The sequence below is a fragment of the Anabrus simplex genome, chromosome 11 (genome assembly GCF_040414725.1).
Source record: "Anabrus simplex isolate iqAnaSimp1 chromosome 11, ASM4041472v1, whole genome shotgun sequence".
NCBI classification, from domain to species: domain Eukaryota; kingdom Metazoa; phylum Arthropoda; class Insecta; order Orthoptera; family Tettigoniidae; genus Anabrus; species Anabrus simplex.
Window position 1 is genome coordinate 103424028 of NC_090275.1, and position 288358 is coordinate 103712385.

Consider the following 288358-nt stretch of genomic DNA (forward strand, 5'->3'; position numbering starts at 1 on the left):
TTTGTTCAGATTTATTTGTTCTAATTTATATTGCGAAAATGAAGTAAAGTATTCTGGTTCAAATCTTACCTACTTCTATGTCTCTTTTGACTGTAATGCCACCCACCTCCCTTTAATCTGATCCAACCACCTAATTGCTGTTCTAATTTTGATCTGCTTTCCTCGGTCAAGTAATTTCTCGAGACTAGTCGAATCGCGGCGAATCACATGCCTACAATATTGTAAAATGCGACGTCAGCAAGTTGTGGCTATCCTATGATGAATGTAGTAGGAGGTGACTGAAAGGGGCCCTAGGGGCTCTCAACTTGGGAGCGGGGTTAATGACCACGGGGCCCTCAGCTGAGTCCTGGTATTGCTTCCCATTACTAGTGCGAGGCACCTCACTTTCATATATCGTATCCGACCTCCCTTGGTCAACTCTTGTTCTTCAAAACTCTTCTTCATTTACAATGGAGATGTTAGTTCTTCTGGCTGTCCGAGGAGCACGGAGTTTTCGCCGCCAGCACCATATTTCAGAGACATCCATCTGACTAATATCTGGTGCCTTCATTGCCCATGATTCAACACTGTACAGAAAAATACTGAACATCAGCGTTTCCATAAGTTGTTTTGTTGTTCAGAAGGCCGACCATTGCTATATGCTGCATTATCTCTGCCTCACTGCTGCACATGGCACGTAATTGTGCTGTTTTATTTCAACACTTCAGTGTCTCTTTCTGTATCATTCTTGTGGCCCTGGGTGGGGGCGGCAGAATATACCCACTGTATGTAACTGAAAGTGTAACCAGGGCTTCTCGACTTGGAAGCGTGGGGCACTGAGCTGAGTCTTGGCATTGCTTCCACTTACTTCTGTCAGGCTCCTCACTTTCATCTATATTATCTGAACTGACTTGGTCAACTCTTGTTCGTTTCTTCCCCGACGGTATTAGGTTGCAAATTCTACGGAGATTTTCATTTTCACGCCCATCATGGTCTTGTCTTGCTTTGGCCGACATCTTAATTTTTTCGAATCTCCTGTGAGTGGGTGCGGTAGAATAACATCCCCTGGGGCTCTCAACTCAGGAGCGTGCATTGGCGACCAGGGGATCCTTGGCTGAGTCCTGGCATTGTTTCCACTTACTTGTGCCAGGCTCCTCACTTTCATCTATCCTATCCGACCTCCCTTGGTCAACACTAGTTATTTTGCGACCCCTACGGTATTAGAGCACTCGAGGGCTAGGGAGTCTTCCATTTTCACGTCCCTCGTGGTCCTTGTCTTTCTTTGGCCGATACCTCTACTTCTTGAAGTGTCGGGTGCTTTCCATTTTTTCTCTGTGATTAGTGGTATTTAGAGGATGGTTGCTTAGTTGTACTAATTCCTCTCAAAACAATCATCACCAATCTGCGGGCGGTAGAATAACACCCACGGTATCCCCTGCTTGTTGTAAGAGGCGACTAAACAGGATCCCACGGGCTCTTAACTTGGGAGCGTGGGTTGGCGACCACGGGGCCTTCAGCGGGGTATACCCACGGTATTCCCTGCCTTTCGGAAGAGGCAACTGAAATTGAAACCGAGGGTTCTTGACTTGGGAGAGTGGGTTCCACTTACTAGTGCCAGGCTCCTTACTGTCATCTATCGTAACTGACCTCTCTTGTTCTTTTCCGATCCCGGCGGTATTAGGTTCCCGAGGTCTTTCATTTTCACGCCCTTCCTGGCCCTTGTCTTTCTTTAGCCGATGTTTTCATTTCTTGAAGTGTCGATATCTTCCAATTTTTCTCTCTGATTAGTGTTAGAGGATAGTTGCCTAGTTGTACTTCCTCTTAATACAATAATCACCACCAACTCTCGACTTCGGAGTGTGGGTTCGCAACATCATTTCTCCTAGCCTAGTCTAGCATTGCTTCTACGAACTTGTGTCTTCAATTTTATCCTTACTTGTTGACCTCAATTGGTTTCCTTTCAACCGCGATGGTATTAGGTTTGTGAAGCCTAAGGAGTCTCATTTTTACGCTCTCTTGGTGGCCTTTGTCTTTCTTTGGCCGATACCCTCAGTTTTCGAAGTGTAGGGTCTCCTCCATTTTCCTTCTGATTAGTCTCTCTCAATCTTCCTACCTTAATTATTCGGTGGAAATAAATTGAAAACCATAATTTAAAAAGGACCTAAGCGAAAAAAGTGTAAAATTAGAGAAAAATAGGAAACAAGTGTTATTAGAAGGTAACGTTTTAAAGCAAGTTAGCATACAAGTGTTACAAAACATCCAGTAGATACAAATTAAGCACGTACCTTTGCAAAATTAAAAAAAAAATACTTTAGTACAAAACGCATGAGTGAAAACAGAAAACTAATAATGGATCTGACTACTATGTTCTTGTAACTAATGTATGACTCAACTTTCGTTTTATCAAACTTATTATATTGGTAATTTTGATGCAGCCACAATTTTTTTTCTTATTATATTTGTAATTTTGATGCAGCTACAATTTTAGCACACGCAAAACTGCAAACATTTACCATGAGATTGTGCGATTATGTTGTATGAGTTTTTCTTGGTAAATGAGGGATACACTTGTGATGCTATTTATGCACTCAAGTTGCTGCTTGTCCGTAGTTGTTAGATATTGTCCTCGTCTTCTAGTTTTTGCAATGTTGCAAGAGATCCAGGCAGAAACGACTTCCTTACAAGAAATTCAACGATTTTCGTGTCCGATTTTAATTCAGGAAGCTTGATAAATATTTACCTTTCCATTATTCACAAAGCTATCTGCAGCTTTTAAATAATCCTTGAAATCATTTTGAACCATATTTACAAGAACATAAGGATTTTTTTGTGAGGTAAATGTGATTGAAGGTTCTAAGTCGGGATAAGCATACTTTTGAATTCCAGCATTTTAAATGAAATCCTTACAGAGTTATCTGATTGCTGTAAAGGCAGCTGTATCTAGTGAAAGAAAGTGAAACTTTGGCATTTTTATTACACTACTCCTCTGGATACAACCAGCTCCATCTTCAGGCAGTTCTAAAAACTACCTCCTCCATCCTTTTGTCTACATGCATTGGGTTATTACATAGGCGCTTTTTAACCGAAAAACGCCGGGCTGAGTGGCTCAGACGGTTAAGGCGCTGCCCTTCTGGCCCCAACTTGGCAGGTTCGATCCTGGCTCAGTCCAGTGGTATTTGAAGGTGCTCAAATACGTCAGCCTCGTGTCGGTAGATTTATTGGCACGTAAAAGAACTCCTGCGGGACTAAATTCCGGCACCTCGGCGTCTCCGAAAACCGTAAAAGAGTAGTTAGTGGGACGTAAAACAAATAACATTATAATAACCGAAAAACATAAAATATTCAATTTTTGTTCCCCTGAAAGTTTGGGCGTTAGAGAAACACGCACGGTATCCCCTGCCTTTCCTCAGAGGCGACTAAAAGGGCCCCAGAGGCTCCGAACTTAGGAAAGTGAGTTGGCGATCACGGGGCCCTTAGCTGAGTCTTGGTATTGCTTCCACTTACTTATGCCAGGCTCCTCACTTTCATCTATCCTATCCAACCTCACTTCCCCCTGTCGGTGGGGGGGGGGGTAGAATAACACCCACAGTATCACCTGCCTGTCGTATGAGGTGACTAAAAGGGGCCCTTGAGGTTCCGACCTTGGGAGCGCGGGTTGGTGACCACGGGGCCCTGCGCTGAGTCCTAGCATTGCTTCCACTTACTTGTACCAGGCTCCTCACTTTCATCTATTCTATCCAATCTCCCTTGGTCAACTCTTGTTCTTTCCGACCCCGACAGTATTATAGCACTCCACGCCTAGGGAGTCTTTCATTTACACGCCCTTTGTGGCCCTAGTCTTCCTTTGGCCGACACATTCACTTTTCAAAGTGTGGGATCCTATCCATTTTTTTCTCTCTGATTAGTGATATATATTGGATGGTTGCCTAGTTGTACTTCCTCTTAAAACAATAATCACCACCCCCAACACCACCATCTGAAAGCTTTCTCCTAACATGACTGAGCTGAAGGAAAAGTAATATGATACCACCATGAAGACCGTACATTGTAATAAAAACACACAAAAATAGAAGATTTGTCCATTTATAAAAAACAGGAGAAAAGTTGATTAAATCGCAGATGTTCGGTTTCATTTGTTTAATTTTTATGAGAATAAGACGCGTCAAAGTAGCAAAAACGCGAGGTAGGAGGAGAGTGCAAAAATGTGCAACCAAAACATAGTTGCGATTTGCTTTAGGTCGCACCGACACAGATAGGTCTTATGACGACGGTACGATATGAAAGGCCTAGGATTTGGAAGGAAGCGGCCTTGGCCTTAATTAAGGTACAGCCCCAGCACCAGCATTTACCTGGTGTAAAAATGGGAAACCACGGAAAACCATCTGCAGTGCTGCCGACAGTGGGATTCGAACCCACTATCTCCCGGATGCAAGCTCACAGCTGCGCGCCCCTAACAGCACGGCTAACTCACCCGGTGATAATTTTGATATTTTAATTGAAAAAAATAAGATTAAGGTGCAACACCTAAAATTCCTCTCTCTGGTGATTACATAAGCACTTTTTAACTGAAAAACATGACTTTTTCCGACTTTATCACTTAGAGCCTTATAGTATTTATTTAGCACGAACCTTTCGTTGTACCAACTCTAGATCCAGTATGATACGAAATTACTCCACGACCATTAACCAAATTTTTACCTCCTACTTCCTATTCATAACCCAGAAATACGATTTAAATCTCCAGTAATTTCGAAGGAAGCCATCCGTTAGGACGTTATCGATACTCTAAAGAATAATTCTCGAGCACATTTGTTAATGTTGAGATATGTGTATACACTTATGGACGGTAATAGCTTGACTCTTGTTTCGGATTCAACAATTACCGCTGGACACTTTTCGATAATTCCCATAAATGTTGCTGCTAATAGCAGGTTGGACATCGCTTTAAAAAGTTCATTTTCTCAAGATGAAATAGTTACCAGTGCTTTCTCACACAATTTCGACTCATCCCTAGGATATTATCCCGCCTCTTTATGAATGTTAATGTGTGGCAATCAGGAGAGCAAACGCTGTTATTTATCACCAGTAATCACACGCCGCTGTTGGCCCGTCAGGTCTTCGTGACTTTATATCCTTTTATTTCACCTCCTAATTGACGACTCACACATCAAGAAATTCTCGAGGACGTTCAATAATATTAAAGTGGAATTGTCATCCAGCACATAAACATCGGTTATTTAAAATCGGAAGAACTGTGCGTGTCCAATAACTGATATCATTCAAAGGAAGGCGATCAAAGGAGACTTTCCCGAACAACGACACAGAATTCAAAAATCCACAGTTCTAGCCCTTCAGACAAGCAACTCAATATTGAAAACATCCTCATAGGGGTACGAGCTACGAATGATAGGTAAATAAAATATAAATTATGAGAATATATTCGTTATTTATTCCTAAAAAAATGACAATCCTTTTCTTAATCATCGTTATCCGGTCGATTAGATCACGGCCGACTGGATTCCTCGCTGCGCTCCCAGGCAGAGCGACGCATCAAGTCGACCGTGATTAGAATAGCAGTTTGCCCTTTTCCACCACTACGAGCGCTAATGTGAATCAATGTAGAGTTTCACTTTAGCACCACTACGAGCGATAATGTGAGTCAGTTGAGAGTTTCACTTTAGCACTACTACGAGCGCTAATGTGAGTCAGTTGAGAGTTTCACTTTAGCACTACTACGAGCGCTAATGTGAATCAATACAGAGTTTCACTTTAGCACTGCTACGAGCGCTAATGTGAATCAATACAGAGTTTCACTTTAGCACCATTACGAGCGCTAATGTGAATCAATACAGAGTTTCACTTTAGCACTACTACGAGCGCTAATGTGAATCAATACAGAGTTTCACTTTAGCACCATTACGAGCGCTAATGTGAGTCAGTTGAGAGTTTCACTTTAGCACTACTACGAGCGCTAATGTGAATCAATACAGAGTTTCACTTTAGCACCATTACGAGCGCTAATGTGAGTCAGTTGAGAGTTTCACTTTAGCACTACTACGAGCGCTAATGTGAATCAATACAGAGTTTCACTTTAGCACTACTACGAGCGCTAATGTGAATCAATACAGAGTTTCACTTTAGCACCATTACGAGCTCTAATGTGAGTCAGTTGAGAGTTTCACTTTAGCACTACTACGAGCGCTAATGTGAATCAATACAGAGTTTCACTTTAGCACCATTACGAGCGCTAATGTGAGTCAGTTGAGAGTTTCACTTTAGCACTACTACGAGCGCTAATGTGAATCAATACAGAGTTTCACTTTAGCACCATTACGAGCGCTAATGTGAGTCAGTTGAGAGTTTCACTTTAGCACTACTACGAGCGCTAATGTGAATCAATACAGAGTTTCACTTTAGCACTACTACGAGCGCTAATGTGAATCAATACAGAGTTTCACTTTAGCACCATTACGAGCTCTAATGTGAATCAATACAGAGTTTCACTTTAGCACTACTACGAGCGCTAATGTGAATCAATACAGAGTTTCACTTTAGCACTACTACGAGCGCTAATGTGAATCAATACAGAGTTTCACTTATAACTAAATTCGGTGTGGACATTTTTCTAAAAATAAATAAACGCCTGAGGGTATTGAACCAAGGAACGCATTACAGAAAGAATTATGTAAATGAGTTAATTTGGATAGAATTTGAATGAAAACGAAAGCGAGTAAAGAAACAAGCGATTTTAGGCTGTTTATCCGGAATTGCATTTAGGCCGAAAGTGATTTTCGAAATGATTTACAAGACTCATAATTTGAAATCTTTCCGGGCCATCTATGACAGCTAATGGTGAAACTTTTGAGGATCCAACCAGCCTGCGGGCTGAATACCCCAGTTAGAGATCAATATTCAGCCGAACCCCATACGACCTATCTGTGAACAATCTTCCTTCCTGCCAAGGAGTGGAGCTCAAGCAGTACGGAGATTTAGATTCAGGAAGTGAAACGGACTGTATCGCTATTGATTTATCCAAGGCCTTTGATAGGGTAGATCACCGAGCTCGATAGCTGCAGTTGCTTAAGTGCGGCTAGTATCCAGTAATCGGGAGATAGTGGGTTCGAGCCCCACTGTCGGCAGCCCTGAAGATGGTTTTCCGTGGTTTCCCATTTTCACACTAGGCAAATGCCGGGGCTGTACCTTAATTAAGGCCACGGCCGATTTCTTCCACTCCCTAGAGGCCTTTCCTATCCCATTGTCGCAATAAGACCTATCTGTGTCGGTGCGACGTAAAAACAAATAGCAAAAAAAAAAAAAAAAAAAGATAGGGTAGGACCTAGATCATCTGAGATTACTGACGAAAATGAGGGCTATTGGACTAGGAAAAAAGAGTCACTGAATGGTTGGCTAAATATCTAGAAAATAGAGCTCAGAAAATGAGAGTAGGTGAAGTATTATCTGATCCGGTAATGATTAAGAGGGAGGTCCCGAAGGGCAGTGTTTTTGGACCTTTATGCTTTCTTAAATATAAATGATATGAGTACAGATGTTATACTGTTTAAAGTAGTAAATGAGTTGCAGGATTATGAACGACGGCAGGGGCACCTAGACAATGTTGTGATAATGGTGTGATGGTAAAGGTCGAGTTGTCGAGATGGAAAAGTCGAGTTATAAGTTTTACCAAGAGGAAATGTCCTCTCCGTTTTAATTATTGGGTTGATGGGGATGAAAGTATGTCATGTGATATTCTAGGTGTTTATATCTATAAGGAATTATCTTCATTGGGTATTTAGGGGTTGTAGTGAGGATATAAGAGAGAGGGCGTATACCTCTCTGGTAGGACCCCAAATAGAATGTGGTTCTACTGTATGGGGCTCACCCAGTAATACTTGTTATACAAGAACTGGAAAATATTCAAAGGATAGCAGCACGATTTGTTCTGGGTGATTTCCTACAAAAGAGTAGTGTTGGTCCGCCTCTGTGGTGTAGTGGTTGGCGTGATTAGCTGCCACCCCCAAAGGCAGGGATTCGATTCCCAGCTCTGACACGAAATTTGAAAAGTAGTACGAGGGCTGGAACGGGGTCCACTCAGCCTTGAGGGGCCAATTGAGTAGAGGAGAGTTCGATTCCCACCCCAGCCATCCTTGAAGTGGTTTTCCGTGGTTTTCCACTTCTCCTTCAGGCAAATACCGGTATGGTACCTAACTATAGACCTCGGCCGCTCCTTCCCTCTTCCTTGTCTATCGCTTCTAATCTTCCCCTCCCCTCACAAGGCCCCTGTTCAGCATAACAGGTGAGGTCGCCTGAGCGAGGTACTGGTCTTATTCTCCAGTTGTATCCCCGAGCCAGAGTCTGAAGTTCCAGGACGCTGCCCTTGAGGCGCTAGAGGTGGGATCCCTTGCTGAGTACGAGAAGAAAAATCTGGAGGGTAAACGGATTAAGAAGAAAAAGAAGAAGAAGAAGGAGAAGAGGAGGAGATCATATTATGAAGATAAAGTTGGAATTCAAGAGAACAAATTGGAGCAAATATTAATTTATAGGACGTGAAGTAAGGGGTTGGAACAAATTATCAAGGGAAATGTTCGATAAATGTCCAAGATATTTGAAAACGTTTAAGAAAAAGCTTGGTAAGCCATTAATAGAGAATCTGCCACCTGGGCGATAACCTTAAATATTGATGATTGATTGATTGATTGATTGATTGATTGATTGATTGATTGATTGATTGATTGATTGATTGATTGATTGATTGATTGATTGATTGATTGGTGGATGGATGGGAGAAATGAGGATGCTGCCTCCGCGTTTCAACAATGGATCAAGTCCTTCTAGGAGTGGTGCGTCCGAAACAAGGTGAAAATAAGGGAACGTCGGCCTAAATTTTGTCAACCTCTCACTGTCATGGAGTAATTCCCCCATGAAACCCCCTGTGGGTGGGGGCGGTAGAATAACACGCTCGGTATCACCTGCCTGTCGCAAGAGACGACTAAAAGTGTTCCCAGGGGGCAACTTAACTTGGGAGCGTGGGATGGCGACCACGGGGCCCTCAGCTGAGCTCTGGCATTGCTCCCTCTTACTTGTGCCAGGGTTCATCCTTTCATGTATCTTATCCGACTTCCCTTCGTCAACTCTTGTGCTTTTCCGACACGGACGGTATTAGCTATCGGGGGGCTTTCATTTTCACGCTCTTCGTAGCCCTTGAAAATATTGGGCCGATTGCAGAAACGATGACTAGTTTTAAGCCTTAGACATCGTCTACCTAACCAACGCCTAAATCGTTCACCATCTTCCATTGCATAAACAATGTTCAGTCGATGTTTAACTAGACATCCCTTAAAGTTTTAATTTTGGTTTGAAAATGGATACAGAAATATCTTTCATGCAACTCTTTGCTTGTCGCAACCAATGAAATTCGCCGGTGCGGCGCGCGCCGAACGCCAGTCAGCTGTTTGTCTTCCTACACATTACTCAAATATGGCTGAGCATGACTTGCCCACAGATAAGAGTATCGCTTTCGGTGGAAATTAAATCTCATAATATCGACACTAAAGCGACACGGCACCGTACGGGGAAGTGTAGCTTTCATTATAGCATTGTTGCAGTGAGTGTAATCTACTCATAAATACGGTAGCTTCGACGAAGGGAAGATGAAGCAATAGTAACGTGTAACCGAGTGTGTTGTACGGGCCATATAGATGTAGCCTGCATTCTGGAGATCGTAGGTTCGAAACGTATCATCGGCAGCCGTGAAGATTGTTTTCCGTTGTTTCCCTATTTTTCCACCAGGCAAATACTAGGGCTGTTATTATGGCCACGGATCTTCTTCCTCAGTCCTCTTTAAACGATAATCACCACCACTTGCCTTTTCCTATCTGATAGTTGCCGATGATATATATATAAATCCCATACAACCTACTTTTTAGTTTTTACTATTATGTGTGTTTACTTGGCAGTAAATATAAGTGAATCCCTCCTGATTGATATATGTGACAGCCCTCAGACGATCGGGACACGTAATTCTGATATGTAGGCCTATGTAGTCAAAGTGGCCTATAATTCCATGGAAATTACCTCATGTGCATAATAAAATACACTGACTGACAGAGCAAATGCAACACCAAGAAGGAGTGGTCAGAACTTTATGCCAATTGCAGGGTAGACTGACGTCACTGAGGTATGCTCATGATGTGAAATGCGCCGCTGTGCTGCGCACGTAGCGAACGATAAATGGGACACGGCGTTGGCGAATGGCCCACTTCGTACCGTGATTTCTCAGCCGACAGTCATTGTAGAACGTGTTGTCGTGTGCCACAGGACACGTGTATAGCTAAGAATGCCAGGCCGCCGTCAACGGAGGCATTTCCAGCAGACAGACGACTTTACGAGGGGTATGGTGATCGGGCTGAGAAGGGCAGGTTGGTCGCTTCGTCAAATCGCAGCCGATACCCAGAGGGATGTGTCCACGGTGCAGCGCCTGTGGCGAAGATGGTTGGCGCAGGGACATGTGGCAGGTGCGAGGGGTCCAGGCGCAGCCCGAGTGACGTCAGCACGCGAGGATCGGCGCATCCGCCGCCAAGCGGTGGCAGCCCCGCACGCCACGTCAACAGCCATTCTTCAGCATGTGCAAGACACCCTGGCTGTTCCAATATCGACCAGAACAATTTCCCGTCGATTGGTTGAAGGAGGCCTGCACTCCCGGCGTCAGCTCAGAAGACTACCATTGACTCCACAGCATAGACGTGCACGCCTGGCATGGTGCCGGGCTAGAGCGACTTGGATGAGCGAATGACGGAACGTCGTGTTCTCCGATGAGTCACGCTTCTGTTCTGTCAGTGATAGTCACCGCAGACGAGTGTGGCGTCGGCGTGGAGGAAGGTCAAATCCGGCAGTAACTGTGGGGCGCCCTACCGCTAGACAACGCGGCATTATGGTTTGGGGCGCTATTGCGTATGATTCCACGTTACCTCTAGTGCGTATTCAAGGCACGTTAAATGCCCGCCACTACGTGCAGCATGTGCTGCGGCCGGTGGCACTCCCGTACCTTCAGGGGCTGCCCAATGCTCTGTTTCAGCAGGATAATGCCCGCCCACACACTGCTCGCATCTCCCAACAGGCTCTACGAGATGTACAGATGCTTCCGTGGCCAGCGTACTCTCCGGATCTCTCACCATTCGAACACGTGTGGGATCTCATTGGACGCCGTTTGCAAACTCTGCCCCAGCCTCGTACGGACGACCAACTGTGGCAAATGGTTGACAGAGAATGGAGAACCATCCCTCAGGACACCATCCGCACTCTTATTGACTCTGTACCTCGACGTGTTTCTGCGTGCATCGCCGCTCGCGGTGGTCCTACATCTACTGAGTCGATGCCGTGCGCATTGTGTAACCTGCATATCGGTTTGAAATAAACATCAATTATTCGTCCGTGCCGTCTCTGTTTTTTCCCCAACTTTCATCCCTTTCGAACCACTCCTTCTTGCTGTTGCATTTGCTCTGTCAGTCAGTGTATATCGGTTGCCAAGAATTGTATTCAAGCTGACAGTTACCGTACTGTCACTTTGTCAGTCTCAAGAAACAAGTCTATCATAAAGCGAAACCTTATTTTATTGTTATCTCCCCGTGCATGTCAAACGAATTGCTGCGATTTAGCAGCGAGTGACCCACAGAGAGGCCGTCGGACTAACCTCTCTTTCCTTAATCGTTTCAACATGATCATACAAATTACATATTTTATGGTACATAACCTCTAATTGCGATTCACTCCTCTCATTTGAGGTTAAACAGTGCTCTCAGCAGTGTTTAAACATGACCGGTTGAGCATCGGTTTTAGACAGTGTCTAAGTGATAAATAACGTCTCTGCAATGCGGCAGCCATGCTTAGGCATTGTTTAACCGTAGACGTCGTCTAAATACCGTTTCTGCAATCGGCCCATTACATTTAAAGAACAGATAAATGTTATGATTAAGGATATTTTTGCTTTAATGTAATAAAATGAGTAAGAAATATGGTCATAGATTTAATTGAGGCATACTTCATTATTAAAGCGTAATATGTCCGCCTCTGCGGTGTAGTGGTTAGTGTGATTAGCTGCCACCCCCGGAGGCCCGGGTTCGATTCACGGCTCTGCCACGAAATTCAAAAGGTGCCGCCAGGGCTGGAACGGGGACCACTCAGCCTCGGGAAGTCAACTAGGAGAGGGTGGTTCGATTGCCATCTCAGACATCCTTGAAGTAGTTTTTCCGTGGTTTACACTTCTAATCCAAGCAAATTCCAGGATTGTACCTAACTTAACTTCACGGCCGCTTTCTTCCCTCTTCCTTGTCTATTCGTTCCGAATCCACCTGTGGGTGGGGGTTGTACAGTAACACCCACGTATCCACTGCCTGTCGTAAGAGGCGACTAAAAAGGGTCCCAGGGGCTCTTAACGTGGGAGCGTTGGTTGGCGACCACGGGTCCCTTAGCTGAGTCGTGGCATTGCTTCCACTTACTTGTGTCAGGCTTCTAACTTTCATCTATTGTATCCGACCTCCCTTGGTCAAATGTTGTTCTTATCCTACCCGACGTTATTAGAGCACTCGAGGCCTAGGGAGTCTTTCATTTTCTTGCCCTTCGTTGCCCCTGTCTTTCTTCAGCCGATACCTTCATTTTTCGAAGTGTCGGATCCCTTCAATCTTTTCTCTCTGATTGCTGTCATATGGAGGATGGTTGCGTAGTTATACTACCTCTTAAAACAATTATCACACCACCTATCCCTTCTGAACCTCTCATGCCCACCCCATCACAGGGCCCCTGTTCAACATAGCACGTGAGGCCACCTGGGCGAGATGTTGGTCCTCCTCCCCAGTTGTATCCTCCGACCCAAAGTCTCACGCTCAAGGACACTGCCGTTGAGGCGGTTAGGGTGGGATCCCTCGCTGAGTACGAGGGAAATCCAACCCTGGACGGTAAACAGGTTAAGAAAGAAGAAAGAATATTAAAATATGCTATGTTGCGAGATTTTCGGCCTATTTATTACATACCTCGTAGAAAAGAACATTACAGTTTGTTAGTATGTAGTCTGATGTGCCACCGAAGTCGTGTGTCATAGCTTCGCCATCCCTGATCTACATAGTACGATTTTTTTTAAAGTTATGATGTCACTTCTCCTACTTCTTTGGTGAGGTTTCGGTTCTGGGATCTGCAAGGAATAAACCAAACAGCGCATACATGAACAGCCATGTTTATTCCCTTTCAGCATTTATTGACTTTAATATTGTATCCTTTATTTGATGCAAGAGAATGTTTGCTGTTCGCTTATGAATTCTAAATCAATGAAAGAACTTTATTTCATCCCAATTTTCAAAATGATCATCTCTTGTTCGAACAGGTCTTGTTAATCTCACTTGTACATCAAAATCATTATTTCCTATTTAATCGAAAATGTCAATAAATTCATCAATTTTTCTATTCTTCTGCTTCTTCATGTGCCATGTCCTCGCAGAACGTTGGTGATCGTTAGCATGATCTGTTGTTTGTTCATAGCTGTTCTGAACAGAGTAAGCTTTGTCACCCCAAACCACTGGCTCAAGTTGTCGAGCCACGATGTCCTACTTCTCCCCGGACCACGTTTTCCATTAATTCTCCCTTGAAATATTACTGGCGGAAGGTGGTATTTAGAGTTCCGCATCATATGACCAAAGTATCCTACCTTCCTTCTCTTGATGGAAGTGAGAATTTCTTGTTCTTTGTTCACACGGTGCAAAACTTCTATATTGGTCATTTTAGCTGTCCAACATATCTTCAGCATCCTTCGGTACGTCCACATTTCAAATGCTTGCAACTTTTTTTCTGATTTCAATACTATGCAGTATTATGATTTTAGTAGCCCTACATTCAGCATTAACTAAATATTGTAATACTCGTAGTCAAAACTAACCTCTTTACTAGTATATTCGCAGATATATTTATATCACGTCACGAAGGTTTAACATAAACAACAGTTTAAGCCTCCAATACACAAGGTTTAATTCTGAACCATGTTTAAACTTGATACAAAGTTTAAACTAATGTGGGGAAAATGGATATTAGTTTAAACACGGACTTAAAATCGTTTAAAATAAGCCTAGTTTAAACTCATCAAGTTAAACCTCTCTCTCTCTTCTCTCTTCTCTCTCTTAATTCCTGTTGTTTCTTGTGGAACATAGGGCATAAACAAAGCATATCCATCTGATCCTGTTGCCAGCCAACCTCTTCACCTCTCTCCAGGTCTTGCCTTCTTCCATTGCCTCCATGTGTACAGATCTTCGCCACGTTTGTTTGGGCCTTCCTCTCCTCCTTTTACCTTGCTGGTTCCAATCCAGTGCCTCTCTCTCAGTGGCTTCATTCCCTTTCCTCAACGCATGTCCTACTCATTTCCATTTCTGCCACTTGATCTGAATGGCCATCTCGGTTTCACCCGTCCTTCTCCATAGTTCATGATTGGAGATTACTTCCGGCCAGTAGATGTTTAGAATCTTCCTTAAACAGCGGTTGACAAAGGTCTGCATCTTTCAGGTAATCGCTTTAGTCACTCTCCAGGTCTCGGACCCATATATTAGAACAGCCTTGACATTACTTCGGAAAATGCGAAGTTTGGTCCTGATAGATATTTTGTTGTTTTTCCATACCGGATAGAGCCGAACAAAGGGACCATTTGCTTTTTGTATACGTTGAGAGACATCCTGTACTGCTCCTCCATCTTTGGTAACTACACTGCCCAAGTAGGTGAAACTATCCACATCCTCTATAGGTTCATCACTGAAGACAAATGTGTCTAGTTTGTTGGTGTTAGTCCTTAGGGCCTTGGTACTCTTTGAGTTGATCGTTAGTCCCACCTTTTTTCCTTATTTTACCAAGTCTTCAATCTTTGTTTGCATCTCACCATGTGCTTCAGACAGGAGACACACATCGTCAGCAAAGTCTAGGTCTTCCAACCTATTAGCCAATCTCCACTGGATACCACGTTTCGCATTTCGCGTTACATTCCGCACTACCGCATCAATCACCACCAAGAACATGGTTGGCGACAGGATACAACCTTGACGTACTCCAGAACGTACAGATATAGGCTCAGATACACGGCCCTCATGAATGACTCTACATGTATAATCACGGTATTTTTCTTGAATGTGGTTGGTAATTTGTGATTGCACTCCATACCACTTCACTTCCTTTCACATAGCTTCTCTGTAGATCGAATCAAAAGCTTTTTCGAACACTGCATAGAGGCGAGATGACCACTCAGCACACTGCTCCAGAATTATCCTCAAGGTGTTTATTTGGTCTATACACGAGCGATTCGATCGAAAGCTCGCCTATTCCCGTCGGAGCCTCAAGTTCATATACTCCTTCTGTTCAGCAGAACCCTAGTGAAGACTTTGCTAGGGATTGAAAGAAGCGTAATGCCCCTTCAGTTGTTACAGTTTGACATATAACCCTCCTGCGGCAACTTCACCACCAATCTACATCTCCAATCTGTCGGCCTTTCTCCATTAACCCATATCTTCTCAAATAGCGACTGCAACATATTGGCAGTGGTATCCATATCAACCTTCATGACTTCTGCTGGAATATTCTCAACTCCTGCTGCCTTACCAATATGTCTCTCTCTCAATGCCCGCCTGACTTCTTCCTCTTCTTCTTCGCCTTCTCCCGCATCTACTTGCTCCTCCAAGGAGTGGTTTAACACCGCTGAGAAATGTTCCTGCCATCATTTCAGTTTCAGTTAATCCTCAGAGATTGTTAGGAGAACACTATCTTTGTTTCTGACTGGACGGGTTTTCTGCATCTACTTCCTTGCCAGAACTCTGGTGATTGTAAAGAGTTCTCTAAGATTTCCCTTTCTGGCTGCCTCCTTTGCTTGTTGAGATAGGTAATTTATCCATTTCTTTTGATCTCTCCTCACGCTTTTCTTTACTTCCTTATCCTTTGCAGCATATTTGGATTGCAGTTCTTCCTTCCTTGCTCGTGTCTTCCATGCGTTCATTACTTCCTTTATCTCTTTCCTTTTTCTGATAATTTCTCATGTCTGGTCAGTCATCCAGTCTTTTTTCCTCCTGTTCTTAAAGCCCAGGATAATTTCACTTACTTCAGTAAATACAGATCTAGTCTTCACCCATTTTTCCTCAATAGTTTCATCCTCCACCTCAGTGAGTGTTTGAAATTGATTCTTTAGTTCTATCCTGAAGGCTTCTTTCACATTTCTGTCATCCCTTAGATTTCTAACATCATATCGCTTCCTTGTCTGCTCTATCCTTCCCTTTTGTGCCTGGATCTTCATTCTAAAGGTAGCCACAACAAGATGGTGATCACTACCAACGTCCGCACCTCTCTTGTTCCTCACATCCAACAATGATCTCCTCCACCTTCGCCCAATAGCCACATGATCTATCTGGTTTTCTGTCCTATGATCCGGTGATACCCATGTCACTTTATGGCAGTCTTTATGTGGAAATATAGTACCACCAATAACCAAATCGTGGCTTGCACACAAGTCCACAAACAGCTGTCCATTCTCGTTTCGTTCTCCTAAACCTTGCCTTCCCATAATATGTTCAAGTCCTTCGTTGTCCTGTCCCACTTTTGCATTCAAATCTCCTCCAACAAGGATGATATCCTTCCTTTTCTGTTTCTTAACTGTACTATTAAAGTGTCCATAGACCGCCTGTTTGTCTTCCTCCTCCGCTGACTCCGTAGGTGCATAGCTTACTATTAACACGTTTGTAATATTGGTCTTAAAATGTGCCACTATTATCCTTTCCGTCACTGGGTACCACTCCATAAGGCTCCTCTTGGTCTCCTTGTCCATTAACATACCCACACCACCATAACTCGCTCCGTCGCTCTCAGGTCTTCCAGAGTATTTAAATGTAGCTCCATCATGGGTTGCCAATTCCCTAAACTCACTCCATCTCACCTCACTCAAACCTAGGATGTTCAGGCCAAAACTCCTCATACATGCCACTGCCTGTCGTAGCCATACACTTTCCGGCAGAGTCCTCACATTCTATAACCCAATTTTCGTTACCTTTTCAAGCCAAAGATCGTCATCTTTGGACCAGTCCGGTTTCTCATTGTTGGTGTTTCTGTAAGAAGGTAATTTAAGGTTGTGCGAGTTATTGGCCCGCAGCAGCCGAGCTTGGAGGTGGGGCTGCCACCTACGCCTCCAAGCCTGCTGTTTTCTGTTGGGGTAGTCTCCCTTAGACTTTGAAGATCCCTCTTCACCACAAGGCAGTGGTTTTCCTCTTTATTTTACCCCAAGAGGAAGGGTTGCCTCATCCGCCAACTTTGCCGTACCAAAGGTCTCCTTCTTCGCCTCAGTTGCCGTTAAGGACTTCACCAGAGCCCCGTTAGCCGTTACTTTTCAGGGTTCATGTAGGACCTTCACATCTACCGTAGCAGTCCTGGGGCACACAAGGTCCCCACTGTACTTCACTCTTACAGGCTATCCCCTACTTCGGACCGTTGCCCGTCATCCACGACGTGGACGAGGGATTGGACTTATGGGGCACAAGTTAAACCTGGTATAAATTAAACCCGTTTAACTGTAGTATCTAGTTTAAACCCACGTCTATTTTCTCCATCAATTTCTGACACTCGTTTAGTTTAAATGATAGCTCGCCGGTTTTAACTATTGCTACCTCGCGAAGCTCAAGTCTGCCCTAGTGTTGGCTGCATTGAAAGAATACTCGAAAGCATGGTCGATTGGAATTGGCCAATCAGAGCCAAGCAATCTAATGACTGTCATCGTTGTTTTAAGATCAGCTGATTGCAGAGAATTAATGCGTTCGTACATAGTGAATGAAGAAGAAATTCAACGGAAAACTAGAAAGCCTCTGCACTGAGGAATCCAGTACGCATTCGAGCCTAGTTATTTGCCGTTCATATAGGGCCATACCTTTACCTTTGCGAGGTAATTTACACTCCATTTCTAAGCTCCGCTCTGACATGAAGCGCCAACAATGATGCGCTGCTCTCTACACAAAACTCTTGCCATGTTTCCATGGTTTTAACCCGGGTGACGAAGATGCTGTGCCTCCTAATTTTGATAATACTTCTTTTTCTTATGGTCGTCTTCGTCATTCTCTTCGCTGTTGGCACATTTCACGCCCTCTACTTCCTGATTGTGGCCCTTATGGACGAATACAAGCAAGTAGAGGTCAAGTAACCGTTAACAAGTTTCTACATTGCCACGTCTGTTTCAAATGTTCTACATTATGTCGTCGCAGCTTACTGCAAGCTGACACAAGAGGACACAACTGGTGTTTCAGTCCAAGAGGGCTACAGGAGGAGGATAAGGAGAAGAAGAAGAACAAGTAGAAGCAGAAAAATCACCTAGTACCTTTCAGGAATGCTCTTCTGGACACTAGGTTCGCTTCCGATTGTAGACCTACAAAATATGGAATACTTATGTGGAGTACTACTGGCTGTAACATGCGTACTTCTTGTTTATATGGTAAGGAGAAATATTGATGCAGGGCACCAGATAGAAGAACTGGAAAGAAAAGTTCGTGGCTAAACAAGTTTCGCATGGGTTCGTTCATAGCCAATGTTATGCTACGATATAAGATACAGTATGTCTGTTTATGTCACAGCGTTACACAATGATATAATGATTGTTTCGTGACAAAATGTTGAATGATCAACATAAAAAAGATCATTGGTTAATCAGCAGAGAATATTTCCAGATTGTGTTAAATGCCTTAGTTAAGTGTCCTGCAAACTACGATGCTTCCGTACTGGTAAAGCTAGGAAGGATGTTTCATTAGATTAGAGTAATAACAGTGAGACTTCAAATAAGCTAATTTTCAATCAGAGAAGGGTAAGGAGAAAATAACTGATAATTAAAGAAAACTACATTGATGCTCTCACAGAGGTTTTATGTGAAGACAGTTTCAATTCATATGACATAGTCTAGCATTCCCTCGTTGTGCAAAATCGTCGACATATCATAACAAAAAAGAAGCAACACCATCTATCAATGCATAACTTTGAAATAATTTTATTGCCAGTAAGTTTAAAGAGGAATTCTTGTGACAGTGAGATTTAGATAAGAATTCCTAATCGCGAAGGAAACCGGTGAAGAATACGGAAGCATTTAGTTATAGTGCAATATTTTTTCTAGAACTTCCGTATTTTTGTGGGGTAAAGTTGTTGAGCTCTCATTCTCAGCAAACTAACACAATATCTTAAAGCAAAATAATGTAAATTCTGTATTTTACGGAAGTTTCTCAGTTTGTGATAAATATTTAACACTGGCACTCCCCGGATGATCTTCCTCTGCAGGAAACAAATCACGATTCCAAATAATTCAGCTAGAACAATACATTGACTGTTTGGTTCAAGAGTTTTCTTCAAGTCACATCGTCATGAACATTTGAAATTGGCCTAATCAACCTCTGAACGTCAAACAATAGAGACTGTTATTGTGGAAACACTGTGAAAACTCTAAATGAAATGTTCAACATCAAAGGAACTATTTATCGAAACAAATATCGTTAAACCTTAAGAAGATATTTTTCACTGATTCAAAGAAGAAACCAATTTGGAGTTTCATTGGGTGACACGATCAGACACCAAAATGCAGTACTTAACTGGTATTTTACTGACCGTGGTGGGCGGCTTGATAGTTTACATACTTGTGCGGAGCGCTTGCAAAGACAGGCTTTGTTGTTTCTCCAAGGCAAACAAGTATCAGTGTTTCTGCAGCGATTGTGTAGAGAGCAGCGACTCACCACCGTCTCCAGAGCCGAGGAATCCGAAGAAGGAAAAGAAGGAAAGGGAAAAAAGGGATAAAGAAGCTGAGAAGTTGAGGGAGAGGCTTCGTGTGTTAGAGGATGAGGAGAAGAAAGACAAGGAGAGGGAAAAGGAGAGAGAGAAGAGGGATAAGGAGAGGGAGAAGAAGGAGAAGAAAGAAAAGAAGAAGAAAGCAAAAGTTCCAGATGATACAGATGTAGAAGAAGAAGAGGAAGAGGACTGTGTATGTGATAACAAGAAGAAGAAGAAAAAGAAGAAGTGCTGTAACTGAAATTGAATACGGAAAAGAAGTGAGTTTAGAATTCGCAAGTCAGGAATTGTCGAACATCCTGAACCCACTTTCGCCAGTGAATTAGCCAACTAACCGTTGGATTAGATCGACAAGAACGCTGTATCACGTACTGAAGCATCTCAGAAGCCAAGCACAAGAGTTAGATATTCCAGTTAAAGAAGATATACTAAAAGACAAATGGCTTGTTCATATATATCTCAGGCCGAAACAGTTCGTTCCTCTTTTCAAAAAAGAAAATACAGAAACAATGTCAACGTTATTCAAGAATCCACTACAGAAATATTCACCTAAAAGAAATAATTTGTTCTCTATTTCTCTCTATGTTAAAACAGTAAAAACATTTCTTGATAATGTTGATGAATTCGACACAAAATGAGATCTTCTGTACTGTCTCGTAAAGTGGAAAAACAGAAAAATCGTCAACAAATTTCATTACCTTGTTCAAGAATCTGCTACACAAAACTGTACATAAATATGAAGTACTTTATTCTGTCTCTCTGTCATGAATGTACTGCACTTTGAATGCCTCGTACCGTAAGAGGATCACCCGAGGAAGTGGTTATTGGAGGAATTCTCCGAAGGTGTGAAGAATGAACGAGAGCTTCGTAAATAAACGATATGACATTCAGAAAATCTGTATTTATGTATACAATAAAGCTAATGTTGTACTCCAAAATGCACTCTATCTTAACAATCGCCCTACCTAAGCACAAAATAAAATATCTTGCTGGACCGGCTCGCTCTGATGCTATAGCGCTGGCTCGCTTTCTGAGCGCAAGTTTTTGGGTTCCGTCTGGTGATGGCATAATCGAATATAAAATAATAGCTTATTCGATTATTTCATTTTATTCGATATTGCTCATTCGTTTATTTTTCGATTATTCATTCGAATGAATTAGGCAATTGAACAGTGAATGCTTTGGAAATAATCGAATGAAAAGTGATGTTAGTAAGAGAGTTAATTCACTCATTTAGTTTCAACATTAGGGGATACGTTTGGAAAAAGGCGTATTTCTATTTTTTCGTAAGAGTTCTATCCAATTATCTCAATCGATTATCCATCCGACACACTTAAATCGAAAAATTGTTCCATGGCGCATCCGAATATTCTATGCGATACAACTGAATGAGATTCGAAACCCATTCGATTATTTATTCTTTCTTAATCTGTTTACCCTCCAGGGTTGGTTTTTCCCTTGGACTCAGCGAGGGATCCCACCTCGACCAGTACTTCGCCCAGGCGGCCGCACATGCTATGCTGAACATGGGTGTTGTGAGGGGATGGGAGGATTGGAAGGGATAGACGAGGAAGAGGGAAGGATACGGCCGTGGCCTTCAGTTAGGTACCACACCGGCATTTGCCTGGAGGAGAAGTGGGAAACCACGGAAAACCACTTCCAGAATGGCTGGGGCGGGAATCGAACCCACCTCTACTCATTTGACCTTCCGAGGCTGAGTGGACCCCGTTCCAGCCCTCGTACCACTTTTCAAATTTCGTGGCAGAGCCGGGAATCGAACCCGGACCTCCGGGGGTGGCAGCTAATCACGCTAACCACTACACCACAGAGGCGGACCGATTATTAATTCGATTATTTAAATAATCGGAAGGAGGTTATTCGATTATAAAGTATTATCACTAATCCCCTGTGGGTGGGGGCGATAGAATATCACCCACGGTATCCTCTGCCTGTCGTAAGAGGCGACTAAAAGGTGCCCCAGGGGCTCTGAACTTTGGAGCGTGGGTTGGCGATCATGGGGCCCTTAGCGTAGTCCTGGCATTGTTTCCACTTACTTGTGCCAGGCTCCTCACTTTCATCTATCCTGTTCGACCTCTCTTGGTCAACTCTTGTTCTTTTCCGACCTCGACGGTATTACGTATGGAGGCCTAGGGAGTCTTTCATTTTCACGCCCTTTGTGGCCCTTGCCTTCCTTTGGCCGATTCCTTCATTTATCGAAGTGTCGGACCCCTTCCATTCTTTCTCTCTGATTGGTGTTATATAGAGGATTGTTGCCGAGTTGTACTTCCTCTTAAAACAATAATCACCACCACCACTCCCATCACTAGTTCAGTCCCTGCTTAGTCCGGTTCATTTATTTCATTTACCAATGATTTGCATTTTAGGATTGTCTCCCAGGTAGCACATTCGTTGCACACGGTTTACCGAGTCTTTTCTGAAGTGATTTCAGAAATGTTGAACATTCACGAATATTTGAATTCCAACTTTATCTTCATATTATGATCATTGCTACTTTTAAACGTTTCACTCAAGTGTATTCGTTTACTAAAGTCATTCCACACCATCTCTCCCTTGAAAAATGAAAATCCGCAGCCTGTTTCCAGTCATTTGACGGGGTCAGGGATGTAATGAATGAAGCCCCCATCTAGAGACGAGGATAGGAATTGTGCCGGCTGTCGAAGCCTGTTGCACTCCTCTGGGGCAATGATTAATGAATGACAGATGAAATGAAATTAAATTGGAGAGTGTTGCTGGAATGAAATATGACAGGTAAAATCAGAGTACCCGGAGAAAAACCTGCCTCGCCTCCGCTTTGACCAGCACAAATTTCACATTGAGTGACCGGGATTTGAACCCAGCGATGAGAGGCCGGCGCGCTGCCACCTGAGCCACGCAGGCTTCCGTCTCTCTCTTGACAGCTCCGAATACCTATAGGCCTACCGCTTAGTCGAGCAGGGAGGAGTGGGCCGCGGACGCTGGGGCCCGTCTTAATTCTGGGGGCTGTACGTGGTACACAGATGGCTCGCGGACGGAGACGGGCACAGGCGCCGGGGTCTGGGGGCCTAAGACAAGGCTCTCCCTTCCTATGGGTAAATATGCTACTGTTTTCCCGGCTGAAGTATACGCAATACTAGCCTGTGCTGTAAATATATGGAATATGCCTGGACACAGAAGACATATCACTATTTGTAGTGATAGCCAGGCAGCGCTAAAAGCACTATGTGCAGTTAAAACAACATCAAAACTGGTATGGGAATGCCAAAGGATGTTAGATCAGCTGTGTGAGCTTAGCTCAGTTACCCTATTATGGGTTCCTGGGCACACAGGTATCAGTGGAAATGAAGAAGCTGACAAACTAGCGAAACAGGGCTCAATGGGTTCCTTCATAGGACCAGAGCCTTTCCTGGGAGTGTCACTCCGAAGTGTGAGACTGGCAATATCCCAATGGATAAACCAGTCTCACCTAGATATTTGGAAGAGGTTAACCATAGCAAGACAGGCACGTGAACTTATCAAAGGGCCTAGTCAAAGCTATAAAAAGGCCCTAATGAATTTGAATAGGACCAGAATGAGAATGGTAGTTGGACTGTTAACAGGCCACAATACCTTACAGAGACACCTACACATCATGAAAATCACCCAGGATCCGATGTGTAGAAGATGCGGTAAGGAGGAGGAGACCTCCGCGCATGTGTTATGTCAGTGCGAGGCTTTTGCAAGCACTAGACATCGATACCTGGGCTCACATTTTGTGAGCCTGGAGGACATCAGGAATGCCAAAATCCGGACACTGGTATCCTTTATAGGAGCACTAGGGCTGGACTAGGCAAACCCGTTCAAGGGGCACAAAGGGTCTTCATAGACCTACGTGTGGAGCTCTGCGAAAACAGGGCTCACCCATTTCTTATCTATCTATCTATCTATCTTAGTCGAGCAGTCAGTCTCCTTACTCGCACATTCTCCAGGGCCGAAGTTTGCAACATTTTCGTAACACTACTTTTTTTTTGTCGGAAATCATCCTGAACAAACCGTGCTGCATTCCTTTGAATCTTTTCCAGTTCTTGAACTTACATTTCTTTAAATATGGCCAGGGTCAAAACGGAAAAATATAGGTCTGCTGGGATTTAATGGGTGCTGAAGTTGATGTACAAAGTCTGCCTCCTTTCCACACAAGGAGTGAAACATGGCCACATTCACTTGGCAATTGTCTTGTCACAATTCGGACGACTTGGAGAACACAATCTTTAACAGCCTGTGAGGTCTCGCGTGTTAATTTGGCTAGTTGATCTCCTATCAGGCTGTGTGTAAAATAATATGAGACAGGAATCCTGTAATATGTGGAAACATCTTTGAACGTAATGCAGAGCAATGTATTAGCAAGCGTATCTTCAATAACGACAGCATCTCCCTCTACATAAGTCATTCCAAGAAGCTTATCCAAATTCCTGTTATAGATCAGCTTTGATTTTATTGCCATCTCATCTGTGATTATAGAACCTACCTTTTCATTATCATGCTGTAAGGATTTCTTTTCTGTAATCAGACAAGCCCGTACCAAAGGAGTAATTCCTGTCTCTCCTGTGGAATGTCTAATGTAAGTTTTTAAAGTTTTTGGTGTAGTATGTGCAAAGTATCTAGACATCTTAGGAACCGGTAGCCTTTGGATGAGCTACAGACCTTTATAGTATTCTCTATGAATTTACTTTTTTGTTTTAAAAAACTCGAATCTGCTATAAATCACCTCATTCAGCTAGTCCTAGTTTTAAACCTAGTTTTAAACCTACTTTAGTGCAGTGTTAGTTTAAGTTTAATAGAACACTGTGTGCCTCTGGTTTAATATAATGGTTCACTGATAATTACAGGTGGAGGGTCATTCTCTTCTCTGGCAGTTCATGACGTTTTGCCATGGCAATAACACTTGTGTGCGGCGGAGCGTTGTCCTGATGAAAGATGACCTTTTTCCTTGCCAAACCAGGCCTTTTTTCGAGTATCTTTTCCTGTAGTTGGTCTAGGAGGTTTGCATAGTATTGCCCCGTAATTGTTTGGCCAGTAGGAAGATAATCTATCAGCAGAATGCCTTTTGCATCCCAGAAAACTGAGGCCATGACCTTTCCGGCCGAACGCACTGCCTTTGCTTTCTTTGGTGGTGGTGAATCAGCATGTTTCCACTGCTATGACTGCTGTTTTGTCTCTGGGGTATAGTAGTGGACCCAAGTTTCATCTGTAGTAATAAACCGGCACAAAAAATCTTGTTGGTTGTACTGAAAACGGGCCAGACTTTGTTCGGACATTTCCAATCTGGTGCGTTTATTGTCCAATGTCAAGAGCCGCGGCACCCATCTTGCGGATAATTTTTACATACACAATTCTTCGGTTAAAATATAATATACCCGTTCAGAAGACATCCCTACAGCTTCAGCAATCTCCCGCACTTTCAGTCGACGATCCTCCATGACCATTTTATGCACTTTTGCGATAAATTCTAGGGTCGTAACACTTTTTGGCCGTCCACTACGCGTATCATAATCCAAGCCCTCCCGACCCAATTTAAACTCGCTGGTCCACTTGGCGACAGTTGAAAATGAAGGAGCAGAGTACTCCAGTGTGTTCTGAAAGTCGGCATGAATTTCCTTTGCTTTTATACCTTTCTTTACAATCTCAGTTTTTTCCGTTGTCACAAATCACTACGCGGGAACAACAACAAAGAGTCGTCACTACCACACTCCTGCAGCTAGAGCACTGACGCGCCACGTGTTCACTCACAAAGGATGTGTGATTATTGCGCGGGAACCCCGATGCTCTAGCACTGACATCTAGCGGTGATTCCGAGAACTTTTCAAACCATCCTCGTATATAGTTGGTTCCACATGAGGTTCAATTTTCTTAATTTCCGTCTTCTGTGGTTTTCCTCCCATCTGGTCTTTCTGTATGCGATTGTTTGTATCGAGGAAAATCTTGAAATACCGATGGAATGATGTACGGAAGTAGGATTTTTATTGTTGTGCTTACACTATAATCTGAGTCAAAATGCCTACTGCAAACGGTGGAATGATCGCTAGGTTTCCACAGGGATCTCAGTCTATTTCCTTGACGACAAACTGCCAATCACCATTTGGTTTTAGGTTCCTCGTCTTTCGGAAATTTGTGAAATGAAATACCACATTATTTTGAGGTCTTTGATTTACCGCATGGAACACTACAGTACACCGTGGTTTTTTAAGTTTATCCGATGTTCGCATTACGTAAATACGTCGTTAATTTCAGTCATCATCATCATCATCTGTTTACCCTCCAGGTTCGGCTTTTCCCTCCGACTCAGCGAGGGATCCCACCTGTACCGCCACAAGGGCAGTGTCCTGGAGCTTCAGACTCTTGGTCGGGGGATACAACTGGGGAGTATGACCAGTACCCTGCCCAGGCGGCCTCACCTGCTATGGTGAACAGGGGCCTTGTAGGGGGATGGGAAGATTGGAAGGGATAGGCAAGGATGAGGGAAGGAAGCGGCCGTGGCCTTAAGTTAGGTACCATCCCGGCATTCGCCTGGAGGTGAAGTGGGAAACCACGGAAAACCACTTCCAGAATGGCTGGGGCGGGAATCGAACCCACCTCTACTCAGTTGACCTCCCGAGGCTGAGTGGACCCCGTTCCAGCCCTCGTACCACTTTTCAAATTTCGTGGCAGAGCCGGGAATCGAACCCGGACCTCCGGGGGTGGCAGCTAATCACGCTAACCACTACACCACAGAGGCGGCTGTTAATTTCAGTCACTAAATTATAATCACCTGCACTAGCACAACAAAGCAAATAAAGTACAAAAATACGTCTTGACATACTCGTGAATGTTTGAATGAGTACTTCGCCCGCGCATTTTTATGACAAAGAAGAGCGCGCCTAGCGGCAAAACGATGCGTTTCACGAGCCCGAGCAGGAACCATTTTCACGACTGGCGAGGCCTTGCATTTCCCAGCCTTGTATATTAGCGTAAGCAACGGTATGGACACATTATGCGAAGGGATGAAAGCTATGTAGGGAGGAGAGTGATGGATATGACTGTGGATGGGACTAGAAATAGGAGGAGACCGAGAAGGAGGTGGACAGATAATGCACGAGAAGATCTGATGGAGAAGAAATTAAGGGAAGATGGGGTATGGGATAGGATAAAGTGGAAAAGACTTGCCAGAAACATCGACCCCGCTTGAAGCGGGATAAGATGAAGAAGACGTTGACGTATGATAGGCTGTGTGATTGTGATAAGTTGGCTAGTAACAATGTCATTTTTCTGTACAGCTGAAGAACACCGTTGTAGCTAATAATTAATAATAGGTTATTATTATTGTTATAGTGTAAATGTACATAATACTTAGCTTTTAACTCATGTACATAGATCAGTGTTTATGGCCAAACTCGTATTTCTGTTACTTTATCATGTATTGTGTTTTGTTTTTGCATTGGATTATATTTTTCAGTTTGTATGTTAATTTTTCATTATGACATTTTACACTTTCGTTTTTACCTTTATGCGGAGTATTAATTTTAACATATTTGTTGAGCTTTGATTTCTTTCTTCATTTTCTTTCCTCCAAATCTGTTATTTAGCTTAGTTATCTTTGATTTTACAATAGAATAGCACATTTCTTTTAGATATGTATTATCTTCTTAATTTAAAGGGTTAAGGGCAGGAGAGGGCTACGATCCCTAACTTCGCCACTGCTAAAGTCAAATAAATAAATAAATAAATAAATAAATAAATAAATAAATAAATAAATAAATAAATAAATAAATAAATAAATAAATAAATAAATAAATAATGCCTTGTTTTTTTTTACGTAGGCATCTTTCTGTTTCTGCTATGTGATTTCTCCCGGTCCTTACTATTTGATGTCACCGCTGTGATACCGCATCATCTCATCTCTGCCGCCTGGTAGCATGGAGACAGATCGAGACTTCTTCTTCCAATAATCCCTGCTGTGTCTCAACACTGTGTCGGAGGCGATGTAGCTTATGTTGATCATCACAAAGGAGAGGGGGGGGGGAGGTGCTGGTTCACCCCTCAACCCCTCTACTGAACTGAATATAAGCATTCAAACAGTTCGTGTTATGTCGCCAAGCCTGAGAGGACAGTAAACTTTCCTGATGAACATCAAACCTAAACTACTCGCTTCAGGGGCCAACATCGGCCGCCGTACTTGAGGCTGTTTTGTACTAAGTGAAGGTAAGGAGAGAGACCCAACTTGCGTTCAGCAAGAGATCACAATCTGTACAGAAGGTTGTTCGGGATCTCTGGGGACGATGTCTGAAGGGTACCGGTAATTAGCTTATGAAGAGCCATGTCTCCACAAACGAGCATGCTCAGTTGGAAAGCCAGCATTTCTTGCTATAGCCCGACAACGTAATTTCCATTGCAGGAGACGTTTTCGCAGAGCTAGCATGCCCATCTTATCCCACCAATCATGACAGGCTTTCCAGAGGCAATTGATACTGTGTGGACGTCTATTTCCTAAGGTCCTGTTTAAGAGTCCAAATGTATAGAAGTCCACGGGTGATCCATCGGGTGCCTTCGTCGGAATGTCAGTAAAAGGACTTGCACGGATTCCAATTCCCATCTCCATTCTCTAAAAGAACAGACGAGTCGAACGAGAGGTGTGGCTGGATGCTTTATCTTGATGCACCCATACCTGATTTCTCGCCCTCCCACACAGTGATGTGTTGTAAATGGGTGTTAAAACCTCTTGCTCATAGTATGTAGAGTTCACCTTCACATTATTAGCGACACGGCGAATGGTTAACTTACCATTGTAGCAGCATCCAGCGATGGTCATAAAACCCCTTGGAACACTTTCCTAGCATTCTTTATAAAATGTTTGATATTTTTTTTCGTCTCTAGGTCGGTAATAAATTGAGCGGGATTTGTTACAGTCACTAAGACACATACACGCTTCGCCTAATGTCACCACATTTTTCCATCTGTCCCCTGCCAGACAGCCCTCATACAGTTTCTTGCGTTAGTGCGATGTTCCGAAATGTGACGAGGCAACAGCAACGGCGCTTATGCCGCTTTTCTAATTGCAGGTCCTTGTTGGCTATGGTATTAACTGTTGAAACAGACATCCTCAATTTATGTGCGATAGTCCTTTGTGGGGCAGGGTTACCACCTGAGATAATGGCCTTCACTTTCCTCACCACCTCTGGCGTACGTCTGGTGGCTGGTCATAGATTTGCCTGCTTTCCCCCCTCTGGAATTAAGCCCAGTCAGTCTTTGCCTTTTTTTAATTTATTAAGTACAACACTGATACCGCTCTTTGATATTAAGAAATCACTCTTCTTGCACATTCCTTGGATTGCAGAATAGCTATATTTAGCATCGGAGAGGGCTGTAACGTAGTCCACCCAGTGAGGGTCAATCCGCTTCGGCAACATTGCAGCTTATGTCACGAAACTCTACACACACGTTCTCAGTTCTGACGTGAATCATCGCTCCCCGTTTCGACGTGCTCAAGTTGATAACAGCGCCGCCAACGGCCTTCCAACTCGTCACCAGAGATCCCGAAAGACCTTCTGTACTCACTCATGGACTTGATCGTTCTGCTTTAGAACTAGTGTCATGAAGACTAGTATTTTTTCTATGGAAATAGAACCGGCGATAAACTATAAGATTATAGAAATATTATGATTTTAAGATTCCCTTTCGGAGAACTTTTACTGTAATACTGCAGGCTTTTCTTCTTCTTCTTCTTCTTCCTAATCTGCTTACCCTCCAGGGTTGGCTTCCCCCCCGGACTCAGCGAGGGATCCCAACCTCTACCGCCTCAAGGGCAGTGTCCTGGAGAGTGAGACATTGGGTCGGGGATATAACTGGGGAGGATGACCAGTACCTCGCCCAGGCGGCCCAGGGATGGGACGTTTCGAAGGGACAGACAAGGAAGAGGGAAGGAAGCGACCGTGGTCTTAAGTTAGGTACCATCCCGGCATTTGCCTGGAGGAGAAGTGGGAAACCACAGAAAACAACCTCCAGGATGGCTGAGGAGGGAATCGAACCCACCTCTACTCAGTTCACCTCCCGAGGCTGAGTGGACCCCGTTCCAGCCGTCGTACCACTTTTCAAATTTCGTGGCAGAGCCGGAATTCGAACCCAGGCCTTCGGGGTGGCAGCTAATCACACTAACCACTACACTACAGAGGCGGACTACTGGAGACTCACTTGTGATTTGTGTTGGTGCCTGCGTGGCCCCCTCAGCTGTACACTTCCCTGAAACCTTTCTGAAGGAATAATTAACTTAGTTACTAAAACTTTAGTTTACACTTTCTTGTACTTAAGCGATCTACTACATGTTTTCCCTTATTTTTTTAAAGGACATTCTCTATAGTGCTAGCGACGTCATTTCTCATAATAGTGACCATTACCTTCCTGGAGCCCAGCACCTACGCTAGTCAAACTGACCGGGCGAGTTGGCCGTGCGGTTAGGGGCGCTCAGATGTAAGCTTGCAACCGGGAGATAGTGGGTTTCAACCCCACAGTCAGCAACCCTGAAGGTAGTTTTCCGTGGTTTCCCATTTTCACACAAGGCAAATGCTGTCATAAGTAGAGGGAGTAGTTTTAACAAATTATGAAATAAAATGTATGAAAATCTAAAAAACATGTTTAAAATGACGAAATATGAAATTATGTGAAGAAGTTCGTGTTGGTTTTAATTTGGATATTGAAAGTTAATTGGTTGGAATTCATTCCAAAATTCAATCTAATAAAAGTATTAGATTGAATTTTTAGTTTAAAATTATTAAATAATAAGTTTCTTTTAAGACTGTGTTTATTTGATCAGCTATCAGTAATTTACAAAGTATAATTAATAATTATTTACAATCAGTGTGTAATTTTGCTTTCCAATACGACATAGCATATAAAGCTGCTTTTACTTGTACACTAAATTATGTTATTTTCAAGTTAATACGAAATCAAGGAAAACACTGACATAAACGCACCTAATCAATACTTGTTTATTATTATTATTATTAAAATACAGTACCAGTAATATAATGTGACGGTAACATGCCAGGTTGTACCCATGAGTAGGGCATTCGTCAAATTGGAAGTCACGCCTTTTCTGTTTCTAATTATTTGAATAACTACTTAATATATAATTATACAGAATTGCATAAATGCCAGAATAGGAATAAATATGAAAATGTTCGTAAAATATGAAGATTTTATCAAAATATTATGAAATATCAAATTTTGACGAATGTCCTACTCATGAGTACAACCTGACATGTTACCGTCCCATGATATTCCTTTCTAGATATGGTAATGTTTGCAATTGTACGATGTGTTATATGTACATGTATGTCCAGCTGAGGATGACCCGCTAGGGTCGAAACCGGTTCTGTATTTTTAATAATAATAATAATAATAATAATAATAATAATAATAATAATAATAATAATAAACAAGTACTGATTAAGTGTAGTTCTTCTCCTCTTTGCATTTGTGTGAATCATCAATACGGATATGAAGCTTATAAATTACGAAACACTGACATTACATGAATTTTAATATGTTTATCTAAAAAATCGGGATTAAAGCGTATTACATTTTCAATGTGCTTTAATACGCTTTCAGATGCTGGAATCTGTATTGAAACAGGGTACGGTATTTTTATGGCATACGATTATATACGCGAATCTCTATTCAAAATAGATAACATGAATATTTAATTGTGACGTAAGTTTTACTATGACATGGCATATAACGTTTTATTGACATGTCAATGAAATTATGTTATCCGTGTTAACAGGTATAATAAGTATGCTTTCTATTCTACATTTCGTAAATAATTAATGTTACTGGATTTAATACTGAATTTATACAAATTAACTTCGTTTTGTTATTTATTTTCTTATTTATTGCTCATAAAACATGAATGAAAAGACACGCCTTTTCTGTTTCTAATTTATTTGAATAACTACTTAATGTATAATTATACAGAATTGCATAAATGCCAGAATATGAATAAATATGAAATTGTTCGTAAAATATGGAGATTTTATCAAAATATTATGAAATATCAAATTTTTTGTTGGTGGACTTTTGTTGCTGACTACAAGAAACGTAAAGGTATCTGGTTCCCACTTGAGTACTTTTTATAGTTTAGAATATGACATTTCTTGTATTTACTCGCTCTAGCCACAAATTTAGAATTATTTACACTCTTGATTTGTCAAAATTTCGACTATGTGCCTTTCATTGTTTCGTGTTAATCCAAGTCAGATAAAATAACTTAGCTTCCCAAAAACAATATGATCACTGTATTTAATTCTTAATTCTGAAGGCGACTGGGGTCCGACACCGCAAAAAAGGAATTATCTGAAATCTATTAAAAATTCAGTGTGCACTGATAAGAATCGAGAGCTTAGAAAGACAAGCAGATATCCCAGAAAGGAGTGTGGCAAGGTTGCAGTTTGTTCCCCTCGTCTTGTACTTTTTGTATATAAAACAGTCGGTAAAGGAAATCCAGGAGGAATTTGGAAAGGAAATCACAATCCAAGCAGAGGAAATCAAAACAATGATACTGTTATTTTACACGAACCTAGTACAAGATGAAAATAAAAACGTCCATAACAACAGTAATCGAGTGCAGTCGAAGGAAGTCAGGTAATACAGGAAATATTACTGTAGATTAAGAAACGTTAAAGGAAGAATATGAGTATTGTTTCTTGGGTAGTAAAATAACTAACGATGGGAGAAGTGAGCAGGACATAAAATGCAGACTGTCACCACCAAAGAAGGTCTTTCTTAAGAAATAAATTTGCTCACTTAAAACAATGATATACGAATTAGATACCGTGCCGTAGATGTTTTTGAAGACTTTCGTCTGGAGCGTGGCGCTGTATGGAAGACAAACATGGACATTAACTAGCTCCGAAGGGAAGAGAATGGAAACTTTTGAATTGTGATTTTACACAACAGAACGAATTAGGAAGTAATGGGCAGATCGGAAGAACCAACGTTGCTAGATTTAAAGCAACATGGTTTCGAAAAAACAGTGATTACTCAATGATGAGTGAAATACAGAGTTCAAATTATAATAAAATTAAACCCGACAAATTATCCTTTAGGAGAAATAAAAATATATAGAGAGGGATGATGATCACTTAGGCATAATGCAAAAATAATTAGTTATGATTAACAATAATTACGGTCTGCCGTTTTGATACCCGGAGCAGACGCTACCTTAAGCCCGCTATTAGATCTGAGAAAATGTAAAACATTAAAACCACAACAGAACTTGTGAATTAGGTATTTCCCTCGTAATTAGGTGACAAATATTAAAGGAAAAGATACAACATATTAGATAGAAGACGCTAATATTAATTTAATCAGAAGGTGACAACAATATTAGAATAAATGTTATGTTCTTCCTTACCCGTAATTTATGATCTGAAATTTCTTCAGAAATACATTGGTGCTTTAATAAACTTAGCTAGAATCAAAATTCCAGAATTCCAGATAAAATTTAATCTTGCCACAAAGTTTGGAGAGTGCATTTCCAAGAAGTCTACTCGACAGACATTATCACTTAAACTGTTGGGCTTGGCAAATGGCTTGTGTCCAATGCTGTAGAGCGCTTCGCAAGGGGGAAGAGGGATTTCAATAGCCATATATTGTTTATTTATTCCTAAAGATGACAATGGTACGGTCCCTGCAACGAAAATACACCCCATCACTACGTATGAAAGATTGCTGGGCTAAAAGGGAAAGTCAACAGCTAATGTTGATTCCCCGTCGTCCTAAGTGACCCATTCGCAACTAAGAAGAAGAAGAAGAAGAAGAAGAAGAAGAAGAAGAAGAAGAAGAAGAAGAAGAAGATCATTAATAAAAGTAAACTCGTGTCCACATTCCGAGGTGGTGCAGCTCTTTTCAGACCACACGGTAGTTCTCAAGATCCATTTATGTTGTTATCATCGCATCTGCACACGTGCTGTTAACGATTTGAAATCTTGGCGGTGTTAATTCACTGTTTATTTTGAATATTTGCTGTCATTGAAGTTGTGTGTTGTGGTGGATAAAATTGATTTTCAATAAATTGAGGAAATTGTAAGAGAATTATTCCTGCTCAGCGACGAATTTCAAACTTTTAGGAAACAGCTGAACGAGGGAACGGAATGTAATTTCTCGTTTTCATGCTTTGAACCCACTGGTTGGAATGCATATTTTTTATATTGCTCTTCAAGTAAGATTTTGTTCCTTACGAAATTATTCCTTTTTTCGGACTAATGCCGCTGACTGGATTCTGAAACTGTGTATTGTTATCTTATCTTGTCACGCATTTTGTATCGGTAATTTCATGACGCAAATTTTCAGATGAACCTCAGCCATAAGGAAACTTTTAATGACACTTCATTTTATGGGAGTGAGGAGTAGGGAGGGAGCTACAACGGTTCCGGTAATACTGCCAACTGAATGGAAATGAAATTTGAATTGAATCTACAGTATCGTCGATCGATTTGAATTTTTCTAAACCATTCCTCTCCGTGTAGGGGTTCTAGGTTGTTCCTGTGATGTAACTTTGATTTTTCTCACTCATGTTCAAGCGTAACCTATATTTTGACTTTGCTGTGTAAATAACATCAGTATTTAAAGCGTTGCAATTATACCGCCAGATGTCTCACGGCGATGCATAATCGATTCGTATGTTTTGTGTCAGAGATTGCCAATAAGGATCTCGAAGATAACCTAGGTCTACCGATTCAGCACTGGGGAACCGAAGTATCACTAAATGATTCGCGGATAATATGTTTCTATGTATTTATTGTACGCTTCTAGGGATATCGGTGCAGTATGTATGACCAACCCTTCTCTACGGGGTCAGGTATGGAGTGAGATGAGCCTCCGTAACGAATGTTTTGGACCGGATGCTCTTCCTGACGTCAACCTCCTCAGAGGAGTTGATGAGATGAATGACGTGAAATATAATACTTGGAAGGGAGAGGATGAGACCCAGTGCCAGCACATATCCTACTCCGGTCGAATAGCATCAAGGGATCTGTTCAAGGCTTAACGTCTCCATCCGACGGATGAATCAGCATCAACAGCATCATTTGCCCTCACTCAATATGAACACTGCGGAGAGGAATGGAATACAGGCTTTTGGCTCCCAATGTAGTGATTATAAATTGTGTGCCACCACCTCTGCTACCCTGCCAGCCAACATTCTGATGGTGAATTATTTTCCGACCAACGGGACTCGAACCGGATAACCACGGTGTCAGAGCATGTATACTTGATGCATTAACGATCATGGCTACCAGGCGGGCTGCACGACATAGGCCATATTCATGTCAAAACAATGTAAATAACTCATTACTGAATATGTTTTCTTCTTCTTCTTAATCTGCTTACCCTCCAGGGTTGGTTTCCCTCGGACTCAGGGACGGATTCCACCTATACCGCCTCAAGGGCATTGTCCTGGAGCGTGAGACTTTGGGTCGGGGATACAACTGGGGAGGATGACCAGTACCTCGCCCAGGAGGCCTCACCTGCTATGCTGAACAGGGGCCTTGCGGGGGTGATAGGAAGATTGTAAGGGATAGACAACGAAGAGGGAAGGAAGCGGCCGTGGCCTTTTAGTTAGGTACCATCCCGGCATTTGCCTGGAGGAGAAGTGGGAAACTACGGAAAAGCACTTCGAGGATGGCTGAGGAGGAAATCGAACCCCCCTCTACTCAATAGAACTCCCGAGGCTGAGTGAACCGCGTTCCAGCCCTCGTACCATTTTTCAAATTTCGTGGCAGAGCCAGGAATCAAACCCGGGCCTCCAAGGATGGCAGCTAATCACACTAACCACTACACCACAGAGGCGGACGACTCAATATGTACCATGTTTTTACATTCCGTTCGTAATAAACTTCTTCTTCGCCACCTGTTATTTAAATGATTATTTTTGATTCAATTTATGTTGTTGAAGAATTGAGGAAATTATAGTTTTTAGAATTTGCTTTACGGCACATCGACACAGGTAGGAGACGATGGGATAGGAAAGCGCTAGGAGTGGGAAAGAAACGGCCGTGGCCTTAATTAAGGTTTTGCATTTGCTTGGAGTGAAAATGGGAAACCACGGAAAACCATCTTCAGGACCGCCGACAGTGGGGTTCGAATATCCAAATTATGTAAAACATATATTCTATACAAGCCGTCCGACTCATTGGCTGAATAGTCAGTGTTGAGGCCTTCAGTTCAGAGGGTGCCGGGCTCGATTCCCGGCCGGGTCGGGGATTTTAATCGCCTTTGATTAAATCTTCTGGCCCGGGGACTGGGTTTTTGTGTTTGTCCCAACACTTTCCTCTTCATATTCAGACAACACTCCACACTACCAACCACCACAGAAACACGCAATAGTGATTACATCCCATATATGGTGGGCGTCAGGAAGGGCATCCGGCCGTAAAAGAGGGCCAAATCCCCACGTGCGAAACAGTTCGCACCCGCGACCCCTCAGGTGGGGGAAAAGTGGCAGAAAAAGAAGAAGAAGATGCATTGTACACAAGTCCACCAAAACTGAAAGAAGAATAATCAGAACTTGTAGGCTATACATAAAAAATACGAGGTTGAAGGAGTCTGGAGAATCCTCCCCAATGAAACTGTCTATCGAGAGATTAACCCAGTTACCAGCACGATGATGAAGAAGAAGAGAATCTCTTATTTCTTTTACATCTTACGATTACCCGAAAACAGGATTTTACGACAACTAGTGATGAGAAATCTGGGAAAGAAGACAGGAGGGCATTGGACCAAAGAAATTCAAGAGGATCTCAAAACAGTTGGACTCGAAATTACTGATGCAGAGAACAAGAATGAAATTACCCCCTTTCTTAAGAATCTCAAATTTTCAACTGAAATGATGAACAGAAGGCCTGTAGAGATTTCAGACGAATTAAGAACACTGCGATCAGAACGAATGAAGAATTACTGGGCAGATAAGAAGAATCAAACAGTACAACCTTAAAAGAAAAAGTGTACATGGAAGACTCAAGTAGTCCAATGTGACCAATAAAGTTAATAATAATAATAATAATAATAATAATAATAATAATAATAATAATAATAATAATAATAATAATACAAGCCCACACACAAGCTTGCTTGTGTGGAATTCGGAAAAATATTCACATGTATTTTCTTAATATGTTGTATTCTGAATAATGTGAATTGATAGATAAACATTATTTAGTATCTTAGAGGAGTTAGGAATTGACAAGGAAATTAAAGAATTCGTCAGTCTAACACTGAGGGATACCATCTTGAAGGTGAAGTTCTAAGGAGAAATAAATCTCTGATCCGACGACAGGGGTCAAACGAGGGCAGGTCATTGCAGTGGAGAAAATTATCGAAAATCTGGGGAGAGACTCTGAAATTGGAAGGAATAAGTGACACCTGGGGAAGAAAGGGCAGAATATAGAAATCAAGTGTTTAACTTTTGATAATAACCTGGCCGTCATAGCCGAAAATCGAGAAGCTCGAAAGATGCTGGAGAGTCTGTATGAAATCGCCAAGAAAGCGGGGCTTCAGACGGAATTATGGAGTACAAGCACCAAAGTGAGAGGTAGATGGAGGTAAAACATGGCAAGATTGAAAGGACAGAGAAGTTCAGATACCTGGGAGAGGCAAACAAGACAAGAGCCAGAAAATTAGATCTGCCCTACAAGCTAACATAGAACAAGTAGGCCTACAACAAACATACAAGGCCAAAATCCGCCATTATAACTTCAGTAATACAACCGGAGGGATTGTACGCTTCAGAGTGTCTTATTTTGAATAAAAAAGGGGAGCTGCAAGAACTCGAGAAGAATGCAAGGAAGAATCTGAGGAAATTCTGGGACAGCAGAAGACTACTGATGTAACTTGGAAGAAAAAGAGAAATAATAATGATAATAATAAGAAGACACAGTATAAGAGAAGAAGAACCTACGGACAGAGAGATTTTGAGAAAGAGGGTAGTAAGTATGGAAGGATTCCAAGGAAGATTGAACAAGAAACCTGGTGCGAAGTGGTCCGAGAACAGAAAGAAACAGCATACAGTAGTGAAAAGAGGAAAGAATATTGGAAGGAACGGAAAAGAAAACAACAAAGTATGAAGAATTGAATTGAAATTGACACATGGTCCTCAGCATGGTCCTCATCGGAAATAATAATAATAATAATAATAATAATAATAATAATAATAATAATAATAATAATAATAATTTTGTCCGCTCTGTGGTGTAGTGGTTAGTGTGATTAGCTGCCAACCCCGGAGGCTCCGGTTCGATTCCCGGCTCTGCCACGAAATTCGAAAAGTGGTATGTGGGCTGTAACGCAGTCCACTCAGCCTCGGGAGGTCAACTGAGTAGAGGTGGGTTCTATTCCCACCTCAGCCATCCTGGAAGTGGTTTTCCGTGGTTTCCCCCTTCTCCTCCAGGCAAATGCCGGGATGGTACCTAACTTAAGGCCACGACCGCTTCCTTCCCTCTTCCTTGTCTATCTCTTCCGATCTTTCCATCCCCCAGCAAAGCCCCTGTTCGGCATAGCAGGTGGGGGCCGCCTGGGCGCGGTACTGGTTGTATCCCCCAACCCAGAGTCTGAAGCTCGAGGACACTGCCCTTGAGGCGGTAGAGGTGGGATCCCTCGCTGAGTCCGAGGGAGAAACCAACCCTGGAGGGTAAACAGATTCTGAAATGAAAATGAATAAATATATTATTCTATTTTTATTATTTTTACTATTTGTTTTACGTCGCACCTACACAGATAGGTGTTATGTCGACGATGGGCTAGGAACGGCCTAGGAGTGGGAAGGAAGCGGACGTCACCTTAATTAAGCTACAGCCCCAGCATTTGCCTGGTGTGAAAATGGGAAACCACGGAAAAATCTTCAGGGCTGCTGACAGCGGGACTCGAACCCACTATCTCCCGGATGCAAGTTCGCAGCCTTGCGCCCTAACCGCACGGCCAACTCACCCGGTAATTTGTTATTCTATACAACCGACCGCGACGTATTCACAACGACAGCTATCCTCCAGCTGAGTGCGCGAGTCAACACAGCGCCATCTTACAACAGAGTATGAGTGTGACGTCACATATTTAGCCCAAAATTTGCCTTACTTTGAAGTGCTATTTCATGAAAACTACGATTCAGATTTTCATTTTTCTTCTTCTTTCTTTTTCTTGGCAACAGGTGGCGTCTTCTTTTATCTGTCAATTGAGAATTTAAGGATAAAAGTAAAATAAATACTCTCGTCGACATGCGCGTTCTATCCAAACACTAAAAGCGTCTTAACAATTGTCTTTCCATGTACCCTTCGTGGAGGAAGGTAAGTCTACATTAAGGAAGGAGACCCACCGAAGACGAGAGAAGGATGAGAAGCGAAAGAAAGAAGAAGTTCTGGAAAGACGTACCGCAACGTTAATACACGTAAGGAAAAGATAATGGTTATCGACAAGCAGAAAGGTGGGAAGGATATTCCATGACGAAAATCACGCTAATGTGGTAGGAAAGGTTAAAAACATGAATCACACATACCCTTGAAGACTTATAAATCTTATTAAACAGTAATTATATAGTAAAAAAATAAATCTCAACAAAATTAGTGCTAATCTCACTTCATAGGAAATTGTTTGAACAACAGCTCGTAACCCTCCCAATAATGCATAATTAGAGTTAGAAGATCACCCTGCAATGATAACAGTATACACCCCTAAGCTTGTGCATACTAAAAAAATCCCAAATTAAAACTAAATAAAATTGTTATAAAAGGATAAATTATTTAAGTTATTAAAGAAATAATTTGAAGCTATTGGATACGTACCCTCCTTAGAAAATAATTTAATTGCATCAGCAAAAGACTGTGGCAGTCCAATAAATCCTACTTTATTAGGTCCTTTACGAATTTGAATATAACCTAAAACCTTCCGCTCCAATAAAGTAAGGAAGGCCACCCCAATTAATACACAAATAATTAACATAACAGCCCCTAACATTCTTATTAAAATCTCTGTTAGTAATACTACCTGTAATACTCTTACATTTTTGAATTCTAAACTCAATGCACTTATCTGCCAAAGTAGTGTTAATATTTATCACTTATATTAAAAATTATTTTGAATATTTGGTCCTTTCGTACTAAAATATTCATTTATTATAAAGATAGAAACCGACCTGGCTTACGCCGGTCTGAACTCAGATCATGTAAGGATTTAAAAGTCGAACAGACTTATTAATTCAACTTCTACACCTAATCATATTCCTGTGAGATTTTAGAGGAATGATTGACTGATTTATGTATTAATTTAATTACATTAATTTATCGTCCGCCTCAGTAGGATAACGGTTAGTGTTATTAGTTGCCGTCCTCGGGGGCCCGGGTTCGATTCCCGGTACTGCCAGAAATTTAAGAATGGCAGGAGGGCTGATACGCAATTGAAAAGGTACGTGCGGCTCACCTCCACTGGGGATGTGCTCTGAAAAGAGCTGCAACCACCTCGGGATGAGGACATGAATTTGCATTTATTAATTGATCTTCGTCTTCTTCTTCTCTTCGACGCGAATGGGTCGCTTCATACTTAGTGTTTGGGTGTGTTTTCGTTGCAGGGGCCAAACATGTCGGGTAATCTTTCTCTCATGATCCTCAAAACCCCATGTGAATGTGACTTTTCTGATTTCATCTCGGCCCAGTAGCCGTAAGTTCTATTCAGTCCATAAATAGCAAATTCAAAAAAAGGAAAAAGTGAATAAAAATAGACTGAAACAGAAGTGTACTGTTTCTGGTTTTAAAATGTTGAAAGCATTTCTTAACAGACGAAGAACTATCTGCGAAACTTTTGGTGATACTTCGTTTTACGGGGGTGAGAAGTAAGGAGGGAGCTACCCCGGTTCCAGTAATACTGCCAACTGAATAGAAATGAAATCCGAATTCAGTCGATAATATGATCGATCGATATGAATTTCCTAAACTTTTATTATCTTAAGGGGCTGCCTGGCCGAGGTGGTAAAGGCGTGCTCGGTTCGCCCGGAAGGACGGGGGTTCAAATCCCCGTCAGGAAGTCGTAAAATTTAAGAAACGAGATGGCCCTGAGGTTCACTCAGCCTACACCAAAAATGAGTACCAGGTTAATTCCTGGGTGCAAAGGCGGTCGGGCGTAGAGCTAACCACTCTACCCCATCACGTGCCGCTGTTAGCAATGGTGAAAGCCTTTACCTTCCACTCCTCCAAGGGCCTTCATGGCGTGTACGGAAGTGTCTTTGTCTTTGTTTTATTATCTTAAGCCAACAACTGTGTCACACACATTATATAACATTTCTCGATGCGAATCTTTTTCCTAGCTTGAATTCTCAGAAATATCACTTACAAAATTGTCACTGCTATCTGCTGTACTGTTAATTATAATATCCTCCATGGCTATTTCCATGACACCGCCGTGCCCCCAATATTCCTCTTACAATTTTCTTTCACCTTTCGGCAATACTCCTTCCAATCCGCGGCAGATACTGAATACAATGCCTCGATGGTCAGTCGTAGTAAGTTAGCTGCTTACATGTCTCCCGTAATATTTTCCTCACTCATGTTCAGTCCTAACCTATATTTTAGCTTTGCTGGGTAAACAACAGCAGTACGTAGTCTTGTATTTATACCGTCAGATGTCTCACGGCGATGCATAATCGATTCATAGTTTTTGTGTCAAAGTTTGCCAATACGAATTTTGAAGATAACTAAGATCTATCGATTCAGCACTAGGGAGCCGAAGTTTCACTAAAAGTTTCGCGGATATTAGGGGTCCCCATATTAAGAAAAAAGTAAAATTAAGCAATTTCCTCAATTGTGCTGAAAGTTGATGTGCTACAGGGCCCAAAAAGGTTTCAAATTGGGAGTCTGGGATAGCTCTATCAAACTGAAAAACACATTTGGAAAATCACTTCTGGCCTAAATTCAGTTTCGGAAAAACAGCCTAAAATTGCTTGTTTCTTTCATCGTTGTCTTTTTTATTCAAATCCTAGCCAAATTAATTTATTCACATAATTGTTTCCGTAATGTGTTCCTTGGTTCAATACCCTCAGATGTTTGAAAAATGTCCACACGGAATGTAGTTATAAAGGCTTAAGTGAAACTCTGCACTAACTCACGTTAGCATTCGTTGTGGTAGAAAAAGGCAAACTGCTAATCTAATCGACCGGATAACGGTGATTAAGAAAAGGATTGTCATTTTTAGGAATAATTAAAAATATATTCCCATACGTTCTTCTTATTCTTCTTCTTCTTTCGGGTGAGGCCTGCTAAGGACCATGTGCGAATTTCAATTCAGTTCTTAATAATTTGTTGTTTTCTCTTCCGTTCCTTCCAATATTCTTTCATCCTTTCACTATGCTGTTTCTTTCTGTCCTCGGACCACTTCGCACCAGGTTTCTTGTTCTATTTTCCTTCGAATCTTTCAATACTTTCCTCTTTCTAAAAATCTCTCTGTCCATAATTTCTTCTTCTCTTACATTATTTGTTTCTAAATCTATCATTACTTCTTGAATCTAGTTGTTGCCTTTTTGTTCCAAAGTACCTGAAAACACTTTTTGTTAATCAGGAATTATCCATTCTGTAAATATGTCCAAAAATTTGCTGTCTCCTCTTTCTTATGGTTTCTATTACGTTTTCTACGTTCCTGTATATTTAATCATTAGATCTTAAATTCCATACTTCTGTTGTTTTTCACAGGGCCTAAGATTTTTCTTATTAATCTCCTTTCTAGTACCTCAAGTTTATCTAATCTATAGTTTAGTACCAGGCATTCACTTGCATATATGCATTCCGGTTTTACCACTGTAGTGCAGTGCCTTGTTTTAAGATTTTTAGATAGACCCTTATTGTTATAACCATTATTTGTGATACAATAAATTCTTTCCATCTTGTGTACCCTTTCTTCTCATAATTTATTATATTTTATTACCTAAAATTTGTAGCTCATATCCCTAGGATGTATTCAAAATTGAGTTGCTTGCGTGAAAGGCTAGTACTGTGGATTTATATTATGACGTTAGAAAATATTCCTATTTCTGTCTCGCTCGGCTGGCATCCCTGTTTATATAGCGTATTCACGTCATAAATATATCAGTTTATAAAGCGACTTCAAGGAAGAACCTGCTAGTACAGTTAAGTGTACCCTCCCATTCTCATATCCTGCTGCACTCTAAAGTGTTGTCTAGTCTTATATAGACACATCATGCCATCAATTAGCTCGAGATGTAATCTTCTTAAGGTAATAGAAATACCAAGCGGACGACAAGATTGAAAAATTATTGAGAGTAAGAATGATACAGTTTGCTGCGGCACATGGCAGTTATGAGCCTCTGTGTGCGTACGTGAGGGGAAAATATTAGATGAGTCGTGAAATAGCCCGCTGGAGGGAACGAGATTGCTGCTGGATAGTGTCTCCAACAGATGGCGACACAACAGATGGTGCGTAATAATCTGTAGGCCCCTGTACCGTATTTCGTAAGTAATTCCCTCTATTTGCATTCCGATCTAAATGGTACTTTGCATATGCACTTCCTTGTATTAAATTATACAGCTGTTGGATTAGCAAATATGAAAAAAAGTAGCACTGTTTAGCGAAAAGAGACTCCTCCTTGCTTTGATGGTTAGCTGTAGCACTGCCTTCGTGATGTATACGCCGTACCGTACCTCCGATGACGTCACAAAAAGAGGCGAACTGTTTCCTAAGTCCGACTCGTGTAATGCAAGGACGTGATGCGTCTGTACCTTGTAATTATGAAATATTTACAAATGTTGTATTAATTTTACAGATGAGATCACTGAAACCTGTAATCGCATCATAACTTGTAAGTCAGGTCTGTGTAATTTTAGGAGAAGTAGGTTTGAAGTGCGATCTACGCGGACAAAGTTTGTGTTTTACTCGTCAATATATCCAACAAATAATTATTACGCACTAATACAAATATGGAGACAACAAACGTGCAATAATAAGTTAAATTTTACTTCTATACCTCCAGATGGCCACAAATACAGTAGCTTTCTTGCTTTTTGTTGTTGTTGAGACTTCTCGCACTATCCTTCGAATACTTCCTTGAGACCCTTTCTTCTATTCAAACATTTGTATCATTTTTTGTTTAGGAATAGCCCATGTTTTCCCAAATATTAATGCACTGATCAGCCAGATCTAGTAGTTACTTCCCACATTCACGAAAACTGCCGAGGAATGCTTTTTACTCGCATTAATTTTGGGGAGAAAAAGCAGCGCGTACTCAACATTACGAACCCAAGAAATAACCATATGTAGGTCCCATTGGTTACTGTCCCCTTTTATACTTGTTCTGCATCAACAATAAAACGCTCTGCTGTAAATCTGTGTAACAAGAAAGTCAAAAGCAGAACTCATCATCAGCTCTGGAAAATGAGTGAAACATACACCTTTATTCTTCGTAACAGGAATTTCTTCGGTTGAGATTTTCGTTTTTTATAAAGGTAACCTGCCCCCACACGAAGAAAATGAAAATATTAATGTCTATTTACTTGTATAGTTGTATTTTCGCCGTGGTATGCACAAGTTCTTAGCATTGTAGCAAATGCGAACTTTCACACACTCTATTTAAATTTGTAGCACATTATATTTCCACAAAAATGTGTTATACGATAACAATTAAATGAATAATTTACACGAGAAGTATTACGTCCCTTGAATTTACATTACTCACCACGTGAAGATACCATGCCTAACCTCAACTATGAGGTCTCATTATCTTAATAACAACTGTTTACGTAATTCCTGATGTGATAAATTTAAAGAAAAAACATGCAATATACTGAAATATAATTTTTTGTCTCTCAACGGTCACAATTATCCTAAGAATGCCACCAATTCTTATGGATTACATTCACAGGTATAATTTGTAACATTCGCTTAGCTCGCCTCAGTTGATCAGCTGATTGGCTTGGCGCGCTTTCTGCAGTACGGTCTGTATATTACGAAGGCAGTGGCTGCAGAATCTGACGTTCTGAAAGTCTCAATCTGGCAAAGCAAAGAGGCTTACCTAAATATACTTAATAATACTTATTAACATTCTACGTTTAATTAGCATACAAGCTGTTACCCGTGTCTTCACTGCATTTTATAATTTGATAAAAGTAATCGTTCCTCAGTACTGCACCAAGATATAATCTGAAAATCTTTAAAGTAAAAAAAAAAAAAAAAAAGAAAGAAAACTAACCGAAAGATTGAGTTTCACTTACCCCAGAACCTCTTTGAAAACTACGTTTGTGGTATTGCGTTTTGGGGCTAACATGACCTAGCTATTGGCCGAGGTAACTTTTGAACATGCGACATAGAACTTTCCATGTGAAAAACAGCCCTCTCTCAAGTCGAAAAAAATAAATTGCTGTTCCTTTTTAAAGGAGATTCCAAATGCATACTTCCATGTCTGTAAAATATTCATTTTTGGTTTTTGAATTTTTTAATGTAAGTAACCCCATTATATGATTCAAGCCCTTTTCAGACCATTTATCCCCCGCCACCATTAAGTGGATTTTCTGAAAAAACCCTGTTTCTTTATTTTTTAAACTGATTCAAAATACCATTCGTTACGTCTATAACATGTACTGATTTTAAAAATTCACCCAATTTTCACTTCTTTTCATCCCCTTAAATAGATACTCCGAAAAGAAAAAATACGTGTTTCTTTATTTTTAAAGGAGATTACATGTACCAATGTTCACGTCTGTAAGATCTTCATTTTTTTGAGATGTATGTATCAATGTATGTATGATTCAATCCTTTTTTCGTTTATTTTAACCCTCTTATGTGAACTTTCAAAAAAAAATGCTTGTTGCTTTATTTTAAAAGGAGATTCTAACTAGCAATTTTCATATCTTTAAACTACAGTTTTTGAGATATAAGGGGCTGCATGGCCGAGGCGGTAAAGGCGTGCTCGGTTCGCCCGGAAGGACGTGGGTTCGAATCCCCGTCAGGAAGTCGTAAAATTAAAAAAAACGGGATTTCCACTTCCGGAGGTGCATATGGCCCTGAGATTCACTCAGCCTACACCAAAAATGAGTACCAGATTAATTACTGGGGGCAAAGGCGGCCCGGCGTAGAGCTAACCACTCTACCCTATCACGTGCCGAGGTTAACAATGGTGGAAGCCTTTACCTTCCACTCCTCCAAGGGCTTTCATGGCCTGTACGGAGGTGACTTTGCTTTTGCTTGCTTTTTTGAAAATTGATCCCTCCTCCCTTTTTAGCCCCTTAGCGACGGCGAAAAATCCTCCCTTAGCGAGCCCCCCTAAATTCATTTCTTTATGTACAATAGTTTTGGCTCGACGGTGATGAATCTGTCAGTCAGTCAGTCAGTCAGTCAGTCAGTCAGTCAGTCAGTCAGTCAGTCAGTCAGTCAGTCAGTCAGTCAGTCAGTCAGTCAGTCAGTCAGTCAGTCAGTCAGTCAGTCAGTCAGTCAGTCAGTCAGTCAGTCAGTCAATCAGTCAGTCAGTCAGTCAGTCAGTCAGTCAGTCAGTCAGTCAGTCAGGACAATACTCCCATCTCCTAGTTCCGGATCACCTGAAACTCGGTATAGAGCATTCGTTTACTGCAGTTCATTAAATTCGATACATGCGTTACATTCTCCTTCTTACAATTATTTGGCTATTACTACACTGAATCTATATATTAAAAGAGTTTACTAAAACAGCTTTGGCAAATCCGTCCGTCCGTTCTACTGCACCAATTTGCTTCATTTTATCTTATTCTCTCCAGACTTACCTGCCGGTGAACTATGACAGGTCTCTAAGTTTAGCCTACTTTGAGTAATCATAAAATCAAATCGTCAAATGATCACTTCAATAATTGCAGGTGAAGGCTTATCCTAACCCGCAATACATTCTGTACTCAGCGGGTTGCTAAGCGACTAACACTTCCATTAATATTCTGATACATGCTATTCTCATCCTTAATAATACAAGTATCATATACCAGCCAGTTGCTGGGATGTGGTTGGGTTACTCTTCGGTGCGCGAGGATCTGTCACAAAATTTTCACTTAATTTCTTCCTTCGTTTTGGCATTTCTGTTTCGTATCTAAAAGATATTTGTTTAGATGTTTTACGAGATTCATTGGCAATGGTAAATCATTATTTGTACGGTACGTGTAAAGAAAAATAAAGTTTTCCTGATCGGGGTTAGCTGTAGGCCTACAACAGGGGAAATTCAAAATTTAAAAAAATATATACAAGAAACATCATAGGTTTGCGTTGCCTGCAAGTGGCGCTCCCAGTGATTTTCACCTTTTCTTGTACCTCAAGAAATTCCTGTCCTCCTGCCGGCATTTTGACACTGAAGACGAATGTCACCCGCTGGCGCCACAATGTGAGAAACACCATAGGTCTGTGTTTCTGTGTTACATGTGCACATTGCATTACCTGTGAGCAGTATCATAATGTATGGAGTACCGCGAGTCTACGCTACTTTTGATTAGTACCGCAAATTAACAAAAACAGTGAAGAATTCACATGTAACTCAACTAACTCACGTGCTAAACTTCTACCTAACGATCAGCTGATTGCTTTCCCGCGCTTGCTACAGTACTGTCTGTACTTCACGAAGGCAGTGATAGTGGAGACTTTGCATATGCTGTGAGGAGGGATGGCAGGGGTATGGACACTGAGGTATGAGTACATGCTTCATCCACTTGCAGCGCTCGTTCGTCAGTCTGAGAGTTTCTTAGTGTGTGGTCAAATACTAACTGATTTTTAATTATATAATCACGCAGTACTTCTATTTAATTGTAATTCATGTGAAATTATTGTTCGCTTGGTGAAAGTTTTATTGTATTTTACTGAATCACCATCTCAAAACAACGAGCTATTATTGGCTGGGCTGAGTGGTTCTGATGGTTGAGGTGCTGGCCTTCCGAACCCAACTTGGCAGGTTCGATCTTGGGGATAGTTGAATGTGCTCAGATACGTCAGCCTCGTGTCGGTAGATTTACTGGCACGTAGAAGAACTCCTACGGGACTAAATTGCGGCACCTTGGCTTCTCCTGAAACCGTCCAAAGTAGTCATCGGGACGGAAAAACAATAAAATATATTACCGCAGTTAAGTTACTAAACCTTCACCTCTCTGTCGAAATTCGCTCAGACTTACCACTTAGTAGATTTTTTTTTTAAAGTTCTGATATATTGTAACCCCGCCCGCTATATCCGACACAGCCGGGTACTTTTTGTTATCTGCACATGTTTTTGCCCCCTTCATCGCACTTCTAATTCTAATAGCCGCTACTGTTGGTACTTCCTTATTCCAGACACACTCAATGCATGCCCTGTTGCACCCTCCCGTTAATCTGCATGTCCAGCCTTGTAATCTGCATTGATTGAGGTGTTGGCGTGGAAAAGGTAGCAAATAAAATAAAAAAAATCGAAATTTATTTTTTCATGGAGAACGTAGTAAAGACTCCAGTCGATGGCATGGAAAGGGTACCAAGTGAACTCGTACAGTAGATTATTTTCTAAGAGTTGCGCAAGACTGAACCTATGGTAAGAGCACGAGGTTTGGCATGGAGCAGGTAGTAAGTCAGCCCGTGCCTCGGGTGGAAGAGACTGGAGTCCAAGAGATCGTCAAAGGCCTAGAGGAAGACCGCCAGACAGATGAGACAAAGACATCAAGAGAATAGCTGGTGCTACCTGGCAGAGAACTGCTCAAGACCGTTCTACCTGGAGAGTTCTGCTGAATTTGCAATTTTGTTGATACTCAACTGCGTGTAAACCTTGTTTATGGTGATTCTTCAGTTACCAGAACGCCTCCAAAACCTATTCCATTCAAACTAGTAAGTCGTTATTGCCATCATCTTGATACGACATTCATACTAGTTCTTTATTAACAAGCATTGATACTACGTGTGCCCAACAATGGGTCCAGAAGAAGATGCGGAAATAATCAGACAGGCTAAACATTTTCCACTATTTCATGTAATCATGATGACGCCTGGGGATGTTCGTGACTTCGCCATGGAAAGCAAGAGATATTTAAATACTCAGCGCCTTTATATCAGCACTGTGAGATGGATAAGGATTTAAAGAGGCGAACTTGCCTCAGACAAGACAAGGCAAAAATTCAACGAGTTAGAGCACAAGAGTATGGTCTTTTCAACAACATACAGCCCATACAACCACCTCGAGGAAGATTAACCATCAGCGAACCAAAAAATGACTTTTAGACTAAGCTGGACATCTTCAATGAAAAATATCATTTGTTTTATCGTAAAATTTCCGCTTGAAACATGCACATTAGCTGAAAAAGTGAGTGCACAGTGATTTTTCACAGATGGACGAAGCTAATGTTAGAATGGAGTCCAAGAGATCCACAAGGGCCTAGAGGAAGACCGCCAGACAGATGGGACAAAGACATCAAGAGAATAGCCGATGCTACCTGGCAGAGAACTGCTCGAGACCGTTCTACCTGGAGAGTTCTGCTGAAGACTTACCTGAGTTCACGACTTAAAGAGGCCACATCATGTAATGATAGAATTGGCTGATGATGATGATGATGATTTTATAGCACAATTTGTGCCTGATCATAATTAACATTAATTTGTGTGTTAAACTGATGAATGGATCACTCCTTGATTTTACACGAATTATTTTCAGTAACATATTGTTCAGAATGTTGGAAAAACTACAGTATTTTCTTCTTGTCCTGTATTATTCACACTTTATGACTTACTCCCTCATTTCGACTATTGTGATGTAATTTACAAAGAAGCTGGGCGCAAGTTATTGAGCAGATTACAACGTGTTCAAAATGCATGTGTGAGATACGTCTATAACCGACCATGCAACTCGTTCATAGGTTAGGTTAGGTTAGGTTAGGTTACGGTAGGTTAGGTTAGGTTAGGTTAGGTTAGGTTAAGTTAGGGTAGGTTAGGGTAGGTTAGGTTAAGGTAGGTTATGTTAGGTTAGGTTAGATTAGGTTAGGTTAGGGTAGGTTAGGTTAGGTTAGGTTAGGTTAGGTTAGGTTAGGTTAGGTTGGGTTAGGTTAGGTTAGGTTAAGTTAAAATCCGTCGCACTCTGCATTCCCTATGCAATCGCCATAAAATCCTTCATTCTTCACAACCATTTTACCCTACTTCGTATTTCAAATACCTATCATCTTACCATAGTCTTAACACTAGATCTACTAATAATTCCATCCTTGCTTTACCTGCCCATAGAACTGCCATCCACGATAATAAATTCACAGTAATTGCCTGCCGTGAGTGGAACCTCCTTCCCGAAATTATCAGAGAGTTAAGCGCTATTCGCACTTTCAAAGAAGTACTTTGGAGACATTTTATGCGCCAGTAAAGATCACATCTAAACTTGATGCTGCTGCTCACAACCATTCTATTGTCATGGATTCCCTAGTAGAAGATTAGTTTAAAATTTGCAATCGTTTTGTTTTTCAAATGTCCTTACATTTTATGTACTACCTCTTTTTCACATGTAGGATTTTCGTTTCAAGAATTTTTCCTTTTATTATATTTAATTTATTTCATCGTAATTTAATCTCATCACTCATCATTTTGGTATTATTATTATCGTCATTAATAATAATTTAATTTGTATTTAATTTAATTAGATCTACAGTATAATATATGCATATTTCAGTGCCAGTTAGATGGAAGAGAGGGCCTTAGTCTCGCCAGGTAAAATAAAACATTACATTACTTTACATTACATTACCTTTCCCATGTCAACGCCTCAATTGATTGCGGGCAATTTGTTCCCCGGACTTCCCATGGATAGTGTGATAACTTTTCGCTAATTTTTCCTGTAATATTATATGTGGGTGTGACTAACACACTCAAGAAAGTTCAGAACCCCTGGCCTATATAATGGGAGTAATCCACATGCCAAATTTTTAGATTGTATCATACTGGAAAGTATGTTGAACATTCCTAACAGGGTCGTATCTGCAGCAATTTCCCTTTCATTGCATAGCCTAGATTGCATATCAATATGTCTGAAGAACTCGGCGAGCGATGCTCGTGAGAGTTACCGTAAACAAGTCTGCAGTCCCCACCCATCAAGAGGCACAGTATTTAATTGCTACTAATAAGAACAAGACACTTTAAATCGAACCAGTGAGTTGTAAGTTCATTTTCTCACGTTCCTCTTCTACACAAGTCAATCTTTACGTGCTACAGGTAATCTCACACATGTCCACACATGTTGGGAGGTGACACTTGTACCTTTCTAACTTGCTCCACATCTGTTGGCGCCCCGTAGCCTTGATTGAGCTTAAACATGAGGGCTATTTCCTTATTTGTCCGGTCCTGGCATTTCAATTGACTGCTTATGACTTACATAACGATCTGCTTACAAAATGATTTGATCAGTGTGAAAGGTGAAATGGTTTAGATTGCATGTTTTATTATGTACCATTGACCTCTAACCTCTTCTGTACCCAACCTTTAATAGAACTATCACACTGTCTTAAGACTTACCGCAAGACGAACTTTGTATAACGTTAATGGTTATAGACAAGCAGAAAGGTGGAGGGAAGGCTAACAGGCAGTGAGAGTTTACAGAATCGGTTAATTAATGTAATTAAGTCAATGAATCAATCATTATAAACTATGAGATGAAAATTACGAAAATAACCATTAATAGAAAATACCACTTAAGGCAAAGCCTCATTTTACCTTGCTAGTATTGCTGAGACCGAGCTCGATAGCTGCAGTCGCTTAAGTGCAGCCAGTATCCAGTAATCGGGAGATAGTGGGTTCGAGCCCCACTATCGGCAGCCCTGAAGATGGTTTTACGTGGTTTCCTATTTTCACACCAGGAAAATGCCGGGGCTGTACCTTAATTAAGGCCACGGCTGCTTTCTTCCAATTCCTATGCCTTTCCTATCCCATCGTCGCCGTAAGACATATCTGTGTCGGTGCGACGTAAAGCAAATAGCAAAAAAAAAAAAAAAAAGTATTGCTGAGAAGGGGCTGCCTGGCTGAGGCGGTAAAGGCGTGCTCGGGTCGCCCGAAAGTGGGTTCGAATCCCCATCAGGAAGTCGTAAAAATTTAAGAAGCGAGATTTTCACTTCCGGAGGTGCATATGGCCCTGAGGTTCACACAGCCTACACCAAAAATGAGTGCCAGGTTAATTCCTGGGGGCAAAGGCGGCCGGGCGTAGAGCTAACCACTTCACCCCATCACGTGCCGAGGTTAACAATGGTGGAAGCCTTTACCTTCCACTCCTCCAAGGGCCTTCATGGCCTGTACGGAGGTGACTTTGCTTTGCTTAGTATTGCTGAGAAGAATAATGTATGAATTGACAAAAACAAGGGGGAGGATGACAATGACGAAGGAAGCTCTACAGAACCGGAGAAATCTTTTGTTAAATATTCTCCATGGTGTCCCCTATCTGGCGTAAGAGGAAAAAGTGGTCCTCCAGGGTTCGTAGCGTAATTGTGTCAGGCTTCTCACTCTCCTATTTCCTATCCTAGCTCCCTTGATCAGCTCTTTGTTCTCTTCCTTTGAATACGGTAATAAGCCACGAATAATCAATTTCGTGTCGCTGTTTCTAGCCGGGTGCAGCCCTTGTACGGCAGACCCTCCGATGAGGGTGGGCGGCATCTGCCATGTGAAGGTAACTGCGTGTTATTGTGGTGGAGGATAGTGTTATGTATGGCGTGTGAGTTGCAGGGATGTTGGGGACAGCACAAACACCCAGCCCCCGAGCCACTGGAATTAACCAATGGAGGTTAAAATCTCCGACCAGGCCGGGAATCGAACCCGGGACCCTCTGAACAGAAGGCCAGTACGCTGACCATTCAGCCAAGGAGTCGGACAATAAGCCACTAATGGGGGCTTTCAAGTTGAGAGCGTAGGATGGCGATCACGGATCCTGCACCTCATCTAGAATTGCTTCCACTTAAGAATATCATGCACAGAAGGTCGAGCTAATCCATATGTTCTGAAAAAGCTTCAAGTACAAGATAGGTCCAAGAGAAAATGTCCTCTCATTTCTTAATTACTGTGTGGATGTTGTGGTGGAAACCTAATGCTGATCACTGTAAGTACCTAGGTGTTAATATAAGGAATGATCTTCAGTGGGGTAATCACTTTAACGAGGTTGTATGAAGAAGGTTACAGATGTCTTCACAAGGTTAAGAGGGTAACAAGGAGAGGGAGTGTAGGTCTCTGGTAGGACCCTAGTTAGAGTATGGCTCCAGTGTGTGGAACACTCACTAGGACTAGTTGATACGAGAACCGGAAAATATCCAAAGGAACGCAGCACAATATTGGTTACGTGCCAGAAGCGACCGCGCTGAATTGTGCCTCATGCGACCAATCTCTCAATCAGTCAGTCAGTCACCGATGATCTGTATTTACGGAATCGCCGAATTGACAGATTGCCTATCGGTTGTTTACCTAATCTGTTCTTAACTTATTTCAGAGAATTTGGAAATGAATCGAACATTTCCCTTGGTAAACAGTTCTAATCCCTAACTCACTTTCTTGGGTATTCAGCCCGAAGACTGCTTTGATCCTCCACAGCTCTGCCAACAGCCGTCATAGATATCCTAGACGTCACTGAAGAGGCCTACTAGGAAATGTGAGGTCGTTTCCCGTTGCTTTCCTCACCGAGCCAGAAGTTGCTATTACATAGCAGTCTGCCAAGCCCACTGAAATGCATGCACCAACCGATCCTACGAGCGATATTTTCACATCATTCATAACAGGGACTGGCTGCATAGGGAATGGCATTACTAGCATCGCTCATACCTCAGTCACTTTCATATTGTCGAGGTCAAGAATGAGACTGAGACAGGTCAATGAAAGTAACAAATTAATTCTATATCGTACCAGAAGATACAATGCACTGTAAACACTACATCTCGCCAGCAAAGGCATACTCAGTTTCTTATAAACGAAATATTTGCCTCAATTTGTCCTCTTGAATTCAACTTCATCTTCATATTGTGATCAAACGTATTCGTCTACCAATGTCATTCCACGCCATCTCTCCACCGACAGCTCGGAACAGACCGTTTATTCGAGGAACTCGTCTCATTTCTCCCAAGTCTTAGCGTAACGGTGCAAGCATGAGACCTGAAAATTACGCCATTGTGATCCTCTCTCCAAGATCTACTCTGTTAATTTGGTGCATCAGTTACCTTCCATTCTGTATAGACTGGAATGTGGTTTGATTTTGTAACACGATCTCACGAAACTTCAAAGTATCTGAATAAATGCTACCACTACTTACGATTACCTTGAACGTTTCCAAATTTTATTTTTTAGCGCAAAGAGGGCCTAGGATATGTTCGGCTCGTCAGATGTGTAGCTCCTTTTCCCGGTGCACCCCACGGGAGTGAGCTACAAGTACTACTGTGCGAGGATGTTGTCTGTGGGTGTAATTGGGCTAGGAATAGGAAGGATGTGGTCGTGGCCATTCGAAAGGTACCATCCCGGCGTTTGGCTGGAAATGAAAATTTTCGAGGATGGCCGACGGGGGATTCGAACGCAGCCGTCTCCCGAAATAGCCGTAACAGGCAGTGCCGTAACGCACTGAGATAACTTGTTTGGTAACTTCTCCCAGACATGGAAACTCATCTCTATATATGGCATGTTGTAGGATAAAACCTAAACGCGTCACCATATTTCGTGTTCTAAAAAACTACCAGCTTCCCAAAGTGAATTTGTAAAAAGCATCTTAGGAAGATGCTGCTCTGTCATTTCTGTTTATCGAAAATCCAGGGATTGAACTTCATCATCCCGAAGAACTGTGTTTATAGATAAGGTAACTGTAAAACAGATATAATTACCGGGCTGAGTGGCTCAAGCGGTTGAAGCGCTGGCCTTCTGATCCCAACTTGGCAGGTTCGATTCTGGCTCATTCCGGTGGTATTTGAAGGTGCTCAAATACGTCAGCCTCGTGTTGGTAGATTTACTGGCATATAAAATAACTCATGCGGGCCTAAATTCCAGCATCTCGGCGTCTCCGAACTCCGTAAAATGAGGTAGTGGGACGTAAAGCCAAATTATTATTATTATTATTTACAAACATAATCTTCGTTAAAATATAACAACTTGTGTTATTGTAGTATACAGAACAGAATTATCTGATTGCACATTTTTCCGCGCATTCTTAGGGTTTTGGCCTTAAATATCTCTTGCATTATTTATGACCCATCTATGTTTTCTCCTGGGGAGGAATATCTATATTAATGGCATTCCAAACTATACATTGCAGTGATTTAGTTTTCAACGACGAGTTCTTGAGTTGGTTTCAAATATTACTTTTGTGTGCGATATAATATAATATGCATGTTTTCTTTTCAACTTTCGTCATAGGAATGTACTCATTAATTATTATTTATAAACCTTTCACGCAGTCGTCGGGATTGTTCTCCGTAAAGATTTATATCGGCTGTATTTACCGACGACTCCAGTTCCATGGTTAAATGATTAACGTACTGGCCTTTACTCACAGGGATTCAATTCCCGAATTCCCGGCAGGTTTGGGAATGTTGACCATCATTGGTTAACGCTGGCACAGGGGTTAGGATTATGTGTCGTCTCTATCGTCGTATCCTCATAACGACGCGCAGGTCACCTACAGGCGTCAAATCAAAAGACATTCATCTGGCGAGCCGAACATGTCATCGGACACTCCCGGCACTGAATGTCATACGCAATACCTTTTTTTTTTTTTTTTTTTTTTTTTTTTTTTTTTTTTACCGGCGACCGAGTAAATTCAGTGTACATAATAAAATGTTCCTCTCTAAAGAACCAGAGAAACAAGGAAATGCCATTTGGTCCTTGTTTCAATGACGGTGAAATCCTGACATTCACCTCCCCGCGGTGGAGAGGCAGGCGGCTAACGAATGAAGGGACCGATTATCTCCCGGTATAAGGAGATCCCCTATACCAAGTGCCAAGAGTCTCTTTCTTTGAGAGTGGATGAGCGGGTATGGGTAAGGGCACTCTATTGTCCTGGGGAAAAGAAATTGTTCCCAAAGGCGGAGGAACCAGTTTGGTCAACGGCATTAGGATGCAGAAGGCAACGGTAAACCACTGCATTAAAGATCCTGAGAGATATTCCAATAAATCCACATGGCATGGATGGCCGTGTGGATCGTCTACCTCCGTTTGGAGACGACGGCTTAAGAAGAAGAATAAAATGTTGTGCACGGTTTGTGGTTATAGTAGTTCGCTATTTGAACAGAACAAAGAAAAATGTAATTCCCAACTTGAGAAGCAGTGCTATAAATATTTGCTCTAATTTGTAACCTTTTCTTGTTCTAATTTAGCTTACCGTATCTTGGATGATGACATTGCTTGTTAAATTAAAACTGGGTTGTCAACGCCGGTCGCTAGTGGCACGGGTCGCATGCGGCACGCCGCACAATTTGTTCAGTGCGATTTCCGACAAAAGAGTAGTGTTATAAAAATGTTGCAAACATTGTTCTGGGAAGACTTGGGAGTAAGGAGACGATATGCTCGACTATGTGGTATGTTTCGAGATGTCAGTGGAGAGATGGCGTGTAATGACGTTAGTGCACGAGCCCGGAAGTTAGGTGAAATATATTTTTGTCTGTGTGGACATATCGACGCGTTCACATCGAAACAAACATGTTTCCATACGTTTGGGAACGGTAGGACAAGTTATTATTTTGCATTTTTTGTCTTTTTTTAAGTTGTTGTGGACATTTTCTGTTGTTATTTATGTATTAAAATTAATAAATGAAAAGCAAAAATAATTAGAAAGTACTGTTTCAATTATAAAGAAAACTTAATAGATACAAAATAAGATTTACACAAACGATATTTCATGGTTACACAAATCTCTTCTGAAAACTCCACAAGCAAAATGGTGGAGAGGGTTGCCAGGTCCCGTCCTTGATACGTAAAATTAAGTGATGGTGGTGATCATTGTTTTAAGAGGAAGAACAACTTGGTAACTATCCTCTATTAACACTAATCAGAAGAAAAAATGGAAGAGGTCCGATACTTCGAAAAGTGAAGTTATCGGCAAAAGAAAGACAAGCACCACGAAGAGCGTGAAAATGAAAGACTCCCTAGGCCTCGAAAATCTATTACCGTCGGGGTTGGAAAAGAACAAGAGTTGACCAAGCGAGGTCAGACAGGAAAAGTAAGAGAGAGCAACCTGACACAAGTAAGTGGAAGCAACTCCGGACTCAGCTAGGGAAACTGTGGTCGCCAGCCCACACTCCCAAGTTGAGAGGCCCTTACGACAGGCAGGGGATACCGTTGACGTTATTCTGTCATCCCCACCAACAGGGAGATCTAAGATTAAATACTAAAATGTGATGCATTTGTGTGTTACGTAGCTTTTTCATTATAAATTTAAAAAACCAAACCTCACGGCACTTAACGCCCTTGAGACGGCCTTGGCCTGCCCAGCGACCGCTGTTTATCCTGAAGGCCTGCAGATTACGAGGTGTCGTGTGGTCAGCACGACGCATCCTCTCGGCCGTCATTCTGGGCTTTCGGGACCGGGGCCGCCCTCTCACCGTCACTTAGCTCCTCAGTTCTAATCACGTAGGCTGAGTGGACCTCGAACCAGCCCTCAGGTCGAGAGAAAAATCACTAACCTGGCCGGAAATCGAACCCGGGGCCTCTGGGCGAGAGACAGGCACGCTACCCCTAGCCGGCTTCATTATAAATGTCTATTTTTATTATTTTACTTCCTATTTTCTAAATGTTAAGTGCTTATTTGGCTGCCTATTTTAGCGAAAATAAATGCCTGACCTACCGGGCTCTACTAATAAGCTTGAACGGAGCTTTTCAAAGTTGAAAAGATAATAAATTGAGGATAAAGTTGGAATTCAAGCGGACGAACTAGGCTAAATATTCATTTATAGGACGAGGAATAAGGGATTCGAATCGTTAATCAAAGAAAATGTTCCAAGTTCTTACAAAACATTCAAGAAAATGCTAAATAAACAACTGATAGGGAATCTGCCACTTGGGTGATAACACCAAAATCCAGATCATTGACTGATTGAAGAACAGACAACGTCCGTTTCAGATTCTTTGCAGGCATCTCTCGAAGACACAACGCCATGCAAAAACTTCACACTCGTATATTCTTTCCGCTACATGGAAAATCATAGGATCATGAATGTGTTTTTGGGCTTAGAAGACGGGAGAGCGAGTTGTCCCCCTCTTAGTAGCCTCTTACGGCATGCAGGGGAGATTAAAGAGTTCCGATAAGTCGCAGGAAATATCTAGCATCGTGATCTACTGTATGTCCAACAAAATGGTCGCTGATTTAGCACACAAGTTTTTGGCCACAAATAGTCACAAGATACGTCACAATCGGCTGGCTTCGGTGACGTTACCGCGTGTAGGGGGCTTTGCTGTGACCTACAGGTGGCCGCAAAGTCTCGTACTCCCCCACCCCCTCTTATAACCAATAGAAACCCCTAAATCTAGTTAAATAAGTTGTACATCATTTCTAAGAGAGGTTTTCTTGAGAATATAAGGCATTACGAGTCCAAAGTATCAGTCTGTGTACCTTCATTTTAATGGCAAAGGATAATACGGCGCCAAGTTCTGTGCGACATTCTTAGGAGCATTGCTGGTGTGACTTTGGTGAAAGCTTGTCTTACAGCATCTTTCAGTTCATCCGTGGTATTGTATCGGTTTTGTGAAACGATACCCTTTATGAACCCCCATAGCGCATTATCACATGTGCTAATGTCTGGGCTTCGTTGTGGCCAGGCAAGTGGAGCCTGCAGCACAGGAGAACCACGACCTGTCCATCGCCGTGCAAGAACTTCATTAAGATATTCGCGCACTGCGATGGCAAAATGGGCAGGTGTCCCATCATGCTGGAACCAACATGTCTCTTTAATTTTGTGCTCCTCCAAGAGAGGAACAAACCAGTCCTGCAACATGTTCAGGTAACTGTGCTGATTCACAGCACCGTCAAAAAAGAACGGCCCAAACAAGCGTCTGCTGTCTATGGCTGCCCATATCATGACATGTGGCGAATTATTTTCCGACTTTTCATAAAAGTGTGGATTTGTCTTGCTCCAGAAGACCACATTTCGTGCGCGAGAGCTCCTGTAAATCACACACTCATCGGAAAAGAGCACTTCGCCTCGTTTTGGTATTGTGTCGAACATCTGAAGAAGTGCCGCACATGCCTCCATTCTCTGGTCCATGTCAGCATCCGATAATTCCTGGACGGGCGTAGGACGATATGGGCGCAAGCCTAAGTCTTTCTTCATTGCATCTGCATTGTCGAGCGGGGTATCTGTAATTTCCCCGATCTTTTACGCGTCGACTTCTTCGGCGACATCTTCACGGACTCCTCGACAAACTGACATGTTTCTCTCCTTGTGGAGGGTCTCCCACTTCTGTTCTTATCTTTCACACTTCCTGTGGCGAAGACTTTCTTTTCCCATCTCAGAAGTGTTTGTTTGGCAGGAGGCTCTCGTTGAAATCGTGCCCGAAAGTCAGTACGAACGTGTGTTGTTGTCTTCCCTGTTTGCCCTCTCTCATGCACCCAACAACTTGCGATACGACGTTGTTCAATACTGTAACTGGACGTTTCAGCCATCGTTTAGTTCACCCAATCTGAAACGTAGAACAAAAAGAACGTACATTAACATTTATAAGGGGGTAACGGGACTTTGTACACGAAACACCAGTCAAAGAGAGTGGAAAATCGTTTGAAACACGGTGCTATTTGTACCTACTGTATATAGAAGGAAGAGTTCTGCCGCCCGGTAATAATAATAATAATAATAATAATAATAATAATAATAATAATAATAATAATAATAACACGGAACATCTTGGGCCCAATCCAGACTGAAACCGGCTGCAAACTTCGGAACAACAATGAAGTCTACAAAAATGTGGAAAAAATTTCACAGACCATGAAAAAGAGAAGGCTATAATCTCTCTGGCATTTGTACAGAAAGGAAAAACCAGACTAACCAAAGAGTTATTCGACCACCTGTGGAACAAAGAGACAAAGACGGCATGGATCAAGGAAGTTCTTAAATATCTAGAAAAGTCCAACATCCAGGAAGTTCACATTTTAGACAGGAATACAGGAAGGTTTCAATTCGAAAGAACAGCAAAGATGGGAATAGCACTGAAAGAGTACTGGAGGAAGAAGAAACGTCAAAGAAAAAATGATATTGTAGCGTGATCCTCAGTGGTCAATTCGCAAATAATAATAATAATAACATTGAAAAGACAGAAAGGAAGATCTTGAGGAAGATACTAGGGCCCAGGAAAGTGGGTCAAGAATTTAGACTGCGACCAAATGAGGAACTATACAAAAGGACCGAAAAAATCACAACATCCTTCAAGAAGAGAAGACTCTGCTTCTACGGACACATTAAAAGAATGCCACCAGAGAGAACAGCCAAGCGAATTCTGGAATACATGGAGAACAGGAAGACACAAACTAGCTGGCTTAAAGGGGTCAAGGAGGATATGGAGGAAAATAATATATCACAGCAGGCAGTATACAACAGACAGGAATACAGAAAAATCATCAACAAAATTAAGGGATTCCAAGATCAAAGTAGCAAAAAACGGACCGGCAACAACTGGTCACGAGAACGTAAAGAAGCCCACTCCGAAAGGATGAAGAAGTACTGGGCCGATCGAAAGAGGAAGAACCGTAAATGAATGATGCTTAACGTGGTCCATAGTAGACCTATTCGAAAACAAGAATAATAATAATAATAATAATAATAATAAATATAATAATAATGTTATTGGCTTTGCCAACCATTAAGTACGTTTACGGGTTTGGGAGACGCCAAAGTGCCGGAATTTAGCCACGCAGAAGTTCGTTAAAGTGCCAGTAAATCTACCGACACGAGGCTGACGTATTTGAGCATCTTCAAATACCACCGGACTGAGCTATGATCGTACCTACGAACTTGGGATCAGAAATCCAGGGCCTCAACCGTCTGAGTCTCTCAGACCCGTACACGGTATTAACGTGATGAAGAAGATGAGGGAGACTTAGTATAGACAGGTGACGAACACTAGTTGCCTGGTTTCCAGAATGTCGGTTTTCAGTTCGCGCAAAATTGTCTACGCTAAATTGATGTTGAATTCCAGACAGAGCCAAGCCCAAAGCTTATCCATGTTTATATTGTGGCGATGGGTAAAGTAGAAGGTAAGCGGGTCCAGGGTAGATTTTCCAACTGATGAGTCGACAAGTTCAAATCCTTGGTTGGTACAGAAACCGGAGAAAGTAGTTGGTGTGACATAAAGCAATGATATTATTAAACTCCGTTCCAAATACGATGGCAAACTTCGAAAGAAAGGGAGGGCACACACGGTCGCGAACATTCGATAGGCAAAGGATACCGTGGATATACTGTATTCTACCGCCCTGGCCTGCAGGAGGAATTAGGCAGCCGAAACGCCTAGAAATTTAAACTTTATGATCCCATGCCCGAGTTAACTCTGATATCAGAATGGCTTTCGCTGTTCCAAACACGAGTTAACTCTGATATCAGAATGGCTTCCTCTGTTCCAAACACGAGTTAACTCTGATATCAGAATGGCTTTCGCTGTTCCAAACACGAGTTAACTCTGATATCAGAATGGCTTCCTCTGTTCCAAACACGAGTTAACTCTGATATCAGAATGGCTTCCTCTGTTCCAAACACGAGTTAACTCTGATTTCAAGCGATGCACTCTTCTCCACTTCCGAGTTCAGTCTGACGCAGTAGTTTTGTTGTTCATCTCATGGTCTCTTCAGGCGACAAGCCGATTCATAGATCGCCTCACCGTATTTTGACAGTAATTAGGCATGTGCCTAGCGTTTTCCTTTCACAGCTGTCTTCTGAGATAAGTGTGCAGAAGTGTAAAGAAAACATGATATGAGTCTGCCTTTTCTGAGCATAGTGAAGGTAAGTTGCAGTCAAACAACCTCCAGAAATGTATTACGCCATTGTCACGTTCTGGTAAAAGAGCCAAGAGTAATGTTGTCGTTCCATGTCTGTGAGACATGCATAAGGCTGAAAAAGAGTTGAGAGTGAAAACGGTGCCTTCCTCAGCATAATTTTCTTGTGCCTAAATATAACCTCATTCTAGACATGATACAGGCTTTTTGGCCTTATGCCGTGTCAAGAAAATAAGGTGAAATTCTTTACGTTTCGCAGAGAACTTTGTTCTGCATCTGCTGAAGAAAATCTCGACTGTTTACGAAGAAGACTTTTTTTTGCTAATTGCTTTACGTCGCACCGACACAGATAGGTCTTATGGCAACGATGGGATAGGAAAGGCTTAGGACTGGGAAGGAAGCGGCCGTGGCCTTAATTAAGGTACAGCCACAGCATTTTCCTGGTGTGAAAATGGGAAACCACGGAAAACCGTCTTCAGGGCTGCCGACAGTGCGGTTCGAACCCACTATATCCCGGCTGCGAGCTCACAGTTGCGGGCCCCTAACTGCACGGTCAACTCGCCGGGTAATAGCTAGATACTACTACTACTACTACTACTACTACTACTACTAATAATAATAATAATAATAATAATAATAATAATAATAATAATAACATTAATGAAAATCCACAGCTGTTTCCAGTCACTCGACCGGGTCAGGAATGAATTAAGCCCCCATCTAGCAGCGAGGGTAGGAATTGTGCCGCCTATCGAAGCCTGTCGCACTCTTCTGGGGCAATAATTAATGACTGAATGATGATATGAAATGGAATGATATTGGAGAGTGTTGCTGGAATGAAAGATGACAAAAAAATCGGAGTACCCTGAGAGAAACCTGTCACCTCCTCCGCTTTGTCCAGCACAAATCTCACACGGAGTGACAGGGATCTGAACCATGGAACCCAGCGGTGTAAAGCCGGTGCGCAGGCACCTTCGCCACGGAGGCTCAAAACAAACAATAATCATTCCAATAATCTTTCAACTATTTGTGATACGGTAAACGAAATGGCGTATGGCTTTTAGTGCCGGGATATCCCAGGACGTGTTCGGTTCGCCAGGTGCAGGTCTTTTGATATGACTCCCGTAGGCGACCTGCGCGTCGTGATGAGGATAAAATGATGATGAAGACAACACATACACCCAGCCTCCGTACCATGGAAATTAACCAATGATGGTTAAAATTCCCGACCCTGCTGTGAATCGAACCCGGGGCCCCTGTGACCAAAGGCCAGCACGCTAACCATTTAGCAATGGAGCAGGACTGTGATAGGGTAAGTTCGGGAAAAGAGAAGGATTTTGCTAGGACGAGTAGCTAAGATGAAATTATAAGATCTGGAAGAACAGAGGAATTACTTATAATGCAAAGATCCGTCTCGTTGAAACCCTTGTATTCTCTATTTTCTCATATGGCTATGAGAACTGGACCGTAAAGGCTTTGGACAGAAAACGCATCGGTGCCTTTGAAATGTGGTGCTGGCGTAAAATGCTACATGTGCCTTGGATCGCAAGAAGAACCAATGCGTCCATTCTTCACGAGCTGAAGATTTTTAAACGCCTTTCTTCTCGTATCAATTAACGTTTTTGTATCAATGAAAGTGTAGTTCTTTGGATACATTGCGAGACGATTTGGAGAAAATCTAGAAAAGTTATTCATGGAAGGGAAGGTTGAGGGCAGTTGATCACGGGTAAGAACTGAACATGTGAAGATTAACACAGGTTTATCTTCCCAATGTTCCCTGAGGAAAACTGAAGCTCGTCCGGGATGGCGAAGCTAAAGCAGAGATGATGATGATGATGATGATTATGTTTGTGGTTTAAAGGGGCCTAACGTCTAGGTCATCGACCCCTTATGGTACGTGATAAATCGCAATGATATGATTTATCAAGATCCTAAAATAATCCACTGACTAGAATTACAAAGTAAAAACTTCGACGATGAGAGATGGTTGTGAATTTAAAACTATCAGCGGATCCGATCCCTAATACCCTACCTTCCCATCAAATTACTTAAAGAAATAATGGTATAAACTGAACAAGGGGCTGCTTCGATAGCAAAATCTTATTTCGATACTGGTTGTCCAAAGGGGTTCAAATTCCTGGTAACCGGGCTCTCATAATGGTACTTATCACAGGTAACGTAGACTCATGATGTTCTCACATTGTGGTAGTAATCACAAGTCAAGTAGACCAATAGTATCCCACACATGATGGTATCAGCAATCACGGGCGCCGGATAGACCCGTGGTGTTCCTCAAATAGTGGTACTATAGGCTACGTTTACTCATGGCCTTCCTCACATAATGGTGCTAATCATAGGCAATGTAGACCCACGGTAACTTATACCACATATTATGGTACCATCCACACGTAACACAGACCCGTGGGGTTCCTCACATAATGATGCTACTCACAGGCAACGCCGACCCATGGCGTTCCTTACATAATGGTGCTACTCACAGGCAACGCAGACCCATGGTGTTCCACACAAAGTGGTACTAATCGCAGGTAAAATAGACCCATGGAATTCCTCACATAGTGGTACTAATCGTAGGCAATGTAGACCCACGGTAACTTATACCACATATTATGGTACCATCCACACGTAACACAGACCCGTGGGGTTCCTCACATAATGATGCTACTCACAGGCAACGCCGACCCATGGCGTTCCTCACATAATGGTGTTACTCACAGGAAACACAGACCCATGGTGTTCCTCACATAATGATGCTACTCACAGGCAACGCAGACCCATGGTGTTCCACACAAAGTGGTACTAATCGCAGGTAAAATAGACCCATGGTGTTCCACACAAGGTGGTACTAATCGCAGGTAAAATAGACCCATGGTGTTCCACACAAAGTGGTACTAATCGCAGGTAAAATAGACCCATGGTATTCCACACAAGGTGGTACTAATCGCAGGTAAAATAGACCCATGGTGTTCCACACAAAATGGTACTAATCGCAGGTAAAATAGACCCATGGTGTTCCACACAAAGTGGTACTAATCGCAGGTAAAATAGACCCATGGTATTCCTCACATAGTGGTACTAATCACAGGTAACGCAGACCCATGGTCCTCACATAATGGTACTATTCACAGGCAACGCAGACCCATGGTGTTTCACACAAAGTGGTACTAATCACAGGTAATGTAGATCCATGCTATTTCCCACATAGTGGTACTAATCACAGGTAAAGTAGACCCATGGTGTTCCTCACATAGTGGTACTAATCACAGGTAAAGTAGACCCATGGTGTTCCTCACATAGTGGTACTAATCACAGGTAATGTAGACCCATGCTATTTCCCATATAGTGGTACTATTCACAGGCAACGCAGACCCATGGTGTTCCACACAAAGTGGTACTAATCACAGGTAAAGTAGATCCATGGTATTCCTCACATAGTGGTACTAATCACAGGTAAAGTAGACCCATAGTATTCCTCACATCGTGGTACTAATCACAGGTAAAGTAGACCCATGGTATTCCTCACATGGTGGTACTAATCACAGGTAACACAGACCCATGGTGTTCCTCATATAATGGTACTATTCACAGGCAACGCAGACCCATAGTGTTCCTCATATAGTGATGCTACTCATAGCTAACGCATACGGTACCCATTCTGAATGCAACGGAACCAACACAATTTAGCACAGCGCACGACACGTTTTCCGGCATAGTCGTTAGTATGTGCCGCGCCCCCCCCCCCCACGGCTTTGGTGGAATGCACACAATGGTACTAATCACAAGCAATGCCCAGACATACACGGTGATCCCCACATAATGGTACTAATCGCAAGTAATCTCATGGTTCCAATTTTATCATCCCTTCGTCGTCCGGCTCCATGGCTAAATGGTTATCGTGCTGGCCTTTGGCCATGGGGGTCCCGGGTTCGATTCCCGGCAGGGTCGGGAATTTTAACGTTAATTGGTTAATTTCGCTGGCACGGGGGCTGGGTGTGTGTATCGTCTTCATCATCATTTCATCATCACCACCACCACGACGCGCAGGTCGGGCGTCAAATCAAAAGACCTGCATCTGGCGAGCCGAACTTGTCCTCGGACAATCCCGGCACTAAAAGCCATACGCTGTTTCATTTCATTTCATCCCTTCGTCGCCCATTTTAGTCACCTCTTAAGGCAGGCGGGGGATACCGTGGGTGTATTCTTCATTTGCGTCTCCCACCCACAGATCTACAATAGACATGTAACCAGCAAAGCCAGTGGTATCACGACACGCAGAAATTAATACTTCGACTTGTGATGGTGATGATGATCAACCTTTGCACGTTTAATGTGGGGTGGGTCGAAGACTCTTGTCTCAGTTTTTAATTTGGTCGAAGGTTTAAGACGGGATGCTCTTCCCGTGGCTGGACGATAGTTTTATTCAAAATCACCTCAATTTAAACCTGTGACACTTGCGTTGAGAGGTGATGATGGTGATTAATCACCACTATCACCAAAGCACACATGCAGTAACTTTATTTGCAGAAATATCCTGAAGTTTCAGTTTTGATTCCTGCCTGGAGACGCTGAAAGCCTTCATTTGGCGGATGGTAGAGACTGGCCAGTTTGGTTTTTAAGAAGTCATCGTCCGCAGTTAGGATGTTAAGTTCGATCAGCAGAAAAAAGCCGTGGTGTCGTTAATCTAACAAGAACTAGTTTATTTGATTGCTGATGTTCTCCTGTCGTCAAACCAGTTGCCGTGAGAAGATGCGCCTGGGAGTTACTGGGAAAGAACTAACGGCCGGGTGTGGTAGCGGTTCTCCAGGTGGGTCAGTGTCTCATCAGCTCCCCTGTGGGCGGGGGCGGTCATAAGGTGAGAAATACCTTGCACATGCTAAATGTTCAGAATTCTGGAACACTTATCAAAATGTACGTGGGTAGCCACTTGCCATTTTCAAGGCTTACTATTTGCAACTTAAACAATAATAATAATAATAATAATAATAATAATAATAATAATAATAATAATAATAATAATAATAATAATAATAATAATAATAATAATAATAATAATAATAATAATAATAATAATAATAATAATAATAATAATAATAATAATAATAGTCAAACTAACGAGTAAGACACTACAATGCAGTAATCAGACCTTCAGTCCTCCATGCAGCAGAGTGTCTATATTTAACTAAGAAGACCCCACTAAGAGCCCTCGAGGTACAAGAAAGAAAGTTCCTGAGACGGATAGTGGGACCAAGAATTTTACCAGATGGAAGCCGATGGTATCAACCAAATCGTGAGCTAAATAAACACCAAGAAAATCTCATAGATGCCATCAGAAGAAGGCGACTGGCTTTCTACGGACACATATCCAGAATGGACTCAAATAGGTTATCCCATAGGATCTTCAAGGCTGCTAACAAGGGCAAAGCTACTGGTTTTGTGTGGATGAAGCAAGTGGAGAAGGACCTTTCGGAACTCCATATAAATCAAAATGACATAACTGATCGGAGTAACTATCATACAACTCTTAAAACTAAATCCTTTGTAACATCCCTCACAGAAGTTACCCACAGACCAAAAGACGAGACCAGGAAATGGTCTGAGGAACGTACGATTGAATTTAGCCGGAAAATGAAGGACTACTGGGCCATCAGAAAAGCTCGAGGTACCAACAAGAAAACAGCTACCAAACCAACCGCTAAGAACACCAATTGTGGCAAACAACGACGATGACATCAAGAAACAGATGGCCCTAACGAAATAAAAAACTATAATAATAATAATAATAATAAGAAGAAGAAGAAGAAGAAGAAGAAGACGATGAATTTGCCGAAACCGAATACCCTTTTTAGTTTGCAAGTTTATGAGGTACAATTCTGTTTATCTAAAAGTATGCCAAAAGAAATTTCTAAATTTATTGGGGCGAGAGAGCGGCAATAGGACGCGTCGGGTAATGGGACGTGCCCCTTTAAATCCCCCCCCCCCCCTGGTAGCAAGCTTTCTGTAATCTGTTTCAGGCTAATAGGGAGCCACCGTAATATTGATGCGAGACCAGTGTCAGCCTGAGTTGCGTATGTTTATTGTACTGTGTAGAAATATTCGTTTTGTTACATTGTCTTACATCAGAAGAGTTGAATTTATATGAAGTTACGTACTAAACTGTCCACTTTTTTTCTCGAAAGTCTTCAGTTTTCTGAATGTGAAATGCAATATCTTGTGATACACACCTGATTTCAATTTTTCCTTCATCGGTTATAAAATGGTAGGACAGAACGTGTGAATGTGTCTAGAGGGGTAATTACCCCTTGAAACAAAATGGGTTTCGTGTTCTACCGGAGATTTGTGTGAATGATACGTGTAGACTAATAGCGAAATGAGTATATGTGCATATAATTATAACTAAGAATTGTAATTTCAGATGCTTTGGAACCGTAAGAGGGCTACATGTCCGCCTCTGTGGTGTAGTGCTTCGCGTGATTAGCTGCCACCCTCGGAGGCCTGGGTTCGATTCCCGGCTCTGCCACGAAATTTGAAAAGTGGTGTGAGGGCTGGAACGGGGTCCACTCAACCTCGGGAGGTCAACTGAGTAGAGGTGGGTTCGATTCCCACCTCAGCCATCCTGGAAGTGGTTTTCCGTGGTTTCCCACTTCTCCTCCAGGCGAATGCCGGGATGGTACCTAACATAAGGCCACGGCCGCTTCCTTCTCTCTTCCTTCCCTATCCCTTCCAATCTTCCCATCCCTCCACAAGGCCCCTGTTCAGCATAGCAGGTGAGGCCGCCTGGGCGAGATACTGGTCATTCTCCCCAGTTGTATCCCCGACCAAGAGCCTGAAGCTCCAGTACACTGCCCTTGAGGCGGTAGAGGTGGGATCCCTCGCTGTGTCCGAGGGAAAGCCGACCCTGGAGGGTAAACAGATGATGATGATGATGATGATGAAGAGGGCTACATAAAAGGCTTTTTTGGTTTGAAGAAACGTTAGTTGCTGCTATAGCTGCTGTTAGAACTGTGCGTAAAATGCGTGAGGTTTGTCGTCAGTTTGGTATTCATAAGGATTTGAAATGTGGTTTAATGGGAGGACTGAATATGGGGAGGAAAACTGTCTTTAACGAACATCAAGAAAAGGAACTCTGTTCTCACTTCTTCAGTAGGCTAGGCTATCTTTCGGCATGACAATGATTGAAATACGTCGTATTGCCTAAAAATTTGCGGAAAGGAACACTGTTTCTAACAATTTTAACAAAACTTCTAAATTAACTGGCAAGGACTGGGAGCAAGGTTTCTTGAGAAGAAACCCACAACCCAGTCTACGGAAACCCGAAGAAACTACCGCGAGCAGAATTTTATCATTTAATAAACCACAAGTTGACTGACTTTATCATAATCCCTTGACTGTCAGTGAAAAACGTAAGTTTCCTTTCGCCAAGCATTTCTAACGTTGACGAAACCAGCATTTTGACCGTCCAGAAGCCACTTCCAATATTTGCCCGCAAAGGTTAAAAGCAAATATTACTGTCGTACTGGTAATTATATACTACCCATGTTTATACGGCATATCTTGGTGTGAGGATGTTCACTGCAATACCACGTGGAGGTCATCCAGGAAGCATTTACGTGTGCTCTGCGTCAGCATGGATGAATAAGGACTTGTTCCTGACGTGGCTCAAGCATTTCGCTGCACACATCATCAGTGAAGAGTCCGACTCGTTGGCTGAACGGTCAGCATACTGGCCTTCGGTTCAGAGGGTCCCGGGGTCGATTCCTGGCCGGGTCGGGGATTTTAACCTTAATTGGTTAATTCCAATGGCACGGGGGCTGGGTGTATGTGTTGTCTTCATCATAATTTCATCACAACCCGCAGATCGCCTACAGGCATCAAATAGAAAGACCTGCACCTGGCGAGCCGAACCCGTCCTGGGATATCCCAGCACTAAAAGCCATACGACATTTCATTTCATTTTTTCATCAGTGAAGAATACAACTCTTCTTTTAAGGAAAAACCGTTCGAGTCATACATCATTTTCCTCCGATAATTTCTGCAAGGAAAACCGTATTTTGTTGTATCAATTGCTCCCCTATTCCTATGAGTGCATCAACATCTTGTGCGAAAACACAAAGGTCTAGGCCTAAGCAGCACTCTGAAATTTTGACAGCCACACCCAGAAAACCAATATTGGAGTTGGAAAAGAAGAGAGAGAAACGAAGACACAATGATCAAGAAGACTCGAGTTGCAAATTCAAGAAAATCAAGAGGAGAAATAAGGCACTTTTTCAAGACAACAGCAGTTCGTCAGATGATATATGTAATGATGAACTTTGTCAAGATGATTGTAATGATCATTAAAGATAAAGTCACCTCCGTACAGGAAATGAAGGACCTTGGAAGAGTGGAAGGTAAAGGCTTCCACCATTGTTAACCGCGGCACGTGATGGTGTAGAGTGGTTAGCTCTATGCCCGGCCACCATGGCTCCCTGGAATTAACCTAGTACTCTTTTTTGGTGTAGGCTGAGTGAACCTCAGGGCCACATGCACCTCCGGAAGCGGAAATCTCGTTTCTTAAATTTTACGACTTCCTGACGGGGATTTGAACCCACGTCCTTCCGGGCGAACCGAGCACGCCTTTACCGCCTTGGCCAGGCAGCCCCTCGGTAATGGTCATTACACGAAAGAAATGGCGTCTGGGTTGCCACAGAGGAATACCACCAAAAATGTTTCTCTCTCCTGTGGTGAAAAATGTACATTCATGCCTTTGCCCCACATGGGTGGGTAATGGCATGCAAAACCAATTTCTGTATTTTGATAGCAGACTCGAGAACTTTACTAGTTGTATACTTGTATTCCACACTCCGTATTCCTAAATATATTTCCTACCACACTGAAGTACTGTAGAAATTTCGGATCCAACAGAGTACCTTAAACAGGTGTTTTTGCCTTAGATGAGTGCAATTACCCCTCTCCCCCCCCCCCCCCTAGGTATTACCTACGGAATAATCACCACTTATTACATATTTGGGGGTGGGGAGGGCGGAGCATGTTGATGTGCAGAAAAAAGTTCAGGGACCTAGCATTTAGAGTTTTATTAAAAATAGTACCGAAGTAAAAGTCCTTCAGGCAAGCAACTCAATGTTGAAAATATCCTAGGGATATGAGCTGCGAATTTTAGGTAAGTAAAATATAATAAAATATGAGAATATATTGTTTAATTATTCCTAAAAATTATAGTCCTTTTCCTGATCATAGCTATCGGGTCGATTAGATTATAAGTTCGTCTCTTTTTTTTTACCACTATGATCGGTAATATGAGTCAATTCAGAGTTTCACTTAAGCCCTTATAACTACATAGGTTATTCATCGGAGATTTATGAGTGAGGTATCGACAATCAACCAGTAGAACAAATCTCAAATTTTAAGTACCTTGGTTGTGAAATATCTTTTAATGATGATGACGAGGTGAAGAAGAGGCTTAATCGATTTCAATATATGTGTGGGACAATTCGCCGAACACTGAAAGGAAAAGTAAGAGAAGATACTCAACTTAAATTCTATGAGACTATGGCTGTACCAACTTTGTTGTATGGAAGTGAGGCATGGGTAGATAAAACAAGCTATAGGAATAAAATACAATCATCTGAAATGAGATTCCTAAGATCAGTGAAAGGATACTCCCTAAAAGATAAAATGCGAAATGAAGAGATAAGACAAAAATTAAATATATTCTCAATGAATGAAAGAATATTCCAAAACAGGATAAATTGGAAAAACCACGTTCTGAGGATGGATAACGATAGAATCCCAAAACTTGCCCTGGAATACCATCCTACAGGAAGAAGAGATATTGGTCGTCCTATGAAGAGATGGAATGAAATCTGAGGTCGGAACAGGCTATTAGCCTAATCCATGAGGAGGAAGTAAGTAAGTACATTCGGTGTGGACATTTTTTAAAATAACAAAACAATCTGAAGGGGATTGAACCAAGGAACACATTACAGAGAGAATTATGTAAATAAGTTAATTTGGTTAGGATTCGAATAAAAAAGAAAACAAGTACAGAAACAAGCGCTTTTAAGCTGTTTTTCCGGAACTGCATTAAGGCCGGAAGTGATTTTCGATTTTTAAAAAAGTTTGATAGAGCTATCAGGACTCATAACATGAAAACTTTCCGGGTCCTTTATCCCTTCAACTTTCGGAACAATTGAAGAAATTGCTTAATTTTACATTTTTTGTGGTATGGGAACCCCTACCTTGTTCTGCTAAACAATGTTTTCAGCATTAAACAATAACTGAGGAAACAATGTTCACAACACATTTTTTCAGTTCAGACAATTTCTGGCTTTATTTGTCAGCTCTTCCATCTATGCTGACAGGAATTAAACATTTTCTTTGAGGAAATTGAAGAATCTGTAAAACTTGCGTCAAGTTCAACATATGGTGAACACATGGCGATGTTTTCCACAACATTAACGTCTGCCACATTTGAATCAAACGATTTCCCTTATAGGCCTACTTTCTCTTACCAGATTATTTTGATCGAGCCTTTGTATGTTAAGGGGCCCATAGACGTGCAATATTATTGCGCAAAATGGATTGTACAATATATTGTTAGCTGCCCAGAGACTACAATATTATTGCACAACAATCGGGTTTGTGCAATAAATAGAATAGTGTGGTGACAATATTGCTGGTGGTGCAATATATTGTGCGCATAGACGTACAATATATTTTGCAATATATAGTGAGTCCATGCCGGTATTTTGTTTGATGAACACTATTTTCTGTATCACGAAGCCGCTTTTCCGGAAGTTTCTACGCAGAGAACTGATTTCTAAAAATAATGTCTTGTTTGTCGGCGTTCGAGTATTTTTCGCGATATTTCTCAATAAGCACCTCGTCCTGTTCACCTTTTGTAACGCGATTACTGTAATCTTTGCTCTTTACCTCCCATAGAGCCGGAAGGCTTCGATAAACTCCGAAATAGACTTTTTCACCACCTGTTTGTCTGCCATCACGATACGTTCTCCCCCACTTGTTGATGCCAACTGGCTGGAGGACGCGATATTGCACAATATTGCCAACACACGGCACAGTATTCTGCGATTTGCGCAATATATTTCAAACTATTTTGATTTCGTACAATATATTGCACAACCCTTCAGTATTAAATACACACTATCAATTATATTGCCCAAACCCCGATATTGCGCAATAATATTGCACGTCTATTTGCTTTTTTTTTTGCTAGGGGCTTTACGTTGCGCCGACACAGATAGGTCTTATGGCGACGATGGGATAGGAAAGGCCTAGGAGTTGGAAGGAAGCGGCCGTGGCCTTAATTAAGGTACAGCCCCAGCATTTGCCTGGTGTGAAAATGGGAAACCACGGAAAACCATTTTCAGGGCTGCCGATAGTGGGATTCGAACCTACTATCTCCCGGATGCAAGCTCACAGCCGCGCGCCTCTACGCGCATGGCCAACTCGCCCGGTACGTCTATTTGCCCCTTTAGGAAAGCAGAATATGTCATCACCATGAAATACAAGATTTTGTAAATACAAAATAAAATATATCAGAACTATTCATAATCATCATAAATATTAAGTTTCACTAAGTAGATCAGTCCTGGCATTCCTTCCACTTACTTGTGCCAGGCTGCTCACTTTCATCTATCCTATCCGACCTTTCTTGGTCAACTCTTGTTCTTTACCGACCCCGACGGTATTAGGTCTGCGAATCTTCAGGACTTCTTCATTTTCACACCCTCCGTGGATCTTCTCTTTCTTTGGCTGATACCTTCATTTTTCTCAGTGTCGGATTCCTTCCATCCACTCCACCCTCTGATTAGTGTTATATAGGGGATGGTTACCTAGTTGTACATCATCTTAAAAGAATAATCACCACCACCACTCCCAAGATTGATAGAAACAACGACTTACGTCTTAATTCATTTCAGTTGGCCACTTAATGCGTTGCGTTACTTGAAATTACTTAGGATAGGACAAGGTAAACTTTTTTCTTTTTATTACAATTTGCTATTGGTCAAATAGAAAAGGTAAAGAAATTCAAATATTTGGGTGAGACAATTCAAGAAAATGGTTTAGGAAAATCTGCTATAGAGGAGAGGATACAAAGGATGGAAAGAGCTTACGGTATAACTAAGAATAGGCTACTTATAACAAAAAGTGCTTATCAAGAAAACTTAAAATAAAGCACTAAAACACAGTAGTGAAACCAGAATGCCTTTATGCTAGCGAATGTCTAGCACTGAACTACAAGCTCGATAAACTAGAAATATTAGAAAGAAGAATTATAAGGAAAATACTAGGTCCTCTAAGAATTGCAGAGTTTTGGAAATGAAGAAGTAACAATGAAATTTACCAGAACACAGAAAACATATCAGAAACAATAAGAAAAAGGAGATTGCTATTTCTTCGACACATTTACAGTATGGATGACAACAGACTAACTAAACGAATCTTCAAGTACCTTTGGGAAAAGAAATCAACTACCACCTGGATTCAAGAAGTCAAGAAAGACCTCGAAAGGAACAACATACGAGAAGAAGAATTATTGGAAAGAAAGGTTTTTAGGAAGAAAGTCTTACAAATGGAAGGATTCCAAGGGAGGAAGGAAAAGAAAACAGGCACAAAGTGGACTGAAGACAGGAAAAAGAAGCACAGTGAAACAATGAAAGAATACTGGAAGAAAAGAACTAAGGAGGAAGAATTGAAATTGTAACGTGGTCCTTAGAAGGGAGGAACGCAAGAAGAAGAAAAAGAAGAAGAAAAAGAAGACAATTTGCTTTACGTCACACCGACACAGATAGGTCTTATGGCTACGATGGGAGAGGAAATGGCTAGGAGTAGGAAGGAAGCGACGATAGCTTTATGGTACAGCCACAGCATTTGCTTGGTGTGAACATGGGAAAGTACGGAAAACCATCTTCATGCCTGCCGACAGTGAATTCGAACCCACTATCTCCTCAATGCAAGCTGATAGCTAGGTGACCTTAACTTCACAGGCACTTGCTCAGGAGGAAAGCAACTCATTGGGAATCTGCCATGTAGGCAACAGTCATAAATGCACATCGATGATGGATTGATGTTCACGAACTCAAACCGGCATAGTTAGGATTTTGAAGGCCGGATGGAAGTTCATTTGGCACTCCATGTCGGACGATCAAACCAAACCAAACACCATGGCGCACAGCCCCGAAGGCCTGCAGATTATGAGCTGTCGTGTGGTCCGCATGACGGATCCTCCCGATCGTTATTCTTGGTTTCCTGAACCGGGCTCGCCACTTCACCGTCAGAGAGCTCCTCATTTGTAATCACGTAGGCTAAGCGGACCTCGAACCAGCCCTTAAGGGCCCTTTACACGCTCAGACATTTACACAGATCTGTCTGTACAGACTGTGTTTGTGCAGACAAGTCGTTGCGTGTAAATGAATCGCCGACCGTAATTTTGGTCTGTACTGCGGTCTGTGTTCGGCCTGTGCAAAGTCTGGCGGAGTTTGAATTAACACAGACCACGCGCAGACGAGTCTGAACGTGTAAAGCTTACGCAGACAACACTGCAGACAGATAGCACAGTCCTTCGTCTGGGAGCGTGTATGTAGTGTTGTACTGTAGCGTAGTGTTTGCTCTCAATACAGAAACAGCTTTGAGCGAGTTTACTCAAGATTCTCGTAATTGTACCCGTACATTTATGACTGAATTCATAGAACTCTATAAATCATTGCCAAGTGTTTGGAAAATTAAGAGCAAAGAATACAGTGTCCGCAATGAAGAAAACGCGGCATATGATGTAGGCTATTAGTTTCTAAACTAACATTTCCTTATCACAACTTGTCCATCTATCACGATATTAAACATTAAAATTAAGCCTACTAACTAGTTACACCCAATCTTGAAATTGTATTTTAATTAATTCGTCCATTCATTCATTGATTGATTGATTCATTCATTCATTCATTTTGTCCTAGATGTTAACAGTGTTATATGATCCAGGACAACATGCAGGCTATCTTAACACTTCGTGAGTTCAGTTAGTGCTTCATGTCACAATTCTGTACTTGATCCAGTTATACTACAATTACAACACACATTGTGAATGACTGCACGATTGAATTGTATTCATGCATATTTGCATGACCCAATAAATACCGCTACTGTTCTCTCCCTGTCACGGATAACCACCAGATGAAAAGAGAGCCTTTATTATTGATGAATGAATGAATGCAATCAACTTACAGCTACGGAACTCCAGCAGCTGAGGAAGGAACACGCAATCTATTTTACCTAAGCAAAATAATGCCTTTGAATTCTCACCTTTAAATATTCCTCTCTTAGAACGTCATATATAGCACGCCATGTTTCCGGAATGATGTGGCTTAAAGATGAAGGAGACAATATAGCAGAAAATTTAAGGTGCGCATAGCTTTTTCCCGTTGCCAGAAACCTCACTGTTACTACAAGTCTTTCTAAAGCGCTTATCGATTCTCTCATTACACTGTCTTCTCTCCTTATATACGGTGTGACATACTGCAACAGCACTAAGAATTTCTCTTCGTCCATTCTCAAGTACTTAAACCAGTCATCTTTTTCCAATTTTAACTCCTTCAAAAGATCAACGTGCGAAAGCAAAACGTGTTGTAGAAGCCAGTCTTTTGTCCACCTTCTACGTTGTGATTTCTTCCTCTTTTCAACTTCCGAAATAACAACACTAGACAGACCACTTTGTAAGTTAATGGACTTAATGTGGCCATGGTCAGGAAATAATACCTGCGCTCGTCTCGATTAGAAATACGGGACTGTACGAAAGCTGTACAAATGGTCGGAACGTGTAAACGCAGCGTGAACATTGCAGACCAGATGTGCAGACGGTCATTGCAAACGTGGTCTGTGCAGGCAAGTTTGAACGTGTAAAGGGCCCTTTAGACTCAGGGGCCTCCGGGTAAGAGGCAAACACGTCAACAGAGATTCATTTCACTGCCCTCTGGTAGAGTGAAACGGAACGTCGAAATTGATATATAGGTAACATAAATGACACTAAATGGAAATGCGTGCACAAACTATTCTTTTTGGGCTACACCTTGTGGAAGAAGTTATGTTATTTTATCTTAATCTGTTTACCCTCCAGGGTTGGCTTTTCCCTCGGACTCAGCGAGGGATCCCACCTCTACCGCCTCAAGGGCAGTGTCCTGGAGCTTCAGACTTTGGGTCGGGGGTTACAACTGGGGAGAATGACCAGTACCTCGCCCAGGCGGCCGCACCTGCTATGCTGAACAGGGGCCTTGTAGAGGGATGGGGAGATTTGATGGGACAGGCAAGGAAGAGGGAAGGAAGCGGCCGTGGCCTTAAGTGAGGTACCATCCCGGCATTTGCCTGGAGGAGAAGTGGGAAACCACGGAAAACCACTTCCAGGATGGCTGAGATGGGAATCGAACCCACCTCTACTCAGTTGATCTCCCGAGGCTGAGTGGACCCCGTTCCAGCCCTCGTACCACTTTTCAAATTTCGTGGCAGAGCCGGGAATCGAACCCGGGCCTCCGGGGTGGCAGCTAATCACGCTAACCACTACACCACAGAGGCGACTGTGGAAGAAGTTATACAAAATATAAATAAAGGCGTCGCCGTTTCGATTGACGTATGTCAATCTCCATCAGGAAAATTACCTGAGGAACTAAACAGCATTCGTCAAGATGTACCCTTTGTTGTGCTGAGGACCGTTGTTGATCTGCAGGCGAAGCATTTATCGAGATGTAACCTGTATTCCTGTTGGAATTATGAAGATGTTTTCGTATTTCTATTGCTTCTCTTACAATCCTAAAGCCCCTGCGTTTATAAAATTGACCAGCCGTCCAATATTTTTCGGACATGCCCTACATTTCGAGCCTATGTCCAGGGATCCAGAATAAAAACCACTAAAATACACCATATTCGAAGACATCTTGGTTTAGTGGTAATTTTCCAGTACAAATTTATATATTTACAAAATATAAAACAATTTGCACGCTCAGAGGATGATTTGTAATGCTCTATACGCCATCATAACAAAATAGCTGCTGAATATGACACGGAAATATATACTGAAAGAAACAAAATATAAACATTCGCTTCCAAAGGCAAAAGAGCAGCTCCTCCTGCATAATAAGCCAGTAGAATGAACTAACATCTTCAAGTACCACGGCTGTTTGACAGCAATGTGCACAGCATTGCAAAATGTAATAAAACCAAGGATGCGAACTATAAATTCAGTCATGAAGCCGTCTATAGTCCAGAGAAAACAAGAAAACTCGTCAGACCCGTTCTCTTGTACGGGAGTCAAGCATGGACCATCAGGAAAAAGAGATATTTCACAGCTGCAGAGATGGCATTCATGAGGTGAGACTTAAATAACTGAAAAAATTCCACCTTTTTTGATAATTTTTATTATACAAGACGTAAAGCAGCTTCAAACGAAGCTCCTCCAGGGTCACTGTAGAATTGGAGTTGAACAACAGTAAGAGATTGAGACGAAGCTCCCTTCTCAATTAGTGAACGTCAATTAGCTTCAAAGTTCCGCATTAAACTCAATTAAGACGCATTAAGTTAGCTCAAAACAAATAACAGGAAGGAGTGAAATAAGTGAACATTCAACATTATTTAGAACAGTGTCAAGGAGTCATACATTTTAAAAAACCTTTTAACTGGAAGACAAACATATATTTTTTAGTGTAACAGAGTTTGAAACTTTTAACAACAACTATTCAAATTAATAGATATAGTTTTTTAAGTAGTTTAACTATGTATTCATTCCGTCTCATTTCACCAACCCATTAACCACCACATTGTTTCAATATCATTTTAATCCAATTTATATTCAAATAGTTTTTAAGAGGAACAAGGTGCCTGAAAATGATGTACTCAGTGATTCACCTAAGCTATACAACAGCTGAAGATGTACTCAAATAAGAACGAAACATGTACTGTTTATAATTAATTAATTTGCTAAAAAGCAAAGAAAAAGTATCAAAAAGGTGGAAAATTTTCAATTATTGTAAGTCTCTGTGATTAGAATTTGATACGGAAAATGAAGCTGATTACTTGCAATTCATGAGGTGTACAGTAGGATACACATGCTGCGACTGCGAGCGGAACTAGAACTGAAGGTAGAACCCATGCTACAATTCGTTGGAAAATACTGAAAGACCTGATGGTGGTGATTACTGTTTTAAGAGGAACTACAACTAGGCAAACATTCTCTATTAACACTAATCACAGAGAAAAATTGACGGGATCCGACACTTCGAAAAATGAAGGTATCGGCCAAAGAAAGACAACGGCCACGAAGGTCGTGGAAATGAAAGACATACTAGGCCTCGAGTGCTCTAATACCGCCGGGGTCGGACAAGAACAAGGGAGGTTGGACAGGACAGATGAAAGTGAGGAGGCTGGCATAAGTGAGTGGAAGCAATGCCAGGACTCAGCTAAGGACCCCGTGGTCACCAACCCACCGCTCCCAAGTTAAGAGCCCATGGGGCATGAATATGTCCTATGGCTGGAGGTTATCTGAAAATTTCCGTCGCGAAATTAGAGACACAAAAGGTGTGACGCGATGTTACCTAGCAACCACGCAGGCTGTGATGTGAAGTACTAATGGATGACCACGACTGAGAGACATACAGAAAATCCTTATCAATTTGAGTTTCATTTATTGAAAGACATGTTTATGATTATTTGTTTTCCTCAAAGGGAAAGTTGACACATTTTCTTTAATATTATGAGAAATTGTAGGGGTATTCTGATTCCTGAAGGATTTTCATTACCAGGCCCTAGAGCTAATCAAGAGAAGTTGTTTCCTTAACTTATGCCCAATCGACTGATACTCGTAATCATTTAAACATTGAGTCAGTGAAAGGTTTGTTATTTTTGTGAAGTACAATTTAAAAGATTGTGAACGCACGGAATTATGAATTGAACGAGTTTTGACAAAAATTACAGCAGTAGATAAATATGACTAGCAATATCACATACTATTAAGAAAATCAATGTCTTTAATAGTATGATATGTTTATTTTTAAATCCATCCTGGAACACACCAGGTAGTGTTGAAAACAGGTAGTGTTGAAAGTGATTTTTTTTTTTTTTTGGTGGATGAAGTGTCCTGCATTTCAGTAGTGGACTTCTGGTCATATTATTATTATTATTATTATGACAAGTGGTCTATGTGGATCAGTAGTAGAGTGCCAGCCTCCGGACCCCAAGACAGCGGGTTCGAACCTGGCAGAGATAGTCGGATATTTTAAGGGTGAATAAGATCTCCATTTGACACTACTTGTACGATGTCGGCATGTAAAAGATTTTTGGTAAAAATTTGGTGTTTAACCAACAAAATTCATTGAAGTTGCCATTAGACGTCCAGGTGGGATTCTGTGTACTCTGCCATCTAGTAGGCCTAGAGTGAAACGGAACGTCGAAATTGACGAGCAGACCGCCACATGGCGTCAAATTTAAATGTCTGCGCACGGTAGCTGAGGCCATACTATTATTATGATTATTGGCTTAACATCCCGCTAACTTCTTTTAAAGTTCTCAAAGACGCCGAAGTGCCCGAATTTTGTCCCCCATGAAATCTACCGACACGAGGCTGACCGATTTGAGCACCTTCAAATACCACCGGACTGAGCCAGGATCGAGCCAGCCAACTTGAATTCACGTGTCCAATGCTCTACCGCCTGAGCTACTCAGTCCATTATTATTATTATTATTATTATTATTATTATTAGTCCCGCACCTCGACTGAATGGTCAGCGTACTCGCCGTAGGTTCAGAAGGCCACGAGTCCGAATCCCGGCCGGGTCGAAGATTGTAAACTTAAATGGTTGTTTCCGCTACCTCGGGGACTGGGTGTTTGTACTGCCCCAAACATTCCTGCAAATAACTCACAACAGTATGCCCTCCGCTATATAAACACGCCGTTCCCATACACGGCAGATGCCACCCACCCTCGTCGGAGGGTCTGCATTACAACTTTTGGCCCCAGGCGAGCCGAACATGTCCTCTGACACAACTGGCACTGAAATCCATGCAATAAATTAATTAATTAAATAAATAAATAAATAAATAAATAAATAAATAAATAAACAGTATTAACACTACACAAGAAGATGGCTTCAATGCATTTGTTGGTTAGTATAATCAGAGTGACTTTTGATAGAACATATCTTCTTGGAAGGCAGAGCAGTTCATGCGCAAAGTGTCAGTGTTGTCCGCTGTCACTCGCTTCTGATGTAACACTCCTGTGAGGAACGTAGGACTCACCTACATCAATACCACTGGGACACGGTTCTCTCTCAGAATTTACCATGAAGTTCAGTTGATTCATAAGCTAGCCCTACTTATTGTTGTTCCTCCTTAACAGTCGAATTTGAAAGGGGAATAAACAGAAGTCTGGCCCTTCGAACAAGGAAGGACTCAGCAAAAGAAAGGGAAGGAAAAAGTAAGATGTTTTTCTAGATCTCCCCCTCTGTGGGTGTGAGGTGGTAGAATAAATCCATGGTGTCCCCTGAAAATCGTAAGAGGGACAGGGTCTTTCAATTCGGGAGCGTGGGGTGGCGGCCACGGTTCCGCTAAGTCGGTATTGCTTCCACTTATTTGCGCTAGGCTTCTCACGTTATTCTTTCCTTTCTGACCTCCCTTGTTCAAGTATTGTTTGCTTCTGACCCCGGAGGTATTATAGGTTCATGCCATTCCTGGCTCTGGCCTTTCATTATCCGATATCTTCATTTTTCGCAGGGTAGGACCTCTTCCAATTTTTCCTCTGATTAGTGTTTAAGAGGGTGGTTTCTCAGTTGAACTACCTCCTAAAGCATAAATCGTCAACACCGCAATTAACTATCCATGGTGAAAATGTCCAGCTCCATGGATAAATGGTTACCCTTCTGGCCCTCGGTACAGATGGTCCAGGGTTCGATTCCCGGCCGGATCGGGGATTTTAACGTTAACTGTTAATTCATCTGGCTCGGGGACTGGGTGTGTATTTCGTCTTCATCATTAGAAACCTCCTTAGTTAGGGCCCCATCTTCACAGGCATACAGGCCGCTTGTAAGCCGTCTACTATATAAAGACCTGCACCAGGGCTCTGCGGATGCCATACGCCATTATTATGATTATTATTATTATTGTGAAAACCCCACAGCATGGCCTGCTATTGAATCGGAGGGAGCTTTTTGGATACTAATAATAACGTGTGGCCTTCGGAGAGGCCTGGTGATGACCTTTCTAGTCGACCCCTTGAAGGCAACCTACGCGTCTATCAAGATGGGGCACTACCTCTGATGAAATATAAATGCTAAAGACATACATACCCAGCCCCTGAGCCATCGGAATTAATCCATGAAGGTTAAAATAACCGATCCAACCAGAATTGAGCTCGGAACACCTTGAGCCTCTGAACTTCGGAGCATGGATCGGCGATCACGAGGCCCTCAGCTGAATCCTGGTATTTTTTCCACTTACATGTGCCAGGCTCCTGACTTTCATCTACCCTATGCCACCTCTCTTGGTCAACTCTTGGTCTTTTCCGACCCCAACGTTATTCGTTTGCGAGCCCTAGGTATCTCTCAATTTCACGTCTTTCGTGGCCTTCCTCTTCCTTTGGCCGTTACCTTCATTCTTTGAAGTGTCGGATCCCTTCCTTTTTTCTCTCTGATTAGTGTTATTTAGAGGACAAGACTCGAACCGGTTAACCACAGCGTTAGACCATATACACTTAATAACTTAACGACTATGGCCACAAGACGCGCTGTGGTTTTCACGGAAATAATGTGTTTTGATACCTCACAATGGGAAAAGAAATCATTCATTTCATAGTAAACACTTCAAGTATGATAGTCATCATGGCATTGTTCTTGTACAGTTTGTCTATCAAACATTCTCGTTTTCTCAATTTATCTGTGGAAGGCAACAGAAGCCTGACGCAGTTCCACATCATGCCGATAGATATAACTGTCTACCTACGTCATCATGGCGATGAGACAATAACTTCGCTGATAGAAACGTGTTTGATTTTTTTAAAAGTATAAAAGTCGTGGTCGTAAGAGGTTCATTGTAATGTTCTTGTAACTTAGACATAACATTCTAAAACTGGTACCAAATTCAGGTGTTGAAACCTTCCCATTTTCTCAATATCGCTGCGAATGACAGACTGAATTAGGCATTTTAGATATATATATAGATGGTTGCGTAGTTGTACTTCCTCTTAAAGCATTAATCACCACCATCAGCAGCAGCCCCCGAACTACCGGAATTAACCAATGAAGGTTAAAATCGCCGATGCAACCGGAATCGAGCTCGCGACACCTTGCACCAAAGACCAGCACGCTAACCATTAAGCCATGGAGGCGGACTGTATTTCGGATAAATGATCAGCGCACAACCTTACAGCTACTGTCGCACAGCCTCCACACTGAATCAATGATACGGTTAGATTTAAAGACTCTCTTCTTTCCGCATTTCTTGCGGTTATACCCCTCTTTATACATACTTTCATTTTCCTTCAGTATATTCTTCTCCCTTTTTAGTCACATGGTTTATGATGCTCGTGTTAATCAAGGTTACCTCGTTGACAGCGCATTGAAGTCTCCGCTGCTCTTTACTCTCTCTGTCACCTGGCGACCTACCTACTACAGCAGCTCATCCCTTCTTCATCAGAGTGAGAGGAGAAAGTCCGCGAGCTTCCCACGACACCACATCACCGCACCCACCCACTGGGTCGGGTCACGTGCTACCCGTGTGAAGAAGTAACTTGAGACGAGCCTATTAATTGAGTATTACCATCAATCGAGATCAATTAGATGAGATATACGAGAGTCTGGGCTATATTTTAATATTCCTCAAGTAACGGAGTGAATGTTCTTAACCTACTGGTCAATGATCTAATTTCAATTCCGTGCTAAATTGCTCGTCATACCCCACACATCCTGGACCGTGGTGCCGGAGTTAAGGAGTTCAAACCGCGGCTCTCCTCAATGGAGACTTTGCACGCTCACTCGCTTCCGGCAAAAGAAGAAGCGATACACAGTTCGGTGTATCTAGAAGCATCATGAACAGTTGGGAATCAAAGTCAACATACCGTCCGACATACTGCTGACAGGTTGAGAATCCCCTTTAATTTAAAGCACCCCACGGTCTACAAAGTTCCATTTACAACTGCGTATTGAAATCTCCAGGGCCTACATTGTATTAAAAATATTAAATTATATTATACAGGGTTGATGGAAGACGGCAAATGGATCAATTTTAGTTAAACGTTATTAATAGTCCGAGTTGTTTAATGTCCATCCGTTCTTAACAGACGCAGGGGTGCAGTAGTTTTTTAACGTGACGGAAGCCAACGACATGGGGTTGTCACCTTTAAATTCTCTTAAAAGCCACCAACGTCAGTCGAATTTTAACCCGTTAACTTGGGAATAGTCCTCCCGACGGTATCACCACCTTGACGTAGGCAAAATACATTTTTCCGGGTGTTCGGAGGCTTGCGTGTTCAAATGATCCTTAAGGCTATGCCGGCGGGAGCACATGCTCCTGGTAGGGCCACCCAAGCCGGACAGGTCTAAGGTGATGATCCGGACTAAAAGTGATACTCTGCTCCTCCAGGTTGGGGGTTGGGCGTAGGGTTAACTCCCCTACCTTGTAAAAAGACAAATGTTATGGATACCTTAAGACATACTACAGGAAAAGCGGATAACTTGGTGACGACCCGGCGAGAAAAACGCCTTAAGAGAAGGAAAAATGATATCATAGTAGCAACGTGGAATATAAGGGCATTAAAGAGACCTGGCAAGTTGAAGGTATTAAAACCGGAAGGAAGAAGGAGGAGAGGAAGGGCCAGGAAGAGATGGATTGATGATGCTGAGGATGACCTTAGAAAGACGGGAGTTAAATGCTGGAGAAGGAAAGCCGAGGACCGGGACGAATGGCGGCAGGTGATTAAGAAGGCCAAGGACCTATACGGACTGTAGTAAGTAAGAAAGTAACTTGGGATTAGTAGACCAACACCGTATCCACTACACCACTGCGGCCGGCAGTCGAAAGTTAAAGCAAAAAATTGTGTGATACCTCCGGCTGTACTGTATTACTTTATGTGCTAAGAGTACAATAGGGGAGACAATCCCGACGAGCTGAAGAGGCTAGGATAATAACTCAACGACTCCAATGCAGATGGCGTACTGTGTATTGACGTGATCGGTGTGCGATGTCTGTACAGTGGGCTTCAGTCAGTGTTTACGGGTTGAAGTGATACGTTGATCAGCCCTATCCAAACGGAGTTGTACCCGGTTACGAAACTTGCAGAAATTTTTGCTTAACTTTTGACTCTATCCTTTCCGGAATACGGTTCCTTATCTCAAATTGATCCATTTGCGTTCCTCCATCAGGGGTGTGTAACATCATCACGGATACAGCCTGTATATATATGTATATTTATTGAGATACTTAACGACTTTCCAGACATTCTGGATTGCCACAAGAAAAAAGTTTAACTACGTCAAAAAGTAACAAAATTTCTTATAAACCTCTAATCTATTCAAAGATTCTTGTTTCATATGCATATCAAAACTTTCCTCGGGAGGAATATACTCTAAATATGACGTTTGGTCGAGATCTATTCAGCCATTTCGCTGTGATGGTGGAACAAACAGACAAACAGACAGGAAAAATAAGAACCACAGATTCGGTCTTGAATTGAACTAACACGGATAAATATCCGATAAATTTACAAAACAGACGAAATTGCAGACAGGGGACCCCCTACAACTTTGGTGGTCCTATCGATAAGTACTACATAATTAAAGTTATACAGTATTATTAAATTTTCGATCATTTATATCTTATAAGTTTTTTACCGTACCGGCTATGATAACAAAGATATTCATAAATTTGAATTGTTGTTGCTAAGTCCATATCAGCGCTGAGTCATGAAAAAATGAGTTAACAGATTTTAATGAAAATCGGTATGTAAAGTCGGGGGAAAAGGAACTACATTCTACGCTATAAATAGTTTTATAAGATGCCCTAATATCTCAGAGTCGGAAGAAGACTAAATGTGAAGGCATACAATATAGAAAGTTAAAATTCATCAACAATAACATTACATTGACCATTGTTTGTTGTGATGTGATTTGCGTCTTCTGCTTTCACTCATCTCCCATAGATGGTATTACTGCTGCGTACCGAGTATAACAGGCTGCCTGAATACTGACGGGAAATTGTTGGGGAGATAGATCTCTCTTCTTTAGCTTGATATTCCTGTCCTCTAGTTCATAAATTTTCTGATACTACTAGTACGTAACACACTAGTTCATCACAACATTCCAGCTATTCAATCCCTCCTCTGTGCACATTTAACGGAATAATGACAGGTGAGTGTTCGCAGCTGTCTGCGGGCTGGATATTTCAGCACTTTTGGACTGTTAGATCGGCAGCGTAGTACTGTTCGTTAAAACTGAGAAAATATGCAGTTTTTCATTTGATCGAGTATTTTATATGATAACATTGCTTTAATCGCGACATTCCTACTGACGTTATTGTAATGATCTATGTTGATTTCAGTTGGGAAAACCATAAAGCTCTTTCTGAGAGTTCCGTAGCGAAGCACGGGTACATCAGCTAGTTCCTTTTCAGGTAAATTACACCACTTAACAAATTCTCCTTCTTGAAGTTCACTGCCTATTTTACTTGTATCAGGTAGATTGGTTTTCTGATTTTACATGGGAATAGTAAGTAAGTTGCAGGATTGTGAGCTACTGCAAAAAGACATCGACAATGTTGTGGGATGAACGACAAGACAATGGTATGATGGTACACGGGATGGCATGTCAGGTTGTAAGTTCTCTCAGTTTTTCATCACTGTCTTGATAAGGTAAGTACCTGATAGGAATCGCTCTAAGTACTGAGATGTTCATAAAAGGTAAGGTCTACGTTGGAGTAATGGTCACCTCCGTAGGATACCGGTTAGTGTTATTAGCTGTCGTCCTCGGGGGCCCAGGTTCGCTTCCCGGTACTGACAGGAATTTAAGAATGGCTGGTGGACTGGTATATGGTTGAAATTGTACATGAGCTTACCTCCATTGGGGGAGTCTCTGAAGAGAGCTGCACCTTCTTGGGATGAGGACGCGAGTTTTCTTTACCACTGTGGTAATCACATTGAGGAGGTTGTAAATACAGGTTTTTACATTGTTATGAAAGTATTCACGGGATGAATTAAGGATGTAAAGGACAGGATCGTAATAATAGACTTATCGGTTGTGCGGTTTCATATTTTTCAAACTTCATTTGAATTTTTAATAATTTCTTAGCATACTACGAAAAACGTAGAATTAGGCAATTTCCTCAATTGTGACGAAAATTGAAGATCTAAAGGGCTCGGAAAGATTTCAAATTGTGAGTCTTGGGTAGTACAAAAAAGAACAGAAAAGTAATTCGAAAATTCACTTCCAGCCCAAATGCAGTTCCGGAAAAACAGCCTAAAATCGCTTGTTCTTTACTCGTTTTTTTTTTGGATTCAAGTCCTAGCCAAATTAACTTATGTACATAATTCGTTCTGTAATGTGCTCCTTAGTTTAATACCCTCAGGTGGTTTTTGATCTTTTAAAACTCTGCATTGACTCACATTAGCGTTCGTAGTGGTGCTTAAGGGAAACAACGCATTGACTTACATTAGCGCTCGTGGTGGTGCTTAAGGGAAACAACGCATTGACTTACATTAGCGCTCGTAGTGGTGCTTAAGGGAAACAACGCATTGACTTAAATTAGCGCTCGTAGTGGTGCTTAAGGGAAACAACGCATTGAGTTAAATTAGCGCTCGTAGTGGTGCTTAAGGGAAACAACGCATTGACTTACATTAGCGCTCGTGGTGGTACTTAAGGGAAACAACGCATTGACTTAAATTAGCGCTCGTAGTGGTGCTTAAGGGAAACAACGCATTGACTTAAATTAGCGCTCGTAGTGGTGCTTAAGGGAAACAACGCATTGACTTAAATTAGCGCTCGTAATGGTGCTTAAGTGAAACAACGCATTGACTTAAATTAGCGCTCGTAGTGGTGCTTAAGTGAAACAACGCATTGACTTACATTAGCGCTCGTAGTGCTGCTTAGATGAAAGAACGCATTTTTTTTGCTAGGGGCTTTACGTCGCACCGACACAGATATGTCTTATGGCGACGACGGGATAGGAAAGGCCTTGGAGTTGGAAGGAAGTGGCCGCGGCCTTAATTAAGGTACAGCCCCAGCATTTGCCTGGTGTGAAAATGGGAAACCACGGCAAACCATCTTCAGGGCTGCCGATAGTGGGATTCGAACTTACTATATCCTGGATGCAAACTCACAGCCGCGCGCCTCTACGCGCACAGCCAACTCGCCCGGTAAACAACGCATTGACTCGCATTAGCGCTCGTAGTGATGTTTAAGTGAAACAATGCATTGACTTACATTAGCGCTCATAGTGGTGCTTAAGTGAAACAACGCATTGACTTACATTAGCGCTCGTAGTGATGCTTAGGTGCAACAACGCATTGACTATTATTAGCGCTCATAGTGGTAGGAAAGGCATACTTTTAATCTAATCACGGCCGACTGGATCCCTTGCTGCGCTCCTTATACGCTAGCTAGAGCGACATATCAAGTCGGCAGTGATCTAATCCAGTGGATAATGATTAAGAAACGGATTGTAATTTTTAGGAATAAATGAAGAATATAATCTCTTACTTTATTATATTGTATTAACCTAAAATTCGTAGCTCATACCCCTAGGATGTTTTCAACATTGAGTTGATTGTCTGAAGGGCTACAACTGAGTTTTTTCTTTAATTTTGTTCTGATATTTTTCTGTGTTGTAATCGAATAATTTATTATAACTAAGACTGCGGTAGCGGCTAGAGAGTATAGTTCTCTAGTTACTGAAAAATTAAACCAATTAAGGGTAAGTAGGAACATCTAAGTGGTGCATGATTGGCAGTTGAGCAACTCCGCTGCTAAACCACGGAGGCAGTCGAATAAAACCTAATACACATTCGTTTTTAATAATCTTACAATGACTAATAATCCCTTTATTCATATAACTTGACTATATATTGCATTTCTACTAACTGCTATAATTACATTTTTATTAAGTTATTAAAAGGATTTACATTGTATCTGACGGGGCCCAAATTTTTATTTTGCTTGGCAGGCCCGTATCACATTCGTCACGCCCCTAAGGACCAAGGTTACAATGGTTTGACTCTATGAAAAACGGCATAGGAAAAGCAGAACCTGGACTGGAACACAGTGTTGAGTGAGGAATAGTGGAGAAGAAACATATTTGCCCCCACCCGCTGCCAGCTGGAAAAGGGGAAATGATGATGATGATGATGGTGGTGACGATGTGATGTTTGGGACATCACTGAATGTTTTTAATTATTGAACTATATATTTAATTGATAATATGTATATATTTAATCACTGATAGGTCATTTTAAATTAATATGTATATATATAGGGCTTTTATCATCCATTTCAATCATCATTTCATTTCTTTGTATCGCGGCTATAACGTATTCTGAACGAACAAATTATTGGGTAAAGTATTTCAACATCACGCATATTTATAACTTGCAGTAAATTTTCCAATAGCCGTTGTGAGGTGACCAGAGTCAGCAGGCTAATTTCAGCCCAGTTCCAGGAAAAGTACGTCATCGAGGTTACGAGAGACCTTACCCTCTCCACCTCATGAAAAGACAGTTGATACATTATTAACACCCACTTTTCAAACTCAGCTTCGAGACGCTTTATTTCAGCGGGAAAGTTCAGCCTATGTGAATGAACGTAACGAAGCAACGTGATGGATCCACAGCAATACAAGGGAGAAGGGATGAGACCTCGAATCTTACTGGAGCATGTGATATGGCTGATGGAAGGAGACTTTTGAACCAATATATACCACCGACAAGGGCTGGAGAGGACACTAACATTCTCACATTCAGACTCTCATTCAGACTCACATTCAGAGATTCGGACATTCTGATTCTGATTCTCACGCCTGGAAGATACTCTTACTACGATTCTACGTCTACACATCGGAGAAGATTTTAACTTAGTTCACTTTGCATCTGAGTATATTCTACTCAAAAGTTACTCTCATTGGGACTTGTTATCTCAATGACGAGAGGTAGTCAACGGGAGACCGGTTCTGACTGGTATAGGGGAGGAGAGCTTTTATTATGAATTTAGCTACGCTACTGTTCCGTAATACGGAAGAATACGAAGGTATTCTCTCCATGAACATAACCCATGGTGGTTTTGCACATAAAATTAGGACTCATTACGACTTTATGTAAGGAGTACAGTAGGAAGTGCTAAGGACAGGAAATGTGGATGTAGGACTGGAATTCAACTACAGATGAGGGAGCCTGTACGAGAGATCCACATATCATCAGCTTCAAGACAACAGAGTCTACATATGGTGAGCTTATGGCATTAGTTACTGCAAGTCTTCGCGCAACAGTTCATTTTCTTAAAGTTAATTTCATTCACTTTTACTTTTGCTTCCGTAAGTTCAGATTTCGTTAATACGCCGTTACGTCACGTTTTCATCTTAATAAATAGCTGTTTTAATTTGTATTTTATGAAATGATTATTAATGATCCTTAAATTCCAAGTTAGTGTACTTAATGATTTGTGTTCCGTTCACCCCACCCCTGGGAGTTTTTTGAGTCTCATTACGTATTTTCATTTACTATTATTATTATTAATTATCTACTTTTGTTTTCAAGCCATAAGCTTGAAGACTGGCGCCCTTGGGATACTGTTTCTGGAGAAACCATGACATATCATTTATTTATTTTAATACTAGCAAGATACCCGTGCTTCGCTACGGTATTATACTGAAATTTATAATTGAATGCTAATTTAGATATATAATCCGCCGAAATTCGCGATCTGACTCGTTCTCTGCGATAATCCACCAAAATTCCCGATCTATTATTTTACGGCACGTTTCCTCCCATTTTTAAATCTTTCTTTCCAGCAATCGATTTCGTACTTCCCGGGTTAGGCTCAGGTATTCCTCCATGTCAGTTGGGTCCGTAAATATTTGCCATCTTTTCCTATAATATTTTTAATACGGATATAATCCTTCAGGAGATCCGGCGTGCTGTCATACTGGGTGCCTTGGCGGCACTGAACCCGCGACCGGACTGCATTCTTAGTCATTACCCGTCCAGGAGCCGTTTCCATCGCAGTCCGCAATTTGACGACGGTCCGGAATATTATTATTATTATTATTATTATTATTATTATTATTATTATTACTATTATGTGTTGCTGGAATGGCTGATGACAGGGAAAACTGGAGTATCCGGAGAAAAACCTGTCCTGCCTCCGTTTTGTCCAGCACGAATGCCACATGGAGTGACCGGGATTTGAACCACGGAACCCAGCTGTGAGAGGCCGGCGCGTTGCCGCCTGAGCAACGGAGGATCCTTATAAGTACATTAATGACAGTAAAATCAATTGGTCTCACCTCCTTCTACACCCCACCGCCGTTAAGTTTATTTAAAGCCCCCCCCCCCTGAAAAAGAATTAAAAGGATGCGTGTTTCTTTATGTTTAAGGGAGATTCCAAACACCAATGTTCACGTCTATTACCTTCAGTTTTGAGATATAAGTATCCACATAAAAATAATTTACTTTTTTTCACTTCATTTCACAATAATCTCTCCTCCCCTAAATGAATTTTCCCGCAAAAAAATACTTGTTTCTTTAATAGCAAAGGATCTTCTAAATACAAATTATCACGACTCTAACTTCTTCAGTTTTTGATTTATGTGTCCTCATGAAAGGAATTCAACTCCTTTACACTCCCGCCCTCCAAGATGGTTTCCCCACCAAAACGCCTTTTTCTTTGTTTTTAAAGGAGAACCAAATACGAATTTTCACGTCTGTAACAACTTTAGTATTAGATGCATGTATTCTCATACAATTAAGTCAACTAATGTTTCAATTCCCCCCCTCCCTTCATTGGATTTTCCGAGAATACGTGTTTCTTTACTTTTAAAGCAGATTGCAAATATCAAATTTCACGTCTGTAACATCTTCATTTTTGAGATATCAGTAGCCTAATTAAAAGAATTCATCACCATTTTCAGTCACTTTTACCCCCCCCCCGCCCTCCACCCAAGTGGTATTACCGAAAACTAAAAATACACTTTTCTTTATGTTTAATAGAGATAAAAAATACCATTTTTCACTTCTGTAACATGTTAAGTTTTTTAGATATCCTTAAAAATTCTCATTTTTAAATTTCACCCCTTTTGTGTTCCCCTTAAGTAGAGTTTCCAAAAACAAATAACCTATATTTCTTTACATTTACAGGAGATTTACACCCACTTTTTACGTCTGTAACATTTTACGATTCCAAGATATTCTGTAGATATAGTCTTTCAAAAAATTCACCCCAATTTGTCACTCCTGTTTAACCGCCATTAATTGGCTTTTCCAAAAACTAAAAAATACGTGTTTCTTTATTTTTAAAGGAAATCCCATATGCGAATTATCAGTTCTGTAATATCTTTCGTTTCTGAGATATGTGTATCCTCGATAAAGGCATTCAACCCATTTTTCACCCTTTTACACCCCTCCTATTAGGACTTACTGGAAACAAAAAATACGTGTTCCTTTATTTTTAGAGGAGATTCTAACCACCAATTGTTACATCTGTAAATTTTAAAGTTTTAAGATGTAGACACACTCATTTTAAAAAATTCACCCCCGTTTTCACCCCCCAATATTTGGATTTTCCAAAAACGAAAAAATACCTGTTTCTTTACTTTTAAAGTAGATCCAAAATACCAATTTTCAGGTCTGTAATATCTTCAGGTTCTGAAATATAAGTATCCTCATGAAAGGCATTCAACCCATTATTCACCCTTTTACACCCTTCCTATTGGGATTTTCCGAAAACAAAAGAATACGTGTTTCTTTATTTTTAAAGGAGATTCTAAATACCAATTTTTACATCTATAAACTTAAAAAGTTTTGAGATATAGATACACTCATTTTAAAAAAATCACCCCCTTTTCACCCCCCCATTATTTGTATTTTCCACAAACAAAAAATACGTGTTTATTTATTTTTGAAGGAGATCCCAAACACCAATTTTCAGGTCTGTAATATCTTCAGGTTCTGAAATATAAGTAGACTTATGAAATGCATTCGACCCTTTTTTCAACATTTTCCACCCTTCCTATTAGGATTTTCCGAAAACAAAATATAAGTGTTTCTTTATCTTTAACGGAGATTCTAAATACCTAATTTTACACCTATAACCTTTAAAAGTTTTGAGATATAGATACACTCATTTTAAAATAATACCCCTTTTTTACCCCCCTTAATTGGGTTTTGCAGAAACAAAAAAATACGTGTTTCTTTATTTTTAAAGGAGATCCCAAACACCAATTTTCAGGTCTATAATATCTTCAGTTTCTGAGATATAAGTAGCCTCATTAAAGGCATTCAACCCCTTTTTCACCCCTTTTCACACCTCCTATCGCGATTTTCCGAAAACAAAATAATACGTGTTTCTTTATTTTTAATGAAGATTCTAAATACCAATTTTTACATCTGCAAACTTTAGAAGTTTGGAAATATAGATTCACTAATTTTAAAAATTCACCCCCTTTTCACCCTCCCATTAATTAGATTTTCCAAAAACAAAAAAATACGTGTTTCTTTATTTTTAAAAGAGATCAAAAGTACCAATTTTCAGGTCTGTAATATCTTCAGTTTCTGAGATATAACTACCGGTATCCTGATTAAAGGCATTGAACACATTTTCCCCCATTTTCACCCTTTTTCACCCCTCCTATTGGGATTTTCTGAAAACAAAAAAATACGTGTTTCCTTATTTTCAAAGAAGATTCTAAATACCAATTTTTACATTTGCAAACTTTTAAAGTTTTGAGATATAGGTGCACTCATTTTTAAACTTCACCCCCCCTTTTCACCCCCTTAGCAACGGAATATCCAAAAATCCTCTCTTAGCGAGCACCTACATCTTAATATGAATGTATCCCCAAAATTTCATTTCATTATGTCCAGTAGTTTTGCCTCGGCGATGATGAATCAGTCAGTCAGTCAGTCAGTCAGGACAAGCTATTTTATATATATATAGATTAAAGTGACCCGCCACGTTATAAATTTGTCATACATCTGTGGGCAAAGTGGGTACGTCACAACGATAATGATTATTAACAAGAGGACAACATTAGCTGAATATTAGCAATACAGAAATGTTGTACTGGAACCTATATAGTTCCCATATCCAGCCTACTTGACCTCTACGTTTGCAAATACAGACTTCCTTATTTAAAAGAAAGTCAAAGTAATAGGGAGAGTAGGTTGTAACTCCTATTAAACGAAACTAGTGACGGCTGTCCTTTATCGTTCCTCAGTGTGTATCGAGTGAGCTCTTTTGTTTGCTACTGCGTTTCTCTGTTAGATAAAGACATTAAGCCAGGGGCATTGTGCCACTGTGTTGTGACACTCATTGTCACCGTCTGTCTTATCAGTACAAATCACACCACGCAAGCAGCACTCTGGTATTCATGGTGTGACAGACTGTTGCTCAATCTCAATTCTGTAATTGATTCCATTATCATATCCCATTCAATCTGTGTCAGCGGCAAGATCTTGAAATGTCGTGACTTAATCATCAATGGTATTCAGACAATATTGTCAGGAGGAAACATTTTTAGTTGGTAATTTTCTTGGCATCATTATCATTTGAATATCATATAGGGTTGTCACGTGTGCCTACGTGGCTCAGGCGGCAGCGCGTCGGATTCTCACCGCTGGGTTCCGTGGTTCAAATCCCGGCCATTCCATGTCAGATTTGTGCTGGACAAAGAGGAGGCGGGACAGGTTTTTATCCGGGTACTCCGGTTTTCCCTGTCAACTTTCATTCCAGCAACACTCTCCACTACCTCTGTCAGTCATTAATTATTGCTCCAGAGGAGTGCGACAGGCTTCGGCAGCCGACACAGTTCCTATTCTCGCCGCAAGATGGGGCTTCATTCCACTGAATGAAAAACAGGTTGTAGGTTTTCATTGTTCATAGCGTTGTCACGTCTTTATCACTTGTGCTGGGTGGTATGGTATTGTTTCCATCCCCACGGAATCTGGGTTGGCAACCACGTGGCGTCTAGTTGCACCTGGCATTGTTTCCATATATTATTTATTATACACTCTTCCTACAAAAGTTGCAGGTTGTCCAAGGAGGAAGATAATAGATACCCGAGAGAGTATGAAGTTTCGAGTAGGCAAAACAGTGAGGCACATGAAACATTTATCTGAGGTCCGCAGGCATGGTTTTTGAAGATCATGTTGGACTTCTTTAGAGTAGTAATGGCGATGTTATAGGCGAAATCTCTGTTCAGCCCAAAGGTACTGAAAAAGTTGACAAAAATTTAGGTATGTTTCCTCGAGCACTAAACGTCAAGCCGATCTCCTCAATTTTACTGTTCCTAGCTGAACTTCTTTGCTCTCTTCTTAACCTTGGAGACCTAGAGAATCATTTTAAATCTCTTCGTCGGTCTTCTCTTCTGATTAGTGCTAAGGGAAATTAAGTTGGCTATCTCCATGAAATAATCACTGTTTAGGCTTAACAATTATTCATTTCTTCCTCGTTTCAAAATGTAACGAATTTTCCCCTACCACCATTTTGAAAGATCAGGCGCCATTTTTAAAATGAGGTGGTCATGTGTTGAGAGTTCAAGTTCACCCCTTCAATTGTTGTCTCAGTGTTTCGTATACAAAATGCTCCATGCATTACGTTTTTACCGTATTCCATTGAAAGTGCACCGAAATCTTCAAACGTTTATAAGAATTGAAAGTTACTGTGCATTCGTATGATCGAGTGAATATTATTATCCTCACTTTCCTGTTAAAATAGCAATGAACCGCATCTTTTCATATCTATATTATGTATGTGTTAAAAACCCACTGACCAAACTTCAACTTCAAAAATAAAAGTTTGTCCGCGAGGAGTGAAAATAAAGTCGAAATTCAAGAGCACAAATTGGGGCAAATATTCGTGTACAGGAAAATAAATTATGGTTTGCAATAATTTATCAAGGGAAGTAGTATTGGGTAAATTTCCAACTTCTTCGAAATCATTTAAGAACAGACACGATAAAGCACTGATAGGGAATCAGCCACGTGGGCGACAACTCTAAAAGCTGAACAACGGTGATTGTTGGATTATTTTCCGTGTTAATTATAATTTATTTAATTCATTTACCCTCCAGGGTTGGTTTTTCCCACGGACTCTGCGAGGGATCTCACCTCTACCGCCTCAAGGGCAATATCTTGGAGCATGAGATACTTGGTCGCGGATACAACTGGGGAGTAGGACCAGTACCTCTCTTATGCTCGGAAGGGATGGGAAGATTGGAAGGGATAGACAAGGATGAGGGAGTTTTGGCACGCAATCTTGTGATTAGAAATTGTATATCATCACCTTTCCTACCCTGCCGGTGAACATTCTGATGGTGAACATTTCTTTCACGTACGGGACTGGAACCGGGTAACCATGGTGTCCGACCATATATACAGACAGTGATGAGGGAATATCTTAACGATCATTTCTAGTACTCCTGCATCTTAATGTAGAATACAGTTCTTCGCTCTTTCGGACACTGTGCACCAGGCAGTCTTCTCACTCTTTCCGGAAGATCCTTTTACCCGTGTACCCCGGTCCTGAACGTGAATCTTTGTTGAACCAGTGTCTCAGATCCCCCTTCACCGCAGTTGCCCATGGAGTGGTATATTTATAAGTCATCAGAAGATCAAGAATTCTTCGAGATATTCTGGTGTTACGCATCGAGACAGATGGCCGTGAAACATAGCCTAACAAGTCAGACCTTTTCAAATTAGGAGTGAAGCTCTGCGTTTGACCTCGGGGGATATTCGCCTTCAGAAATTTGAGGTGGGCCGAGGATCTTTCTTTTGAATTTCCTCGCCTTCGATTAAACCCTCGGTATCTTATTGTGCTAAGTGTATTATTATTATTATTTACAACCTGTTTTACGTCTAACCGACTCAGATAGGTCTTATAGCGACGATGAGACAGGAAAAGACTAGGAGTGGGAAGGAAACGGCCATGGCCTTAATTAAGGTACAGCCCCAGTATTTACCTGGTGTGAAAATGGGAAAGCACGGAAAACTATCTTCAGGTTTGCCGACAGTGGGGTTCGAACCAACTATCTCCCGAATACTGGATACTGGTCGTACTTACGCGACTGCAGCTATCGAGCTTGGTATATTATTATTATTATTATTATTATTATTATTATTATTATTATTATTATTATTATTATTATTATTATTATTATTATTCCGCCTCTGTGGTGTAGTGATTAGTGTGATTAACAGCCACCCTCGGAGTCCCCGGTTCGATTCCCGGCTCTGCCACGAAATTTGAAAAGTAGTACGAGGCCTTGAACTGGGTCCACTCAGCCTCGGGAGGTCAACTGAGTAGAGGGGTTTCGATTCCCACCTCAGCCATACTGTGGTGGTTTCCGACTTCTCTTCCAGGCAAATGCTAGAATGGTACCTAGCTTAAGGCGACGGCCACTTCTATCTCTCTTCCTTGCCTCCCCCTTCCAATCTTCCCATGCACCACAAGGCCCCTGTTCAGCATAGCAGGCGAGACCGCCTGGGCGAGGTACTGGCCCTTCTCCCCAGTTGTATTCTTCCGTTCCATAGTCTCACGCTCCAGGACACTGCCCTTGAAGCGATAGAGGTGGGATCCATCGCTGAATCCGAGGGAGAAACCAACCCTGGAAGTGAAAGGAAGTGACCATTTCCCTTGAAAGAAGTCCCCGTTAATGAATTTCTTCTGTAAACACATAGGATATGAAACAAAAATTTGAAAGTCTCGGCCAGATTATTTTAATCCTTTATGAATCATACGTTAGCACTTGCCTTTCACATGTGTTACTCTGGGTTCTAACCTCGGTCAATACATTTGACATTTGCACTGGGCACACAGCAGGTTGTCTCCTTGATCTAAGATTTCTCCTCTTACTTTAATTACATAATGAAGAAAAAGGAAACTGACAGTTGATTGGTTGATTTATAGATCTATTCGCAATTGGACGGTAATAAATAGACTAGTTTCTGAATGTGTGAATTTACATTTTTTTTTCTCCCCCGCTGAATATTCATTTAAACATTACCATTCTTGTTTATAATTCGCAACATGTGCTGTTAACTTTATGTGGATCACTAGTGATTAACATTGTAATAAATCGTTGAGTTGTTGAATGAATGACTCAATTTATCACCGTCTCTGTGATGTACCTTGAGTCTGCAATCTGTCTGGTTCACCCCCTGACGGTGTGGGCAGTAGAACAGGTCGCTGTATACTCTACCCGTCACAAGAGTTGATTAAAAATGTGACCCCACGCGTTCTCGACTTGAAAACGTGAGTTGGCAACCATGGGGCCCCTGGATGAATCTGGTATTGATTCCACGCACTTGTGCCAGTCTTCTCGCTTTCGTCTTACCTCTTTGAGTCAACTCTTGTTCTTTAAGGCAGTTCGTGTTTAGGAAAGATTATACCACTGAAGCTCAACTTGTAGGATTCCAGAAAAGTACTTTAGATTCAGGAGGTCAAATGGACTGTATCGCTATTGACTGATCCAAGATTTTTGATAGGGAAGATCATCGGAGTCCGCCTCTGTTGTGTAGTGGTTAGCTGGAACTGGCTCCACTCAGCCTCGGAAGGTTAACTGAATAGAGGAGGGTTCGATTCCCACCTCAGCCATCCTGGAAATGGTTTTCCGTGGTTTCCCACTTCTCCTCCAGGCGAATGCCGGGGTGGTACCTAACTTAAGGCCACGGCCACTTCCTCCCCTCTTCGTTGTCTATCCCTTTCAATCTTCTCATCCCCCCACCAGGCCCCTGTTCAGCATAGGAGGTGAGGCCGCCTGGGCGAGGTACTGGTCCTCCTCCCCAGTTTTACCCCTGACAGAAAGTCTCGCGCTCGAGGACACTGCCCTTGAGGTAGTAGAGGTGGGATACCTCGCTGAGTCCGAGGGAAAAGCCAACCCTGGAGGCTAAACAGACTAAGAAGAAGATCATCGGAGATGAGATGAGTGACGGAAAGAGGGCTATTGGACTAGACAAAAGAGTAGTTGAATGGATGGCTACATTTCTAGAAAATACAGAAGGTGAAGCGTTATCTGTTCCTGTAATGATCGAGAGGGGGGGGGGGTGCAATTCATAAAAATGATCATATAAATGATGTGACTAAATATCTGGAATCACAGATTGTGATAGTACATATACCACACCCTCGCACTGTATGTAGAAGTTAGAGATATCATTGTCAGTATTCGATTTATTATTATTATTATTATGATTTTTATTATTTATTATTATTATCAGTATTTCATTTGAATATTTTGTCATTAATCTTTGTAAGCTGGAAAGTAACCATATATGTAGTATGAGTAATTTGTTTTGCATGAGTGGGAAAACATTGCTATCTTGGACTCTGGTATTTCGTATGACTCATGCGGGGCATCCCAGTGTGTGATGAGATGTGTTTGTTGATGTTATTGTAATAGGAAACTTCTATGACTCCTGTGATATACCCCAGCGTTTGTTTATGTCTTGGGAGCATGAAGAAGTTCAGGGCAACCTTGAACGGTGGATCACTCATAATTGGCTGGCAAGGACCAATCCAGACGTATTATGTAAGAGAAAGGGGAATGCTGATGCCTATAAAGGTTGATCAAACGGCGGGAACCTCACTCGGTACGGACAAGGAGTACTGACACACTGTACGAGAAGGAAGTAGTGCTGATATACGGTATTCGAGTGACACGGCTACAATGAACTGGATTTCAAACGTTCGTGGAGCGTAGTCTTGTTATGTTCGTGGAAAGTGGCTGATCAACAAATTGCGGAGGGCGTACGCATTAAGTGTTGTAGTACTTGTGGAGGTCTGGCATTATATGTTGGTGAAAGCTATCTCAGACTTTCCATAATTTATGTTGAGGATCGACAGGCGTGTGTTGCTGTGTTGCTCAAATGTATATATCTTTACAACAAGTGTTAAAGTCTGTGAACACAGTATTACGAGGTACAGGATCTGTGTGATGTTAGAAGTGCTGATTATGAGAATTGGCAAGTAGTATTGATACAGAGACAGTGAAGGGTATTTATCTACATATATGTACTGCACCCGTCATGCCGGGCTCAGCTCGGCCGGTGAGCGAGGATCTCCAGGGGGTAGATCGTTCGCTTATCGGCTGTGCGAAAATTTTAAAGTGCAGGGATAGATGATGAACTAGTGGCAAATAAGAGAAAGCTAAATAGGTTTCACACATTTATTACAACTACTGCTCTTCTCAAACTCTACAATAATTTACAAAATCTAGGAAATTTTTATCTGACTTGTCTTCTTTTATGGCGTTATCAACATGGACACTCCAACGATAAACGAAACAGCAAATGCCTGAATCTGTAAACATAATATTTATATTTTTAGTTGAAAAATAATTAAATAATTAATAATAATTAACTTGAGATTATCTCTCCCATTAATAATTAAATAATCTGAAAATAAAATTTCCTTCTTTAATGGATTTAACTTAGATCGAGTTTGAAAATGATCATTTTCATTCCTTTCTGAAAATTAAATAAAAAAAATTCTCCCATGAATTTGTGGTTAAATCGTCTTCCTTGACCTTTAAATTACTTAATAAATTCTCTTTTATAATTATCCAGTAGCTGATTTTCACGTGATAACTTGGAACTTGACATCATGTCAACCCACATTTATCCATTGATTGAAATAATTAGTTATATTACTCTTACAATTTTGATTTTGTGAGTTCAATCCACTGACATGGCCTATACTTATTTATGTGTATTCGTTAGTTAAGACCCTATTCTTCCTTAAAAACGAATAAAATTCACTAAAGGTTTAAATTCAATCAAATAATGAACCACTAAATTTGGCATAAAATAGGCCAAAAATCCACAAAACATCGAAGAGCATCATCATAAATATGGATTGAAAAATTACAATAAGCAAAATACAGACAAATCACACACACTACACTCACACAGAGATACACGGAAATATTATATACATATTTACACGAATGCTAGCCCTTGATTATTATTTTTCATGTTTAGTCAAAGTTAGGGAAAATATTCTCATGATGACAATATCGTGGGGACCTCCTCTCATCAACTTGAAATGTGATAGAGCAATGATTATCACTTTATTGAAGAACTCAGTTATACGACGATGTTCAGGGAAAATTTTCGGACAAAAATCATCCGAAAATCATCGACAAATTGCTTAAACACAGGTCAGAATGAACATTCCGCGCACGCGGTCCATGAGCTGCGATATTTATTTTTACTTCTCCACCATAATTGTGGCTCTCAATTAATCTGCGCTCACGACGAAGAAATTACGTCAGGTAACATACTTTCTTCTTAAATTGACTTAATAATGGATACACAACTTATCTATTAAATTCAATAATATCCATCTACCAGTCAACTAATTATAATAGCACAGAGCAAATATATAAAAATGTATCGGACAGATACTGCCATTTCCCAGGCCTAAATTACTATAAATGAGCGCACATCAACCTTATTCAATAATAATTAATATTATGCTCATGACCTTAGGTGTTCTTTTACGCGATAATTAGGTTAATTTATTTTTATTATTATTATTATTATCATCCCAGGCCGCGCAAGATCATACATGCGGAAGCTACTGCACAACAATATCTCAGATGACTTTATCGCACTCGAAATCCAACCATACGTCGTATAATCGAGGAATGAACTCTGATATAATGGAATCCACGAGATTACTGTCCCATTTGATCTCAATTCAAGTATAAAAAATATTCAAATAGTCCTAGTTTAACGTTGAGGTCGTATTACTTTTATTTCTCCTGCCACAATGAACTCGGGACAGTTGAAACACTTCTCGATGACATTCACTCAAACAAGCTAATAGGTTCAAATACACACTCATTCCCAAACTACCTTCACCAAGAAAGAAGAGGTGGAAAAATTCTAACTAATAGAAATTTTTCTAAGCAAATAAGTAGAGGCTATATCATTACATTTACATTTATAAATAGAAAGAAAGAATAACATTGTTTAAATATTACTTGGTGGTGACTGTCGATCGTAGGACTCGGGCTGATGACCTAGTGCATTACCACGTTACGCACCATCGATCCTGGTCACGCCCGTCTGGACTGCTTTACATTTTACTCGTGCATTGAGGACATGCTGGCGCGCTGGAAATCACACCATTCATCTCGTAAGAAGACAGGCATCCTGGCTTGCACTCGAACCAACGATCTCTTCTGTGGAAGTTCTTGTGAAAGCTGAAACTGAAAATTACGTCTGAGACAAGTCCAAAACACACACCACTGTTTGATGAGATGGAAAAGTAACTTATCTTTTAATATCTGGTGAGTTGTAGGTAGAATCCGTGAATATCTGAACTGCTGTTGCAACAAGTTGTAGGCTCTAAATAAGACGAAGTTCCCCAGTAAGCAAAATGCGTCTTCTCACGTCCGTAGCTGAAGTCAGAGTAATCCTCCACACGTCGCGTTCAGAGGTAGAAATTTCAGAGAAAGTTTCCTTAGGAAAATCCATAATTCACCGTCTTAAGACAGGGGTGCGTCTTCTCATTATAAGCGATTGGTTAATTCATTAACATCACACCAAATTAATCACTTGATTGGCTGCCATAGTCAGACGTCATAAACCTTCACTAATATCGATCGAGCACTTGACACACATTTCGCCTGGTCACGTGGCACTCACGGCTGATTTGAAGGTTACTTGGCTAGCAGTATCTGCTCTCTCCCCCTTGCTCCTCCTTGGCTAAGATTTCCGTACACCTGGTGACTGGTTCGGCCGACTCGATGTGCTAAAACTCCCTTCCTGGTTCACAAAATAATGTTCCAACACACAGTAGAAATAAAATATTCTCCAGTAAATGATTTTTACCACTTTTGAAGGGGACAGTACATTGTTCATCGGACCATCTAGAAATGGTAGTTTAGTTCTCGTTTTCGTTTTCCCACTGTTTTCATTGTTGTTGTTGTAAATATGGAGTCTTCCAGCAATATTTTATGTGTGTATTATATGTATAATGTTGTGTGTTGATGAGGCGCTCATGCACGGATTTTGTTAAGAATATAGTTAGCTATTTTAGAATCAGTGGAGTTATTGATGAACTTAGGTGCAGTTCCTACCTATTTAGTCGTTTTCAGGAGGTTAGGTAAGGCCTGCAGCAGATGTACCAGTACGCAGCATTATGTACACGCCCTGGGAAATAAAGTTTATCATGCTCTATCAAAATTCGAGGAATCCATTCTGGTGAACTCTGGCGCCATACTACGGACATTTCGGTTAATTATGTTTATTAATTTTATTAAGTTTTGAGTAATTTTATTTATGACTTATTCTATGATATTCAAGAAATTATTTATTGGTAGTCATCAATAGTTACAAGAGAGTGTTGAGAGTGATGTTATACTGTATAGAGCAGTAAATGAGTTGAGGTTTGCGAGCGACTGAAGGGGGACGTACACAATGTACTGAGATGGATAGCAGTGAATTTTAATTATTGTGTTGATGGGCTGATAGTATCTCAGGAGGATCACTGTAAATACCTAGGTGTTAAAATAAGGAATGCTCTTCATTGGAATAATCATATTAACGAGATTGTTAAGAATGATTACAGATCTATTCATGTCGTTATGCGAGTATCCAGGTGTTGTAGTGAGGATGTAAAGGAGAGGGCGTATAAGTCTCTGGTAAGACCGCAGTTAGAGTGCGGCTCAAATGTACAGGACTCTCACCAGGAATACTTGGTACGAGAACACGGAAACATTCAAAGGATTTGTTCTGGGTGATTTTCGACGAAGGAGTAGTGTTACGCAAGTGTTGCAGACTTTGGGCTGAGGAGACGAGATGCTCGATTATGTGGTATGTTTCGAGCTGTCAGTGGTGAGTTGGCCTGAAATGGCATGAGGAGAAGCATAAGCTAAGGTGGAGCTTTGAAAAGAAGGAAAGATCATAATATGAAGATAAAGTTGGTATTCAAGAGGTCAAATTAGGGTCCATTTATTGGACGAGGAGAAAGACATTGGAATAAATTATCAAGGGAAAGGTTCTATAAATTTCCAAGTTTGTTGAAAATATTTAAGAAAAGACTAGGTAGAAATTGATAGAGAATCTGCCACCTGGAGGACAGCCCTAATTGCAGATCTTTGATTGATTATCCGAGCCCAAAGATATTAGGTTTGCGACGCTTTTCTTTGACTTACACTTTCTTTCGCCGATATCTTCATTATTTGAAGAGTTAAACCTCTTTCAAATTCCTTCTGATTTGTGTTAATAGAGGATGGTCGCCCAGTTACAGGCTACTTCCCCCTAAAACAATGACCACCGGCCCTGAATATGCTTTTCCGTTTTCTCTCACGGATGCTTCCTTTCTAGTCCAAGCCTGTCTATTTCCTTCCATTCTGTAAGACATTTCTCAGTCGGTGTGATGCAAAAACCAGTCACAAAAAATAGCAGCAGGCTGTTATTATTGTTTCGTAGACTTACTTACCTGGTAGGGTGCGGCTGTCTGTAATTTTATTTATTTTGCCTTATTTTGATATATTTATCCGTTTTAGGTCAACTCAAGACCATTTAAGTGGTTTTTAGATTTCGTGTCTGTTTGCCTGTTTCTTTGTTTGTTAGTCCCACCATCACGGAGAAACGACTGGATAGATCCCGACCAAACTTTGTATTTAGAGTCAACTCATTCAGAGGCGTGTTTCGATTTGCACATCATTTAAAAATCACTGAACAGACTGTGCGGTTATAGGTAGAGCACTGCGCCGATATACAAAATATTATCCGCATCCGCGTACAAGGGGCACTAGGAAAGTTTTGCAATATGAGTAAATGCTTTAGACATTTTCAAAATAATTTCCACCACACTCCATACACTTCTCCATACGTCGAAACCAGTCACTGAACCAACTCTGCCACTTTTCTTCGGTTACATTTTCACACTCTTGATCCCATGCTGCCAGAATCTCCTCGTCGGATGCAAAACGCCGCCCTTTCAGCTTCATCTTCACTTCTGGGCAGAGTGCGAAGTCACATGGGGCAAGATCAGGACTGTATGGAGGGTGATCAAGCACAGTCGACCCTGATCTGGCAAGAAAATCCATTGTTACATTAGCACGATATGATGGAGCATTGTCTTGATGCAAGAGCCAAGTGCTGAGCCGTGACCTTGGACGGAGCTGCTTGAGAGCCTGGATAACCTGAGGCAGACAAGTCTCACTGTACCACTTCGCAGTAACTGTCGTTTGTGTTTCTAGCACAACCCGAGTGAGGATGCCCCGTTTAGTGAAGAATACTGCAATCATCCTTTTCTTCACTGACCTTGACTTTCGCACAGTCACAGAAATACCATCACCTTCAAACAGCCACACCTTGTTCTGGGATTTTGTTGGGACATTGTAATAATAAAGCCAAGTTTCGTTGCCTGTAACGATGCTGTTGACGTTACTCGAAGTCCCATTTTCAAACTGTTTTAGCATTTTTCGGCACCATTTCACTCGATGTGCCCTTTGTTCCTCTGAAAGTGAATGGGGCACCCAAAGGGACAAACCTTTCTAACATGGAGATGGTCGTGTAGAAGTGAATGAATAGCTAATGCAGGGATGTGAAGGGTCTCTTTTAACTGTCGATATGTCAACCGCCTCTCCTCACACCTTCAATGTTTTCCTCAGCAACTGATTCAGACGGTCGCCCAGAACGAGGATCATCTTTAACCCCAAAATTTCCTCTCTGCAACTCTTTGTTTCAACGGAAAATTGTTGTCCGATGTGGTCAGTCTTTCCCCAGCACAGCAGTCATTTCCTCCAGACACTGGTCAACGGTTAATCCACGAGCAAAGTTTTACCGGATAATTGCGCGATATTCACCTTTAGACCACACTGACATCTTAACGTGCTTTCAATCCCACCGCTTGGTAACAACAGGTGTGAAGGTCGCGCCTTGCTGTCTTCTAGACCGGTTTTCACCCCTCTTTTCATCCATCACCATAACAGGGGTGTCCAACCAACCGTTTTTGCGTATTGCAAAACTTTCCTAGTGCCCTTTGTATGGTTATCCAAATCCGCGAATTGTTGGTGTCCGGCCATTTCGTACCACAGACATTCTGTACCACTTGATTTTTGAGAACATTTCGTACCACCTAGGTCGTTATCTACCAGTGAAGGATTGTCCCGTATTCTCCAGATATTTACGCCAGGATAATCCGTACCACTTGATGTCTAATTGGAATTCCAGTTCCACGCCAGCGAGCGTAATGAGCTTGCCAGACACACTTTAGAAATCAGAAACAAAAATAATTTACGTTTGCTGAAGAAAACTTCTATATAATTTTAATAATTGCCCTTTAAAATAAATCACTTATGTTTACATAAAAGTTATCATAAGAAAGTCGATTTTTTAAATATATAAATCCTGAAACAAAACAATACAATACAAATATACATCGTGTTCGGGCGCGATTTGCCTTGCGAGCATAAGGATGGATAATATTACTATTATTGTGAATACTTATAAACTACTACATTAATTCATTATTATAAGGTAAGTAAAATAAAAGCTTTTGATGAACTGGCAGATATGGGCTTGAAGGTCACGCGGAAATAGGAAACTGCTGAAAGAGGGAAGTAGCCAGGTCCCCGCGAACAAAGCCACGTGCTTTTTGACAGCTGTCATCGACAACAACGCAACGCTAACCTCACTGCTGCCATCTTGACGGACCTAAACCTCACTAGTACCAACCTAACCTAACTAGCGTGAGGTAAACAAACCCACGTGTTTTTTGACAGCCACGTGCTTTTTGACAGACAACAACGCATCGCTAACCTCACTGCTGCCATCTTGACGGGCCTAAACCTCAGTAGTGCCAACTTAACCTAACTAGCATGAGGTAAACAAAGCCATGTGCTTTTTGACAGCCACGTGCTTTTTGACAGATTTGTAAACAAAGCCACGTGCTTTTCGACAGCTGTCATCGACAACAACACATCGCTAACCTCAGTACTGCCATCTTGACGGGCCTAAACCTTAGTGGTACCAACTTAACCTAACTAGCATGAGGTAAACAAAGCCACGTGCTTTTTGACAGCCACGTGCTTTTTGACAGCTACCATCCGCCATCTTTAAACTACAGAGCGCTGTGCTGCCCTCTTGCGTCACCTGTCATCGGCAGTGCTGCCATCTTGACGGGCCTAAACCTTAGTGCCACCAACTTAACCTCACTAACTCGAGATAAACAAAGCCACGTGCTTTTTTGATAGCTGTCATCCGCCATCTTTGAGCACCGTGCTGCCCTCTTTAGCTACTTACCTTTGAAATATGGTGGCGGATAATTTGAAAAATGCTTTTCGACAAGCAGCCATCTTTAATCCAGAGAGAACAGTGCTGCCCTCTATGTGGTGGTGGCAAATTGAAAAATTCCACGTGCTCTTGTTTGAAAACAAACTCACGTGCTTTTTTGACAGCTGTCATCTGCCATCTTTAATCTATAGAGCACAGTGCTGCCCTCTTTAGTTTGAAATGTGGTGGTGGTAAATTCCACGTGCTCTTGTTTGGAAACAAAGCCATGTGCTTTTTTGACAGCTGTCATCCGCCATCTTTAATCAACAGAGCACTGTGCTGCGGGCAATTTCATCACCTGTCATCCGCCATCTTTAATCCACAGAACACCGTGCTGCCCTCTTTATGGCTACTACCTTAAGCACGTAGTAGCGGGCAATTTGAAAAGTTCTGTTAGCTATCATCCGCCATCTTTAATCAAGAGAGCACCGTGCTGCCATCTTTAGCTAGATACCTATGAAATGTGGTGGCGGCAAATTGAAAAATTCCACGTGCTCTTGTTTGGAAACAAACTCACGTGCTTTTTCGACAGCTACCATCCGCCATCTTTAATCAACAGAGCATAGTGCTGCCCTCTTTAGTTTGAAATGTGATGGCGGCAAATTCTACGTGCTCTTGTTTGGTAAACATAGCCATGTGCTTTTTTGACAGCTGACATCCGCCATCTTTGAGCACCGTGCTGTCCTCTTTATCGTAGTAGATGTAAATTCGTCACCTGTCATCCGCAGTGCTGCCATCTTTAGCTAGATACCTTTGAAAAGTGGTGGCGGATAATTTAAAAAGAAAAATTCTACAGCAGCCCTCTCTCGACGCTAATTGCATAAGATGGCGGCTATACATGACTCCTTAAGGGTGCTTACGCAAGATGGCTGCTATACACAGGTTCTTATGAGACGCCCTTGGGATGCTTGCGCAAGATGGCAGTTATACATGGCTCCTTATGAGATACCCTAGGGATGCTTGCGCAAGATAGCGGCTGCTCTTATGGGACGGCTTAAGGGTCCTTGCACAAGATGGCTTGAGACGCCCTAAGGATGCTTGCGCAAGATGGCGGACACAAGATGGCGGCTATACATAACTCCTTATGAGACGCTTTAAGGGTGCTTGCGCAAGATGGTTGCTGCTCTTAGCTTAGAGGCTAACGTGTCGTGATAGTTCGATTCATTAAATTTAGGGCTTAAATGCAAAATGTTAAATATATCGGAAACGGTGCACCGTAGAGCAAAACGGACAAACTTTTTCTGCCTAATACCAAGGTTCGCAGTATGAGGAACAAGAAAATCATAGTCTAATGATGGGATCGACGGTTCGGTTCCTACTTAGGCCCTTTGGCATTTGCTCTGTTTTAGCTTGTATTGAAGCGAGTCTTCGTAACATGATCAGGTCTAGCTATGGTAGAGAGTATAACGTACCGTGCAGGTTCGATTCATTAAATTTGGAGGCTTAAATGCAAAATGTTAAATATCTCGAAAACGATGCATCGTAGAGCAAAACGGACAAAATTTTTCCGCCTAATACGTAGGTTCGTAGTATCAGGAACAAGAAAAAACATAGTCTAATGATGAGATCAACGGTTCGATTCCTACTTAAGCCCTTTGGCATTCGCAGCTATCTATTTCTACAAGATGGTGGCTGCTCTTATGGGGAAACAAGATGCCTTGAGACGTCCTAGGGATGCTTACGCAAGATGGCAGACACAAAATGGTGACTATACATAGCTCCTTATGAGACGGCCTAGGGGTGCTCGCACAAGATGGCGGCTACTCTTATGAAGAAAGCTAGCTTAGAGACTACTGCGCAAGATAACAGCTGCTGTTATGCATGTAGTGGAGGGCAATTTGAAATTCTATGTGCTTAATCAACAGAGCACCCTGCTCCCCTCTTTAGCTGAAATAATTTGAAAATTTCTTTTGACAGCTATCATCTTTAAAAACAATGGCGACTATACATAGGCTGTTAAGGCCTTATCATTCTCCTCCTCCTCCTCCTCCTCCTCCCCCTCCTTCTCCTCCTTCTCTACCTCCTCCTCCGCCTCTTATGTCAAGGCATAGCTTTATATCGAACAAGTTTAAACCTGCATCGCGAAGGCAAGCGTGTGCAGCGATAACATTATTGTACATGTTTAGACTTTCGAAACATAAGAAGAGTAGAATCAAACGCTGTACTCGATACGACATGTGATCAGAACATTGATTGATGCGTTCAGAAAACAAAATAAGTGATCAAGACTAGAATCGAACAATGTACTCAATACATCATGTGTTTAGAATATGTCAGGGGATACGCTTGTTCTAAGAAGATCAGGTTGAAACATAACAAGACTAGAATAGAACACTGTAATCGATGTTGTTAACTTCAACATGTGATCAGAACATTGATTGATGTGTTCAGAACACAAAATAAGTGATCATGACTAGAATCGAACACTGTACTCGATACAACATGTGATCAGAACATTGATCGATGTGTTCAGAACACAAAATAAGTGATCAAGACTAGAATCGAACACTGTACTCAATACAACATGTGTTTAGAACATGTTAGGGGGTACCCTTGTTCTAAGAAGATCAGAATGAAACATAACAAGACTAGAATCGAACACTGTAATCGATGTTGTTAACCTCAACATATGATCAGAACATTGTTTGATGTGTTCAGAGCAAAAGTACACTTTTGATGATTTGCTTAGTGTAAAATCAAAAACTATGGAAACACACTGTGCACATATCGCGTAGCTAACTCGCTCAGTAAGCAATATTGCAAAACTACAACTTCAATGATTTGCATAGTGTAAAAATCAAAAACACACTGTACCCATACTGCGCAGCTAACTCGCTCGGTAAACGACATAGCCAAAGTATAACTTCAAATTATTTACCTTCCATCATTCGTCTTGTGTGTAAAAATCAGTCGAACAAGTTATCGCATAAACATGGCTGAAAAAAAATCGTGATAGGGTATGGAACCCAGGGGTTACATCTTATCAGAAGGGTAAAAAGGATGAAAGGACTCTTCCTCCTCCTTACCGCACATTCCTTGTAGGGCTAATTGGCTGAAGGGCTAATGGGCAAAAGGGCTAAAGGGCTAATGGGCTAAAGGGCTAATGGGCTAAAGGGCTAAAGGTGCAACAACCTCGTCGATCGCTATCAGCAAGAACGCTTGTACTTTGTTAAGTGTGGAAAATTAATCTTTATTTGTAAATGGTTTCATGTTCAGAACAGGGAATGGAACCTAGGGGTTACGTCTTACGTAATAAAATCCCCGAGGTGCGATGAGTTACGTTTTTCGAACTAGTGTTTGGAACACTGAACTTTTCAAGATGATAGCAGAGAGTTTAGCAATGTTCTATTGTTGGATTATAAATTCCGCGCTACAACATGCATAAGGTGGTAGCCTTGAGGTTTACCGCCGTAAAGATGGCAAGAGTGAGGTTAACAATGTTCTGTTGTTGGATTTTAAATTCCGCGCTATAACATGCATAAGGTGGCAGCCTTGAGGTTTACCGCCGTAAAGATGGCAGCAGTGAGGTTAGCGACGCTCTATTGTCCTTCAAAGTGAGGTTAGGGTTCGTCAAGAAGACAGCTGTCAAAAAAGCACGTGGCTATGTTTACCAAACAAGAGCACGTGGTCGTGACGTCACGGTCACGTAGTATGTTGCCTCAGCATGTAAAGTTCAATGTCTACACCTACGTAGTTAACACTCTGCTATGTTCACAAGATTTTTTTACACATAACTATTCTTTATGCTTTATGTTCATGCACATAGGCTATGCTAAGATAGCAGTACAAACACATGCGAACTTTGTACATTCTAATGGAATAAGTTTAGTACTGTGTGCATCATGGATACATGATGTGTGCACGCATTTAATCTTGACTATACGTAATGCTGCTGCTTTGTTTACAAGATTTTTATACATTGCTATTCTTTATGCTTTAAGTTCGTGCACGCACAAGCGATACTCGTACGCTCTAGCAGGAGAAGTTTAGTACGATATTCGATACATGCATTATCGATAGGTGATGTGTATACGCTTTAGAACATAGCTCATCTTTATGCTTTAAGTTCGTGCACATGGGTTAGGGATACACAAAGGCGATTGCTACATGCTCTAGCGGAAGAAGTCTAGTACGATAGTCGATGCATGTAAAATCGATAGGTTATGCTAAGATAGCAGCACACTTACATGATTTTAGCACAATCTAGTGGAAAAAGTTTAGCATGATAGTCGTTTCGTGCAAAATCATTAGGTAATGTGTAAACGCTTTGAAACAAGGCTATTCTTTGTACTTTAAGTTCATGCGTACAGGTTATGCTAAGATAGCAGCACAATCTAGCGCAAGAAGTTTAGTACGAGACATGCAAAATCGATAGGTGACGTGTACACGCTTTGAAGCATGGCTATTCTTTGTACTTTAAGTTCATGCGTATAGGCTAGACTAAGATAGCAGCACAATCTAGCGGAAGAAGTTTAGTACGAGATTCGATGCATGCAAAATCGATAGGTGATGTGTACACACTTTGAAACATAGCTATTCTTTGTACTTTAAGTTCATGTGTATGAGTTATGCTAAGATAGCAGCACAACCTAGCGGAAGAAATTTTTTACGAGAGTCGATACATGCAAAGTTGATAGGTAATGTGTACACGCTTTGAAACATGGCTATTCTTTGTACCTTAAAATTCATGCGTATAGGTTATGCTAAGATAGCAGCACAATCTAGCGGAAGAAGTTTAGTACGATATTCGATACATACATTATCGATAGGTAATGTGTACACGCTTTGAAACAAGGCTATTCTTTGTACTTTAAGTTCATGCGTCTTAGTTATGCTTGCGATAGTCGATGCATGTAAAATCGATAGGTTATGCTAAGATAGCAGCACACTTACACGATTTTAGCACAATCTAGTGGAAGAAGTTTAGTACGAGAGTCGATGCTTGCAAAATCATTAGGTAATGTGTACACGCTTTGAAACAAGGCTATTCTTTGTACTTTAAGTTCATGCGTCTTAGTTGTGCTAAGATAGCAGCACAATCTACTTGAAGAAGTTTTGCACGAGAGTCGATACATGCAAATCGATAGCTGATACGTACACGCTTTGAAACATGACTATCCATTGTACTTTAAGTTCATGGGTATAGGTTATGCTAAGATAGCAGCACAATCTAGCGGAAGAAATTTAGTACGATATTTGATGCATGCAAAATCAATAAGTAATGTGTACACGCTTTGAAACATGGCTATTCTTCGTACTTTACGTTCATGTGTATAAGTTATTCTAAGATAGCAGCACAACCTAGCGGAAGAAGTTTAGTACGATATTTGTTGCATGCAAAGTCGATAGGTAATGTGCACACGCTTTGAAACATGGCTATTCTTTGTACCTTAAGGTCATGCGTATAGGTTACGCTAAGATAGCAGCACAATCTAGCGGAAGAAGTTTAGTACGAGAGTCGATGCTTGCAAAATCGATAGGTAATGTGTACACGTTTTGAGACATAGCTATTCCATGGTTCTTTAAGTTCATGCGTCTTAGTTATGCTGAGATAGCAGCACAATCTACCTGCAGAAGTTTAGTACGAGAGTCGATACATGCAAATTCGATAGTTGATGTGTACACGCTTTGAAACATGACTATTCATTGTACTTTAAGTTCATGGGTATAGGTTATGCTAAGATAGCAGCACAATCTAGCGGAAGAAATTTAGTACGATATTTGATGCATGCAAAATCAATAAGTAATGTGTACACGCTTTGAAACATGGCTATTCTTTGTACTTTAAGTTCATGTGTATAAGTTATACTAAGATGGCAGCACAACCTAGCGGAAGAAGTTTAGTACGATATTTGTTGCATGCAAAGTCGATAGGAAATGTGTACACGCTTTGAAACATGGCTATTCTTTGTACCTTAAGGTCACGCGTATAGGTTATGCTAAGATAGCAGCACGATCTAGCGGATGAAGTTTAGTTCGATGGTCGATGCATGTAAAATCGATAGGTCATGTGTACACGCTTTGAAACATAGCAATTCATACTGCTGCTCTGTTCCCAAGACTTTTAAGCATAGCTAACCCTAATACTGCTCTTAACGACGTCGAGCTAAGGATTGATTACGTGACCGTGACGTCACAGCCACGTGCTCTTGTTTGGTAAACATAGCCACGTGCTTTTTTGACAGCTGTCTTCTTGACGAACCCTAAACTCACTTTGAAGGACAATAGAGCGTCGCTAACCTCACTGCTGCCATCTTTACGGCGGTAAACCTCAAGGCTGCCACCTTATGCATGTTATAGCGCGGAATTTAAAATCCAACAACAGAACATTGTTAACCTCACTCTTGCCATCTTTACGGCGGTAAACCTCAAGGCTACCACCTTATGCATGTTGTAGCGCGGAATTTATAATCCAACAACAGAACATTGCTAAACTCTCTGCTATCATCTTGAAAAGTTCAGTGTTCCAAACACTAGTTCGAAAAACGTAACTCATCGCACCTCGGGGATTTTATTACGTAAGACGTAACCCCTAGGTTCCATTCCTTGTTCTGAACATGAAACCATTTACAAATAAAGATTAATTTTCCACACTTAACAAAGTACAAGCGTTCTTGCTGATAGCGATCGACGAGGTTGTTGCACCTTTAGCCCTTTAGCCCATTAGCCCTTTAGCCCATTAGCTCTTTAGCCCTTTTGCCCATTAGCCCTTCAGCCAATTAGCCCTACAAGGAATGTGCGGTAAGGAGGAGGAAGAGTCCTTTCATCCTTTTTACCCTTCTGATAAGATGTAACCCCTGGGTTCCATACCCTATCACGATTTTTTTTCAGCCATGTTTATGCGATAACTTGTTCGACTGATTTTTACACACAAGACGAATGATGGAAGGTAAATAATTTGAAGTTATACTTTGGCTATGTCGTTTACCGAGCGAGTTAGCTGCGCAGTATGGGTACAGTGTGTTTTTGATTTTTACACTATGCAAATCATTGAAGTTGTAGTTTTGCAATATTGCTTACTGAGCGAGTTAGCTACGCGATATGTGCACAGTGTGTTTCCATAGTTTTTGATTTTACACTAAGCAAATCATCAAAAGTGTACTTTTGCTCTGAACACATCAAACAATGTTCTGATCATATGTTGAGGTTAACAACATCGATTACAGTGTTCGATTCTAGTCTTGTTATGTTTCATTCTGATCTTCTTAGAACAAGGGTACCCCCTAACATGTTCTAAACACATGTTGTATTGAGTACAGTGTTCGATTCTAGTCTTGATCACTTATTTCGTGTTCTGAACACATCGATCAATGTTCTGATCACATGTTGTATCGAGTACAGTGTTCGATTCTAGTCATGATCACTTATTTTGTGTTCTGAACACATCAATCAATGTTCTGATCACATGTTGAAGTTAACAACATCGATTACAGTGTTCTATTCTAGTCTTGTTATGTTTCAACCTGATCTTCTTAGAACAAGCGTATCCCCTGACATATTCTAAACACATGATGTATTGAGTACATTGTTCGATTCTAGTCTTGATCACTTATTTTGTTTTCTGAACGCATCAATCAATGTTCTGATCACATGTCGTATCGAGTACAGCGTTTGATTCTACTCTTCTTATGTTTCGAAAGTCTAAACATGTACAATAATGTTATCGCTGCACACGCTTGCCTTCGCGATGCAGGTTTAAACTTGTTCGATATAAAGCTATGCCTTGACATAAGAGGCGGAGGAGGAGGTAGAGAAGGAGGAGAAGGAGGGGGAGGAGGAGGAGGAGGAGGAGGAGAATGATAAGGCCTTAACAGCCTATGTATAGTCGCCATTGTTTTTAAAGATGATAGCTGTCAAAAGAATTTTTCAAATTATTTCAGCTAAAGAGGGGAGCAGGGTGCTCTGTTGATTAAGCACATAGAATTTCAAATTGCCCTCCACTACATGCATAACAGCAGCTGTTATCTTGCGCAGTAGCCTCTAAGCTAGCTTTCTTCATAAGAGTAGCCGCCATCTTGTGCGAGCACCCCTAGGCCGTCTCATAAGGAGCTATGTATAGTCACCATTTTGTGTCTGCCATCTTGCGTAAGCATCCCTAGGACGTCTCAAGGCATCTTGTTTCCCCATAAGAGCAGCCACCATCTTGTAGAAATAGATAGCTGCGAATGCCAAAGGGCTTAAGTAGGAATCGAACCGTTGATCTCATCATTAGACTATGTTTTTTCTTGTTCCTGATACTACGAACCTACGTATTAGGCGGAAAAATTTTGTCCGTTTTGCTCTACGATGCATCGTTTTCGAGATATTTAACATTTTGCATTTAAGCCTCCAAATTTAATGAATCGAACCTGCACGGTACGTTATACTCTCTACCATAGCTAGACCTGATCATGTTACGAAGACTCGCTTCAATACAAGCTAAAACAGAGCAAATGCCAAAGGGCCTAAGTAGGAACCGAACCGTCGATCCCATCATTAGACTATGATTTTCTTGTTCCTCATACTGCGAACCTAGGTATTAGGCAGAAAAAGTTTGTCCGTTTTGCTCTACGGTGCACCGTTTTCGATATATTTAACATTTTGCATTTAAGCCCTAAATTTAATGAATCGAACTATCACGACACGTTAGCCTCTAAGCTAAGAGCAGCAACCATCTTGCGCAAGCACCCTTAAAGCGTCTCATAAGGAGTTATGTATAGCCGCCATCTTGTGTCCGCCATCTTGCGCAAGCATCCTTAGGGCGTCTCAAGCCATCTTGTGCAAGGACCCTTAAGCCGTCCCATAAGAGCAGCCGCTATCTTGCGCAAGCATCCCTAGGGTATCTCATAAGGAGCCATGTATAACTGCCATCTTGCGCAAGCATCCCAAGGGCGTCTCATAAGAACCTGTGTATAGCAGCCATCTTGCGTAAGCACCCTTAAGGAGTCATGTATAGCCGCCATCTTATGCAATTAGCGTCGAGAGAGGGCTGCTGTAGAATTTTTCTTTTTAAATTATCCGCCACCACTTTTCAAAGGTATCTAGCTAAAGATGGCAGCACTGCGGATGACAGGTGACGAATTTACATCTACTACGATAAAGAGGGCAGCACGGTGCTCAAAGATGGCGGATGTCAGCTGTCAAAAAAGCACATGGCTATGTTTACCAAACAAGAGCACGTAGAATTTGCCGCCATCACATTTCAAACTAAAGAGGGCAGCACTATGCTCTGTTGATTAAAGATGGCGGATGGTAGCTGTCGAAAAAGCACGTGAGTTTGTTTCCAAACAAGAGCACGTGGAATTTTTCAATTTGCCGCCACCACATTTCAAAGGTATCTAGCTAAAGATGGCAGCACGGTGCTCTCTTGATTAAAGATGGCGGATGATAGCTAACAGAACTTTTCAAATTGCCCGCTACTACGTGCTTAAGGTAGTAGCCATAAAGAGGGCAGCACGGTGTTCTGTGGATTAAAGATGGCGGATGACAGGTGATGAAATTGCCCGCAGCACAGTGCTCTGTTGATTAAAGATGGCGGATGACAGCTGTCAAAAAAGCACATGGCTTTGTTTCCAAACAAGAGCACTGGAATTTACCACCACCACATTTCAAACTAAAGAGGGCAGCACTGTGCTCTATAGATTAAAGATGGCAGATGACAGCTGTCAAAAAAGCACGTGAGTTTGTTTTCAAACAAGAGCACGTGGAATTTTTCAATTTGCCACCACCACATAGAGGGCAGCACTGTTCTCTCTGGATTAAAGATGGCTGCTTGTCGAAAAGCATTTTTCAAATTATCCGCCACCATATTTCAAAGGTAAGTAGCTAAAGAGGGCAGCACGGTGCTCAAAGATGGCGGATGACAGCTATCAAAAAAGCACGTGGCTTTGTTTATCTCGAGTTAGTGAGGTTAAGTTGGTGGCACTAAGGTTTAGGCCCGTCAAGATGGCAGCACTGCCGATGACAGGTGACGCAAGAGGGCAGCACAGCGCTCTGTAGTTTAAAGATGGCGGATGGTAGCTGTCAAAAAGCACGTGGCTGTCAAAAAGCACGTGGCTTTGTTTACCTCATGCTAGTTAGGTTAAGTTGGTACCACTAAGGTTTAGGCCCGTCAAGATGGCAGTACTGAGGTTAGCGATGTGTTGTTGTCGATGACAGCTGTCGAAAAGCACGTGGCTTTGTTTACAAATCTGTCAAAAAGCACGTGGCTGTCAAAAAGCACATGGCTTTGTTTACCTCATGCTAGTTAGGTTAAGTTGGCACTACTGAGGTTTAGGCCCGTCAAGATGGCAGCAGTGAGGTTAGCGATGCGTTGTTGTCTGTCAAAAAGCACGTGGCTGTCAAAAAACACGTGGGTTTGTTTACCTCACGCTAGTTAGGTTAGGTTGGTACTAGTGAGGTTTAGGTCCGTCAAGATGGCAGCAGTGAGGTTAGCGTTGCGTTGTTGTCGATGACAGCTGTCAAAAAGCACGTGGCTTTGTTTACAAATTCCAATCTCGCGCCAAAATTCACATTTCCCGCCAAAATTCAAATTCCCCGCGGGCGGCGGCGGCGGCGGCGGCGGAGGAGGAGGCGGGCGGAGGCGTGCGGCGGAGGAGGCGCCAGAACTCTCCCATTATACTACTAACGAATACGAGATAAGAATTAACACGTGTGCCAGTGAGATCAGTTGCGCCCGACGGAAGGTTAACACCGGTAGTGGTCACACCGTGTGGAGGCTTGTGCGCCAGTAGGGGACAATGGACACACAGATGTATACATTAATTAGGATATCGCTTTCACTTCGCAATACTCGCCATTGTTTCAAGTGGTACGGAATGTTCTCTCCTAAATATTTTAAAGTCATTAGTAGTATAATTGGATGGTTCGGGCGCCTCCGCCTCCGCCCGCCTCCTCCTCCTCCGCCGCCGCCGCCGCCCGCGGGAAATTTGAATCTGCCACGGAATGTGTAGCATTTTTAGCCTATGTAAGTTCCTAACGTAAACTATCATGATTGTGCGGAGAGGTTAAAACACACACACACAGTGCCAGCATATAGCACACCCCTATCGAAAGAACCTGCGCGGTGCCGGCATGTAGGCTTCTCCTGATGAAGGAGCCTGCACAAGGTTTAACGCCCCCTATCAACAGCCCTTACTTAATGCTGGCTTTCTTGCACACCCCGCCTCTTAGATCATACACCATAGTTTTACGACCGGCTGCCCTTCCTGACTAGGATTTTAAATCGCAAGAATTTGTTGAGTTGCCCTTCCTGACGCAAAACTGGCAGTATCTACCCTCTTACATCTTACACTATAGTTTTCGACCGGTTGCCCTTCCTGACGTCAAAGAACTCGGATTAAGAATCTGTCGAGAAGCGGGGGTTTTACAGCTAGATGCTCTTCTTAGATTGTAAATCGCTGTATCACTACAGCCGGATGCCCTTCCTGACTAAGATTTTAAATCGCAAGAATTTGTTGAGTTGCCCTTCCTGACGCAAAACTGGCAGTATCTAGCCTCTTATATCATACGCTATAGTTTTCGACCGGTTGCCCTTCCTGACGTCAAAGAACTCGGATTAAGAATCTGTCGAGAATCGGGGATTTACAGCTAGATGCTCGCCGGATACCCTTCCCGACGGCATAAGTTGCCAGGATTTGAATCGCGGTATCCATCATTGTGTCTGACTTGCAAGCTCACGCGTATTTTTATTTTTTGCTGAGATATCATGCTACTTCCGTTCGCCAGCTAGAGCGGAAACTCGCAGTACTGCGTCTATTTCATCTTACAACTTGGAGGAGACAACATGTGTACATATAATTTATGATCTTTCACCCCCCTTAAAAAAACATGTAAGTATCTCGGAACATTCTTATCCGTGTGTGTTGCAATTATTAAGCGAGTGAGCCGAGCGAGTTGGCTACGCAGTGTGCTTTCTTGATTTTCGTATGAGTGTATTCACAATTACTAAGCGTCTTAGCAGTGTGATGAACGAGTTAGCTACGCGGTATAGATATTTATTTTTATTTTCGTACTAAGCAAATAATTTGAAGTGTTAGGTATGCGATATGTGCACAGTGTGTTTTTAGCTATGCGATATGTGCACAGTGTGTGTTAATCATTGAAGTTGTACTGAACACATCAAACAATGTTCGATTCTAGGCTTACTATGTTTCAATATAAACAAAGGTATCCCCTAACATGTTGTATCGGATCACATGTAACGACATCGAGTGCAGTGTTCGATTCTAGTCTTGTTAGTTTCAATCTAAACAAAGGTATCCCCTAACATGTTGCACAGTGTTCGGTTCTTAGGATAAAGGTATCCCCTAACATGTTGTATCGGATCACATGTAACGACATCGAGTGCAGTGTTCGATTCTAGTCTTGTTAGTTTCAATCTAAACAAAGGTATCCCCTAACATGTTTTACAGTGTTCGGTTCTACTTGTTTCGTGATCTGAACACATCAATCAATGTTCTGATTACATGTTGTATCGAGTGCAGTGTTCAATTCTAGTCTTGTTATGTTTCAAGCTGATCTTCTTAGAACAAAGGTATCCCCTAACATGTTGTACAGTGTTCGGTTCTACTTGTTTCGTGACCTGAACACATCAATCATTGTTCTGATCACATGTAACGACATCGAGTGCAGTGTTCAATTCTAGTCTTGTTATGTTTCAATCTGATCTTCTTAGAACAAAGGTATCCCCTAACATGTTGTACAGCGTTCGATTCTACTTATGTAGTGTTCTGAACACACCAGACAATGTTTTAATCACATGTTGAAGTTAACGACATCGAGTACAGTGTTCGATTCTACTTATTTTGTGTTCTGAACACTTCAATCAATGTGCAGTGTTCAATTCTAGTCTTGTTATGTTTCAATCTGATCTTCCGACATCGAGTGCAGTGTTCAATTCTAGTCTTGTTATGTTTCAATCTGATCTTCTTAGAACAAAGGTATCCCCTAACATGTTGTACAGCGTTCGATTCTACTTATGTAGTGTTCTGAACACACCAGCCAATGTTTTAATCACATGTTGAAGTTAATGACATCGAGTACAGTGTTCGATTCTACTTATTTTGTGTTCTGAACACATCAATCAATGTGTAGTGTTCAATTCTAGTCTTGTTATGTTTCAATCTAAACAAAGGTATCCCCTAACATGTTGTACAGCGTTCGATTCTACTTATGTAGTGTTCTGAGCACACCAAACAATGTTTTAATCACATGTTGTATCGAGTACAGTGTTCGATTCTACTTATTTTGTGTTCTGAACACATCAATCAATGTTCTGATCACATGTTGTATCGAGTACTGGCTGTCTCATAAGGAGCTATGTATAGCCGCCATCTTGCATCCGCCATCTTGCGCAAGCATCCTTAGGGCATCTCTAGCCATGGATCCTTAAGCCGCCTCGTAAGAGCAACCACCATCTCGCGCAAGCATCCCTCATAAGGAGCCTTGTATAACCGCCATCTTGCGCAAGCATCCCAAGGGCGTCTACGTATAGCGATCATCGTGCATGAGCACCTTTAAGGAGTCATGTATAGCCACCATCTTGTGCAATTAGCGTCGAGAGATGGCTGCTGTAGAATTTTTCTTTTTAAAATTATCTAAAGCGTGTAGCACTGAGCTCTATAGATTAAAGATGGCGGATGACAGCTGCGCGTAGCACGTGGAATTTGCCGCCACCGGGCAGCACGGTGCTCAAAGATGGCGGATGACAGCTAACAGAACTTTTCAAATTACCCGCTACTACAGAGAGCAGCACGGTGCTCAAAGATGGCGGATGACAGCTAACGAAATTGCCCCGCATGAGGGCAGCACGGTGCTCTGTTCATTAAAGATGGTGGATGACAGCTAACGAAATTGCCCCGCATGAGGGCAGCACGGTGCTCTGTTCATTAAAGATGTCGGATGACAGCTAACGAAATTGCCCGCAGCATAGTGCTCTGTTGGTTAAAGATGGCGGGTGACAGCTATCAAAAGAGCATGTGGTTTTGTAGAGCACGTGGAATTAACCGCCACAACAAAGAGGGCAGCACTGTACTCTGTTGCTTAAAGATGGCTGTCAGAAAAGCGCGTGGGTTTGTAAAGCATGTAGAATTTGCCGCTACCACATAGAGGGTAGCACGATGCTCAAAGATAGCTGCTGTCAAAAAAAGCATTTTTCAAATTATCCGCCACCACATTTCAACTAAAGATGGCAGCACGGCGCTCAAAGATGACGGATGATAGCTAACAGAACTTTTCAAATTGCCCTCTTACTACGTGCTTAAGGTAGTAGCCATAAAGAGGGCAGCACTGTTCTCTCTGGATTAAAGATGGCGGATGACAGCTGTCAGAAAATCACATGGGTTTGTAAAGCACGTGGAATTTACCGCCACCACAAAGAGGGTAGCATGGTGCTCAAAGATAGCTGCTGTCAAAAAGCATTTTTCAAATTATCCGCCACCACATTTCAACTAAAGATGGCAGCACGGTGCTCAAAGATGGCGGATGATAGCTAACAGAACTTTTCAAATTGCCCGCTACTACGTGCTTAAGGTAGTAGCCATAAAGAGGGCAGCACTTTTCTCTCTGGATTAAAGATGGCGGATGACAGCTGTCAGAAAATCACATGGGTTTGTAAAGCACGTGGAATTTACCGCCACCACAAAGAGGGCAGCACGGTGATTAAAGATGGCTGCTGTCAAAAAAGCACATGGCTTTGTTTCCAAACAAGAGCACGTGGAATTTGCCGCCACCAGGCAGCACTGAGGTTTGCGATGCAAGATGGCGGATGACGTACCACATTTCAAAGGTAAGTAGCTAAAGAGAGCAGCACGGTGCTCAAAGATGGCGGATGACAGCTGCACGTGGCTTTGTAGAGCACGTGGAATTTACCGTCACTACATAGAGTGCAGCACTGAGGTTTCGGATGCAAGATGGCGGATGACAGCTGTGACGTACCACATTTCAAAGGTAAGTAGCTAAAGAGGGCAGCATGATGCTCTCTGGATTAAAGATGGCGGATGACAGCTGCACGTGGCTTTGTTTACCTCGCGCTAGTGAGGTTAAGTTGGTAGCACTAAGGTTTAGACCCGTCAAGATGGCAGCACTGCGGATGACAGGTGATGAATTTACATCTACTACGATAAAGAGGGCAGCACGGTGCTCTCTGGATTAAAGATGGCGGATGACAGCTGTCAAAAATGCACGTGGCTGTCAAAAAACACGTGGCTTTGTTTACCTCATGCTAGTGAGGTTAAGTTGGTACCACTAAGGTTTTGGCCCGTCAAGATGGCACTACTGAGGTTAGCGATGCGTTGTTGTCTGTCAAAAAGCACGTGGCTTTGTTTACAAATCTGTCAAAAAGCACGTGGCTGTCAAAAAGCACGTGGCTTTGTTTACCTCGCGCTAGTTAGGTTAAGTTGGCACTACTGAGGTTTAGGCCCGTCAAGATGGCAGTACTGAGGTTAGCGATGCGTTGTTGTCTGTCAAAAAGCACGTGGCTGTCAAAAAACACGTGGCTTTGTTTACCTCATGCTAGTTAGGTTAAGTTGGCACTAGTGAGGTTTAGGCCCGTCAAGATGGCAGCAGTGAGGTTAGCGATGCGTTGTTGTCGATGACAGCTGTCAAAAAGCACGTGGCTTTGTTTACAAATTCAAATCTCGCGCCAAAATTCAAATTTCCCGCCAAAATTCAAATTTCCCGCGGGCGGCGGCGGAGGAGGAGGAGGCGGGCGGAGGCGGAGGCGCCCGAACCATCCAATTATACTACTGTCATTAGCTGACACTTCGCAGGTAATCAGCCGGTCAAGTGGTACGAAATGTCCTAGCACCCGAATGGTTATCCGCGGATATTGTAAATATTTAACTACAGTATATTACACCGAAGGTATTGGAACGGATAGATCTGTTAACATAATGCAATAGGCCTGGCACCACGACCTCTACAGTGACAGGTTATGAGGGATTTCTCTGCGGCAACTACTTTTGTCCGTTCCTTCATTCATTGCGGGCAGGAGCCAGTTAGGCTTACGTCAGATTTACGGCTTTGTGGTCTGAAGGCTCTTTATTTATCACTCTTCTCCCATACCAATGCCAAGGGTCGCCTAACCACAAGCAAAAATAAGATTATAAGAGTGAAAATCAATCAACTTCATTATTCTGAAATTATTAGCAAAATTATCCGCACTGCCATAAAGTGTGTATCCGCTAAGACACTAACTTCGCGGATAAATCCGCGGATATTCGCATCTGTGCAGGCTTCCATTTACAGGAAGACCAGAAGATATTATTTTTCAATTTTCTGTTACACTATTGATTATATCTCAACCAAACATCATATTTAGAGTCTACTCATCGAGGAGAAGGTTTTAATATGCATTTTATTAAAAAAACACTGAACAGGCTGGGGATTTATAGGAAGACCTGAATATTTTTTCGGTTTTCTCTTACACCATTGATTATATCTCGACCAACCTTCATGTTTAGAGTCTACTGATCCTGGAGCAGGTTTCGATATGCGTAAATTATAATTTAGAAAACACTGACTAGACTGGGAATTTGTAGGAATAAAAGAAGAGTTTTCCATTTTCTCTTACACTATTGATTATATGTAAAATGTGTGGACTATATGTGAAACGCCCCTTCATTTTAAATAATTTTTGGTGTGTACATAATTTCACTTACTCTTGAAATGACGAAGAAACATACTATTTTCTATGGGCTTCAAGCTCTGCATCCAGGGACTGGCACACTCGCAGACCTACAGTTATTTGAAGGATCCACAAGACGAGAAAAACACAGGAAAAAATCACAGGCTTGAAAATTAACCCCACCTACTGTAACTGAACATCAAGGTCGGACTCGTTGGCTGAATGGTCAGCGTACTGGCCTTCAGTTCAGAGGGACCCGGCTTCGATTCCCGGCCGGGTCGGGGATTTTAATCGCTTCTGATTAATTCTTCTGCCTCGGCGACTGGATGTTTGTGTCCATCCCAACACTCTCCTCTTCATATTCACACAACACACTACACTACAAATCACCACAGAAACACGCAGTAGTGATTGCATCCCTCCATATAGTGTGGGCGGTAGGGAGGGCATCCTGCGGTAAAACAGGGCCAAGTACACATGTGCGACGCAGTTCGCACCCGCGACCCCACACATGTGGGAAAAGTGGTGGGAATGGAAAGAAAGAAAGAAAGAAAGACTGCAACTGAACATCAAGGAAACACAGGTAGAACTTTTCCCTTTGGTGTTTGTCTGCCTGTCTGGTTATGTAGCTGTTTGTATATTCCTAAAGTGGAAAACTGCTGGACTACGTATTTGGATTCCACGCACTCAGGATTTTGTTATCAAGGTATATGATGCCATGGTAATCACTAAAGCGCTGATTTTTATGCAGTAACAGTTTAAGTTGCAAACTAATTTCGTTAGTAAGAATTGTCGGCCACCCGCTCTTCCATAATGTAGCAAGAGTAACATAAATTATAGGGGTTCTGATGGGCCGTACCGCTAATGATTATGCAAATCTCAAAGCATAATCGTTGTGAAGGTAGACTATACCTGCTACTCGCATTCTAACCTATTAGCCTAATGTATCAAAATCCGGGCTCTAGCAATCACATGGAGTAGGTATTAATAGGAAGATTATTCTCAAGTATTTTCGTTGATATCAGGTCTATCAAAAGACTGTATACAACAAACGCTTAAGAATATATTATTTCCGTTCCTGTATTTCATGTACGTACGACGGATAATAACGCAGATGATTACGAAAAATTGAGTATCTAGTCCAAGTCCCGTGGGACATGGTTGTGCACGTCACTCAAGGGCGGGGGGTGTAAGGGGAAAAACTATAGATCCATTTTATTTTTTCAGTAGGGCAGATACTAAGAGAGGTATCATCAACGTCAGAGCGCCGCGCAAGTGGCCAGAGATACAATATGCAACCTGAAAACCACGGAGGATTTCGCACAACAGGAACTGCACCGTGCAATAAATTCGGAAATCGGCCTCATTCTCTCTCGAATTTGTTCAGCTTCATGATATTTTCGTTGTTGCCGTCGTAGGAAAAATCACTTTAATATTTCGCATTAAATGTGTTACTTCGCATAAGTTCCTGAAGGAAACATGTAATCCTCTGCAATTTCCCGTGCGAAGAACGGGTGCGAAGAATGGTTGCCCAGTAGTTCTTCTTCTTAAAATAATAATCACCACCAGTCCTCAGATCTAGGCAAATTCTCTGGTCTGTCCAAGAACAGAAGCCCGGCCCTCATGGTGAGTGGCAGATTGTGGACTGTGGGGTCGGCACAGAAAGTCAACCCACTTCTTCTGGCACGTGTCCACAGTTCGTGGTAGGAGAGAGATCTCTATTACGTGTACATCTGCCCCGAAATTACACAGCGTCCAAGTGAAGGAGTGTTAACATCAATAATTAGTAGAGACTTCTGTCAGAAGTCTGAGGAAGCTTCGGGATTAATTGCAAGGTAGTCAGTTATTTATTGATTAATCGTTGACAGAGACTCGTGATTCTCTGGCGAGGAGCAGACGTTTTTATTGCCTTGCCTGACGGATAGCGCTTCTCAATGGACCGACAATAAATATATCAGTAAGATGTTATTAATTTAAAGCCTTATATGAGGTCCTGGGTGGTCGATACTTGTGGCCTGTTTTTAAAATTGTTCTTGAATAGTTGTTATTAACATAGCAAAGCGCTTCTTATCGTCCAACGAATACGTGGATAAATCATATAATATTGTGAGTAGGTGGACATCAGCTCCGCTACTTAATTCATTAAATATAAGTGTACCAAATCAACATTAATTAATTAATTCAATTTATTTATAACTGCACAGGTGGTTTCAAGACAGGTTAATAAAAGAACTTTGAGAATAGAGTATTTTTAACCAGTCACTTGTCTAGTTGGTACGAGTTATAAGCTTGCACTCGGGGGATCATGAGTTTAAACCTGACCGTCGGCATTTCCTAATACAGTTTTTCCCTTTTTCGCTTCATACAAGTACAGGAGCTGTAGTTTCTGAAGGTGACTTTTGCTTTCTGTGTCGGTGCCGAATACGTGCCTGTGTTACTGCAGCGTAAAACATCTAAGAATAATGAGATTAATAATATACATACGTATTCATTATAGACCGTTAGCCCACCTGGTGGCCATGATCGTTAACACGTTGAAGTCTAAACGGTCTGACACAGAGGTTAGCCGGTTCGAGTCCCGTTGGTCAAAAACATTTTCATCATCAGAATGTTGGCCGGCAGGTTAGGCGAGGTGGTGGAATACAATTTCTAATCAGTAGATTGTGTGCCAAAATGCTGCATTAAATTCCAAACCTCTCCCCAGTGCTCATATGGAGTGAGGGCATATGGCGCTGTTGATGGTAATTCATCCGTCGGATGGGGACCTTAAGCCTTGAGCAGACTCCTTGCTGCTATTCGAGAGGAGAAGGCTATGTGCTGGCACTGAGTCTCACCCTCTCCCTTCCTGCTATCATACACTGACTGACAGAGCAAATGCAACACCAAGAAGGAGTGGTTCGAAAGGGATGAAAGTAGGGGAAAAAACAGAGACGGCACGGACGAATAATTGATGTTTATTTCAAACCGATATGCAGGTTACACAATGCGCACGGCATCGACTCAGTAGGATGTAGGACCACCGCGAGCGGCGATGCACGCAGAAACACGTCGAGGTACAGAGTCAATAAGAGTGCGGATGGTGTCCTGAGGGATGGTTCTCCATTCTCTGTCAACCATTTGCCACAGTTGGTCGTCCGTACGAGGCTGGGGCAGAGTTTGCAAACGGCGTCCAATGAGATCCCACACGTGTTCGATTGGTGAGAGATCCGGAGAGTACGCTGGCCACGGGAGCATCTGTACACCTCGTAGAGCCTGTTGGGAGATGCGAGCAGTGTGTGGGCGGGCATTATCCTGCTGAAACAGAGCATTGGGCAGCCCCTGAAGGTACGGGAGTGCCACCGGCCGCAGCACATGCTGCACGTAGCGGTGGGCATTTAACGTGCCTTGAATACGCACTAGAGGTGACGTGGAATCATACACAATAGCGCCCCAAACCATGATGCCGCGTTGTCTAGCGGTAGGGCACTCCACAGTTACTGCCGGATTTGACCTTTTTCCACGCCGACGCCACACTCGTCTCCGGTGACTATCACTGACAGAACAGAAGCGTGACTCATCGGAGAACACGACGTTCCGCCATTCCCTCATCCAAGTCGCTCTAGCCCGGCACCATGCCAGGCGTGCACGTCTATGCTGTGGAGTCAATGGTAGTCTTCTGAGCGGACGCCGGGAGTGCAGGCCTCCTTCAACCAATCGACGGGAAATTGTTCTGGTCGATATTGGAACAGCCAGGGTGTCTTGCACATGCTGAAGAATGGCGGTTGACGTGGCGTGCGGGGCTGCCACCGCTTGGCGGCGGATGCGCCGATCCTCGCGTGCTGACGTCACTCGGGCTGCGCCTGGACCCCTCGCACGTGCCACATGTCCCTTCGCCAACCATCTTCGCCACAGGCGCTGCACCGTGGACACATCCCTATGGGTATCGGCTGCGATTTGACGAAGCGACCAACCTGCCCTTCTCAGCCCGATCACCATACCCCTCGTAAAGTCGTCTGTCTGCTGGAAATGCCTCCGTTGACGGCGGCCTGGCATTCTTAGCTATACACGTGTCCTGTGGCACACGACAACACGTTCTACAATGACTGTCGGCTGAGAAATCACGGTACGAAGTGGGCCGTTCGCCAACGCCGTGTCCCATTTATCGTTCGCTACGTGCGCAGCACAGCGGCGCATTTCACATCATGAGCATACCTCAGTGACGCCAGTCTACCCTGCAATTGGCATAAAGTTCTGACCACTCCTTCTTGGTGTTGCATTTGCTCTGTCAGTCAGTGTACATCACGTCATTCATATCATCTCTGATGTGGTTACGTCAGGAAGGGCATACGGTCATAGAAACCCCCATGACAGATTCATTTCACCTGATACCGTACTCCGTAGAGGAACGGGACAAGGGTTGCACAAACAAACAAAAAACAAACAAATAAACACACTTTATAGACTGTTATGTCTTTCAGCGTTCAGTCTCCAAGCCTCTGTGATTTAAATAAGCGTATCCACAATTTGTATATTTGTTGTAGATCTGTGTTCACGTTTAGCTCCTCGCCTGTTATCACTTAAAATTGAGTAAAGCTGTGTTTCAGACATAAATCTGGCTTGACATTAATACTTCCAAACTGCGGGTTTAATACTTTAAAACATAAATATCTTCTTCTTCTTCTCCTTAAACTGTTTACCCTCCAGGGTTGGATTTCCCTCGGACTCAGCGAGGGATCCCACCTCTATCACCTCAAGGACAGTGTCCTGGAGCTTCTGACTTTGGGTCGGGGATACAACTGGGGATGATGACCAGTACCTCGCCCAGGCGGCCTCGCCTGCTATGCTGAGCAGGGCCCTTGTGGGGGATGGGAAGATTGGAAGGGATGCACAAAGAACGAGGAAGGAAGCGGCCGTGGCCTTAAGTTAGGTACCATCCCGGCATTTGCCTGGAGGAGAAGTGGGAAACCACGGAAAACCACTTCAAGGATGGCTGAGGTGGGAATCGAACTCTCCCCTATTCGCTTGACCTCACGAGGCTGAGTGGATCCCGTTGCAGCCCTCGTACCACTTTTCAAAAATTCATGGCAGAGCCGGAAATCGAACCCGGACATCCGGGGGTGGGAGTTAATCACACTAACCACTACACCACAGAGGTGGACAAAACATAAATATACCTGCGTCTTGTAATTTTCTTTTTTTACTTGATCTGTCCTACAGCGAGTCGATTTCCTCTGATATCGAGTAGCTCCTCTTCTGCCAGTTGGTCGACATACACTAGCTTTCTAAACTACGGTCCATGCATAAGTCATTTTACTTGTGGTTTCCGTAAAAAAAAAAAAAACATCAAAAATAAAATTATTTTATTTAACAAGAACTAAATTAACTTAATCCGAGTACATTTTTCATGCTGAGTTTTTTTTTTCTTTCTTTTCAATTTGCTTTTGGTCGCAAATAGCTGGCAGTTGGAAGAAAGAGTCCGTGGCATTGATTAAGGCACAGTCCCAGCCAGCATTTGCCTGATGCGAAAGTTGAAAAATCATCTTCACCGCTGCCGACGTCGGGTTCCATGACTAAATGGTTAGCGTGCTGGCCTTTGGTCACAGGGTTCCCGGGTTCGATTCCCGGCAGGGTCGAGAATTTTAAGCATCATTGGTTAATTTCGCTGGCACGGGGGCTGGGTGTATGCGCCGTTTTCATCATAATTTCATCCTCATCACGACGCGCAGGTCGCCTACGGGAGTCAAATCAAAAGACCTGCACCTGGTGAGCCGAACTTGTCCTCGGACACTCCCGGCACCAAAAGCCATACGCCATTTTTTTTCCCACTGCCGACAGTGGGATTCGAATCCACTATCTCCCTAATGAAAGCTGACAGCTACGCGGCTGAAACCACGCTGAACTGAAGTACGCTTTCAGACATCTTTCCATAGGGCAGGACTTTCGCGGCTCACGTTTCAAAGTGCTGTAGGATTAGTATTAACGTAACACTACATGATAACCGAGCTGAGTGGCTCAGACGGCTGAGGCGCTTGTCTTCTGACCACAACTTGGCTGGTTCGATCCTGGTATTTGAAGGTGCTCAAATACGTCAGCCTCGTGTCGATCTATTTACTTCCGGGCGAGATGGCCGTGCGGATAAGGGCGCGCAGCGATGAGCATGCATGCGGGAGATAGTGGGTTCGAGCCCCACTGTTAGCAGCCCTGAAGATGGTTTTTCGTGGTTTCCCATTTTCACACCAGACAAATGCTGGGCCTGTACCTTATTTAAGGCCAGGGCCGCTTCCTTCATTCTCCTATCCCTTTCCTATTCTATCGTCGCTATAAAACCTACCTGTGTCGGTGCGACATAAAACAAGTTCAAAAAAAAAAAAGTCTGGAGTGCGTATCTGGAATTCAAGTTCCGCTGAGTGATATAACGAAGTCATGGCAAGTTAAAAAATAATCGTAGTAGATCATCTTGTGATGGTATGCGCAATTTGTTAGGGTGAAGGGTATAGGAATGTTAAAGGCGTCTGTTACATGTTGTCTAGCGAGTCAGCGTGACACCCGAAAATCGCTGGGTTTTATGATAAAATATCCGCGGAGGGAGCTGGGAGTGATCGTGTTAAAACAATAATCACTACCACCGCCACCACTACCACATAGATGACTGTATCGATGAATAATAATAATAATAATAATAATAATAATAATAATAATAATAATAATAGTATACATTTGCAGTTAGACTCCTTGCCTGAATAGTCAGCATTGAGGCCTTCGGTTCAGAGGGACCCGGCTTCAATTCCAGGCCGAGTCGTGATTTCAGTCGCTTGGGATTATTTCTTCTGATTCGGGGACTGGGTGTTTTTTTCGTTCCAACACTCTCCTCTTCACTATGCAGACATCACACCACACTACCAACCACCACAGAAACACGCAATAGTGATTACATCCCTCCATATAGGATTGGCGTCAGGAAGGGCATCCGGATGTAAAAGAGGGACAAATCCACATGTGCGACACAGTTCGCACCCGCGACCCCACAAGTGTGGGAAAAACGGTACAAGGATAAGAAGAAGAATATTCATTTGTACAGAAACATCAAAGAAAATATACAGGACGGACAGAAAAACGCAGAAAGGCACTCGATGACCGAATGAAGAATATTCGAACGAGCGAAGAAATATTGTACTATGTCAGTACAAATGCGCTCCGTGTTTGGGGATAACGAATCAAAAATAACAATAAATGGAAACTTCTCGATATGTATTTTTTGTACTGAATGCATTTCTGTTCAGTTACTGCAGAGGTATGACTTATGAGGACCAATAGGACATAGGAATGGGAAAAGCGGGCACCTGCTTTTTGCATTTCTTCCACTGTAAATCTCATCGTACAATGATATTAAGGACGCAGAGTACTGGAATTTTGCTCTGAACAGTGACTGGTCGACATTCCAGGACACAGGACTCATAGATAGCGACATAGTCTACTGAGATTTGAACCTAGTCCTTAACACCCAAGAGACAAGTAGCTAACCAACACTGAGCTGTTCACGTTTCCCTCACACTGCGCCCAAGCTTGTGGCTAAAACAGGTCGCTCACATGAGTCGTTTGTTACTGATGTTTGGTAGTAAATTGTTTGAGATATTCTACTCGAAGAACAGGTGGGAGGTGGGCGTACACTTGCTAGTTTCAAGTCGATACATAAAGCACGAGTAGCACTGCTCGATAAATATCGATACGCCATATTCGTTACGCCCTCCATATTATTAATACAGTCACAGTTGGATGTAGACCAGATCGCCCATCGGCTACTATCGCTTTCATCTCTACCTTGTGCTCTCTCACGCGACCCGTAGCAAATTCACAGTGGCATAGTTCAGGGGGCCTTCAATTAATTAATTAATTATTCCTGAGGTGCTCCCGCTTTTCAAATACAGAGTGGGAAAAATAAAACTGGTCCCGAAAATATTTACAAGACTGGCGTGGAATTGGTCCCTTGTTAAGTAACAGGAGCACTGCCCATCACAAGAAATGCTGGAAATCATGACTTTGATGCACCAAACGGTTGCTGTCTCGTGTCTGCGCTCGCGTACCTCCTGAGGACGTCGCTGTGTCACTACGTGTGAGTGAGAGAGAGGAGCAGACGTGTTTAGTGACCACTTGAATGCAACACAAAATGGTGCTCACGATAAAACAGCGGGTGTTCACTGTCGAGTGTTGTGCGAAGCACGATTCGTGGAAAACCTGTGTGGAACTGTTTGGGCAAGAGTTTAAAACTGGAAATGTTTTGATAAAACCTCTAGCTAAGTCTGCAATGGAAAACTTCGTGGCAAAATGACATAAAACGAGCTCTGTAGCGAATAAAAACCTTAACTATCCGAAAAGAATTAGAACACCAGAAAACACTGCTCGAGTGAAGGAAAACTTGGAACGAAGTCCGACGAAATCTCAACGCCATTTATTTGTGTAAGTGGGAATGAAGAGATCGTCGTGTCGAAACATTATCAAAAAGAACCTTCGCGTGTTGAGTTCTGGCGGTGGTTTCTGAGTGAAGTGGAGTGAGAACTTTTGGATTCATAGTTTTCATTTCTTCAGATGAAGCGATTTCCAACATCTTCTGTGATGTACATTAACAGGAATGAATCCCACGTTACCCCCTGTTGGCGCAGGCGGTAGAATAAAAAACACGGTATCCCCTGCCTGTCATAAGAGGAGCTCTGAACTTGGGAGCGTGGGTTGGCCATCACAGGGCTCTTAGCTGAGTCCTGGAGTTGCTTCCAGTTACTTCTGCTAGGCTCCTGCCTTTCATCTATCCTTGCTCAACTCTGTTTTTTCGAAACCCGACGGTATTAGGTACGCAGGCCTGGGGAGTCTTTAATTTTCACGCCCTCCATGGCCCTTGTGTTCCTTTCACCAGTACCTTCATTTTTCGAAGTGTCGGATCCCTTCCATATTTTCTCTTTGTTCAGTATTATATAGAAGATGGTTGCTGAGCTGAACTTCTTCTTAAAACAATAATCACCACTATCATTAATCCCGCGTCAGTCCTGTTGCAAATATTTTCCCGTGCAGTTTCACTTTGCCCGCCCGGCATGAAGACTTGTAGAGAGGTTTGGAATTGAACCCAGGCGTTTTTGCACCCAGTTACGATAAGTCGTATATCACCACGGCTCTTACGCTGCCAGCCAATATGCTGGGTGAGATTATTTTACCTCCTACGGGACTCCAACCAGGTAACTAATGTATGATGCTTGACGCTTTAAGAATCATTGGCCGCCAGACGGGCTGTAATAACAATGCCAGCCCGTGGTGTGGGGTTAGCTCGCCTTCTCTTATCGGACGCTCCGCTTCGATTCCCGGTCAGTTCATACATAGAGTAAAACCTTGGATTGGGAGCGACTAAGTCTGTGAGTATTTTCCAAGACGAGCAAAAATTTTAAATGATATACACCTTGATAAATGAGCGATCTTTTACACTGCACTGTCTGCTGAGCGCCACGTAATTACAACTATAGCAATCACACTGATTGCTGCCTGGGAGAGTGATTACCTCGGATCGAGCAAGCGAATTTCAATCGCTTGACAAAGAATACTGCGATGTAAACTCTACGGAATGTACAAGAAACACAACATGGTTCATCGCGGAAGAAGAACTAAATAATTGTACACACCGCGGAAACTTCACTTCTAAGATACAATTATACTACTCCTCACCTAAGTCTATCTATACACTTAAAAGCAAATATCGCATCCCTGTTCTTTTTTTAATGGCTCATCACTGCTGCCAACTTGACTAGTTACATACTGAAATCACGAGACATAACCATAACTAACCAATCTCAATGTATCAATAATGGAGGTTCACTTTCACAAATAAATCTTCTATCAATATGTTCATAACTAAGTCGGCTTTCAAGCTTAATGAGGAATTAAGGAAAACACACATTCTCTCTCACCCTCACTTAATTTAATGCGATATATTCCTGCCTTTATTTCGATATACGCATTCAAAACCCCATGGCACTACAGCCCTTGAAGGGCCTTGGCCTACCAAGCGACCACTGCTCAGCCCGAAGGCCTGCAGATTGCGAGGTGTCGTGTGGTCAGAACGACGAATCCTCTCGGCCGTTATTCTTGGCTTCCATGACCTTGGCCGCTATCTTAATTCTAATCACTTAGGCTGAGTGGACCTCGAACCAGCCCTCAGGTCCAGGTAAAAATCCCTGACCTGGCCGGGAATCGAACTAGGGACCTCCGGGTGAGAGGCAGGCACGCTACCCCTACACTACGGTGCTGATATACGCATTACAATAACAGTATTCTTCCCTCCTTGCTCGGTGAAAGTAATAAAGCTCCCTTCTTCAAATTTGCTATTACTTCGGACTTACGTGAAACCACGCTGTAATAATACACACAAGCAAATATATTACATGTACGTATGCCGTAAGTCAAATAGAATACACAAAGGCTAATTCTGCAAACCGCATAAAAGTCGTGACAAGACAAGTTTAGGTTAGGTTAGGTTAGGTTAGGTTAGCTTAGTGTAGGTTAGATTAGGTTAGGTTAGGTTAGTTTAGTTTACTTTAGGTTAGGTTAGTTTAGGTTAGGTTAGGTTAGGTTAGGTTAGTTTGATAACGAAGTTTCTCTCCATTTGAACTGAACTGATCTTTATAGAACAGAGAACATTCCTTTCCTTTTCGGAGGAGATTTTGGAGATTTTTATTACTTCTTGTACATCCTAATTGCTTTCTGTACATACGAATTGTACGAAATAAGACTGTATTATTAAAATACATTATTAAATGTATTTTTCAAACATGTCATATTTCTACTTCCCTGGTATTAGCCAAACAGATTTATAATCCTACAGAAAAAGGAAATATGCTCTACTTATACCCACAAAATGTAACACTAGTGAATTTGTCAATATGGCAGTGGCAATACTTACGTCTCGCAAGTCACGAAATAAGAACCACAACTATACAGGGTGTACCAAAACTCGTCGGCAAGAATTTAGGAACGGATTCCTCACATAAAGAGAAGAAAAAAAGTTTATGACAACATGGGTCCGGAAACGTATACTTACAGATTATTCAAACTTTTGTACATTTACAGCGTACGTCTGTAACGGCAGCTGAAACACTTTCAGAGGATATGACGACCTTCAGCTTGAATACAAGCCTCCACTCGCCGTCGCATGGAGTTATACGCCCGATCAAAAATGCCTTGTGTACTGCCTAACAGGTTGTCACAATGCGCTCACGTAAAATTGCCTCATCAGGAGCAGGAGTCGCATACACGAGAGCCTTAACATGTCCCCACAGGTAAACGTCCAGGGGGTTCAAGTCAGGAGAGCGTGGTGGTGGGCAGGCAATCGATCCTCCTCTACCTATCCAGCGCTCAGGAAAATGGGTATTCATGTACCTGTGGGCAGCAGACTGAAATGCGCGGGAGCACTATCTTGCATGAAAAACGTTTGTCGACGCGATGAAAGTGGCATGCCTTCCAACTAATCAGGCAATGCAGTACGCAAGAAATTCGTATAGTTCTGTCCGGTAAGCCTATTTGGAAGAACGTAGGGTGTCAACAAGGAATTGCCAACAATGCCAGCCCAGATGTTAATGGCGAACCTCTGTTGATGAGAAGATTGGAAGATTGCATGAGGATTTGTATCACTCCACACGTGCTGATTATCGAAATTCTGTATTCCGTCTCTTGGGGATGTCACTTCATCTGTGAACAACACAGAAACTGCGAAGTTTTGTATCATGCCGCACTGTTGTAGGAACCATCGGCAGAACGTTACTCTTGCAGGATAATCCGCAGGGGACACACGCTGCAGATGATAAGGATACAACAGGTTTTCTCGTAGCAGTATCCAGATATGTGAGTGCTAAGGTATTTTAAGTCTCACATCAGATTCATTCACAACTTATGTAACAATTGTAACCGGTGTCTCGAATATTTTTTGCAGCAAACAGTACGTGCAAATTATTGCCAACATTCATTTGTGTCACAAAGTTTGAACAAATCCGTAAGTATATGTGAGGAATCCATTCCTAATTTTTTGCCGTCGAGTTTTGATATACCCTGTATATTGGCAACGCGCCAGATCAACAGTAACTCTAAAACGTCGTATCGGCAAGTAGGGTCCCTAAACTGTGCGGTTAGCGACACTGGATGGAACCCAACAGTTAGACAATAACTGTAAATCATTACCTTCAGTATTAACAGGGGAGAAAGAGCGATGTTGTACCCTTATTGTACTGCCTTACATGGCAGAGAGTATAAGTGACTCGTTTCCATCACGCAGTGGGATTGTGGGTATTCTTCTCCCATGGCAGAGTTTAATTAGCGTGCCTCACGCATATAATCAACAAACCTCCATACGAACTGTAAACTATATCATTGTAATCGCGTGTGTGATTAAATAAAGCATTTTCTATTTTGTGTCCAAGTGTAGTGACTGTTATTTAGTAACTTCACTGCAGCAATAAGCCTTGTGAAGAATAAAAAAGAAATTGAAGAGGAAGGCAGTAGAAGAAGGACATAATTAACCTCAAAGTTAAGAAGAAAATTGACGAGAAGTACGAAGAAGGTGAGCGATATCAATATTGCATGATGCTTAGAGTCCGCGTTTGCAAACTTATTGAGGCGAGTAACAAGTATAGCCCACCCTACACAACGGTTATGTCATGAAACATTAGGGGTACGTTCCGTCAGAACTCCTTGAAATATGTTATTCTTGCTACACAACTGAATAGCGGCCAAGTCGACACTTCCTAATAACCATATTAGTTTGCATTTGACCTTTCATATTACTGCCTAAACGTTCACAGGCTTACTAATAAAAACTCCTTATACACTTGTTTAACACTTGTAAAGCTATACATTGAATAAACCTCGTATAAGCGTTGCATATTTTTCTTAAGAATAAACATTGTATACACATTGTATTACTACACCGCTTGTTTACACTCCTTCCAAGCCGTAGGAATCTCTTCCCGCAGTTCACTGACGTATTTCTTCACGTTCGTGGTCGCTTTTGCTGGTTAGGCCTATCTGTGTATAAATCTGAATGTTATCGATTTCTTTGCTAGTGGCTTTACGTCGCACCGACACAGATAGGTCTTGTGGCGACGATGGAATAGGAAAGGCCTAGGAGTTGGAAGGAACCGGCTGTGGCCTTAATTAATGTACAGCACCAGCATTTGCCTGGTGTGAAAATGGGAAACCACGGAAAACCATCTTCAGCGCTGCCGACAGTGGGATTCGAACCCACTATCCCCCGGATGCAAGCTCACAGCCACGCGCCCCTAACCGCACGGCCAACTCGCCCGGTATGTTATCGATTGAAATAGGTGAATATCCAGTAACATACAGAATTTTAAGCCGCATCTAATGCACGAAGTTGAGCTCTGTGTCGAGGTGTCAGCAAAGGGACACGAGTTAGTTGTCGGCTGGCGAAGCGTATGCGGTGCAGTTGCCTCCTTACAGACGGTAGAAATGGATTCGTGATTCCCAACATTCAACTGGGCGGTGATCCGACTCGCAGTAGCCCGTCGAACGCGCGGTATTTTTCTGCGGAGGTGACGTGATGTCACCTGTGATCTTCCCGTGCGGCCCTTTACACAGGTGGTAACATTGACTCTGTGATATTGAAGATCCACCCTCGACATTGTTGACCTCAGAAACCCGAATTCGCGTGTAATCTCCGGAATGCTATGACCCATGCGCCGTGCGCCCATGATCATCCCACGTTCAAAGTCGGTTAACTCGCGACGTGTTGCCGTCTTCACGACACTGGTATCTGTGACAGACTGCTCAGCTACACCAGAGCTAGCCGCAACGCTCAGGGCTCATACACGGCACATTTTCTAATGGGACACCCCATTCCTTGACTTTTGGCCACTCGGTGATACGAGTGCTTATTAAGTGAGGGCCCTCGCTGCGAGCCGGAGGTCAGTCGGTTTTTGTCCGCTCATCAAAGGGCTTCGCTCATCGAATTTCTCACAGTGTAAACGTGTCCCCGTAGTTGCGCGAGGGATGAATCAAGAACAGTGCTTCCAGCTCATCGAGCTTTACAAAGATAGAGATTTTATGTGGAATCCGAAAAACACAAACTCTTTCAATAGCAATAAAAGAGAAGATGCGTGGAAGGAAATTAGTTCTCAACTAAACTTTCCTATCTCTACAGTGAAAGCGGAGATGAATGCGCTACTGGGATCATATCGAAGTGAAAGATCGAAAGAAAATAAGAGCAGAGTCACTGGATCAGGTGCTGTTAGAACTGATTATAACTGTTTCAGAAATAATCAACATTCACTAGATGAGAAATATGTCGAAACATTATTTCTTTACGTAAGTTGCGATGATTGGAAAATTAGGAAACACATTTCTATGCATAGTTCATCTTTATACTCACTGCACACTGTTCGTAGTGTCAAAAATAACTCTCATTCGAAGCACAGTTTATCATGACTCTCTTTCACAGCAAAGAAATAAATAAATAAATAGCTCTCTCCCGTAACATATCGTAATGTTCTGAATTGTATCATCAATGCGTTCCTGTACCATTTCTCTCAAGGCTGTTTCCATATTGGCTCCTTCCAAGGAATAATTGTTTGCTCCACCATCGTCGAGGGCGCTGATTTTTCTTCTTCCCTTTCTTGATCAAAAATGACATTGATATGATGGGAAACGCGGCTGCAGCGGCTGGAGGGACAAAAAAAAAAGTTTTCATGTTGACTGCAAAACAGGGACAGAAGCGTTCAGGCTTTTCGAAGGCAGCTCGCCCCACTTGCGCTGTTTTTCTCTCTGAATTGCGCTCTGTTTTGGGTAGTGCGAAATTTCACTCGAAGCGAATAAGTTTCACTCGAGCGACTTTCGCGAGGGAGTTTCGCTAGTGTAAACGCAGCTTTACAGATATTTAGAACCTGCAAGTTATTGCATTGTAAAGTTTTTTGTTTCATACATTATGCCATATTTTTATGTTTTCTCAAATGGTTTTTTAGTAAGTGCAAGAAATATATTTTTCAGTCAGTGAAATGCGGATTCGCCCATTGTTCAGACACTGATATCTTGATAATAAAATGACTCTCATTTCATTTCAGGTTTAAAAAATGTATTTTGGCACAAAATAGTTAATGATAAAATATGTCAAAATTTTCTTTTAAATATTCTCCTTCAATATAAAATTAATAAACCTCTCCTTAAGAAAATATAACACCATTCAAATGCCCAATTTGTAGAAGTCTCTCAGACATCATGTCACCAGTTATGCTCCTTTCCTTATATATCACCAGTTGAGTGTTAGTATAGATGTATTTATAACAGTCCCGGAAGTATCGCAAGAGATGCTCTGCAATACATTCACCGAACAAAGGTACCTTCACTTTAAAATATCACGCTGAAATGTCCGTCTTATGTATTATTCACTTCATCGAGCATATTCAACTGTGCAAATAACCTTGTTCTTTGTTCAGCGATCTGAAGCCTGTCAGGCTTTGTGTCTGCGTGCAAACACTCACAAAAGGGACGTCGCTCCTGTTTGGAAACTCTTCAATAGCGAACGAGCGACGTAATCAATGCAGATTCATTTCAATCTCTGACTGATACTCTTCTCGCTTGAACAATACAGCAAGCGAGATCACGAAGTGAGGATAGGTTTTAATGAGGTCGTAGGTATTAAAAGACTTGTGTGCACTGCGCAAATAAATCTCTTCTATAATGGATTCGTGCCGTAACAGATAATTGTATGTATTGATATAAAATTATCCATACGAGAAGCAACTTTCCTATACCTTCGAGAACACGTGGCCAATGCTTTGTTACTCTCATGATTGCTGTTGCTGCATCCATACCCCTTAGTTCTTCTGTAATATTGTGAAAATAGTATGTAGACTTGGTGTAAAATCAGTCTAGACTCAGGCAGTCTTACTAATAAATGGTGTATAACTTTTATACAAAGTTTGTACACCGTTTATGTGAAATTTGTTGTTAATAAACCGTGTATAAGTCTCCTGCGTATACGTCTGTTATAGTTATTCATTGAATTGCTTATACAGATCAGGATCCTTGTATAAGCGTTGTATAGCAACGAGTACCGAAGGGAAAAGAACGACTGATCATTTCACTTTAGTTGTATTTACTGTCTGCAGTAATGTAATCGTGTTAAAATATCCCACATATGCATTAAGTAGGCTGCACATTGATAATCTCCACGATATTTTTTACATAAAGACACATTTTGACGTTAGGGAGGCTGGAAATAAAACACTTTAAGAGGCGGAGTGATCCATTTCTCTTATGTGACGGAAGTTTTAACATTAAATATCGATTTACGGAGGATTATGTTCGAATTGTCATTAACACAGTCAGAAATGACATAATGAAAATTCCTAGAGGTGGCTTTAAATCTTGCGAACTTCAACTTCTCACAGCACTACGGACATGAGCGCGGAGAGAGGTCAGTAATTATTGAAAATGAAAACCTACAACATGTTTTCCAGTCTTTGACCGGGTCAGGGATGTAATGAATGAATCAGATATAGGCTGTTATTACGATGGGGTCACCGCTTCCAACTTGATTTACACTGACTTATCATGGGATAGTCACCTAATAGCGTACGGGGCCTCCTCTGGCCCTGCAAACTGCAGTGAGACGCCGTGGAAGTGAGTCGATAAGTCCCTGGTAGTCCTCTGGACGCAGCTGACACCAAATCGTTTGCAGAGCGGCCGCCAATGCTGGTCTGTTCGTGGGTGCAGGATCCATGGCACGGAGCCTGCGTTCCAGGACATCCCAGATATGCTCGATAGGGTTCATATCGGGACTCCTGGGTGGCCAAGGCAGTCGTTGGACCTCCGCTGCATGTTCCTGAAACCATTCCCGGGCGACGTGGGAGCGATGTGGCGGCGCATTATCGTCTTGAAACACCGCAGAACCGTCCGGGCGCTGGAAGGCCAAAAACGGGTGGAGATGGTCTGCGAGCAGCTCAACATACCGCGTACTATTCAAAGTCTCTTCCAGAACAACTAGAGGGCCCATTCCATACCAGGAAAATGCACTCCAGATCATAACAGGAACACCAGCGCCCTGGACCACACCTTCGAGGCAGGCGGGATCCATCGCTTTATGTGGTCTGCGCCATATACGGTGACTCCCATCGGCATGGTGCAGTTGAAATCGTGATTCGTCCGACCATATCACGTTACGCCATTGTTCCAGTGTCCATCCTTGGTGACTGGCGACAAATGCGCGTCGTTGTGCCTGATGACGTTGGGTTAACAGTGGCACCCGTGTGCGGCGCCGGCTCCCATACCCCCATAGAACCCATGTTCCTACGGATTGTCCACTGGGAGACGTGTCTAGCACGGTCTGTGTTGAATCGAGCCGTGATTTGTTGCACGGTTGTCCGTCTGCCACTATTGACAATACGTCTCAGATGTCGCCGGTCACGGTCATCGAGGGTGGCTGGACGGCCGGTCGTTCGTCTGTTGTGGACGGTGACACCCGCATTCAACCATTAACGATACACCCTGGACACGGTTGATCGTGTCAAGACGAATTCCCGCACCACTTCCGAAATCGCACTTCCCATCCGTCGGGCACCGACCACCATACCCCGTTCTAACGGTGTCAGCTCACGATTACATTCCATGTTACACCTGTCACATGCACAGCCATTGCTCGCAAGGTCTCCTATACAAGTGCCGCTGGCACAGGGGGCGTGTGGTGCGCAGACAACACACCTGCACATCAGTGCTCCGCTATTCCATGACATTTGCTCAGTCAGTGTATATTAATGAGTGATAGATGCTATGAAATGAGAATGGAGATTGTTGCTGGAATGAAAGATGACAGGGGAAAACCGGAGTACCCGGAGAAAAACCTGTCCCACCTACGCTTTGTTCAGCACAAATCTCACATGGAGTGACCGGGATCAGTAATTATTATCAGTGAAAATTATTACTAGGGAACACTTCTTTCTTCGTTTTGAATTCTGTTGATTTATACTTTTAAGGCATTGTACTTCGGCAACACAAAGATAATTTCCTCCTCCACGATTTGTGATTCAGTATGAAGAACAGTTTCGCTTGTAGATTGATTTACTTGGTCTGTGGCATTTCGTTTTAGAGCACGCCCACCGGCTTTCACAGAGTACCAACTAGTATGACCTCCAAGTTCTCAAGGTTACCTGTACTTGTGTATCTTTCTGTGCATGATTATTTGTGCTCACATCTCCAATGACGACGTATTCTCTGCTTGTTAAACTTGTGAACATGGTAGCAAAATGCATTCAATGCCAGCGTAGTATTATTGGTATGGATATGTGTTTGGTCTGGAGGTCTGTCTGGATTTACCGTCATCAATTTTGTGTGGACAGAAAACCGACAGTGTGGTAACCAGGCAACCAGTGTTCATCATCTTGTTCCTCACTGCCTTCTATATAGAGTACAGACAAATGGCGAGTTTCCACTGTCTTTGACTGGCGTTTCGTCTACGTGACTGCAAAGTCCCTTACAGACAACCATTTGGTGGAACCGTCAAAGCTAGAGCTATTTGACATGGGAATGTTGTGTGCTGGATCAGCTGCCATATTGTTGGACGTAGATCTTGATGCTACATATTTCTTTCGATTTATCGGAATCATTTATCTCCCCTCTGGGTAGAGTGAAAGGATGTAATATTCGTACCCCCTGCATGCCCTTTTCAATTTGTTTTACGGCGCACTGCCACACATAGGTCTCATAGCGACGATTGGATAGGAAAGGCCTAGGAGTGGGAAGGAATCGGTCGCGGCCTTAATTAGGGTACAGACCCAGCATTTCCTTGGTGTGAAAATGGGAAAACAATGAAAAGTATCTTAGGGCTACCGACAGTGGGGTTGAAACCCACTATCTCCCGGATGCAAGCTATCAGCTGCGCGCCCGTAACCACACGGCCAACTCGCCTGCATGTCGTAAGAGGCTACTAAGAGGGGAACAACCAAAGAATTTATATTCGGTCTCCGTCTCCTAAGCTCAAAACCATATCCATGCTTCTGTGATTTTCCGTGCAGTGGAGAAATTTACATTCCATCTTTTTATTAGCAGAGTAAATTATTTAGGTCATGTTATATTCCAGTTCCTTTTACTTTCACCGTCTTTCATCGCTTCATCGTTGGAAAGTCCGACTCGTTGGCTGAACGGTCAGCGTAGTGGCCTTCGGTTCAGAGAGTCCCGGGTTCGATTCCCGGCCGGGTCGGGGATGTTAACCTTAATTGGTTAATTCCAATGGCACGGGGGCTGGGTTTGTGTGTTGTCGTCATCATCATTTCATCCTCATCACGACGCGCAGGTCGCCTACGGGAGTCAAATAGAAAGACCTGCACCTGGCGAACCGAACCCGTCCTGGGATATCCCGGCACTAAAAGCCATGCGAAAAAATCGTTGGAAACAGCCAAAAATCGCTAACGTGAGAAGGGAGCATGAGAAACCTCTTCGAAGTTGTTTTCACGAAGAAACTGCTGCGTCACGTTCACACCCACTTGGAGGACACTTTTCGCACTTTCAGGTACTACCGCAGGCTGTGGAGGTTATGGGGTCAGCGTGTGGAACAACTGGTCCAGTACAGTTGTCGTTGTTGTGAAGAGTATTGTCCTGCTGGTTAGCTCTGTTGTGCTGTTGTTGGTATGTGACCGCTGTTTACTTGTCAGATTTTTAGTGATTTTGCTACATCGAACAACTTCGTTCTTATCGTGTGAATGTCGAAGAAGTTTATTATGAGATATAGTAAGCTTTTTCTGTGGGCTTCTTTAGAACATTCCCTTTTAAAATATTGTTGAACTGGTCAGTAAAATAACAAAATCATATTAACATAAACAACTGGAAATTCTTGGGATGTTCCCTGTACAGTCTCATAGCAATCTCTTGCTACATAGGGTACACTATCTCATGCTTCCTTTTCTGAATTTCGACCTGCCGTAAAGAGCGGTCCGAAGGTAGGATCTATGATCTGTTTCAGGATAAAGACGCTCTACATGTTTTAACTGGCCCAACTACACTGTAGTGAAAAAATACTTCATGATTGTATGGTTTCTATTCTGAACACTGCAGTTGTCAGGAGAGACATGAAGATCAGTGACATTACGGGGGGCATTCAAGTTATAACACCTCCGATTTTTTTCTCAGTACCTAATCACACGAAAACTATGAAACGTGTGTCACAGCCGTACACATTTTTCACATCGTCGACGCCACGATTCCATGAACGCTGCAAACACTTCTTTAGGGGTCTGTTTTGACTACTGTAACATCCCTGACGTAGCAGCGGCACGGCCAGTGAATGTAGGGCCACAGAGAGTGTCGTTCATCGTTGGAAACAGCCAAATATCGCTAAGGTGAGAAGGGAGCATGAGAAATCACTTCGAAGTTGTTATCACGAAGAAACTGCTGCGTCACGTTCACACCCACTTGGAGGACACTTTTTCGCATTTTCAGGTCGTCATGCTGATCTCAAGGAAATGCCAACTTTAGAGACGATCTGTTCCACACTCATTTGGCGATCCTCAAGAACAACTACTGTCTCCACTCTCTTGACAATCTCGTCAGACCCACTTGTTTTTTTCCTATTTCCTTTACGTCGCACCGACACATATATGTCTTATGGCGACGATGGGATAGGAAAGGCCTAGGGATTGGAAGGATGCGGCCGTGGCCTGAATTAAGGTACAGCCCCAGCATTTGCCTGGTGTGAAAATGGGAAACCACGGAAAACCATCTTCAGGGAGAACCACTTGTGCGAGGCTGAAATTGTCTTCGTTTGTTGTCACACGACGTCCTGAATTCCTCAAACTGTCCCACACACGAACGAACATTAGACACATCCATGACATCGCTACATGTCTCACTCACGTGGTGATGAATTTCAATCGGTGTCACGTCACACAAGTGAAGAAAACGAATGATTACATGCTGACCTTGTAATGAAAACATCGCCGTTTTAAGTATCAAAAACAATCCTCAGTCTCGCCACTGCTGCTAGGGTTCTTTGTGCCGTGCACCTCTGCCATCTCTGTCACGCATCTACAAGGAGTTTCCGCTTATTTGAGGACAAAACCGCATGTTCCTATCTTTTTCCACTTCTGAGAAAAAAAAATTGGAGTTGTTATAACTTGAATGCACCTCGTATTATCCGTTATGTCTCAAAACTCACGAGTTTCAAAACTCACGGGCTAAAATTAGTTACAAATAGTATCAAAACTCACGAATACAAACTGGTTGCTAAAGTAAACATTATAATGAGTCTCAAAATTCACGACTCCGGACAGCAGGTGCTTGCGATGACCGCAGGAGGGATGAGGTGCGCGGTGACTCACGCTTCCACTACGACAGGCAGGGTATACTGTGGAAGTTATTCTGCCATCTCGACCCACAGGGCAAGAATAATGGCTGGTGAATTAAAGAGACCGATGTGTATTATTATTATTATTATTATTATTATTATTATTATTATTATGAAAATATGTTGCTCTTGTCTTAAAGCTGATATTTTTTTACCTTTCACCGGGAGGTCTGGTGCAGGTCTTTAGAGTTGACGCCGTACAGGCGACCTGCACGTCTGTGAGGATGAGGCCCTACCTAAAATAACACCCAGTCCCCGAGCCATATGAATTAACTAATGGAAGTTAAAATTTCTGACCCGACCAGAAACCTAACCCGGAACCCCCTTGACTCCATGGACCAAAGGCCAGCATGCTAACCATTTATGCATGCAGCCGGACGACACAAAATTAAAGTAGGTGTACAGTATTGCCCGCTGCAAGTTAAAAGAAACTGTCAGTTGATAGTACTGCGACTTAGTTCCATTATGCGGCCAGAAGGCGGCAATTACTTGAATGAGGAATTTCATTTAGAAATATTTAAGATCAAGACAGTTAATTCACTCATTTAGTTGCAATACTTGGAGATTCACTTGAAAAAATAAAGCCGTATTTCTGTTTTTCGTAAGAGTTCATCTGTTCGCTTATTTCAATAGATCATCTACCCGACACACTTAAACCGAAAAATATTATTTTCCTGACGCATCCGATTATTCTGCGCGGAATAACTGAATGATATTTGAAACTCATTCGATTATTTAAATAATCGGATGGAAGTTAATCTATTATTAAGAGTATTCCATTATCCCATCACTAATAGGGTGAACATTTATCCATTCAAAGAAGAACTCGCCTTGCTCGTGAGTTTTGAGACTGGCCCAGGTAGAGAAACCTGTTCTTACTAATCCTCTTCCTGGAATTCTTGAGTTTTGGGACTCGTGAGTTTTGAGACGACACGGTATTATCGAGTATGTTTGCACAATATATTTGGGACATGGGATAAGTGGAAAGTATCAGTAACTGCATCTGGCGAAAAGTGACCAAACTGGTTGGTGAAGATAGCGGATAGCTCTAGGATCTGCATCTGTTTTGCCTCAAATACATGACAAAAGGCAGCTCTTCGCATTTGTAAGTTAACGCCTATTATAAGGAGCTATCAGCTTATTCCACGTCCGACTCGTTGGGTGAATGGTCAGCGTACTGTCCTTCGGTTCAGAGGGTCCCGCGCTCGATTCCCAGCCGGGTCGGGGATTTTAACCTTAATTGCTTCATTGCAATGGCTCAGGGGCTGGATGTGTGTGGCGTATTCAGCATTAGAAGTAATCCTAGGTAGGGCCCTCATCTTCACAGACATGCAGGTCACCTAATAGGCCATCCACGAAAAAAAAAAAGACCCGCACCAGGCCTCTCCGGAGGCTGTACTCCATTATTGTTATTATAGCTTGTTCCACCAAAGGAAAGAGTTTTTGTTCTTGCATATGTAATGTCTAACTCATTTTCACCCACAAATGGAACTACCTGTTTTTACCCAAAAGTCTTCACTTACTAGCAACCGAACGCGGCGATTTTCGTATCTGTAGATTTCGATGTGATTGCACCATCCGATGACATTATAACGAGGTAGGGCCCTTATTGCTAAGTACATAGACATTTCCTCTTTGCAACGAGATATTTAACAATTTTTTCTAGATATAATTTCGAATTTGAGAGGAGTCATGGCTGAAATTTTGAACTTCTACAATTTATCAAAACCAAATTTGAAACGTAAGCACACATTAATAAGATTTAGTTCAACACAAAATTTGGAGTTGATTAATTTATTGGTTGCAAAGTTATTGGCAAATAATTCTTATTTTTATATGTTGCACGGAAAATATGGTACAGTTTTGAGTTTTTGGGCTGTAACTTGAGAAACATGTCAACAATACTCAAATATTTAACAAAACTTCGTGTTTTGCAGTGAGGTATAAAATACAGGATTTTCATTCAACAGGAAAAGTTCTAGTTTGGTTCCATTTCAGGAGTAAAAATATAATGGTAATATTCAACTGATAATAAAATAGATGTACATATTGAAACGTTCTGTGAAAATTTCAGGTGAATCCGATAACAACTTTGCCTCAAGGAGTATTTTATGCATGGCAAAGAGCTGAAAACTTTTTAACGTGGATAAAAGCAATTGGAAGTTTCAAGAAGTATAGTTGCTCTACAAGTGCCTTGTACTGTAAATTAATCCCTAAGATGACTTTCTGCTGTTACGCACAGCGAAGGCCTATTAGAAGGTAAATACAACCTGTGACAATAAAGTTCGGTGAATAGTCCTGTACTGTCAACATTGATGAACAATGCACGACAGTGATCTTACTGTCCTTCGAAATAGCCCCCTCCCATAACTGTGCACTGCTGAGATCGGCGATACACGTCCTGGAAACTTTGCAAGAAGGCTTCCTTTGGGATGGTGTTCAAAAGCCTCGTCACGTTTCGTCGGATGTCAGGAATATCGTCAAATCTCTTTCCTTTCAAAGCGAGTTGGATGCGTGACTTGTCGGCTCTGACCTTTTTCCGACGAGGGGATCCCGGAGAACGCCATCCCATGCTTTGGCGTTTTATTTCATGGTCGTACCTGAGACACCAGGTTTCATCGTCAGTGACAATACAGTTCAAAAACTTTGGTGTCGCATCCGCCGTTTCGACAAAATCCTGCTTCTGATCGTGAATCAAGTGATGTGGCACAAGACGAGAACACGTTTTGTTCTTCCCCAACTTCTGGGTAACGATTTGTCGCACGGATTCACGGTTAATATGCAGTTCATCCGCTATCATGCGCACAGTTAATTGCCGATCGTTCGTGATTAATTTCCTCACCTTCTCAATGTTTTCGTCACTGACGGCGGTCGCCGGTCTTCCGCTACGGGGGTTGTCAGAAACACTTTCCCGGCCTCCTCGAAAACGGGTGAACCACTCATACACACACTTCAAGGACAGTACCAGCATCGCAGGCGTTTCTTTCGGTGTCTTGCCAAGCTTAAAACAAAACTGAGCATTGATCTTTTGGTCGTTTATGTTCCTGTTCGCAGTTCAGAACCAACGTGCTAAACACGCACTGTATTTAAAGATAAAAACTTCATTGTTCCGTATTGAAATTATTGATGTTAAAAATTAAATAATTGAAAAGGAGGTTCAACCTATTCAATAATTAAAAGAAGGAAATGCAGTAATCACATTCCTATTTAAATGGGACCGGTTTCGACCTTAGTCCAGGTCATCATCAGCCGTAAAAAGATGTACAATGTTTATGAATATTGGAGGTCAGTTTCACACTTTGATAGGCACAAAGACACGACACGACATTCTGTATGCACAAAGTCACAACACTATCAACTAATATACGAAGATCAAAAATAACTAGAAGTCGCAGACGAATAGATTTGTAGTAGAAAGCCGCCAGCTCCTGGTGATCAGCGCGGCACATTCAAGGTCATGCGCTGCGGTCGAACGCCAAAGTAGAGAGGAGAATGTTTTGAAGGTCTAGAATTTGTCACGGTTGCGGGAAGTTAAGTACGTATATAAAAATATACGACGCAAATCAGAATAATTGAGTGAGTACTTGTACTCCTGCTAAGTTCTTGGAAAACAGTTGACTTGAAAAAACAATTGTAGAGAGAAGAAAAAATGTAGTAAAAAGCGCAATATCGGAAAACAAATGAAAACTTATATGCACAGTGCGCTATTTTTAAATGAAAAATTTTTAGGTTATGGTTGAAGTAGTCGAAGTTGGTGCAAGACAAGAGTTAAAATTTGAAAGAGGAGAACCGAAATGAAGGTCGTGTCGTGTCTTTGTGCCTATCAAAGTGTGAAACTGACCTCCAATATTCATAAACATTGTACATCTTTTTACGGCTGATGATGACCTGGACTAAGGTCGAAACCGGTCCCATTTAAATAGGAATGTGATTACTGCATTTCCTTCTTTTAAGTATTGAATAGGTTGAACCTCCTTTTCAATTATTTAATTTTTAACATAAACACGCACTGTGTCAAACAGGTCCTACACGGCACACACACGATGCTCAACTGAACAACGTTGGGAGCAGGTGGTCAAAACCTGCTGCTACGCAGGTGCAGCGTTGTGTGTCGCTAGTGTTGCCGGATCCACCGTTCTGATTTCATTCACCGAACTTTATTGCCACAGGTTGTAGATTGCAGCAGGATTATTGAAATCGTAGTCCGAAAGTAACTTGAAGCTAATTTTGGCTGGCAGCGTGAAAGAAATGAGCGTGCGCTTGCTCTACATACTTCAAACAGCTCCCAATACGGCATTTCGAACTTAAAAACGGTGTTAGGAAAAAATGATGAAGGGATTTGGAAGAGGAAGACTTGGGGTATTTTTTAAGGTTAAAATAGAAAATTCGATTTTTTTGGAAAAAATCTTAACATTTCAGTCCTCTTAAAGATTGATATTTTTCAAACACTCTAATTATTGTTCAGAAACTATAGATGTATTCTACGTCAAAAGGCTGAGTTCTGAGCATAAGCAACCCCAGAACAAATAACGCTACAAACTTATGTCGTAGTGCTTTCAATTAGTGTTATTCACGACTGTGTCGCACTGACAGCCTTACATATTCCGTTCAGTAATTTGTACCTCGTGTTAGAGAAGGAACTAAACAATGCCAAGCTAGATAAAACAAAGTGTAACAAACTCCTCGGCGACCCATCCTCATTGCAATAAGTGTCTCCCACTCGCAAACCAGATACTCTAATTTGAAAAACACATGAGAATGTGTGAGTCACTGAACACTTGTCTCATATCCTCCTTCGTATTCCAGACCTTGTCTAACTATTGAAAACGCTAGCATTTATATTTAAATACATTTGTATACGTAACATAAAATATTTTCAGTCTGTCAAACACACAATTTCAATATACATTATAACACTGTAACATACTGTTAAAAATACACGCTACAATACAAAGAATGACATGTTTCGTTCTACAAGAACATCCTCAGGTTTAATGAAATCTTACGCATATATGTACAATATTGTTTACGTTGCGTAAACTTGTCAATGATATAGAGTTTGGTGGTAATATGAACCAGTCTCTGTCTGTTAGGTCATCAGCCCAGAGGATGGTTGGATCCTCATATAGCATCACCAAAGGCTATGCAGTTATAGGGAAACCACAAAAACCAATGGCAGTACCAAAATGAGGCGTACTAGGTAAGATGAGGAGTGAGGTAGTTTGCCATTGCTTTCCTCACTGGGCCAGGCAGTGCTATTGTAGCACAACTAACCCTATGAGCAACACCTTTAATGAAATGGCGTATGGCTTTTAGTGCCGGGAGTGTCATAGGACATGTTCGGCTCGCCAGATGCAGGTCTTTTGATTTGACACCCGCAGGTGACCTGCGCGTCGTGATGAGGATGAAATGATGATGAAGACGACACATACACCCAGCCCCCGTGCCAGCGAAATTAACCAATTAAGGTTAAAATTCCCGACCCTGCCGGGAATCGAACCCAGGACCCCTGTGACCAAAGGCCAGCACGCTAACCATTTAGCCATGGAGCCTGACACTCAGACACACTGGTTGTGCTCTGAATGTCATTAATCAGCACCACCCATACTCCAGCAGCTTCCATATTGTCACAGCCATGGATGAGACTGGGACTTCAGTGGAAGCTATACTTTGCTCTGGCCTGTGCCAAGAGATGGATGCAAAAGTACTGTATCCATCAAGAAATGACAGCAGGCAGATGAACCAGTATTGACAATTAATTAGTGTATTAATATTCAACTGTCCCCATATACTCATGAACTTAAGTGATTTGATAGAATCTGAGGATGTTCTCGTAGAACGAAACATGCCATTCTTTGTATAATAGTGTATTATAATTTATATTGAAATTGTGTGTTTGACAGACAGGAAAGTTTGCATGTTACATTTACCTAACTCGACATTGGAAAGTGTGGCTTCCTTCTTAACAAAACATATTTTTTATCGAAACTCAATCATATGTATCTATTAACTTATCAATTTAGGCGTTGACATGAGAAAGGTAGTAAGTAGAAAAAAATCGAAATTTAGTTTTCTTTTCATGGAGAACGTACTAAACATTCATGCCAATAGTATGGAAAAGGTGGCAAGTTAACTGGTACAGTAGATTATTTTCTACGATTGGCTTAAGACGGAACCGGTGGTGAGTGCACGAGGTTTGGCGCGGAGCAGGTTGTAAGTCAGCCCGTGCCTCTGGTGATTTAAGGTTAAAAATTTGCCATTTGTTGAAAGTCAACTGCATGTTTACAGTCATACTTCAGTTGCCAGAATACCTCCGAAACCTATTTCATGCAAAATGTTAAGTCGTTATTGCCAGCGTCTTGAGATGACGTTCATACTACCTCTTTGTTTTTATAAATAGGTACTACGTGTGACGAACAATGGTTCCTGAAGAACATGCGGAAATAATCAGACAGGCTAAACATTTTCTACCATTTCATTTAATCACGATGACGCCTGGTGATTTTCGGGACTTCACCATGGAGAGCAAGATATATTTAAATACTCAACGCTCTGTGAGCTGGATAAGGACTTAAAGAGCCGAACTTCCCTCAGTCAAGACAAGACAATCATTCAGCGTGTTAGAACCGTGATAGGAGCACAATGTCCTCGCAAGTGGAGGGTCCCATCACGCGGTCAACAACATATAGACCTTACAATCACTTGGAAAGAGACCATCCATCAGCGAACCGAGAAAAGGACTTACTGGCTACGGTGGATTTCTTGCATGAAAAATATAATTTGTTTTGTGGTGAAATTTCCGCTTGAAACATACACATCAGATGACAAACTGATTACACAGTCATTTTTCAAATTGTACTTTATCGCACAATTTGTGCCTGAATCATAATTGGCATAAGTTTGTTTGTTAAACTGATAAATGGATTACTCCATAATACTATGTGATTTATTTCCAGTAACACCTGCTTCAGAATTTTGAAAAATCTATTTTTTGTTCTCCTGTAAAATTCACATGTAATGACTTACTAGCTTTCCTATGTCAATGCCTCAATTATTATCAGAGTTGGGAAGTAATTATTAGTAAAATATAATCGAATTACTTGTAATTCAATTTAGTATTTTTACTTGTAATATTTACTTTATTTAAAAATGCAGTTCTTGTCCGATATTTACTTATTGAAATTAAATTGTAATCGATATACACTGTACGGAAGCAGGAATGGGAAAACGTAAGTGACAATGAAAATACTGTAACTTTTTCAATTCTAGATCAGCGGAACGCTGAACTTCACCAGTACTGAATGACGGACTTCGTTACCTCTCCAGTACTTCAAAATACATCAAACTTATTCTACAATATCCATCACTGGTGGGCATGTTCTTAAAATTAAACACAGGTATTCCTTCAAGATCCCCTGTATAGCGTCATTTCAGCAAATGCAGAGATGTACTTTACCCCCCAACTGGTCTAGGCTTAGCGATGAACATTTCAAGAACAAATTATTTTGCAAACTAAATGACAAAGTATTTGAAGTGCTAAAAGTTACTAACTAAAATACAGAGAATATTTTTTTAAAATGTCAATGTATTATCTTTAGTCTTATTTAGGTACGGTACCAACCTAATGTCTCCCTCCCTGTTAAGAAAATAACATTATCACATTTTATCATAAATTTCGTATTATTTATTTCGCGGATGAAGCAATACAACATGAAAAGACAATAATACAGATCCGTAAGTACATCAAAGATATGGTATGTTTCACACAACTGAAAGATTGGAATTAATAAGTAGACCTAAAGTATGATAGTCGGAGGAAGAGGTAGAAGTTGTAGTATTAGTATAGGGGGATAAGAAATAGAGCAAATACTTAAAGTTAGTGACTTGCGGAAGGAAGATCAGAGACGATTGGAGGCACTAGAGGTGTGGGTACGGAGGAGAATAGAACAAGTGAAATGGGAAAAGCGGGTAAGGAATGAGGAGGCATTACGAAGAGTTGGAGAAGAACGAAATATGTTGCAAATCATCAGAAGAATGAACTAGATCGGGCATTGTTTGAGGAGGGAATATTTATTGAAAGACGGAATAGAAGGAGTGGTGAAAAGCAAACGAGGAAGAGGAAGTAAAAGGTATCAAATTTTGGACAATACCAAAGGAAAGAAGTATTCAGACATGAAAAACTTGGCGCAGGAGAAACGAAAGGAAGGGGAGGTTCATCCCATGACAAGACCTGCCATAAGGCAGAATACGTAGATGTTGATATAACTCTTGATCCAATCCACCGCTTCAGGAGTAGCTGAGTTCACATCGTCCACACTTCCAGGGAAGGATGTCCAGAATGTCCAATCATTGCACCAGTTGTCTTCGGGATTAAAGTGATTGTTTATCAATTCCAAGGCAGTTTTGCATGCCGGTTTGCGGAACTTAAATCTAGATGATCCTAGTTAACTCACGTCATCATGTGCTGGGAGTGCTATGTTCTTGCGCGTTCTAGACCATAGGTGAACAAGATGTTTTGTCTTCTATTGGAGGAGGCAGGATGTTACTCAGCACTGAAGGCAATGCACCAGTTATGATATCAACTTCGTACATCCTTCATCAATCCAGGATGACAGGGTCATGCTTACGGCTCTGGTAGCCTAGTGGAATGTTCGCAGCATCAAATAACATTTATTTGTATGTTTTATTACCGCATAACACCATGCATACACCTCTTACATCTTTCAGAGCAAGACACGAACAACAGAACAAGGATGATGTGCGTCGCGACGAATCAAAATTAATTATAATTAGGTGAAGGATATTTTAAATACTAATAAGTGAGAATGCAAAAGAATCCACCCGCTCTACAAATAAGTTGGTAACTTGCATACATTTTAGGGGTTCTGATAGTTCAGATCGCTAACATTTATGCAAATCTCACTGCAGAACTGTTGTGAGGGTAGAATACACTTGCGCATTGGTTAACGGGGCTCATACAGCGCGAGATACAGATAATATTACATTATATCTTCGCTAGTATGCCACAAAGACTAAAGAAAACTTCTTTCTTTTCTTCTTTCTTCACCTGTTTACCCTCCAGGGTTGCTTTTCCCTTCGGACTCAGCGAGGGATCCCACCTCAACCGCCTCAAGGACGGTGTTCTGGAGCGTGAGACATTGGGTCGGGGGATACAACTGGGAGGAGGTCCAGTACCTCGCTCAGGCGGCTTCACCTGCTATGCTGAACAGGGCCCTTATGGTGGATGGGTAGATTGGAAGGGATAGACAAGGAATAGGGAAGGAAGCGGCCGTGGCCTTAAATTAGGTACCATCCCGGCATTTTCCTGGGGGAGAAGTGGGAAACCACGGAAAAAAAACTTCGAGGATGGCTGAGGTGTTAATCGAATCCACCTCTACTCAGTTGACTTCCCGAGCCTGAGTGGATCCCGTTCCAGACCTCCTACCACTTTCAAATTTCATGGCAGAGCCAGGATTCGAACCCGGGCGTCCGGGGGTTGCAGCTAATCACGCTAACCACTACACCACAGAGGCGGATATTAAAAAACTGACATACTTATAGTAGAAACATTCCTCTTCCATTCCATATATGAATGGGAACAGCATATTAAGTATTGCATGAGTTATTAAAAAAGCCATATTCGTTACCTTTTTAACTTTACAAATCAAAAAACACTTATCTGTATTGATCAATTCTTTTTTCCTGTAAAGAATATGTTTAAATCTAAAGGATGAAGCAGTATGATTGTTATAATGGAAATTATTTCTAAAACTTAAAATTAAAATTGTCTCCCCAAAATATAACAGTTTTTTGTTTAACTTTCCAAGTATATCTCAGTTATTTTTAAATATAACACCATGAACGTGCTTCATCCTCCAGTGATAATTGATAGGGATATTTATGTCAAGTTTTATGCGGGTTTCTCAAATGGTTCCAGATATATTGCGTCCCCCCCCCCAAAAAAAAATCGGGAGAAGAGCTTTGAAAGTTCAACATTCCGTATCTGCAGAAGTGTACATGATCTCACGTAATACGCTATATCTCTCTCAGAATGCCGAATTTAGCTCTGAAAATAGATGTACTAAGAAAGGTATGGTCTTTCATCTTTCTTTCTTAATCTGTTGACCCTACAGGGTTGGTTTTTCCATCGGACTCAACGAGGGATTCCACGTCTGCCGCCTCAAGGGCAGTGTCCTGGAGCGTGAGACTTTTGGGACGGGGATACAGCTGGGAAGAAAGACTAGTATCATGCCCAGGCAGCCTCACCTGCTATGGTGAACAGGGGTCTCATGGGGGATGGGAAGATTGGAAGGGATAGGCGAGGAAGAGGGAAGGAAGCCGCCGTGGCCTTAAGTTAGGTGCCATCCGGCATTTGCCTGGAAAAGAAGTGGGAAACCACGAAAAACCACTTCGAGCATGGCTGAGGTGGGAATCGAACCCACCTTTACTCAGTTGACCTCCCGAGGCTGCGTGGACCCTCTTACCCCAGAACTCTGGGGGTGGCAGCTAATCACATTAACCACTACATCACAGGGACGGACATGGTCTTTCATATACATGCAAAAAAAAAAAAAAAAAAAAAAGAGAGAGAGAGAGAAAACGGAAATTTTGACATCTTGCGATGTATGCGCCCCTTAAATACATTTGAATTCTACCCTATTAAAGCCTGAACATCCTTTACCTAATCATAATTAAATTCGTTCAATTTAAAATAAAAAATTCCTCCGTAGTATGAAACAAAATATTGAACGCAATAGCCACTGTAGTGACTTGTTTCGAAATTCCGGTGAGGAAGTGAACATCTCACTCGTAGCATAAGCGTGGCAGTTGTGTAAATAAATAAATGTCAGTGATTTCCTTAAGACTGGAGTTCTGTGAAGTTTAATTGTAATTTTACTGATCAGTTGTCTAAAAAAGTACATTTCAACTGAGTAAAATATTTCTTAGTAATTCAGCCGAATTATTTGTACAGCACCATTCCCTTCCCATTACTGATTTTTCTTTTTCATATTGCTGGGCTTAGCACATACTAGGATGCGAAATAAATATTATTCCACAGTTCTAATGCAATATTCCAGTAAATACAGCTAGAACTCTTTTTTTGTCCGTGACAGAAATTATAGACATGCAGATAAATATATCAGTTTGTGCAAAAATAGTTTTTTGAGAAGACAAGGAGACATTGAAAAATATATGGCTGTAATTTGAAGAATAGCAAACATCAGTCAGGGAGAGAAGGTTATTAGTATTAAAAACCTTCACTTAAAAGTAAAGCATCAATCAGCTTGGAGAATCAGTATTCTGCTTTTGTCCCGCTAGTTTGGTGCATAAATATGATTCCTCGTCAGAAATAAATTAACCTAACTAATTACACTACCTAACGCTTCGTAGAGTTGCATTTAAAAAGGAATTAAATAAAATATCGTAGTATTCATCTGGTTCTCCCTTACGTCATCGTCGGATTGGATCGGATGTCCGTTACATTTAGTCGCCCATATAGCTGTCCATTATGTGAGGGCAATGCTTGCGAAACGTTTTATGTTCACTTGTGTACAAAATTGAGTTTGATACAGTTTCATAGAGTTTTCTCATGTGCTCTTTCATGCAGTTCAATCAAATTGGTTCAAACCGCATTTAATCCTCGAGGAAATTAGGTTGAAAAACTAGCTGTCGTTACAAACCGTATTTTTGTATGGCATAAATCGTGTTAATTCCACGAACACATTCTGTGACGTTGCATGCAGTGGAAGTTGTTGCTGTGTTATGTTGGTTAATATGCAGATGAGGAACCAATCTCTACAAATAACATTAAGCAACCTTACTCGCATTTTAGTCTCAAGATGGAGCATTCTACAGGGAGGCGAAGGTGATAGGAGAAAGAAAAGAACGCACGGCAGCTAAAGGAAGGTACATATGAAGTGCACAAACCATGATAATCTCTTTTACGATGCATGAGAAACTGAAGCACCGGGTGGGCAAAATTAAACTGACCAAGAACATATTTACAATAGGACTGACTTGGGATTAACCCTTGCAAATGAAAATCACAGAAAATTCTGGAAATGTCCTCTTCTCTGGAAATGAAAAACTGAGGATCCAGAAGTCCTGACTTCACTTCACTCAGAAACCATCAACAGAACTCAACAAGCGAAGGGTCGTCTGCACGCTTTAACGTATACGCAACAGTAAATTTGTCTACGATCTCTGAATTCCTAGTTGCACAAATAAACGGCGACTTCGTTCCAGGCTTTCCTTCACTCGAGAAATGTTCTCTGGTGTTCGAACTCTTCACGGATAGTTACGGCTTTTATTCACTACAGAGTCCATTTCAGGCCATTTTGCCACGAAGTGTTCCATTGCAGACTTTGCTGGAGGTTTTCCAAAACACTTCCAGTCTTGCGCAAACAGTTCCGCACAGGTTTTCCACGAATCGTGTTTCGCGTAACACTCGACAATTTTGTGTTGCATTCAAGTGCACACTAAACACCTTTCACTCACTCACTCACTCACACGTAATGACACAGCGACGTACTCCGGAGTTGGGCACGCGCAGACATGTGCCAGCAACCGATTCATGCATCAAAATCATGGTTTCCAGCATTTTTTGTGATGGGCAGTTCTGCTTCAGTGTTTATAAATATTTTCTAGCCCAGTTTTATTTTTCCCATCCTGTATATTATTAGACACGTTATTGCAATCCCGGTCATATCAGTTATTTCAATTTTTTAATTGCGTGTGGCTATTTCTAGCCGAGTGCAGCCCTTGTAAGGCAGACCCTCCGATGAGGGTGGGCGGCATCTGCCATTTGTAGGTAACTGCGTGTTATTGTGGTGGAGGATAGTGTTGTGTGTGGTGTGTGAGTTGCAGGGATGTTGGGGACATCACAAACACCCAGCCCCCGGGCCATTGGAATTAACCAATTAAGGTTAAAATCCCCGACCCGGCCGGGAATCGAACCCGGGACCCTCTGAACAGAAGGCCAGTACGCTGACCATTAAGCCAACGAGTCGGACAGTTATTTCAACGGGGACACAATATTCATTCTAATGATGGTATTTCTTCTTATTTTACAGAAATTGTGATAAAGGCTCTTACATGACCACATTTGAGCCACGGCTTGGAGCCACACGGAGGCATAAACAAAATATCCAGCTTGTCAAAGGAAATAGTGTACCTTGAAACTACTGTTAACAATAACAGCGTGATTTTGCACTTTACAAAACTTATTGTCCCGGGGATTCCGTGGTGGACAGAGGTGAAAGAACGTGCGGCATGAATGGGTCAAGATAGGACAATCAGAAGATTGATTTAAAAGTTTAAAATTATGGTAATATTTCTTTCTCAGCTCTCTTTCTTTTTCGTTTTTCGGAAATAAGACTTTACAAAATTCAGGTACAAAAGATCAGAAGGTAGGATAACAATTTTAGAATATAGGATAACAATAACCTTGAGCTTGAGGCTCACTAATTATACATACTCCAATGAGCGCTGCGGCTCCTTTCAAAAAAAAGTCAACGAGACGCCCCTCCTAATTTCTTTTACAGAGTATTCAAAATACACAATGCTTCAAGAGCACCTTTTGCTCCACAAAATTATCTAGGAGTCTAGGAGACTATTCTGTGAACATTACAGCATTCCAGCCTTCCAAAGGCATCCTTCAACATTTACATTAACACCCAGAGCGTCTTCACTCTATAAAGTTTACATTTTTAACAAAATGTCCAGGCCTATCAAAGGCACAACCTACATTTCCAACACTATTTACTGTCTTAGATGCTCAACAGTCTTAACATACAGTATATACACAGCATGAAATAGAATTTCACAGCGGTATCGAATACCCATTCTACCGGGCCTTTGCGGAAAAACAACAGATCAAAGTTACTGGCCCAAAAATCAAAATGATATCGAGGCGGACACTTGCATTCCGTGAAATTTACAATTAAAAGATTAAAACCCTATTTGGGCTTCTGGCCCGAAGTTACAGAGGCTAAGCCTATACTACTGAGGCGACAAGATGGAGAAAATTTAAGTTACAAAAGTTACAGAGAGAAAACGGTTAAAAAGTCATAGACACCTCAAAGTCAAGTTGATAGGGAACTCGAGAGGGTAACACACTCTCTAATCTCGAATTTAAGCTAAGTGTTTTGACCAGTTGGAAAGTTTCATTTTAGAAAATTACAGTTACATTAGTAAAGTTTGGAAACCTTCCCCTCGAGCTAGCTTTCAAAGACTATCATTTCTATAAGACTGCCAATACCTTGAGCTCCTTTGTAAACCTACACACTAGACCGGAACGATAAATAAGACCCCCTGGTCAAAAATGCGCCAGCTTTTATAGCTGAGAGGAAGGTTATAGAGAGCTCGGGGCTAAGGCCCGACACCGCCCCCCCCCCATTTCCATTGGATAATTAAATAGTTACAAGATAAATGTATTTGGCTGAAAAATAAACACAAAATTTTCTATTGGCCAACATCTTAAGTTGGCGGGAAGAGATCGAAGTATTAACAACTTTAACATACCAAACACAAAGAATAATCAACTCAGTGTTTTAACAGTTCCTCTTCACACAAGAGGGCATGACATAAGTTTTTTAGTAGAGAGATTAGACGACAAAATTCCAAACTCCTTGTGCTAGGTGTTTCGAGTTTTAGATTTTAGATGGCATTTTTTAAGGCGCTTAATTTAAATGAACGGGGCGGGTGTACCACCCGGTACATTTACAAACATGCATTATGAACCATATGTAATAACAACAGTGGTTTCTTTTCAATTACATAGAAATTTGACAAATTGCATGCCTCATTATGGTAACAATCCGATTACTATATTGTGTGGTTGATCAAACCGTGTGGTGTCCACAATGCCTATCCAATTTTCATGAAAACCAATTTTGAAGTGATTTCATTTTCAGCTGTTACTTGATACACGCCTTAACGTAGTTACACTTCCGTTTCAGTGCTGAGAGATATCCTGCATTGTTTGCTAGCAATCAGTGTTTTGCTGCTCGTGGAAAATTCTGTTCACTGGACGTAACCCAGTTTGCAACAGTACTCCTCATATATTTTCCTCAATATTTTTCGGAAATTTTCGTGCTCTTTTTAAGTAATTATTTGAAGATTTTAGGTTATTTTATAGGCCATTTTTTGACGTTTATTAAGTCATCCGAATCCGAAATCTGACTATAATAAATAACTATTTAATAACTCTGTGTGTATTTGTTTTTTGATTGACATCTTAAATATCGCTCATCCCAGAGAATAACAAGATGAGTCAAAACACTGAAGGTCTCAGGGGAGGCATTTTTGTTTTTAAATAATACGAAATCACTGATTCTCCAAATGTTGTCAAACCATTCTACGTTATATAAGACAGATTTTTAAATAATGGCTTTGTTTGGATTTTGTTTAATTCAAAAATTGAATTGGTCGTGAACGATACTGATTTGTGCTGTATTGACCAGACATTATCTTCCTATGCGGACCAGTAAAAACCTAAGTATGTAAGTCACATTTGTGTATTATTAGCCGGTAGAATTTAGTAGTTCCCTTTAACAGGGACAGAGTCCGCGGTATAGGGGGCAACGCGTCCACCTGTCACCCGGCAGCCCGGGGCTCGATTCCCGGCGGGGTCAGGAATTTTTGGTTGTAAATGATTAATATCCCTGGCTTGGGAACTGGATGTTTGTGTTCCTTTCCTCACATCAACACTTTACACTTCCGTAATTACACTTATAGGCAGGTTCCTATCAAATCGTGAAAGTAGTGGCAAAAGATCTGCGGAGGTCGACGGCACGAACAGAGGCAGATGTGTAAATTCACTGTCAATAATTAATTTACAAGATAATAATGTCTACGTCCACAATAACAATCGTTGAAGTCACCTTTATTAACAATATTCAGAATTAACAAGATAACTTATCTGCTACTTACCGGGGAGTGTTTTGTTTTCTTGAATAATGCGGAAGAAAAATTTGGCCATTTCTTCAATATTATGACGAAATGAGTTATCTTGTTAATGTCAAAGGATGGAGAGCATTGACCTTAGTAGGTTACTGCAAAAAATTTAGAAACTAAAAAAATTGACTCATCTGTTTTTCCCCGGCCTTTGAAGCTTATAAGACAATGTTGACTGATGCTGGTCAACAATCATTCACCACTGTTTTGAAATGCGAGTAGGTTGTGTTGATTTTATCCCCAGCTGTGTCTACAGTTGTGAAAGGATGGGGTCTGCATGCTACAGCAGCGAATGAGTTTGATAACGGCAGGGCGGATGTAAAGTTGAGCAAGTATGTAGCCGGCTAAGCATGTCCGTCGCTGATGACACAGATGTCGTACTGAAAGGTCTGATCCAGGACGATCGTCGCATTCGATAGAGCAACATCTCAGTGGGCACACCATCGCTTACGAGTTGCTAGGGAAAGGTACCTCTCAGATTTCCATCTCTTCGGACTGCCGAAGAAGCACCTGGGTAGTAAGTGATTCGACGCCGGGCTGAGTGGCTCAGACGGTTGAGGCGCTGGCCTTCTGACCCCAACTTGGCGGTTCGATCCTGGCTCAGACCGGTGATATTTGAAGGTGCTCAAATATGTCAGCCTCGTGTCGGTAGATTTACTGGCACGTAAAAGAACTCCTGCGGGGCAAAATTCCGGCACCTCGGCGTCTCCGAAAACCGTAAAAGTAGTTAGTGGGACGTAAAGCTAGTAGCATTAATTAATTAGTGATTCGACAACGACATGCTCATTCAGCATATCGTCACGATGTGTCTTCAGGGACTGGACGCATATTTCTTAAATGCTGGCACCGGTCTATTAGTGAACCGCTGGAACGCGTGTTTGTACAGGAATGTTGAATACTAACGCGTATCCTAGCACAAAAATTTCCCCATGCGCGCTTTCCTTGCGTTATTTTTTGAAATGCTACAAAATTTGAACATACAACACGGTATTACAGAAAAATGAATTTTCAGGTTTTAAATATGTTGTGCAAAATATAGAAAATATTTTGTGCAAACTATATAGATTCTAACATTATATTTCATTTTTAAATATTTTATGCAAGTTACAGAAAGATCAATTTTCAATTTTTAAATATTTCTTGCGAATTACAGAAAGTTTAACTTTTATGTTTAAAATCAACATTATTGTAACCTAAACAATATCTCAATTTTAAGCTTACTTATTTTTATTTAGTTAGCGTAGTGGCCTTCGGTTGAAAAGGGTTCGATTCCCGGATGGACCAGATATTTTTTTGCTAGTTGCTTTACGTCGCACCGACACAGATAGGTCTTATGGCGACGATGGGACAGGGAACAACTAGGAGTGGGAAGGAAGCGGTCGTGGTCTTAGTTAAGGTACAGCCCCAGCATTTGCCTGCCGTGAAAATGGGAAACCACGCAAAACCATCTTCAGGGCTACCGCACGGCCAACTCGCCCGGTCCAGAAATTACTTGTTTTCATTTGTATATACCATAGTACAAACTATCACCAAAACACGCATCCCCCTACGAAGTGTTCGGATCGAGAAAGACATGCAGTTATCCATATACAGCTCAGACCCCAAATAATTGGGGAAAATGCCATAAGGAAGAAGAATGTCGTCACCTTCGTCTCGGTGAAGAGTGGATAGACCCCAGGGATCGGCAAAGCGGTGTCGGTAGGTGCATGTTTCACAGATTTCAGGTACCTTGTATTTTCTACAGTTTATCAAAGTTGAAAACATTTCTTAATAGACAAAGTAGGGGGTCCCCCCCTCAACCGTGCCAAAAGTTGAAGGGTTAATGGGCCCAAAAGGGTTTCAAATTGTGAGTCTTAGTTAGATCCATCAAACTAAAATAATCGATAATAATCACTTCCGGCTTAAAGGGAGTTCCGGACAAGAAGCCTAAAATCGTTTGTTTCTTTACTCGTTTTTTAATTCCTAGCCAAATTAACTTATTTACAAACTTCTTTCTGTAATGTGTTCCTTAGTTCATTACCCTACGGTATTTCTTTATTTTTTGGAAAATGCCCACACTGAATGTTGTTATAAGGGCTTCAGTGAAATTCTGCATTGACTCACATTAACGCTCGAAGTGGTACTTAAGTGAAACAATGCATTGACTCACATCAGCGCTCGTAGTGGTGCTTAAGTGAAACAATGCATTGGCTCACATCAGCATCGAAGTGGTGCTTAAGTGAAACAATGCATTGACACATTAGCGCTCGAAGTGGTGCTTAAGTGAAACAATGCATTGACTCACATTAACGCTCGAAGTGGTGCTTAAGTGAAACAATGCATTGACTCACATCAGCACTCGTAGTCGTGCTTAAGTGAAACTGTGTATTGACTCACTTTAGCGCTCGTAGTGGTGCTTAAGTGAAACTGTGTATTGACTCACTTTAGCGCTCGTAGTGGTGCTTAAGTGAAACTGTGTATTGACTCACATCAGCACTCGTAGTGGTGCTTAAGTGAAACAATGCTTGACTCAAATTAGCGCTCGTAGTGGTGCTTAAGTGAAACAATGCATTGACTCAAATTAGCGCTCGTAGTGGTGCTTAAGTGAAACTCTGCATTGACTCACATCAGCACTCGTAGTGGTGCTTAAGTGAAACAATGCATTGACTCACATTAACGCTCGAAGTGGTGCTTAAGTGAAGCAATGCATTGGCTCATATTAACGCTCGAAGTGGTGCTTAAGTGAAACAATGCATTGACTCACATCAGCGCTCGAAGTGGTGCTTAAGTGAAACTCTGCATTGACTCACATTAACGCTCTAAGTGGTGCTTAAGTGAAACAATGCATTGACTCACATCAGCACTCGTAGTGGAGCTTAAGTGAAACTCTGCACTGACTCACATTAACGCTCGAAGTGGTGCGTAAGTGAAACAATGCATTGACCCACATTAACGCTTGAAGTGGTGCTTAAGTGAAACAATGCATTGACTCACATCAGCGCTCGAAGTGGTGCTTAAGTGAAACAATGCATTGACTCACATTAACGCTCGAAGTGGTGCTTAAGCGAAACAATGCATTGACTCACTTTAACGCTCGAAGTGGTGCTTAAGTGAAACAATGCATTGACTCACATTAACGGTTGAAGTGGTGCTTAAGTGAAACTCTGCATTGACTCACATTAACGCTCGAAGATCTGCTTAAGTGAAACAATGCATTGGCTCACATCAGCGCTCGAAGTGGTTCTTAAGTGGAACTCTGCATTGACTCACATTAACGCTCGAAGTGGTGCTTAAGTGAAACAATGCAGTGACTCACATCAGCGCTCGTAGTGGTGCTTAAGTGAAACTCTGCATTGAATCACATCAGCGCTCGTAGTGGTGGAAAAGGCAAACTGCCAATCTAATCGACCGGATAACGCTGATTAAGGAAAGGATTGCAATTTTTAGGAATAAATGAAGAATATACACTCATATTCATAACAACCAGAACACCTTGAAAGACTACAGATAGGATTTCTATATTCATATTCTGAAGAAATGATTAACATTTGAAGCAAGTTGGCCCTCAGGTTCAAGGCCCACATCAATATTCTCGGCGCACCACCACGAATGTTAAACTGTGTCTGCGGCTCTCGTTGTCGCTATAAACTGCTGGTAATGGATCAGTGTGACTTGAGCAGACGTGCAGAATGCCTCGAAAACGTATGTGAGAACCGTACCGTCAAATGAGTGAGTGTGAAAGAAGGCGCATTATTGGCATGAGAGAACGTGATGCATTCATCCGGGAAATTGCTGCCCGTGTGGGACTAAGTGTGTACGCAGTGCGACGGGTGTGTACAGAATGGTTCACAGAAGGCCGTAGAAAACGACGAGGTGGGTCTGTTCGCACCACCCAGACCATGCATCGTTTTATTATCATATGAAGACTTTTATTCTCATTCATCAGACCAATTTTATTGTACAATACTCACCTGCCGCATTAGACTATAACGCCTCTATGTGTTATATTATATCACCATATTTTACACATCATTCTTCTATCTTTTAATGAGAAAACAGCCTATCATTTGTATTTTGCAATGTATTTATTATCTATACAACTTTTATGACACGTACTCTGCCAACTTTGTGATTTCTAGCTGATGATGACGCCATTAAGCGTCGAAACCGGTACTAGTAATAATATGTTGTGAACACCTTGTACAACACATTTTGTACTGAATAGTTTGAACCTTCTTTATTTCTAATTGTGTACCTTTGAGTAAAGTGCATACACATGCTAGACTGCAATGGTATATGGAACGACGTCACTGGGGACAGGAATTGCAGCAGATAGTGTTTCGGACGAATGCAGGTTCTGTTTCTTTGAAAATGATGGCCGCATTTAGTTTCGCGGCAGACAGGAGGAGAGGCATCACATTGACTGCGTTCGCACCAGACATACAGCGAAAACTCAAGGCCTTGTGGTGTGGGGTGCTATTTGATCACAGCTGGTGCATTTCCAGGGCACTGTGACCAGTTTGACCTATGTGAATGATATTCTGCGACCCGTAGCCATACCCTTACTGCACGACACACCGGACGCCATATTTCAGCAGGACAATGCGGGACCACATGTTGCTGCACGAACACGTGTCTTTTTGTTGTCGCAGGATCTCAGACTATTGCCCTGACCCGCCCGATCGCCGGACTTTTTCCCCGAAAGGAAATGTGTGGGATATGGTGAAACGACGGGTGCGGCGTTATGACCCAATGCCAACCACCAAAGATGAACTGTGGAACCAGATGAATACAGCATGGATGGCTATACCCCAGGACGCCATTCGCGGCTAATACGCGTCGAAGCCATCACGTATGTAACAAGTTATCAGTGCCTATGGAGGACCCAGTGCCTACTACACAACACGACACGTGCTGAACCTAAGTGACTGAAATGCTAATCGTTTCTGAAGAACATACTGATGAACATGTCCTGTTAATATGAACTTTCTATCTCTAGTCTTTCAAGGTGTTCTGTGTTTTATAAATATGAGTGTATTGTAATAATTTATTATAATATGTTATTTACCTAAAATTCGTAGCTCGGAATTTCATTTCATAAACATGATCAAAAAAGTTTTTCATTATATTGGTCTTCTTCTTCGAGCATCAGCTCCTGTCTTTTCCATTCATCTGTTATTCTTGATATTGTAGTTTTTCTGCAACAAGGGAAATAAGAAAATTAAAAAGAAAATGTAGAATAGTAAATAGGAAAATCAAAGAAGGTAGGGAGAGTAGAGACACTAGAAAACAGCTAATGAGCGAACTGAATAGAGTGAAAAAAGAAGCAAAAGTGAATTATATGAATGGCATACTTCAAGAGGGTAATGACCACAAAGGGAAATGGAAAAAGCTGTATTCATATATTAGGAATCAGAAAGGAAAAGGAATCCAAATTCCCACAATGGTGGGAGAAGGGGGTGAACACTATTTAACAGATACTGAGAAAGCAATTCTATTTAGTAGAGAATTCAGAGCTTCAGATGAAGATCGTCAGGAGTTGGAAACCGAAACAGAAGGTAAAGAGGGAGAGACACATAGGGAAACAAGAAGCTTCCAATTCACAAATGAAGATATTTTCAGAGAAATCCAACTGCTTCAGCAAGGAAAAGCAACAGGAAGTGATCAAATTATTGGGGAGGTATTAAAGACAATGGGATGGTACATAGTGCCTTATTTAAAATTTATCTTTGACTATATCATAAATAATACTGTAATACCAAAGGAATGGAATGAATCTATAATAATACCAATTTATAAAGGAAAGGGTGATAAAAGGAAACCTGAGAACTACAGATCAATCAGTCTGACCAGTGTAGTTTGTAAAATACTGGAGAGGTTAATATCAAAGTACATTAGAGGGATATCTGATGATAAAAATCGGTTCATGAGGAGCCAGTATGGATTTAGAAAGTAATGTTCTTGTGAGGCACAACTGGTGAGATTTCAGCAGGACTTATCAGATCAGTTGGATTCAGGAGCCAAGTTAGACTGCATAGCATTAGATCTTTCCAAAGCCTTTGATAGAGTGGAACATGGAATATTATTAAAGAAATTGGAGGGAATAGGATTGGACGTAAGGGTTATACGTTGGATAAGAAGATTTTAAATTAAATGGTTCAGAAAGTCAAAGTAGGAAATAATGTATCACAGGAAGAGGAAGTATGGAAGGGAATTGCACAGAGTAGTATAATCGGTCCGTTACTTTTCTTAACATACACAAATGATTTAGGGAACAATATAACATCAAAATAAGATTGTATGCAGATGACATAATTGTTTATAGGGAAATAAATAACATTGAGGATTGTTCAGAATTACATAGGGACCTTGAGAGTATCCAACCATGGGTTGAAGAAAATAATATGAAGGTTAATGGAGGAAAATCAACTGTTACAACATTTACAAACATGAGCTTTTAAACTGAATTTAAATATACTTTGGATGAGGTAGTTACCCCAAAATATGGCAAGTGCAAATATTTAGGTGTGAGATTTGAAAGTACTTTACACTGGAAGGGTCATGTTGATGACATTGTTTGGAAAGCATACAGATCGTTACATGTCATACTGAGGCTACTTAAAGGATGCAACAAAGAATTAAAAGAAGAAAGTTACTTAACTAGGTTCGTCCATTATTGGAATATACAAACAGTGTTTGGGATCCTCACCAAGAATACCTAATAAAAGAAATAGACAGAGTGCAGAGGAAAGCAGGAAGATTTGTAACAGGTGTTTTCAGGAGAAAAAGCAGTGTATCAGAAATGTTAGAGGAACTCGGGTGGGAAAGTTTAAGTAAGAGAAGGGAGAAAAGTACACTAATAGGATTATATAGAGCCCATACAGGAGAAGACGCATGGGGAGAAATCCGTGAGAGGCTTCAGTTGGAAAATAATTATATCGGCAGGACAGACCACAAGTATAAAAATTAGAAGGAATTTTAGCAGAAGCGATTAGGGTAAATTTTCATTCATTGGGAAGGGCGTGAAGGAGTGGAACAGTTTACCAGGGGTAGTGTTTGATCCTTTTCCAAAATCTGTACAGATATTCAAGAAGAGAATAAACAGCAACAGAGAAAATAAATGAAATGTTAGAGGGCATTCGACCAGTGCAGCTTATTGCAAATAAAAATGTGTGTGAATAAATTAATTCCATCCCCTGGTCTATGGAGATTGGACAGCCGCAGTAGGGGACTGCCTGTAGGGGTGAAGTACAGTGGGAACTTCGAGGGCCCGGGACCGCTACGGTAGCTTTGAAGGCCCTTCAGGAACTCTGAAAAGCGGTGGCAAAAGGGGCTCTGGTTAAGACGCAGCAGGTCGTTATGCTACTTAGGCTCCAAAATGGGTAATAAATAAATAAATAAATAAATAAATAAATAAATGAATAAATAAATAAATAAATAAATAAATAAATAAATGCAATGTAAATTTTAATCTTATACCAGTTGTATAGTATTATTTGAAGTAATTCCACTCACTGTATCTGAGTTGATATGTCTGTAAGTACAAAAGATATTACAAGTAAAATTTTGTAAACAATATAAATTTATTAAGGATGAGCTGTGTGTTTAATAGAAAAAAATGTTAGTCTAAATTGTATAATATTGTATTCTAGGAAAATGCCTTCTTCTCTTGTTAATTTAAAATTTAGTGCTTGACAATAATGTATTTTAGTGTACCATTTGCCACCGAGGTAGACATCTCATTTGCAAATAAAGTTATTTTGATTTGATTTGATTTGATTTGATTTGATTTGATTTGATTTGATTTGATTTGATTTGATTTGATTTGATTTGATTTGATTTGATTTTTTTATTTGATTTGATTTGATTTGATTTGATTTGATTTGATTTGATTTGATTTGATTTGATTTGATTTGATTTGATTTGATTTGATTTGATTTGATTTGATTTGATTTGATTTGATTTGATTTGATTTGATTTGATTTGATTTGATTTGATTTGATTTGATTTGATTTGATTTGATTTGATTTGATTTGAAGATCATTACTGAGTTCCTACTGTAAGTACATTTCTGCCCTTCATTTAGTTTTGAGTTAAAATTCATTGACTGTAGATCTGTATTGGTCTCTTGGAACCACCTCAAACTTGTGTTAGGTCTCTGATTAAATATGTCAAACAATGGCTTAGCCTTGTTCACTTCCATTATCAGAAATAAACATTAATATTCTGTGTGTGAGGCTCTTGACAGGTATTTAGTATTCCATATTTGTATAGTGATTACTTAAAAAGTATAATTGCCTCTTATCTCATTCATGTTTGGAGACTTGAACGCACGATCACAAGAGGAACCTTAGCAAGGCCCACCCTGGTGTCAAATTACCCGGCTGAAGTTTTAAAAGACTACAATTGAACTGGTTTCCACTCACCCGCTCGCCTTACGTCAAAGTGTCTGCGAGTTTTATATGGCTACAGTTTGAAGAGACAAGCCGAGAATGTTAAAGTTTAAGTGAGGCAAGCGATGCGACCATGTTAGCAATCAGATGAAGCGATAAGTCAATAAGTTATCGACAATGAAGCTGTTATCTTGCATCACGATGAGAGGTATATGATACTAATAACATGCCAAGCAACCAGGTCGACACATCAAAGCTTATCCCAGAATCACCCAAGAAATATACCACACCCCGTTAACGAACCTGTCTATATAGGTTGAACAACTTTATGCGCGTTCAAATTCAGAAATATAAATTCGGAACATCTCGTCACGATTGACATTAACAAGAAAAGTAATTGAATCTCGTTAAAGAGGAAGATCCCGAGGAACACCCATCAGCTGGGAGATTAAAAGATATCTTTTTATGGCAATCATAATCCCAGGGTGACAGTTATGTCCTTGCCGTATGTAATAGCACATCAGAACATGCTCATATTTTGTCGTGTCACAGAATACAAATATTGCTCTGGTAAAGATATTACACTCCAAAGTGCTGAACGTCTCTTCCACTGGTCTTTGTCTTGACATCGTTAAATTTTGTTGAGAACTTCATTTGTCTAAAATTTATTTTCTGGGTGTATGCTTTTGGTCTTACTGACCTTGCAATATACAGCCTATTAGGAGTTAGGCCGGTATAACACCATTACAAACATTTTGTCAAAGATCTTTTGTAAAATATGTGACAGTGCATTTCGGAAAAAACATTTAAGTATGAATGATAAGTAACGGTGCAGAACAATTATTTGTATAAAAATGGTTAATTAAGTTCGGTTGCAATGTTGCTGCAAGAAAACTGTATCTCAGAGTAGAGGTGTAGAGGTAGCGTGCCTGCCTCTTACTCGGAGGCCCCGGGTTAGACTCCCGGCTAGGACAGAGATTTTTACCTGGATTTGAGGGCTGGTTCGAGGTCCACTCAGCCAACGCGATTACAATTGTGAGATGGCGGCCCCGGTCTAGGAAACGAACAATAAAGGCCGAGAGGATTTGTCGTGCTGACCACACGATGCCTTATGATCTGGAGCCCTTTGGAGTGAGCAGCGGTCGCTTGGTAGGCCAAGAGCCTTCGGAGCTGTTGGCGCCATGGGATTTTATTTTTCGGTTCGTAAAACACAGGACACAAGGAATATAAAAATAGAAATTTAAGAAAGTAAGTGTATTTAAACGATAAATACTATACAGGAAGAAACCACAGTTTTAGACGTGAAAAAGAAATTGAATGGATTACGCGTAGCCAGTATTTGTCTATGTGTGTGTTTGAGTCATCAGTCCATAGACTGGTTTGATGTAGCTCTCCATGCCACTCTATTCTCTGCTTATCTTTTCATTTCTACATAACTGCTGCATCCGAAATCTGCTCTAATCTGCTTGTCATATTCATACCTTGGTCTACCCCTACCGTTGTTACCACCTACACATCCATCAAACACCAAATGAACAAATCCTGGGTGTCTTAAAATGTGTCCTCATCCTATCATTCTATCCCTTCTTCTCGTCAAATTTAGCCAAATCGATCTCCTCTTACCAATTCGATTCAATATCTATCAATTCGTGACTCGATCTATACATCTCACCTTCAGCATTTTTCTGTAACACCACATTTCAAAAGCTTCTATTCTCTCTTTCTGAGCTAGTTATCGTTAGTCTCCTGCAAGAATGCGGATATCAGCAAAGTTAGTGTCTTGGCGGATAAAAAAAAACTCAATGCAGTGCGGATAATTTTTCTGACAATTTCTAAATAATGAAGTTTATTGATTTTCACTCAGGCATCTCCTCTTATTTTTGCTTGTGATCGGGCGACCCTTGACACTGATATGGAAGGAGTGCGATATATAAAGATCCTTGAGACCAAAAATTCGTAAATCTGACCTAAGCCTATCTGGCTCCAGCCCTGAATTAGTGAAAGGAACAAAAGTTCCGAAAGAGAAACATCTCAATTTGTCGGTAGTCGCAAGAGGAAGTCCCTCATAAACCTCTCACTGCAAGGGTTCTGGTGCCAGGTATCAGGTCTATCGTATAGCAATAACAAACAACAAACAACAAACAACAAACAACAAATAACAAGTAACAAATAACAAATAACAAATAACAAACAACAAATAACAAAAAACAAATGACAAATAACAGATAATAAACAACAAATAACAAATAACAAATAAAAATAAGAAATAACAAATAAGAAATAAGAAATAACAAATAACAAATACCAAAAAACAAAAAACAAAAAACAAATAACAAATAACAAACAACAAATAACAAATAGCAAATAACAAATAACAAGTAACAAGTAACAAGTAACGAGTAACAAGTAACAAATAACAAATACCAAAAAACAAAAAAATAACAAATAACAAACAACAAATAACAAACAGCAAATAACAAATAACAAGTAACAAATAACAAAAAACAAAAAACAAATAACAAATAACAAACAACAAATAACAAATAGCAAATAACAAATAACAAGTAACAAGTAACAAATAATAAATAACAAATAACAAGTAACAAATAGCAAATAACAAGTAACAAGTAACAAGTAACAAATAACAAAGAACAAATAGCAAATAACAAATAACAAATAACAAATAACAAGTAACAAGTAACAAGTAACAAATAACAAATAACAAATAACAAATAACAAATAGCAAATAACAAATAACAAGTAACAAGTAACAAGTAACAAATAACAAATAACAAATAACAAGTAACAAGTAGGAAGTAACAAATAAATAACAAATAACAAATAACAAACAACAAATAACAAATCTATCCGTTTCAATAGCTTTGGTGTATTATACAGTAGTTCAGTATTTATAATAACCGCGGATGCGGATGCAGATAATATTTTGTATATCCGCGCAGGGATCTGGTTATCGTCCATGTTTCACTTCCATACAATGCTGCCACGCTCCAGACGAAAGTCTTCAAAAATGTCCTTCTAATTCCTATATCAATGTTCGAGGTGAGCTAATTTATTTTCTTAAGAAAGCCCTTCCTTGCTCGTGCTAGTCTGCATTTCATGTCCTCCTTACTTCTGTTATCGTTAGTTATTTTACTACCCAAGTAACAATATTCATCTACTTCCTTTAAGACTTAATTTTCTAATTTAGTATTACCTGCATCCCCACACTTCGTTCGGCTGCACTCGATTACTTTTGTTTTGGACTTATTTCTTTCATCTTGTATTGCTTACCAAAGACTCCGTCCATACCATTCAGCAATTTCTCCAGATCTTCTGAAGTCTCAGGTAAAATAACAATATCATCGGCAAACCTCAGGGTTTTGATTTCCTCTTCTTGGATTGTGATTCCTTTTACGGATTTCTCTTTGATTTCCGTTACTGCCTGTTCTATATAAACATTGAAAAGTAGGTGGGACAAACTGCAACCTTGTCTCACTTCTTTCTGAATGGCTGGTTTTTTTTTATCAAAGTCCTCGATTTTTATGACTCCATACTGATTTTTGTAGTATTTATCTAAAGAACTGTAATTGAATAATTCGTTTACATTATAAATATTATTCCATTCATAAAATTTTGATTACTGTAAGCAAGTTCTTTCCTTTTTCTGATAACTCAAATGAGGTAACCTACAAGCCTGTGGGTTTTAAATTGTATTATGAACAAGCAAAGAGATGTAGAACTTGTGGCGTACTCTTCCTTGATCGTTTAATTTAAAACATATCGGTACATTTTATGAATTTTTTTGTCATTAACGGTATGAATAAAATCTAACACTAGCCAAACATACGCACGACTGTTCATTCATTTTTGCTGAAATATGATAAAATATGTATATAGTGTAATGGTGCTATCCCAGGTAACAGCCAAGACAGTCTTTCACTTTCAAGCCCTTCGTGGCCCTTCCCTTTCTTTTTGCCTATATCCCAACACTTTGAAAGGTTAAACTTCATTCACGGTTTCCAAGAGTTGATAAGTGCACAATAATTGAACTTCCCAGGGGCTCGATAAGGATGGGGTACCTAGCCGAGTGTGGATCCTACTTACTTGTGCTAGGCTCCTCACTTTATACTTCTTCTCTCACTTTCCTTAGTCAACATAAGTTTCCCTTTGCCCCTAAACGGAGTTAAATTTGTGAGGCCTTGAGAGCCTGTGACTTTCACGCCGTTCGTGGGCCTTCTGTTTCTTTGGTCGATACCTTCATTTTTGGAAGAATTAGGCATCTTGTATTTTCCTTCTGATACGTGTTAAGAGACGATAGTCGCCCAAGTGAAAAAAATTACTGGAAAAGACATTAGAGAGGAGAATGAAAAGAAAGGTAGAAGGAGAGTTGCAAGAGGAAGAGTATGGCTTTAGAGGTGTACAATCTACTGTGGACCCAACCACAAGGATACGATAGTGTCTCAGGGAGAAGGTTTGGGAAATTATGGTCGAAGAGAGACGGGGTACACAGACTGTAGAAATGGTGCAAGCAACGTACAGACTCCGGTTGGAAAGATGGAATGGTTTAGAAATAAAACTAGGCTAACACAGGGAAGTGTGCTGTCACCTCTTTTTTTCTAATGGTTACGGACGAAATTGTAAAGGAGACAAAGGAAGCATATGTGAATAGGGGGATTAAATTATTACTATTTGCAGATGACATGGTGGTCTGAGAAACGATCAGCAAAGCAGTGCAAGAACAACTTGATGCGCTAAACGAGGAAGTATGGTAAGTATATCAGCGCAGAGAAAACCAAGATATCAACAGGAAGTCATTCTGAAAATCGGTGGTCAAATCCTTGAAATTATTGACAGTTTCAAACACCTAGGGAGTGAACGAATACAGAATACAAGGCCTGACATGGAGAGGGTGCAACAGGGGAATGCATTCTATCAAAGTGTAAGAAATCTTATCTGGAAAAAGGAAGTACCAAGGAAGTGTAAAGAGATAATGTACAAAATGTATTATGCACCCATACTGACTTATGTGGCTGAGACCTGGACAATGACGAGTTGTGAGGAGAATTAGAATTCAAGTCAGCGAAATAGAATAACTAACACGTATGTTAAGAAAGACAGATTGAAAAACGAAGATGTGAGAAAGGAGGTCGGAATGGAAAACCTAAATGAGATAATTGAGATGAATAAACTAAGATGGAGGAGAAAATAAGACCAAAACAGCTGATGGAGACGAATTTCAATGGAAAGAGAGTGAGAGGGAGACCGAGAACGAGGTGGATCGATTCAATAAAGAGGAATGCAAGAAGAAACCCGAACTGGGAATTGGGGAAGGAGAGAGGTATTTTGTCTTGGCACAATCCAGAGCGCTTTAGCTGATGCGCTAGCCACTCTATAGACTTCTTTCTAGCTCACTAATTTCGGAAAATACAGCACAGGTTCATGGCCTCTTGATGCTGGTGTACTATACGTACAAGACCTTCTGAAGGAATTTATACGCTCACTCTACCCCAATCATTTACACCTGCTTACCTCTGCTTTAACGAGACTTTCTTGTTAACCTCTCTTATGATAATTCAATAATTTTACGTATAATTCAGTCTCCTAAATCCCTCCTTTATAGCGATTTCAAGTTAGTCCAATCAATTCCGTTTATAACGCCAGGCGAAGGCGGGCGTACACGAGAAGACAGTTATCTAAACCTATTGCCCGACACCACTTATCCTTAATCTTCACCAAGCTCAAATTCTTCGTTAGAATTAATCTTACAAGCATAAATATTTCTTGCTTCAAACCATTACCAATAAACTATTCAAACATGTTCCAAATCCGACAACACCTTGAAGCCGACTAGAGATTCAGTTTTCCTTTGAGGTGTCGTCATAATTCCTTTGTAACTCGGTCCACACATTTAATTTAATCTGCCCCCTTTTCTTTCTGTTGACAGGCCTATGTTAGCTTATTGGAGGATCTCGTCCTATAACCGTATATCGCGGACGGATAACATTGAGCTAATCACATTAGGACAGGCCATAGATGTCAGCTCTATGTAAATACTAACTTGTTTGTTTGTGTAGTGTCAAACAGCACCTTCGGGCTGCGATCCTGTTTTTAACTTACAACGTCTGAGAGTGTGGAGGGTGGAGGTGCTACACGGAAGGATCTTCGGAACGAGATTGCAATATAAAATAAACATCTTGGGCATTTCTGATGCCAGTGCATCTCCTTTATTTATTTATTTATTTATTTATTTATTTATTATTTATTTATTTATTAGCTTATTATCCAGCGCTGCTCGGGAATTTTAGTGAATGTATAATTTTGGGCTTTTTCTTACCTGTAAATTATGTTTGAAACGAGTTTTTGTAGGTTTCTTCTTATTATTCTTCTTCGATAATAGCCTACTTTGGACCACGGTAAACAATTGACTTGCCGGCTAGTTCTTTTTTTGTTCTCCCAGAACTTCTTCATCATTTCGCCGTGATTCCTCTCACCATTGGACTTTTCATTTTGCTTTTCTGGAACCCCTTGAATTTATTAATTTTAGCTCGAAACGTATCTCCATTAAAGATATTTTTTGATTGATGCCAACTTTCTCCATATCCTTTCTTATTGCTTTTAATTTGACGATGTATTTAAGGATTTTCTTGTTAGTCAACTCCTCGTTCATTCTTGTCAGGTGCCCATAAAACTCTGTCTCCTCTTATGCACGGTGTCTGTCATCTTCTCTGTATGTTTGTATACATCTTCATTTCTCTTATTTCTCCATGCAGCATTCTTTCTTTTTTAGGGTCCTAAGATCTTTCTCTTCTTCTTCTTCTTCTTCTTTCGTTCTTCTCTAGCTGATCCATTCCTCCTTTCTTATTCAGTATCAGACATTCTGAAATGTAAACTCGTTCTGGATTGATAACCATGGTATAGTGTCTGATCTGTCCGGTTCCATGACTAAATGGTTAGCTCGCTGGACTTTGGCTGCCGGGAATTTTAACCATCATTGGTTAATTTCGGTCGCACCGAGGCGGGGTGTATGTGTCGTCTTCATCATCATTTCATCCTCATCATGAAGCGCTAGTCGCCTACGGGAGTCAAATCAGAAGACCCGCACGTGGAGAGCCGGACATGTCCTCGGACACTCCCAGCACTAAAAGCCATACGTTATTTCATTTCAGTGTCTGATCTTTTCGCTGTAAGATAACGCTGTACATTTCATTATTGTGATGACCGATATTAGGGGAATGTCGGGAGGTATCGGACAGTTTAACTTTTCTGCCATAATTTGTTTATGGAATAGGAAGAAATTCATGTAATGCATTTTATAAGCATCTATATTCTTATATCAACGTACTCACTAGAATATATATTTAATCACAATTAAAAACACGGACAATATTAATAAATTAAGGAGGTCATTACACTTTCGTAGGTTTGAAAAATGGAGGGTGGTATCGGACGGTCAATCTTTTTTAACAAAAATACAAACAAATTAACGTTTAGCCATTCTGCAAATATCACACTCATTAGCATTGAAGATTCTTGATGGAATAAACAAATATTTAGCCATAAGATTATTTAATTTATCAAAAATATGTCCACTTGCTCCTTGTTGAAGCCTACTGCTCGCTGCAAGCTCATAGACTCAGCCGTCCTCAAACGGAGGTCTTAATGCCTCTTCATAAAATCATAAAAAGGGTCTTTCCTGCCATCATTTTAGTTTTATTAAACCCATGTTCAGCTCTCAATTCTTCAGTAAATTGATACACAAGTTTTAAAAATTCTATTTTGATGAGTGGCATGAGCTGACTGTTGGGGCCTTGATATGCATGTGAGAATGTTCTCTGATAAGTCTCACTGTTCGCCATACATGCTTTTATTGGAATCTCTTTACCAGCTTCAAGAGCTTTAATTCTATCATCTAACGTGCTTTTGTGGAACAGAGGAACATTGACTGGCCTCTCTAATACTCATTCTATTGTCCCTGACACAATTCACGGCTAATATAATATTGCTTTCTTCCCATTATCCTCGTATCTTCCCCATGCTTACCTAAAACAAAGGACAGTACTATCAGTAACCCGGACGGAACTGCAAGCTATGTGTCCGATACCGCACGCCAGTTTCGTGTCCGATACCGCCCGAATGACTCCCTGGAACTGAACAAGAACGTTCGAAAAGAAACTGATTCTAAACCCACGATATTACAGAGTAAGGAATACTGCTTCTGCCATTGTACTTAAAGTTCAATGCAACTTATCCTTGTTGCTGCTACTTCTTGGTAAAAGTAATCCGGGCCGGCCGAAAATCACACAAAGGACAAAAATACACCACCACTCATAAACGACCCTGCCTTTCGACTGAATAGGATGTACCCACCCTTCAAACATGCAGGCGGACCTGTGAGTAGCTAAACAGGTTCTGCCACATGCTGCTAACAAAGACATATGTGATTGTCCGATACCTCCCGACCCTCCGCTATGCAAACTAATTTTTTACACTATTAAGAAATTAAAATGAAGCTCCACCTATTCAAAACCATTTGATATGATGTCAAGTCACTTATATAATTATATAATAATAGTGAATTTAAAGTCCACTAGTCGAATTTTGTAATGTGTAGGATTGCCAGTGATATGAATCTAAAACGAACAGTCCTAATAAATAACCCCTGAACATGTACAGTTAAGATATTAAAATTGGAGCTAAGCTGTTACACTGTTTGTTGTTTGAAGGGGACTAACAGCTAGGTCATCGTCCAGTAATGATACGAGGTGAACGAAATGAAAATTAAAGCTTCCGCTGACTAGAATATAAAACGAGTGGTGATAAAAATAATCGTGAAACAAAAACAATGAGAGGATCCAATTCTCGATGCCTTAATTACTGGGACAATGTTTATTATCTAAAGGGGTTCAGAATGCAGGTCACCGGCCCCTCATAATGGTACCAATCACAGGTAATGTAGACCTCTGGTACGACACATAAGATGGCACCACTCACAGGTTACAATAACCTATGGGGTTTCCCACATAAGTGTACTACACACAAGCAACACAGACCCATGGTGTTCCTCACTTGGTGGAACAAATCAAAGAAAACGTAAACCCAGGGTGTATCACCCATTATGGTAACACCCATAGGCAACACACACCCATGGTGTTCCACACATAGTGGTATCACCCACGGGCGCCAGCCAAACCCGTGGTATTTCACACATAGTGGTACTAATCGCAGGCAAAGTAGATCCATGGTATTTCTCATAAAGTGGTACTGCTCATAGTTAAGGCAGACCCATTCTGAAAGTAGGGGACCGACCAGTGGAATAAACACGGTGACACTTGTCACAAGCAAAGCCCAGACCCGAAGTGTTCCTTAAATAATGGTACTGCTCCTATGTAATGTAGACCAATGGGTTTTCTCGCAAGGTGGTACTAGTTACAAGCAACGTCGACCCATGGTGTTTGGCACGTAATGGTACTAATTACATGTAATCTCGTGGTTCTTATGTATCATCCCTTGCTCGCCCCCTTTTAGTCGCCTCTCACGAGAGTCAGAGGCTACCGTGGGTTTTTATTCTCCGTCTGCGACCTCCATCCACAGAGGGTAGTTTGATATCGTGAAGGGAGCTATTTGCTCCGCAAGAACCTTATCGACAAACAGCTCGTCAGTTATGATTTTGACTCAAGTCCTTTTGGTTTTGTAAGGTTCCTTGTATTAAATAATTCAGTCGTACCATCTCAAGTCTACTCATTGTGTATATACTTGTTTCAACACAGCTGTGTTGCATTTGACACAACTCTCACTGATACATGTTACTTATTCACTAAGGCAGACTTCTACCAACCAAGCACACAAGATGGTTGTTTTAATTGTCAACACCAGTTTAACAGCTCATTAACAGCTCAGCTCAAATTTTAATATTTTAATTGTATATGTACAGGGGTTACTTATTAGGACTGTTCGTTTTAGATTAATACCAATGGCAATGCTACACATTACAAAAATCGACTAGTGGACTTTATATCTACTAATTATAATATTACAGACTGAGAGACATTTTGCGTCTTTTGTAAAATATTTTGTAACATGTACATACTATTTTTGAAGTGTTAATTTGATTGTACTTGCACCAAATATTGTCAATTTTAGTCCATAGCTGAAGATAACCCACAATGGGGTCGAAACCGGTCCTATTGTGATTTGACATCATATTAAATGGTATTAAACAGGTGGACTTTCATTTTTTAATTTCTTGTTAATGTGAAATTTTGTCAATACGAATCGTACGAAACTATTTTGTTCTTTTGTAGTTTAAGCGTTATTTATACGGAGGATGAAGTTGGACTTAAACTGCATGCACAGTGTAACATTTCATCTCAGCGACCCCGAAAACTATTGAGTCGACACTAATATCGGTCGTGTTCAATATTTTTTTTGTCAACCCCTCCCCTAAGGGAGTAGGGGGTGTCTTACCACCATAGTGGATGGTTTTCACGATAATAAGTCAAATGTGTACCAAGCTTGGTGGAGAGATATGCTGGAACATCCATAACCTCGGTCCCTTTGTGCATTTCCTTTTTTCACCCCCTTGTCACCCCCATGCCGATTGGGGCTGAACATGGACTTAAACGACATCCGGAATGTCACTATTCATCTCAGCGGCACCGAACACTATGGTATCGACCAATGGCAATGTCACATATGACAAAATTCGACTAGTGGACTTTAAATAACCCACCCCCTCCCATTCCAACGGCTAGTGGTGGTAGGGGTGTCTTGCCACTTCCGAAATATTCTTAGGAGTAATAAGAATATATTGCGACATTTTCAGCGATATCAGTCTGGTAGTTTGAGTCTATAAAAGACAAACAGGAAAGGAAAATTATTTTTATATCATCTTCTACCAATTTTCCCAGATCTGCGGGGTCGTGGGTGCGAACACTGTCGAACATGTAGATGTGGCCCTGTTTTACGGTCGAATGCTCTTCCTGACGCCAACCCTATATGGAGGGTTGTAATCAGTATTGTGTGTTTTTGTCGTGGTTGGTAGTGTAATGTGTGTTCGGAATATGAAGAGGAGAGTGTTGGCATAAACCCCCCAGTCAGCATGTGAGAATAATTAATCAGACGTTATTAAAATCCCCGACCCGGCCGGGAATCGAGAACCTTCTGAACCGAAGGCATCAACGCTGATCATTCAGCCAATGAATCGGACATGTATTTATTTAGTTATTTATTTGTTTATTCATTCATTTATTCACAAAGTAGCCTACAAGATACAGCTACACTGGAAGAGATCAACCCACAGTACACAACGTTTCACTTTTTATGTTCACAGTTTCGAGTGCACCACTCTTATCTTATCATGAATGGGACGGTTTGGCATCACACAGCTGTGCGTTTGCATTCGGGAGATGGTGGGTTCAAACCCAACTGTCGGCAGCCCTGTAGATAGTTTTCCATGGTTTGCCATTTTTACTCCAGACAAATGCTGAGACTGTACCTTAATATAAGGGCACGTCTGCTATCTTTCTAACCCTAGCCATTCCCTGACAATCTGCGATGTGTTAGTGCTACCTTAAATCAGTAGCAAAGAAAAAATTTGCATTTTAACAGAACTTTCTCCTTTTCTTGAACTTTATCAAATATTTAGAAAGCACAGTGACTTCCATGATATTTTGTTGTAGAAAGAATAATCACTACTTACTCACATCTTATGAATCAGGTTCCCGGTGAACAAGATGGATCTGAAAAGGGAGAATCATATTAGGGTATTTAGGACAGCGAAATTACAACTGTGAGTGGGGAAGAGGGGGGGAGGCTTGGAAGCAAAGGGGTACAAGTGCCAACAATGGAGTTAGTATACGGCAAGGGTAAGAAAAGAACCAATCTGTTTGATAGCAAAACAGTGCAAGTGCTATCTTCTTCGACATCAACGGAATTAACCACCAATCATCACTGATATGCATTTGGGTCAGCCCCTATCTGTTGTTCTTAAGTAATTGCAAATAATGTTGACATTTATTGTGCATCTCGCTTGGTAAATTATTCCAATCACAAAGTCATCTTCCTCCTCTTGAACGGAGGATGCATCGGCACTTACATCCTGTACGAAAAGTGGTGTAGTTATGCAGTAGGGCGCTAGATTGCTCCACAAATCGAGTAGAAAGAAGGTAGAATCACCGGGTAGAATGTTTGTAATTCCTTCCTATGTCATTAGATGGCACTGACATAGCTTCATTTTTGCTAGTTTACTCGTCAATTTTGAGTGTATGATCTGTGAGTGTTTGACGTCTATGATCCAATATGGCAGCCTCCTTGTTTGTTTATGTCCGCGGGTTGTGATTGGTTTTCAACCATTTTACGTTCTAACTGACGCATTTGAGTTATTTATCGTAATATATTACGTTTATTATTATTTCTACTGTAGTTATAGTTACTTAGCAATTTATTTAGGTAGTAGTAAAGTTGTAAATATTTCATTTATCACAACAAGCTATGTCGTCACGTAGGCCTAATTCGGGAGATGAAATTGAGGAATTTTTGGGTTGCTTTGAAGATGTAAGCGATTCCAATTTTAGCGAAAGTGATGATTATGATGTTTTTCAGACAGCGCACCAGAGAATGATGGATCCGTGCCATTGACTAATGGGCTTACAACATTTCGTGCATTCAGACCGCTCAGAAATGAGATGTTTGGCTACTTCAAGCTATACGAGCCGGCCAGCAAGCTTAGGGGGTCTATTCTATGACAACCTTCTCCCCACCGAGGCAGGCAGTAAACGGACCTCCCTTTAAGAACTGTCAGAACATATTTTTTTTTTTTTTTTGAAGCTCGTAGTCGTATAAGGGCTGATATTGCTGTACGTTCTAAATATTACTATCCGCTAATTTATAAAATTCACCAAATCTTTCTTTTCATTATCTGGAATATATTTGTAACGACACCATTCAGTCCTGCAGCAATAGATTTTCCTCTGCGCGTCCACTTCTCCGTGCTATTATCTTACCGATTGTCTGGATTTGTTTTGCATATTTTTCTTTTACAAGGAAATTTTTCTTCATTTACAATCACGCCATCTTATTTAACATCAGTCGTGTTGCTTGGAAATTTTAGATTTAAAACCAGCTCTCCCATCGGTCTGTTAGGTACACTGATGATCAATCAGAAACAAGGTTTTCAAGTCCGTGGATCAACCTCGCTTTTCCACTCTGAAATCCGTTTACAAGGCCTTGTATATGGTCATATCTTGTATGTTAAAATTGGCTGTCCCTCACTGTAATATTGCCATAATATTACAGTAAATGGACTAAGTAGGGGATGGCAAAACTATGACAGTGCCACTTGGTGACTCGGAAACACGACTTCAGTGGGTACGCATGCTACACATTTCAATGTTTTTAACATGTAATCAATAGGTCGGAAATCTAGCAACATAGGATATTTTAATATTGCCCTTGAATAAAGAAGCATGCCTTAATTAATTGAATGGAAATATTTTTTTACAAATTTTATTAGATTAAACCAAAAATATAGCCTACCTTATTCTCAAAATGTACCTGGTTCCTAAAATGTAATTTTGAGTGATATCTACGAAATAAAATCATTCATGAAAATTTTAAAGGAAAATAAGCGATGGCACACTAGACACCTGTGGAGTCGCGGGTGCGAACTGTGTCGCATAATGTATAGTTGGCCCTGTTTTACGGCCGGATGCCCTACCTGACGCCAATCCTATATGGAGGGATGCAATCACTATTGCGTGTTTCTGTGGTGGTTGGTAGTGTAGTGTGTTGTCTGAATATGAAGAGGAAAGTGGTCGAACAAACACAAACACCCAGTCCCCGGGTCAGAATAATTAATCAGAGGCGATTAAAATCCCCGACCCGGCAGGGAGTCGAACCCGGGACCCTCTGAACCGAAGGCCTCAACGCTGACCATTCAGCCAGTCTTCTTCTTATGACGCCGTCTCCCTTCGAAGGTTGGCGATCCAATTGATTATGATTACACGCGAAACGGCAGCACGGAAGATTTCTATCGACGTATGTCCATACCACCGCCGCAAGTCTTTCAGCCAAGAATTTCTCCGTCTTCCCACAGATCTTTTCCCATCAATCTTCCCTTGAATGATCAGTCGGAGAAGTTCGTATCGTTCACCTCTCATGATGTGCCCGAGGTAGCTGAGCTTACGCTCCTTGATGGTTATGAGAATCTCTTTCTTCTTGTTCAAGATGTTGTGGACTTCTTCATTTGTCTTCTTTTCTACCCAAGATATTCGGAGTATTTTTCTGTATAAGTACATTCCAAAAGATTCAATACGCTTCTCCAATAAAGGGCTAAGCGTCCACCCTTCGAAACCATACAGAAGGACAGGAAAGACATAACACCGTAGCATTCGGACTCTGAGCTGGAGGTTGAGTTCTCGGCTGGTGAATAAGGTCCTCATGGTATTGAACACATTTGTTGCTTGTCCAATCCTATACCATCGCCGCCAGTGAGACGCACTAATTGGCACGCTGGTTTGCCATCCTTGCCTAAGCTCACACGACACGCACTTGGTTAACATTCGGCCAGAAAGAGTGATACCCCCTTATTCAAGAAACTCCTCCAATTGTAACAGGAAGTCGCAGCGCGGTTTGGATCACGTAGATGAGCTTGCATTCGGGAGATAGTGGGTTCCAACCCTACTATGGGCAGTCCTGAAGAGTGTTTTCCGTGGTTTCCCATTTGCACACCAGTTAAATACTGGGGCTGAACCTTATTTAAGATCTGGGTCACTTCCTTCCCTCTCCTATCCCATCGTCGCGACGAAAATAAAATTGTAAAATTGTAAAAATTGTAAAAAAGAATGGTAGCACCACTGTCATCTAGCTCTAGGGCCAGAAGAGGCAGAGAAGTTATATGCACTGTTGGTCATGTGTGTCGGAACGTGTCAATATGGACTGCAGTAGTGTAGTCATAAGTGAGAGTAGATGGAAAGGAAGATATACAGTGGAACCTCGATATGTCGAATCACCTCGGGAGCTAAATTTTATTTCGAGGTATTGACATTTAAATATATAGAAAATACCGCTTTTTAACATGTATAGCATATAACTGAATCATACGTATCTACGGGCTAATACTAAATACGAAGGTTGGAACTTAAATAGTGGCAACTATTTATTTACAACAGATACAAAAGAGTTACGTGTTAGCAACCTTTAAGGTCGATTCACACATCTCCGGGACGTGACGGCGCTCTCGATGTCCGTATCCGTCCTTTCTGACATGAATATTTCACGTCAGTTCTCACACTTCAGTTCCGTGCAGTTCCGCGCATTTATAAGTCGGCAATCAAGTGTTAGTTGATGAGTTTTTTTTAGTGACGATTAACTGTTAATGATAGCTATAATTTTGGATGAAGAGGAGAAAGAGTGGGTTCATTTTATATGGAAACGCAGGGGTTAGGAAGGAGAGTTTTCTGCTCTATATAAGTGCTTGAAGGACGATGAAGTAAAATTTCACTGATATACTACATTTGCTTTTAATTACTTGAAAAATGAAATAAATGAAATCGTTGATTAATTTTAATACCCCTGACTTTGTAGGTTGGGGGCAGAAAGTGCCTTGCCGCGCCAAAGTCGTTGCCTTTGTACAGACAGATTGATTTCCTTAATCTTAAAAGCAAAAAATGTTAGTTAACTACCTTCAGCTTCCATTTTCTCGCCAATTTCGTCCCATACACGCTTCTTCAAACCACTATCCATATATTTCGAATCAGCTAAATTATATAGAAAAGAGTGTACCTTCCCCTTTAAACAATCATCATCATCATCACTAATTCAATCAGCAGTTCGTCCTTCATTTTGGGAGGTAAAGAACAGTTCAAACGTACATAGATAACCTCAGTACTCGAAGAAAGCAGAGAAGCAGGAAGGCGGGAAGAGAGAAATCACGTCCGTGAAAACAAGAAAATATCGGTGGCCAGCAAATACGTTTTGCCGGCACGGATCACGGAGAAGCACTGAAGGTCACGGCGAATGACGTCAACAGAAGTGTAGGAACTCATCCCTTCGTTTACATGGCGACGATATTTTATTTTCACGGAAGATGCCGCCACGTCACGGAAAGCGCCGTCACGTCCCGGAGATGTGTGAATCGACCTTTACTGTCCTTCATTGTAGTCACCAGCGTTGTGTATAACCCGTTGCCAGCGATGTGGAAGTAGTAGCAGAGCCTGTTCTGTTGATGATGCGAATGGAGCGGTCTACTGCCTGTCGAATCTCTGCAACAGTTATGAAGCAAATGCGAGCTCACGAATCGTCTGATATCGATTTCTGTGCAGTAACGCGGCAAGAGCATGCACTTCTTCTTCACTGACGCTCGTAGGGCAACCTGCCCGATGAATGTCCGCCACAGTTTGCCGACCACCGTTGAAGGCTTTTACCCAACGTGTCACTGTTCTGTAAGGCAATGTAGATTCCCCGCAAACCTCTTGAAGACCTTGATGACACTGTCGTGCTGTACGACCTCTGGCACATTCCATCTTGGTCCAACTCCCTTGTTCCTGTTGGGAGAACATAGTGACAACGTTACGTTAGACCGCTAGCTCACACGTGACTGTGTTTCTCTCGCTTGTGTGCATGCAGGCGATGTGGGAAGGGCGAGTCCATTTGCTCTGAGATATAACCAACGTGTGCTATCAGCGACAATATGAGATTCCGTTGCATAGCGTCTCCACAGCAGTGTTGCCACTATTTAAGTTCCAACCCTCGTGCATTACTTTTTTCAATATTTAAAAATATACAAACAAACTATCTGATTGCATCACTTTAATTATAACCGTTATTATACTAATTTTTAGAAGACAGGATACAGTACATACACTCATCATCATCATATTCTAAAGGCTAAGCCTTGTCGCTGCAGCCAAAGTTGTCTATCTTGAGCCAGTCTTTTCAACTCAGCGTGGGTCTTGCACTTCATCTTCAGAAGCAGGTTCTTGAAGTAAGACACTCTGGCTCGTCCTCTTCCTCTTTTTCCAGCAATTTTTCCTTGAATGATATTACAAAGGAACTCCTCATGCCGCAGAATGTGACCAATAAATTTTATTTTCCGTTTTTCAATTTCGGTTATCAGACTCCGTTCTTCTCTTATCTCTCTGAGGACTTTGGTATTGCTCTTCATTTCAGTCCAACTTATCCTCTGCATTCTTCTCCAGATCCACATTTCAGCTGCCTCTAGTTTTTTCTTTTCTTGCATTCCTAATGTCCAGCTTTCGCAACCATACAGCAGCACGCTCCATACAAAGGCTTTTGCAAAGGCCTTCCGAGTTTGAATATCTAAATGTTTGTTGGCCAGCAGATGCTTTTTATCTTAGAACGCTCTCTTTGCCATGGCTATTCTCTTCGTGACTTCTGATATGCTCCGATTATCACTCGTGATCAGGGTTCCTAGGTAGCAAAACTGTTTCACTTGTTTTATTTTATCAGGGCCAATTTTTAAGGTGTTTTCTTGTCTTTACATATTGTCATGGTTTTTGTTTTCCTTGTATTAATTTTGAGGTTCCGTTTACCTGAAGTTTCTGCTAATATGTTGATCATTCTCTGCATACTTTTACCTGTTTCTGCTAGTATGGCAATATCATCAGCAAATCTTATAGAGTGTACTTGTTTACCATTAATTTTGATCCCCGTTGTTTTCTCCTTCATGACTGCGATGGCTTCTTCGATGAACATATTGAAGAGATAAGGAGACAGTGGACATCCTTGCCTAACTCCTATTCTTATTTTGGCATTTTTCTTTGTCCCACTGATTTCTAAATCAGTGTTCTGCATTCTGTATAAATTTAGTATGAGGCGTCTATCCTTCCAATCAATTCCTGCTTTTTTTATGGTAAGGAAAAGTTGTTCCCAGCCTACTCGATCAAAAGCTTTCTCTAAGTCGACAAAGGTCACGTATACTTTCCTATTCTTCTCAATTCTTCTCTCCAGAATCAAATGTAATGCCAGAATGGCTTCCCTAGTACCCCTCCCTGATCGAAATCGAAACAATAAACATACTTCGGTTAATACCTTTGAAAAAAAAATCGTTAGTTTCTTTGTTACTGTTAACCTTCCCTCCCTTCACGTTGAAATTTCTCGTCAATACCACGCAGCCGATATTCGTAATAATGGAGCTTGTCTTCCGCGACTTGGGGGGTTGCTTTCGTACGTGACCGGTAATTAATTCACACCCGAGAAACAGCGATCATTAGAATTGTTATATTTTCGGTTTCCATCATATTAGCTCCCAGCATCACTTGTGAACTGTTCCTCACAAACTGCAAATGGCGTATTGCACAGTTAATGTTGCACAAAATTTGAGTTGCAGAGTATTTGTTGCTTCGCGGGAGGAAATATTAGCTTCGAGAAATTCGTGTAACTGAATTTCGAATATTAGAGAAATAAATACAGGTGAATAATAGGTCAAATGGCCGGGAAATTTAAGTTACTTCGGGATACTGAAAATTCGAGTGATGGATGTTCGAGATTATCGAGGTTCGACTGTATGTAAATTCCTCCGCTACACGAAAATGTATAGAATCATGGATATGTTTTGGGTTTACCAGAGAAGAGTGTGAGTACACATTGTTTGGTTGCTCCCCTCTTACGACATCCAGGAGGTACGGATAATGCATCCTTTCCTCCACCCACAGGGGAGATACGAGTTCTGATAAGTCGAAAGAAATCCGTAGCGTCATGATCTACGTCCAACAAAATGTAAAGTCAAGAAAGTATCCGGGTTTGTGGGATATAATGGGGGAGGGGAAAGGGGAATGTATATACGGTACATGAAAACTGAAAAGAAAAAAGCTGCAAAATGGAATTTCGACAGAGAGGTAAAAGTTGACAGCCTATCGACTTAACTATGGTGATAATATTTATTTCAGATTTTAATTCAATACTATACAATAAAACTTTCACCAAAGGAACAATAATTACACATCTATTACAATTAAATCGAGGTAGGGTGTGATTATACAATTAAAAATCATTTAGTATTTGACTACACACTAAGAAAGTAAAAGAAACAGACACTAAAGAGACTGCCAGACTAACGAATGCGCGCGGCATGCAGGTGAATCATACCCAAAGAGGATAAGATCATCATAGGATCATAGTTCTGTGTCCATGACTTTCACAAAAAATATGCATTTGCTACTCTTCCTCACAGCTCATGCAAAGTCTCCACTACCTGCTGTGGCGCTATACAAGCTGCGTAAATGACATTTTTTTTAGTACTTCCGTTAATAATTTCGTTAATAATTAAAGAAAATGAAAGAAATAATTAGCTGAAGAGACAACATCGCTTGTACAAATTGATTGTTTTAATAATTCCTTGTTTCAACTAGCTAAAATGGATACATACACACATACATGCATTATCATTATAGACTGTTATGCCTTTCAGCATGACGAATATAAGCACCAAGTGTGATGACTCAACTGTTATAGCGTGGTAGTTAGTGGACCCGCCACTGCGAGCACTGCAAACGTCGGTGTCCAACACGTACTTCAATAGACCGACAAACCATGTGTTGGAAAAGTGCGGGAGATGTTATCGTACGAGATATTTCAAGCCAACAAGTTGAATTTCCTTTGCTTTCAGTTCCTAAACTCAGTTCATTGTGTGTTGTGCACTTAAATCACGTGTGTTATGTGGCCTGATTAAATTAATAGTTCAACATGCCGTACGTTTTGTGCCTGGCTGTAAGTCAGGCTATGATAGAGTAGTTAATGGTATAAAATTATTTTCACCACCGAAGGATAGAAATAAATTTGAAAAATGGGCCAGAGCTTTTCCACGAAAGGATACTGTGTTAACGCGTAATAGTAGAATTTGTCAAGTTCATTTCTCTGATGATTTGAGAGTAAAATCAGATAACTGTATAGTGAATGGTGAAAAAGTGGTTATGCCTCGTGAGAGATGGAAATTACGTCCAGGAGCAGTGCCTCACATTTTCCCTAATTTGCCGAAATACCTTTCAAGTGAGATTAAGTCGCGTGAAACTCCTAACAAGAAAAAAGAATCTAGACACCACTAGCAGAAGAAGAAAGACGGGAGTGTAGCAGCAAATCGAGAATTAAAAGGTAAGTCTAATATTGATCAAAATTTGGGTTATTCTAGTGTGCTTTCTGATGCCGAAAAGACAATATCATCGCTCAAAAGGCGCCTAAAAATGCTAATCGAAATTTAATTCGAGCTAGATCCAGTCCAAACTCAGCAAAATCGAGAATTAATTTAATGGAGAAGCAGGTTAGAAATACACAGTTCGAAACTCTTCGATTGAGAAGTGCTTAGTGAACCATTTGGCTGGGTACGTTGTTAAGCACTCTTCTAAATTTATTAAGTGTTCGCCCTGTGCCCATTCTCTACGTGATAATAATCATAGTACATTTTCAGTTCTCTCCGAAATAAAAGACTACGGTTCAAGCCATAATGAAGAGTTTTTAACACGCCCTTCGAAAAGTATATGTGACATTCTTTTCCAGACCGAGAAAGTATTTAGTGAAAAACTGAACTCAAAATCGATGTGGAGCGAAATATTTTTTGATTTTATCGATTCTATAGACAAAATTTCAGTTGATCCTTCAGGTGCTGGCTGTTAACTTCAACATGTTATGGATATAATCCCCAGCCTTGTTTATCATTATCTGAAGTGCCGATTTTTCTTCAGAGTGAAAGAAATCCGGCGAGATTTACAATCTCGAACATCCGGGAAATTTTCACGCAAGCTTTCGAAAGTCCAGTAACCGACAAACTGAGATGGTAAGTAGAGTATTACCTTTAAATAGTTCATGGGTGTTTTTTTAATATGCTGGGAGTTTTGTCATTTATGTATATATACACTCGAGTAACTTGTGCTTTTCGCAACATGTGATGAAAGTCGTAGCTCTTATTTCCGTGTATGATATTTTTCCATTGTTCTCTGCCGTGGCATTTTAATTGTAATCTCTCATTTTTTTAAATAAAAGACAGTGTATATACTGATCAGTTACGGAGTAATACTTTTCCTGTGTCACCATTCCTAAGACCAGCTGATAGGTATTGTGGAGCTACCAAACTCTAGCGCTGCCTGGCGGGGCGCGCCTGAACTGGATGAGTCATCACACTTGGTTCTTATATTCGTCATGCTTTCAGCGTTCAGACTGCAAGCCTCTGTGAATTAAATAATCGTCGCCACAATCCTCGATTTGCAACTAGTATTGTAGCCTCATTTAGTTCTATACCTTTTATCTTTAAATCGTTAGAAACTGAGTCTAACCATCATCGTCTTGGTCTCCCTCTACTTCTCTTACCCTCGATAGCAGAGTCCATTATTCTCCTAGGTAACCTATCCTCCTCCATTCGCCTCACATGACCCCACCACCGAAGCCGGTTTATGCGTACAGCTTCATCCATCGAGTTCATTCCTAAATTAGCCTTTATCTCCTCATTCCCAGTACCTTCCTGCCATTGTTCCCACCTGTTTGTACCAGCAATCATTTTTGCTACTTTCATGTCTGTTACTTCTAACTTATGAATAAGATATCCTGAGTCCACCCAGCTTTCGCTCCCGTAAAGCAAAGTTGGTCTAAAAACAGACCAATGTAAAGACAGTTTCGTCTGGGAGCTGACTTCCTTTTTACAGAATACTGCTGATCGCAACTGCGAGCTCACTGCATTAGCTTTACGACACCTTGATTCAATATCACTTACTAATTACCATCCTGGGAGAACACACAACCTAAATACTTGAAATTATCGACCTGTTCTAGCTTTGTATCACCAATCTGACATTCATTTTTGTTGAATTTCTTACCTACTGACATTAATTTAGTCTTCAAGAGGCTAATTTGAATACAAATTTAATGTTTTCTCCACAAAGTGGGGGCAGGGTGTTTTCCTGTTCCTGGGAACATATTAGGCCAACCATAGAGCTAACCATTCTATCTTATTTAGAGCCGATGTCGATACTCTAGTACAAGATGCTGTCAAACGAAAAAGGGTCACCTGCTAAGAAGTAATCACCAGAATTGTTAAGATATTTGTCTTGCTGGGTGATGTGATGGTCATCCTATTATTGAATAAGCTGGCGCTCACGTCGTCTGCTGCAAATTAATATCCACGAATGACTTTATTTAGCTCGAGCTTGCAGCCACAATCTGTGCACAGCATTATGAAGGCACGCCTGGGGTATGCTATCAAACGGCATTATCCTTCTTCGTGATAACGCCTGCCCCTACATTACCAACACTACGATGAATACGCTTCCGAAATTTTGGTCGGGAACTCTTCGAAAACCTCTCTACACCCCAGATCATTCCTCAGACGATTTTCACATCTTCGTGTCAGACGTCTCAGTTTCAACTTGGATAAGAGGTTTTCTCTTCCGCCCCGACGACGGCATATCCCGAGGGCTAAGCAGTCTTGCAATTTTATACTCTTCTAAATAACCACATCCAACGAAGGATTCAATCACTTCCATTTTCTCCTCTCGTTATTGTTGAGAGATGATGTTTGTTTACTTGTACCTCTCCTTAAAACAATAATCACTTACTCTCGTATACACAGTGCGTTAAAAATCCACAGTTCTAGCCTTTCAGGAAAGCAACTCAATGTTGAAAACATCCTAGGGTATGAGCTACGAATTTTAGGTAAATAAAATGTAATAAAGTATGAAAATGTATTAATTATTGTCCAGCTCCATGTCTAAATAGTTAGCGTACTGGCCTTTGGTCACAGGGGCCCCGGGTTCGATTCCCGTCAGGGTCTGGAATTTTAACAATAATTGGTTAATTCCCCTTGCACAGGGACTGGCTGTATCTTCATCATCATTTCATCCTCATCATGGTGCGCAGGTTGCCTACGGGAGTCAACTCAAAAAGGCCTGCACCAGGCCTCCTCAGAGGCCACACGCCTTTATTATTATTATCATTATTATTATTATTATTATTATTATTATTATTATTATTCTTTCTTCGTTTCGGCCTGCTGTGGACCACGTTATTTCAACCGTTTGCATCCTTGAGCTTTAATTCTTCCCCAGTACTCACGCATTCTCGTTCTGTGAGCCTCCTTCCTTTCATCAGTCCACTTCTTGCCTGTTTTCAACTTTGGCCTTTCTTGGAACCTCTTGTATCCCTGGAGCTTTTTCTGGAGAGGAGCACGTTTCTGGATGTCTTCGAGTGTGATTCCTATTTCTTGAAGGTCTTTTTCAACTTCGATAAACCAGGGTCCCTTGGTTTCCTTGTTAAGAAAGTAGGAAAAGATCCTATTGGTTTGTCTCTGTGTGCTCATGCGTGCTATAATATGGCCATAAAAATTAATCCTCCTTTTCCGAATCGTGTCCGTTATCCTCTCCATATGCTGGTACAGATCGCTGTTGTGTCGTCTCCTGTACTCACCATTTTCTTTGATCGGTCCAAGAATCTTTCTCAGGATTTTTCTTTCTTTAGCTTCTAGCTTCTCCATCAGACCTTTTCTGTTCATTGCAAGGCATTCTGCTGCGTACAGTGCTTCCGGGCGTACAACCGAACAATAATGCCTAAGCTTGGCGTTGATGGACACTGATCTTTTGTTGTAGACATTCCTAGACAGCTGATATGCCACCTCCATCTTGTTGATTCTGCACATGATTGCTTCTTTCTCAGAGTTGTTAGGTACTATCCACTCGCCTAAGTACTTAAACTTTTCCACCTGCTTGATTTTTCCCTGTTCCACAATGAGCTCTCTGGGGGCTGGCTTGATGTTGGTTATAAACTATGTTTTTTGGAAAGAGATTTGAAGGCCAGCTTTTGCTGCTTGGATTCTCAGTTGGTTAATTTGTTTTTCAGCAGTATCTAGGGAATCAGGAAAGATCGCTAGGTCATCTGCAAAAGCTAGGCAGTCTATGATAAGATCATCTTTCTTATATCCTATTCTAAGGCCATTCTCAACCTCTTCCTTGCACATCTCCTTGCGCCATTCCCGAATGATTTTCTCTAGAGCGCAGTTGAAGAGAAGCGGTGATAGTCCATCCCCTTGCCTAACACCAGTCTTGATTTCAAAGACGTTCGAAATTTCTCCCCTGAATTTCACCCTGGACGTAGTGCTGGTTAAGGTCTGTTGAATGATAGCTCTCGTTTTGTCGTCTAAGCCCATTTCCTTCAGAATGCGGAGGAGTGTGTGTCGGTCTATGGAGTCGTAGGCTTTTTGGAAGTCAACAAAAGTAACTACAAAATTCTTATTCCTGGATTTTAGGTACGACAGGACAGACTTAAGGTTCATGGTCTGCTCTGCACAAGATCGTCCTTTTCTAAAGCCTCCTTGGTATTCACCCAGCTGTGAATCAAGTTGCTCTTCTGCCCGAGTTTGAAGGGCTTTGGAGAGAATTTTGTATGTTACTGCGAGAAGGGAGATGCCGCGATAGTTGTTTACATTTGTTTTGTCACCTTTCTTATGTAGGGGATGAATCAGGGCTGCTGTCCAATCATTTGGGATCTTCTCTGTTTCCCAGATCTCGCGAATGATCTCAGTTAGTTTATCGATCGCCTTTTCACCTGCAGCCTTCCAGAGTTCAGCAATTATCGCATCTTCTCCAGGTGCTTTGTTGTTCTTTAATGATGTAATTATCTGTTTGATTTCCTCTTTTGTGGGGGGAGAAGAGTCTGGGTTGGGATGTCTGGATTCTTCAAAGGTGAATTCTGATTCTGGTTCTTCGCAGTTAAGAAGAGATTCAAAATATTTAGCCAAGATTTGGCAGTTATCCTTGTCGTTGTAGGCAACTTCTCCATTTTGATCTCGGAAGTGTAGACTTGGTGGGGTGTACTTGGTGAGGTTGTGTTTGAAGGTTCTATAGAAATCCCTAGTATTATTCTTATTAAAGTCCTGCTCGATCTGTGTCAGTTGGTTTTTGTCAAATGCGCGCTTTACTTGGCGGATCACTTTCGCTGCATGTTTCCTAGCCTCCAGAAAGTCTTCATATCTTTCTGGATTCTTCAGGGAATTCCATCTTTGCCAAGCGATTTGTCTTTGTGTTATGGCTTCATCACATTCTTGAGTCCACCACGGATGCTTCTTTGGTTTCTTTAGCAATACTGTCTCCTCAGCCGTTTCAACGATGGCCTTTTTCAGTTGTTCCCAATTTACTGTGTCCAAAGACTGAAGTCTCTGAGTGAATTTTTCGCTGGTTTTCAGTTTTTCTGTATCAAATTTGCTAGTTTTCTTTATCTTAACTCTTTTGGTGTTTCTTGGATGATGCTAAATTTTGATCTTGGATAGATAGTGGTCTGAGTCAAGGTTAGCACTTCTCAGGACTTTAACATTTTGGATCTCTTGTGTTGCTTTTCGTGCAATGATCTATTGAAATTCTCCCAAGTGAGGATTTGGTGATATCCATGTCTTTTGTTTTCTTGGTAGATGTTTGAAGGCTGTTGACTTAAGAACAAGATTGAATGCCTTACAAAGCGCTATAAGCCTTTCCCCATTTCGGTTGGTTCGTCTGTGGGCTGGATAGTTTCCAACGATATTTTGGAATTTCCTTTCTTTGCCAATCTGGGCATTGAAGTCTCCAAGCAAAATGATTGTGTGTTTGTCAGGAATTTTTGATATAACATCTTCCAGGTCCTCCCAGAATTTGTCTGTTCCTTCTGGGTCTTTCTTGTTTGCCTGGTTAATTGGTGAATGTAAGTTCACAAGCGTGTGTACGTTGTTCATACTCCGAAAGCTAAGCATCGAGACCCTGCTGTTAGGAGAGCTGAATTCGGTGACTGAATCAATAATTTTCCTGCTGACAATAAATCCTGTGCCGAGGTGTGGAACAGTTTTCATCACACGTTTGCCAGTTTTCCCTTTGAAGATTTTATAACCTTGTGATTCAAACGCATGTTCATCAGTAAACCTTGACTCTTAAATTGCTGTAATTAGGATTTCATGATGGGAGAGGACATCCGTAAGATGTTTGAGTTTACCAACTTTCAAGAGGGAGTTGGCATTGAAGGTAGCAAAAAAATTTCGTTGTTTGTGGCTGATTTTGTTCCTAGGAGTCTCCGATACCTCCTTGCATGTAGGTGCAGGCTCCCCAGAATCCGAAGGCCTGCTTGCGTCCCTCAAGGCGACGGTGGATTGGTTACCACCTGAGGTACAATTTCCTGTTGAATTTTCCTCCATGCTTTGCAGTTGAAAACTTGTAGTTTGGGGTCGGTGTAGTTTTACATCGACCAAGTTACTTCCAAGGTTGTAAGCCTTGGAGAGAGCCTGATGTTCGACTCGGGATGGCATTTCCTCCATATCCCATGCTTCGGTTCTCCCGCCGGTACTCGGGTGGCTGATTGCAGTGGTTTCCCACTGAGCGATGGGGGCGCCACGTCCCTACGCCATTATTATTATCATTATTATTATTATTATTATTATTATTATTATTATTATTATTATTATTATTATTATTATTATTATTATTTATTCCTAACAGTTATAATCCTTTTCTAAATCATCGTTATCCGGTCGATTATATTAACAGTTTTTTCTACCCTTACGAGAGCTAATGTGAGTCAATGCAGAGTTTTACTTAAGCGCCACTATGAGCGCTAATGTGAGTCAATGCAGAGTTTCACTTAAGCACCACTATGAGCGCTAATGTGAGTCTATGCAGAGTTTCATTTCAGCCCTTATTACTACATTTAGTGGGGATATTTTTCAAAAATTCAACAGACGCCTGAGGATATGGAATCAAGGAACGCATTACAGAAATAATTATGTAAATAAGTTAATTTGGCTAGCATTTGAATCAAAAAGGAAAGGAGGAAAGAAACAAGCGATTTTATGATGTTTATCCGGAGCTGCCGAAAGTGCTTTTCGAAATTTGTTTTTAAGTTTGATAGAACTAACCGAGACTCACAATTTGAAAGTACTCCGGGCCTTTTGGCCATCAACTTTTGGCACAATTGAGGAATATGACTAATTTTACGTTTTTCGTAGTTTGTCTGCTATGAAAATTGTTTTCAACATTAAAAAGGTGAAGGAAATAATCCGGGCTAATAACCGGTGTCTGTTCTTCCTCCGTGGCCAAAATTACGTAAGATTCTGGCGTTGATAAAGTCATACATAATTCCCAAAATTCACTCGAAAATACGCTGGCCCGTGGCTGAAAAGCCATTAAACTTGTGATAGAATCAGTGCTACAGCTATTTCCTAGGTTGGGCTATGACCAATACTTTTAGTCTAACTTCAGAATGTCTGCAACTCGTAAATAATCGACGTATGTTCAAAGGGACGTTCTGTGTAGTTTTGGGCTGTATTATCCACGCCCCCTTCCATCCCACATTTCGAGATAGTTAAATATAGTTTCTATTAATATTGTTTATTGAAGTAATTAGATGTATATTATTTGGCTAACGGTGGTGATAAGTTACAGGAAATGCTTCTTTCGGAACTCGTTAGAAGAAATACCTTAAAGAGATATTATAAGTAATATTTCGTGGAGAAGTACTCTAATTATGAAGACGAGATCAGTGAACCGAACAACGATTACAAGATCCTAATAGTAACACGATAGCTATTTGCCAATAAATTGAATTAAACCGGTTACCGCTAAAGAATGGAGTTTATGTCTATCTGACCTTGTAAGCCGCTCTAATTGGAACGTATTTTAACCAAATTATTGCCGAACGAAATTACAAGTACATAATTAGTTATCTTTGGTGGTACTAGCGCTGGGGTATGGTGTTCCCCACCAGGTGGCTCCGAATTAGACTTCCAGAAACATTTCCTAAAATTTATTCATTCATACTCATTTCATTTCTTACGTATTTAGAGGACTTTGTTTCTTATACATAGCTTTCGTTTCCCTCCAATAAAATTAATACTGAGTACTTAAAATAAATTCAATTCGTTGACTACCCTTATATAATTAAATACATTATTACTGCTATTATTCATTCATTTATTCATCCATTCATTCATTCGATCAGGTCATCTTAGGACCACATGGAACATTTCTTTTTTTTCTTCTCCTTCTTCTTGTCTTCCCGAAACTTCTTCATCCTTTCTCGGTGTTTCTGTTTCCTTTCTTCTATTTACTGCCTGATTCCTTCCTGGCTTTATCTGAAAATTTACCCTCAAATATTGCTTTCCTAATTTTTTTCTATTTGTTCTCTTTTAATGTTGAGTAGTTCCAAATCTTCTTAGGCTTCATCGGAAAATTCTGGTTTAGCTCTTTATTTGCATAATGTTCAAAAGTTTGTTTTGTTAATCTGTCTTTGTCTATTCTGTACAAGTGGCCAAAGAACTGGTTTTCTTCCTGAAAGCATGACCTATTTTTTTGTGATGTTTTGTATAAATTGTGTTCAAGTCTCAATAATTTGTTTAATTCTCCGAAATAGGTCCCGCAATTTTCTTTTTCTCTTTCCTGTTTGGATTATGCTTCTACCTAAGAAGGTACTCAAACACTCTGGTGCACATCAGGGGCGTAACATATTTCACAAGGGCCCGCCTGCCAAAATAAATATTCGGGCCCCCTCAAATAAAGTGTAAAACCTATACATAACTAATTTTCATTTAATTTCATCAATTAGAAGTAATGTAATATATTATCAAGTTATACTAACAAACGGGTTGTAAATCTCAACCTCCGAATGTCGTCACACAGTCACGGAGCCCTTGTCGGCGGATGGTGGACTTCTACCATTACTTTAATTCTTCAGTAACTCCAGAACTCTCTAGCAGATACGGAAGTCTCAATTATAATAATGTATTCGATTACAACACCAAAAAAATGCGAACAAAATTAAATCAGAAGCTGTTCAAATCAAGTTCGAAAAATATCAAACCGCACAACTGATAAGCATAGTCTATTATTAAATTCGTGCAGAGAGATCTCGTTAGAAAATGAGTTGACTGCTCCAACATCGTATTGACATTATACAGTACAATGTTGTCGAATTAATGTATGAGAAAAAGTTAAATATTCAGCAAACTTTGTGCATAGTACGATCTCTGATGCAATGCACATCAAGAAAGTATCATTTTCCAACTATAATGTGGTATTTTGGTATCAATTTTCGTTGCTATAGTTATTTTCAAATTTGGTGGAGTTCTTCTTTCGCAAGGAACGTGTTGCGAGGGACGGTTGTGCTGTGTTGCACACAACGCGACTGTTGCTAGATGCAAATAAATGACAATTCCTCTACGTACAAATTGTAAATACGAATTATTTCGACTGATTTTCCGTACAGAATTTCACTAGGCTGGATATATTCAGGGTCAGATGGGCCCGACTCATTGGAGGCCTTCGGTTCAGAGGGTCCTGGGTTCGATTCCCGGCCGGGTTGGAGATTTTAATCGTGTCTGATTAATTGTCCTGACCCGGGGACTGGGTGTTTGTGTTTGTTCGAATACTTTCCTCTTCATATTCAGACAGCATACAACACTACCAACCACCACCGAAACACGCAATAGTGATTATATCCCTACATATAGCGTTGGCGTCAGGAAGGGCATCCGGCCGTAAAACAAGGCCAATACACTTGTGCGACACAGTTCGTACCCGCGACCCCACAGATGTGGGAGAAGCGTTAGAAGAAGAATATACAGGGTCGGATGGGTGAGCTGAGGGTCAGACGAGCACATGGCAACTCGCTGAGCTTTGGGATGGGAGAGCGCCCGTACGAATCGCATGTAAATAATAAGCACACATAATAACTCATAATAAAAGTAAAATAATTTCTCACACTTTCACAGAAGATGTTGAAAATGTCTTCCACCTCCATCTATATATTTCTGGCCTCGTCTTTGGTTCATAGTACTAGATTTTTTTTTTCATAAATGTGCATCATTTCGCTTCTAATTACTCCTTCAATGTTTTATATTGGAGACAATGTTTCTGATGTGCACAGTGCTTCTGATTTGATTTCTGTTCCATACTGTCGGATTTTGTCGTGCTATGGGAAATATTTTGCTATAAATATATAAAAACGTCATTTTCCTATCGATTTCTTCTCATTACAATTTCCTTTGATCCATTCACCGTTGTATTTAGATTCTTTAACGCGGAATATCTTGTTGTTGCCCATTTTCAGTACATTTGGTGCTCTTTTGATGTGTGCCATGATTTTTTTTTTTTCGGATGAGATTTGTAATCCGATTTTCGCTATTTTTAAATTGAATAAATAAGGACGATAAATGAAATAGCGTATGGTTTTTAGTGCCGGAATGTGCCCGAAGACTTCGGCTCGCCAGGTGCAGGTCTTTGGATGAAGACGACACATGTACCCAGTCCCCGTGCCAGGGGTAATTAACCAATTATGGTTCAAATTCACGAGCCTGCCGGGAATTGAACCCGGGTCCCCTGTGACCAAATGCCATCACGCTAACCATTTAGCCATGGAGCCGGACAAAAGGGAATTGAGCCAACGGCACGTGGTGTTCCCAGGCGGTCACCCATCCAAGTACTGACCACGCCCAATGTTGCTTAACTGCGGTGATCGGACGAGAACCGGTGTATTCAACATGGTTTGGAAGTTGGCGATTATAAGCAGCAACTGAAGATTGAACAAAATGAAGGGAATAGTCTAAAATCCTGGATAGGAAGATGTCAAATATCGAATATAAAATTCAGAATAATTCTATTAATTTAGCACTGAAAGGAAGTTGTTGTATGAAATAGAAATGTAGGGAGCACCTGAATTTGAACTTAAACGGACTGCAGAGTGTCACTGTTCATCTGAGCGACGCCGAAAACAACGAACTCAATACCCCTATCCTTGGGGAGCTAGGGGTGTCTTACCCCCACAATAAGTCGTATGTGAACCGAAATGGTTGAGAGCTCTGCTGGAAAACACGCATGCATCCACAATATCGGTCAATTTAAGCTGAGCTGAGAGACACAGACTGCTGAGGCGTTGGCTTTCTGGCCCCACCTTGGTAAGTGCAATCCTGACTCAGTCCGGTGGTATTTGAAGGTGTTCTCATACGTCAGCCTCGTGTCGAACATTTACTGGCACGTAAAAATTCCGGCATCTCGGCGTCTCCGAAACTCGTCAAAACGTAGTTAATGGGACATAAAAACTAATAACATTATTATCGGTCAGTTTAAACATTGCTTTTGACTCCTTGTCAACTCCCATACGGATGGGGGCTGAACTTGGACCTAAACGGCATTCGGAGTGTCACTAATCATCTCAGGGACGCCGAAAACCAAGAATTCGACGCTAATATTGGTCATTCTCGATTAGTTTTTCATATCGTCCGTCCCCACTCCCACTCCTGGATGGTTTCTTACCCTCACGGCACTTTTTTCCAGATAGTAAGTCATATGTGTACCAAGTTTGATTGAAATTGCCCAATGGGTTCCAAAGCCATGTCGGTACATACATAGCCTACATGTAAATGTATAGCGGACCATAACTCCGTAAAAGATATTGGGTTTACGACCAATGTTTTTAGGACGGTTTTTCCTTCGTGTATTGCGTGCTGCCTCCTCTGCGAATATTGGAACTTTTGCAAAGTCACTCTGTATATAGTTAAATTAATGGCAAGAAATCGATTTGGCTAAATTTGACGAGAGGAAGAGATAAAATCATAGTGCACATCTTGAGACATCCAAGACTTCTTTACTTCGTTTTTGAGGGAAGTGTAGACGGTAAGAACGAATGGGGCAGAACAAGGTATGAATATGACAAGCAGATTAGAGCAGATGTAGGGTAGTGATTTGATTTGAGAATTCCTGTTGTTCCTCGCGGAACATAGGGTATCAAAGAAAAAAAAGCATCTCTATCTGGTCCTGTTGACAGGCAGCCTCGTTACCTCGCTTCAGGTCTTGCCTTCTTCTATCGCTTCCATGTGAACAGATCTAGTTTCATGGAAATGAAAACGTTAGTACAGGATAGGGTGGCATGGAGGGCTGCATCTGTCTAGTCTGTGGAGTGATGACCCAAACAAAAACAACAAATAGACGTTACATAATTTTAAAATATGCCATACAAATGGTCATGAAAACTATTTAGCGAATCTTTGGAAATATTCGTACCTCATTTTCTTTCAGGATGGCTACCTCGTAGGTAGCTGAAAGCTGTTCGCCGTGCTCCGAAGGGAAGATCCTCTACCGCTCATGCCTTTGTGTTCAGGTTGTGTCCCTCACTGAGGTGAGGTATACATGGCTAGTAGCTCTCCTCGTCACCTCTCGTTGCCCGAGGCTGGGTACACCGAAAGCAGTCGTAAACTCTGGACGGAGCCGGGAATCGAACATACGCGGCCAGACCGGAGGCTGTAAGTCTCTTCCTGCAGTGCGTATTTTTTCTTCCCACTTGTGACGAACATTTTAAATGTAGATTTATTCATTGCAAGGGAATTTTAAGACCTACTTTATTGGTTTTGGACAAGTCTTCGGTAGCATTTCAATTCCATTATCCAAGTGGTAGCAATTTACCGTGAAATTGGGAACAGGTTACACCCCGATATTAATCCACCCACATTACGAAATGTTCCATTACTTCTATACTTACAAGAATTATCCAGTAACGACCTAGCGTACAGCTCCAAAATTATACAAGTGATTTTTTTTTTGTAATTATTCAGTTATTTACTGGTGTAAACACTGAAATAAAATACACCTCTTAGGAAAAAGAAAACAAACCAGTTGATGGTGAGTGTAAACAAGCCTGCTCACTTTTATGACCGGGCTAACTGGTTATCCCTCTAGGGCCTTCTTGTAAATCACACTTTACCTCATTGAGAATTTGGAGATGTTAATAGTTTTCGAATCACTGTGTACAGACGAACATTAGCATACATAACGCAAACACTTGAAATACAACAACAAACAAACGAAAACAAAAACTAACAGGCAGTTTACAACCTCAAGTTAAATTATAGACGCCTACTTGGTGATTTAACACCGGCCTTATGGGATTCTGTTGACGTCCAAAAGTGTGTTCAGTAACTGGTAGAGGGACTGTGATTGGTTTCAAATATATCACAGTAGTATAAGTCAATGATAATTTATGGAAGTAAAACGTGATATCTAGTGGTACAAACTGAAACCTCGTATAAAATGAAGAATATATTCGACAATAATCATGGGCTCTGGAGTTGCCAAGTCTGTGTATTTTCGCATAAACCTGGAAGGTCGCCGACCAACTACAAGTGTTATTCTTCATGACCTTGTACTGTTTCTCCCTATCATGAGTGTCTTCTAATGGGGAGTTTGTAAGAGCAGCAGTAAATTACGCAGAAAAATTCAAAATATACTGTTAAAATAAATTTTTCCTTTTTCCAAAAGCTAATGATCATGAACAGGGCCGTGTTTAGGCATGGGTAGAGGCATAATTTTTTCGCATTAACGATAGACGCGACAAAATATATTTTGAAGCAATTTTGAAATATCACATGATTCTTGCTAAGAAATTAGTTATTTTGTTTTCGCGACAAGGCCAGTTTAAAGCGAAATATAGTTATTTTGCGATAATCGTGAAAATGAAGTGAAATGCATGGGAAATAACGATCTTGAAATTGTACTCCAATGTCACGTGTGTGATGAGAAACAGAAGACAGAATAAGGATTTCTCTTTTCGTCAGAAATATGTCTTCGTATTCATGTTCTATAAACTAACTTAATGGTATGACCGCATTGGGAGAAAGGGTAATTTGTTATGTAATCTTGATTAGGGCTATATCATAGTTCTAATCAAGATTACGTAAGTAATAGTGAATATTATCAATATTGCTTTTCTTTATTCATCTATCTTTCACATAACTGATGATGATGATGATGATGATGATGATGCTTATGATTTAAAGGGGCCTAACATCTTGGTCTTCGGCCCCTAATGGAACGAAATGAGACGAAATGTAATGTCAATTTAAAAGATCAAAATCATCCACAGGCCAGAATTCAAAACGTGATGACGAAGAATGAATGGGTGAGTACGAATTTAAAACAATCAGTGGATCCGACCCGCAATGCACCGCATTCCCAGAAACTATCATAAAACAACAGTATTACTGAACAAGCTACTGCTTCTAAAGCACAATCCTGAATCGATGATACTTGTTGTCTAAAAGGGTCTAAAATTCAGGTCATCGGCCCCTCACCATGGTACTTATCGCTAGTAAAGTAGAACCATGATAGATGTCATGTTGCGGTACTAATGAAAAGTAGCGTAGACTCGCGGTATTCCACACATTATGGTCTTTTTTCTTTCTTTTTGCTATTTGCTTTACGTCGCACCCACACCGGTATATCTTACGGCGACGATGGGATAGGAAAGGCCTAGGAAGTTGAAGGACGCAGCCTTAGCCTTAATTAAGGTACAGCCCCGGCATTTGCCTGGTGTGAAAATGGGAAACCACGGAAAACCATCTTCAGGGCTGCCGACAGTGGGGCTCGAACCCACTATCTCCCGATTACTGGATACTGGCCGCACGTAAGCGACTGCAGCTATCGAGCTCGGTCATTATGCTACTATTCACAGGTGAAGTAATACGCGCATGTAACGCAGACAGTCAACGCAAACCTCTGATGTTCCTGACATAGGTGTACTAATCACAGGGACTCGTACTATCCCGTGATGTTTCTCACATAGTGGGTACTAATCATAGGCAAGGCAGACCCATGGTGTCACTCATATAGTGGTACTAATCGCAGGTACTGTAAAACCCACCCTAATTCACACTCTGTCGCTACTAATCACAAACCTATTGTGTACCTAAAATAGTGGTATTATTCGCAAGGAAAGGCGACCTACAGTGTTCCTCGCGTGATGGTACTAATTACAAGTAGTCTCATGGTTCTAATTCCATTATCCCTTGGTCGCCCCCTTTTATTCACCACTTACGACCGGCAGGGGATCCCGTGGGTGTATTCTTCGTCTGCGTCCCCCACCCACAGGGGGTCTTTAACAAAAAATAATTTACAAATTTCACGAATTAACCTTTTATGAATAACGCGAAAAACTGTTTCTTTTTCGCGAAATCGAACATAACTTAATGCGAAAATATCATGCCTCTAGACATGGGCCTAATGGGCCCGGGACCATGGCGGTAAATTTACGGGCCAGCAAAAAGGAAAAGGTCTAATAGTTTGAAAACGAGATTTTAGAAAGCGCGCATTTTCATAGTGTTCAAAAGCGAAATCTCCCGACATGAATAACAGAACTTTCGTTCCACTTATGTGAAAGCTGTCGGTAATAAAATCATAAATAACACCACAATCTTGAAACACAGCCCCCTCGGTTCTGCGTACGGGTATCAAGATGACGTCACCTAGAGACAATCACGTGATGTTGAGTGAATCGGGAAGGCCATAATACCAAAGTTCCTGGGAAGTACATGGAACTGAAAGCAATTTTTAATTCATTTTCTCGAGAGTTTTATTAAGTGTTTTTCGTCTTGCGTACACAGCATGGATGGTCGAAAATGATTACGGTAAGTGGAGAAAATTATCGCACAATAGCAGAAGAAAAGAAGAGGAGGAAAAGCGAATTGATCTCTTAAACACAGGATCCAAACTATGACACATGTCTCTCATGCAATGGCGAAAATAAAAATGATGGTACCGTCACAAAAACTTTGATGAGTGTAAGCCCAGTTCTAGTTGCGTTTCCATTGGTCTGCTGTTGCAACTGTAAATGAAAATTGTGAAAACGATCTAGTGCCAAGAGAAGGTATTTTTAAACCGAACGATTACCTATGTTTTATGCTTGTGAATAATGCTGTTAGATAAAAGTGTTGTTTGAAAGAAAGCTTTTAAATGGAGACATTCTGAAACACTCTATTTCTGCAGTCGCCGATCTGTTTTTTGTGCTGCTTGTAAAATGTTTGGAGGGACATCCCAATTTTCAACAACTGACTTCAATGATTGGAAGCACGGAACAGAGAATTTCCACTGTCACCGTGATTACGTGGTAATGTTTAAAAGACAAGGCAGTGAATTGTGCAGAGTTGAGAGCTCTCTGCTGTCTCACCTGGAATTGTTATTCTTTTTTTTGTTATGGGTATTCCGTGGTTCACAGAGGGATAAGGAGTGCCTGGACAAGGAATTAACTAGAGCAGAACTCAATACAACAAATTTGGAAATTTTATTTCTTTCTTCCTTTTTTTGAGTTTAAAATTGAGAGATAGAAAATCTGAATGAATAACAGACAATATAACAACTTATTAACGAGGTAGTCATCTCTAGCATTATCGGGGACTTAGAAGTCCGGAAATCAGGTACAAAAACTAGTGATAATTACCAGCCAGTTAATTTACACAGAAAAGAGCATTATTGCTCCTGACAGATACAATATTTTAAAAGAGCACGATTTGCTCCAGGAAGATACACTACTCAGGAGTCTGAGCTCCGAAAAGCTATAGTCCAGCCTCGCAGAAGCAATCGGTTATCCTTGATACACAGAAATTACATTAGGAAACCCATCGGGTGACCTCACTTTAGAGTGTTCATCAAATACTCCACATTTACAATAACGTTAAACACTGTTCCTGAAGGGAACCAGAACGCAGAAACGGATACCGGATAAAAAAGGGTGCATAATTGCCCATACTACACGGCCTTAATAGGAAAAGGAAATGGTTGCACAAGACCGGCCATAAAAATGAAAGGAGGTTTTAAACACCTGCACTCTTTATAGAAATTGTTAAAACCCTTAGTGGGCTTATGGCCCAATGATACAGAGGCTAATCCTATACTATAAGGTATGACTAAAATAGAAACATTTAAGGCCTAGACAAGGTTAACGACATTTTGAAGTTTTTAAAACTTGAGTCACCCAATGCGAGGTTGAATGGGAAACGACAAAGGGTCATCACCCTTTGTTTCCCTTACATTACATATTTACCAGAAGGGAATAAAACCTGAATCTTGCCGAAAATTCTACATTGAAACCACCAGTTTACAAATTTTTTTGAAAAGAAAAGAGGTTGAAATCTTCCCTTCAAATTACCCGCAGGAGCTATCACATGTCTAAGTAAATTCTGCCATTACCTTGTGCCGTTGTAACTTCCTCACGCATGCCTCGCCCCTGCCTCCCTTAGGTCAAATATCACTCCACAAACACTGGAGCAATTCAGACAAGACGGCCCTAAAGTGCCCTACTTTGTATAGTCCCATAAGGAGAAGCTTCTAGAACTCTTTACCGATGGGCCGGATTCCTGTACACACCTCCGGTTTTAATTGGCTAGAGAACATATTTCCAAGTATCCGATATGTTGATTAAAATCGAGGAGGTACCAGCTGAAGTGTTGATAACTTCGGTACATAATCAAAACAATCCTCAGAAAAAAGGTTTGCCACCTCCAAAACTAAATATTGCGCTATCAAGTATTTAATCTTTAGTCCAGAAGAGGGAGTAACCAAATTGATGGTAGAAACATCTAACTTTACAAGACGAAGGTTTCTGGGAGTCCCCAAGTTCAAGTCTTTTCACAAAGATGACCTTAGAGAAGGCGAGCAGTTTAAATAGCTGGGAAAGGTGTAACCCTGGTACAATTATTATGATTATTATTTTATTATTATAATATTTAATGGCATGAATGTTTGATATTTTATCTTGGAAGCGTTCTACTGTATTACTTTATTCATTATATCAAAATAATAATAATTGTAATTTTGTCTTATCAAGTTTAAGGAAGGCAGGCGCAAAATTATTTGGGACCAGAGGCGTTGCAGTAGTTAAATTCGGCCCTGATCATCAATGTGTCTTTCAATAAATGAAACAGAATATTATATCAAGGAGAACTGCAACTCTACATCAAAAGAACTTAACTTAGCCGCGGTACACTTTATACAAATCTCTAACCGCAGCATCTTTGACGACCAAGCCCTACGATAACGACTAAATGTGACGTCACTGACAGTACACTTTCTACTTCAACACACTCTATTTATACAAATCCACAGCCAAACTGAACCAGGGTCGAACCAGCCAAGTTGGGGTATCCACATGCATAACATGCTGAGGGAAGTTATAGTTTTCTACAGTGGCATGCAGGTTTATGCCCCATTACTCCTCTCAGGGAATTTTTACTGCTTTTACTAAAATCCAAGTTCATAGTCGGCTGATGAAGTTAAGCTCCGCTATACTGATATCATTACCCCCATGAGAGAAGTTATATTTTGTTATGTTGATATATAAGTTCATGGTATGCTGAATGAAGTTATACTCTCCTTTACGTATTTTGCAGTGAATGTAGAGCAATAAGTTTGATGAGCCGCGATCTAAAAGTATTCCTAAAGGTCTAGCATTCGAAAATTTATCATAAATGTGAGGAAAATATCGGAAACTCACAGTTTGGCTTCAGATATGGTTTTGGTACTAGAGAGGCATTATTCAGTCTACAAGTATTAGTCCAACGTTGTCGATATATCAATGTCCATTTTTCTGGTTGTTTCATCGACTACGAAAAAGCCTTCAATACAGTCCGCCATGGCGACTTTATGAACATCCTTCGAGAATTAGGACTTGATGGGCGGGACATCCGTGTTATTGGTAATCTCTACTGGAACCAGAGTCCTGGTATAAGAGTTGATGGCCGTGTCTCGGAAGAAGTCTCAATTCTGAAAGGAGTTCCCCAAGGCTGTATTCCTCCACCCATGCTTTTTAACATCTATTCAGAAATTCTTTTTCGAGATGTTCTTTACAGAAAGACTCAAGGAGTTGAGGTTAATAGTTTCATCATAAATAATATCAGGTTTGCCGATTACACTGTGTTACTTGCAACCAAACTTCAGGATCTTCAGGAACTATTTAATGCTGTCAGTGAAGCCAGCAGCGTCATGGGCTTGAGGCTTCATGTAGAAAAGACCAAATCGATGGTTATAAGCAGGAAAGAAGATGGCATTCGAGGTAATCTCACAGCAGCAAAGGACCAGATCGCAGGAGTAGTAACATTTAAATGTCTGGGATGTCACATCATTGATGACTGGGACCTTCCTCATAAGATCCGATCCCGAATTGAGCAGGCCAGAACTTCTTTCCAGAGACTTAGAAAACATTTTACAAGCCGTGATATTTCCATTACACTACCGACACGACTACTCCGGTGCTACGTTTTGAGCGTTCTGTTATGCAGCGTTGAGACATGGACACTAACTCAGACCATGCGCCAGAAGTTGCAAGCATTTGAAATGTGGACGTACCGAAGGATGCTGAAGATTCCTTGGACAGCTAAAATGACCAATATAGACGTTTTGCACCGTAAGAACAAAGAACCAGAATTTCTCACTACCATCAAGAGAAGGAAGCTAGAATACTTTGGTCATATGATGCGGAACTGTAAATATCACCTTCTGCCAGTAATACTCCAAGGGAGAATTAATGGAAAACGTGGTCCGGGGAGAAGTAGGACATCGTGGCTCGGCAACTTGAGCCAGTGGTTTGGGGTGACAAAGCTTACTCTGTTCAGAACAGTTATGAACAAACAACAGATCGTGCTAACGATCTCCAACGTTCTGCGAGGACATGTCACATAAAGAAGAAGATACTAATATCCAGGTTGATGAACCCAACTTATTAACTTTTGTTGGCTACAGGTTACGGTGAATGACTCATAAATATAGGCATGATTCAAGGCAATGAATATGTTGTAACAATATTAGAAGATATAATGTGATTTAGAAGGTTGTGGCGAATCGGTAGGAGAGTATGAAGATCAAGGTGGCTAAAGAGTCAGCCACCAACCATTTAAGGTGTATTGTTAAAATGCATTTTCTTCACTAAATCAATTTGAATCTGTTTCATTGCTGGATGCGTGCGAATTGTTGAGCTTATTCAGTGTGTATTATCTTTCAATATTCATAGAACATCGAAAGTCACCAATCGGTTGATCCGATGCATATTTATTATCATACTGAAACATTTCTTTGGCCTTCCACTGACCAGTTCTTTGTTTATATTTTTGTCATTTTGCGTAATCGAAATATTTTTGAATTCGAACTCGTGCAAATGACATGGCACTAAATGGTGAATCAACCTTGATTATATTTCCGAAATGGGATTTCAACAGCTTAGATGGTATCTGCTGTAACAATATCTGTACTCTGATTGCGAAACATAATCTCACATTTGCCTTTCGCGGTATTTTAGTCTTTTGCGCTCGAATGAAGGCGAGCATATGCCCCTGAGAAGTAACAACAGACTCCGTGCTAATTGTAGCGCGAAAAAGAGTGTAAAGTGATCAAGACTTCTCTCTTCAAAGTGTGAGGCCATGACATATTTGGAGTGTTTCTACTGTTCCATAGAAACTGAGCTTACGTTGTCTGCGATACTCCAGCAATGAACATTCTATTGTTAACTTCGTTGTATTGCTAATAAAAATAAAAAACACGTAATTCTCTGCAATTGCAATGGTGAATGAATAAACAGTCACCATCCATATACAAGGTACATTGCGCTGGGATGGGAGGTGTCCAAATATTTAGCCATTCTCACAACTATTTTAAGTAAAAAAAAAATAACAAGTAATCCATTTTAAAACATTCCCAATCCACTTATAAATTGCCTCCGAACCCAAAATTCACAAAAAATAGTTTTAAGATTAAGAAAAATATTCTTGCCCTATAAAGGGTTACGCTTTAAACAAATGATATTTGCTCGTGGCGTCGACCTCTGTAGATCTCTTGCCTTTGCTGGCGAGATGTAGTGTTTACAGTGCACTATGTCTTCTGGTATAGGCTATATCAAATTTATTACTTTCATTGACCTGTCTCAGTCTCATCCTTGGTTTTGACAATATGAAAGTGACCGAGGTATGAGCGATGCTAGTAATACCATTCCTTATGCAGCAAGTCCCTGTTATGAATGGTGTAAAAATGTCGCTCATAGGGTCGGTTGGTGCATGCATTTCAGTGGGCTTGGCAGACTTGATATGTAATAGCTACTTCTGGCTCAGTGAGGAAAGCAACGGGAAATTACCTCACTCCTCACTTCCCTTGTATGCCTCTTCAGTGACACCTATGCTATCTATGACGGCTGTTGGTGGAGCTGTAGAGGATCAAACCAGCCTTCGGGCTGAATACCCAACATACTGTACATACTTGCACCATATGATATGAACCTGCGTGTAATTGTAATTGCGGAAGTGTAGAATGTGAGGAAAGGAACGTTGCGGACGACACAATCATCCAGTCCCCAGGCCAGGGATGTTAATCATTTAGAATTATAAACCCCCGACCCGGCCGGGACTCGAACCCGGGGCCGCCGGGTGACATGTGGACGCGTTTCCTCTACACCGCGGGGCCGGAGAAGGGTTACGTTACTCGGATACACAAGTTAATGGTCTGTTGCAGTTCCCCCAACAATCGCATTTTCATTTAGACTAGAGTGAGGAGGAGTATCCCACCTCGACTTGCGGTAAATAAAATTTAACGGCCTCGTTGAACGACCAGGTGAGCAATGCCCACACATCATGCTGCCTCAACAGTCCTTCAGGTTTTAGTGGCAGGAACACTTCTCCCAATGTATTATTAGCAATGTGTAAACCGACCCATAAAATATACCGAGTTCTGTACTGGTTAAAACATACACACAATGCCCTCTATAATTATGTGATTACGGAAATATTTTATTGTTACTTTTTACGTTAAAAATCTCTTACTTTGTTTTAACTGCCTCTAGTCTCGACGTTATTATTGAAATAACTTTTTATTCGACGATAAATGAAGTTATTAATTTTTATTATAATTTCCTCCAGGTATAAACCGTTATGGTCAAGAGTACCTTCATACAGTTTAAAACGTTGGTTTTCTAAGGACCAAAGTTAAAAAAACAAAATCGAAATTGATATAGTAACAGATACAAACGCATTTCATCCTGGCCTAAGATGATGGCCTAAGCATCTTTGGCGACCAAGGCCTTCCCAACGACTACTGTGACGTCACTCAGGGTACACTTTCTATTTCAACACACACTATTTATACAAATCCACAGCCGCAGGGGTCAATGTCTCTGATAAATGATAAACGAAGTGTTAACGTTCAGTTAAAGTAGCCATTGCCAATAATGTCAGATCAGCAACAAAAATTAGAGAGCTGGGAAATTTTAAAGCATACCATAGGAACAAAATGGAGTTAAATAAGTTCAATTTAAAAAAAATGTTTAAAATTACTTAAAGTTAGCTGTTGTAAAAGTACTTGGAAAATGATGAGCAAAACTTCAAATGCTCATATTTAGAAAACTGTTTTTTTGACATTGGCACTTTTAGAGCCACGCCACAGATATATGTGAAGTGGAAGCTAAAAGACAGCACATCGGCAATGTTCAAGTCTAACTTTCAGTTTCACTCTTGTTTTCGATGGAAATCAACTGCTGCCTTTCCTTTTGTTGTCAAATTTTCCCCCGCTATGCAATTCTATCCACGAATAAGGTAAATCATAGAAATTAAACAACAACAATAACATAAAATAAACTTTTTCCTTTGAGAAAAGCTAATGATCATGAATATATCTTTCACTAAATGAAACTCAAATATTGATATCGAACTGTCCTCGGACACTCCCGGTACTAAAAGCCATACGTCATTTCATTTCATTAATAACGAACGATTTATTTGCATCATTTCACATAGACTAAGGCCTACGGTAACGACTAACGAAACGTCATTATTTCAACACACTCTATTTATACATATTAACAGCCGCAGCGTCTTTTGCGACCAAGGCCTACGGTATCGACTACTATGACGTCACGGGCGGTACACATTCGACTTCAACACACACTATTTATACAAATCCACAGCCGCAGCATCTTTGACGACCAAGGCCTACGGTATGGACTACTGTGACTTCATTGACGGTACACTTTCTATTTCAACACACACTATTTATAATCAGCCGCAGCATCTTTGACGACCAAGGCCTACGGTATGGACTAACGTGACGTCACTGACGGTACACTTTCTATTTCAACACACACTATTTATAATCAGCCGCAGCATCTTTGACGACCAAGGCCTATGATAACGACTACTGTGACGTCACTGACGGTACACTTTCTATTTCAACACACACTATTTATAATCAGCCGCAGCATCTTTGACGACCAAGACCTACGGTAACGACTGATGTGACGGCACTGCCATCACACATTTTGTCGCGTTACGTCACTCATATATTGAGATGAGTCCCAGCCATAAGACATAATCATGCCAATAATGATCCGTATAAAAATAAAGTATTAATGTAGGTCCTACTCCTTGACTGAATGGTCAGCGTTGAGGCCTTCGGTTCAGAGTTTCCCGAGTTCGATTCCCAGCCGGGTCGGGGATTTTAATTTCGTGTGATTAATTCTTCCGGCGCGGGGACTGGGCATTTGTGTTTGTCCCAACACATCACACTACGAAACACCACAGAAACACACAATAGTGTTTACATCCCTCCATATAGGTTTGGGGTCACGAAGGGCACCCGGATGTAAAACAGGGACAAATCCACATGTGCGACACAGTTCGCACCCGTGACCCCGCAGGGGCGGGAAAAGCGGTGGAAGAACAAGAAGAAGAAGAAAAAGACTAACCTAGGCCCCCAACGACTCACCTTTTATTCCCCTCACCACCCATTCTCACACTTTCCACGAAGCTGAAGGGCTGAAATTTAGCTTATATGTCCTTTATAACGGAAGAGGAAAAATAAAAATGCTTCATACCGATGTTTAGTGACTAACGGGGTGAAATCGATCCATATAAGACAAAAATATAGAATTGGTCGTAGAAGGACTGGACAGAGCTCAACTTACGCGCCGCGATACGAGAAACAATACTGGGGAAACCACATTTTAAGTTCCTAGAACGAACCCTTTCCGAGATACGTCGAGAAAACTATCCTCTCTCCGGTAAATTGACCGGTTCATTGGTAACGTTTTATTCGCCTTCCCCCTCTTATTCAGTCATTACACATGGCGTATTTGGTCATTAGTTTCATGCTTTTGGAAAAGGGTCGCAGCAGCGAAGTATGTACAGGATGGACACAATAAAACTCGCCTGGAAAATATTTGTAAAACTGACGCGGAATTGGCCTTTGTTAAAAAATAGGAGAACTGCCCATCGCAGAAAATACTGGAAACCGTGATTTCGATGCACCAAACGGTTGCTCTCAGATGTATGTATATTTCTCTCGAAACGTATAATTAAAAAGTAAAGAAGAATTGTTCGTTACTACTAACAAAGCATAATGTTAATTCTCTTGAAATGTTTTTAACTCCTGTATAGCTGCTTCAGTTGCTAAAATTGCGTAACGTATGGAGTAGGAACATATTATAATACATATAACTAAAGTTGTTTGTTAAGTTTACTTGTAAACTGTTGATAAGCAGAAAATGAAACTTACAGCAGTTCAGGTGCTTGATTGATAGCCTTCAACTTTATCGGCTTTGCTTGTCTCTTTTTGTCCAGTATGGCACCAAAAGTCTTCCTTACGAACGGTGTTATAATGGCGTTCTATCGTAAACTTCCGATGATTCGTCATTATGCGAGAACAAATTAAAAATTTTGAGTCCTCTTCGTCAGAATTTAAAACAATACTGTAACTCCCATTCTTTCATAAACTGTTGTGGCAAATCGCCGCTCCGTCGGTTTTTAGCAGTTGCCATGTTTTGATGATATAGTCATTGACTTTTAACAGATCGCAATGGAGTAGTCTGATAACGGACTGATAATAAAACATACGAGTAGTATTGCAGCATACGTCCCTACCCCAATGTGACCGAACGGATAACAGTTCTACCCCGACTCTGCACTGCATTCACAGGTGTACAGCTGTGCGAATTTTCACAGTGTGAAGCGCTCTGGACGCTACTGACCTAGACAAAACTATGGCATAACATAGAAACACACAATATACTCCACCCTCCGCAGAGATTGATCCAGATGTACCACCGGCCCTTTGTAACTGCAAGGAGTTAGGCTATAAATATATTAAAATGTTGCTTTTTAAAGGGTATTCTGGGTTAATGTTAAAGAAATAAATTACGATTATGACTGACTACCAATGCCCATGTACAGGGACCTCTTTTCTCATCTATTCAGCGGATTGTCGCTCGCGCCGTCACCCATGCTGCGAGCCTATCTCCTGCCAAGCATCCTCCCGTGAGGCGTCTCTCGGGTGCCGTAAGTTCCCTCCTTTTCAGTCTGCCGAGAACTTTATCAGTGTAAGTTTTCGCGTGTTTTCGCGTGTTTAGTACTCAGTGTGTTGTTCTAGTGCCATTTTCATTACGTTAGCGTGTGTATACCGGCTTGTGTATATACGTACTCTAATATAAAATAACACGTCCTGACTGACTGACTGACTGACTGACTGACTGACTGACTGACTCATCATCGCCGAGCCAAAACTACTGGACATAAAGAAATGAAATTGTGAGGATACATTTATATTAGGGTGTAGGTGCTCACTAAGGAAGGATTTTCGTTTATTCCGTCGCTGAGGGGGTGAAAAGAGGAGGGATTTTTAAATGAGGATATCTATATCTCAAAACTTAAAAGTTTACAGTACTTGGTACTTGGAATCACCTTTATAAAGAAAGAAACACGTGTTTTTTGTTTTTGCAAAATCCCATCAAGTGGGGTGAAAAAAGGGATGTGGATACATTAGATTGAAAACCTTTTATGAGGATACTTATATCTCAAAAACTGAAGACGTTACAGACGTAAAATGCCCACTTTTTTGGAAAATATCCACTTAGGCGGGGGTGAAAAAATAAAAAATACTTAAATTATTTGTCTAAGTCTATTTATATCTCAAAAGCTAAAGATGTCGCAGACATGAGAATTGGTGTTTGGAATCCCCTTTAAAAGTAAAGTAACACACATTCCTTTGATTTTGGAAAATCCAATTAAGAGATGTGAGAGAATTGAAAAAAAATATTGAATTATTTGTATGAGGATACTTATATCTTGTGAAAATTAAAGTTGATACTGATGTGGAAATTGGTATTTGGAATCTCCTTTAAAATAAAGAAATGCGCATTTTAGGGAGAAAATAAACTTGGGGGGAGGGGGTGAAAAAGAATTGAATTCCTTTTATGAGGACACATACCTCAAAAACTGAAGACGATACAGTCGTGATAATTGGTATTTAGAAGCTCCTTTATAAATAAACACGTATTTTTTGTTTTCGGAAAATTCACTTAAGGACGGAGGGTGATACTTATATCTCAATAACTGATGGTTACATACGTGAAAATTGGTGTTTGGAATCTCCTTTAAAAATAAAGAAACACGCATTTTGGCGGGTGGGGGTAGGGGGAATGAACTTAACGGGGATGGGGTGAAAAAGGAGTTGAATTCTTTTTGTGAGGATACTTATATCTCAGAAAAGAAGAGATGTTACAGACGTGAAAATTGGTATTTGGAATCTCCTTCAAAAATAAAGAAATACGACTTCTTTTGTTTCCGGAAATCCACTTAAGTAGTATAATTGGATGGTTCTGGCGCCGCCACCGCCACCGGGCTCCCAGAGGCCACCTCCACCTCCACCACCACAGCCAGAGGCCTCCCAGAGGCCTCCTCCACCACCACCACAGCCAGAGGCCTCCCAGAAGTCTCCTCCACCACCAGCGGGAAATTTGAATTTGTAAACAAAGCCACGTGCTATTTGACAGCTGTCATCGACAACAACGCATCGCTAACCTCAGTACTGCCATCTTGACGGGCCTAAACCTCAGTAGTACCAACTTAACCTAACTAGCGCGAGGTAAACAAAGCCACGTGTTTTTTGACAGCCACGTGCTTTTTGACAGACAACAACGCATCGCTAACCTCAGTACTGCCATCTTGACGGGCCTAAACCTCAGTAGTACCAACTTAACCTAACTAGCGCGTGGTAAACAAAGCCACGTGCTTTTTGACAGCTGTCATCCGCCATCTTTAAACCACAGAGCACTGTGTTGCCCTCTTTATCGCAGTAGCTACAAATTCGTCACCTGTCATCCACAGTGCTGCCATCTTGGCGAGCCTAAACCTTAGTGCTACCAACTTAACCTCACTAGCATGAGATAAACAAATCCACGGGCTTTTTTGACAGCTGTCATCCGCCATCTTTAAACCACAGAGCACTGTGCTGCCCTCTTTATCGCAGTACCTGTAAATTCGTCACCTGTCATCCGCAGTGCTGCCATCTTAACGGGCCTAAATCTTAGTGCTACCAACTTAACCTCACTAGCGTGAGATAAACAAATCCACGTGTTTTTTTGACAGCTGTCATCCGCCATCTTTAATCTATAGAGCTCAGTGCTGCCCTCTTTAGCTACTTACCTTTGAAATGTGGTGGCGGATAATTTTAAAAATGCTTTTTGACAGCAGCCATCTTTGACCACCGTGCTGCCCTCTTTAGCTAGACACCTTTGAAATGTGGTGGCAGGCAATTCCACATGACAGCAGCCATCTTTAATCAAGAGAGCACCGTGCTGCCCTCTATGTGGTGGCGGCAATTTGAAAAATTCTACATGCTCTTGTTTGGAAACAAACTCACGCGCTTTTTTGACAGCCGTCATCCGCCATCTTTAATCAACAGAGCACAGTGCTACCCTCCTTAGCTAGATACCTTTGAAATGTGGTGGCGGCAAATTCCACGTGCTCTTGTTTGGAAACAAAGCTATGTGCTTTTTTGACAGCTGACATCCGCCATCTTTAATCTATAGAGCACAGTGCTACCCTCTTTAGCTACTTACCTTTGAAATGTGGTACGTCACAGCTGTCATCCGCAGTGCTGCCATCTTAACGGGCCTAAACCTTAGTGCTACCAACTTAACCTTACTAGCGCGAGATTTGAATCGGTAAACAAATCCACGTGCATTTTTGACAGCTGTCATCCACCATCTTTAATCCATAGAGCACAGTGGTGCCGTCTTTAGATACTTACCTTTGAAATGTGGTGGCGGATAATTTGAAAAATGCTTTTTGATAGCAGCCATCTTTAATCCAGAGGGCACCGTACTGCCCTCTTTGTGGCGGTGGCAAATTCCACGTGCTTTACAAACTCACGTGTTTTTTTCTAACAGCTGGCATCCGCCATCTTGCATCACAAACCTCAGTGCTGCGCTCTTTAGCTAGTTACCTTTGATATGTGGTGGCGGCAATTTGAAAAATTCTATGTGCTCTTGTTTGGAAACAAAGCCACGTGCTTTTTGACAGCTGTCATCCACCATCTTTAATCAATAGAGCACTGTGCTGCTATCATGCAGGCAATTTCGTCAGCTGTCTTCCGCCATCTTTAATCTACAGAGCACCTTGCTGCCCTCTATGTAGTAGCGGGCAATTTGAAAAGTTCTGTTAGCTGCCATCCCCCATCTTTAATCAAGTGAGTACCGTGCTGCCATCTTTAGCTAGATACCTTTGAAATGTGGTGGCGGCAATTTGAAAAAATTCTATGTGCTCTTGTTTAGTAAACAAAGCCACGTGCTTCTTTTGACAGCTGTCATCCACCATCCTTAATCAATAGAGCACTGTGCTGCTATCATGCGGGTAATTTCGTCAGCTGTCATCCGCCATCTTTAATCTACAGAGCACCGTGCTGCTCTCTGTAGTAGCGGGCAATTTGAAAAGTTCTGTTAGCTGTCATCCGCCATCTTTAATCAAGAGAGCACCGTGCTGCCATCTTTAGCTAGATACCTTTGAAATGTGGTGGCGGCAAATTGAAAAATTCCACGTGCTCTTGTTTAGTAAACAAACTCACGCGCATTTTGTCAGCTGTCATCCGCCATCTTTAATCTATAGAGCTCAGTGCTACACTCTTTAGGTACATACCTTTGAAATATGGTGGCGGATAATTTAAAAAGAAAAATTCTACATCAGCCATCTCTCGACGCTAATTGCACAAGATGGCGGCTATACATGACTCCTTAAAGGTGCTTATGCAAGATGGCCGCTATACATAGGTTCTTATGAGATGCCCTTGGGATGCTTGCGCAAGATGGCGGTTATGCAAGGCTCCTTATGAGACACCCTAGGGATGCTTGCGCAAGATGGTGGTTGCTCTTATGAGGCGGCTTAAGGATCCTTGCACAAGATGGCTAGAGACGTCACCGTAAGGATGCTTGTGCAAGATGGCGGAGGCAAGATGGCGGCTATACAGGACTCCTTATGAGACGCCTTAAGGTTGCTTGCGCAAGATGGCTGCTGCTCTTATGAAGAAAGCTAGCTTAGAGGCCAACGTGTCGTGCTAGTTCGATTCATTAAATTTGGGGCTTAAATGCATAATGTTAAATATCTCGAAAACGGTGCATCGTAGAGCAAAACGGACAAATTTTTCTACCCAATACCTCGGTTCGCAGTATGGGGAACAAGTAAAACATAGTCTAATGATGAGATCAACGGTTCGGTTCTAACTTAGGCCCTTTGGCATTAGCTCTGTTTCAGCTTGTAATGAAGCAAGTCTTCGTAACATGATCAGGTCTAGCTATGGTAGAGAGTATAACGTACCGTGCAGGTTCGATTCAGTACATTTGGGGCTTAAATGCAAAATGTTAAATATCTCGAAAACGGACAAAATTTTTCTACCTGATACCTAGGTTTGCAGTATCAGGAACAAGAAAAACATAGTCTAATGATGAGATCGACGGTTCGATTCCTACTTAGGCCCTTTGGCATTAGCACTTATCTATTTCTACAAGATGGCGGCTATACATAGCTTCTTATGAGACAGCTTAAGAGCGCTTGCACAAGATGACTGCTGCTCTTATGAGACGCCCTAGGGGTGCTTGCGGGAGGTAGCAGCGACAAGACGATGACTATACACAGCTGCTTATGATACGGCCTAGAGGTGCTTACACAAGATGGTGGCTGCTCTGATGAAGAAAGCTAGCTTTGCATCGTGCAGGTATTTTTACAGCACTAAACCTCATACCTTTGAAATGTGGTGGTGGGTAATTTGAAAAATTCGACGTGCTTTTTCATAAGCTGTTAAGGCCTCCTCTTATGTCAAGACATAGCTCTATCGAACAAGTTTAAACCTACATCGGAATAGCTAGAGTAAGCACGTGCTGCAGTGATGACGTCACTAAGCATGTTTAGACTTGCAAATCACAGAAGAAACGTAACAAGGCTGGGATCGAAAACTGCACTCTATGCCGTTAACTTTATCATGTGATCGGAACATTGATTGAAGTGTTTAGAACACTAAATAAGTAGAACCGAACACTGTACTCGATACAACATGTGTTTAGAACATGTCAGGGGATACCTTTGTTCTAAGACGATTAGTTTACCGCACATTCCTTGTAGGGCTAATAGGCTAAGGGTCTAATGGGCAAAAGGGCTAATGGGCAAAAGGGCTAAAGGGCTAAAGGGCTAAAGGAGCAACAAACTCATCGATCGCTATCAGCAAGAACGCTTGTACTTTGTTGAGTGTAGAAAATTAATCTTTATTTGTAAATGGTTTCATGTTCAGAACAAGGAATGGAACCTAGGGGTTACGTTTTACCTAATAAAATCCCCGAGGTGCGATGAGTTACGTTTTTCGAACTAGTGTTTGGAACACTGAACTTTTCAAGATGATAGCAGAGAGTTTAGCAATGTTCTGTTGTTGGATTATAAATTCCGCGCTACAACATGCATAAGGTGGCAGCCTTGAGGTTTACTGCCGTAAAGATGACAAGAGTGAGGTTAACAATGTTCCGTTGTTGGATTTTAAATTCCGCGCTATAACATGCATAAGGTGGCAGCCTTGAGGTTTACCGCCGTAAAGATGGCAGCAGTGAGGTTAGCGACGCTCTATTGTACTTCAGAGTAAGGTTAGGGTTCGTCAAGAAGACAGCTGTCAAAAAAGCACGTGGCTATGTTTACCAAACAAGAGCACGTGGATGTGACGTCACGGTCACGTAATCAATCCTTAGCTCGACGTCGTTAAGAGCAGCATTAGGATTAGCTATGCTTAAAAGTCTTGGGAACAGAGCAGCAGTATGAATTGCCATGTTTCAAAGCGTGTACACATTACCTATCGATTTTACATGCATCGACCATCGAACTAAACTTCATCCGCTAGATCGTGCTGCTATCTTAGCATAACCTATACCCATAAAATTAAAGTACAATAAATAGCCATGTTTCAAAGCGTGTACACATCACCTATCGATTTTACATGCATCGACCATCGAACTAAACTTTATCCGCTAGATCGTGCTGCTATCTTAGCATAACCTATACCCATAAAATTAAAGTACAATAAATAGCCATGTTTCAAAGCGTGTACACATTACCTATCGATTTTGCATGCATCGACTCTCGTACTAAACGTCTTCCGCTAGATTGTGCTGCTATCTTACCATAACCTATACGCATGACCTTAAGGTACAAAGAATAGCCATGTTTCAAAGCGTGTACACATTACCTATCGACTTTTCATGCAACAAATATCGTACTAAACTTCTTCCGCTAGGTTGTGCTGCTATCTTAGCATAACTTATACATGTGAACTTAAAATACAAAGAATAGCCATGTTTCAAAGCGTGTACACATTACTTATTGATTTTGCATTCATCGAATCTCGTACTGAACTTCTTCCGCTAGATTGTGCTGGTATCTTAGCATAACTTATATACATGAACTTAAAAGTACAAAGAATAGCCATGTTTCAAAGCGTGCACACTTTACCTATCGATTTTGCATGCACTGACTCTCGTACTAAACTCCTTCCGCTAGATTGTGCTTCTATCTCAGCATAACCTATACGCATGACCTTAAAGTAAAAAGAATAGCCATGTTTCAAAGTGTGTACACATCACCTATCGACTTTGCATGCAACAAATGTCGTACTAAACTCCTTCCGCTAGATTGTGCTGCTATCTTAGCATAACCTATTCCCATGAACTTAAAGTACAATGAATAGTCATGTTTCAAAGCGTGTACACATCAACTATCGAATTTGCATGTATCGACTCTCGTACTAAACTTCTGCAGGTAGATTATGCTGCTATCTTAGCATAACAAAGATGCATGAACTTAAAGTACAAAGAATAGCTATGTCTCAAAGCGTGTACACATCACCTATTGATTTTGCATTCATCGACCCTCGTACTAAACTTCTTACGCTAGACTGTGCTGCTATCTTAGCCTAACCTATACGCATGAACTTATTAAGTATGAAGAATAACCATGTTTTAAAGCGTGTACACGTCACCTATCGATTTTGCATGCATCAAATATCGTACTAAACTTCTTGCGCTAGATTGTGCTGCTATTTTAGCATAACCTGTACGCATGACCTTAAAGTACAAAGAATAGCCTTGTTTCAAAGCGTGTACACATTACCTAATGATTTTGCACGAAACGACTATCATACTAAACTTTTCCACTAGATTGTGCTAAAATTGTGTAAGTGCGCTGCTATCTTAGCATAACCTATCAATTTTATATGCATCGACTATCGTATTAGACTTCTTCCGCTAGAGCATGTAGCAATCGCTTTTGTGTATCCCTAACCCATGTGCACGAACTTAAAGCACAAAGAAGAGCTATGTTACAAAGCGCGTACACATCACCTATCGATAATGTATGTATCGACTCTCGTACTAAACTTCTCCTGCCAGAGCGTACGACTATCGATTGTGTGTGCACGAACTTAAAGCATAAAGAATAGCAATGTATAAAAATCTTTTAAACAAAGCAGCAGCATTAAGTATAGCCATGTTTAAATGCGTGTACACATCATGTATCCATGATGCACGCAGTACTAAACTTATTCCATTAGAATGTACAAAATTCGCATGTGTTTGTGCTGCTATCTTAGCATAGCCTATGTGCATGAACTTAAAGGATAAAGAATAGTTATGTGTAAAAAATCTTGTGAACATAGCAGAATGTTTACTACGTAGGTGTAGACATTGAACTTTGCATTCCGAGGCAGCATACTACGTGACCGTGACGTCACGAACACGTGCTCTTGTTTGGTAAACATAGCCGCGTGCGTTTTTGACAGATGTCTTCTTGACGAACCCTAACCTCATTCTGAAGGACAATAGAGCGTCGCTAACCTCACTGCTGCCATCTTTACGGCGGTAAACCTCAAGGCTGCCACCTTATGCATGTTATAGCGCGGAATTTAAAATCCAACAACGGAACATTGTTAACCTCACTCTTGTCATCTTTACGGCAGTAAACCTCAAGGCTGCCACCTTATGCATGTTGTAGCGCGGAATTTATAATCCAACAACAGAACATTGCTAAACTCTCTGCTATCATCTTGAAAAGTTCAGTGTTCCAAACACTAGTTCAAAAAACGTAACTCATCGCACCTCGGGGATTTTATTAAGTAAAACGTAACCCCTAGGTTCCATTCCTTGTTCTGAACATGAAACCATTTACAAATAAAGATTAATTTTCTACACTTAACAAAGTACAAGCGTTCTTGCTGATAGCGATCGATGAGTTTGTTGCTCCTTTAGCCCTTTAGCCCTTTAGCCCTTTAGCCCTTTAGCCCTTTAGCCCTTTAGCCCTTTTGCCCATTAGCCCTTTTGCCCATTAGACCCTTAGCCTATTAGCCCTACAAGGAATGTGCGGTAAACTAATCTTCTTAGAACAAAGGTATCCCCTTACATGTTCTAAACACATGTTGTATCGAGTACAGTGTTCGGTTCTACTTATTTAGTGTTCTAAACACTTCAATCAATGTTCCGATCACATGATAAAGTTAACGGCATAGAGTGCAGTTTTCGATCCCAGCCTTGTTACGTTTCTTCTGTGATTTGCAAGTCTAAACATGCTTAGTGACGTCATCACTGCAGCACGTGCTTACTCTAGCTATTCCGATGTAGGTTTAAACTTGTTCGATAGAGCTATGCCTTGACATAAGAGGAGGCCTTAACAGCTTATGAAAAAGCACGTCGAATTTTTCAAATGACCCACCACCACATTTCAAAGGTATGAGGTTTAGTGCTGTAAAAATACCTGCACGATGCAAAGCTAGCTTTCTTCATCAGAGCAGCCACCATCTTGTGTAAGCACCTCTAGGCCGTATCATAAGCAGCTGTGTATAGTCATCGTCTTGTCGCTGCTACCTCCCGCAAGCACCCCTAGGGCGTCTCATAAGAGCAGCAGTCATCTTGTGCAAGCGCTCTTAAGCTGTCTCATAAGAAGCTATGTATAGCCGCCATCTTGTAGAAATAGATAGGTGCTAATGCCAAAGGGCCTAAGTAGGAATCGAACCGTCGATCTCATCATTAGACTATGTTTTTCTTGTTCCTGATACTGCAAACCTAGGTATCAGGTAGAAAAATTTTGTCCGTTTTCGAGATATTTAACATTTTGCATTTAAGCCCCAAATGTACTGAATCGAACCTGCACGGTACGTTATACTCTCTACCATAGCTAGACCTGATCATGTTACGAAGACTTGCTTCATTACAAGCTGAAACAGAGCTAATGCCAAAGGGCCTAAGTTAGAACCGAACCGTTGATCTCATCATTAGACTATGTTTTACTTGTTCCCCATACTGCGAACCGAGGTATTGGGTAGAAAAATTTGTCCGTTTTGCTCTACGATGCACCGTTTTCGAGATATTTAACATTATGCATTTAAGCGCCAAATTTAATGAATCGAACTAGCACGACACGTTAGCCTCTAAGCTAGCTTTCTTCATAAGAGCAGCAGCCATCTTGCGCAAGCACCCTTAAGGCGTCTCATAAGGAGTCCTGTATAGCCGCCATCTTGCCTCCGCCATCTTGCACAAGCATCCTTACGGTGACGTCTCTAGCCATCTTGTGCAAGGATCCTTAAGCCGCCTCATAAGAGCAACCACCATCTTGCGCAAGCATCCCTAGGGTGTCTCATAAGGAGCCTTGCATAACCGCCATCTTGCGCAAGCATCCCAAGGGCATCTCATAAGAACCTATGTATAGCGGCCATCTTGCATAAGCACCTTTAAGGAGTCATGTATAGCCGCCATCTTGTGCAATTAGCGTCGAGAGATGGCTGATGTAGAATTTTTCTTTTTAAATTATCCGCCACCATATTTCAAAGGTATGTACCTAAAGAGTGTAGCACTGAGCTCTATAGATTAAAGATGGCGGATGACAGCTGACAAAAAGCGCGTGAGTTTGTTTACTAAACAAGAGCACGTGGAATTTTTCAATTTGCCGCCACCACATTTCAAAGGTATCTAGCTAAAGATGGCAGCACGGTGCTCTCTTGATTAAAGATGGCGGATGACAGCTAACAGAACTTTTCAAATTGCCCGCTACTACAGAGAGCAGCACGGTGCTCTGTAGATTAAAGATGGCGGATGACAGCTGACGAAATTACCCGCATGATAGCAGCACAGTGCTCTATTGATTAAAGATGGTGGATGACAGCTGTCAAAAAAAGCACGTGGCTTTGTTTACTAAACAAGAGCACATAGAATTTTTTCAAATTGCCGCCACCACGTTTCAAAGGTATCTAGCTAAAGATGGCAGCACGGTGCCTTCTTGATTAAAGATGGCGGATGACAGCTAACAGAACTTTTCAAATTGCCCGCTACTACATAGAGGGCAGCAAGGTGCTCTGTAGATTAAAGATGGCGGAAGACAGCTGACGAAATTGCCTGCATGATAGCAGCACAGTGCTCTATTGATTAAAGATGGTGGATGACAGCTGTCAAAAAGCACGTGGCTTTGTTTCCAAACAAGAGCACATAGAATTTTTCAAATTGCCGCCACCACATATCAAAGGTAACTAGCTAAAGAGCGCAGCACTGAGGTTAGTGATGCAAGATGGCGGATGCCAGCTGTCAGAAAAAAGCACGTGAGTTTGTAAAGCACGTGGAATTTGCCACCGCCACAAAGAGGGCAGCACGGTGCCCTCTGGATTAAAGATGGCTGCTATCAAAAAGCATTTTTCAAATTTTCCGCCACCACATTTCAAAGGTAAGTAGCTAAAGTGGGCACCACTGTGCTCTATGGATTAAAGATGGTGGATGACAGCTGTCAAAAAAGCACGTGGATTTGTTTACCGATTCAAATCTCGCGCTAGTAAGGTTAAGTTGGTAGCACTAAGGTTTAGGCCAGTTAAGATGGCAGCACTGCGGATGACAGCTGTGACGTACCACATTTCAAAGGTAAGTAGCGAAAGAGGGTAGCACTGTGCTCTATAGATTAAAGATGGCGGATGTCAGCTGTCAAAAAAGCACATAGCTTTTTTTCCAAACAAGAGCACGTGGAATTTGCCGCCACCACATTTCAAAGGTATCTAGCTAAAGAGGGTAGCACTGTGCTCTGTTGATTAAAGATGGCGGATGACGGCTGTCAAAAAAGCGCGTGAGTTTGTTTCCAAACAAGAGCATGTAGAATTTTTCAAATTGCCGCCACCACATAGAGGGCAGCACGGTGCTCTCTTGATTAAAGATGGCTGCTGTCATGTGGAATTGCCTGCCACCACATTTCAAAGGTATCTAGCTAAAGAGGGCAGCACGGTGGTCAAAGATGGCTGCTGTCAAAAATCATTTTTCAAATTATCCGCCACCACATTTCAAAGGTAAGTAGCTAAAGAGGGCAGCACTGAGTTCTATAGATTAAAGATGGCGGATGACAGCTGTCAAAAAAACACGTGGATTTGTTTATCTCACGCTAGTGAGGTTAAGTTGGTAGCACTAAGATTTAGGCCCGTTAAGATGGCAGCACTGCGGATGACAGGTGACGAATTTACAGGTACTGCGATAAAGAGGGCAGCACAGTGCTCTGTGGTTTAAAGATGGCGGATGACAGCTGTCAGAAAAGCACGTGGATTTGTTTATCTCACGCTAGTGAGGTTAAGTTGGTAGCACTAAGGTTTAGGCTCGCCAAGATGGCAGCACTGTGGATGACAGGTGACGAATTTGCAGCTACTGCGATAAAGAGGGCAACACAGTGCTCTGTGGTTTAAAGATGGCGGATGACAGCTGTCAAAAAGCACGTGGCTTTGTTTACCACGCGCTAGTTAGGTTAAGTTGGTACTACTGAGGTTTAGGCCCGTCAAGATGGCAGTACTGAGGTTAGCGATGCGTTGTTGTCTGTCAAAAAGCACGTGGCTGTTAAAAAACACGTAGCTTTGTTTACCTCGCGCTAGTTAGGTTTAGTTGGTACTACTGAGGTTTAGGCCCGTCAAGATGGCAGTACTGAGGTTAGCGATGCGTTGTTGTCGATGACAGCTGTCATAAGCACGTGGCTTTGTTTACAAATTCAAATTTCCCGCTGGTGGTGGAGGAGACTTCTGGGAGGCCTCTGGCTGTGGTGGTGGTGGAGGAGGGCTCTGGGAGGCCTCTGGCTGTGGTGGTGGTGAAGGTGGCCTCTGGGAGCTCGGTGGCGGTGGCGGCGCCAGAACGACCCAATTATACTACTCACTTACGGGGAAAAAATTAAAATATTCGTTGAATTACTTATATGAGAATTCTTATATCTGTGAAAGCTAAAGATGTTACAGACGTGAATCTTAGTATTTGGAATCTCCTTTAAAAATAAATATGTTTTGTTTTGGGAAAATCGACTTGGGTAAGGGGGGAGGGCGAGGGGTGAAAATGCAACGGGAAATGAGGTAACAAAGATGTGCATTTAAGAGTAACCTTCTGTGAGGAAAGCGGAGATCTGTGTACTTTAGATGTTTACTCAGGCCTAAGATGTTCAAATATGACAGAATTTGGTTGGTACTATACCGTCTCAGATCGGGGTTATGGGCCTTCACAATGTACGCAAAGAACGAGAATACACCATTTCATAAACCCTCCCCCGCCCCCCTTAGAACTCAGCCCTGACGGGCTCTCAGATACTGTGCGAAAAGAAGGATGAACTTTTACTTCTTCCATAACCGCAAAACAAAGCCCACCTGGTTTAAAGAAACTGAAGAAGATCTAGTAGAATTAAAAACTACAAGAAGTTTACCATTCCAGCGTACACCTAAAGTGAAAACTAAAGACGAAAATATAAGGTTCCAAGACAAATCTGCATTAAAAGCCAAAGTTAATATCTCGGCATACGAGAGGAAACGAAGATCACAAACAATGAAGAAATACTGGGCACTAAGAAAAGAACAAAACACAGAGAAATTACTGATTCAACCAACGAAATACAGTAGAGACAATACGCGACACTTCCGGATTTAGCCTTGTTAAATGGGAGACAATTCGCAAGTGGCGCCTAGTGGCGTGACCTGGAAATTCGCGCTAAATTCAAATATTAATGGAAATGCATATGCGAAAATGGATAAATAAATTACGACTAGAAATAAAGTGTTTATTAAAATATTAACTTCAAAGTTGCTAAAGCAATTCTGGATAAATGAATGAAGAATCATTTAACATGTTGTTATTTAAAGACTCAAATTAGACATATAATCAAGATGTGAAATGGACTGCTGTGAAAGGGCTTGATCTTTCATTTATGCGTTACATTTTTAGCTTTAGCATTCCTGCCTGAATTTTCACGGCTGGAGTTGTCTTTTTTTTCTCATTTAAAAAACATTGAATCATCACATTAAGACACTTGTCAATAAAAATACCGGCACATTCCTTATACACATGATTCAATGAATTAACATTTAAGAGCTTGACAATTTTCCTCTTAACTTGAAGCCTACTAACAGAAAGAAAATCTATAAATTTAGCCTCAAAAACATTCAAAATGTCCCTCAGCAATACTTTTTTTTTTTGCTAGGGGCTTTACGTCGCCCCGACTCAGATAGGTCTTATGGCGACGATGGGATAGGAAGTTGGAAGGAAGCGGCCGTGGCCTTAATTAAGGTACAGCCCCAGAATTTTCCTGGTGTGAAAATGGGAAACCACAGAAAACCATCTTCAGGGCTGCCGATAGTGGGATTCGAACCTACTATCTCCCGGATGCAAGCTCACAGCCGCACGCCTCTACGCACACGGCCAACTCGCCCGGTATAAGCAATACTTGTCATTACATTAGGGTAAAACAAATTTGCATCATCATATTGATTTAACAAAATATGTACATTTCTTAAGTCACCCATATTTTCTTCAGTTCTTGACAACGCATTACGGCATTCGAAATGGGGTAAGTTGGAACACAACCAGCCACACTCATACGCATATGCATTTTCTTGAATTAAATCAAAACCCACAGATCACACCTACAACAACACATCGGTATTGAAGGTTAACTGCTGCACTATACTATAAAATAAGCTTATTATATTTTAAGGCAGTTTTAATATGGGTCGTGCAGGTCAGAAGTTTAGGACGTATTATAAAAATCTCTTTGTAACTGGAAGAATATATACGCAAGCACAATATTTACTAACATTTTCTTTTCACGAAGGAAACGGAAGAAAAACCGCGAATCCTCCTGCACTTCTTAGTTATTGCAGCCAAACACAGGACATATCTTTCCACTCATATTGAGAGGAATGACACATGCTACTATTTACTTATGTGAACTAAATGCAAACGCATAAATAACGCCCAAAACTACACAAACAAATGCACGTGCTTTTATGACAGAATCAGTAACTTCAGGTCACTCCGCTAGATAGAGCTCTAATCGCTGTCCCTCGATATCTCGCAGACTGTCGCATATTGTCTCTACTGTATTTGATTCATCGTACCCCAAAGAGGACGAAACGAAATAATAATAAGAATAAAGTAAAGTAAAATATAAAATAAAATACATAAATAAATATAGACAATGATGGCTTTTAGGACAACTCGCCTGTGAACGTGTAGGTTTTTTTTTAATTTTTAGGAGAAACCTCATTGCAGAGAACTCCTAGTCATGGGGAGATATGGTTCTCTTCCGAAGACGCACAGCAAAGTATCTGCGAAACATAAAGAATTTCTACTCTTTGTTTCTTTGGCACGTCGAAATTTCAAAGATTACCATATCTATTAATATGGGAGGTGAACAGATCAATCTGATCCATCGTGCTGTTCACTTTTAGGAGGCTAAATAGATACATTATTTTAAAAATCCACAGTTCTAGTTCTTCAGACAAGCAACTCAATGTTGAAAACATCCTAGGGATATGAGCTACGAATTTTAGGTAAATAAAATATAATAAAGTGCAACAATATATTCTTTATTAATTCCCAAAAATTATAATTATTTTCTTAATCATCGTTATCCGGTCGATTAGATCACGGCCGACTGGATCCCTCGCTGGGCTCCTTGAGCTAGCCAGAGAGACGCATCAAGTCGGCCGTGATTAGATAAGCAGTTTACCTTTTCCTACCACTACGAGCGCTAATGTGAGTCGGTGCATTGTTTCACTTAAGCCCTTATACCTACATTCGGAGTAGAAATTTTCAAAAAATCAAAAAACACCTGAGGTTATTGAACCAAGAAACACATTACAAAAATAATTATGAAAAGAAGTTCATTTGGCTGGAATTTGAGTAAAAAAGAAAACATGTTAGGGGCGAGCGCAGCTGTGAGCTTGCATTCGGGAGATAGTGGGTTCGAACCCCACTGTCGGCGGCCCTGAAAATGTTTTCTGTGGTTTCTCATTTTCATACCAGGCAAATGCTGGGGCTGTACATTAATTAAGGCCACGGCCGCTTCCTTCCTACTCTCAGCCCTTTCCTCTCCCATCGTCACCAGAAGATGTATCTGTGTCAGTGTGACGTAAAGCAAATTGTAAAAAATCAACAAAAACGAGTAAAGAAAGAAGAGATTTTAGGATGTTTTTCCGGAACTGCATTTCGGCTGGAAGTGATTTTTTAAAAAGTTTGATAGAGCTATCAAAGACTGACAATTTAAAACCTTTTCGGGCCCTTTAGCCCTTCAACTTAAGGCACAATTGCTTAATTTTACTTTTTCGTAGTTTATCTGATAAGAAATATTTTCAAGATTAAAAAATTGAGACCGTGTAATGAAATTTAGTTCTGAAAGGGTTGATATAGAAAACTATGACACTGCAGTGCATTTCTGACTGTCAGTCTAGGATATACCTTTTTATACCTAAACAAGCCTATTAGTAGACGTGTTAAGAAGTCGTGTCGGAGTTCAGTTGTCTCATGTTGAAGTCTCATTTATGGAATTCTACGAACAGCACATTCCTGAGCGGAGCAATTACAGAAAGTATGTCAGAACGAATGGACTATGATGCGAGACAAAGGAAGGCTCAGTGGCGCCAACTTTCTCCCGTGTTCGCTTGTCATAGCCGGTGATGGATAGGCTTGTACCAGTTCTTGCTTTTCAATTAGCTCGATATTGAAAGATACATGAGCAGCGAGTTGTATTATTGATGTTGGTTATCACAGGTGCTCGTGCACCATCTTGTGTGATCAGTGGGAGTACGGTGACGTCTTTCCTCGATCCTACGACTGCAACATCGATAAGGGTGATATTTAGCTCGTGTTTACAGTTCGAAAAATTCGCCTCTATCTCAATATTAAAAAGACCAAAGTTATGAGCACGGATGAGTAATGGCACAGTTTGTTTAAAGCTAAATGGGGTGGAGATAGTGTCGAGTATTTCATCTTCTTGGGAGCCAAAATCAGTCAAAGTGGAGGTGGTCCTCAAATTAAAAGACGGATTTCGTTTGGACGAATCGCTATGATGACTATGTCCCCCATCTGGAAGAGCAGAGATATCAGTTTGGCTACCAAGTACGGCTTATTCACTCCCACTAGTTCATGAAGGGATCTGAGAGCTGGACGCTGAAACAGGCAGACAAGAGGGAGATCGACCATTTTAAGCTCTGGTGTTGGCGAAGACTCTTACGAATATCATGGACTGAAAAAATCACCAATAAGGCAGTTTTAGAGCATATCACGCCCCGTATGTCATTGGTTGGTATGATTATGAAGCTGAGACTAGCTTACTTTGGTCACGTTATGGGATCAGATGCATTGGAAAAAGCAATCATGCTAGGAATGATCAGCGATACAAGACGACCAGATCACCAGAGGACTCCTTGGTTAGACACTATTAAAACAGACACCACCCTCACCCTGGAACAACTAAAGGAGGCAGTGCGGAAAAAGACAACTTGGAGAGCGCCAGTTCATAGAATCGCTGATGGTCGGATTCGACTGAACGGATGACATCATACAGTTCGATTCCACCATCCGTCCAGCATTTGCAGGACATATTTTTCTGTACGCCCCGCAGGAATGTAAATCTTTTTAATTGTGTGGCCATAGTGCAAGGGATCGCAAAGTGGGGGGCGCGGAGAGTAATCTAAGGACCGCTTCTAAGATCGAAAGTTCATATGATGGTACAAATTTCATCTCATTCTTGAACAATTACTGCTATCCTCAGATTCTCAGTACAGTAAGCCAGGCAATAAGCTCTTCCACTTCTATTTTCAAAACTAATACACTTTAAAACGAAAGCCACGCCATCATGCTTAGAATTTCACAAGTGCTGACCAGAAAGGCTGACAACTAGACCCTGCCTGAACTAGTTCGGAGATTAGGTGCTGTCACACGTCACAGACCACAGCAATTACCCCCAGTGCCTTCCAGACTCGAACATATCACTCGCGCTGCTAACTTCGCATTGTAGCTTAATGACAATAACACACTTGATCATTTTACCGCCACTACCTCCGTACGATACAAGAAAAGATTCTGTAACTCGTTGCCAGTCTGTGCAAAGCCTATGCTGTGCTGCAGAAATGGATTTTTGCGCTTTAAGAGTATCCAATGGCTGAATGGTCAGAATTGAGACCTTCTGGTCAGAGGGTCCCGGGTTCGATTTCTGGCCGGGTCGGGGATTTTAATCGTGTTTGAAAAATTCTTCTGACTCGAGGACTGGGTATTTGTGTTGTTTGTTCCAACACTTTCATCTTCATATTCAGACAATACACTGCAATACCAACCACCACAGAAACACGCAAGAGTTATTACTCCTTCCATATCAGGTTGGCGTCAGGAAGGGCATCCAGCCGTAAAACAGGGCTCAATCCACATGTGCGGCACAGTTCGCACAGGTATGGGAACAGCTGTAGAAGGTGAAGAAGTTAACCTTTTGGAATGGTAAGTATATCATCATACGCATCGTCAACTGGCTAATTCACAGCGGTAAAACGCGATCTCGTGTTTCGTCGAGTGCCTTCTCTTCGGGAAAATACCTAATAAAGAACAGAATACGAATTCAGTTGTATGTTCACCTTCCACATCTGCTGCAATTCTCGCCAGTAAGGTTAACCCGCGATCACTCACGTATCGGCAAGTCACACGAACACTCGCGTTGTTAGGTGTAACCTAACAGCTGTATTTCTGTTAAAAAATCATTATTTTCGTATGTTTCTTTTCGCTTTTATTTCAATGTTTTAATTGTATGCTGATAATTTTAACATTATAACATGTTGTATTATTTTTATTGAATACAACATACAGTTATACTTAAACATTACATTTATTTCAAATGAAATAGCACCAACGGATAAAAGTAGCCTATAAACGTATCACATTACTTACCAAATCACAAATACAATAAGGAATATTAATGAAGTCTACAGTATATTGCTTTACGAAAAACTCATGTGATCAACGTAATTTTCATCTAACAACCAGCTAATAGTTTGCTGTCTTTGACTTATACAGAGGACACTAGGAAAGTTTTGCAATGTGAGTGAACGCTTTAGACTTTTTCAAAATAATTTCCACCACACTCAATAGACTTCTCCATACGTCGAAACCAGTCACTGAACCGGTTTTAACCCCTGTTTTCATCCCTCACCATAACAGGGGTGTCCAGCCAACCGTTTTTTAGTATTGCAAAACTTTCCTAGTGCCCTTTGTATTGCCGGTTATAACAATAAATATCAATCAAATTGTAAAAAATCACACACACGACCGCTCGCGCTGTGAGATAGCGACTAACGCAACGCGTGACGCGCTCTTTCCCCCACTCTTTCCTGCACTCCAAAATATCACAGCTACTACACAAATACATCACAGCGTGCTCAAAGGACCGAATGAGGCATTTTCAAATGGACATCGATTCAAAGCTAAGGACAAACGAATTGTTGCAAAATTTGTAAAAATGTTAGATTGAACCTCATAGCGCGAGTGATCGCGGGTTAGTTATCCAGACAAAGTATACAAATATCAAGACGATTATCTAAAACTAGGTTTTACTAATATTTTTATGAATAACCACGAACGATCACGGGGTGTTCTTTGCTAGGTTATTTGAAACCTGGAAACCTTACAAGACACTTCCAGACAAAGCAACCGTAGACTGAGCGTAAACTTGATTTAAACGCTACGAGTATCAATTGAAAGTGATTGTCAAATTCCTAGTAAAGCATGCTACAGTTCCCAAGGAAGCACAAAGAGCACTCTTAGATGTTTTAACTAGCAAGATTTGCTGTCACAAGCCACTAATTACTGTATGACTATTATTATTGTGATTACAGTTTTCGTTACGTCGCACTGACACAGATATGACGAAGGTGCAATAGGAAGGATACGGCTGTGGCTTTAATTAAAGTCAGCCGCACCATTTGCCTGGAATGAAAATGGGAAAACCACGGAATGCCATCTTCAGGGCTGCTGACGGTGCGGTGAAACGAAAGCACGCTATCATACTTAGAATTTCGCAAGTGCTGATCAGAAAGGCTTCCTACTAGACCCCGCCAGCACCAGTTCGGAGATGAGGTGTTGTCGCACAGCAACTACCCCCGTGCCTTCCAGACTCGAACATATCACTCGTGCTGCCAACTTCGCATTGTAGCAAACACTTACGGGACCGCTTTTTACCGCTGTTAATCACCCACTTGATGATGCGTTTGATGATATATTTACCACTAGAAAGGGTTAACTACCCCAAGACAAAACCCGCAGAAATCCATCTCTACAGCACAGCATAGTAATTTCACCCGGATGAAAGTCCATTGGGGCTTTTAGTTCCAATCTATAGCTAGCTTCAGGTGATGTAGTTCCAGTCCCTATTTTTAGATGGCACTGGAGGTCATTTACAATGTGTAGGTAGTAGCAGGCAGGTTTTGTAGATGGCAGGCAAGTAGGCATGAAATGAGCGATTTTAATAATTAAAGTCGGTTTGCCTCGAAGTGAAGTACTGTACTTCAAGTCTAACCTCAATCAGTGGCCCCTTCTGAGAAAGAATTAGTCATATAATGTCAAGTATTATGGAGATAATATTGCTGGATTGCATCGAAACCGACTTTACCCAATAGATTAACCTTGTTCGAATTCATACCGATTTTAAGCAATAGTTCCCATGATGCTATTTGTGTTGTTTTAATTCCAAGTGCCCATGTGCCTGTGCTGTAAATATTTGCTCCTTGTGCTTGTTTATTAGAAATATATATTCGGAAGTCCTCTTGAAATCCTGTATTTCCTGTTTGAGTACACCTCAGGGGCTGGAAGCTGAATTGTTCTATTAATGTATTTCCTGTCTCAGTGAATTTAATTCCGTTATTTTTATTTTCGTGTGGTACTTGGATACTGGTGTGATACCCTTATCTTGCTAAGCTCTGTACACAGTGGCTGAACACAACGAGTCAAGAAGCGAGTTAAGAGACAGCGAACCGGAAAGAGAGAGACAGAACGCCAATCGGACCTCCTACGTGACCACGTCCGGCCGGTCACTCTGGAGGTGATATATCTCAAAAACTTAACATGTTACAGAAGTGAAAACTGGTATTTTTATCTCCTTTAAAAATAACGAAAAGTGATTTTTTTGTTTTCAAAAAAGCCACTTGAGGTGGGGAGTTTAAAAGGTGTGAAAAGGGGGGGGGGTTGAATTCTTTTTATTAGGAATCTGATATCTCAAAAACTGAAGATGTTACAGACGTGAAGAATTGGTATTTGTAGTCTCCTTTAAAAACAAAGAAATATGTATTTTTTTGTTTTCGGAAATTCCACTGAAGGGGGTGAAAGAATTGGAAAATTATTTGAATTCTTTGTATGAGTATACTTAAATATCAAAAACTAAAACTGTGTAAACGTGAAAATAGGAATTTGGAATATCTTTTAAAAATAAAGTAACGCGTATTCTTTTGTTTCCGGCTAATCCACTTAAGGGGGTGAAAGAATTGAAAAATTAATTGAATTATTTGTATGAGCATACTTATATAAAAACTAACGATGTTGCAGACAAGAAATTTGGTATTTGGAAAGTCCTTTAAAAATACAGGAACATTTTTATCGGAAAAGTCAGTTAACGGGAGTGAAGAAAAGTGAAAATGAGTTTAATTATTTATGAGGATACTTATATCCCCAAAACTGAAGATATTATAGACGTGAAGATTGGCATTTGGAATCTCCCTTTAAAATAAAGGATCATTACTTTTTGTTTTTGGAAAATCCACTTAAGTAGGGGTGGGAGAAGGATTGATAAAGGGGTTGAATTCTTTTTATTCGTTCTACTTTTATCTACAACACTGCAGATGTTACAGACGGGGAAACAGGTATTTGGAATCTCCTTTAAAAATAAACATTTTTTAAATTTTGTATTTTTCGATTTGAGAGAAGACTGTTTCTTACATATACAGTTCTATGTCGTATGGTCATCTTTTCCCCAAAAGGCAATACCACAAACATGGTTTACAAAGAATTTCTGGGGTAAATAAAACTCAATTATTCGGTGAGTTTTTATACTTTAGGGATTTTCAGATAATGTCTTAGTGCAGTACAGAGGAACGATTACTTTTATCAAATTACGAAATCCACGCGAGCGAAGTCGCGGGTAACTGCTAGTTTGTTTATATAATTTTCTTAAATTAATTAATTAATGGCGTATGGCCTCCGAAGAGGCCGAGTGAAGGTCTTCCGAGTTGACGCCGCATAGGCGACCCGCGCGTCTATGAGAATGGGGCCCTATCTGTGATGAATTCTAATGCTGAAGACGGGATATACACCCAGCCCCCGAGCCATTGGAATTAACCAATGAAGGTTAAAACCACCGATCCAGCCAGGAATCGAACCCGGGACGCTCTGGACAAAGGCCATCACGCTAACCATTTAGACATGGAGCCAGACATTTTCTTAAATGAATATACATTTCAAAATATTTTTTGTACTGGTGACTATCAAAACAAAGAAACAAACTAAAGAAATAAATTAACACTCATCTTTGGTGTGCATCTGCTCCGTAGGATCTTTGAGCTCTCTTTCAGACTGTACGTATTATGTGCATCTTTAGTACTATTCTTTTGCGTACTGGAAAGTCTCACTCCATAATTTAGCTTTAGATCGGTGAGGCAACTTCTGTGCCTACATTTACAAACCTTCATGAATAAGATCAGCTGTTTGCACAAATACACTGACTGACAGAGCAAATGCAACACCAAGAAGGAGTGGTCAGAACTTTATGCCAATTGCAGGGTAGACTGACGTCACTGAGGTGTGCTCATGATGTGAAATGCGCCGCTGTGCTGCGCACGTAGCGACCGATAAATGGGACACGGCGTTGGCGAATGGCCCAATTCGTACCGTGTTTTCTCAGCCGACAGTCATTGTAGAACGTGTTGTCATGTGCCACAGGACACGTGTATAGCTCAGAATGCCAGGCCGCCGTCAACGGAGGCATTTCCAGCAGACAGACGACTTTACGAGGGGTATGGTGATCGGGCTGAGAAGGGCAGGTTGGTCGCTTCGTCAAATCGCAGCCGATACCCATAGGGATGTGTCCACGGTGCAGCGCCTGTGGCGAAGATGGTTGGCGCAGGGACATGTGGCACGTGACACGTGCGAGGGGTCCAGGCGCAGCCCGAGTGACGTCAGCACGCGAGGATCGGCGCATCCGCCGCCAAGCGGTGGCAGCCCCACACGCCACGTCAACCGCCATTCTTCAGCATGTGCAAGACACCCTGGCTGTTCCAATATCGACCAGAACAATTTCCCGTCGATTGGTTGAAGGAGGCCTGCACTCCCGGCGTCCGCTCAGAAGACTACCATTGACTCCACAGCATAGACGTGCACGCCTGGCATGGTGCCGGGCTAGAGCGACTTGGATGAGGGAATGGCGGAACGTCGTGTTCTCCGATGAGTCACGCTTCTGTTCTGTCAGTGATAGTCACCGCAGACGAGTGTGGCGTCGGCGTGGAGAAAGGTCAAATCCGGCAGTAACTGTGGAGCGCCCTACCACTAGACAACGCGGCATCATGGTTTGGGGCGCTATTGCGTATGATTCCACGTCACCTCTAGTGCGTATTCAAGGCACGTTAAATGCCCACCGCTACGTGCAGCATGTGCTGCGGCCGGTGGCACTCCCGTACCTTCAGGGGCTGCCCAATACTCTGTTTCAGCAGGATAATGCCCGCCCACACACTGCTCGCATCTCCCAACAGGCTCTACGAGGTGTACAGATGCTTCCGTGGCCAGCGTACTCTCCGGATCTCTCACCAATCGAACACGTGTGGGATCTCATTGGACGCCGTTTGCAAACTCTGCCCCAGCCTCGTACGGACGACCAACTGTGGCAAATGGTTGACAGAGAATGGAGAACCATCCCTCAGGACACCATCCGCACTCTTATTGACTCTGTACCTCGACGTGTTTCTGCGTGCATCGCCGCTCGCGGTGGTCCTACATCCTACTGAGTCGATGCCGTGCGCATTGTGTAACCTGCATATCAGTTTGAAATAAACATCAATTATTCGTCCGTGCCGTCTCTGTTTTTTCCCCAACTTTCATCCCTTTCGAACCACTCCTCCTTGGTGTTGTATTGTCACTGTCAGTCAGTGTATGTGGATCCGATCATGCTTAACATATTTGCATTACGTTTGTGCAATCCAGGGATTCCCTTTTGTGGAATATCAGTATAGAAATACTTTATTACCTAACGCACTGTCACGCAAACAGCTTTATCTTCGGTACGCATGACTTTACGAACTTTCTCTCTGTTCCTCATTCAGCTGTTCCCACCCTTCCTAAGCGCTGAGCAAACTGGCATTTTGCTTTACGTTGATATTTGATCTATATATTCATACATTAATTTATTCTCCGTTGTTTCTGTTTTTCATCGCATTTGAACTGGAAAACGAACCGAAAGAAATTAATTAGTATTCTTTTTCAAATCGCGTCCTCTTTGTTCCAATATTCCACATTGTATTGTTAGTTTTTCAACATTTCCATTATTTTCTAATTGCTCAATTAGTTTCAATATTGAGAACATATTTTCTTTTACGCTTCAGTTCTGACATTTCCACGAGCATTAACTCACACTGTCTACACTGTGACGTTCTACAGCACAGTAGATACACAGCGACTAGAACATGGCCAGCAATATGTCGCGTCGATTTTGGTGGAGGGTAGAGTTCATGGAGTCTGAGCACAGTTCACAAGAATACAATACATTGAAAAGAAATTGTTTCAGAATATTATCGTGCTGATAATTCTGCAAATTTCTTCGCTACACGGAAAAACATAGATTCATGGATATGTTTTGAGTTTAGAATATGAGAGAATGAGTAGAATTCTTCGGTTGTTCGCTCTCTTACGACATTCAGGGGATACAGATAATGCGTTCTTTCACTTCACTTACAGAGGAGATAAAGAGTTCCGATAAATCGAAAAGAATATCTACCATCATGATCTACGTGCAACAATATGGCAGCTGATCCAACACACAACATTCTCAGTTCATGTCACAAGATAACTCCAACTATCAAGATCTACGTCCAACAATATGGCAGCTGATCCAGCACAGAACATTCCCATGGCATGTCGCAAGATAGCTCCACTTATCAAGATCAGCGTCCAACAATATAGCACCTGATCCAGCACACAACATTCCCATGTCATGTCGCAAGATAGCCCCACCTATCAAGATCTACGTCATACAATATGGCAGATGATCCATAAGATTCCCATGTCACAAGATAGCTCCACCTGTCAAGATCTACGTCTAACAATATGGCAGCTGATCCGGCACACAACATTCCCATGCCTTGTCACAAGCTAGCACCACCTATCAAGATCTACGTCCAACAATATGGCAGCTGATCCAGCACACAACATTTCCCTGGCATGTCACAAGATAGCACCACCTATCAAGTTCTACGTCCAACAATATGGCAGCTGATCCAGCACACATTTCCCTGTCATGTCACAAGATAGCCTCACCTATCAAGTTCTACGTCCAACAAAATCAATATCACCCACGAAAACAATTGTTATGGGAAACCTTGTATATAAGTACTGTTAAGAGACTAAATATTGTGACCGTATGCTTCTTGTCAAGTGGTTGAATGTAGGGTAGTGTGACAAGAGTCTGGTTCTTTGTCGGCATCGCACGTGCTTGTCCTTGAGCAAGGCGGCGAGCGGTTTCAAACATGAAGGGGAGAGCACTAGCTGGATCAGAAAATAAAATAGAAATAAATGACGAAGAGAGAAGAAAGTAGCTGGAATATGTTCGCATACAGTTGTGCTTGATTAAAAGTAAAGAAAATATTATTAACAACATCGACGGCGTGATATGTGTACTTACGAATGTGTATAAAGGTGAAATTAGACTGAATAATGATAAGGATCCACGTGTAAACTACAATAATTACTAACTGAATTCATATTTAATTTTGAATGGTGTACTAGTGGAAAGTAATATGAATTTAATTAAAGAAACTGACCAGAATTCAGTACTTGAACTGACTCGTACTTCCTACGATCAGTGGGGCATGGCATTTACTGAAAGGGAGTCATACGCGCGCTCGTTCTCACTTCATTGCATTTATTCTTCGGCTTCGCTTGGTTCATTGGTCTACGAGAACGTCAGTTGAGATCCAGTCATCACCAGGGATAGTGAGGACGCATATCCAGCGTTAAGCCTATACTTAAATTGTACCAGTCTATACGACTACATTTAGTGTATTCAACCAACAGACGTCGAATGGAGGCAGATAAATAATTAAAGTACGTGTTTTTCAGTAATAATTTGCAGGATTGTGCCTAGGACTTTCTCTAATTTCTTCTGTACAAGTTCCAGAAAAATCATCGGGAAGTGTAGAGTTGAAGAGGACCTCAACAGCATACATCGCAAGAAGATGGGAGTTCTCACTGGATTCTACACATATTTCATCAGGAACTACTAAATCTACGGACCGTCGTCAGCGGAGGAGAGATGCAAGGATTTCAATCGTAGGCTGTTGGATTGAGGACGTCAGGAGCTCAACATGAAGCCTACAGTATAAGTTAAGTCGACAACGTCTTTATTTATATCTGTTCTTTGTAGCAATTTATTTATTTTCCTATTCTTTTCGTGTGGTCTTGTAGTCTAATAGTTGATTTATTTCTCATGTTATTTCATTAACTGTTCCCTAATGTTCGACTTAGGACATGAAGTTTAGTTCGTGTACTTGATTCATATTCCCAACCACGTGTTACTGAGTTCTGAAATGATAGATCAGCGGAAGTTATCCATGTGTTACCGTAACCATCCTTTATTATTTTACGAATTTTATTGCATTAGTGTGTTAATCTGTCTCGTAGGAATTTATTGAGATAATATTTTCCCTATATTTTTCGATATTTCCCTGATATTTGTACTTACATTCGTTCCTTGTGGTAATTGTAGTATGTCATCAGGATGTTAATTCCGGAATAAGACCATGGATTTATTAGGAGTACGTGAGAACAGATATATAATTCTGAATGGTATATTTAATAATCGAGACGAAAATGGAAATAAGACTTGTTTCTTGGACGATAACATTTTCTTACGTAATTTTCTGACTATATGTTTTGTGATATACAGTTGTGGAGAATATTAGTCGTCGTTATAAGGTTGTAATTGTACTATGAATTTATGGTGAATGAGTACTTTTGATATGAGTCGTCTGATAGTGAATTGTGACGTGTTTGTGCGACGATATTTTTAATACATGATATTGATCGTAGAATGAAATAGATAATGGTTCTTCGAGAATATATAAATTGTAGTCATTTTGATAAAGTCTTCTGATGAGGATAATAATAAGTGTATGTCGATAGGTGTACTCCAGAATTCTGTCTTAATATTTAGGAATAAGCTTACCCTGTTGTAACTTATGGAAATTATTAATTCGAAGCCTCGAATGTTTGTGTGAATCTTACTGGAAAAGGATTAAATTTGGATGTAGATTCTCAAATAAATATCCAGTTCAGACTGTTGTTCGATACTAGGCGAGCTCACTTTTATCGCTCGAATTCGTACCCACGTGGAGACTTCACATTTTCAATGATACCTCAGAATGAATCTATTGGAGAGTGATGATGTTAATTTGTACGTGATGTAAATATTGTAAATATTTCTTCTTTAGAATTTTACTGTAGATAGTTGGTAGAATTAGTCAGATTTTCTAGTTATAATTTATGTCTTATATATTTCAGATGTATGTGTTGTGTTAAGAGAGGGAATAATCAGTGTCATTTTAGTTAGATTTAATTGACAATTTTGACAGCATTCCAACGTCGATATATTATTTTGATTTGAATCGTTTATTAAGATTAAAATTTTTGATTCCTATAGATGACCACTTAACGATAACGTTAGATCTTTGTTCTCACGAGGAGATAAGTGAGAATAACTTTGAGCAGATATACTCGACGTCTCGAGTTAATTTTTACTTAATTTAAAAAGCACTTTTAAGATACATTTAATGATAATGAATATTTAAAGAACGTAACTTCACTAACATTTCGATATAAGAAGAAGTAGACTTTTTAAATTTTGAATATTTTATATTTCATACACTCCATTAAAATGTAATATTTTTTCAGATTGTTCGAGGAATTTGATACATCATCCTCATTTTTTCAAGATTCAAAATTTAATATTATTAAATTATACGATTAACAAATGAAACATGTTATCACAGAAATCAACTCTTTTAGAATTGCAGGGCAAATAAGTCACGTGTACCATCCCATTTGTTTGAATTATTTTTATGTCCCATAATCAAAGATAATCAGGATGGCAAACGTATTTCTTTTATTTTGAATAAATCATGCCATAATTTAAATGGGATATCGATTATTCTTATTTCCGAACCTAATGTTTAATCCTGCCATTTGTATTTATTCAGTCAGTAATGTCCTGTCGAACTGAGCACCCCTGGGGTGTCTCTTGTTCTCCGATTTGACTAATACGGGCGCAATATGTATTATGTGCAACATCTTGATAAAACTTAAATTGTAAATATTCCAATCTATGTACATTGAATAACAATCAAAATTAAAATAAAATTACAGAATAAAAGGAGAAAAGAAAGAAAAAGAAAAATACGATTTGGCAATAGGCCAAACCCCTCCTATCTCCTTATTTCTACCCATCCCTTACCCAACGCCTAAATCCAACACTCCAACTCGGCCAAAGGGAAACCGTTACCTTCTAGGTGGCCCGCCGCCCCCTTCAGGGAAGGAATAAAAACTCGCTTTAAAAATGACGAAGACTTAGTATAAACAGATGACGTACGCTGGTTGCCTGGTTACAAGGGTGTCGGTTTTCTGCCTACGCTTATTCCATATAGACGCCGAGCCCAACAACATTTCCGTGTATAATGATAAATTCAGTGGTTTATCCATTAACAGAGTGATCCACAGTCGGATAATCCAGAGATAACTGTAGGGATTACTGAAATATCATCTTGGAGATCTCTGTCTACAGTCTTGTTGAACAAGGTGTACAATGAGATGGGCAGACAAGGTCCTGGTATTGAGTCGCTAGGCCTCTAGTGGAACAAGAAGCTGACACGAGCCGCTGGGGTGCCGTAAATCACCAAATAATGAACCAATAAACTGCGCATGCTCATTATCATACGCGACATGGCCACATATTGGTTCCCTCCTGCAGCAGCTCACGATATTCAGCAACTTAATTAGTTCGTAAACAGCATTGCACGCACAAATCGCAATGAGTTTTAAGAAAAATGATCAACATAAAAAACACATTACCAGTGGCATGGACGTGTTTTATAATAATGTTCATAAGTAGAACAGGCCTATCGCGTTCTGAAAATTTGAAGGCCAAGATGCATTGAATATTTACTAACACAAGCCATTGGAGACACCGAGGTGAGTATAAAACTCTTCCTCAATTGCTGGGGAACTGTAACAGCGTAGAACAGGTGATGATGATGACGATGGTATTTGTTGTATAAAAGGGCCTAACAGCTAGGTCATCGCTCTTTAATGGTACGAGGTGGACGAAATGAAAAGGAAAACAAAGAAATGTATCCACTGACTAGTATCTAAAGCAAATAACGATGAAAAAATGATCGTGTAACAAAAGCAATCACTGGGTCCAATTCGCAATGCCTTAATTACTGGGATGATACTCCTATCTAACGGGGTCCAAAATCTAGATCACCAGCCCCTCGTAGACCCATGGTATGTCACACACAATGGCACCACTCGCAGGCAACACACACCGGTGGTGTTCCTCACTTAGTGGAACTACAGTAATAGTAGACCACGTATCCTTATGGTGTCGCTCACATAGTGGTACTGATCATAGGCAATGTAGACCCACGGTGTATCACACATTATGGTAACGCCCACAGGCAAGGCAAACTCATGGTGTTCCTCACATAATAGTACTACTCGTATGTAACGTTGACCCGTGGTGTGCCTCACTTAGTGGAACTATAGTAATTTTTTTTTTTTTTTTTTTGCTAGTTGCTTTACGTCGCATCGACACAGATAGGTCTTATGGCGACGATGGGACAGGGAAGGGCTAGGAGTGGGAAGGAAGCGTCCGTGGCCTTAATTAAGGTACAGCCCCAGCATTTGCCTGGTGTGAAAATGGGAAACCACGGAACACCATTTTCAGGGCTGCCGATAGTGGGATTCGAACCTACTATCTCCCGAATACTGGATACTGGCCTCACTTAAGCGACTGCAGCTATTGAGCTCGGTGGAACTATAGTAATAGTAGGCCACGTATCCTTATGGTGTCGGTCACATAGTGGTACTGATCATAGGCAATGTAGACCCACGGTGTATCACACATTATGGTAACGCCCACAGACAAGACAAACTCATGGTGTTCCTCACATAATAGTACTACTCGTATGTAACGTAGACCCGTAGTGTTCCTCACTTAGTGGAACTATAGTAATAGTAGGCCACGTATCCTTATGGTGTAGCTCACATAGTGGTACTGATGATGGACAATGTAGACCCACGGTGTATCACACATTATGGTAACGCACACAGGCAAGACAAACTCATGGTGTTCCTCACATAATAGTACTACTCGTATGTAACGTAGACCCATGGTTTTCCTCGCAAGGTGGTACTAGTCGCAAGTAACGTAGACCCATGGTATTCAGCACGTAACGGTACTAAGCACAAGTAGTCTCATGGTTATAATTTCATCATCATCATCATCATCATCATCATCATCATTTGGTCGCCTCTTTTACTAGCTTCTGCATCCCCCACCCACAGGCAGTGTTGCCAACACTGTAACAGTGAAATCACAGAGCTCGATAGCTGCAGTCGCTTAAGTGCAGCCAGTGTCCAGAGATAGTGGTTTCGAACCCCACTGTCGGCAGCCCTGAAGATGGTTTTCCGTAGTTTCCCATTTTCACACCAGGCAAATGCTGGGGCTGTACCTTAATAAAGGCCACGGCCGCTTCCTTCCCATTCCTAGGCCTTTCCTGTCCCATCTTCGCCATAAGACCTATCTGTGTCAGTGCGACGTAAAGCAAATAGCAAAAAAAAAAAAAAAAAAAAAAATGTGCCGCGGAATTTTAAGACCTCAACATCTGTTGATTCGTCAACGATGATGCTATAAAGGCTGTCAGTCACTTATATTTTTGTTCAACTCATTTATGAAATGAGGGCCAAGTCTGTTTTTAATTATCGCAGTATACTTCGTTCTATGCATCTGAAAATCTTTGCAAACAACCGAGCCTGTAAGCATCGTCTTGTGAACTTCGGCAAAGAGATTAGTGGTTAATAAACTACAGCGTTACGGAATAGATACACATGATAATTAAACATACGCACACAGTAAGTACAATGAGTCATTAAGGAATAGGTAATATAAATTGATTACGTAAATCGTTTAAACATTATAAAACACGAAATGCATACAGAACACGTGATAAAAGTCACTAAAATACTGAATACTTAAAAAAAGACTCCTGTGGTGCTGCAGTAGGATGACTCAGTCCCACACAGACACCAGTGAAGAACTGAACCAATGTACACACTCACAAAGTAAAAGCAGATCTCGTCCAGTAAAAATAACGGTACTTCCCAATTACATGACCGTGATTTACTGTACAGGTCGGCCCAACGCAAGCGAGAAACAACTTTAGCGGTACTTCCACTGGGAACTAGGTACATTCTAAATTTACCCATTAATTTGAGTCACTGATATTTATGCTATAAATGTGCGATATTACGTTTGCATTTAACAAAGCCACTAGAAAAATCCTCTGAGACATCAAAATTCCGCCAAAAATTTCGCTACCGCTAAATGCATTTCTTTTTTTGCCGCTAGAAGGACTTAGAATCCGCCAGATTTAGCGGGTTATTCCCTAAGTTGGCAACACTGCCCACAGGGGGTGCGTAGCGCAGGCACAACACCATATACAAGATACTGGCTAATATTAAATATACTAGAGATCATATGGGACAGTCCCTGCTGTTACCACAGATACGATTTACGGTGGCGCTCCTCGTGACAGGACCTGGCAAATTGGTGCCAAATTGAAAAGGTCATATATTTCTCATGGAAGGAAGGCAAATATTTATCAACTCTAGTAAATTAAAATACAGTATTCGCGTAGAAGAATTAGTAGTCAAAATGTTCTATATGACAATTAATTTTTTTTTTTTTTTTTGCAAGTTGCTTTACGTCGCACCGACACAGTTAGGTCTTATGGCAAGGATGGGGCAAGGAAGGGCCAGGAGTGGAAAGGGAACGGCCGTGGGCTTAATTAAGGTACAGCCCCAGCATTTATCTGGTGTGAAAAAGGAAAACCACGGAAAACCATCCTCAGGGCTGCCGACAGTGGGGTTCGAACCCTCCATATCCCGAATACTGCATACTGGCCGCACTTAAGCGACTGCAGTTATCCAGCTCGTATGACTATTAAGGAAACATATATAACCACAAACCTTAAACATGATATTCAGTAGAGTATGTATTGAAATTAAATATTTACAAAATCGAGCTGTTACATAGGCATTGTTTTATGGCTTTGATATTTCTTTCAGAACACTTCTTGTACTTCTTTCCATTTTCTTCATTCAAAATACACTCAAAATGGACATTAAAATAGAGTATTTACCAACAAAGGAATTAGCACATTCCTTGCAGATGCAGTTATTAGAATAAATATTTACAACTTGTATTAATCTTGTTTTGACATGCTAAGTGCTTTCATATAAATAACTTTAAAATGTATCATTCAAAACACCGGCAATCTTACTGTACAACACACTTTCTGATTCATTTGGGTAAAAAAGTATGGCACTGTAATATTGTCTTATCAAAGTATATTAGTTTCTTACATTACGCTTGTTATCAACATCTGATGGTGCATTGCGATAGTAATCATCTATAGAAAAGCACAACCAGCCACATACATAAATTATGATACAGCATTTTTCTAAAATTTAGGGATGATCGGAAAATATCTTGTACGTCCTTCGAAAGCGCTGTGTTCATATGACGCTGATGTTGATGATTCGTCCGTCGGATGGGGACGTTAACCCTTAAGCAGACCCCTTGGTGTTATTCAACAGAGTAGGCTACATTGCGACACCGGGTTTTAACTTCCCCCTACCTCGTTATCATGACCATTCCCCATCCAGATGTGCACATCACCCATAGGTGCGAAATAGAAATGCTGGTTCCAGGCGAGCCCGATATGTCCTCGGACACTCCCGGCACTAAAAGGCATACCATACGTAAGTAAGTGGAATGCCATATTCACTTCAGGCAAATACCAGGACAGCATAGAATCATGGGTATATTTTTGAGATGAGAAGAACAGAGCGCGTACAGATTCTTCAGTCGTTCAGTAGCCTCTTACGACATGCGGGGTGTACAGGCACCATTGTTGCGAATGACGAAACAACATGTCGGACGCACATAACAAAGTTCGTTTCCATAGGTTCACAAATACAATTTTTAATCAAGTCAGATGGAGAACCAGACTGCCCTAAACGAGCAGACACAAATACATCACTCAGAACTTGATTGAAATATTTATTACACATGAATAATCAGTAAACAATCACGCATACAGTATGTGGCTCTGTTATTCGTACAGGCTTCAATTTCATATCAAGTCTCTCATATTCACATTATCGATTGAAATACTGAAATAAAACATACACTGCGGATAAAAACATGATTTTTCAATGATATTTCGTTAGTCAAAACCATACTTATCTACATACAGACCGGAAGATTTTATATGAATGTGCCGGCATCGAGAGACGGGTGTACCAGTTGTATTCGTACACATGGACAGGATGATGCGCACCGTTTATTTGCGAGGCACGGAAAAGTCTCAGTGACGGCTTACGACTAGTCAAGGGTATTAGTCTCTTTCCTAGTGTATCTGTGGTGGACATGGATAGGACTGCAGAGTTAAGTACGGAGCTTAAGAACACTATACATCAACTGCCACTTCAAGGATTTCCATTAAGAAAAATTGGACAGCTGGTCAATAGAACACATTCTACGGTTCAATATGTGGCTGATGAAGGCGCTATTAATAACACTCCAAGGAAACCCAGGAGAAAGTGTTTAACTGGAAGGAAAGAACATTTTTTGTTTGGCTGCCAAAGTCAGATTACTAATTAAGTGCACCAGTATTGATGAAATTCACGGAGGAGCGACCTGGAAAGAGGATCAGCAAATCTACCATCTGTAGAATCCTGTATCGGCATGGGTACTATGGAGAAATTCCTCGGAAAAGGCCATACATACGTAGGAAAAGCAGACCGCTTAGACTGATATTCGCTAAGGAGCACATAAATAAGGAGAACAAATTCTGGAATGAAATTATCTGGTCTGATGAAACAAAAATAAACATTTTCGGGTCAGATGACATCCGCAGAATATGGAGAAAAATTGATACGGACAATGATTTGGCAAATACACTCCCAACTCAAAAAAATACGGTGTTGGGTCTGTAATGCTTTGGGGCTGTATGCTAGCCAGAGATGTGGGTAACAAATATTTCATTGACGGAATAATAAACAAGGAGGGATATTATGCAATCTTGAAGGCAAACGTGAAGCAGAGTGCCGAAAAAATGGGGATGCCACCTGTTTATATGTTCCAGCATGATAATGACCCAAAACACACTGCTGACATTAATAAGACATGGTTGATCTGGGACATTCCTAAGCTGCTTAGATAACCTCCCCAATCTCCGGATTTAAATCTCATTGAAGATCTTTGGGCTACGTTAAAGAGGAATATCCGTAGGCAACGTGTGCGTTCGAAGGAGGAACTTAAAAGTGTGTTTCTTCAGGAATGGCAGAAAATCAGCTCTGGCATGTGCAAGAAATTAGTATATTCTATGAGGCGACGATGTCAGGCAGTTATAAAGGCTAGAGGAAATTCCACTAGATACTAACATATTCCAGGAACCCTTTGTTTTTTGTTTATTTCAAGTGTTGAATTTGCTTGTACGAATAGGAAAGATACAAGATTATGGGTGCACTTTTCTTTATTAGAAGCTGTATGTTTGCTTAACATGGTTGCAAACAGATATATATAGTACGTATATGTTTTATGAAGGCTTTGTTGAATATATTTTCAATGGATACAATCCTCTTCAGTTTATTATTTTCTGGCAGTGCGTTGAGGTACTAAGGCAAATAGCCCGTACTAATAGAATAGGTACGTACTGTATGTACACCAAAACTCCGTGTACTGTTGCCGGTCGCCATGTTCAGTCTGTCAATATAAATGGACGCAGCAGTCAACTGTGACAAATGACGAATGAAATGCGACAGGCGAGCTGCTAACACAAAAGCCGCAACAAACATCTACAGGGAAGATGAAGAGTTCCGATAAATCGAATGGAACAGGATAGTATCCACAAAAGATTGGTAAAGCTTATGAATTGTGAGAAAATGAAACGCATTCTAGAGCTCGTAACAGTAATAATAACAACAATCCCATTATTACTATTCATTAGTTTCATACCCTTTGGTATACGTTGAATCAATCATTTCTCTGTGTGTTATTCTTTCCTCAGTGTCCAGTATTTCTTCATTCTTGCTAAACTTCGTTTTCTCTCGTCTACCGAGATAATAGGTTTGACTTTAATGAAGATTTGTCTAGCAACCTTATATTTTCGTCTTTAGATTGAAAAGTGAATGTTCTGTAATTTTTAATTCTAGTAGATCTTTTTCGCTTTCTTTAAATCAGTTGGGTTTTGTTTTGCAATTACGGAAGAAGTCAAATATTTTTTTGATTAATCTATTAGATTTCATTCTGAGAAGATGACCGTTAAAAATTTATCCTTTTTGTCCCATAGTATCTGAGAGTTTCCAATTTTCTTGTAGAGTGTTTCATTCTTGATGCATTGAACCCTTGAACTTACCATTCCATCGTTGGTCGGCCACAGCTGCTACAACAGAGCAATATTGAACTCTTAAATCTTGGGTCGTTGCGGGGAGAAATTCGGTTACGATCTTAACCAAACGATGGGGTTCAGAAGAGAGCCTAACTACTTGAAATGAGGAGCAATTATGTGCTTACTAACTTTTATTAAATTCGAAATGGCACGACAACATTATTATTATATATAAATCCTTGAAATAAAAACAATTATAAATTATTTATTATTGAATGTTTCAAACGCAGTCACCTTGCATAGCGTTGATTTATTTCTCACAATATCGAAGACTTGCTTCGGGGAAAGTAATAAAGTAGTGGACAGCGAAACAAAAAAAACTGAAAATGGAAAAACCTGAAAACCGGGTACCTATTACTCCAAACGAGAACTGAGAATTAATCCACACGATCCGTGGAAAATCTGACTTTCAACAAGTAGAACGCCTGATTTCCTCTCAGTTAAGGTTATCCACTAGTCGAATACCCTTGCGGATACGGAACACCCGCCGAATGGACCCTTAATCGAACCAAATTGACTATCAGTTGCTTTGGATAGGTTGTGAAATATTATAGGAAAGCATGGTGTTCACTACGAGTTAACAGCAGTATTCACAATTGAAACAAAATTCCACCATGTATTTGTCATTCATGACACCCTTAAGTGATAAAATAATCCCGATGCTAAACGTGCATCACCCAAACAGCTGTTCAGAAGGAACCAACAACACCACGATCCGCGAGGATCTTACGTTACGTCGTTCTGAAGGAACAAAACTGCGAAATGCAGGAAACACTTATTCATCACGCATTTACTGTAGAAGAAATGCCAAACACTGAAGTTAATTAAAAAGTGGCAAATCACTTGAAAAGTATTATTATCAAACCGATTTTCAGGTTAGAAATGGTTACGTTACGCTTAATAAAATTACCAGTCCACATTGAAAAATACAACAAACTTAAGGAATTCTTTCCTTTTTAAACAATGACTACCATCACAGATCCATCTACTTATTGTTTGTCCCAAACACACTACCTACAAAGCTATCAATTAACGGAACGCAACTACGTATATAAATGAAAGAACGACAAAGATTAAAAATAAAATATATTACTGGCTGACGAATCGAATCCGTATTCGTAACTCAAGTCTCTCACTAATACATTGAGTGTCAATATGCACACTGCCAAAGCAAAAATGGACACCAGAACGCCAAATACTTAGTTCCGTAAAATAAAATAAAATATCGAAGTTATTTGAACTCAACACGCATGGAGAATTACAGTAAAATATTCAATCACCGCTAGGTCAGTACCCAATGTTGGGCAACCCTCATTTGCCGATAACGGTCCCATATCTTAGGGAGCACTTTCGAGCTGTTGGGAGCCGCGCGCAAGATTGGCCTCATTATTACCGATCTAACCCTCTTCATATTTCGTAGATGCTACCATCACCCAGGTCACTTCGCAAAAAATCTAATCTGAGACTTGAGTATGTACAGCTGACATCCGGACCTATCGTCGGGCTTGCTTAAAATCTGTACACCCTAATACTAATCTCTATGTACACAATACCTTCCTAATTCTATCGTCGAGAATGAACTAGGACGTCTCATCATCAGTATACTCCTAGGAAAACATGTGACGTCCTAATTCTATTGTCGGGCGGACATTGGGTCGTATACGCTTCCCCTGGCACATCATGCGAAGTAGCAATTTCAAACAAACCCTGACATTTCTGTTGTAAACCTGGTCAGACTAATAACACACAACGGAACAACGTCTCTTACTATTAAACGAACGCAAGTCGGAAAATGCAGTAAGTCTATCTCGTTACAAAAACAACGTGAACTTAAAAATAAATATCACGTGACGAACAATCCCCCAACTCAAACACGATCTCAGCATGCACAATGAAGTTTTAGGGAAGAATAATATCTTCCAACACACGTCTACATTTTAGTGGATGTTGTCCAAAAATAATAATCATCACCACCGCATTGGAAACCCTCAAATCGCCCACGTCATTTCCAAATATTTATATCCATGACTATCCAGTGAAACGAAATTCAATAAATTTACACGGTCAAACAACACCAACCGTGTATTCTAAATGCTCTTTTATCCTTGAGGTCACATTATCCTAATATTCATAATGACTTTACGTAACTAGTCACTTGACTTTTACTACCAAGGTTTTTAATCTTTACTAGAATCGTTTTTCACTTGGGATCTTACTTGAACTCTACTGTGCATCACACAGTAGTCGTCTCAATTTTCGGATTGTTAGCAGAATACCCTACAGCCTGCCACATAAATCTCACATTTAATATACAGCCTGTCTCACAAATCCTTCCTCGGCAAACATAGCCTGTCTCAAAACTCATTCTCCTCGCCTTATCCCGGCGGTATTACTTAAAATCCAGGCTCCCTTTCGTGGTCTTCAATATTTCTACCACTCTCATCTCCACATATATAAATTCTTCGCTCTCAATCCATTTTTCTCATATTTCAAGACCCTTTTCAAATTTCAATCCTCTTGTGAAAAACAATAACCATTATAAAATACACCTCTTTATTTTACTGTTACTACAACTTTCGGACCTCTAGAATACAAGAACACGCCGTGATTTTCCGTATCATCGACATACACGATGTCACAAAGTTTTATTTCCATGAATAAAACATAACTCTATCGAATTTCACTAGAATCTTTCTAAATGCCCGCAAACCTTGTAGAAAATACTTGTAAAATCCACTTTTTACATAGGAAAATTTTATCCCGCGGTAGATATTATTATTATTATTATTATTATTATTATTATTATTATTATTATTATTATTATTGACAAAAAAATTCTGAATTCAAACGATATTCGAAATTAAGACATTCTCCACGACTACTTTACCATTATCACTTTCCTAATTTTCTTCAATTAGGACTATATCTCATAGAACATTAACACAAGATTTAAACGTCGCATTTTATAGTTTCTTGATGTGAAATTTTACAACACTAGAGACTTTCACTCGCTGACCAAAATTATAGCACTTTTCGCCTGATAATTACAAATATCAACCCGACACACGTCTTGAAAAATTGGTTGGGACAAGCAACAGTCTAACTGCAGCATAATACAAAATATAGACAGACCTGCATTGATGTCATCTTCACATATTCTGGTTACATTTAGCTAGCTGCCCTCGTGCTTAGGCCGCACATGGCTACAAGGAACACCATCTTCTTGTATATATATCTATCTTACAAATACTGCCTTTTCACACGTTATTAAATGACAACACAAATCACGCACTTCCTTCGTTATGATTTTGTACAGCAAACCTCCTTCGTTCTGCAGTCGACCGCAACTGTCTCCCTTCTCCACAGACTCGGCTTTCATTCATCCTAATACAACAGGTGTTCCACAGATAACGAAATCAGAACTACTCTGACTAGCTTCCCAACTCCCTTAACAATTTCCAACACAATTTCCGGTGATACAATAAATCAGCTATGTACTTAAACAGACGCCTATGCTTTCACAGTTTTGTCTGCGAAAGTTCAGAAAAATTTCTATCACCTTCCATTTTTACCAGTAGATGTGAACCATAGCCACGAACATGTATTGAGTTATTTGGAGATCAATTTTATACACTTTTCTGCCGACGATAGGCGTGAGGTTCCGCTGCTTCAGAAACCAGACAGACACTGAGAAATATACAGAGGAGGGTTTCTTTTATAGTCTTATGAAGTGACGCCACTCACACCACTAAGCTTGATTATGCAATATGCTAATTTCGCGTCCAATAGACCGATTTTCATGAAACTTGTTCCAGAATTCCGGACAGACTTGCGATTTATTTAGATGTTAATCTCATAATTTTACCACACTCGCGACAGGTGAAATAATTTATTTCTGCCCGGGCGTTTCGCAGGTTTTCTTCATCCATTGACCTTGGCACGTGGAGCTAGTGCACCGATCGGGTGCAGATTTGTACCTAGGCTTAACTGCATTTATATTTACCCTAGGGGTTTTGTCTTCACGTAGGGTTTAAGAATAATTTAGATTATTTATTTCTGTATTTACTGTGTTGCCCAAAATCTCTTGTTACGAAGAATTCCACGAATTTGAAGAATTGTTCAGTACTCGAAGTCCACCGAGGTGTCACGGTATTTCACGAGCTTGCGGCTCAGTTTGACACGGGTGAGTTCGTTCTCACGCGACAGCGAGGCTCTGTAAATGCATCATGGCTGCTCTCAAAAATAAAAGTAGCTTGTTATTTGAAATAAATATCGAGAAAAATAAAAAATGTTTTCTCATCGTAGAATTATGGGTTCAGTATATTACCTTATTATCCTGAAATTTTGGTCCTATGATCTTTCTTATAATTTTCCTTTCGTTCAGCTCGGGTTTCTCCATCTGGCCTTTGAAATTCATGTTTAGTATATCTGCTGCGTACAGTGTTTCTGGTTTAATCACTGTTTTATAAAGTTTAATTTTGGACCCCCATGAAACGAATTTCTTGTTGTATGTATCTTTTGTTAGTTGGAAGACCAGTTCAAGCTCAAGTTCACTTTTCCTGGATTCCATTGCACTCCAACTAATCCATTCTGCAAGATATTTGAATCCATTTGCTATTTCAATCTTTTGTTTTTGAAGTATGAGGTATTTATGTGGGTGTTTGATGTTTGTCGTGATTTTGGTTTTTCGAAGGGGATGTGAAGACCTATTTTAGCTGATTGTTTCTGCAGCTCAAGGATTTCCTCCCTTTCTTCCTCCATTGTTTCAGAAAACAAGGCCACATCATCTGAAAAATCAATACAATTGATTTTAAGGGTACGAACATACCGAGGATACATCGCAGCTCGTGGTCGCGGTGGATGGAGGGTGAACATACCGGGGAGGTTTACCTTTCAGTGTTCTGAGATGTGTTTACAGTGAGTCGACGTAATGTTTAGATCTCCGCGTTGATGTTAAAGATAATTTTTCCTCTATTGCTGAGCTTTGAAAAGTATACAGTATGAATTCAAGTAACAGTGGAGATAGTGATTCATTGTGCATAAGCACACGATGGTGGCTACTTTCAAATCAGTCAGCCCGCCTATAAATCGAAGAAGGCAGGCGCTGGGGGAATATCACAAAATATTTGAAGAGCTGAAACACCACCCGGATAAATTCCATTCATACATGAGAATGTCCCTTGAGACGTTCCAATACAAGTACAACAACATGAAATCAAAAATTGATACTGTGAAGTACAATAAATACCACACGAATACACTCGCGGGTATTGTGAATACCTGTATCAAGGACACGGCAGAACGGGAGGATATATCACGTGATCTCAATCTGGACAAGCCAATTAGGAGCAACCTACATCAGCGATGGGAACACAAAGATCTTTGTTATCGCGCTAGACCTCCCGGTAAATCGCGATGGTGAATGGTGTAGAGCATCTTTGACATGAACTGTGCCATTTAAAACTGCGTGTTTGTGTTACCAGGAGGTGACATCGAGGCATCGACCGCGATGTAAACCGCGACCGCGAGCTGCGATGCATCTTCGGTATGTTCGTGCCCTAAGGTTCTTCTTTTTGTAACTGAGTCTAATTCCACTCTTAATATTTATGTTCCACTCTCGAACTACTTTCTGGAGAGCACAGTTGAACAACAACGGGGGGAGCCCATCCCTCTGTCGTACTCCCGTTGTTATTTCGGAGAAATCTGATTGTTCACCCTTGAATTTAACTTTCGGAAACGTATTTGTGATAGTCGCTTTAATGATACTGTATTTGTTTTCTTATCCAAACCCATTTCCTGCAGAACTGATAAATCGTATGATGTGCCTTTTTGAAATGAACGAATGAGATTGCTTATTATTATTATTATTATTATTATTATTATTATTATTATTATTATTATTATTATTATTATTATTAGTCAGCCCTGTGGTGTACAAGTAGCGTGCCTGTCCCTTATTTCAGGCATGTAGCTGGAGCATTTTGCATCCATTCTTCCCTCCAGGAATCGGTGATGTTGAACCCGATGTGATTGATCTCGGCTGCAAGAGATGGATGTCTCGAACGAAGTCGTTTGGTTTTGAGGTCTGAGATGTCAGAGTGTACCGGTAGTCCAGGGTTTGCTGGGATCTTGTTGTATTCTCTGATCAAAGCTACTTTTCTTCGCAGGTTAGGAGGTGGTATGTTACTTAGGACAGGCAGCCAGATGGTGGGAGTAGACCTGATTGTTCCTGTAATAATGCGTATAGTACTATTAAGTTGGACATCAACTTTGTTAGTATGGGCGCTGTTCAACCATACTGGTGCGCAGTGCTCCGCCGCAGAATATACCAAGCTCAACGCAGACGTCCGCAGAGTTGTGGCGGATGATCCCCACGTGGTTCCACAAAGCTTTTGTACGATGTTGTTTCCAGTTTCGCAGCAGTTTTTGTGAGATGTGATTTAAACGACAGGCTCCTGTCTAGAGTGACTCCCAGATATGTTGGTTCCTTATTGTGGGTAAGTTGTGTACCATCAAGAGTCCTATTGGATTGTCTGTTGTTGAGATGGAAGCAAGTTACAGTCAAGCTGGGAGCTAACATAACGGGAACCGAAAAACTAAAATTTCTAATGATCGGAAAATCGGCGAAGCCTCGCTGTTTGTCGGGTGTGAATTTATTACCGGTCACGTACGAAAACAAACCCCAAAATCGCGGATGAAGTTCCATTTACAAATTGCGTGGTATTAACGAGAACTTTCAGCGTGAAGGGGGGAGTGTTAACCGAGGTATGTTTCTTGTTTCACTACTCTGTCTTCTAAAAAGTTGCCATTATGAGGGTTATAATAAAAGTGATGCAATAAAATAGAGTTAGTTTTTCATATTTTTAAATACTGTTAAAAATAATGTATCCAGTATAAACATGTAGATACATTCGATTGAATGCTCAAAAACGGCAATCTCTATATCTCAAATTTTCGATAACTCGAAATAAAATGTAGCTCCCGAAGTGATTCGAGACATCTAGGTTCCTGTATATTTCCTCATTTCAAGTACCGTCCTGCTTTTGCTAGCATATGTTTCTTTCAGCGCCAACTTCGCCTCTGTCATAAGACATCCGATGAAATGAAATGTCGTATGGCTTTTAGTGCCGCGATATCCCAGGACGGGTTCGGCTCGTCAGGTGCAGGTCTGCGCGTCGTGATGAGGATGAAATGATGATGAATACAACACATACACCCACCCCCGTGCCATTGGAATTAACCAATTAAGGTTAAAATCCCCGACCCGGCCGGGAATCGAACCCGGGACCCTCTCGACCGAAGGCAAGTACGCTGACCGTTCAGCCAACGAGTAGACATCCGATGATGTCCGTCCATCCAGTTTCCATCCCCTTACAGCAAAATCGGTCTGAAAACAGAGCGACGGAAAGACAATTTTGATGAGAGCTCACTTCCAGAATAATGTTGATCGGAAGTGCGATCTCATAGCATTAGATCTTCTATATTTAGAATTGATTTCGCTTAGTATGTTATGTAGGTTATATGGACGAATCGTATCCACGACATTTGTTTATAAGTTTTGTCCTAGAAGGAGGATAATAATTGCTTTCACACAAATCAACAGTAAAATTTGCGATAAATTAATAAATACCATTATTACTAGAGAAAAATACCACACATACGTAACTGCGGTGATTATTTCGCTATAGACACGGCACACGACTCTCTTATGAAACATTCCGCTTCATCGTGCCGTCTTCTGTTACCTTCTGGAGGTCCAGGGCTAGCACCAACGAATGGAAGTGCTATGTATGTGAATTCTCAATATTTTTGAACCATGATAAATAACGCGGGAAGTTCAGACGGGAAAATGGAGTTGAAAAGTATATAGTAACATGGAAATGATTTTTGTTTAAACAATAAAAGCATGATCCCTGGACCATTAATTATATTAATTAATGAATTATGGGCCCAAGTCAACAACTCGTCGCAAAGAAATTGCATAATACCTCCTCTTCTTGAGAATTCACACACAAAAGTGTCACACGAACAAAAGACACACTGAAGCGCTGTGACGTAGTAGAATTCACAGTCGTAATGTAGAAAATATCTAAGTATATATTTATCTAGTAATAATAATATTTTATTAACGTATCACTAATTTTACTGTTGATTTGCGCGAAAGCAATTATTATCCTCCATTCAGGTCCAAAATGATAATGAAATTCCAAGTATACGATTCGTCCACATAACCTGCTAAGTACATGAAATAATCTCGAGTCTTGTATTTCCCATCTGACTTTCAATTCGCTCGAATTTCCTTCTGAATGACGCATAACTTCTTCACTGATTGATGAGTGATTGATTCGTACTGAATATATGGTCCTGACAACCCCTCTGTGGTCTGAAAACAAACTTGGTTTTATCCATTTTGAAAATCCACAGCCTGTTTCCAGTCATTCGATCGGGTCAGGAATGGAATGCATGAAGCCCCATCTAGCGGCGAGGATGGGAATTGTGCCGGCTGCCGAAGCCGGAGTTTTGATAATGCAATGCTGCAATAATTCAAATGAGAGTTCCTGTCATGCCTTCTTCTTTCAAATGCAGCACATTCAAACAGTAGATGGTCCACTGTTTGTGAGGATCCGCAAACACACACGTAGCCATCAGGACGATTAATTCCAAATTGATGAAAATAATAAGAAAATTTTCCATGACCAGTCTAAAATTGAGTAATTTCAAAGCTTGGCACCAACATGTTACTTTGCAGGCGGTTGAAAACCTCAGGGAAGAATATTTCTCTGGTGACTTGGCCTCTAGTGGAAGAAGTCCAAATGTTGTTCCATTGATTGATTACGTGCTTCTTTATGATCTTTTAGCGTAGCTAGGTGACGTTTTGTGATAAGAAATTTCCAAATTAGATGTAGCCGCTGCTTTTGCCAGAAGATCAGCTTTCCCGTTTCCAGATATTCCACAATGACCGTGAATCCAGTCAAAACAGATGTGCGGACTTTGTTGAGCTGTGGTTATAATACCTGCAGCTATTGGATTCAGATTATATTTATTATTTATCGCATTCAACGCAGCTTGCGAATCACTTTAATAACCGAGATTTCTTATTGTTCGATTTGCACTATTCGATCGCAGATTTGCTCGCCCACCGTTCAGTCTGGGAAATAGAGCATGTAGAAGAGAGTTTGTATTGGGATGAGAACACCTCAGAATAATAATAATAATAATAATAATAATAATAATAATAATAATAATGATAATAATAACGGTGTGTGTGGCCTCCAGACAGGCCTGCTGCAGGTCTTTCGTGTTGACGCCGTAGGCTTATACGTTTCCTGCGCGTCTGTGGGGATGGAGTCCTAAAAATATATATTCTAACGATCAAGACGTCACAAACACCCAGCCCCAAGCCAGGGATATTAACTAATGAAATTTTATATCCCTGCCCCTGTTGGGAATCGAACGCAGGACCCTTGAGCCAAAGGCCAGCACGCTAACCATTTAGCCAAGAAGCCGGGCATACCGATCAATACTTGTTGCAGTCCTTTCTGTTCCTCTTACAGCTACGTGCCTTACTCATATTCCATGCTAATCTTCCACCTTCTGATGCTATTTCATCTCTGCCTTCCCACTATATTTCACCATTTCCGTTCTAGAATTTGGACATATATTGAACATATCCTTACTTATTCCAATCCCGAACTCCTCTTCCTATAAATGAATATTTGCCCCAATTTGTCCTCTTGAATTCCAGCTTTATCTTCTTATTGTGATCTTTCCTACTTTCCAAGACACCACTCACACTTATTCGTCTACTGATGTCATTCCACGCCATCTCTCCACTGACAGCTCGGAACATACCACTTACTCGAGCAGCTCCTCTCCTTACTCCCAAGTCTTCCCAGCCCAAACTTTGCAACATTTTTGGTAACGCTACTCCTTCGTCGGATATCACCCAGAACAAATGCACATGCATTTCTTTGGATTTTTCCAGTTCTTGAATCAGGCAATCCTGGTGAGGATCCCATTCACTGGAACCATACTCTAGTTGGGGTCTTACCAGAGACTTATATGCCCTCTCCTTTACATCATTACTACAACTTCTAAACACACTGATAACCATGTGCAGAGATCTGTACCCTTTATTTACTATCCCATTTATGTGATTGCTCCAAAGAAGGTCATTCCTTATACTAACATCTAAGTACTTACAGTGACCGCCATAAGGAACTACACCCCATCAATGCAGTAATTAAATCTGAGAGGGATTTTCCTGTGAGTAAAACTCGCAACCTGAATGTTAACCCTGTTTATCATCATATCTTTACTTCCATCCCACAACGTTGTCGAGATCTTTTTTTCAGTTGGTGCTCACAACCTTGTAACTTATTTATTACTGTATACAGTATAACATCATGTGCAAAATGCCTTGTGTCTGATTTCAGTTCTTAACTGATATCATTTGAGGTTTTCCCGTCTTAATACTTACAGGATCAGATAATGCTTCACCTACTTTAATTTTCTGAGTTCTATTTTCTAGAAATAGCCTATAGCCACCCCTTCAGTCACTCTATTGTCTAAGTCCATTTGCACTCGTTTTTGGTAGTAGTCTCCCATGATCTACCCTGTCACATGCTTTGGATAGGTTAATTGCGACACAGTTCATTTGACCTCCCGAATCTAGGATATCTGCTATATCTTGCTGGAAATGTACAAGTTAAGCTTCAGTGGAATAACCTTTCCTAAAGCCGAACTGCCTTCTAACGAACCAGTTATTAGTTTCGCAAACATGTCTAACATAACCAGGAATAAAGCTTTCCCAAAGCTTACATGCAACACATGTCAAACTGACTTGTCTGTATGTTTACCACCCTTACCTTTATCACAGCGGCTACTATAGCAATTCTCCATTCATTTGGTACAGCTCCTTCATGCAAACAGTGATCAAATTAGTACTTCAGATATGGTACTAAATCCCAACCCATTGTCTTTAGTCTATCCGAGGAAATCTTATCAATTCCAGTTGCTTTTCTAGTTTTCAACTTTTATATCTTATTGTAAATATCTTTATTATCGCAGGTAAATTTCAGTACTTCGTTAGAGTAAGTCAGCTTCTCTGTCTGTACATTATCGTTGCAATCAACACTCTTTACATACTGCCAATTGAATACTTCTGCCTTCTATAGATCCTCTTTTCATTCATTCCTGTGTTGTATGATAAGGTATTTCATTTCTCATCTTTTCCACTTCCTGAATCGCAATTTCACTGCCCACATCGCTCTCCTCCCCGTAAACTCCGTTGTTCCGAGACTTCAACAGAAAGATTTCCTTTTACGTTGAGCAGATTTTCAAAATATTCCTCCTATCTGTTCCATGATTTCCTGGAACCTGGGATGAGTTCACATGATTTACACGACACCCTAACAATTTCTCTCTTCCCTCTCTTGATGAGATTCTTTATTACAGCCCAGAAAGGGCTCCCCGCGGCCTGATCAAGCCTTTCTATGTCGTAACAAAAGCTTCCTATGATTTCTTCAAATCTACAAGAATTTGTCTCGCTCATTCTTTCATCTAGGTACAATTCCTCATCTATATCAATTTTTGTTTGGAACCATCTTTCGTAGTCCTCATTTCTACATTTATAAGGTGCCTTGACTTCATTATTCCACTAATATGTTCTTTGTTTTTCGATATTCCTTTGTTTTATCGACGACAGTCTCTTTCCACATCTCGAACATGCTGATTGTATATTCCTTGAAATTTTTTCACTAATAATATTGATATACTTCGTCGAATTTTCTGGTCCGGAAAATTTTCTATCGTTATACATCTGCATTCTAGTCCTAGTGATACTTAGTTCATTGAAGATTGGATATTGGTCTATATCATTGGAAAATCCCCTGAATACCCAATAGATCCTATGAGATTTTCTTAATTTAAATTATAAAGTCTGAATATAATTAGACTCTATCGATAATGCACCAGTTCTAGTTTGGTGCCATTTTTGATACGCCTTCTTTTTCTGTTTACAAGAAAATTGAGATACTCCTCTGCAATAACCTTTGGACAAGAACATGGTTGTCAGTTGTTCACTTTGGGAGTAGTGAATTGCAAAACAGAGAACAGGAAACGTTTCTCTAAGCACGCCGTATGTAATCATAGCTTTAATAGACTTGGGCCCCACCCGCCGTGGTGTTCTTTTAACGAATCAATTTACCAGTCCTGCAATGTTTATATTACGGAGAATAATAACATTTTAGCACAAGCACGCCCTGCATTGAGTTGTGAACCATTACCTGGAACATTGTTTATGATCTGAACCAGGCCGGTCAGCCAGAATTAACCAATTACAAAAGTTAATGTGCTGTAGGAATAGAATTAGGACTCTTGTATTTATTACACAGCACTTTCATTGACTTAACTGTTAGTTGATGGCTACAAAAAGTGTGCTGAGTTGAGCTGACCATACATCTGCGATGTGAACTCTCAACACTAAGTACTTACAGGAACAGATTACCTTCAGTTTACCGCCCTGTATTTATGCTAACAAACACATCAGGTCATTTACTTTCTTGTTTCATAGAAAACTCAACGTTTTCGGGATCCAGGAATCAAAATGAAATTAGCTAAGCACCACAAGCAAGTAGTGATGTAACTACACGAGATCAAAAGTAAAATAATTCGGTTCTTTACATTTGTCGATACATCTCGAGGCAAAAAGGTGAGGGTTCTGTGTCGAAGCTATGGTCTTAGGTATTTTGAGTATAGAATACGTCAAGTGGGTGTAAGAAATAAATGAAATAAATGAATGCGTGGAGCTGGAGTTCAGAGAATTTTCTCAATGTTGTGAAATCACACTATTTCTAGTGTCCATGGACTCGATTACATTTTCTGTGTATTTTCTTGCTGATTTAACTCCGCAGACTAGATGGAAGCGGTAAGTTAGACCTTCTGCGCATTCATGGTATGTCCCTGGGGTACAGCATGCGTAGGATAACACTGTCACAGTCGTCGTCACTGCTGGGGTCACTAGCTGCGATTGGGAATTAGAAGTGTGTTGGGGGGGCGGCAAACACTTTTACAGAAAACAAGAATACCCGAGTTTATGGGATATAGCGACCGGGGCGGCGATGGGTTTATATACATCAAAACTAAAAAAAAAAAAAGCTGTACATTGGTCAGTTTTTTATGCTCTCTGAGCGAATTTCGACAGAAGATAAAGGTTGGCATTTTACCAGCTTAAGTGTGGTAATAGTAGGATTATTTTTTCATCCAATACCATTCAATAACACGTTCACAAAAGTAACAATATTACACACGTATTACAATTAAATAGAAGTACGGTGTGATTATAACGTTAAAAACTTTTGCTAGTGGCTTACGTCGCACCGACACAGATAGGTCTTATGGCGATGATGAGATAGGAAAGGGCTAGGAGTTGGAAGAAAGCGGCTGTGGCCTTAATTAAGGTACAGCCCCAGCATTTGCCTGGTGTGAAAATGGGAAACTACGGAAAACCATTTTCAGGGCTGCCAACAGTGGGATTTGAATCCACTATCTCCCGGATGCAAGCTCACAGCTGCGCGCTCCTAACCGCACGGCCAACTCGCCCGGTACAGTTAAAAATCGTTTAGTATTTGACTACACTCTAAAAAACTAACGGACGCTAAAGAGGCTGCCAGATTATGACCTTGGCAAAAAAAAACCAAAAAAAAAAGATACCCCTGCTACTCTTCCTCACAGCACATGCAAAGTTTCACTACCAGCTACGGCACTATACAAAACGGTTAGCGGCGAGGAACGACATCGTGTGCATATTTCCTCTAATAATATTGTAAATAATTAAAGGAAATAAAGGAGTGAATTAGCTGACACGAAAATTGGGCTTGTACAAATTGCTTTTTTTTAATAATTCATACATTTCGTAGGTAAAATGGAATAGAAAATTATTTCTTTTCCCCTTAATCGCCGCGCCGCCACTGGCTGGGATTCTGGCGTACTTTTGACTTTCGTGGAGACTAACCGGTCTCCTACAGAGGATGTTATTTTTCGCAGTACAGCGCATGTGCGTTGCGGGGATATACGTGAGTAATACTGGTATCGTTTATATAAATAAATAAATAAATAAATAAATAAATAAATAAATAAATAAATAAATAAATAAATAAATCATACACATCTGCATTTAGGGCAGTCGCCTAGGTGGCAGACTCCCTATCAGTTCTTTGCTTAGGCTGTTCTTAAGTGATTTCAAAGGAGTTGGAAAGTTATCAATCATCTCCCTTGATAAACTCTTCGTGAAGGTGTATGTATAGTCGGACAGAATAGCAGGCTTCATAGCCTGAGTCCCGCCATATAATACAATAAATAAATAAATAAATAAATAAATAAATAAATAAATAAATAAATAAATAAATAAATAAATAAATAAATAAATAAAACTATTCCAGTCCCTAATTCCTCTTCCTATTAACGAATATTTGCTCTATTGAATTCCAACATTATTAGATTGTAATCTTTCCTATTTTTAAAAGCTCTACTCAAGTTTATCAGTCTACTAATGTTAATCCGACAGCTCGCAGCATACTACCTCCTTACTCCCAAGTCTTCGCTGCCCAATGTTTGCAACATTTCCGTAACACTACTCTTTCTGTCGAAAATCACCCAGAACAAATTGTGCAGCTTTCCTTTCGATCTCTTCCAGTTCTCGAATCAAGTAATCCTGATGAGGGTCGTTTACACTCTAACCATACTCTACTTTGAGTCTTACCAACGACGTATACGCCCTCTCTTCCACATCCTTACCAGAAGCTCTAAATACTTTCATAACGATATGAAGAGATTTGCAACCGTTATTTACAATCACCTTCATGTGATTACCACATTGAAGATCTTTCTTTATATTAGCACCTAGGTACTTGCAGTGATCTCCATGAGGAACTTCAATGCAGTAACTAAAACTGAGAGAAAATTTCCTCCTAGTGAAATGTACAACCACCGAGCTCGATATCTTCAGTAGCTTAAGTGCGGCCAGTATCCCGTATTCGAACCCCACTGCCAGCGGTCCTGAAAATGGTTTTCCGTAGTTTTACCATGCCCACACCAGGAAAATGCTAGGGATGTACCCTAATTAAGGCCACGGCCGTTTCCTTCCCACTCCTAGACCTATCTCTGTGTGTGTGTGCAACGTAAAGTAAATTGAAAAAGAACTTACAACCTGACTTCACCCCATTTACTGTCATACCGTTGTCTGCTGTCCATCTCACAACTTCGTCCAAGTCCTTTTGCAGTCACACGCAATGCTGTACGTTATTTATTATTCAATGCGGTGCATCATTGTCCGCAAAAACACGAATCTATAATTCCAGTTCTTTACAGCGGCTAAGAATTCAATCAATTTGTTGTAATATTTTCTTTCCATTGAATTGCTTGTTTACTCTTGTTCTTGTAGTGATGTTGTTGGGTCGTTAGCTTTTACCTTTACTTTATCATCGCATGCAATGTTAAGCGAGTACAGTAGTAAGCTCAACTTATAAGATTGTGAGCCGTAGTGTTAAGCATTGGAAATACTTAAGTTCCGTGTGAATTTGTATATGATGATGCTAGATTTACAATGTTAAACTAGTAGTATTACTTGTAATATTTCTTTCCATGGAATTGCTTGTTGAAGTTTTTTGTTGTGTTGTTGTTGTTGGCTAATTGTGTTTTAAATTTACCTTATTATCACACTAACGTAAGTGACCATCACCACCGGGATATTTCCAAATTGCGATGTGTTTGTTGATAATAATATTAATAATGTGTTACGGAGAATCAGAAATGAAGTCACATAGCAATATGTAGGACTAGTACGTCACATCTTTTTTTACCCCACATCAGTGCATAACATTATTATTATTTAGCGTATGACATTAAAAATAAATAAAAACACACAATCACAAATTAAATATACAATGCACTATGTAGGTTACAATTTCACCATCAAGCTCTGCAAATAGTCTATAGAAGAAGGATTTGGGTCAAGAAAGTCTTTTGGGCTACCCTGATAAGCACTCAGGGGGCACTGTTCCACTATATGACGAACTGCTTGCTTAGGGGCACCGCAGCTACATTCCGGGGAGGGAAGTTTGCCCCATTTATAGAGGAAGTCAGCGCACTTTCCATGGCCTGTCCTGATACGATTGAGGATTGTCCAGGTTTTGCGAGGTAGGTCAAATCCTTTTGGTATACTTGTTATACAGGGGAAGTTCTGATACTCAGCTGGAGCCATAGAAGTCCATTCTTGAAACCAGTCCTGCTGCAGGCTGAATTTGTCAACCAGGATTTTGGCAGTCCTTATTGGTGGATTTCTGGACCGAACACTGTTGTTCAAGGCGTAGGGTATATCTCCATGAATTGGCAGATTGGAATTCCTCGACAGCTTCTGGTACTCATGCAACAAGGCATTCTTTCTCCGTAGGTGAGGTGGAGGAATATGGCTCAGAACTGGTGTAATGTCTCAGGCAATTAAATGTCAGACACGACGGTAGTTTCCCCGGCAATTTCCCGATAGTTCTGCACTCTGTTGGGAATGTGAAAAACTCGTCTGATGACTCTACGGTTGTAGAATTTAAGTGCATCAAGTACACACCGGAGCAGGACATCAAAATAAAATTCATATGTGAGAGATTGAAGACGCTTGCAGAGAATACCATCAAAAGACGATGATGTTCCTCAACTCTACCGTCAATCAATCCCAATTGCAAACTCAAAATTCATAAGCGGCAAAAGCAGCCAGTTCCATAAGCTCTACATCCGTTTTGTGGATGTGATTCGCTTTCTCTTGTAGAAAGCGGAGCTAGGCAGAGGAGCAGAAAAGTTAAGGAAACTGATGAATCCTGAAGGGCTGCTTCTCATAATTCAGTGTTAATTTTTTTCATATTTCTAATTTATTCTCAGAAGCTAGGCCTCGAGTGCTCTAGTACTATCGGCGTTGTAATAGAACAAGAGTTGACCAAGGAGTTCGGATACGAGATATGACAGTGAGGAGCCTGGCAAAAGTAAGTGGAAGCGCTGCCAGGACTCACGCTCCAAAGTTCAGAGCCCCTGAAGCTCCTTTTAGTCGCTTCTAACGACAGGCAGGCAGCACCCCGCACCCACAGGGGAAATTTTTCTTTTGAAAACTTTTGGTGTTGATGGGAATATCTGTCACCTTTTCAACTGTGTGATCCATTTTTTGCCATTCCCTTGTTAGCCAGTTTCTAACTACTTGCCACGTTGATTTGTAATTGTCTTCTCAATTGTGAGTTAATTTACCTAGTTAACGGCTTTGACTGCTTCATTAAAATTAAAAAGTAAATTATGTTTCTTTTTGAAGTTTTAGTTCAAAATCTCTTCCCCTCATTGAAAGTATCCAGATGAAATCCTCGTATCTTATTTACACTGATACCATGGCTCTGCTTTTCCAATGATTAGTACTGTTATGAGGGGCTGGTGACCTGGATTTTGGACCCCTTTTTATAACAAGCGTCATCTCAGAAAAGAAGGCATCGTGAATTGGATCCACTGATTGTTTTGTATACATGGTCATTTTCATCATGATTCGTTTGATATTTTAGTCTGTGGACACATTTTGAAGTTTTAATTGTCGTTTCATTTAGTTGCATCTCGTACCATTAGGGGCCGATGACCTATCTGTTAGGCTCCATTAAACAGCAAACATCATCATTATCACCATCATCATAATTTACAATGACTGACGAAAACCTCGTATCTGTCATTTTATACCAATATTGTATCAAAATAACATTTTTAATTAAAAAAGCCTTGGAAACATGTAAGAGGATCTTAGTAGTTCATGACCGTTTGCCCGTCGATCACTGTATTGTTGAGAACCAATTATTTAATTTCTTGTTTCTCCTGTAAAATCTTGCTCCTTTCAGTTAGGAGGTTTTTATGTTAAGGTACATATAGGTAAATAAAAATATGACATATCCTCGACTGAATACTTAAAAACCTCTAAATTTGAAAGTTACTACTGAAAATAAATTTTACCACCATGCCTCTTTCTAAAATAAAGCTTGATTTAGCGGAAACCGCTGACGTGCGCAACACTACCAGGGAGTCTTTATTTTCCACGTCCTTCAAGGCCCTCCCTTTTTTTGTCGATGCGTTCATTATTCGAGATGTCAGTCTCCTTCTATTTCTTTCCCGTATTCGTGTTGTGCCAAGTTGTACTTCCTGTTAAAACAACGATCACCACCACTCGTCGCGATGTAAGTAGAATACAAACCTTCCTAGTGTGATATGACCTGAATGCTTGACGTGAAGTGACAAGGAGTTGTTTTCCACCCACATAGCCACACTCTGTAATTGAAATTGTTAGCAGTAGTGAGTCGGTCTGCATTATACATCAGAGTGCGTCATCTGGAGTGTCAGTTGGCAAATTAACAGAACACCCGCCCACATGGTGAGTTCAACACCCTCGTGGGGCGCAGTGTTTCTCTGTCCACCAACAAGAAATATACAATGTGTCCAAAAATTCGCGTATATTTCTTGGGAATAGTAACCAGAAAATTAAAGGTTTCAATCAAATGATGTGCCGTATATGCGATTAGGAAATTAAGGCCCGGTTTCACAGTTTGAGTTTAAGCCGAAGCTTTAGAAAGCCACGCACGCCGCTTAAGCAAGGCTTACTCTTTGGCTTAAACACTACGAGTTTCACAGTAGGGAGACCATGTGCAGCTTTACTAAGCTGAACATCTCCGAAGTTAGTAATGCTTGCGCATGTGCAATGATTCAATTCTCATCTTTGTTTACATCCGTAGCCTATGATTGATTGACTTGTAGGTTATACATCGTTTGTCAGCCAAGATAATTTAGAAAAATGAACGGAAAATGTGATTCCAACAATAGTAACAAAAATAAAGTTTAAAAAAGGTCACTCGCCCGTCCTACCACTACAGTCTAAAATGGCCATAGCTTCTGAACCATTCATGCAAATGTCCTGACAAGGTTATTGTAATCCTCATAAAATACGGGAGGAGGTCAAACAATTTATTTCGATGAGGAATTCGAGGATAATATCGAAATATTTATTTAATGTTAAGGAGTTATATTTTTTTACCGCTGAGTATAGCATAAAATTTCTTCTAGAGGGCAAACGGTTGGAAATAGGTATATACCATCGCGGACTTTTTTGTAGAGGTTTCTATGCTCTACATTTCGTACGCTTACACTTGGGGTCTATCGTTGATGGTTCACGCAGCGTCACGCAGCCAGTCACAGATAACCTCGGCTTTCCACTTGCACTCCCCACTGTGAAACTCGTCCAGAGTTTAAGCTCCCGCTTAAGCCCGATCCAAGGCTTAAGCGTATACTGTGAAATCGGGCCTTAAGCTGTATGCAACTGAGGTTTAAACTAAGGATTCAGTTCAGATGGTAAAGCGCTGGCCTTCTTATAGCCCAACTTGGCAGGTTCGATCCTGTCTCAGTCCTGTGGTGAAGGTGCTCAAATTCATAGTTAGTGGGACATAAAACCAATAACATTAACATTAAATAACTTATATTTCTGAATATATTTCCCGGCTCGTGAAATAATACAGTTTTCGTGTTCCGATATACACTCTTTTAGATGAGAATTGAATCATTGCGCATGCGCAAGTATTACCAACTTCGGAGATGTTCAGCTTAGTAAAGCTGCACATGGTCCCCCTACTGTGAAACTCGTAGTGTTTAAGCCAAAGAGTAAGCCTTGCTTAAGCGGCGTGCGTGGCTTACTAAAGCTTCGGCTTAAACTCAAACTGTGAAACCGGGCCTTTAAGCCAGTCATAGATAAGCTCGGCTTACCACTTGCACTCCCCACTGTGAAACTCGTCCAGAGTTTAAGCTCCCGCTTAAACCCGATCCAAGGCTTAAGCGTATACTGTGAAACCGGGCCTAAGTGTTAAAGGAAGCAGATAACTAAGTATATGTCGGGTGATAAAATAACCAATTATGACACAATAAAGGGGCGAGATAAAGTGTAAAGTAGCCCAAACTAAGGATGCTTTTCTTAAGAAATGGCATACTGCTCACCTCGAGCATTCGGCTGATATGCAAACTGTATTAGAGACATTTTTCTGAAACAGACTGTGTGGAGGATAGCATTTTACGCAATGAATTATGGACAAGTCCGCCTCTGTGGTGTAGTGGTTAGTGTGATTAGCTGCCAACCCCGGAGGCCCGGGTTCGATTCCCGGCTCTGCCACGAAATTTGAAAAGTGGTACGAGGGCTGGAACGGGGTCCACTCAGCCTCGGGATGTCAACTGAGTAGAGGGGGTTTGGATTCCCCCCTCAGCCATCCTCGAAGTGGTTTTCCGCGGTTTTCCACTTCTCCTCCAGGCACCTAACTTAAGGCCACGGCCGTTTCCTTCCCTCTTCCTTGTCTATCGCTTTCCATCTTCCCATCCCCCGACAACAAGGTCTGTCTAGGGAGGTCAAGTCACGAATGCTTCTTATGGAGCCGCCATATTGGGTCTTTAAGCGAGCGTAACCAAAGGCAATTTAGAGGATTTCGGTGCCGTACATTGAAATAATAACAGAACATCAACTATTTTTCGTAAAGAATTTAACTGGGCATGTACTGTTCATGTATATATAACTGTATAACACTTAAATGATATGAATACATTCACAGCTATTTGAATAGGAAGATAATTAGCAGAGCCTGATTTTTTTTTTTTGAAACAAGAATCAACAGGAAAGCTCATGTCCTACTCTTTTACTTCCTTACAACTTGGTCTTACTGTGTTTCCTATTAATATAATCTGTCAAATACGTAATCTTATTGACAGAAACATAGAAATCTGTACAGTACATGTGTCATATTATTATTAACGGTACATGAAATACTGAACTTGAAGTACTATACTTAAAGTACTAAGAGACAGTTGTAATAAATTACCTTCAGCGTTTTCTTTATTAAGAAAGTAATTACCGATACTGCGTTTCTAAGGGGTTACCCCAGCGTGTTGACGAACACTGAATGCCTCTTGAGTTGAGTGCATTAAATGATGTATGGTAACTGTTGTTATCTATAAACACTAATCAGAAGAAAACAAATGGGTCCAACACTTCGAAAAATGAAGGTATCGGCAAAAGTAAGACGAAGGCCACAAAGTGCATGGAAATGAAAACTTCCTAGGCTTCGAATGCGCTAATGCCGTCGCGGTCGGAAAAGAACAAGTGTTGACCAGGGGAAGTCGGATAGAATAGAATAGGTGAGAGCCAAACACAAGTGAAAGCAATGTCAAGACTCAGCTAAGGCCCTCGTAGTCACAACCCAGATTGATTTCCCCCTGTGGGCGGGGGCAATAGAATAACACCCACGGTATCCCCTGCCCGTCATAAGAGGTGACTGAAAGGGGCGTCAGGAGCTCCTAACTAGGGAGCGTGGGTTGGCGACCACGGGGCTCTCAACTGAGTCCTAACGTTCATGCATATAATAATAATAATAATAATAATAATAATAATAATAATAATAATAATAAATAGAAATTCAGTCACTATTAAGTTGAGTTAACCTAGGTTAGGCTATTTTAGGGATTACATTAGGATATTATGTTAGGCTACGGTACGTTAAATTACAGTAGTTGGTTAGTGCGAGTGTTGTGATCTTTAAGTATTTGTCCAGCCAGATAATGTACTCCATACAGCATTTACGGTGAATGAAATATAGCTGTAAATAATAACTACAGTACCGTAAAAGACTGCTATTAACAATTATTGTTGTAATGATGACAAGCTGGACACAAATTGTTGGTTTGAAGAGATAGGCCAGCGAAATTAACCAATTAGGTTAAAATTCCTGACCTTGCCGGGAATCGAACCCGGGACCGCTATGACCAAAAGGCAAGCACGCTAATAATTTAGCCATGGAGCCGAACGCATGAAAATGAAATTTTCATAAACAACAATACTACTACCGGTACGGTATTTCACATTTCCAGTTACTTTCCTTGCTTGTTTTGAAAGACAGTTCCCTTTCTTTGGGAGGTTTCCTATCACATGTCAAAGACTTGGGTGGATTAGGGACGTTGAAAATTGTTGGGATGGAATTCCACTTGAGTAGTTTCCGTGCATCTGCCCTCTTTAGTTCAAATAGCGATTCTTCAAAATTTTGCTAGAAGAAAATACATAATAAGACCTATTAATATAAAACATCGTTCATACAAACATATTACTGTATTTTTCAGGAATAATACGAGTGTATAAGTTCACAAAACCGCGCACAAGACGGAATTATCTGTAGATTACCATTTGTCATGCCTACGGTTTTGTACCCACTGAGCTCTCCTTTGCTTAACTTTCGGGAAGCGAAACACTCTAATTCCGTTAGTTGTCTTATTTTGACAATTTGAAGCGGCACAGTATCCCATTTTATTTCAAAATACAAGTAATAACTCACATCATTACATCGTGCACGCCCACATAACAACGATATTTGAGACCCAGTATGGCCGCCACCGCAAAGGATTGTGGTAGCGTGACCAGACCTCCCTAGACAGACCTTGCCCGACAAGGCCCCTGTTAAGCATAGCAGGTGAGGCCGCCTGGGCGAGATACTGGTCATTCTCCCCAGTTGTGTCCCCCGACCCAAAGTCTCACGCTCCAGGACACTCCTTGAGGCGGTAGAGGTGGGATCCGTCGCTGAGTCCGAGGAAAAAAGCAACCCTGGAGGGTAAACAGATTAAGAAGGAGAAGAAGAATTATGGACAAAAATTAACGCAGAAAGAAACAAAATAGCAGATTTTGAAATGTGAGGAAGGTGAGATCCACGATATACGAACTCGAGTTGGAGAGAGTAGAATCTTGGAAATGGATGAGTAAAGGTTATCGCTCACCTAATTGCGCCGCTGCGATCGGAATCGAACTAAAGAATGCTTACCTGGGGAAACGGTGCCGAAGCGTCCTGGAGAATTTCCACAGAGAACTTCGGATGTTTCCAGAGTGGAAGTATTTCCGTCCGGCGCAGTCAACTGGGTGATAGTTGTGGAAAAAATCGGAAGGTTAAAATGGCTTTCGTGCTACTTCGTAAATATTCGGATAACATCGCATCAGCAGCGGAGATGAGGGGGGGGGAGGTCACCCCCCCGCCCACATGGGGGAGAAAACATTACATTTTTATTCCACTTTAGCCCACTGAAACCAGGAATTATAGGATTTATTTTTTAAAAAAGCAGTTTGTACAAGCCCTGTTGTTTTATCAGCTAGTTCTTTTCTCTATTTTCTGTAATTATTAACAAAATTATTAGCGGAAATACGCACAAGATGTCGTTCGTCAGTCTGGCAATCTCTTTAACGTCTGTCAGTTTCTTAGCGTGTAGTCAAATACTAAATGATTTTTAATTGTATAATTACACCGTACTTCAATTTAATTGTAATAAATGTGTAATATTGTTCCTTTGGTGAAAGTTTTATTGTAGTATTGAATCAACATCTCAAAAAGCTCTTATTGTAAGCCGTTACCTCTCTGTAGAAATTCGCTCAGAGAGCATCAAAAGACTTACCATTGTGTACCTGCTTTTCAGTTTTGATGTTTATAATGGGGTTACTTGTAGTTGTCTGTACATCCCCCCCCCCCCTACTTCTAACTCCCAGTCGTCGTTAACTGCCTCGCATGGTACGTTTCTACAACTGGTCTTTTATATGTATAACATAATCTTTTGACTTAAGAGATAAAGTAAAATTCCTACCTGACGGAATCCAATCTCATGGAATAAATCGCGGGTCAATAGATGTAGTTCACATTTACGGCGTCAACTCGAAGATCTGCACCAGGCCTCTGCGGAGGCCACTCGAGTCCTGCAATGATGTAGAGTTATTGAAGGCTGATGAAAATGCAGATGCTGTTCCCCGATTGGGCGAAGATCATTTATTTATTTCTTCCCTTGGTGATGGAAATACTCAAAATTGTTCTTTTTTTGATTCGTTATGCCCAACTAATGAGCGCTTGTGAACTTATTTAGCAGAACGTTTCTTCTTGTTTTCCCAAAATCACTTTATCCTTTCGCTGTGCTTCTTTTTGCGGACTTTCGTCCATCCTGTAGCTTGTCTTTTAGGTTGATCAGAAAATTTCTGTTTGTTTTTGAGATTTCTGAATATTTTTTCTGTCTTGTAAGATTTATTCATTTAAAACAATTTCCTGATTGTCTTTGTTTATTTCTGTAAGCCAGTTGTGATTTTTTAGAGATACTGCGAGATTTAGTATTTTCTTTGTTAGCCCATTGTTTTCCATCCTGATCAGGTGACTTCTTTTTCTAATGGTGTTTGTGATTTTTTCTGTTTCTTGATAGATTTCCTGTGATTTTCTTTTCATCCAAATGCCATTTTCGCATTTAGGACCTAGAATTTTCCTGACGATTTTCCTCTCTTGTTTTTCGATGTTTTTTATTTGTGATCTGTTACCAATTATCAGAGTTTCTGATGTATAAAGGGCTTCTGGTTTGACAACTGTGTTGTACTGCCATAATTTTACTTTTTGGGATATAGATTTGATGTATCTGCTGCAGACAATTTTGTATGTTTTTTTGTGATTTTGTAATTCTTTCTTTGTTTGCTTGCTGATTTATCCCGTTTGTTTGTATAATTTCGCCTAGGTATTTGAATTTATCTACTTGGGAGATTTTCTCATATCTAGCGATTAGAGGATGGTTGTTAAATCCATATACTTTGTCTTTTCATATGAAATTTTTCGCAATTTCATGAAGTTTTTCTACGGACTGGAGTGCTTCCTGTTTGTTGTTGGAGAGGGTTACCAAGCCATCTGCAAAGGCGAGGCAATCAAGATGAATTTTATTTTTGAGAAGTCTACCAATATTGATCCCTTTAGTTTCATTCATTTGTTCTTTTATAATACATATTCCATTATTTTAAAAAACTATATCATGTTAAAATTTATATAACTTTTGATTCGAGTAAGTAAATTATTAATTAGGCATTAAATCTTATAAAGTAATTCTAATAAAAACATCATATTTCTGCAATTATCGCATTGAAATCAAAATATTTGAAACAGTAAAGTACCATATGCGGAGATGCTCGAACGGCATTTACTGCAGATAACTTTTTCAGCGTGGACTGAAAGATAAATACTTATATTCAGGAGCAGAGTACCCAAAATACTGAAGAGAAGAATACCTAAACCTGACACCAATAAGGGACATAATTCATCCAAAATCCGCCAGAATTCTCCGTGTGGGTGGATGCTTTAGAACACATTCATACATCATAAGAGGTACTAGGATGCGATCCACAGGTGATCTCCTCTTGGGAGCTTACGTTAGGAACCATGGGGTCTCTATCAGTCTCTCGCATGTTTTCTACTTGTGTCAGGCCCCTCACTCTCGAACTTTCTATCCGATCTCGCTTGGTCAACACTTAGTCTCTTTTAACCCCGATAATTTAAGGTTTTGGCGGGATTACGGCGTGTTTCATTTTCACGCCCTGGATAATTCTACCATTCTTCCATTTCTCCTACCTTTAGGGGTAATGAATGATGTTTGCTAAGTTGTACTTATTAAAAAAATAATCATCACCACTCACCACAACTACCAGCACCACCAATGCTGAAAAAGCCACAATTTCAACTCTAAAAGAAGGAAATCCGTAATGAAGGCTGCAGATATCCAGTCCATAATGAAATAGATGGTTTCTGTTAACGTACAGTTCTATTGAATTCTTTTGTAAGGAAGAACATCGTAGTTTTAAAACCTCCTGAAAAATTCCGAGACATTTTTTTTGTCTGCGTGGATTATTCGTAAAACGAACTATTGAAATATGTGCTTTCCTTTCTCCTTTTTTAAAAAATTTGCTTTACGTCGCACAGACACATGTTCACGCCTTATACTAACGTCTTATAACGACGTTTGAATAGGAAGGGAAAGGAAGAGACCGTGGGTTTAATTAAGGTGCAAACCTTGCATTTGTCTGACGAGAAATTGGGAAAATACGAGGCACCACCTTCAGGGCTGCCGACAGTTGGATTCGAACCCAGTATCTCACGAATGCAAGCTGACAGCCACGAGCCCCAAACTACGTGAACACTCGCCAGTGCTCTTTTTGTAACTATTCTGTATATTGTTAATGCGCTGAAACTTAGCAAATAACTGGTATTAATACCTCAGCCTGCATCTAGTCCCATAATTCAAAGAAAAATGATTTAAAATCAGGTTGGTGTCATATGGAGCTGGAATATGGACATTAAGAAAGAAACAAAGTATTTCGAAAGTTTTGAAATATGGTTGCGGATAAGAATGGAAAAGTGAGGTGGATAGATAAAGTGAGAAATGATGAAGTATTTAAAAAAGTAGGAGAGAAGAGACACCTGATAATAATAATAATTTCGTGTGGCTATTTTTAGCCGAGTGCAGCCCTTGTAAGGCAGACCCTCCGACGAGGGTGGGCGGCATCTGCCATGTGTAGGTAACTGCGTGTTATTGTGGTGGAGGATAGTGTTATGTGTGGTGTGTGAGTTGCAGGGATGTTGGGGACAGCACAAACACCCAGCCCCCGGGCCATTGGAATTAACCATTGAATGTTAAAATCCCCGACCCGGCCGGGAATCGAACCCGGGACCCTCTGAACTGAAGGCCAGTACGCTGATCATTCAGCCAACGAGTCGGACGAGACACCTGATGAAAACGATAATGAAGAGAAAAATATACTAGTTGGGTCACGTACTTCGTAGAAACTGTCTTCAACAGAGGGTGATGGAGGAAAACATATATGGAAGAAAAGGAAGAGGAAGAAGAAGGTTTGGAATGTTAACAGATGATATAGATGTTGATTCCCATAGGGAATCTGAAATATTTGTTCCGAATGAGTAAATTTATAATACCAATATAAATATTGATATTATGTTAACAGATGCCAAACAAGGCAGAAGCTATGAACAACTGAAGCAAGATGCTCAGGACAGAGAATCATGGAGGCTGTCCAGTTAATACCTGTCTCAAGACAGATTCACAGAAGAAGAAGAAGACCCTTTTTATTCCTACCTGACAAAGTGAGACTATTGGTACACTAACGTTATGCAAGTGTGAGCTTATTTCAGGAAAGGCAGCGGCTTCGCTATCTGCTGCACTCATCTCTCACATTCACTGTGTTCTCCGACGGATTAATGTTTAGAAAAGTTTAACTAAACTGTGAAAGTATCAGAAATTCGATCATGTACCAAGCAAACACTCGGATATTTTATTTTAAAGGCTTATTTTAATATGTAAATGAACACTGAAATGTCACCCAGCAAGTGGTTATGTGCACGGCAAGGATTTTTGATGACCTAACAATCTTAAAAAATGATCTATAAAATTACGGCAAAAATCCAGTAAAAGTGAACCGAAAACTTAAAAAATGACATAAAAGATAAATGAAATTTTATAATCAATTGACTAATCGAGTTGGTATAGCCTATATTTTTGTTATAGACCTTATAATAAGCTGTTTGGCTTTTGGCATGTCAAGAAAAGAAAGTGAAATTCGGTACGTTTTGCTGAGAATTTCGCTCTGCGTCTTCAGAGAAAAATCTGGACTGCTCACAAGGAAGATTTCTCCAGCTGGAGGCGTCTCTCCTTGGACACTTCCAAGAAGAAAGTGGTGAACAAAGTTTCCTAGTTCCCAGACTGACAAAGCGTTGTAAATATTCTCAAGTCTCCATATTCATCCTCAATTAAATTTGTGATAATATCCTATTCCACGCGCATAAATACTTCAACATCCTCAAACATGTAAGAAAATTATTCAAAAAGTATAAAATAGTCTAATAAATTCCATAAAATATCCAAATAATGACGTAAAATTTTATAAAATGATATAAAGATAAAAAAATGGCAAAAAGTGGTCTAATAAATTAGCATATGTAAAACTACGATCATGATTTCTGCACAAGTTAGTAATGTATCTTGTGAACCTGATATGAATGTTTAAAGTGTGTAGAGAAAGCTAAAACATCTCCAGCTAAAACACTGTGGCCATTCGGAACAAAGCAATAAATCTACAAAGAGATGACCTCACCCACTTGGTCAGACCTAATTAAAGGCGACCTCAATACCCGGACGAGTGTTCTCCAGATCTGTTATCTAAAATCAAAAATTTGTATGCAAATGCTTCATGAATATACATACGTTCGTGAGGGGGTGGTGTGAAATATCTCTCCCAATTTAGCAGTGACTCAGGCTCGAGTTAAATGGCTTTCAGCTCACTGTGTCACTACACCTGCTCTAGATATATTCTACAATTGAGGTAGAGGGATCAGAAGGTTCTATTTTTATCGTTCTAGCCCCGTTACACTTATGGAAATTTAACAATTAGCAGGTCCTCCTGTATCAGGCGTTGTGACGATTTCACGCCAGACTACTGTATAATTTACACGTGGGCCATTCAAATATTTCAAATAACCTATTCCATATTATTTCTCAACTAATGAAAGTCTCTTATGTGTTACTTGATTAGAACCAGTGTGACTAACTTAGCTCACTTTGCATTTTCACCTTCTTGTTTTTTGTTGTTGTAAAGTTGAAAACACTTCTTAGCAGGCAAAGTAGTGGTCCACATTCTACGGAAAACATAAAATTAATCGGTTTCCTCAATTGATCCGAAAGTTGAAGGTGTATCATTTTTTCTATTTGCTTAACGTCACACTGACACAGACAGGTCCTATGGCGATGATGGGATAAGGGAAGGAAGCGGCCGTGGCCTTGATTAAGCTATTTGCCTGGTGTGAAAATGGGAAACCACGGAAAACAATCTTCAGGGCTGACGAGAGTGGGGTTCGAACTCACTACCTCCCGGAGGCAAGCTCACAGCTGCACGGCCCTAACCGCACGGGCAACTCACCCAGTATTCTACATTCACCTCATTTTTTAAATTTTTAATTCTGATACCAATGCATATTTGCATAAGGACACAGAATACCTCAGTGGCATCCGGCTCCATGGCTAAATGGTTAGCGTGCTGGCCTTTGGTCACAGGGGTCCCGGGTTCGATTCCCGGCAGGGTCGGGAATTTTAACCATCATTGGTTAATTTCACTGGCACTGGGGCTGGGTGTATGTGTCGTCTTCATCATCATTTCATCCTCATCACGACGCGCAGGTCACCTACGGGTATCAAATCGAAAGACCTGCACCTAGCGAGCCGAACATGTCCTCGGACACTCCCGGCACTAAAAGCCATACGTCATTTCATTTCATTTTACCTCAGTGGTTCGTTGTAAAAATAATTGAATTGTTTGTTTCGTAAATGAAATAATGTCCTAAAAATATAAACCTTTTATGTTGCCGGGAGGAAATTAAATACTATGTTTTCCATAGAAATGGTTCCGCATTATTGCCACTGAGAATTTTATAATCGAGGTAACAATTTTTTCTTGAATATTTCTGTCCAGTCTCTACGATTGCCGCCATTCGACATCATTTCTGGGAATGGTCCCTCTAGCACCTATATTCATATCTTTGCCTGCCGTTGTATTCTTCTTCTACTACTACTGCCATTTTCCGGACACAGGTGGGGTCGGGGGTGCGAACTATGTAGCACATGTGGATTTGGTCTAGTTTTACGGCTGGATGCCCTTCTTGACACCAATATTATGTATTGAAGGCTGTAGTCACTATTGCGTGTTCCTGTGGTGTTTGGTAGTCTGGTGTGTTGTGTGAATATGAAGATGAGAGTGTTGGGAAAACACAAAAAGCCAGTCCCCGAGCCAAATTAATCAATCAGACGCGATTAAAATCCTCGAATAGGCCTGGAATCGAACCTTTTCTTCCCGTTATCGTTCTACTATCATCGCACTAGCACCTCAAATGTTTTCGGCCATGGAAGGATGGGAAAGGACTAGGATTGGGAAGGTAGTGGCCGGGGCATTTGCCTGGTGTGAAAATGGGAAACCACAGAAAACCATCTTCATGGCTACCGACGTTGGGATTCGAACGCACCATCTCCCGAATGCAAACTCACTGTTATGCTGCCCTAACCGCACCAACAACTCGCTTCATTCCTACCCCTCTTTTATTCCATCGAAATCCAGTTGAACAAGTTCTCAATATCTCTCAAGATATGTTCTGTCTTCTCTTGCTTACATTATGCAAAATCATTCTACTCCCACCAATTCGATTCAGTATATCTTCATTTCTGATTCGATGTACCTGTCTTACCAGTAGCATTCATCTGTTACAGACATGTGTGAAACATCTGAAGTCTCTCTTTCTACACCAATTACTGTCTATGTAATGCTACGCTTCAGTTCACACAAACGTCTTTAGTGACGTCTCTGTAACACTTACACTATCCGATCACCTACTAAACACTCTGATGGAGGCAGATGAAACATTTAGTTACTTTTATTTTCTAGCATTTAGAATCTATATAAATGAAGTTGTATGGGGCCTGCTGTCTGTAATTTCGTTTGTTTTTGCCAATTTTTCAGGTATTTATCCATTTTAGGTCAACTCAAGACCGTATCGGTGGTTTTTATTCTTCGTGTCTCTTTTTTTCTGTTTGTTCCACCATCACGGCGAAACGCCAGAATAGATCTCGACCAAACTTCATGTTATTAAGGGCATATTCATCCCGGGAAAGGTTTTGATATGCAGATGATTTAAACATCTCTGAATAGACGGGGCTTTTATAGAAAAACCAGAAGAGTTTTCTGCCATTTTTTTGTTATACTACTGATTTCCTATAAAATCCGTGGACTATATGTGAAACGTCTCTTCATTATAAACAACATTTTTTTATGTACATAATTTACCTTTCTCTTCATATGACAGAGAAAATTACTATTTTCTGCGGGTCTCATGCTCTGCATTGAGTTACCGACAGACAGACCGACAACGAACCTACAGGTTACCATGGCAACGTCTCTGACTGCTTCCCAGCAGGGAAGTCATCATTCCTGCAAAATCGTGGTTGTACCTTGGGAAGAGAGACGTCAGTCGGCCATTCTGCAGGATATTGGCGGGATACCTTTGGAGGTTACAATTGTCCTCGAATAGCAAAAGAGGTGTTGCTAATAATAATAATAATAATAATAATAATAATCGTATGGCCTCAGCTACCGTGTGCAGACATTTCGATTTGACGCCATCTGGCTGTCTGCTCGTCAATTTCGACGTTCCGTTTTACTCTAGGTCCGCTAGATGGCAGACAGAGTAAACCGGATCTCTCTTGGGCGTCTATGGCTGAGATTTAATTAATTTTGTCGGGTAAATACCAAATGTATCACCAGAGATCTTTTACATGCCGACATCGTACGGCATGGAGTGTCGAATGGACTTTCTTCCGCCCTTCAAAAATCCGACTACCTCTGCCGGGTTTGAACCCGCTATCTTGGGATTCGGAGGCTGACACTCTACCACGGATCCACAGAGGCAGCTAATTATTGAACAGTACTGCATTCCGAAAACTAAGATTCATCCTCACCAACAAGGATGTTCCAATTAACCTGAAGATTAAGGTTTATAATACGGGCGTGCTGCCAGTTACTACTTACGGTCTGGAAATGATGACTGACGAAGGAAAGTGCTCGCAAGCTTCAGCGAACACAACGAGCCATGGAGCGACAGATGCTAGGGATCAGCCGTACGGATAAGATCCGTTCAGAGGACACCAGGAGAAGAACTAATGTAACAGACATCCTGGAGAGAGTAGCAAGACTAAAATGGAAATGGGTAGGACACGTAGCTCGACAAGACTACAACAGATGGACCTCTAGGATTGTTCACTGGAGACTATGGGAACACAAGGGAGGCATTGGAAGACCCCAGAAGAGATGGCTCGACGACATAAAGCTGTTGGCTGGAACACGCTGGTTCCAAGTGGCTCAAGACCGAAGACGATGGAAGCATACGGAAGAGGACTATATCCAGCAGTGGATTGAAATAGGCTAGAAAAGAAGAAGACTGCGGAGTGTAGCTCATTATTTCACAGCGTAAGATGTCTTCTGGCATTTGCTGTATCATTTACTCTATTTCTATTCTACTTCTGTTTTCCACTTTAATTTCTCGCCTCTGCCTTGCCTCTTTGGGCTTACGTAATAACACCATAAGTCATCTTCTTATCTGTTTACCTAAGAATCCCTGCAGCTAAATTTATCCTGTGTTACCGGCTTCTGATATCCGTAACTCATACCATCACAATTTATTGAGGGGAATTTTAATTTGAAATACATCCAGTGGGTATTTACATATATGTCCTATACGGCTGTCCTCAGTTATAATTATATTAATTTCAACTTCTTTAACTGTATTTATTTCTTCCTTAATTACTCCGTATGTATGCGAGTGCTAATCCCTTTACCTCGACACTGTTTCCTTTAAGGAAAAATTCCAAGCTGTTCAAATGTATAACTCTTGGCCCCGGAAAGTATCAAAGCATGGATGCATTTTAATGACAGTGCAGACCTGCGTTTCGTGGTAGCTGGTGGCTAGACGGTAAGTCGTACTGCAAAACGGATAGCATAATCGCCGTTCAATTTGGAGAGATCTACAACTGCGATCCAATGACTTACTGTCGCTTCTCGATTGTTGATACGTCAGAGAGCGCTAGCTTTTCTCGATTATAGTCAACCTTTCCAGCTGGATTGTGACTGGCATTATAATGAAACTCTCCATCTGTAATGTGAATGGCAGTTGATAAGTGAGCCTGCCGTTATAGTATAAACTCCCGAACCCGATTGTGATTGGGAGTAGGAAATGTGGCGTGCCATTATCAACAAAACTTATCAATTGCCTACCTTACATCGGAAACAACGTCTGGAGTCATCCTTGTTTTGTTTTTCGGATAGCGCTAAGAGTATGCAATTTAATATTATCTTAATCACTGCTCTTACAGTAATTTACGGAGAAATCCGTATACATAGAATACCGGAGCGAAGTACGGGTAGATTTGCTAGTATACAAATATTGTTATGTGCCAGCCTGTTGTAGCGCCCTTCGCTACTTCCTGAAAGGGACTATAGGCCATTCCATGTTATGAAAACAGTATTGCTTTTGTGGACCTACAAGGAGTGAACACACCCCCTCTTAGACACCAATAATTCCTCGTGATTAAGGAAAATTATAGTATTTTATATTGCATTCTGAAAGAAAGAAAAAGGATGAGGCACTTTTTTACCCTTGAGTTATAAAAATAACTAATTAATGTTCTCTATTTCCTGAATACATTTGCAGGGAGGAAGCACAATGGTGGGAACAGCCATCGCTTTGTTGCCTTCTTTAATTTTCCTTCTGGGTTGCTCTGGTGCATATAACGCGTAATACGTTACGTTGTAAATCGCCGGCAGCTCATCACTCTTGAAAATAAGTCATCTATTTATTAGTGTGTGTGTGTTAATATTCTTGTACTGTACAGCAGTTGGTACTGAAGATTCTCATGCTACGGTGTGCAGCGATACATCAGGGCATAACTTCTCCTGATACAGAAATTCGCTATGATTTTTATCTGTGCTTGGTTTTGTTATTTAGCTGTTATTTCTTAAGCGCATTTAATTTTACCATTCTTTTCGCGGGGCGATGTGACGGCACAGTTGTACCTGCCGCCTGGGCAATTGTATTAAATGCAATTAACTACGTCTCTACCTCTGAGCCTATAACAATTATACATGTTCTCCCCCAATTTGCCTTGAGCTTCACTACTGAGGGTCTGTTTGTTCAGTAGTTTACCCTTGTTGGTGTAAAAACTTAAACCCTAGATTTCATAAAAAACAATTTCTTCCCCCTTTTATCTCGAAATTAAATACTGAGTTTCACATGCCGCCGTTTTCCCGTGATGCTAATGAGCAGAGCCGTTCGATGTGGCAACTCTATTGTCATAAGACCAATACTGTTTTCTTAACATGGAATAACCTATAGTGAGTCATATCGGGAGATCGGGAAACGGGCGCGGGGGGGGGTTCGGCGAGGAAACGGCTGTCCTTTGCGTGTATTGTCCTCTTCGTCTGGTTTCCCCGTGCGCTTTCTGGAAGGTGTAACGAGAAGGTCCCGTCTCTAGAGGAGTCCCGAATATTGCAGTATAGCATCGCTCGAGCTATAAAATCCCCCTGTGGTGGGGGCGGTAGAATAACACCCACGGTATCCCCTGCCTGTCGTAAGAGGCGACTAAAAGGGGCCTCAGGGGCTCTAAACTTTGGAGCGTGGGGTGGCGACCACAGGGCCCTTAGCTGAGTCCTGGCATTGCTTCCACTTACTTGTGCCAGGCTCCTCACTTTCATCTATCCTATCCGATCTCCCTTGGTCAACTCTTGTTCTTTTCCGACCCCGACGCTATTAGGATGCGAGGGCTAGGGAGTCTTTCAGTTTCATGCCCTTCGCGGCCCTTGTCTTAATTTAGCCGATACCTTTATTTTTCAAAGTGTCAGACCCCTTCCATTTTTCCCTCTGGTTAGTGTTATATAGAGGATGGTTGCCTAGTTGTACTTCCTCTTAAAACAATAATCACCACCACCACCATCGAGCTATAAAAAAGATGCTACCCACGAACAGTCAGTCAGTCAGTCAGTCAGTCAGTCAGTCAGTGGTGGAGTCCAGTCGTCGGATTAGGGCGACAGCAGCGCTGTCTGTCATCAGTGTCCCACGGGAGTCAGAACGAGGAATTGTTGTTATGTCGTGCTAGAGTACTGTGTGTACTGCCTTGTAGTGATGGGACATTCGATTCATTTTACTGAATCGATTCATTTGATTCCGTTCACGTTACTGAATCGATACAGTGATCCGATTCACGGCTCATTGGTCACCGCTCCTACTGCATCTGTGTAGTATGTGCTGGTAAGACAGCAGCAAGAGCATTCAGTGCTCGCAGTTGCCATCTGGTCTTCATACTATGAACTCCTTTCTTAGAAAAAATGCTAGTTACTCTAATACATCGAAGGTTTCCGGCGACGCAGGGTGGGAAAGGTTAGGAAGGTAGCAGCCATGGCCTGAATTAAGGTACAGTCCCAGCATTTCCTGGTGTGAAAATGGGGAAACTACGGAAAAACCATCTTAACGGCTGCCGACGGTGGGATTCGAACCCACCATCCCCCGAATGCAGGCGCATAGCCACGCGATATTAACCGCACGACAACTCGCTCAGTCTTTTTTTAAAAGTATTTTTCTATCAGCTGAGGATTTTTTAAATCGTCATATTTTGTATAGGCTACCCGAGATGTACAGTAGCCCGCTAGTTTTCTGATTCAACATACTGTTATTGCGTCTGTCCACATATGATTGAAGTCTTGTGCAACGATGTGACATATGAACTGAGAAAATACTGAGCCGTTCTTCCCAATGTAAAACAGGTACTTTTGAGTGGTCGTGACTCATGAGCATGACTCATGAGCATGACTCATAGTCATAGGGCAGACTAGAGTCGAGTTTAACTGTCAAATGTCAACTAAGTTATAATACTAAGATTCATTAAACTAATAAATAGTATAACCTAATAGCCTACCTACTTACTAGCTACTTCAGAATTATGTTGTGACTACGTTTTTAACACTGCAAATAAATCCATCTATTATTTAAACCTCCCTGTAAGAAGAGGACAGTGAATGCAAATGGGTATTATTTTCAAATGAGCTGAGCTCGAGAGTCCATTATTGACGTCCGAAACGGGGGAGGAGCTTACCGTCAGCTGTTTCCAATATGGCGGCGAGATAGTGACGGGATGTAAACACGACAGTGATCGGGTGTGCGTCTGTAGGATTTATTAAGTGATCAAAATGTCTTTGGTGTCGTATGCGCAACTGTTGAGAGTTGTCGGAGATTTCATGCGTCCATTAGTGGAAGGGGAAGAAATATTCAAGCGTAATTACTTGATATGTGTAGGTAAAAAGTTTGAAACAGAAGATGAAACTGGTTATGTTTACAATCATCCCACATCGATTCAAAGTTAATGTTGTCTTGAACAAGGGGGTGAAAATGTGAAGTGCAACTGTATATGTAAAGCGGGTTTGTCAGAGAAATGTTACCGCTGACACGCTAATTCACCTTAACAGTTAAGCTACTGTAATTTTCCACTATTAGAGGTTATGGAGTAATTTCTTAGCCAGGTGACGGGGGAGTTACCTGTTTTGTAAACTGTAATCTTGGGGAAGAAAGAAAATAATAATTCTACTAAGTAAATGTTGTAAAGCAAATAAATCCTAGGCTTTATACAGGCTTGTGTTGGAACAGCCCACATAAACTTAAATGTTCTTCCATTTTTACCATCAGCACAAAAGTTAGAACTTAGAACCGACAATAATAACTATAAAAAAATTATAACTACCTACATAATATGCAGAGCAAAGTTGGAAAATTATAATGTAAGACCTCTACAGCTGTTTGGGGTTGAAGAATACTTGGTTTGTCCAATTCTACCAAATAATTAGGTTATGGCTTCTAATTTATGATGACCGGGCGAGTTGGCCGTGCGGTTAGGAGCGTGCAGCTGTGAGCTCGCATCCGGGAGATAGTGGGTTCAAACTCCACTGTCGGCAGCCCTGAAGATGGTTTTCCGTGGTATCCCATTTTCTCACCAGGCAAATGCTGGGGCTGTACCTTAATTAAGGCCACGGCCGCTTCCTTCCCATTCCTAGACCTTTCCCGTCACATCGTCGCCATAAGACGTATCTGTCTCGGTGTAACGTAAAACAAATAGCAAAAAATACTACATATTTTCTTTCATTGATAGAAGTATTATATAGGCAATTTAAATTCAGTGCTTAATTACTACCAGTTAAAGATATTACTCACATGTAGATAGTTAATTTACTGTCTGCTGTTACACATATGAAGAAGTTTACAAAGAGCGGATTACATTCTATGTGCGGCACAGAAGTATTAGGCTACAAGTTTATCAGTATTTTTGATGTAGCTAAATCTTTGTGAATACAAATTAGAGATAATAACTATCAATGAGTACAATAAACAGTACCGGTACCTAAGCTGTGGAAAGAAGTCGTCTTCACGAGAAGGCAGACTGCACACTGTCATGTATCGCGTAACGCGTTTTCCAATTGACAACGCGGAAACCCATTTTTCTCTCTCAACTTTTTGTACAGGAAAGTAGTGAACAGATTTCGCATCCGTTTTATACGATTTGCAACCTTATACAGAGCAGTACCTCCTCAAATTTGACAATTTTCTTTCTGTTTCCATCACGACGTCAATGCTTCGCCATGTAAATATACGTCACCAGTCACTATGTTGCAGCTTCAACATTCTACCGCGTGGCTGCGCCATCCAACTTTTCTGACGTCAATAGCATACGATTCTTTCAGTCTAGCATGGCTCACTGTATGTCGCGCTGCAGCGGAAGCTCGGCTCTCCGCGTGTCCAGTGAGCCGATAAGGAGCCGTGTGTATCATGTGTCTCACTGAGCCGCGCTCGTTCGCGATTCTTTCGATGTGCCATGATTCACTGTATGCCTCGCTACAGCGGAAGCTCGGCTCTCCGCGTGTCCAGTGAGCCGATAAGGAGCCGTGTGTATCATGTGTCTCACTTGAGCCGCGCTCGTTCACGATTATTTCGATGTGCCATGATACACTGTCTCTCTGCAGCGGAAGCTCGGCTCCCCGTCAACGTCCAGTGAGTGCGCCACTCAGCACTGTCCGCTCCGCTGGGAGTAAGCTGAATCGTGTGCCGTGAGCTCGCCTTTCCTGTGAATCGATTCACTCGGACACTTAAATGAATCGATACACTGCTTCGAATCATGCATTCAGTAGCCAACACTACTGCCTTGGAGTACTGACTGTGTACTGAAGTGTAGTGAGCGACTGGAGCTTAACGGCAGTAGTTCAAGTTGTACTCAGTGTCTTGCCGGAGTCAGAGTATCATCGCGTACGGAGCGGAGTACTGTGTATTTACTACAGTGGACTGTAGACCGTCGTGGGGACAGCGTGTGGAACGGCTGTCGTGAATAGAATTGGAGCAGTGTTAAATGTCGTTGCTGTGAGGAGTATTGCAATGCTGGCTTTGCTGTTATGTGACCGCTGTTTTTGAGTTCACTGAGTTTGACTGTGTGAAATATTGGAATTTTTCTGGTGTCGAACCAAGGAATAGTCATCGTGCGTTGTGCATGTTTGGATCTATCCACCAGTAGCTAGTGTGCGGGCTCTCTGGACGTGCAAGGGAAAGTGAAAGGGAGGTGAGCTTTTTAATAAACATTTCGCTGTCTCAGGTAATATCAACAAGCCGGACTATCTGGTGTGTGTAGAGGACAAAGACTTGTAAACAGACAGCAGTAAGTGTGTCTGATCAGTCGTGGTTCAATAGAAATCTGTATGTGTATAAATTTACCCCATCCTAGAATTAAATGAGAAGGATAAACAAATAGAACGGACGTTATATATTCATAACAATTTTGATCACTTCAGATTGCTGACTAGAATGTCTCTTAGTGCTTCATAAAACTTGTCATAATTCTTCAAGCTGCTATATCTACTTACATCATTCGCTCGTTTACGTCATAGTACTGGACCAGGAACG

The 288358-nt window shown here is 41.1% G+C and overlaps 1 non-coding gene across 1 annotated transcript; it reads right to left on the reverse strand.

Annotated features, from left to right (window-relative positions):
• Nucleotides 1-199906: 199906 nt before the first annotated feature.
• Nucleotides 199907-200025, reverse strand: LOC136883586 (5S ribosomal RNA). Its single transcript, XR_010861274.2, has one exon. It is a non-coding gene; the product is annotated as a 5S ribosomal RNA (ribosomal RNA).
• Nucleotides 200026-288358: the final 88333 nt, after the last annotated feature.